General features: G+C 37.1%; 23 protein-coding genes, 1 long non-coding RNA gene and 2 pseudogenes across 39 annotated transcripts in view; 11 read left to right on the top strand and 15 right to left on the bottom strand.

The window, feature by feature from the left end:
* LOC145914828 (synaptotagmin-6-like) overlaps window positions 1-3562 on the top strand; it is a 3905-nt gene extending 343 nt beyond the window's left edge. The window contains exons 2-12 of one of the 5 annotated variants that reach the window (XM_083002683.1): window positions 1-56; window positions 336-739; window positions 810-882; window positions 937-1014; window positions 1566-1639; window positions 1733-1849; window positions 1923-2084; window positions 2147-2305; window positions 2375-2498; window positions 2884-3105; window positions 3249-3562. The exon at window positions 1-56 is cut by the window's left edge and continues 27 nt beyond it. In XM_083002683.1, coding sequence (XP_082858809.1) covers window positions 1-56; window positions 336-739; window positions 810-882; window positions 937-1014; window positions 1566-1639; window positions 1733-1849; window positions 1923-2084; window positions 2147-2305; window positions 2375-2498; window positions 2884-3105; window positions 3249-3481 — 1702 coding nt within the window. In that variant the 3' untranslated portion in view covers window positions 3482-3562. Of the gene's footprint in view, window positions 57-335; window positions 740-809; window positions 883-936; window positions 1015-1565; window positions 1640-1732; window positions 1853-1922; window positions 2085-2146; window positions 2499-2883; window positions 3106-3248 lie in introns of all 5 variants that reach the window. The other 4 variants (XM_083002682.1, XM_083002681.1, XM_083002680.1 and 1 more) reach the window with 4 other exon arrangements.
* A 52-nt stretch (window positions 3563-3614) lies between these two features.
* LOC145914829 (outer dynein arm-docking complex subunit 3-like) lies at window positions 3615-6983 on the bottom strand. The gene is made up of 13 exons (XM_083002684.1): window positions 6797-6983; window positions 6588-6709; window positions 6419-6523; window positions 6198-6350; window positions 6033-6137; window positions 5811-5968; window positions 5662-5749; window positions 5446-5592; window positions 5175-5335; window positions 4946-5102; window positions 4721-4876; window positions 4573-4657; window positions 3615-3958 (listed from the first exon to the last, which is right to left on the bottom strand). The coding sequence occupies exons 1-13, from the start codon at window positions 6873-6875 to the stop codon at window positions 3822-3824; spliced, it is 1653 nt and encodes a 550-aa protein (XP_082858810.1). The 5' UTR covers window positions 6876-6983; the 3' UTR covers window positions 3615-3821.
* Window positions 6984-7339: 356 nt separating this feature from the next.
* On the top strand, window positions 7340-10858 carry LOC145913938 (nmrA-like family domain-containing protein 1). Of its 3 annotated transcripts, XM_083001710.1 has the most exons (7): window positions 7340-7557; window positions 7617-7774; window positions 7827-8088; window positions 8395-8531; window positions 8590-8646; window positions 9152-9343; window positions 10790-10858. In XM_083001710.1, the coding sequence occupies exons 1-6, from the start codon at window positions 7401-7403 to the stop codon at window positions 9341-9343; spliced, it is 963 nt and encodes a 320-aa protein (XP_082857836.1). In that variant the 5' UTR covers window positions 7340-7400; the 3' UTR covers window positions 10790-10858. The 3 variants fall into 3 exon arrangements, with proteins under 3 accessions (XP_082857836.1, XP_082857837.1, XP_082857835.1); XM_083001711.1 differs by lacking the exon at window positions 10790-10858 and having other exon boundaries at window positions 7617-7771; window positions 9152-9556; XM_083001709.1 differs by lacking the exon at window positions 10790-10858 and having other exon boundaries at window positions 9152-9556.
* A 1330-nt stretch (window positions 10859-12188) lies between these two features.
* On the top strand, window positions 12189-14972 carry LOC145914735 (endoplasmic reticulum chaperone BiP-like). Its single transcript, XM_083002566.1, has 9 exons — window positions 12189-12342; window positions 12500-12788; window positions 12866-13056; window positions 13119-13273; window positions 13331-13566; window positions 13627-13864; window positions 13924-14091; window positions 14150-14409; window positions 14474-14972. The coding sequence occupies exons 1-9, from the start codon at window positions 12233-12235 to the stop codon at window positions 14792-14794; spliced, it is 1968 nt and encodes a 655-aa protein (XP_082858692.1). The 5' UTR covers window positions 12189-12232; the 3' UTR covers window positions 14795-14972.
* A 116-nt stretch (window positions 14973-15088) lies between these two features.
* LOC145914736 (UDP-N-acetylhexosamine pyrophosphorylase-like protein 1) lies at window positions 15089-19293 on the bottom strand. Its single transcript, XM_083002567.1, has 13 exons — window positions 19120-19293; window positions 18154-18307; window positions 17481-17615; window positions 17187-17391; window positions 16721-16896; window positions 16457-16629; window positions 16333-16398; window positions 16148-16275; window positions 15938-16075; window positions 15755-15874; window positions 15635-15700; window positions 15501-15567; window positions 15089-15433 (listed from the first exon to the last, which is right to left on the bottom strand). The coding sequence occupies exons 1-13, from the start codon at window positions 19153-19155 to the stop codon at window positions 15332-15334; spliced, it is 1566 nt and encodes a 521-aa protein (XP_082858693.1). The 5' UTR covers window positions 19156-19293; the 3' UTR covers window positions 15089-15331.
* A 12536-nt stretch (window positions 19294-31829) lies between these two features.
* On the bottom strand, window positions 31830-35195 carry LOC145913937 (palmitoyltransferase ZDHHC12-B-like). The gene is made up of 6 exons (XM_083001708.1): window positions 35024-35195; window positions 34069-34211; window positions 33693-33890; window positions 33242-33408; window positions 32904-33071; window positions 31830-32424 (listed from the first exon to the last, which is right to left on the bottom strand). The coding sequence occupies exons 1-6, from the start codon at window positions 35130-35132 to the stop codon at window positions 32208-32210; spliced, it is 1002 nt and encodes a 333-aa protein (XP_082857834.1). The 5' UTR covers window positions 35133-35195; the 3' UTR covers window positions 31830-32207.
* Window positions 35196-45788: 10593 nt separating this feature from the next.
* LOC145914767 (kinesin-like protein KIF14) lies at window positions 45789-59182 on the bottom strand. The gene is made up of 31 exons (XM_083002605.1): window positions 58724-59182; window positions 57645-57714; window positions 57422-57488; window positions 55447-55574; window positions 55169-55292; window positions 54594-54681; window positions 52792-52902; window positions 52682-52734; window positions 52460-52598; window positions 52286-52402; window positions 51677-51807; window positions 51450-51622; window positions 51166-51374; window positions 50994-51106; window positions 50770-50938; window positions 50569-50717; window positions 49739-49886; window positions 49452-49580; window positions 49270-49396; window positions 49071-49218; window positions 48815-49006; window positions 48599-48757; window positions 48407-48534; window positions 48154-48350; window positions 47952-48095; window positions 47680-47784; window positions 47549-47623; window positions 47131-47272; window positions 46880-47072; window positions 46729-46815; window positions 45789-46661 (listed from the first exon to the last, which is right to left on the bottom strand). Exons 1-31 carry the CDS (start codon window positions 59174-59176, stop codon window positions 46457-46459), a joined length of 4473 nt encoding a protein of 1490 aa, XP_082858731.1. The 5' UTR covers window positions 59177-59182; the 3' UTR covers window positions 45789-46456.
* Window positions 59183-62836: 3654 nt separating this feature from the next.
* Window positions 62837-66536, top strand: LOC145914710 (paired box protein Pax-6-like). Its single transcript, XM_083002533.1, has 10 exons — window positions 62837-62960; window positions 63285-63450; window positions 63535-63715; window positions 63785-63962; window positions 65068-65178; window positions 65363-65445; window positions 65519-65672; window positions 65728-65820; window positions 65979-66209; window positions 66384-66536. Exons 1-10 carry the CDS (start codon window positions 62858-62860, stop codon window positions 66509-66511), a joined length of 1428 nt encoding a protein of 475 aa, XP_082858659.1. The 5' UTR covers window positions 62837-62857; the 3' UTR covers window positions 66512-66536.
* A 22-nt stretch (window positions 66537-66558) lies between these two features.
* LOC145914709 (cytosolic phospholipase A2-like) lies at window positions 66559-73661 on the bottom strand. The gene is made up of 21 exons (XM_083002532.1): window positions 73380-73661; window positions 72937-72980; window positions 72795-72876; window positions 72263-72417; window positions 72015-72128; window positions 71918-71955; window positions 71728-71857; window positions 71080-71216; window positions 70888-71019; window positions 70387-70480; window positions 70211-70328; window positions 70009-70145; window positions 69595-69712; window positions 69253-69376; window positions 68991-69050; window positions 68549-68714; window positions 68376-68487; window positions 68137-68318; window positions 67879-68065; window positions 67501-67652; window positions 66559-67380 (listed from the first exon to the last, which is right to left on the bottom strand). Exons 1-21 carry the CDS (start codon window positions 73627-73629, stop codon window positions 67216-67218), a joined length of 2697 nt encoding a protein of 898 aa, XP_082858658.1. The 5' UTR covers window positions 73630-73661; the 3' UTR covers window positions 66559-67215.
* A 5668-nt stretch (window positions 73662-79329) lies between these two features.
* LOC145914230 (SREBP regulating gene protein-like) lies at window positions 79330-81333 on the top strand. Its single transcript, XM_083002026.1, has 5 exons — window positions 79330-79547; window positions 79736-79867; window positions 80206-80303; window positions 80836-80968; window positions 81026-81333. The coding sequence occupies exons 1-5, from the start codon at window positions 79422-79424 to the stop codon at window positions 81173-81175; spliced, it is 639 nt and encodes a 212-aa protein (XP_082858152.1). The 5' UTR covers window positions 79330-79421; the 3' UTR covers window positions 81176-81333.
* Window positions 81334-81485: 152 nt separating this feature from the next.
* On the bottom strand, window positions 81486-103989 carry LOC145914229 (dnaJ homolog subfamily C member 13-like). Its single transcript, XM_083002025.1, has 53 exons — window positions 103854-103989; window positions 102519-102594; window positions 99618-99767; window positions 99406-99504; window positions 99064-99153; window positions 98680-98730; window positions 98179-98382; window positions 97760-97855; window positions 97252-97410; window positions 96916-97067; window positions 96754-96848; window positions 96213-96309; window positions 96002-96101; window positions 95828-95935; window positions 94755-94910; window positions 94445-94552; window positions 93944-94090; window positions 93652-93747; window positions 93536-93589; window positions 93298-93458; window positions 93058-93103; window positions 92866-92973; window positions 92625-92725; window positions 91550-91709; window positions 91190-91252; window positions 90870-91079; window positions 90491-90693; window positions 90352-90436; window positions 90137-90236; window positions 89832-89932; window positions 89576-89727; window positions 89181-89498; window positions 88510-88588; window positions 88313-88448; window positions 88065-88249; window positions 87807-87998; window positions 86668-86847; window positions 86234-86392; window positions 86065-86175; window positions 85857-85973; window positions 85744-85797; window positions 85541-85691; window positions 85380-85471; window positions 85002-85176; window positions 84823-84935; window positions 84596-84765; window positions 84214-84310; window positions 83750-83872; window positions 83518-83697; window positions 83155-83298; window positions 82948-83091; window positions 82744-82843; window positions 81486-82532 (listed from the first exon to the last, which is right to left on the bottom strand). The coding sequence occupies exons 1-53, from the start codon at window positions 103919-103921 to the stop codon at window positions 82465-82467; spliced, it is 6684 nt and encodes a 2227-aa protein (XP_082858151.1). The 5' UTR covers window positions 103922-103989; the 3' UTR covers window positions 81486-82464.
* A 3495-nt stretch (window positions 103990-107484) lies between these two features.
* Window positions 107485-114127, bottom strand: LOC145913465 (uncharacterized). The gene is made up of 2 exons (XM_083001122.1): window positions 114034-114127; window positions 107485-113966 (listed from the first exon to the last, which is right to left on the bottom strand). The coding sequence occupies exon 2, from the start codon at window positions 113688-113690 to the stop codon at window positions 107874-107876; it is 5817 nt and encodes a 1938-aa protein (XP_082857248.1). The 5' UTR covers window positions 113691-113966; window positions 114034-114127; the 3' UTR covers window positions 107485-107873.
* A 2296-nt stretch (window positions 114128-116423) lies between these two features.
* LOC145914217 (mitochondrial import receptor subunit TOM7 homolog) lies at window positions 116424-117555 on the top strand. The gene is made up of 3 exons (XM_083002008.1): window positions 116424-116749; window positions 117145-117193; window positions 117445-117555. The coding sequence occupies exons 1-3, from the start codon at window positions 116650-116652 to the stop codon at window positions 117458-117460; spliced, it is 165 nt and encodes a 54-aa protein (XP_082858134.1). The 5' UTR covers window positions 116424-116649; the 3' UTR covers window positions 117461-117555.
* A 2299-nt stretch (window positions 117556-119854) lies between these two features.
* On the top strand, window positions 119855-124888 carry LOC145913015 (G-protein-signaling modulator 2-like). 3 transcript variants are annotated; one of them, XM_083000520.1, is made up of 16 exons: window positions 119855-119994; window positions 120249-120360; window positions 120582-120717; window positions 120975-121111; window positions 121647-121770; window positions 121912-122027; window positions 122154-122309; window positions 122436-122544; window positions 122599-122754; window positions 122865-122936; window positions 123007-123120; window positions 123453-123615; window positions 123677-123817; window positions 124018-124136; window positions 124195-124334; window positions 124396-124888. In XM_083000520.1, the coding sequence occupies exons 1-16, from the start codon at window positions 119880-119882 to the stop codon at window positions 124424-124426; spliced, it is 1941 nt and encodes a 646-aa protein (XP_082856646.1). In that variant the 5' UTR covers window positions 119855-119879; the 3' UTR covers window positions 124427-124888. The 3 variants fall into 3 exon arrangements, with proteins under 3 accessions (XP_082856646.1, XP_082856645.1, XP_082856647.1); XM_083000519.1 differs by having other exon boundaries at window positions 123674-123817; XM_083000521.1 differs by lacking the exon at window positions 123007-123120 and having other exon boundaries at window positions 123674-123817.
* A 7883-nt stretch (window positions 124889-132771) lies between these two features.
* On the bottom strand, window positions 132772-141798 carry LOC145912914 (peroxisomal bifunctional enzyme-like). Of its 2 annotated transcripts, XM_083000360.1 has the most exons (15): window positions 141623-141798; window positions 140874-140978; window positions 138296-138396; window positions 137969-138096; window positions 137571-137737; window positions 137340-137502; window positions 136501-136671; window positions 136175-136329; window positions 135761-135922; window positions 135013-135141; window positions 134857-134958; window positions 134502-134647; window positions 134134-134320; window positions 133239-133398; window positions 132772-133148 (listed from the first exon to the last, which is right to left on the bottom strand). In XM_083000360.1, exons 1-15 carry the CDS (start codon window positions 141755-141757, stop codon window positions 132967-132969), a joined length of 2193 nt encoding a protein of 730 aa, XP_082856486.1. In that variant the 5' UTR covers window positions 141758-141798; the 3' UTR covers window positions 132772-132966. The 2 variants fall into 2 exon arrangements, with proteins under 2 accessions (XP_082856486.1, XP_082856485.1); XM_083000359.1 differs by lacking the exons at window positions 140874-140978; window positions 141623-141798 and adding an exon at window positions 138458-140848.
* Window positions 141799-149197: 7399 nt separating this feature from the next.
* Window positions 149198-152997, bottom strand: LOC145914484 (uncharacterized). Its single transcript, XM_083002309.1, has 6 exons — window positions 152406-152997; window positions 151279-151453; window positions 151004-151206; window positions 150079-150236; window positions 149741-149975; window positions 149198-149664 (listed from the first exon to the last, which is right to left on the bottom strand). Exons 1-6 carry the CDS (start codon window positions 152995-152997, stop codon window positions 149198-149200), a joined length of 1830 nt encoding a protein of 609 aa, XP_082858435.1.
* Window positions 152998-154655: 1658 nt separating this feature from the next.
* LOC145913446 (uncharacterized) lies at window positions 154656-171760 on the bottom strand. The gene is made up of 31 exons (XM_083001099.1): window positions 171547-171760; window positions 170464-170578; window positions 168697-168861; window positions 168538-168611; window positions 168091-168219; window positions 167245-167454; window positions 165638-165776; window positions 165372-165560; window positions 165255-165309; window positions 164173-164246; window positions 164018-164116; window positions 163459-163560; window positions 163049-163237; window positions 162373-162564; window positions 160434-160571; window positions 160208-160375; window positions 160007-160149; window positions 159787-159950; window positions 159431-159540; window positions 158740-158843; window positions 158151-158250; window positions 157928-158044; window positions 157696-157839; window positions 157049-157153; window positions 156900-156989; window positions 156316-156453; window positions 156084-156263; window positions 155925-156024; window positions 155720-155858; window positions 155550-155654; window positions 154656-155488 (listed from the first exon to the last, which is right to left on the bottom strand). The coding sequence occupies exons 1-31, from the start codon at window positions 171639-171641 to the stop codon at window positions 155458-155460; spliced, it is 3903 nt and encodes a 1300-aa protein (XP_082857225.1). The 5' UTR covers window positions 171642-171760; the 3' UTR covers window positions 154656-155457.
* Window positions 171761-185755: 13995 nt separating this feature from the next.
* Window positions 185756-191076, bottom strand: LOC145913112 (pre-B-cell leukemia transcription factor 1-like). The gene is made up of 12 exons (XM_083000648.1): window positions 190872-191076; window positions 190404-190594; window positions 190083-190156; window positions 188803-188882; window positions 188187-188336; window positions 187938-188128; window positions 187743-187878; window positions 187542-187653; window positions 187371-187490; window positions 187192-187280; window positions 187074-187133; window positions 185756-186072 (listed from the first exon to the last, which is right to left on the bottom strand). Exons 1-12 carry the CDS (start codon window positions 190923-190925, stop codon window positions 185986-185988), a joined length of 1344 nt encoding a protein of 447 aa, XP_082856774.1. The 5' UTR covers window positions 190926-191076; the 3' UTR covers window positions 185756-185985.
* Window positions 191077-198541: 7465 nt separating this feature from the next.
* LOC145914483 (uncharacterized) lies at window positions 198542-199339 on the top strand. The gene is made up of 4 exons (XR_014403382.1): window positions 198542-198612; window positions 198722-198770; window positions 198828-198878; window positions 198936-199339. It is a non-coding gene; the product is annotated as an uncharacterized LOC145914483 (long non-coding RNA).
* Window positions 199340-199827: 488 nt separating this feature from the next.
* On the bottom strand, window positions 199828-216833 carry LOC145914702 (serine/threonine-protein kinase N2-like). 2 transcript variants are annotated; one of them, XM_083002523.1, is made up of 22 exons: window positions 216662-216833; window positions 212880-213048; window positions 209908-210050; window positions 209379-209511; window positions 209168-209322; window positions 208586-208823; window positions 207643-207831; window positions 206719-206828; window positions 206424-206567; window positions 205874-205946; window positions 205000-205189; window positions 204396-204590; window positions 204261-204327; window positions 203546-203706; window positions 202193-202351; window positions 201898-202074; window positions 201691-201830; window positions 201407-201549; window positions 201156-201344; window positions 200939-200998; window positions 200704-200882; window positions 199828-200641 (listed from the first exon to the last, which is right to left on the bottom strand). In XM_083002523.1, exons 1-21 carry the CDS (start codon window positions 216791-216793, stop codon window positions 200736-200738), a joined length of 3114 nt encoding a protein of 1037 aa, XP_082858649.1. In that variant the 5' UTR covers window positions 216794-216833; the 3' UTR covers window positions 199828-200641; window positions 200704-200735. The 2 variants fall into 2 exon arrangements, with proteins under 2 accessions (XP_082858649.1, XP_082858648.1); XM_083002522.1 differs by having other exon boundaries at window positions 199828-200604.
* A 1605-nt stretch (window positions 216834-218438) lies between these two features.
* Window positions 218439-223154, top strand: LOC145913000 (large ribosomal subunit protein uL5-like). The gene is made up of 6 exons (XM_083000501.1): window positions 218439-218529; window positions 218642-218786; window positions 220069-220175; window positions 220674-220763; window positions 222736-222888; window positions 223070-223154. Exons 1-6 carry the CDS (start codon window positions 218521-218523, stop codon window positions 223097-223099), a joined length of 534 nt encoding a protein of 177 aa, XP_082856627.1. The 5' UTR covers window positions 218439-218520; the 3' UTR covers window positions 223100-223154.
* An 8383-nt stretch (window positions 223155-231537) lies between these two features.
* LOC145913637 (arf-GAP with dual PH domain-containing protein 1-like) lies at window positions 231538-271058 on the top strand. 6 transcript variants are annotated; one of them, XM_083001365.1, is made up of 17 exons: window positions 231538-231747; window positions 241053-241177; window positions 241445-241502; window positions 241774-241873; window positions 255063-255189; window positions 260843-260940; window positions 261617-261809; window positions 264416-264510; window positions 265481-265577; window positions 265647-265679; window positions 265791-265861; window positions 266003-266108; window positions 267363-267463; window positions 267541-267718; window positions 267774-267946; window positions 268047-268188; window positions 268439-271058. In XM_083001365.1, exons 1-17 carry the CDS (start codon window positions 231557-231559, stop codon window positions 268450-268452), a joined length of 1902 nt encoding a protein of 633 aa, XP_082857491.1. In that variant the 5' UTR covers window positions 231538-231556; the 3' UTR covers window positions 268453-271058. The 6 variants fall into 6 exon arrangements, with proteins under 6 accessions (XP_082857491.1, XP_082857490.1, XP_082857489.1 ...); XM_083001364.1 differs by having other exon boundaries at window positions 241385-241502; window positions 261617-261794; XM_083001363.1 differs by having other exon boundaries at window positions 241385-241502; window positions 268047-268148.
* On the top strand, window positions 246383-247508 carry LOC145913718 (uncharacterized; annotated as a pseudogene).
* LOC145913717 (uncharacterized) lies at window positions 248133-253268 on the bottom strand. The gene is made up of 3 exons (XM_083001465.1): window positions 250557-253268; window positions 248814-250490; window positions 248133-248759 (listed from the first exon to the last, which is right to left on the bottom strand). The coding sequence occupies exons 1-3, from the start codon at window positions 253266-253268 to the stop codon at window positions 248133-248135; spliced, it is 5016 nt and encodes a 1671-aa protein (XP_082857591.1).
* A 1280-nt stretch (window positions 271059-272338) lies between the features above and the next one.
* Window positions 272339-273806, bottom strand: LOC145914482 (uncharacterized; annotated as a pseudogene).
* A 2728-nt stretch (window positions 273807-276534) lies between these two features.
* Window positions 276535-281771, bottom strand: LOC145913122 (SAGA-associated factor 29-like). The gene is made up of 5 exons (XM_083000664.1): window positions 280036-281771; window positions 279147-279280; window positions 278587-278659; window positions 278136-278315; window positions 276535-276794 (listed from the first exon to the last, which is right to left on the bottom strand). Exons 1-5 carry the CDS (start codon window positions 280879-280881, stop codon window positions 276732-276734), a joined length of 1296 nt encoding a protein of 431 aa, XP_082856790.1. The 5' UTR covers window positions 280882-281771; the 3' UTR covers window positions 276535-276731.
* Window positions 281772-282920: the final 1149 nt, after the last annotated feature.

The following is a 282920-nucleotide window of genomic DNA, read 5'->3' as shown; positions in this document are numbered from 1 at the left end:
AAGAAAAAAGGGAAACGCAATAAAGTTTAAAAGTCATGCTTCCACAGACAATAGTGGTAAGAAACTAGTTATACCAGTAGACTGCGTTACTGCTAAGATTCACACGCAATCGGTGCTTTTTGTTAATTGCATATTTACGCGGTCTCCGAATTTGATAAAATAACCTAATACAATACATACATTTCACCAAGCGTTTTCATGTCGACCTATAGTTTCAGTGGAACTTGTAAACATTGAAATTTACATGCTTCCGTCGATTATTCATCCTCATCCACTAGTGTGGCTTAAACTTAGATGCACAAAAATAAACAGAGATAGTGTAAGTTTTTTTTCAGGTCAAAACGAAATTGCTCAGGAACTGGTTTTAAACCCAATATCCAACCCAACGTACATTCATACTCCTGCGGTCGGACAGGTCAAAGGAAGCTCTCCGAAACTGTCGGAAGGCTCGTCTCCATCATCAGAGTTTCAGTTTGACTCACAAGATGATTCACTATTCCCCCAGCCAAACACATGTCCAACAAATGAACATAACGTTGGACATGAAGTTGTTACCAATCCAGAAGATTACAATGCATACAATGATAAAGTAACCACAGACGAAAGTTCACTTGTTACATTATGTTCAGAAAATACTCGATTGGCACCCCGATCCAGTCACTCATATCCATTTTTCTTGTACTCAACTCCAAGAACTACCAGTTGGTCACAAAGAAAGACCCATGATTCTCCTCAACAGGTACGTGGTATATAACTTATAGATATGTCGGAGGGAAATGATTGGAAAATTACCTGAAATTTTTATAAAGATTATCCCAGAGGAATTTCAAAAACAAACAGATGAAATTCAAAGAAATAACCAATTGAAGGGTGCTTTCTCAGGTAACTGCAAAATGTATGCATATGTTGGAAGTTTACTTTGAGGTAAACCTTTAGTAGACACCACATCTGGACCCCAGATTCCCTCTAAAATGATTTCCCCGCCGAAATCTCCGTCACTCCACACAGCAAGCGGTATGATACACGAGTTACTTTCTACGATAACAGTGGTTAAAGTTTAAGTTGTCTTTACAACTTTTGTTTAAACAAAGAATGGCTATTTAAGATCACTAAATGTTGACAATACACTGTAACTTAGTGCAGAACAAATACACCAGGGGTGCGCAACACAGGGAACTCATGACAAATTTTGAATGACATGGGTTTAAAAGACACTCGCGCTGATTTTGACCTGGAGTTTTAGAAAATAGTTGTTATTAATTCTAATTGTGTGTTGTTTTAGATTCAACAATGTTAAATCAAGTGTATTTGCCAACATATAGCCTTTCATCCCAAAAACAAGGTTACACAAATGGTTGTCACATGATAGGCCCAGATGCAAAAAAATATGCATAACCGTTTGAATATGCATAACCACTTAATAGCATGCAACTTGTTCTAAATGTCTGTATGCCACATCGCTCCAGACAAAACGATTTGCTGCAAATATAAAGATATTGTGATGTTATTGTAACATGTTCACTTTCCAATTTGTTAAAAGTCCAAACCGTTGTTAAAAAATTCAGCATCAACATCAAGAAGACGCAGCTCCATGCAAATGCCCATTGACATGAGACAAATAAATCCAAAAATGTATGAAGTGAGTAATGTACTTGCTGCATCTTTACTTCTGTAAAAACTTTTTGAAGCAAAACTGTAAGTTGGAGAGTTGTGTTTTACCCTTTCCTGTTAGTTTCAAAAACAACGATGTCCCAGCATAGACCATGATTCTAGCGAAGAAAAACCGATGTTACATTTCACTTTGGAGTATGCACCCGATTTGGAAGTATTAACTGTAAAAATTATTCAGGTGGTTACCTGTGACAAAAATTTTTTTTCTCCAACAATGTTACTTTATTTAGCCTAAATAATACATTGAATAGGCAACAAATCTCCAAGTGCAAGAATTCAGTGGGACAACTGACCCCTACGTTACGGTTTCTTTATTGCATGGAAATCCCCGCAAAAGCAAAATCCACCGCAAAACAACAAACCCAGAATTCGAGGAAACGTTTGTTTTTCGCGTTCAGTCAATGGATATGCTAGTTTGTGATTAGGGTTACATAATTGACTTAATTTTATGCGATATAAAACAATTTGTTCGCAGAACCAAGTGCTGGAAATCAAGTCATTTGACTTTGATCAGTTTTCTCGAGATGAATGCACAGGAATTGTTAAAATTCATCTTTATGAAATTGACTTTGAAATGACTCAAACAGTGGACCTGTGGAAGCCCTTTGAACTAAGCAAGCACAATAATGACAAGGTTTTGTATGGAACGAGAATTTTTGTTACAATTTACTGTTGGTATGCATATGACATTATGACAACGCAGGATAATGACGGGCGCGGTGATCTTATGCTTGCGCTATCTTATCTTTCAAGTGCCGAAAAGCTGACCATTGCTATACAAAAAGCGAGAAATTTACGATCACTGGATGGAAAAAGAAATTTGCCAGGTTTTCTTTGTAGTTTGCCAAATTTAAACCGTGCCGTAAACCCATTTTTGTTATATAGTGTCGCCAAGTGCAGTCGTCAAAAGTGACGCTAGAGAGAAATTCTGTTTAATATTTAATATATTCTAAAATCTGATTAGTTCTTTAATAATAAATGACGACGTGTAAAGTCAAGTTATATCACCAGCACTACTAAAAATTTGTCTTCGATATACGTGCGCTGCTGACGCATTTGTTTGTTGGTTAGCCAATTCGTCGCCTCTAAATTGTCTCCTTGGTGTATCAAGGACATCTAACAAAAAACGTGCTCCGAAAGCATTATATATTCCTACAAATTTGAAACGTATGGAAAATCTGAGACCAGATCCATAGGATGTCTTTCTTATAGATACCTATGTCAAAGTGTGCACTGTGAAAGATGGACAACGAATAAAAAAGAAGAAAACATCGGTTATCCAGACAACAAGCAATCCAGTTTTCAACCAGGCTTTAACCTTTAGCATATCCAACGAGATTATTCATTCCAATGACGTTCGCGTGATGTGCTTTGTTGTTCATGAATTCAAAATGGGTCATAATCTTTATCTCGGCCAACTTGAACTTGGTCCAGGTAATCTTTACATTAGCACTTTTTTTACTTTTTGCGTAATCAAGGATTTTTAAAACTTTGATCAGCTAATCATACGCACATAAGGATTTTAGGCGATTGTGCGTATTTTAACATTTACATGAATCAACCTCTTGTATACACAGCCTGTGAAAATGATGAAGAAAGAAATCATTGGAGTGAAATGCTTTCCCAAACACCAAAAAAGCCAGTAGCAAGATGGCACTGTTTAAAACACCCAAGCGCTAGCGATGACGATTCTTCAGCAGTTACTAAAAGTAGTGGCAGAAGAAAGTCCGTTGTTGCAGCAATCGCACAGGTGGAAAAACTGCATATTGGTATAACTGGAACACCCACAGAAAGAAGATCATTTAGTTAATTAGTAGTATGCTTTTTGACTTTGTCCTTGTCACTTTAGCTTTTTTTGTTTTGTATTTGTCAACAATTAAACATCATACTGACAACATTTTTTTGCAGCAGTCCCTTTGTAACCCTCGTCACACGACACAAAAAACATTTTTAACTCACTGTATTAAGCATAGCTATTTGTGCTTTTTTTTTCAAAGTGAAAATACAAGTTACACCAAGTCAAACTGAATGTCCCGTGCGATGGTAATAAACAAACCTAATGTACAATGTCAAGAAAACAAAAAGTCGCCCCGACTTCTCTGCTCGTTGGGCCGCATATGTATAAAGTGGGGCCGCATATGTGTAAAGCTTTACATTTTTCCTCCCTTCTTTTTTCGTGGACGACTGCGGCCTTTCTTAATTTTTGAATCAATGATCTGTTGTGACCTTCGTTTAAGATCAACCCTTGTTGGGGCGGAGGTGTCATCATCTCCACTTTCATCATCATCTGCCAAATTAAGACCAATAACGCATCAACCATACAAGAAAGTGTAGACACTGCAAAACGTTCTTATGTTTTGGTAGCAAGGTGCTTAAAACAGCACACACACAGATAATTAATCATTTCTCATCCCAGTTTAAACATAGGCGTTTGTTGACGTTTCTGCAAGTGAGCTTAATATTGTTAGGTACGCTAAATTAACTGCAAGCCCACCAGAATGTGGTAAGAATAATAACAAGTTATGCAGCATTGGATATTGGTGATGTCTTGCGCCGGATCCGGATACCCTAACCTGGCCGGATATTGACCAATTTTTAATACCCGGACCCGGACGGATAATACACTTAATTTTACGGGATATTTGGGAAAGCATTTTTGTCCTAAAAACGGACAAACATTTTGCATATTACTCGATTTTGGGACCCAGTCTGTGATACTTGCCGACTTCCGATTTTTCTGTTGTTTATAAGGTGTTTTGTGACGTGTTACACCATATTAATAAATGCCCACATTTTTTTGTTACACTCATGATAAGCTAACCTTAACATAGCATGCTGTTTGGTAATTAAAACAATTTTGCCATACCGATAAAATACACGAATCGGTGTTAACAAAAATACCTTCATATGCATCATGCTTGTGAGTAGCAGGAAGAGGAATCCGCACATTATAAGAAGGAAGTTTGTTCTCTATGCTTGAATGAAACTGCAAAATATTTTTGTCCATATACATTTTTGTATGTATATGCTTACCGAACAAAACATTTACCTCTTCTTCTTCCATTTGTCGAAGAATATCCAACAATTCCTTTCCATCAAGGTCTTCTAGCAGTTTAAGCAGTTTTTCCTCTGATACAGACAACAAATCCAGTACATATTCATCAGATGATGGAGATAAGTGAGCAGTTGGAACATGACTTTTGGTCTAAAATGTGATTTTATTTGTTTTCTTAATGAACATTTAGAAATATTGAAAAAATAAATATATTGGTACCACTTTCAAGTGTTGCAGTTTGTCAGCAAGATGTTCCACACCAGCTTTAACACTAACTAAAACATGACTTGCTCTCTCCAATTTTTCTGAAGCCTCGTCTCGTCTGATTTCCTGCTCTTGAAGATGCTGTTCAAACTCTTCAAGCATCTTTTGTCCACTTAATTTTAAAGGATAAACAAACTTTAAAATTATACTAATCATTGCAAAAACTAAAATTTTGATGAATTACCTTGATAGTTTTGCTTCACCCGAATACTTCATTTCCTCATACTCTTGTTGTAGCTTAGTTCGATCCTCATGCAATCTTTCAAGTTGCTTGTTGTTCTCCTTCTTTAAGTCCTCTAGATGATGCTGTGTATCACCCTGAGATCTGAATCTGGCAACAACTTCCTGCGGATTTAATAAACATATTTGTGAAAAATAAGTCTAAATGTTGGGTTAGAAAAGTCTAAATGACAAATGTTGAAGTTTGTCCTCTTGAAGGTCTTAAACATTTTAACCTGAGTCCCAGAAACGCCAGTGGCTTCCTTAATGCGAAGAAATGCTTCTTCATAACTTGTTATCTTTTTTTCTTGTTCCTCCTCTGTAAGTATGGGTCTGTTTCCATCTTGTCCACTATCTTGGTCAGGAATAGCAGCTCGTTGCAACTGTTTTTAAGCATTTATTAGCACCAAACAATTTTTTTTATTTGTTTTGGGGATTTTATTGCCAAATACCCTTCTTTCAACACGCTCAGCATGGGCCTTCTTTTCCTCAGCTTGAGTTTTTAATTCTGCCAGAGCCAATTCTCTTTCCTTTCGTTCCCTTTGATGTAGAAGTATCAAGTAAAATGTACGTATACAAAAATGCAAAACATTACTCATACCTATATACAATGTCTTCATGCCTCGCCAGTTCCTCTTTGGCATCATCTCTGGCCACTTGTGCATCAGCATACATTGATTTAACTTCAACCAATTCCTGTCTGGTTTTTAATATTTCTGCTTCCTGTTGATCCAACTGATTATGAAAAGTTAAGCTTTCCTGTCGAAAAAGTGTAAAAATGTTTTAGCTAAAGATCAACTTAAATAATTATAGCAGGACTTACTTGCTGAAGATGTGATTTTATTTTTTCATAAACCTTGCTGATATGCTCTGCTTCTTGACATTTTAATCTAGCTTTATCCAACCTATTTTCCAGTTGACGTAAATGCTGCATCCAAGAAAGCCAATTAACTTCTTGAAACTTTTTCCAAAGATCATAAAGACAAACCTGAGCAGAATCACTTTCTCCTTTGTCCATTTCTACAGCAGCAGAAGCATCTTTGAGCATTTGATCATGCTGTGTTTGTAGCTCTAGAAGCTTCTTTCTTTTTGCCTCAGTTGTAGACTTTAAAGCATTAAGACGTTTTTTGTTGTCACAGACCTGCATATAAATACAACACTTTGTAAATGAATAGGTAAACAAACAACAAACAAGTATGCACACTCCACCTTTTGGTCAACAATTGAAAGGGCCATTTTTCCTGTTTTGTTTCGAAGGGCAGCTCTTTCCACATGACGTCCTTGAAAAGCTTGATCAATAACTTTGTCATCGCCCTTTTAATAATAATACCAATAAAGCACAGTTTCAACCAAAATATTGTTTTGTTAAAATACTTACTGCTAAAACATCTGCTAAGCTTTTATGCAAACATTTGTTTTCTGATCTCATGTGAGAAATTATATCTCGATTCTTTTTGATGGACCATTGTGAGCTCTCGTAATATGCTTTCCTGTCACCCTCTGAACATAAATTGTGTAAGGTTAATGTATTAAAGCGCCAAAACGAGAAAATCATTTTGGCCTATTAACTTTAAAACAAGCCCTCACCTAAAAGTTGTATTTTTTTTGTTATTTCTGATATCTGTTCTTGAACAGGAGGTTTGTGCATTTCAGTTAACGCTGGCATATTTAATGCACAGTTATAAAATGTTACTACCTAAAGTTGATAAGCAACACATTAACTTTGAATAGAGTATACTCTTGATTTGCTAGCATTCTCTAGAAACGACATTGCTTGGCTTTGCCTTGTCAATTCTGTGTCACTAGTTGCTTAGCAACCTACCCGAGCGTAACATTGTGCAATCACAAACATCTTAACTATAGGCAGCAGCCTTGTGTGAAATTATTTGACCGCAAACTATTTACCGGGCAGTAAACTTCGAATGCTTTTATTTAAATGAGAATAGACAATTCTAAAAACTTTGTCTTTTGTTTGCAATACAATTTTCCTTTTTATGAAAATTGGGCCAATGAGGTACGTAGAATGTAATTTTCATGAGTCATATCAGATTACAACGAATAATGCCGCCAGGGAGATCAAAACTACTCGAGGACAAAGTGTGGGAAGGACGCCTATTGTTGACAAATACAGGGGACGACAAGACATATTTTTGGAACTGTTTGCTATGTGTCACACATTGGTAGCTTAAGCATGATAAAAACTGTTTGTGTAGTTGCTTCCATTTTTACGTCGAGCAGCGAGAAATACGGATACTGGACCAAAACTGCAATATCACAGTGCTTGAGTGCCATTTCATCACTACTTTCAGCAAACATCACCGTAAAAGTGCTTACTTCATCACCGCCCGGTTAAAGAATATTTTTGTGTGATAATTTTATTTTTTTGACATTTATTTTTCGCCAACAGATTCGCGATTTGTACAAACTTTGAGAAACCTTTCGGTGCCACTTAAACCAAATTTTCCTGTGAGGGAGGAAAAAGCACTTGTCTCGGATTTGAAGGATTGCGATGGAGTGCTTCTTATTACTGATACAAATTACAAATCGGAACACCCCATTGATGTTGTATTGCGATATAACGTTCGCATTACAAACAATTTATTTCGTACCTTTGCAGGATGAGGTCCAGACGGGTCGAGCTGTCGGCTGGGCATGTAAGACCTGCAGCATAATGCACGTAATATTTTGTAGTAAAATGCATGTTTACGCGACAACTGGTTTGCGATGTGACGCTTGTGACGGAAAAGCATTCATAGCTGACTTTCTTACGGAACTTGAACTGCCCTTGACAATAGTCATTGTTCCATTTTTTTATGAAGATTTTGTCGACGGCCTTTTTTGTCCTCAAGTGACAACAAAAAGCAACGTGTTGAAAATATGTGAGTTAAGTTTGTTAAACTTATATGTACACATATCAATTAGGCGCAGAAATGCAACTACATCGCAGTTAATTGTATGACCATCTCTAACTTTTTACTGCATTATAGTTTTTCTGTACACTATAGGTTAAATGCTTTGTGTTCTACACACATTTTAGACAAAACTATTAGATACATACATATTGTGAGAACTATATGTATTTTTCGTAATACAACAATGTACAGCAAAGTTTATGATGTAAATATAGTTTACCTTCCATGTCGCATTGAATTCTGCACATCCGTTAACATGTTTTTATAACTTAGCAACGCCATCAGGAGATATCCCTATCGATACGATTGCAATCAAAGATTTTGGATTAAGTGTACGGAGCATATTCAACGAGCCTTTTCAATGGCATGGCAAAACAATAAATCTTTCCGGAACCAAAATGACAATGGCTGTGAGAGTGAAATCTTGTCACAATTAAGGAACACAGACAAATGTTTTTGTTCTTGCAGGAATACGCAGGAATACTAACAAATGTTCTTTACCCAACAAAGATTCAAGTTTGTCAAGTAAGTGTTAAATAGGCGATTGCCATCCTTTGATACCCAGGCTAAACAAATTCTTCACATTAATCTAATTCGAAGTGACTATTGCACCATCCTGTTAGACCCTAGAATACATAGGTCTATAGGCCTATTATAAGTCATATATGTTTATTTTCTTAAATTCGCAATCCAAGTTCAAAATGCGAAATTCCTAAGCATTCCCGTCGCCTTTACGTAATGATATTGTGGAAACTATTGACAGCGTGAAATACGAAATTATCCTACAAATACCATTTTGTTTTGCGACACCAAAATTACACACAGTTTAAGAAGCGCTTCGCTCTAGGTCACAAAACAAACGTAAAGTTTCATATTGGGTGAAGCTTCTAAAAGACCATGTACAATACTGTAATTACGGAAATCAAATGCACTCGGGTCTATTTGAAGATGAGTGAAACTTTATATAGTAACTATATATAACTAACTAAAATAAGAAAATCTCGTTTATAAACCCGGTGTATGTGATCAGGTTACACCAGAAGAGTTTGCTCTTCACGTCAAAGCAGAAGAACCTGAGGACTTGGCAAACTTCTTTGATTTTCTAACTCATGAAGTTTATCGTAACAATATTGCCACAACTGAATTACTTTGTCCTGAGTTGGAATCTTTTTGCCAATGGGTGCAGTCACATTACACTATTATCACCGAGCATTTCTCTTAGGTAAAGTCGAATGTGATTGCTTGTTTGCAAACAAATTGAAAACGACGATTCAGTGACCGATTTACGCACATATAGGCTTGCAGATAATTTTTTGATGATAATAATCTGCAGTTAATTTTTCCGGTATTTAAATTAGTAGCCCATCTTGCAAATAAAGTGTTGTGTGCCAGCATGTATTTGTTGTGATGCAAATTAAATGCATATATCAATATGGTTAATATTGTATACTATTTAATCGACACCAAAAAAAATGGACTGTAGAAATAGCATTTACCCCAAATGATACTACGTTTTACATATTTTTGAACAGGATAATTTTCAGTCGTAATGTGAGAATGCCTAACAAATTTTGTTGGCAAATAACGAAAAAGGCCTACATTTAACTTTAGAAACAAAACATATTGAAAATCAGGATGCTTGTCGCTAAAACAGCCTAAAAATAAGGACACCCAGTCACAAGGACAAATCTGTAACACAATAATTAGACACTCATATTTTCATCGGAGCTTAAAAATAAAAGACAAATCTTGGAAATAAGGACGTTAATAGCAACCCTTGTTTAACATACATTGATGGAATAATTGATTTTCGTATTTCTATTTAGTTGTCTTCAACCCCATCATATAAATGGTGTCATTTTTCTAATCCTTTTTCGTTGCTGGAAATTTTTTTTCAATGTCATATAATTCAGTTACTTTTAGAATTAACAATGAAACGGTTGCCAGTGGTGATGTCTTGCGCCGGATCCGTGTACCCGGACCCGGCCGGATATTGACCAATTTTCAATACTCGGACCCGGCCGGATAATACATTTAATTTTACCGGATAGTTGGGAAAGAATTTTTGTCCTAAAAACGGACAAACATTTCGCAAATTGCTCGTTTTGGGGACCCAGTCTTTGTTACTCGCCGACTTTTCTATTGCTTGTTAATAAGTTTTTTTGTGACGTGTTGTACCATATTAATAAATGCCTACGTTTATTTGTTCCACTCATGATAAGCTAACCTTAACATAGCATTCTGTTTGGATATCAAACATTTTTGCCATACCGGTACATTACACGAATTGGTGTTACCAAACTGCCGGATCCAAGTTATCCGGCCGGATTTTATTGATAACTATCCGGATCCGGTCGGGCCGGATAATTTGGAACTAGGAACATCACTAGTTTCCAGTGTAGAAAAGAAAGTGACATAATCAATTTATTTAGCATTTTAACACAGGCAAAACGTTTTTACGGTCAACTAAGTGGCCAATGTGCGCATTTCATTACGAATTGTCAACAATTTTTTTTGTTGATGTCACCGGATGGTCGACAAAACGTCTGTTGCAACAAACAATCTCATAAGTTTATGCCAGAAAAACATTAGGTCTTTAAAATTACAATGCCTGGCAGCAAGAATAGCACTATATTTGTTGACAAATTGCTAGTATTCTTGTTCACAGGTCAAAAGACGAGGAAAATGAGTCAAAACATGGAGACAGTTTCTACACAACGGCATTGCGTGAAACAGCTGCACTTTCAATGTACAAATACTATAGGCTCACCAACTGTCTGAGAACCGGAAGAGAAACAAATGTCGTCTCTGAAATCACTGACGCACAAGCACACCTAAAGATACAAGCAATATATTTTGTTTTCTCTTTTTTTTTGACCACACCGGGATTTGAACCCAGGATGTCCTGGGCACGAATCCCGGTCAGGTTTTCTTCTTGATATATGGGTCGGGCGCTTGACCAATGCAAGCAATATGAAACCACCAAGCGCCAGTGTATGATGCCACACTTCAAGTGGATTCAAAATTTTAAAATAGCCTTCACAAAAACACTCAGAACACAAAAGGCGAGTAAAGCACGTTAACTGCATGCATATACGCCAAACAAAATTTTTGAAGGCTATTTTAAAAAAGGCCAGATCAGCAAAATTTGGCTGCAAAAAGGCCAATCTGGCAACCATGTTAAACAAACCTACGTGCTAATTATTACGTCACTTACCAACGCATTTGGAAGCAGTTTCTGTCCAAAAAAAACATATTAGTTGGCATGCAGAAACGTCAGTCAGCACACAAAATAGTTGACCTCGATGGCAAACAAATTGGAACACAGTTGGTTGTTTGTGGTTATCATAGCAGGTCGCCATCTTAGGCCTAAAAACGGCCCCTGGTCCGTTCTCATTCACATGATGCGTAGGTTTCAATCATCCAGTCATCGTCCAGTCGACTCAGAACAGAGTATCCAATCGACACAAGCATGCAAGACTACTTATATTGAACCTATTTCCGTCGTTATTTATGGGCACGCGGCAAAGCAGGTTGCAAAAACGCTTACCCTTATTGAAAATTGTGGGCCATGAGGAAATAAAGTAAAACTTTTTTATACAGCATACATTGATACTTCATGTTTGTTTTAGATTGTTTAAAAAATTATAATTTTTTATTCTTAAACAAATATTATGAAATTTGTCCTTCTTTGGTCTAACAGCTGATGTGGCCAGATGACGAAAGAAGATGAAAAATGCTGACTCACATTGCACAGTCACATACGTTTAACTCGGCGACCAATAGCCTGTAAGCACACGTGTCGTGTTCAGCCAATCAGGGTTTTCCACACTGCGCGATTCATGCCGGTTGATACGTACTTATAGAGGGGGCCAGGTCTGACGAAGGAAAGGTGGTAAAAGCTGATTATTGTGCTAACGATGTTATCATTCGAGGCAGTTCTGGTTTTATGAAATTATGAAATCAAAGCAGTTTGGTTGTGAAACATAGGACATTTTGGTATTATTTGTTCTGTATCCTGAATTGTTACGAAGACACACAATCACCGTTTGTTTTTCTACAGAACGTTGTTTTGATACCTGTAACCGTGTTAGGAATAAAATATCTCGATATGAAAGTTGTGTTTATATTCTTATCTGTATTTGTGGCAGTATTTGCCGAAGATGATTCGAAAGATGTTGGCACAGTCATTGGTATAGATCTTGGCACAACATATTCATGGTGAGCTATTATCAATCTAATAATAAGTTTGATCCATGGTAGATAAAGTAAATTACCACTAACATCTGGAAATCCTAAAAACATGTAATAAATGTAAACTTACTTTGTAATAGTCCTTTTTGGAAAGCATATGCTATATTCAGATTTTTGGTTTCAGTGTTGGGGTTTTCAAAAATGGAAGGGTTGAAATTATTGCAAATGACCAAGGAAACCGGATTACACCTTCATATGTGGCATTTACTGAGGAGGGTAATAGACTTATAGGAGATGCAGCAAAGAATCAACTTACTTCAAATCCGGAGAACACTGTGTTTGATGCTAAGAGATTAATTGGCAGAACTTGGAGTGATCCTGGTGTTCAAAGTGATCTTAAATATTTTCCTTTCGAGGTCATTGATAAGAACAAGAAACCTCATGTGCGATTGAATGTAAAAGGCGAAAAAGTGGTAAGTATTATAAATATTTCAGTATACTTTACATTTGTACACCATGTGACTTGTATAACAAAAGATTTGAATTGTAGGTTTTCGCTGCAGAAGAAATTAGTGCAATGGTACTTAACAAAATGAAAGAGATAGCTGAAGCATACTTGGGAAAAACGGTTACGCATGCTGTTGTCACTGTGCCTGCATACTTTAATGATGCTCAGAGACAAGCCACCAAAGATGCTGGAACAATTGCTGGGTTAAATGTCATGCGCATCATTAATGAACCGTAAGTTGTTGCATAAAGATCAAACTGCAGTTATTTTTGATTGTCCTTTACTACAATCACAGAACTGCAGCAGCAATTGCATATGGTTTGGACAAGAAAGAAGGTGAAAAAAATATCCTGGTGTTTGATTTGGGTGGTGGCACTTTTGATGTCTCCATGCTTACAATCGATAATGGGGTATTTGAGGTGATTGCCACTAATGGTGACACTCACTTAGGTAAGAAATTTGTTTGGTTGGAACTTAAAACCTCTTATCATGTGATGCTTTTTATAGGTGGTGAAGATTTTGATCAGGTGGTTATGGATTATTTTATGAAACTTTACAAAAAGAAAACTGGCAATGATGTTCGGCATGACAACAGAGCTGTTCAAAAATTGCGTAGAGAGGTTGAAAAGGCTAAGCGGGCTTTATCATCCCAACAAACCACCAGAGTTGAAATTGAAAGTTTCTATAATGGAAAAGACTTTTCGGAAACCTTGACTAGAGCAAAATTTGAGGAACTAAACATGGTTTGTTACCTTGTAAGTAGTATGTGAATTGTATTCCTTAAATTCCCTTTTTTTTTCTAGAAACTATTTAGATCTACACTAAAACCTGTGAAGAAGGTTTTAGAAGATTCTGATTTGACCATTAAAGATGTTGATGAAGTTGTGTTAGTTGGAGGTTCCACAAGAATTCCCAAAATTCAGCAGCTTGTGAAGGAATTTTTTAACAAAAAGGAACCAAATCGTGGAATTAACCCAGATGAAGCAGTTGCATTTGGTGCAGCTGTACAAGCTGGTGTGTTGGGTGGAGAATCTGATACGGGTAAAGTTTGCAAGTAATAAGGATTTTTTTGTGATAAACAACAATTTTCAAATTGTCAGGTGATCTTGTGCTGCTGGATGTTTGTCCATTAACTCTTGGCATTGAAACTGTCGGTGGAGTAATGACCAAGCTTATTGGAAGAAACACTGTAGTCCCAACTAAGAAGTCTCAAATTTTCTCAACTGCTAGTGATAATCAACCCACTGTGACCATCAATGTTTTGGAAGGTGGGTAAAAACAAACTTTGCAACAATAGTTGTTGGATTAATAACTTTGGTTAATCAGGTGAAAGAGCAATGGTTAAAGATAATCACCATCTTGGGAAATTTGATTTGACGGGAATTCCCCCTGCTCCACGTGGCGTGCCACAAATTGAAGTAACATTTGAAATTGATGTGAATGGCATTTTGCGAGTATCAGCAGAAGACAAAGGGACTGGGAAGAAGGAGAAAATTACAATAAAAAATGATGACAATCGCTTATCCAAAGAAGATATAGAAAGGATGGTGCAAGATGCTGAAACATTTGCTGCTGATGATCAAAAGGTTAATTTTGGAAAAAGGTGAAAGTTAAGATGAAAAATGTATTATGATTTTCTTTTTTGAACAGATGAAAGAAAGAGTTGATGCGAAAAACGAGTTGGAAAGCTATGCATACTCCCTCAAAAATCAAGTTAATGACAAGGAGAAGTTGGGAGGCAAATTGTCTGATGATGACAAACAAACCATCACAAAAGCGGTAGAGGAAACCATCTCCTGGTTGGATGAACATCAAGAAGGCACCGAAAAGGATGAATATGAAGCACAAAAGAAAAAAATGGAAGAAGTTGTACAACCTATAGTTTCTAAAATTTACCAAGGCAGTGAAGGTGCTGGAGGAACTGGTGAAACTGGTGAAACTGATGGTGCCGAAGACAAAGATGAATTATAATATTTTGTGCTCTGTATTTTTATTTCTTTCTATATCTGCAAGGGCAGCCCTCATGGGAACGGTCGTCTTGGCCGCAGCAGTATCCAACTTGTGAATGTGTTTAGATAAAATTGTGGACATGTTAAACGTGTTACAGTACCAAGTGAAGAATGCAAACTAAATACAAAACTTCACACAGTTTGAGCTTTCTTTCTCACAGACCTTTGTAATATTTTGTCAAGCACATTTATTTTGCAGCAAGGGTATGTAAGTGAAGAATGCAAATTAAATAAACCTAATTCTGCAATGCTGCTACTTAAAAATGAAGACTACATACATGCTACTAATTGCACAACTTGTAAAAAAAATTAGTAATAAAATATTTGTAAGGCACCGAAAAATAAGTTCCCACACATATACATGAATTAAAAGAACATATTACTACAATCAATAAAGATACTACAAATAATAAAACGGACCTAGTAAAATCAGTTCACATCAGGATATATATATATATACTTAATTGCACTTTGCAGTGGATAGAATACAGTGGTGAAGTTAGCTTTTGGCTGTTGCAGTACCATTAACTGACATTTCACCACCTATATCAAGGTACACTGGTGATTGCAAATCCTTTCCTTGTATGTACGAAGCAAGACCCTAACCAAAAATGTTCTAGTTACTTTTGTATGAACATGCTTTAAACAAAGCTGTCTTGATTTCTTACCTCACCATCATATGATAGCAATGGTGAAATTTCACATGAAACAGGGTATTCCTTGAATTCTGTAGGACTGTTAGAAAAATATAGCCATTAAATGTAGCATTGGTTTAAGCAGCAAAGGACGTGTTAAAACTTACTACTTCATAGGTTCAACAACACATCCAGATTGATCAAGAATTTTTCCCCCAGCAGCCACAATTCGCCTGACGAGTATAATTCAATTTACTTTTCGGGAAAAAAAAACATTACCCAGCTACCTATGATGCAATGAAGCCAGTGCCCATCTTGAATGATAAGGAGAAGAAGATGTTGCTCCTTCCGCATTCTTCAAGGGAGAAAATTCATCTTCTCGTGGAACATCAAACACAACAAACTTTCTGTTGAATCATTTTTATGTTTGTTATAAGTGTACAACATTACTCAATGCTGCCTTGACTTACTTTGCATACTTAAAAACATCAAACACAAATTTTTCCATTTTAATGCCATTTACTTTTTCTGGCTTAATCTTTACACCCTTGTCATTCACAAATGGTATTTTTTTCTTTGCAATATGATGCGGTAGTTCATCTGAAGATCTACAATAATTGCACAGAATTAATTTTTAAGTCACAATTTAAGATGTGAATATTGATCACACTTACACATACCTACACACTCTCTTTAAAAACTCAGTGGTAAAATAATGATTACAAATATTTCCAGCATTAAAAACCAAACATCCACTTTTGTCTTTTTTATGAGCAGTTTCTTTTGAAACTTCGCTGTACTCAACAACCTAAAAATAAAGTTTAATATTGATTTGGGTAATTACAATACAACTGCTACAACATACCTGATATATTCCATCTACCTTACATACTACGCCAACAGCTTCATCAGGACTTAATTTTTCCACCACCTTAAATTAATATTTTGTAACCAAAAAACAGGATCAATTTTCAAGATATATACTATACCTTGGCACCACAATCTGCTTGCATTTTTCTGCAGAAACCAATAAATCTTGGATCAGCAATTCGTATCAAAATATTGTCAACACAATGGACATGTGTACACTCTATGCCACGCCTTTCCATGTCATCTAAGATTTTCCAATGATCTAAAGCTTTGTATAATCCACCATTTCCATCTGCAAAAGGGTGTTCTCTTACCACATTTACAAAACCCAAAGCAAGTATATTGTTGATGGAAATTTAAAGGTCCATCACAAGTAACTAGACCTGGTGAAACTGCAAGTTTGTGCTTCTCAGTCAACATGACTTTTCCATTAAAATCCAAACACGGTAAAGTAGATTGTTCAAAAAATCTCACTTGATCTGCTCGTAACCCAAAATACTGATGTTTTTTAAAGAACTCTTCAGTTTGAGATCTTGTTGCATCACTTGTCATAATATACCTGCAAAAAGCAGACAAAAACCAACTTGTAACAAAAATATTAAAATTCATTTAAGATACAGTGATTCACAATGTTTTCATACATCTTTCCTGTACCAATCAAAAGTACTAGGGTAGTCTAAATAAGTATGTGGATTTAAAAAGCCCATATATTTGTGAGGTTATGCAAGTTACAGTAAAAAATAGGAAAGTTTGTGAACAACCTTGAAGAAACTGATTTACAGGTTTTAAATTTGAATTTACCCATTCCACCAGCAAAAGCTAAGAAGTACCTTTAATATATGAGCTTACCAAGGTATGATTCCTTTTTTTCCAAATCTTTCCAGTGCCAATTCTTGGAGTTTTTTTATGCGCTCTGCTTTAATTTGGTACAGAGTTTTCGATGATGGCAATCCAACATTAAACATTCCTTTGGGATAGGGGACACCAAGTCTTGTCCCTTGACCCCCAGCCAACAACAAAACTGCTACTTTACCTTCGGCTATACTTTTCAAGCCTAAATGAGAAAAGCTTATTGATATAGCTATTACCCAAATAGAGTTTATCAAGGTTTAAACTACACAGTTTCACTTTTCACATACATACCTTCTTCCTCCCACAAAGCCTTCTCATTTTCATCAGACTTTGAAACACTTCCAAACAGCTCAATTGGGATTGGTTCCATGAGTGCATCCAATTTTCCATGTAATTCTGATTGTTGTAAAGACTGCTTATGCAAACCTAAATTTAAAATAATAAACATGGAAGATTGGATGCATTATAATAAATAATAAGAATTAAAATGTTTGTTACTTCATCCCCTTGATTACTTTGTAACACTCAACTAAACGGTACCCATCGAAATTGTTCTACCTCCAAGTGGTACACAACCACAAAAAGGTTTGGAATCACTCCAAACGTGCAAGCACTGCTTATATTTTTTGGTCCTAATTTTTTATATTATCTGGTCTTAATTTTTCTCATTACAATGTCAGAAATAATAATTTAGTGCAGGTTGTACTATAATGAACCACAAGTTGTCAATGATCCAGTTAAACAATGATATAAGCCTTGGGCTGAAGATTAAGAAATTCATTACTTTAATAAATTATATCTATTTTTAGAATTGTTCCATTATAATACAGACAATAAACTACTGACTTGTTAACACAACTATCTTTTGTTAGCATTTAGTCAATACCATCACAAGTATGGTGTTTGAGAAATGTTGCCTAAAGTTGCTGGATTTTATTGATACTAAATATATTATTTCTCTTACATTTTAAGTGTTCCAAGTCCAAATCATGTATTTCCTCAAGTAATTGCTTTTGTTCCTGCTTTTCCAGATCGGAAAAATGTGATAGCAGGTGACTCTGGTCAAAACGTTTTAACTTTTCTGCAATTTTGCTAAAGTCAGCCATTGCACTTTGTTTCTGCAAATGCAAAAGGTAAATGATGGAAAAAATCAAAAACTTATCGCGTCGCACTTTGTTAAAAGAACACATTAACTGTCCAAATACACTCGAGAACAGATAAACACCGAGTAAAGGAAAATTCCAAGTATCACGCCCAGCTTGTTTGAACTAGACTGGTAAATAAGTAACTAATTTAAACACTGGGTGCAGATTATTTCTAGTTTGTTAATCAGTTGATAAAGATTCAAGTTCAAATTTAAAACCAACATTCATTAAATTATATAAAGACTAAATTTCATTATATCCCAAACTGGGTCTTAATATACCAACACACTTTACTAGCTATATGTAATAGTCTTCTTGTAGGTGGCCCATGATCTTGTAAAAAGTTTGGTAATGATGACATTGTTCAAAATATACTTTAGACCAGTGCCTCTTAACCTTTTTTAGTTATGTTCAAGTAGATCAACCCTACTAAGTTTTGGCATTTCATTCATTATGTTGTACACTGCTTTTTTAATTTTTTTTGTGTAACTCTTTTTTAGATGTGATGTCGAAGATTGCAAACAACAAATGTCACATAAAATATATGGACATTAACATTCAAAACTTATCACCCTTTACATTCACTCCTTATCACCCTTTGACGTCCTACCTCTTTCATTTACCCAGATATTTCATGCACCTGGTTTGGGTGAACCATTCACCTGTTTAAGGCTTTAGACCATTTATTATTGGAAAGCTGCACTAGTAACTCTTCCAAGCACGTAACGCAAATGAACAGGCTTGTCAGAGTCATATACGCTAACAACGTTGTCTCGGCGGCATACCTCAAATAAATGTAAACATACACGCCTACTTGTCATACAAAACACGAGTTTTCAAGAATTTACGCAATTCCAGTTCTGTACATATCGTTGCAAAGCACATTTATTGATTTAACAACTTTTCCAACTGCACAACCATTGCACACACACCCAGCAGTCATGTGCAACTATGCAAGCTTCCACTTTCCGAAATTTCTGCTTTCCACAGCGGCTTGGTGGTTATGCTTCATCGAATCGAGGTGAAGCGGCAAAGCGAAAAATTGCTGTATGTGACGTGACGTGGCACAACACCACAAAATTGTTTCGGGCATATTTAAAAAAACAATCCCAAGAAACAAAATGCAAGTTGCTAGTGAAAAAAACACGTTGTTTGAAGTTTAACTAGTAAATTCTCTTTCTAGGGAATCATTTGTGAATTAACATAAACATGTAGGCTACAGTGATTTTGCATAATGATGAGCATTCCATTATCTCGAGACGATGGAAAACAAATGTCATGGCCAGATAGACTGTTTTACCAGTATTGGACACAACAACGCAAGGTTTTCCACAGCGTAAAGTTCTGAAAGCAACAGCAGCCTACAGAATGTATCAAGGAGAACCGTCCTGCTTGCTTGTAATTAAATCTCCCGATTATGTAAACAGCCCTGTCCGAGCAACCACGGTCGACCGTAAATTAAGTTTACAACTCACAGTGGCAATTATTTGGCAAACAGTATCGGCGACCATTCAATGTTAATTGCGCTAACTCACGCCTATTTAGAAACATCTTTTAATTTCCTAATTGCCTTACTTCATATTTAACGACCAAGTAAAACTTGAATTAACATTTTGACAACAACAAACAAACTGACAGAAAACCTACAACAAATGCGTCATGCACTCACAAGCATAGGTTCCACAATTATGCTATTTTGAAGATTTTTTAGACTTAAAGTTAAACTAGAAGGTTTTTGATGTTTTGCGTGGTAGTGGAGTCATTGAATCTACTGCGGTTACCAAGGTCGCTGGCTAGAGGTACCATATGTGATAAAGGAACAGTCCCTGACCGATGTTATCTTGACCATTTATTAAGACAAATTGAGGAAGTCTCAGCGATGACCTTTTTTGGGGGGTCTTTGGCATCACTATCACAGAATATTACGTGAATTCCATCGTCAACATCCTCTAAAAGATTCGTTTTTATGCTCAAAATGCCTTACATTTAGGCACATTTTGTCAAAATTTCTTCCTGAATTCTACTTTATAGTTATACTGATGGCACTTTACCTTACGTCAGGGGTGGCCAAGTTTTTGCGTCTCTTTGTCATTTTGTTTCACTTTTATTCAGATGCCATAACATCTACCCCTTTATTCTGGTCATTGTTATCCAAGCGGTTTGTTTGTCGAAAGTGAAATGCGATATCGAGGGCATAAATTATTGTTATGATTGTAACATCGAAAATCATTCATGCCCAATACTACATATACTGCGTCACACCGTACGTAGTTGAATTTCAACACAATGCCAATTTGGCCTATGTGACGTCATAACGCTATACAACTGCTTTTCTTTGTTTCTAATATCATGCTTTGGCAAACTTAGTTGTTCAGGTTTTTTGCCTAGTGTAGCGTGCTAGATTTAACATACTACTGGTGGAGTTTATCGATTCTATTTGAATAAGCAATGCAGAGAATAAATAATTTAAATTGTGCAAGAAACCCGAATCTGTCATTCGGTTTTGATGTTATTTAACTTCCTGGCTCAAAATTCCGGAAAGCGCATATTTTATATACTTTTTTGTCTCTTCGCATTATCAGTATAGGCTATACCAATTGATAATTTGGCTTATGAATGCTTTTTTTCTTCACAGAAAACCGTGTTTGTGTTGAATGTGTGCCAAATACACGCGTTTTTCGAAAATTGAGATAGACCGATTGCAACCCGGGTGTGACGACAGCGCGCAATATTCTGCCCTTACATTAAAGTTTTGGGAGCTTTTCTGACGATGTGCGAATATATGCATAAGACTAAATCGCCGAGGTCCACACGGTTGAGACCTCTCGTTACTCCACTCGTTTTGTCCCATGATGCGATTTGCCGACAAACTCAACGGCTGGTATGTAAGTTACTGAGACAGGAATTCCAAATAAGGACAATTGCTACAAGTACCCAGTCCTAAATTAACGAATGCTATTCACAATTGCAAAATATGTACGTACGGTGTACATTTTGCCTCTTCGCGCTGTATGCGAGGACGAGTTAAAGTCCGTTGAACAATGTAAGGAGGAGTTCGAAACCAGAATTGCGGAGATAACGCTATTTCAGCTATGAAACTTCTTGCCCGACTTGTTCGAAGTCCATAGTATACAGGGCACCACCTCTTCTAGCGACAGAATCTCACGGTCCAGCCGCTCACGTTAGTCACCAAGAAGCAAAAGCTGAGAGATAGTTGTCATCGGGTGCAAAAAACTTGGAGTTAAATACTTTAAACAGGGAAGCCAAAGCTGTTAAACATTGTTGGTAGACGTTTCGAACACTTGCTGCGTTCATCATCAGCACATTTTACATATGAGCTACAAAAAAGCGCTGAGGTCGATGTACAGTGATGGCTTATGGTGCTGGATGTGCAGTGTTTCAAGAATTAGCAATTTAGATCTTATACTAGAACTATGCAACATTTTTGGTGAATTGAAGTCAACAGTGTGATCCGATGATTTCCACAGGTGGTTGCTGGCCTCACTTTTAGCCCTAGTTGAAGGATGATGTTTCTTCATGCGAACTGCAAGGTTGCGCGTGGCCTCACCAATAAAAGTAGCCCTACAGGAGCACGTTAATTGATAAACGACATTGCGAGGATGGAGAAGTTGTTATTTGTCTTTGAAGCTGAAGTGTTTGGAAAGAGAAGTGGTGTCATGAATCATGCGCAGTTTGATGGGGGAGATACTGCATCTATTAATGAAGTGTAATAATTCACGCCGTATATGATTGTTAATAGAGTCCATGAAGGGCAGTCGAAAAGCAATGTACTTGGGCTGTACGGAAGGCGATAAAGGCAATCGGAGGTTCAGGTAACGCCTAATGCAAGTGGAAATGAATGAGGATGGAACACCATTATTACTTTTAGCATGCGAGAAATATTACAGAACTCAGCATGTAATCCCTGGTAAATGGAGCAGATTTTGTATTCCCGGTGTAAAAGGCAATTGACCAAATTCCCTTTATAGGTAAATGGCACAAAGCTGTACCATTTGGTGTCGAGGCCGGTGTTAGTAAGTATAAAAGCTTGTAAACTGTGGTGACAGTGGATGTTTGGTTTCTATCTACCAAAAGGGCAAGACTCCATCCTGTTCATGGTGGTGAAGGAGATGTTACGATGAACACTGTTGGTAATGGAAATAACCCATCCATTGCAGATTGGGAAAGACCAAGAAAAGGTCATCCACGTATCTGTATAAAGGCAGTGGTTTATGGGATATATTTATTTTTGCAAGGCTTTGTCTATAACATGATTGAAGTATAAAGGTATGTTAGTGAAAAGACTTCTAACATCAATGATACCATGATGTTATTGTGCAGGTTGGTATTGCGGATGGAACTCACTAAAAGGATGATTCCTTACTGGTGACAGGATTTCAGTCAGCCAAGTTGCGCAACGATGGGTAAAACTTCCCACTGTAGACAAATATGTCGGGAGTGCCTGGTTTATGGACCTTGGGGAGGGCATAACGGGTTGGAGTGGCAGCAGATGTAGGGTGATCAATGTTGGTGGTTTTAATTTTGTGGTGTCATATAGTACATCATAGTTTTTTCTGCTAGTTCAGTTGCCTGCCCACCTCTGCGCTTTTTTGTAGCTCATTTGTAAAATGCACTGATGATGAACGCAGCAAGTGTTCGAAACGTCTACCAACAATGTTTAACAGCATCATATCTTTAGCTTTCTTGTTTAGAGTTGCCATTGATTGCCTAAAATAAGTTGACGAGGAAAACGATCTCATAGAAAGACACAGAAAGGCAGAAATGGAAAAGGTCGCTCTGGAAGCAGAAAGGCGGATGTTTGTATACGTTACTTTGAATCCAATCGCAAATGCAAGACGCAAAAGGATGGCGAGGTGCCTGATTGAACACTGTTCTGTCCTGGAGACGAAGGAAGGCTATCCTGAGGCAAGAAACATTCTCTACAATAACTTCGGTAAGCTTTATATAATCGCCAGAACTTTCGTAGCGGACCAATGACCCCAACTTAAAACCTGTTGATGCAGCCGGTATACGCACCCATGCACAGACTATGAAAAAATATTTGTTGGACTTGCCAACTTGGAAATTTTGCTGACTAAAACACGGAGTATCGTTTGGTGGCTTTGGCGAACAAGTTCCCATACGAGTCGCAAAGTTTTAGGGGCTGCCGAGTTGCGCAGATTGCAAAAAGGCGGAATGAATTTAGTCTGACGCATTACAGCCGACTCGAACCTCCCTGGAAGACGGGTTTTCACACGCAGTAGTGGCGTCGCTGAAATCCATTTCCCACAAACGGTTGATTTGTTGCGATAATGATCTGTCCAACAACGAAACAAACTTACAGTTAATCCTAGGCCATCTTACCAGTAACTTCGCTCCAATCAGTGACCATCCCAGTGGAGTTTTCTAGGATTCACCAGGACATCTCTTGAGCACTCGCCCCACGCGGACAGCTTCCGGTACGTCAATGCCAATAATTAAGCAAAGTGACAATGCCGCCATCCACTTGGGGAAAATTCAATCCTCGAAGATGCGGCAGTTTGTCAAGAACTTCCTTGTCTAAAGTTGCATTTGGCTTAGTTGGAATTTTATTAAAGTAAAAGGCGTTACGTATATAAATCCTCCCATCCGATTTAAGCAGGGAAGCTACCAATCTCGCCAATGCTTTTTGGTATGACTTCTTGGACGATAATGACAACGATATACCTCGCTGGGCACTCACATTGCCTAAAGCATCTGCCAACTTCTTGCTAAAAAACGTTGCAGTCGACCCGGGATCAATGAACGCATATGTTCTTTCTTAGCGGTTTTCATATCGCACTCTCACAGGGACGACGCAAGGAAAAACACCGATTTCCTCTTTTTTTCCTCCGTCACACGTCGGCTTCAAGACTGTTGATGAACAAGAAGCGGCCTAACTCTATTTGGTCGATACCGGTTCCGTCCTTACCGTTCTGTGTAGAAGCGTGTGGTGGTACAACTTGTCCCAATCAACACATGTGATCTCAGAAGGGCAGTCCGCAACCTGATGACCTTGGTTCAAACACCAAAAACATAGTCCATGCTTTACAGCCACGTCGCGTCATTCGCGGTAGCTCATTTGCTCGAATTTTCCACACTCTTTTTCAGCAACGCCGTGTCGTGTTTTACATAGGGAACAAGATACATATTTTTGCTGCCAAGATAACAGCTTAGAACTTTTTGTTTCATGCTTACGGCAAAACAAGCTTTCGCCGTACAGCGAATTCCAAATCTTAGAAGAGCGAGCAAAAAACTTGTTCCGTCAATCCCTCTACAACATTTCTTTCTTCGACAATTTCCACAGACCACTCGATCCATTTCGACTCAAGATTGTCCGGTAACTTTTGGAAAATTTTTTTTTTGTACACGAATTTTAACTTTACACCAATACGCTACCACAGTACAGGGCACGATTCACACATAAGAAAATGGAGCAGAGCGAGAAGGTAAAAAAAACATGACAAATTACGTTGGACACTTCAGACAGTACACGACCATTTAATTTTATGCAAGTATACAGTATTTCTTTTTTTTGCTAGGTAAAATTCACAGTTACGTACATTGTTCAAAAAATTCACAAATTTCGTTAAGGTCGGGTTCGTTTGCGCGTATACTTGCTCATGTAAATCACATATCTGGCACATAACATCGCACAAGTTTAAAAAAGTTTACTTGGCAAATCAAAATGAATTCCAAATAGTTTTTCTGCATCTGTTAAAATTAGATTTTGCTGTATTCTAGCGCTTAAAAATGAAATAACATCTTCCCAGTACACAATGACAATGGGACACGAACAAAAAAGTTGACACACAGTTTCGACCTGCTTCTTACAAAAAACGCACATGTTACCATCTATTTTCCCAAAAGAATGTAATTGCTTGTTGGTTGTAACGGCATTAAGATTTAATTTAATTTGGAAGCTTCATAGTTTGGTTTCTATGGTTGATTTGTAGACATGCTTATAAACAAGGGTCATGGGGTATTCTCCCCTAACCTTTTGTCCCAAATATCTTGTGCTTTTGGTTTATGAGAGGCTTTATGTTTCAGAAGGGAATATATGTTTTTTGTTTTGTTCAATGCATGCAAAGTCTTTATTATGGTATTGACATGGGAATTGTGCGGTGGGACACACTCCATACTCGGGGGGAATTTCGAGACAAGCCTAATAAATTCCACGAAATCCTTATTATTGGGCGTTATGCCGTAATTTTTTGAAATCGTATCATATGCAAGATACTCTCCGTTTGTGTTAAGTATGTCTATTTGAAATAAAATCCCCGGTATCATAAATGCATCCATGAACCCGGGTTTTGCGTGGTATTTTACTTGGACATTGAACCATAATGGTCGATTGTTCGGTTGTAAGCCTAGCGTTTTAAAAATCTTCTTGCAAGCTCCGGGGATATTACGAAAATCTGCGAAATCGATTACGTCGAACAAAAGGCGAATGTTCGTACCCATATATCTACCAGGTATAAAACCGTTTTGACTGGGAGAAATTAGTTGGTTCAAAACCGATTTTAATCGCGTGTTTATGACTTTGGAGGCAATTTTATAATCTACGTTCAGTATTGTTATCGGCCTGTAACTTGCCTGTAGGAGAGAGTCTTTTCCATGTTTTGGTATTAATGTTACCACCCCCTGCACTTGCGTGTTGGAGAGCGCTCCAGTTGCCGTTGTATATTTCCAAGCTGCCATAAACATGTTTTTCAAGTTACTCCAAAAGGTTAAATAAAATTCTGCAGGAAAACCATCCAATCTGGGAGATTTATTTTTTGCCATTTGCATAAGCGCCGTGTAAAACTCTTTTTCCGTAATTTCTGCATCTAATTCAATGGCTTGTTCATTTGTTAATTTTGGTATAGATCAAGGTTTGCTAATTTACGAGCGGTGGCATTAATATCCAGATTGTTTGCGTTTTGTTTGTACAGCTCTTCGTAAAAATTAACAAGATCGGACAAAATAAGCTTCTGGTCTGTTATGATCCCGTTTCCCGACCTTAATTTGTATCGATGGTTTTATTTTGGTTGTGTCGCTTCTCTAAGTTTAAAAAGTATTTAGTATTTTTTCCCCATCTTCGGCCCAACGTGCTCTGCTTCTGACGACTGCGCTTTTAGTTTGGCGCACAAGAAATTCGTTTAATTTGTCCTTAAGTTGCGCTAACTCGGTTAGTAAAACGTTTGTCTTCCCCCTTTTCAGCTGAAGTATCTTGCACTTTTTTTATCCGGTTTTCGAGTTCATGTAGGGTTGCTAATCTGTTTCTTTTAGCGTTTGAGGCGTGACGAATTGTTTCCACCCTAATCACGGCTTTTAGTGTGTCCAACCTTGTATGTGGATTTGTATCATTTGGGGGATTTTCGCGTTCGAAGTTGGTGACTACTTCTTTGGTATCGTTAAGCAGAGATACATTGAACTTCCAGTATCCTCTTCCGCGGGACGGAGGGTTGGCATTAAGTTCTAACGTTATTATACAATGGTCTGACAATATTTCCGGGTCGATATCGGCATTTGTAAGTGAGTTGTTTGTCTAACAAAAAGAAATCTATACGTGAGGCGGCGTGTGGATTTTTCTGAAATCTCGAGTATTTCTGCAGATTTGGATTTTTTTGTCGAAATATAGCAAGTTTCCTAGAGTTGTATGCTCTAACTTTTTCTTCGCATTCCGGTTAGCATGTTTATCGGTACCCGATTTGTCGAGTTTGTCGTTTAATAAGTTAAAATCTCCGCCTATAATGACATGGGCATTTGAGAAATTGTTATCATGAAAACAAGCTAAAAAAAATCTCCGTTGATATTCCTATGTTCGATTTACTCCGAGTTCCATGTCCCATTCGTATTCCATGCCACAACCGCAACGGTAAGGACGACTGGGGCTAATTTGGCGTGCCGATATCTTTTTACACGTACAACTAATTATTCTGCACTTAGGCACAACATTTACGGGAGTACCTTTGGCACTGCACGCAATCGAACATGTCTCCATCAAGACGATACTCTGTTTGAAATTGTCTGCAGCAGGGCATAAGTCTCATTGTGTTCTTGCAGGCTGGGCACTCACATACTTCTATTTCCTTTTCGGCCAAAAATACTTCACTCGTGCAGCATTCCAATCCTACAGAATATTCTGAACCACATGACCAGCATGTAAACTGGGCTGCATTGCCAGGTAACGCTGCTCCTTTTTTGCATTTCTTGCAAGTAACCGTGTTTGTTTGTTCACACAAGCTAATTGATTAGCTTTTCGGCTCCTCCGGGCTTCCTAGACTTCTCTTCTTGCTATTACCTTTTAGAGGAGTACTTGGTTGCTGCTCTCTTTCGTGTTGCTTGAAGTTACCTCTTGTGGAGTTCTCTGGAGCCTCGTTGTCAGTTGCTGCGTGTTTTGCAGCCATCTTATCAGTTGGGTCTCTGATCAGACTTTTTGGTTGTTGCGGCGTTTCGGCGTGGTGTTTGATTATTTTGTATTTGTGCACCTAAATCTGGGAAATACTGTGTTGTAGCTGGACAGTTTGCTTGTTTGTGTCCTTTTCCTCCACAATACTTGCAGGTAAAAATTTGGCCATGATAGGCAACATAAAATTCGAAATTTTCAATTCTAATGTAGCTTGGTATCGGGTTTTCTTCTATTTCGTTTAAATTCATTTGAACCACTCTCATTCCGGTCAAGAGCCCTTCCTTATCTTTTCGATGGGTAATTCTTTGGATCTTTCCATATTTCTTTGTTAGTTCGTCGACTAGGTATTTGTTAGGAAATGGAATAGGCACCCATCCGATCGCAACATTAATTTTGTCGCTTTCATACAGTCGGATATACTTAATATCTTCGTTATCAGCCAGTATGCCATAAAGCTCAATAACATTTTCTCTGCTTGTACATGTAATGTCGAGGTTGTGTTCTCGCATGTCAGCTGTACCAATCATTTTTTTAACCGAGTAGGGTTCACGCTTTTTAGGAAAGTAAGTAACTCATCTCTTTTTTGGAATTTCTCAGAACGCAGAGTTAAACAGTTCGGCCTTTTAAAACTTGCCGCTTTCTTATTTACTGCCTTCGCATAGCTTGTCTTGTCTGTCATTTTCGCTCTTGCTCGCGCGAGCGTCAGACCGAGAATGAACTTTTGGAGAATTGGTAGCATGCAGTGCAGTAAATTAATTCCGGCGCACCCTGGTGGTTGATCAACAACGCTGTGTTCCATCTCGGCCTTTGACACAGGCTTCGCTGGCAAAGGAGATCGAAATGGTTCCATGTTTGTAAGCAACGGTTTCACTAAACTATCGGGCTCCAAAAGAGCCTGAACAGACAGCTGACTGTCCCATCCCCTAAGGGGTTGCCTTAGCCATCTCTTTTTTCGGATTGTTTCGTTGACCATGCTTTGACGTTATTTCGCCAACACTTCTTTTTCCTTCTCGCGCTCCACAGTTTGCTACAGTTACAATGACAATTTTATCATGTCGACGTAGGCTTCTTGGCGCCTGACGCTTGATCTCGGAGGCGGGCTGGAAAAATTTTTAAGGCATGTGTCACCAAATCCGGGTATGCCACTTAATTTTAGCATGCCACAATGCATGTCACTGTGCACATGTGTCACAAAAACGGTTACAACCCCTGTTGTGATCTCGAGCTCCCCACCGAACTAGAAACTTTGCTCACAGTGGAAACTTTGATCAAACTTCCTGACAGGCTTCGAGATCGTTTCATGGCTCGTAGACGGCAACATTTCACCACGCCGACACACATAATTCCTCGCATTTCTGGTCAAACTCCACCTTCGAATTTTTAATGGTATAACCATCAACTGTTTTAATGGTATTCACTATCAATTCATAATCCAGTTCATCCTGGTTACTAAACTTTAACGCAAGGTCCATCAAAGTAATAAAAGTTTCGTTGACTTGACCCCACAACTCCCTTAGTTGAGGGGCATTACTTTGCTCCAACATGAGGTAGGTTGCCCATAGGTATTTCCGTTTTATCAAGTCGGCATAAAAATCAAACTGTTCTTGTTCCGTCTTGTGGTCGCACCCATCGTGAACGTCTAGGTTTCGACAGAGAAATAAAGTGATGTTTGCAAATAAAAAGATGGCAAACAGTTGAAAACCTAATGTAGAATCGTTGAAATGACTTGGCCTGTCAGGGTTCCACACCAATCGTAACTGAGATTAAACTCGCTGTCCATGTGACAAAGCGCACAATTTTTTTCTGGCGATGCGGTATTCTGAAAATGAAATCATACATATACAATAACAACAAAAACGTAACCAGCAAAAAAACATTCACCAACTGGTTTTGCACAGGTCAAAAACAACTTCCTTTTTGTCCATTTACAGTCGAACCGTTTACGAGCTAAAGCTAACACAAAGAACACAGCACGTTTATGACGTCACACAACAACATTGTACCGCAGGTAAAGGGCGGGAACATAAAGATGTTACCATCCCAAGAGTTTACTGTGATATTACACTAGTTCAGTGCGTGCGTTCCCGGACCGCCACGTTGTCGTTCGTCAGATCGAAGTAAAAACACAATCATGCTTCACGTACATATACTGCCAATTGCAAAATTACGCTTGCTCTGCGAGGCAAACACGACAAACGAATAAGTGCATCCGACGCATTCAGGTCACACAGTCGTTGAATTGCGGTGCACAAGATGCTTAAGAAGGATAGCTAATGGACGCTCTGCTCATCTTGTTTGTCGCCTTACATATATGCCCGGCTGGAGCTCCCCGACGGCACACAAGTTTTGCTTTCGTTGTTTCGTGGTTTCAATGTTTCCTTTGTTTATTCGTAAATGTGTTTAAAGTGTGCAACATCGAAAATCATTAATGCATAATAATGCGTCACACCGTACGTAGTTAAATTTCAACACAACGCCAATTTGGCATTTGTGACGTCATAATACTAAAGAACTGCTTTTCTTTGTGCCGTGCTCGTGTAGCGTGCTTTAACATCGCTGTTAGATTTAATGAACTACTGGTTAAGTTTACTGATTCTATGTGATTAAGCAATGCAGAGAATGAATTATTAGAAATTGTGTAAGAAACCCGAATCTGTCATTCGGTTTTGATGTTGTTTAACTTCCTGGCTCAAAATTCCGGTAAGCACATATTTTATTGCCGCTTTGCATTATCAGTTGATACTAGGGGTTCCTCTTAATATACCGGGTTAGTAAGGCCGGCCGGGTAATAGGGTATGTTGCGCTGCCCACGTGAGTAGGGCGGGCGTGACTCTTTGCGCCCGGACAGTGCAACAACGGGGATCTCTGCAATGGTTCGTAACGCGCAAACCAGCACTTTGATCAAAATATTCCGAAATCGCTGCGGTTTCTACACAAACATGCATAGAGTTAGCGACGACACAGATAAATTAAACACACAAATTCTCCTAACCGAACTACTCTAGGACCGGAGTCACAAAATATCAGGCTTTTTACAAATCAATCCGGCAGCAGAAAACAGCTTGTACTTAAATTGTCCTTATACTCAAATAGAACATAAGGATTAGTCTCATACAACAGTGCACGACAACTAACTGAGACAAAACTCAGACAATACAACAGGAGAAAGCGACACCACTGGCAAGCACCAGCAGGCTTTTAAAGGGACAACAGTTTGTGTGACGTAACAACAATATATTGTGTTGACATCAAAACTAGCAAATAATCACCCAACATAGAAAGCATAAGTGGCGATGTAACAGGGTAGGGCAGGAGTCGCAAACCAAACTTCTCGTGGGGCTAAATTTAAAACTCACAAAGTAACTCGAGTGCCGCACTATGGGAACTATGCTTTTGTTACAATGAAAAAATGTCACTAAAAATAATGCACAATTGGAATAAACTGTAGTTGAAACGGTGTGCCGCGAAAATTAATATTCGTTTATGAACCTTCTGACATAAGTTGTGAAAGCAAGATCAGCGGCATCTACTTTTTGGGGCAGAGCATATTCAACTCGTACAACCCTTTCCAAAGATATAAAAGTATTTAAAAAATTCGATTGGGAAAGTGCAGATATATGAATTGACATTTATAAAACATGAAAAAATAATGAACTTGTTTGGAAAAACAATCTTATAACATCCTACTAAGGAATGAAATCAAACTTTAACTCACTTAATCTGAGGCGCTATGCTAAATTCGACGATAACTAGGCTAACTAACTTCACCCCGCCCGTCGCTCTTATCAGCCCTCAAGCCATATGCATACGCACAGTTTGGCCGATAAACCCTTGCACAAACTCCGGCGGCCTCTGATTTTTGCAAGAAACACTCTAATACCATCCTGCTATGTATGTCGCGTATGCATATGGCTGGAGGGCTGATAAGAGTGAAGTAACTTCACCGAGTGCAGATTTTTACACAGTAACTCCACCGTCATTTTACTCGGTGAAGTGACTTCATCTATTAAGAATCAAATGATGTTTATTTTGCGAAAAAAAAGCAACTACGCAAAGAACAATATAAAAGGAAATGAAATGGCATGGGCACCGATAAAACCATAAAGGTTATCGAGTCAGGCGCCCAACGCGGTTAAGTTACTTGAAATAGGCTACAATAACATCCCTGCCGACCAGAAAATTTTTTTGGGGAAATTAAGATAAACCGATTGCAACCCTAGTGCGACGACAGCGTACCGCTATGCGCGCAAAATCGCTTCAAATGTCCGTCTTGACCCAATTGGTGCCAATGCCCTTTATTTCAAATCCTATATTTACTTTAAAAGTAATAAAATATAACCTAGCAACACTGTTTATGATTTGAAGGATTCACAATAGTCACTAGTGCATTGGTAGTGAAATAGCAAGAAAATACGACAAACGCAAACACTGCTTCCAGAGAAAATAGTTTTCATGAAAATTTCATGTTTCGTTGATGTTGTGTATTTCAGATAGAAAATTCCCATTTGTCTGTCCACTTCTTTCAGGATCTTGACACACATGTAAACTGTTTTTTGACTTATTGTAGACTACTGTCCAATCAAACGGCTTAAAGTAACAAAAAAACGTAGATATGTTATGACAAACTCCCAAATCAAAGGGGTTTCGGGAGCCATCTATCTCTTTCAAGTATGAAATTCTGAAAGTAACAAAAGCATAAATTAGAGTTCATTGCCAAAAAGGGCAATAAACAGTTTTAGCAAACACTATTACACAACAGATAAAGTAACCGGATAAGAATCTTGCACCAAGGGTAGAAGCCAAGAGACAATACCAATTGTGTTTAAACTAATGAGAAATTTGGCATAAAATTTATCATATTTCCTGTGAGAAATGAAATAATTATAGTGTTAATTTTAGTGAGACAATAGGTCTTTAAAATTTCTGGATATGTCTGTAATCCAAAATCTTATGCTTGAAACCCTACCCAAGTATGCAAATATCCAGATTGATTATTAAAGGTTACCTAGTGTTTTTGAGGAAAAAATCACTTCGTACTCTTAATTTTTTATGAATTGGAAGGAATTTATAGATTAACCGAATACGGATTAACTTCGGTTTACTTTATTTCTTACCTGACAAAAAATATTGTTATAATATGTATGTGGTATAGTCTACCTGTGTCTACTGATTGTTTCCCATGTTGTGTGGTTATTGACAAGCATGTAGGTGTGAATAGCAAACAGTGATACAACAACCAGAAGTAAGATTCCCAAAATTATATCAGCTATTATCAAAATAATGTTTTTAGCTATCCAGTCACTTGTTGTTGAAGAATAGGCAGTTCTATAAAAAAATAATAATGCTGCGTAGAAACAATATGCTGTAAATTTATCTGATGACTTTAATGTGACCATGAATTTGACATCAGTTTTATACACACAAAATTGTTTGTTTATAACTGACTTCATGTTATAGCTAGTGATGTCACATTCAAGTATTTTCTTTGGACTTACGTAGATATATATATGCTCCAAATTATAAGAAAAATTTCATACAAAAGGAAAGTCCAAAACCAGCGATGATTTTTTTCACCAACACAATTGGTTATCCATGGGCAGTGATGGTCAAATTTTCGAACACAACGATTACAATCTCGGCAGTGCCTTGCTCTGATAGGCCGCTGCAAAGGCAGAAGAAAAATTAGCAAAACCAGTTTTGGTGACTGTGCTTTAAGACAGTATATAAATATACAGAGATGATTAGCTAGTTGTACTATAAAGCAGCAGTTCCCAACTTTCATGAAGCAATATTGATTTTATTCCACACAAAACATACTTTAAAATTTATCAAAAATAATATGGCTCAAGGGCATTGCTGTATATATCTCACTTGGTAAGATGTTATACAAATGTAAAGGTTTCTAATGATTTTGGTGCCAGCACTGAAATATGTGTTGTTAAAAACCTGGAGGCCACATAGTCCACATCTCTGATGAGGTTCCAGATTAAAACACTTAGTTGGATTTTTTTGATCGTCTAACATCTTTGTGTTTTCATCAACGTTGGAATCATCTTCATTTTTAATTTTGTCACTGATTTTATCTCCTCTGGTTTCATATAATGAAATGTCATCACTTTCTTCATCATCAACAACTATCTTTATCTAAATATAGTAGATGTACTTTTTGCTATGCTTTTGTGCATGTTCCAAAATTAGATCTATGTTGCCCCATGCTTACAAATGTTACCAATCAGCCAATGCCGTGCGACTATAAATGGATCATATTCAATTATTTGTGGTGTTCTTAATGTAATATATTTACGCACTTTATAATTTGTACCTCTTTTACATCCGGGTCGCCTTTTCTCACATAACCAGGATCCATACAAGCAACAACAAAATACAGGCCAATTGAGAGAACAGTTGCCAAAACATATAAAATTGGCAGAAGAAGCTGACCAGCGTTGAGCTGCTGTCTCATAACTGCAAATAGATGTAATTATTAGGTCTTCATTGTCCTGAATAACTTTAGTAAGTTTCCGTGGTTTCAGGTGGATCATATAGCTGTAGAACTAACCTAGGGTTTATAAAATTGGGGTATGTGACAACTGCACAGAGGGTTGTGACAATATTAGTCAGACAAATAATTGCTAACAACCCATTCCAGTATTTAAAAAAAAATTTTTGGTGGCGAAATTTCCTTTAGGTATATACATAATAAAGCAACAAGAGATGCACAGGTGCAATTTTTTGGGGGTTGAATGAGCACAAATGCACCGGCAGTTGCTAAGGTAAGGTTGGTCAGCTATTTGGTGCAGGGTGTTATTAAAATTTGGTTTGAAAATAAAATGCACAGGCAGATTTTGTGGAAAAATAAAACACGAGAGTTATTATAAGACCAAAAAATGAATTGCAGTAAGAAGTCTCATTGGTGTATTGTGACTGGTTGCAAATTTGGATTTATTTCTTGTTCAAATTGTAACATTGTTTCTTTGGGGGATTCTTCAACTACTTGGAAAAGTTGGGACTCCTTGCACCAAGACAACGATATTTCAGTGTGGATAAATACTTGCAAAAAAGACAAAATAATTGTTGAGATTTTCGGTCAGATAGTTGATAAAAACATATCTTTTGGTTTTCACAAGCTAGGTGGTGTAGGTCACAATGAGACAAGATCCTAGTTCGTGAGTATGGTTACTGGGTATTAGGATACTTATGTATGTTTATATTATTATATCAAGGTTTAGGCTATTTAAACAATTATTGCTATTCAGTCAGAATAAAGCAAAACAAACCTGAATTTTTTGTAAGCAGCATAGTACTTATTCCAATTGTAATGGATATATGTACGAACCGAGTACACCATACAGACGTATTAAAAGAGTTATATTTCCTTTTTCCCATTTTTATTATCAATACAAAACTACGAACAACAGAAAAAAAGAGACGCTAGTCGACGAAACTTCAAACGTTATCACGCAGTCGCACATAACTCTGCCCAGTAACAAAACCATAAACGTCGTTAACTTTACTGTTTTACGAGGTAGAAGTTATGGACAAAAAATCCTGAACTCAACTGCCTGATAGGATGTACAGTATTTTCTTCGGCCGGTATGACGGGTACCAATCGTCCATTGCAGCGAGTCACAACCATTCACCCCCATCTTAACAAGTGGAATCGATGACTTTGTCACCAAATGGTCATTTGCAGCTCATTACGCAAAAAAACTACTTCACTGTTCAAGATCATGAATAATATTTTTATATCTGTTTGCGATGCTAATATACACAACAGTTTAAATTACACAAATACAAAAATCACGATTGCGTTGACTACAAAAAAAACGAAAAAAAAACGGTACATTTACATTAGCGGTACATTTTTCATGAAAAATAATTTACAAGCACACACACGAGCTATCGTTGAATTTTTTGCATAACATCATGACTGTTGTGACGTAATTTGGGGTTTCGACCGGAAAATCAAAAAATTACGTCACTGTGACGTCATTAAATACATCGACTTCAACATTAGCCTCCACCATACGCTGCCGCCTAAAGCCTGAAGCGCAAAATGTCGGCCCATGATAAAACACCAAATAATTAGACGTGAAAAAAATATCCAGTCGATCTTTACCTGAAATTGCAATATTTTCCTGAAGAAGACATCGTAGAAACTTGAGAAAAGACACAGACATCAATAAAGGGCATATGTAACAAACATACAAAAAAAGTGTAACGTGCTTTTTTAACGGATCGGCGGCGTTAATTACACGCTACACAGCAGTTTTGGTCTTTAGCCCAAATGTGTTAATAACGCGTCCCAAATTCTCCTAGGTAGTGGCCAAGCCCGCAGAACACAATATACACTTGTATTCAATACAACGGAAATGACCGGCACAACATCAACGCGGCAACCTTCTAATACTACAGGTGCGCTAGGTGCGCTAGGTCCGCTAGGTGCGCTAGGTCCGCTAGGTCCGCTAGGTCCGCTAGGTCCGCTAGGTCCGCTAGGTCCGCTAGGTCCGCTAGGTCCGCTAGGTCCCTTCTAATACTACAGGTCAGCTAGGTCCGCTAGGTCCGCTAGGTCCCTTCTAATACTACAGGTCAGCTAGGCACCTTGGAATACTACAGGTGCGCTATATGCAACATAATACTACGCTAGGTCCGCTAGGTCCGCTAGGTCCGCTAGGTCCGCTAGGTCCGCTAGGTCCGCTAGGTCCGCTAGGTCCGCTAGGTCCGCTAGGTCCGCTAGGTCCTTCTAATACTACAGGTCAGCTAGGCACCTTGTAATACTACAGGTGCGCTATATTCAACATAATACTACAGGTCAGCTAGGCACCTTGTAATACTACAGGTGCGCTATATTCAACATAATACTACAGGTGCGCTATATTCAACATAATACTACGCTAGGTCCGCTAGGTCCGCTAGGTCCGCTAGGTCCGCTAGGTCCGCTAGGTCCGCTAGGTCCGCTAGGTCCGCTAGGTCCGCTAGGTCCGCTAGGTCCGCTAGGTCCGCTAGGTCCGCTAGGTCCGCTAGGTCCGCTAGGTCCGCTAGGTCCGCTAGGTCCGCTAGGTCCGCTAGGTCCGCTAGGTCCGCTAGGTCCGCTAGGTCCGCTAGGTCCGCTAGGTCCGCTAGGTCCGCTAGGTCCGCTAGGTCCGCTAGGTCCGCTAGGTCCGCTAGGTCCGCTAGGTCCGCTAGGTCCTTCTAATACTACAGGTCCGCTAGGTCCCTTCTAATACTACAGGTCCGCTAGGTCCCTTCTAATAATACAGGTCCGCTAGGTCCCTTCTAATACTACAGGTCCGCTAGGTCCCTTCTAATACTACAGGTCAGCTAGGCACCTTGTAATACTACAGGTCCGCTAGGTCCCTTCTAATACTACAGGTCAGCTAGGCACCTTGTAATACTGCAGGTGCGCTATATTCAACATAATACTACAGGTGCGCTATATTCAACATAATACTACAGGTGCGCTATATGCAATATAATACTACAGGTGCGCTATATTCAACATAATACTACAGGTGCGCTATATGCAATATAATACTACGCTAGGTCCGCTAGGTCCGCTGGGTCCGCTGGGTCCGCTGGGTCCGCTGGGTCCGCTGGGTCCGCTGGGTCCGCTGGGTCCGCTGGGTCCGCTGGGTCCGCTGGGTCCGCTGGGTCCGCTGGGTCCGCTGGGTCCGCTAGGTCCGCTAGGTCCGCTAGGTACCTTCCAATACCACAGGTGCGCTATATTCAACATAATGCTGCAGGTCCGCTAGGTCCCTTCTAATATTAGAGGTCCGCTATATTCAACATAATGCTACAGGTCCGCTAGGTCCCTTCTAATATTAGAGGTCCGCTATATTCAACCTTTTAATACAGGGGTGTCCAAATCTGCCCGCGCTACAAAAGTGGCCCCGTCACGGAAATTTATTACATTCCTTGCAAATTTTTTGGGGGATTGTATAAGATGACGTTAGTAGGTCATTCCGCCTTTATTAGGAAAAGTAGTCCTAGCTATAATACTGAAAGTCGAAGCAATTGTATGCGCCTAACTTGTCACTGATGGTACACCTGTCCTGACTGGTAAACAAAGTGGATCTTTAGCAAAGTCAGCGAAGAAGGGGCAACTGTATTAAATTGTACTGCATTATCCACCAACAGGCTCTCTTTGCAAAAGTTTTTAAATCTGATCACGTCATAAAACCAGTGACAAAAACGATTAATGTCATTCGTTAAGAGCTTTACGATACTGCCTGTTTCAACATTTTTTGCTTGGCAGACATCATTTATCACAGAGATGTCAGTTGGTTTAGTCGGGTTCGGCACTTTTCTTTCCTAGAAAAAAGGTTGCACATTTATTTTGTGTAAAGGAGGAACCAACGAAAGAACTATCAGAACCTGCTTGGCTCCCGGATTAAGCTTTTTTGTGGACATAACGAAACATTTGAATACACTGAATGTCAAACTTCAAGGACGATATAAACTGTGACTCACCTTTGTAAGCTGCAGATTTTTGAAAGGTATTTTTCACAACTGGACACTTACACCGCACACCAGCTTTAACATAAATTTTGGATTGTTTCCCACACAACAACTTGTGTGCATAAGTTGTTGTATCGTCTCTTTGGAGGGAGTTTTCCAGATTTTGCAGCACTGAAAAAGGAATTGTTGCTCTTGTAGAAAATTCGGCTTGTCATAATTCATAACATTTTCATATTTTCTTTAAACTTGATCTTTTTTTGACTTTGGTATCTCCCCACACATTTGCGATTCTTTTCTCAAATAGATCATAGTTTTCGGTCTCATAGTCGTTTGGTTTAAGAGATCGGGGCGTTTGACCAGCTCAGATCTCGTTTTGTTCGGATTGGACCTGAATTCTACGAGGTTGAAGCGTTCGATTACTTGCCTTAATATTATTAATGCGCTATCTGACTCAAAAGAAATCCAATGCTAGTAAAGCGACAAAAACCGAAGATTCATATACTAACAGTCCGACTCCAAATAAAGCGCAATAAAATATATACGAACATATTCTCTGTTTCTTACCAGTTTAAATTTGTGTAGATATTTTAAAAGGTATTTACCGTCTAACCTTTCTGACAGCATACAATGCGTCTCACCGATTAACGTAAATCCGTGTTGTTTTATTCGTACAGTATAGTCTACAGAGTATTTTTGAATATATCTGTTTCAACATATATATATATCACAACATATATATTTCTCAACGTATCAAGATAGGGAATGTGACGGCTTATAAAGGACGAAGGTGTAAAAGAAAAGAAAAATAATTGTTAGAGGTTCCAAGCAGTGGTTGTTATCGACGGTGCAGGTACGAGTTCGGTGAATGTAAAACAAAACGGAAGTGAAAGGGACGAGAAAACGATACTCAATACATGCAATGGGGTTTTGCGACAATGTTGCGACAGTCTGACGGTTTGAATAAATTGATGGTGACTTTAAACAATATGCAGTTACTACAAGGAATTTTTAACGACCAAACACGAGACGCTACGATGTATTCAAAACAATCGCTTTTGAAAATTTTAATGGCCTACCTTAATTAACCTCGAGTGTCCTTTATCGTCACACGTTTAAGGTATTTTTCTAAACAGAAATGATTATCCGAGTTTCAAATCATAGGCGATGCAACCACATTTCCTAAAATTATTCGAAGAGTTCGGGAAAATGTATTGACCTGAATTTGCATCGAACAAATTGTATGAACTGAAACGATAAGACGTTTTCAATTCACCGAAACAAATATTCGTTGTGACCAATACTATATAAAACCAAATGAACTACCAATCGAGCCAACAATGGTTGCATACAAAATTTGGCCCAAAACATAATTTTTTCCTTATACAAACTTTTATTTTTTAACTGCAACCAAAATCTGTTACTATAAAACGACAAACACAATAACGATGCTTACTTCTGACGAAAAAAAGTTCGACGCAGTACGATGAAACGAACAAGAAATCTACCAACGTTAGTAACTACTTATGGGACCGAAAACCCAGTCAGAAGATGTAACAAATCCTCGTTTAATTAAACCAAAAGTCAAAATCCGGTTGGTTTGTACTAAGACTTGTGCAGTTAATCTCAACCTCGATCGGTTATGCCTAAACGAAGACGGTGGCCTTGCGGCCAGTGCCAAAACGAATGCGAGGGAAATTCAGTCCTCTGTGAAATTTGCTTTCAATGGTTTCACCAGAGTTGTCTTTATCTAACCAATAATAATTTCAAAGCCTTTCAAGATGCTTCTGGCTGTCCATTTATATGCCCGTCATGCAGAAACTCACCTGATGGGACTTTTAACTACTGTGCTTGTCTTTTAAGGATGGGAAAGGTAAGTGGCCTAAAGTAAAACAAAATCTGGGATTATGAAGTGTACTTGTTTAATATGTCACGAAAAAAGGAAATCTAAACAATCATGTCCATTACAAATAAACACAATTACACGCTGCAAGTTAGAAATAAACTTCAGTAGATATCAATCAGGGTACCTACATTGAACTTGGTGCTTGTATTTTTTCAACGTGATATTTGTTTCAAAACCAAGTAAATACTTGTGACTTTAGGCTGCCTTATGTGGAATGCACTCTTTGAAAAAATGTGCTGCTTTGGAAGGAATATACCTGTTTGGCAAGTTTCAGCAGCCCATTTCCAGACACCAATACGACGCAATAGATATGTATGCTCAGGAATTGCTGACCGAATACAACATACTAGATGAAACATGGGCGGCACTGCAAACTGTTGGGGATGGAAACTGCCTTTTTAACGCAGCATCCGTTTGCATCTGCGGGAGTGCAGAATTTTCTCAGGAACTAAGAGCACGTACGTGTATTGAAATGGTCCAAAATAGGGATATATATATCAATCATTCTATGGCTTCTCAGTTGAGCCTTGTATCTCCTGAATATGAAACGTCTTGCAAAGACTGTGCTGTTATTGGAAACTTTTCGAGTGCTTGGACCATGCTGGCATTGAGCAGCGTGTTGGGAAGACCAATAAACAGTATATATCCTCCTTGCAACGGCCCACTAGACAACACTTTAGCGATCTTGAACAGGCAATTTTCAGTTCACAGCTTTAATACCGAACCTATAAATATCATGTGGACAAGGCTTGGATTACAAACACATAAAACATGGACACCAAACCATTTCGTAGCCATATGCCGAAAAAATAGCTGTATTTCAAATTCTACTCCAACAAGTGCAATGAATATAGAAAACTATCTAAAAGAAGAAGAATGTACCAGTTTTAGTGATATTACAGGCCAAACGCGAGTTCCTTCTTTGTACAACCACTCTTCATTTTTAAACAACTCGCACAACAAGAGCAGCCACTTGTTGATAGATGAAACAGCATCAATAATAAAGTGCTCTTTGCCGGATATTAAAGCAAAATAAAAAACAAGCAACAGTGAGGAATCAAACAAACTATCTGAAAGTGGAAAAATAAATCCTGAATCGTCCCATACAAAAATATCCAACATTAAACCAACATCAAACGAAATATCTGTAATTGAAGAAGAAGGAGGTCCTAAACCTAGTGCAGATCCCCAATTCGGCAATCTGTGTCTCGACAACTTTTTACCGACAAGGGAAATTATAAATATTTTAACTAAATGTAAAACATGTCTCGAGGAAATTCCGAAGGGAAACAAAGACAACAGGTATTTCATAGTAAACAATCAGAAAAATATGGACAGAGCCGCGGCAAATATGCAAAAGAAGTTTTTTGACGACTGTGGTGCATGGGAAAAGTGCAAATATACTAAAATATGTTACATCCCAAAGAATCATAAATTGGTTGAAGTTCGTCTACATCGCGGTGCTTATTGCACTAGGATTCCAAAACAAAACACATACCTTCGATTAGAACCACAACCAGAAGAAAAACATGTGACTCATGTTGGAACATACTACGCCAAACTGAAAGCAGACAATAGTTTTAAAAGGAAAATAACATGGATTATGAAATCTTCGGAAACACGACAAAACTTTGCTCTTGTTGAATATTTAGGTAGTCACCCTGGCCATAAATGTCACGGCAATGCCAAAATCCAAGACAACGTATATTTGAGAACCAACCCTGAGCTTCTTGCAAACGTTGGCGACGAGCTCAGCAAAGGCCAAAATGCTAAAACGCTTTACGACAAGCTTCAGATGAAATATTCTCCCCCAAACGGACCAAGAGATTTGGAACAATTGCACAGAAAAAAGTTTAATGATAAGAAAAAGATGAATAACCCACAGCCGCAAACTTATGCTGATGAAATTACAGAAGTGATAAATATGGCTATTAGTCACGAATTCGTTCAACGGGTTGTACACGGCAAAAAAGTCCCAGTTTCTGTACATTTATACCTAGAAGAACAGTTGCAAGATTTGAAAAGATTTTGTCTCATGGGAAAAACCGTGTTTTGCGCTGACAAAACCTTTAACCTCGGAAAGATTCATGCAACAATAACAACGTTCAAAAATTTAGGCGTTTTGAGAAATGCGACAGGAGACAACCCTGTATTTATTGGACCCATATTTTTACACAACAGATCCGATTATTCCACGTACATAGAGTTTTTTTGCAACTTAAGTTCGCAGCTGGGAAACCGTTTTGAAAACCTAATATTTGGTTCGGACGACGAGCAGGCGTTACACAAAGCTGCCATGCAAGCATTTCCTGGCTGCAAACAGGTGCTCTGCAGCCGCCACTTACACAGTAACCTCATCAAATATTGGGAAGACAATGCTGGCCTTTCTATTCAATTGAAACAACAGTTGCAAAAATTTTATTTTGAATTAATACACGCAAAGGATGAAGTAACATATACCACAAAAGAGGAAGCTTTCATCGAATTCTCAAAAAATTGGCCTTTAATCCATAACTATATGAACAGCAGATTTCTTCCGTCACTCAAACAACGTGTTTGGAATATGAAAAAAGATGTTGGCGGTTTGTGGACAAACAACAACGTGGAATGCATGAACCACGTAATAAAAGTTAAAGCCCAATGGAAGCAAAACAAGCTACCACAACTGATTGACTTGCTATTCGGCATTGTGAAGAGTCAATATGTTGATGTCAAAAAGGCGTTTATTAAAACAGGACCCTTTTGCTTGAGTGAGGGGTACACCTCCTTCCAACTGTCTGTGCAACAATGGAGTCAAATGTCCACAGATCAAAAGTTGAAACATTTCAATAACTTTCAAGCGTACTGTTTGAAAAGAAAACCAGACAGAGGAATTGCGGCTAACAGCAGATTGCTGACAAAGGCTCCCCCTGCAACAGCAGGGAAGAAGAAAAATCAAAAAACACGAATGAGGGCAAATAAAAGCTCAGGAAGCAAAGACCAAGAAGGATAAAAGTTAACACTCTTCGTGTTTTCCAATTTAACTTGTAAATAAGTTGTAAATAAATAATTTTTAACGAACCTGCAGCATTACCAGATACCTAGAGCACCTGTAGTATTAGAAGGTTAGATACTGCGGACCTGTAGCATTTTATAAGGTACCCAGTGGACCTGTAGCATTAGAAGGGACCTAGCGCACCTGTAGTATCAGAAGGTTGGATACTGCGGACCTGTAGCATTAGAAGGTATCTAGCGGACCTGTAGTATTACAAGGGACCATAATACTGCGGACCTGTAGCATTAGAAGGTACCTAGCGGACCTGTAGTATTACAAGGGACCTAGCGCACCTGTAGTATTAGAAGGTTGGATACTGCAGACCTGTAGCATTAGAAGGTACCTAGCGGACCTAGCGGACCTAGCGGACCTAGCGGACCTAGCGGACCTAGCGGACCTAGCGGACCTAGCGGACCTAGCGGACCTAGCGGACCTAGCGGACCTAGCGGACCTAGCGGACCTAGCGGACCTAGCGGACCTAGCGGACCTAGCGGACCTAGCGGACCTAGCGGACCTAGCGGACCTAGCGGACCTAGCGGACCTAGCGGACCTAGCGGACCTAGCGGACCTAGCGGACCTAGCGGACCTAGCGGACCTAGCGGACCTAGCGGACCTAGCGGACCTAGCGGACCTGTAGTATTAGAAAGTTGGATACTGCGGAACTGTAGCATTAGAAGATACGTAGCGGACCTGTAGTATTATAGAAGGGACCTAGCGCACCTGTAGTATTAGAAGGGACCTAGCAGACCTGTAGCATTAAAAGGTACCTAGCGGACCTGTAACATTAGAAAGTTGGATACTGCGAAACTGTAGCATTAGAAGGTACATAGCGGACCTGTAGTATTACAGAAGGGACCTAGCGCACCTGTAGTATTAGAAGGTTGGATACTGCGGACCTGCAGCATTAGAAGGTACCTAGCGGACCTGTAGTATTAGAAGGACCTAGCGGACCTAGCGGACCTAGCGGACCTAGCGGACCTAGCGGACCTAGCGGACCTAGCGCACCTAGCGGACCTAGCGGACCTAGCGCACCTAGCGCACCTGTAGTATTAGAAGGTACCGCATCAACGCATCGCAGAACAGGAACGGTTTCTATGAACAAAAAAGAAACATAATTGTAAAAACGGTTTACAGACATTCTAGTACACTCACCAAACTGTTTTGCTACCGATCTATGAGCAGGCACAGGCTGCCCGTTGCGAAATCACATTCACAAGCTGCATCAATGAGATGCCGGCAAAACTTCCAAATGTCACACAGCTATCAGACATAAACACAGTTATCAGACGTAAACACCAGCCACGCCTTATTCAAGTAGAATCCTTATTCAAATAGAATCCTTATTGTTAAAATACATGACAAAAACTGGAATCGCAAGAACAAGCAAACATAACCAAGCGGTCTGCACGCGCACAGCTATTGCGCAGCCTTTGTTATGAGTGTTGCGCCAAACATAGAAATCACAACAATAACGAAAAGAACTAATAGATTTTGGTTTGGAAATCTACAACAGGTTTGTACCTCATCATTAACCTCCTTTTAAACAATAACAAACTTTTGTTTGTGACGTTATAACGTTGGTGATAGATGGATTCCACAAAAACTTGTGACCTGTTTATCATACCGCCCCTTCTGCACAATCGCACACATTTTCAGATCAATCGGAGCAGTATTTAAAGCCTGCAGACATCCAACCACATACACACAAAAACAGAGCGGGGCCAAGTGCGGAATCGTACGTAACCATGAAGAAGACGTCGCTAAAAAAAATTTGGCACAAAAGACAAGAAGGTACAAATACAAACATACAAAAAAGTCAAACTACTACCCACTTATCAACCTTCTTTCAAACAATCACAAACTTTTGTTTGTGACGTAATAGCGTTGATGATAAATGAATTCGATAAAACTTGTGACCTGTTTATCATACCGCCCCTTCTGCACAATCTCACTCATTTCCAGATCAATCGGAGCAGTATTTATAACCTGCATCAGACATCCAAACACATACACATAAATACAGAAAAGACAATTCTACCATCATTATAAATTAAATTTTGTGTATCATATTTATACCTACCCCAACGTAAAATTATAGGCTATATCAACATCTTTACTCCACAGTTCCCAAAGATCCTTCGACACCATAAACCAAAAAGAAATTTGGGCAACTGTAAACTCTTTTTAAATTCTGAAACATTTGCTCTGTCTGAAAACAATTTCAGGTTTATCGTTTGATCCGTTCGCAAAAGACGTTGCACAAGTAAAGACTGGCCTGATATTATAATACATGGGATGAAAACAGTACAACTCGTATCGTAGTTTTGTGGTTGTCGATCTAAAATGGGACCAGCAACAACGCACTTCAAAGCGATACTTTAATTGCAAATTACGGTGTACATTTAAAACTTATAGTTGTGTGGTTAACGTTGATTTAAAATCCTTGGCGTAGCGCTGTTTTTGTATCACCTGTTCTAGTATACCAAGACACAACAGCAAAATCGTGTTACCTAAAAGACGCACGGTTAGAAAACTTGATGAAAGAATTACAATATTGTCCCGTTTACAAAAAAGCCAGAATGAAAAAAAGGTTTTAGCGCAAACATTTTATTCACCTTTTTAAACGTATGAAGTAACGATAAATAGAAAACCTAAAATTGAAACAATAAACATCTATTACAATTGCAGGTTGGCTGATAATAAACAGTTGTTATCAGAGTGTTCCAAATGTAAAGAAAGGTATCACGCAAATAATCTTCAACCAGTTTGCCTGAATCCACCGTAATTGAAGATATCCCTTGGTTTTGAGGCCAATGCTAACTACTTTTTTTTGTTAGTTTCGTTGGAATAATTTTTGTGTAAGCTTTGCAATGGTGGTAGAATTATCTTTCCCGTGGCACCAAGAAAAAAAATTTTAAGCGAAAAACTGTTACTTTTCGTTGTGGTTGTGATTAATATTCGGCCGGTAAACATTTGGACCCCACGAATTAATTAAGACAATTAAGTTTGGTATCGTTGGAAAGGTTTTTGTGTAAGCTTTGCAATAGAGAATTGTCTTTTCAGTCGATTGGGGCAAATGTTTTAGTAAAAGACTGATTTTGATTATCATTCGACTGGCAAACAGATAGTTTCCACGAATCAAAAGACAACTTTGGTATCGTTGGAAAGGTCAAGGTTTTTCAAAGAGCTTTGAAATCCTCTCGACCCATGAATAAAGTTAAGGCTGATTTATGACAATGTATGTTAATGTCCGTCACAAAAATCGTTTGAAATAATATTTTAAGCAATTTTTACAAAACATCAGAAAAACACAATTTAAACATAGACAGATCGACTACTACAAGAAAAGTTTGTTGTTGAATAATCAGCCAATGAAAGCCATTTGGTAACAGCTTCTTGAATTGCTGTTGATGAAGATAAAGATTTATATTCCAACATTGTTGGACTAGTAGGCAAAACACGAGATGATGAATGTCCAACTTTGTTACTATTTTCATCTTTTTTGTGAGGTCCTGTATGGCTGTTAATAAAAGTATAATCTATGGTGATTTGTTGATTACATTTTTTTTGCAAAAACAGTAATTTACCTTAACTGGGGATCATCAGCAAACAAAATTATCTCTCTCACTGCCAGATGAGCTTGTTTAGCTGCATCACTAATAGCATGTATTAACCTGAAATAAATTAAACATTCTAAAAAATTTTAACTATTTGTCTACAGCATGTTTTTGAACAAACCTCCAAATAATTTCCATTTCAACACTGCCTTTACTGTTTGAATTGTTGGAATTGTAGCTGGTTTCGACATTAATAACCTCCATGGGGTTTGGTTCAAAGTGTTGTTTAAAAGTTTCAGAAATTCTAGAAATTGGGCGCCATAACATTTCTACACGAATTCGTAAATCTGTTTCAGTTGTTGATAAATCAAAATCTAAAAGTTTGTATAAAATATTATTGAATTATTTTAAAACATTTTCAAAATAAACTACCTTCAGGCTTTAGAAGCAAGATGTCACTGACCAAACTTCCAACTTCTTCCACAACTTTTCTTATTTGAACTAAATACTTGGCATAGTATTCTGGTGGCATATTGAGCACTTGTAAGGACAAAGATGATTCATTCACTTCATTCTGTTTAGAAACATTAACTTTTTTGTTGATGTGATAAAAGTGATAAGTCCAATAGATAACTGCTTTACAAATTACCATGCTGACATTCATAGCCTGGTTTAAAACTTCCTGCACAGCAAGCGTTTCACCCTCAACCTAACCATGAAAGTTTTCATTAAAACTTTTCCTGTAGCTATCTACTTCTTTTGCAGCATAGCTTGAAAAACTGCACTATTTGCTGTTACTAACTTTCTGTCATAACTCTATTTTAGATCGAAACACCACATGTACACTTACCTGCAACTTGACACATTGGTTAAGTAAATTAGTAACTGCAACCTGCACATTTTGTAGCATTGGTGGAACCGAGGTCTGTAAAACAACATATTTGTGCCAATCACTTTTAAATTAGCATAGGTTACTTTTACCTGATCAGAAGCAACTTGAACAAGTTTGTCAACAGCACCAGAAATGGTTTTTTTCATAAATGTGTCACCACCTTGAAGAAATGCATGTTTTATCCGATGGCCAAGCTGCAAATATGTTTTTTTTAAAAACTACTATTGTTGAACTCATGTGGTGCCTTTTTTGGCTACCTTTTGGTACACTGGACATATAATTGAAAGTTTAAAAGCAACACTCATGAACTGGGATACAGAGGTAAAGTTGTTAGGAATAATAGAAAACACTGTTAAATCACCTTATGTTGGTTTTCTTCAAAAAGAGACACAGATAACCCAGTTGCCACAGAGAGTGCTCCAATATACTTTGAAATATTTGGAATAAGATGAATTGACTTTGAAACTGCGTCTTGGGCAATAGATTCAAGTCCTGTTTGGCAGCCCTGTTACAAGTGCCAAGTTCTCAAAAACCAGCTCAAATTTATGTCAAAATATATTTACATGTAGCAGTTTGATTAAATGAGCTGAAAGTTTTTTCAATGCCTTATCAAGTTGGCGAAGTGGTCGTTGAATGGAAGGAGAGGTGTCACTCACACTAAGACAGTGGTTTTTTATTACTCCAGCAATAGAAACTATCACCTCCATATGTATTGTTAGTTCCACTGCACTTTCATAAAACATTGGTTTTTGAAGGAACTCTAGAAATAGTTTAATAAACAGTAGTGTTTTTGCTATATTTAAAAATATTTTATACCATTCATTGTGTTCAAGCCAGTGGATATAGTTTGTAATTTGTTGTGCAGAAACTCCAAATTTAAAAGCATTTTGTCAACTTGTGACTCATCTCCTGATTCGAGTGATTGTGAACAAGATTCTATTTTTCTTTGAAAAAAAAGTATGATAGATTGTTAGCTTGATTCTTATTAAATGCCAATAAACTAATTACAATTTACAAAAGTTGGTAAGAGCAGAAATAGTAACAGGTCCTTGTTTTTCCAGTTTAGTTTCCTCTTCATTAAGTCTACTCAATGACTTTTGCAAAGCAGGTGATGCCCTTGCTAGCACAAGAGAGGAAAGGCGACGTGACAATCGACATGATCTTGAGCTGGTGTCAAGGTGAAAAGTTTAATTTAAGAAATAAATAACAAAAACCAAATAACACCTTGATGTTGGTGTGTCGCATGGTGAAGATACAAATGCTTCTTGCCAGTCATCACTTGGGTCATAAAATATTGAAGTAATTTCTTCCTCATCAACTTGACCTTCCCCATATGCCTCACGCATACATTCAAGCTTTTCCTCAAACTTGTCCAATGGCCACAATGTCCAAATGCCAAGTTTGGTGTTTTGTACTCTAAACATGGATACTTAGAGAATGTTACATAACATCAAATAACCATAACCAAAGCTAAGTCCACCTTATTCTTGTTCCTATGTGTAGTTTGTTGTCATCATGGTGAGAGAATATTGTATTTTGTTTAAATGTTTTACTTATATTATTAGCTTCTTTCAAGAGAAGAGACAACCTTAGTGGACTTTCTTCTGGTTTAAGCATACCCAAAGGTCCTGCAAGAAACATAATAAACTGTTGTGTTGTTATAATTTTTCTAACATTACCTTTGTTATTGATGTTGATTGATTTTGATTTTTGTTGCATTCTTTCAACTTCTTTGGACAACTTTTGGCGTTCTGCTTCCAAATCTGCCAAAACCTGTGTCTTAATTTGCTCTGATTGTAAAGAACTCTAGAAATGAGTTTCTTTTAGGAAGAGACATTCATGAAAATAATTTTGACAATACTTTGTCCTGATTGGCAAATATCTTTGCTTCTATTTCACGATTTTTTCTGGCCACAGTCACCTCCTTCTCCAACATATGTTTCTGTTCACGAATAGTCTCGAGCTCTTTCTGAGCATTTCCATCCATCACCTTAATATTCAATAATTTTTTTTTATTCAGGCTAGGCAAATTATAAAAATGTGAAATGTATTGCATTCCAAAAATATCTGTTTGGATGCCATTGTTATTATTCAAACATGAATTGGCCTCATTAAAACATGTTTTTTTGTTTTATATGTAAAGAGTACCAATTGGCTTTGTAGTTGATTTATTGCTGATTCATAACAATTTTTTTGTTGGAGAATTTGTTGTTCAGCTTCCTTTTTTGCAGCTTCAATTTCTTGCAACATTTCTTGTTTTACTCTTATCTGAGCTGCTTGGATTTCAACTGTCATTCTTTAAACGGCATTTGGTTGTTAAAACACTTTTGTTGTAAATAAAAAGTGGAATCAAATATTTTACAAGGTATAGTTTCTCATTATTTAGATCAGTGGTTCTCAACTTTTTTTCTTGTGGCTCTAGTTACACTGCTCATTGACGTTTATATAGTGTTCCTGTGCTTATTGCATTGTGCTGTATTCTTGTTTTATTTTGCTAATATGCGACTCCTTACCAACTTGATGTTTCAAATTTGGCTAAGGTTGAGAATCACTGATTTAGATCATTACAGATAGTGTTATTTGAAAGTAGTTTCTACAGTAAAATTAGGCAGAACTGTTGGCACATGTATGTCTGCATTAAAAAACAGGTTTAACAATAGTCTAAATAAACAGCACTAGAGTTTCAAAGTGTTGTTTACTAGTTTTAGAAATTCTAGGAATTGGTCACCATGACATTTCTACACGAATTTGTACATATATTTCAGTTGTTAATAGATCTAAATCTAAAAGTTTGTATCAAAATTACTTTTTTATTTTTTAAAGTTAGCACATTTATGTGTGCATTAAACAAACAAGTTTAACAATAGTCAAAATAAACATCCATTAAAGTATTATACACGTAACCAAAATTTACTGTTTATAAACATTTCCTTTTCTACTCCTATAAGTCTATTGAGCATCACAAACAATAAGGTGACCTTTCGTTTTGTCTTTCTATAAATTCATGCTTAGCAAACTCAAAATCCTTTTGGCCACCATTTGACTTTCTTTTGATTCCATGTGATTTCACTTCAATAGGATTGTTAAACCGGAAGAAGTGGTCTCCACCAATAATAACTCTATCACCCTGTTAAAACTGGTTTACTTTTCAAAAAAATGCATACTTTATGAAATCCTACATGATGGAGCACTACATTGGACTCAATAAGTTCTCCATTTACATAAACAGTAGAATCAGTGTTTGGAGAAATGGAAACAACTTCACTTCTGTTAATTATGGTACAGTGAAAATCCATAACAAGAGCCCCATTTAATTGAATGTCACAATTGGTGCCCTTTCTTCCCACCCTGCAGTCACAAGCATATTAGTTTGAACAAAACTCCAACAATGTGGTGACATCACCTTGTTGATCCATGTTTAATCATGTAAAGTAACAACTCAGAAAGCTGCGGGTCTTCATTTAAATTTACCAAGTTTGGCAGTTGATTGTCAACTTTGAATGACACACCTGCACGCTAAAACAAATTATATGATTAAAATATCACAGAAACAGCTAATTAATTAACAAACGAACTTTTAGTTCATTAATTTCCTCAATTTTATGTTTTTCACTGAGTTCCAATTTTTTCTTCCACTGTTCCTGAAATTCTGCCTTTTCTGTTTCGGCAACACATAATTGTTTGCGTAGTGATGCAACTTCCTGCAGTGAAGCCTTAAACTTTTCAGGATCAATTTCATTTTGCCTACTCGCTTCTTTTAATTTTGCGACTTCAGCTTTCAATTCTGAAAGAAACATTTTCCAAAAAAATAATGATCATTAAATTGTTTGAACAATAAATAAAAAACTTATTATCAAACCTCGAATAAGCTGAGCATTTGGATCTTCATTAATTTTTACAACATTAACTATGTTTCTTGCTTGTTTCGCATATCTCAAGGTACTTAAAGTTTCGTCACTATGACAATCAGCAGGACTGATAGTAGCAATCATTGCTGTCCGAGAATTTCCACCCAAACTTTCCCGCAACAACCTAAGCAAATTAATCCTTATACACCAGCTTTTTTGAGCAAATAACAAGTGTTACCAGGTTAATGCAGAGTCACGATAAGGTACAAACAATCTTTTTTGTTTCTTTCCAGCTATTTGACTTCGTTCGGAAAGTGCAGATATCACCTTTCCCAGGGTTAATAGTGATTTGTTAATGCTTGCACCTTCCTAAGCATATAAAAGTAAAATATATTAATATACAATTCACTAAACTGTGTGCTGTCCCAGGTGTACCAAGTTTCACTAATAAACAATAATTAATGAGTAAGTTTTCCCATTCAATGTCTTGTGTAAAATTGTAAATACAAGAACGTAAATTAACAAGCAGTTGTATGTTATCACTGCAATTTTTACGGTGACTGGCTTTTTTTATTATGGCACTAATTAAAAACAACAATGTTTGGAACTGAATGATGAACAGAGGGCGTGTCAGACATTTGGCTTGAATAAAGATAATGTGTTTATGTAAACAGGCCCATACTTCGCATTAAATACTGTTGCATTCACAAATTGAAATTGACTGACTAAAAAGTGACTGTTCCATGTCACTGCGTTGACTTGTTGTGCCACAAACAAATCCAGGGAATCCAAGCATACCATGACCCTAAAAAAGTTGAAAACACTAGTATATACCACACTTGCTTACCTTCAGACGCAAGCCACTTGTAGCAGCTGTTGATGATCGCTCAGAACCAGCAAGGTCAACTAGATTAATTCTGCTAGTTGTGCTGCTTTCATGGACATCTCCTTCCAATTCTTCAGTCTGAAAATATGTTTTGTAGTTTTTAAATCTAACAATTTATATGCATAAGAGCATTACCATAGTTTGGACCAGAGTAAGGGTAAAGACAGAATGGGATCTGCTGCTTTTGTCGTTCATACCAGTAGCAGCTGTGGCTCTCTGTTGATTTCCAACTTTCAACCAAGCCAGCACATCACCATATGACTTTACAGAAAATCTTAACGATAATGAAAACAGTTTATATTTAATTCTGCCCTGAAAACATTTTCAAGTAATTTAGATTCTTCATCCATTACTTACTTAGATAGCCCTTCAACAAAAGGCCCAATTTCTGGATGTTCTCTAACTTTCAACTGCAACAATTTTAAATACACATATCATTTTAGAAAGTAATGCATCAGGTTACCTACAATTTGTTTGATATTTTCTTCTCCATGATCTGAAGTTGGACTGGACACTAAGAGGTCATGAATTTTTTCATTGTATATTTCAAAGTAGCTCACTTGAATGTGAAATGTTTTCTACAAAAGAAACTATTTTCAGCTAATTTCTGTATGGTAAATATATTACAAAATGTTTTAAAATGCCACTGTCTAGTTAGAAAAGGAAAACTAAAGCTAATACCCATGCCAAAACAAAGTTTCCAATGCCAAACAATGAACACCACTGTGTTCATCACCAGTGCCACAGTGCCACTCTCTAAATTATTACAAGACAAAAATTTGTGTGGTCCTTAAACAACTTTATACAAAACAATATTGCAAGTTTTGTTTCTATCATATACCAGAGGTTGGTGGTACCATGTTTTGAAAAACATTTAATTTGTATTGAAAAGAACAAAACTAATGATGATGCTAGAAATAATACAAAGACAACTAGTCAGTAAGTTAAAGTTTTATTATTCTGGTGAAAAATAATTTTCTGATTTTGTAAAGGAGAGGAGAGTGACACTTTGCATTTTTTGTGTAAAAATTCGAGCACATTTGTTGTCTCATCTATATGTTGAGTTGGGATTTTCATATCACATTTTAACCCGTTGACACCACACTTTCTTATTTAAAGGGAAAAAATGCATATAGCATTTATGATAAACATGCTTGTTACAATGGAGCAACTAGTTACAGCTTGTCAACAAAGCAGAAACTTTCAAAGTGGATTTCCAGCAGCTTTTTCATCAGTTGATCACAGGCATTATAATATTTACAAGCAATACAATGAATTTTCTTTCATTTTTAATAAAAGCTGTCAACAGACAATCAGTTCAAATGGTTTTGTTCTCTTCAAGAAAACAGTAGATTGTCATGGTACCTACTACTACTAATTGGGTTGGAAGTTGTTTTCATTGTCAAAATTTTTTGAGGATTTTTTCAGCTTGTTTCATTTTATCAATTTAGATGTTTTTCTTGGCAATTGACAAAATCCTTTCTTTCAGTTGTTCGATTGGTGCAATTGAAGAGAAAAACTCACTGACATTTTTTGGATCATCCACTTGGTAATGTATGACATTCACACTCATCATTTGGATTAACTGCTTATATAACTGACATTACAAAGACTTTAGGGAAGGTTTCTGTGGGATTTACCTACATTTGTGCAGGATGGAATAAAATATTGTGGAACCTTGGTAATATTTAATATACTCTGGATGCTCTTTTGACTAATTTCTTGTGATGCAACTGCAATGGAAAACATTCTTATTTCTTGAAACCTATTTAGTGACATTATACTTTGTGGAGCTAACACCCTTTCAGTTGCCTGTGAATTTTTTTACAAATAGAAAAACTACTTTTGCAATCAGCACATTCTTTATCAGCATTATAAACTTTTTGTCACTTCACCAAAACCATGTTGTTTCCCGATTGACACTGTTTTTCTTGAAACTCTTTCATGACTGACACCAAATATTTCTTGTTAATTCGTAATTTTTTTTGTGTTCCTTGTTATGTAAAACATATGTCAAAGGCATTCATAAAACCAACAAATACCTTTATTTGTTCGTCATATCCAAAACTCTAACAAACAGTTAAATTGGTCTCAAAAATTTAACCAGAATATAAATCTTATTGTGTTGTTATTCTATAGGTTAATATGTTAGCAATATAATATAGATATGGTGTAAATCAACAACAGTTTGGAATTAGTCCTAACTTAATTTAGATTTTGGAAGTACAGATTACAGTGAACAAAAAACACATTTTTGGCCGACTCTTACTTGCTCAGCAACATTTTCTTGTAGTTTATCAAACAAATCTTTGCAAAATCGTGGTATAATGCCAGTGTCTTCATGAAGACCCATTATTCTACACAAACAAAAAATTGAGTTAAATCCCTTCTTAAAATATTTTTAAATTTAATAAAATTGAATAAATTCAAAAAACTAAAACAAATATTTGAAAAGTGGGCAATTTTAGAGTTATTATTATTACAGATGACATATATCTTCCTTTAACTGTATTATGGAACAAAAGGGAGGTTAGAGAAGCTTTCATTGAAAGTACAGGAATAAGTTTTAGTAGCACTGCTTTAAGGGGTTTGTACACTTAAGTCTTAATTGTTATTGGGTGTTAGTAAAAATGGTACAAAGGGTAGACAGAAAATTTTGACTACAATAGAAAATTTCAAAAAAAAAGAGGTCCTCAGCTTTGGTCAAAATTTTATTAGGGTCTTTGACAGTATAAAGGTTAAGAAACACAGAATTAGCAAAACATGTTCCATAACCTTTTTAGCAAAACTAAGTACATTTAGAAAAATTTATTTGTTAAACCAAAAATATGCCAAAAAACTCACGTGTATGACTTTCCGGAACCAGTTTGACCATATGCAAAAAGACAGGTATTATAGCCATCAAGAGAAGCACTGAGCAATGGTAGTGCCAACTTTGTATAAACATGTTTTTGTGATGCAAAGCAACCTAATTAAAGCAAATTGTAATTTTAGAGAAAATTCAAAGTGGGATAGCACTACCATCAAAAATATTCAAAGTTTGCATGGGACAAACAAATTGACATGCCTAAATTGATTGGCTATGAGTCAACATGAAAGAAAAATAGCAAATGTAGCTTTACCTTGCTTTTTGTCAAATGACCAGAAAAAATGATTGTAAAGAAAAGTGTGTTTAACACCTGTAGAATCATTCACTAAAACTTGGTTTCCATCAGGTGATACACATAACTTTGCACCAAGATCTTTCTCTCTGAAATTTGGGCTTGTTTAAATTATTGCAAGCACAGCAATTAAAATATTAGAGATCCCAAAATGTAGTGACATTTTCTAGCCAAGATGAATTTCAACTACATTTTCACTGTCAAATTGGCATGATGTATTTAACTGTGAACTTGAAAAAACTAAACCTGGTCACATTGACCTGGTCACATTGCGGGTCCAGTCTGTTTTTTTCACTAAAAAATTTCTGTCAAATGACCAAAATGCCAGCAAAAGTTTAGGACATTTTCAATTTATTTTGGTCATTTACGATATAATATTTTTAATTTGCCGAGAATTATAAAATCGACGCCTGGGACAACACAAAGGGCATTTTCGTCTACCGTTGTGACGCTAGAACAATCTTCCAGTCAATTTCCTTTGGGAAATTGTGTCCAAAACTGCTTTTATTTTTTGTGACATTTCTAAATTGGGTCAATGACAGACAAATGACACAAAAAAACCCAGGGTTCAGTTGCCATAAATCTGGTACTCCTGTGGTTTTATTATTTTTTCATTAAATATAAGCATATAGTCAAATCGGGTAAATAACAGACGTTTTGCAAAAACGTTGCAAATTTTGACATTAAATCTAGAGTTAATTCGTTTTGCTTTGTGTTGGGTAAAACCTTATACATCACTGCTGTGATTTAAAATGAAAGCATCAGTCACTTGCAACTATATTGGCAGATATTTTAAGTTTTTACTGTCCAACTATTACCCCATCAATTGGGGTAATTATTGGACACATGTGGGGTAATTGCCTGACAGTGTACTAAACTTGTAAAATCTATGCTGTTTCAGGGGAATTGAAAACAGGTTTACAACCTTTTGTTCAATGAGATGTAGCAATAAAGTGTAGACACTGACATATTACATATTGAGTGGGTTTACCCGCTTATTTGCCAATTTTCTTATGTCTGCTAATTTCTTGACACTGCTGATTTGTTAATGCCTATGCACCTCATAAATTCCTGCTATTCCATAGTTTTGTATCTATTTTTAAGGCATTCTTATTAAAGTTATTGCATTTACATACAGGAAGGGGCTATATAGAATAACACGCTATTCTAGAATAGTTAAATCGAATCCAAAATACTGCATAATATTCTGATTTTGCTGGTTGCATAATAATGTAATTGACTGTTTTTGAAGGTCTGCATGAGTGTAATAATCTCTTAATTGTTACATGCCATTGAAATCATGTTTATGAAAAGAAATTAAGTGACCAATTAATGTGATGAAATTTAAGGAAAAGATATAAAACCAAATTCTATTATTCATTTAAAATTAGAATTTGGATTCGAATAGCTTAGAATCGAATCAGCCAAATTTGTTATTCTGAATTGTCCACATCCCACATCCCTATATTACATATAATCCTTGTCAGTGTCCAATAATTACCCCTGAATGCAAAAATGTGCATCTGGTAATTATTGGACGCATTTTTTTAAGAGGACAGACTAGGTAGAGGTTTAAGTTAACCTTCATTAAAAACTTTGGGGCTTGCCCTGCCAGTGTTTCCTAAATGAAATTTCAAATCATTAAAACACTGTTAAATCTTAACAAATTACTATATACACTTATTTTGAAAACGTTTGTGAAATAAACCCCCATTAAAATTTTTTTTTATCAGTGTTTCACAGAAGAAACAACACATGGTATTTTTAACTATGGGAGGCTTCCGGCTTACCACATGTACAAGATATAGTTTGAGGGAACCATAGTTTTTTTTCTATGGTGGCGTCCACTAATTACCCCAGAACTTTAACTGTTCGATAATTACCGCAACTGACTATACCTGAGATTTCATTATTCATTCATTAAATATAAGCATACCTTTGATTAAAAGGCCGAACTCTGACAGCCACTGCTACAGAAAAGTCCACTGGTGAGCATACTTTTTCTGTCAATTAAAAGATGTTTAAAATAGCAGGCTTGTTTGGTGCATTGTTTTGTAAAAAATAAAGTCTTTTGTATTTCGAGTACTAGGAACTGAAAGAATTAAGTTAAGCCACAAACATGAATTCCTTTTTTTTTGAGCCACAATTTATGATTTTACCTGATTTATTTTGAGTTGTGGGTCTGTGTTTGTACTGATTTTTATCATGCTCTTTCGAAGTTCCATTTTTCTGCAAATACATACAAAATAGTTGCTCATCATCACTAACATAACAACTAAACTGATCAAACTATAAAAATGAATGTAAATTGATGATGGTTTTAAAGAGTTTTAATGTATACAAGTATTTCAAACTACAGGTGATTGATACACAAACTCTACTTCATTGTTTAGATTATAGGCTAATCTAAATATTCTCAACTTAAGACAATTGGAACAGGTTGTATATAAAAGACAACAAGAAAGAATAAAGAAAAATGTTTACAGCTTTTTTTTGAATGAGGAGTATACCATTGGTGATAATAGTAGATAAATTAATTTAAAAATGTAATGTGGCATCACTGCATCAGTCTTACTTACCGTATTTTACGGACCATAAAGCGCACCCGATTATAAGGCGCAATGTCAATAAATTGCTTTGATTGGTTTTTTGTTCATACATAAGGCGCACCGGGCTATAGAACGCAACGTATTTTAAGGAGTATGGATTACTGTATAAAGCTCATTAATAAAAGTTTACTTGTTACGTAATAAATGTAAGCAAGTCACAATAGTACAATGAGCAAAAGAAAAAATGAGCTTAGTGAATATTACAGTTGCTAGTTGCTTTTACTGTAGTTTATTGTGTAAGACGGTGGTTTATTTATATAATAATAGTAACGGTACTGGTTTTGAGTGTAGGCAATAAAGCACTACTTGATCCATACATTAGGCGCACCGGCTTATAAGGCGCACGGTCAATTTATGAGGAAAAAAAGGATTTAAATTGCGCCTTATGGTCCGTAAAATACAGTACTAATAGTGCCAGTGTGATGACCAAAGAATATACAAAGATAACTAAACTATGTGAATGCTGATTAATTGAAAAGAGAATAAATTTTAGAGATAAAAAGCCAAAAAAGTCTTACACAGTACAACAAAGTCACTTAATTTAATTGGCCAAAGTGTTTTTAGTCAATAAATGTGCAATACATATGAAGTTGGAGAACATGACATAACATTAAAAAGGCTCAATTTACCTGGAGCTTCTGCACAAGATGTTGAACTGAATTTGGGGCCAAATTAGTCAAACTTGGACTGCCAGAAATCATTGGTTTTGAAACAGAAACATTAAACAATCGTTTTCCTGGAGAATTATGCTGAATACCACTTTCACAAGTTTTCTGATGCAATCTGCTCACTGCATTGTGTTTTGGACTTTTAGGGACAGCCTCAGGATTGTCTTCAAGTTTCATAAACTTTTTGGGAGAGGAGCCTATTCCATCAGCTGATTTTGCCAAAAACTTAGCAGCAGTTGAACTTCTAGTATTTTTTCTTCTGGTAAACTTGTCACCATGTTTATTTATGATATTTGATTTGAGAGTATCATCTGCCACGCCAACTTTTGAAGAAACAACTTGTGATTTACCTTTGCAAATTTTATTTAAATTGTTACGATTTTCCTTTTCACCAGAATGCATGTTTTGCATCATTGAGGAGCTTCTGAAACAATAAATCACAAACACTTGTTACACTGTGTGACAAAAACAACTGGTTTAAAAGAACTTAATACAGTCAAAATACTCTTTTAAATTTTTCTAGCCTATGCTGTTGAAACCAAAATGTTGTTGAAAATATAATCACGCTTCAAGTCGTAACAACTGAAAAAGAATAACTACATGTTGAATATAAAATAATAATTCATACAATCGTCAATTCAAACAATCGCAATATTTTCAAATGGCAGACTAAATAACTTTCGCCAACATCAATAAGATCTCACGCAAATAACGCTGACTTTCATATTGAAATTTTATGACTCAAAGACGGCCAAAACAAATACTGAAAGCCAAGACTCTGGCAAACAAACATAGCGTACAAGCCACACACCCAGTCTGCAGAATATGGCAGTTCCCGACGAGATCTCGGGCGTGCAAGAGTAAATCTTTTCGGGTGCCCGCGTGCACAGCGCCTAAACCCGCGTGCAATGAAAACGATAAAACGTCTTTCTGTTAATTGTTTTCTGTTTAGAGATTCGCGTGCTGAAAAATTTTCGCGTGCAGTGCGAAAAATTTGGCGTGCAAACAAAAAAAGTTGAAGACAAACTTGCGCGTGCAGCTGCCATACTCTGCAGACTGGCCACACACCTTTGACACCTATACAAGTAAGTGCGACTTTATTGTTAAGGATGCAAACAAAAACATGGACAACTTATGCACTAAAATATAAAAATAAAAATACGCACTAAAAATTTAAATTCATTCACATTTACCGCGCAAAGCGCAGTGGTCTAAGAATGCGCTTGTGATTTCGGGACTGTTCGTTTTGACTCCGTTGGGCATGACCAGTTACGTCTAAGTTGTGGGTTCGGATTTTGCATAAAAAATTCAAAGTGAACTTAAATAATCCTAACTTATCCCTCCAATACAATAATTATAAACAAGTAGATAAAATACCTATGTTAAATAACCTAACACTCACTTTTTTTTCAAAAACAACTAAAATTGTCGCCTATACAAAAACGTTTAATCACAAAAGCTATACAACCGTGTGTGTTTTTGAATCAGGTTCGCAGTTTAAAAGGTAAATTATTCACAGAAAATTATGTTAACCATCGGAAACATGCGTTTTTGAATTTTAAAGTTAAACTGTTTTTTATCGTTTTATTGAAAAACATGGATTAATTGACTGGCAGATAGTTCACCGAGGACAGAAAACATGACAAAATACTCAATAATGCAAAACGCTTTGCATATTGGTCAATTGTTATCATTTAAAAAGTATGTCTAGAAAACTTAAAAATGTAGTTGTGTTAATGCCACCATATGGTGAATAATCAACCATAATTATGCGACTAGTATAAAAATGTACCCTATAAAAACAGGAGCTTTGGCATCATGGAGGAAAATTAGTAGTAAAAGTTATAGGCTACTTTGCAACAGCCACACAGCAAACCATTTCGAGTCATTCATAGAATGCAAAAATCAGGTAAATAGACAACACTACCTTATATTGTAGGCCTATCTTAAAAACATGTAGTTTGATATCTTTATAATTTGAAATAATTGGAAATTAGCAATGTGTTTAACTCAAATTTGTATCCCTTGCCAGTACGCTTTATTTTAAGACACTATAGGAATGATTAATTATAAGGCCGGGTCCACACTCACGCTTTGCGCCGGCGGATTCTTTGTTTGTTTCATTATACGCCGGCGTGCGGGCGTACGCTCGGGACAATGAAACAAACAAAGAATCCACCGGTGTGTGGACCCGGCCTAACATGGTACTGATATAACGATTAATTAAATATGTTGTTTTTATATGATGTTTTGGCGTCTTTTTAATGTTATTCTTGCCGATTGCTAAATTCTGCGATATAAATAGGCCTATGAGTAGACCTTCCAATTGCCTGTCAGCAGCAGCTAGTTTGTGATGAACCTGTACAACAAAGTTTGGGCCCTAAGGTAATAAATTCCTCAAATATATCTAATTTAAATTCAACAAAACAAAAATTTATTGTATAACTAACTGCAAATTTCCAATGGCGCCGTAACTAAAAATTTTACAAATATTGTTGTATGGATTTTGTGGTCAAAAGCGTAAACCCATTTAATTCATGACAATAAAAAATGCTATACCTATATACATTTGAACGACGTCACTAAAGTTTCGAGACAAAGTATCAATACAATTCCTATAATGATGATTTATTTTCAGCTGTGGCCAGTTTTATTTGAAAAGAGAATTTATTCAAAGTATTTTTTTTATTGTTATGAATTAAATGGGTTCACGCTTTTGACCACAAAATCCATTGCAAGCGATAAAATCCCCGACATTCACAGCACGCTGCGGTTTTGTTTTATTCCCAATCCATGGTTTTACTAATTGTCTCTAATAGGCATTGTTTCACAGCGGCATCATTAACGTTGCCGCCGGTTGAAAGGCGCGTAGAGCGCTCGCCATAGCGCGACGTTACTCGGCGTTCTTCAACCTCTTTCCCACGCACTGTGGCGTTCTTTTATTGCGTCACATTTAAATCTCGGACTCCGATGAGAAGAACGTAGAAAAAATCGACTACGGGTAAAGTTGTCCTGTACAACTGTGATTTTTTGTTAATGACGGTTCACCTCACACGAATGTGCGTAGGTTACCGAATGTTGGTAAATCTCAAAGTTAATTTATTGCCAGGTTCTTAGCTTTATAGAACCACAAAGTTCTTGTTTATTAGTTGGTTGATTTTATTTTATAGGAAGGTATATTTAAGACATCAGTATTCTATCATTATACTTTTCCGAAATTATGCTTTTCCCCGTACTTTTGTCGGAAGTTGAGAGTTTACGCAAAATGGCGTCCTCAATGCGAGCGTATATTTTCGAATTATTTTGACAACATGTCAAATTCATGCGCTTTCTCTAAATTTTGGTACAGTTGACGGCCTACGTGTTTGCACAAAAAAAGACCATAAGCAGACTGAGTTTAGTTGTTTAGTTTTGTATATGTTATACGTATCGTGCAAGTCCAAATCGTAATGCTGTCGCTTTTCAGCAACTCAACCCGGTTAAAATCGGCTCCTGCTGCGTTAATTCTCAGGATTTGGTCATAAATAGGAAAGCGCTTTCGTTGCCCATTGTTGGAAACGACCAAAAACATGTGGATTATGTTATTCTGATGGCCGCCATCTTGTGTTAAAATTCATTGTAGTAAGGTATCAGGAAAGAAACAGGCATTTATTTGCAAGAGAGAAATTAAGAGACACGACAGTTGCGCCATTTAAAAATAATATTTCGTTGACACATTTTTTTTGTAAAATGCCCAAATCCAGTGTCTGCGATACGTTCTAATCAAGGAGCCAGTAAACAAATCCCAGGCCTGTAGGTGTTGATTAATGTGTGTTGTTCCGCCTTATTTTCATTTTATTTTATCTTTCGTCCTCAGCCAGTTATATTTAACTGGCATCTGGGTGCCAAAATATTGACCGATTTGCACAGACCTAAGTGTGTGAGCAAATATGGCGTCATTTGTCGACAGACTCAATTTGACTCACCTAATTTCATAAACTGAGATTGTGAGATCGCATCACCGTTTTCTTTTTGTAACTGTTAAGTTTTGTCAAGCTATTAAACAGGTTTTATGTTACAAGGTTCTGCGGCAATTACCAAACATTTTAGTACAATATGGAAAATGCAGAAAATCGCATATCTGGTCATATTTCTTCTGGTTCAACGTTTCATCCAACTACAGTTGCTTTATGTTTTGGAGAGAATCTTTCTCATAAAGGTAATGTATTATAATGAAACACACAGAGATAATAAAAACGTACCTTTTTGAGAATAATTGTACTGGCATAAAAGTAAAAAAACAAATTCGTTTGGTAATTTGAAGTTTGGTGTATTTATGTGTCGTGATTCAATGGGAACAATTACACAGCATGAAACTCGTCCATACAATTGAACTAATTGATTGGAAGGATGTATGTCGCCATAAACTAATTAAAATAGTTATTTTGAAATCCTAAAGGGTCATTGTTCATTGCCAGTTTTAGTACAAATGAATGCATTGAACAAATCAAAGGTTTTTAAACATGCTGTTTCTTGTTTTAAGGACACAGTGGTGTGAATCAACTAGGTGGAATGTTTGTAAATGGTCGTCCTCTGCCAGACAGCATTCGACAGAAAATAGTGGAATTTGCTCATAACGGAGCAAGGCCTTGCGACATTTCACGAATTCTTCAAGTTTCTAATGGTTGTGTCAGCAAAATATTGGCAAGGTAATTTTTTGAAGCAGAATAAAATAAAGTAAACACAATAAACGTAATTAGCACCAGCAAATAATAATTCGATGAAAACGAAAGGTACTACGAGACGGGAACAATTCGACCCAGAGCTATTGGTGGAAGTAAACCCCGTGTTGCCACTCCACAAGTTGTCAACAAAATTGCAATGTACAAACGAGAATGTCCAAGCATATTTGCCTGGGAAATAAGAGATAGGCTGTTGAACGAGGCCGTATGCAACGCGGAAAATATACCTAGCGTAAGTAACCAAACCGACAGATTTGTAAAAAGTTATGTAATCATAAGGACCTATTATATTGTTATGAAGGTATCTTCTATCAATCGTGTTTTACGAAATTTAAATGGAGAAAACAGTCGCACATTTAATGATGGCATTGCATCCAACAAAAGTGGAGTTCCCGATGAGTGGACAAGTACTTCATGGTATGATTCAACAAAACAAAATCATCAAGAAACCGTTGAAAAAAATGCCTCCTGTATGACAGGTGAGCTAAAGCTTTTCTGTACATTTGTAAAATTCAAAAATGTCATTTTCACAGAAAGTATCTCAAATAAATTGTATGAAATGTTTTTTTGTAAACAGAGTATTTGAACCGTCACAAACATTATCATCGATTGATTTACTTGCATATCGATTTTTGGTTTTCAAGTTAAAAGAGCTCGTCTCGGTTTGCGGATATGTCGCGCCGTCAAACTGTCTGCTTAGAATCTCGGCCGCAAATACGATAAGCCAGTATCGAACGGCTCACAGGGGGGATAATAGCCTTGCTTCGTCAACTCCGCAGTGGAAATCATCGTATAGACATAAAAAATCGTTGATATTGGATACTTGCTCAAACTAGTTACTTACGCATGAATAGACAACAAATCAAAAACCTTAACTTAAATGCCACACCTAGTTACAAGTTGACATGGGTGTTTCACGCAAAAAAGGGAATTTACAAATATTTTTTTTTCTCGATAAATAAGCAAATAATTATATTTTACACAGTAAAATATATGGGTGGTAACAAAAAGCGGGGTGAAAAGAGTAAGCTGTGTGCCTTTATTTTTCTATGATTCCGAAAAAACTCTGACCAACACCCTCCATTAAAGCCTTTACCCGAACAAATCCGTGTCTAATAGTGTGAAGATTTTCTCAGTTTTATGTAAAGAGAGACTTGTATGCGATTAACTTTTAAATGGGCACTTTCATACTTGCTTAAACACGGGGACGCTAAAAAATCCAGTTGATCCAACAGTCAAAATAAATCGTGGGCGTCAGTTATAGCAGACCCACTAAACTGTGATATTTTCCACTTTAAGAAAAATACGTGGTTGTTTTCCTTAAGGTAAATTAATTGTTTTTTATGCGTTATGTTTATAATGCATGAATGAACATTGTGCTGACTTTTCTCGCGGAGCTAATTTTCTTTCAATAATTATGGGAATTCGGATTGACCTGATCCCATAGCGAGGGTCGATCTCATTCCCTTAATCCGTGCGCCGTAAAGAAGATTAGACTTTTTCTTTGTAACCCACTCTCACAGAGACTTCACAGTAGTTGTACATAAATACACTTCTTTTATGTAAATTGTATGATGTTTTTAGTGGATGACCAACAGGTAACAAAAGACACCAACGCTCGGCTACAATTAAAACGCAAGTTACAACGAAATCGAACTTCCTTTTCCCAGGACCAAGTGGAAGCTTTGGAAAAAGGTATGGGTGTGTAGTGCATGGCAAAACGATTTTTTAACTGAAAATTTGTTTTGGATGGCTTTCAGTAAACCTTAAAAATAAGTATATTTAACCCCTGTTTCATTCCTTTAATATTTTTAGTTATTGAAAATCTGAGTCTGATATTCCAGCTACGTCTAAAGTGTAATTTTTCTTTGACTTTTAGAATTTGAACGAACTCATTATCCAGATGTTTTTGCAAGAGAACGGTTAGCTGCTAAAATCGACTTGCCAGAAGCTCGAATACAGGCAAGTTACTTACCTGAGAATACAACTAAAAGTTTGCAGTAAATTAAATATTTCAGTTATGTTGTCCAAACAGGTTTGGTTTTCCAATCGACGAGCAAAATGGAGACGAGAAGAAAAAATGCGCCATCAACGCAGTAGCAGCAACAGTATGTCTGAAAACCTTCAATCATCGAACTTTACTATTTCTTCCCACTGCTCTTCAATGCAGCATCATGCACATACCAACAGTAAGTGATTTGGAAACTTTTAGCTTCAGCTTGGTAACCATTTTTTGTCTTTTAGATTCACAAATACTGTCTTATGGCGTTGTTCCTCTTGGCGAATCTTGCACTGATTTTGCAAGTTGTTCCGCGACTAACGCACATTGGCCAGAAAGTATGTATACATTATGCAACTCCTGCAAATTTACAGCGCAAATATTTGTAATTGAACATTACAACAATCATTTACAGTTACGATTTACTTTTTTAATGTTCTAAGCCCCCCAAACGTCTTCACTGTTCATTTAATTCAATCAAAATACTTTTGCATAGATTTGACAAAACATGCCGAAGCTTTGAGTTACAAGTACGGCATTACCCATCATTACGTCAACCACGCAACTCCCTACCAAACATACAATGATGAAACAGCGAACTACTCTCCTTGTCTTACCAACGCCAATCTTACGATAACTCCGAGCAGCATCACACATTCGTCGACAAACACCGGTTGCGATAACAGAATAAACGTATTGAGCGGATCAATAACATCTTTTCCAGCAGGTAGGAAGCATTTGTTGCTGGTGCAAAATGAAGATTTGATAGCGAATCGTATTTATTGTGTTGTTGTTTCTGGTGCCACCAGACATTTCGTTCATCTGGCACAATTAATCGTATTTCCTACTAAATTACATATGATAACAGAAAAAATGAAAATGTTTCTTTGTGTCCATTTAGCCTCACAAGAACATCAGATTCCACCAACACCAGTTTCATTGGATTCAGACGGAAGTCAATCAATAAACTACCAACCTCATACGTTTACACCCGAACACTTGCGATATTGGACGCAAAGTACTCAATAAATATATCTTAGACAAAACTCATTTTCTGAATGGTCATGGACGCAATAAACGGTTTACATTGTTTTTTGTATGATCACACTATTTCCACAGCAACGTGTAAGATTTGTCATGCGGAAATTAACAGGTTGATATGTTTGTAAATAAAATAACTTTGTGCAAAGTTATTTCGGGAACGAGATGAAGAAACATGCAAATTGCATTCGTTGTTATTTTGTACAGAATTTAATTGCTATGTAAACCAAATTTATATTTATTCTTATCTTTGATCAGAAATATCCACTATTAAGAAAAGGGGCAAGGATCCGAAGGTTTTTTCGTTATAAGGTGCCCGGATAAAATGAAAATATAGTAAGGCTTCTGTTTCAAAGCTACAATCATTACCAAAATACAAGAACTACAAAAGAGTTTTTACTAATATATGTACATATTACAAAAGTTCAATGCTTTCAACGATATGCAACATAGAACGAAAATAGCCTAATTTTTGCACGTTTTTAGCACATAGTGCTACATGCGTTGTTGGTGAATGTCTTACTGAGCGATTGCATAAAGCTGGGTTTGTGAGTCGGAATGCAGAATACACACACACGACATACAACAACTGTACATACATCCAACAAAACGTTTTTGTTTGCAGTGTTGTTATTTGCTGGAGAAGTCTATTGTGTTTAGTTAAAACGCCTGCGGGGTTCGCTGGTCAGATATCAGTCGAGTGGTATGTTTCCTGAAGTCATTATCGCCTTTTCCAACGATTGCTTGTTTCTTTCACTCATATGGAAGGAGTTTCGAATGTCGTTCAACGTAATAGAACCTCTAGTTTGTGAGTGACGGCGTAAAGTAACGCAGTGTTTAATTTCTTCCAAAATGGTCTAAAGACGTGAACAAAGAAAAAAAATGGAATTGAAGAAAAACAAAATCAAAAACCTACATACGTGAAAAATAATACTGGGGTTTAACTGTAAGATACAAACGTTCTCGGTATTACATACTTCCGCGTGTAGACGTGTGTTAAATTCCATGAGTGTATTAAGTCGGTCAAATGCTTCGTTGCAGTATTGAAAATTGAATGTCGAGTATGGCGTTTTCGGCTGGTCAAATATACTGAAGTCGCCCCTTTTGTCACTCGATTTTCTGGGAACACCTGTAACCAAGGAAGAGCTGAAGATATTTCCCAAAAAATAACAAGGTTTGAAACCAGCATAGCCAAACTGTGCTGTAAAATGCAATGATTAAGCATAACCAGAAACTTTCCGTAAGGGGTACGTCTATAATACAACATGTCATCAAATCTAAAAAGGTTCACATGACCATGAAATGGGGAAAATTAGAATTTAATAGCAATTTTCATCATGCGGCACGCTTTAAACCTGGTGCTGAGAACTTCCTGAACTGCTCGTTGCAAAGAACGAAATGGATGATGATTGGTGCACGATCATCCGATTCGTCTCTGAACACATAACATTCTTTCATACCCTGTTCAGCAAAAACAGATCTGTCGATTTTAGGAAACGGCAGGTGATGCATCCGCGCCCATTTTTCGGCGAGAAGTATTTCCTATAAATAGGTAAAGGTTAAGTTTTTTTCCAAAAAGTTCATGGTTTTAAATTACGCAAAAGTAAACATACTTTAAAAGGTTCGTCGCTATCCTTTGGCCGACCACTGAAATCAAACGATATTATCAAGTCAATCGCCCGTTGGGGTCGCAGGATGACAGGGTAGGGAGAGTTGAATGTGAGACCGGAATCAACCAAGTGGACTTTTTTTCGCCTGACTTCCATGGGTTCGTGGATCTTTTGAAACTCTCCATCTAACAATAAGTATGATACATAACGCCAATTTTAAAAGTTTTTGTACGTGTACCAACCTTCAGCAATTGTTGATTTAATGACGGGGGTGAATGGGGAAAGTGGATATGTCCGATTCAAAGATAAACCTCGCATGTAGTTTAGAATTTTTCCTGCGCGGTTATCACGGGACTAAAAAAAACAGTACTTGCAAGAACAATGGGGTTATTACTGAAAAAGCAACTTCTCAAACCTCCATAAAATGTGATCCAAACATGCCGGATACAAGGGAGCTAAAAAATCCTTTTTGCTTTGGGTCTTTGTTTTCAGGCTCTTCAGGTATTTCTGGTGGCGTGTTTGCTTGGGCACCACCAAATCCAAACCAACTGGCAATCAAACTCGGGCGTTTTGCATCTTGTCTACATACAAAGCAGTGCACGTGGCAAAACATTGCAAAAATGTAACAAAAGCAATCAGAAAATATGCAGAAAACATGCAACCAAACCATTAAAAATACTGAAATAAAGTGTTTATCCATACCATGCAGTTAAACATGTTTATTTAAATGCATTTGCCTGCAAAACTGTATATCATTTATTCGTTTAATTTGATTGTATAAAATTTTTATATCCTCTTTTATAATTTTGGTTTTTAATATTAAACAAATAGAATTTATCAAGTGTAACGAATGGTACCTTTTCGAGGAAATCGGTTCTTCAGGCATTAATCCAAACCAAGTATTTCTTCGCTGTCGTCTGTCATTAATTTCCGATAAAGTACAACGAATAAATCATGTTTATTCGTGTACAAAAATATTTAATATAACAATATAGAAATATTTTTTTCAAAAATGCTTCAAAGAAAGCTTTAAATTATAGTGTTTTTTAAACAAATATAAATGAGATCATGCAGCGCAAAATACAGTTTTGTTCAGTCGTTAAAAAGTGAATTACTGACTCTGAATCTTCTGGAAATTCCTGATAAGCATCAGAATATTCCTCTTCGTCTTCATCTTCGTCGTCGCTAAAATCTTCGTCACTATCTTCATCCACCACGTTCATTTGATTTTTTAACGTGTGATCTAAAAGTGTAATGAATGTTGAAAAGTGTGATATTGAATCATTCAGTCTGCCAAAATGTTTCAATGTTTGGTAAAAAAATACCAAGAAAACAAATCTCAAACAGTAATTAACACGCATTGTATTACACATGTCCAAAGTATAACCGACAAATAAAGCATTGTACGCGTTGTTCAAACTTAACTTAAATTCGGTGAAATATCACATATGCAGACCTTACCTAGTTCTTTTTCAAGTTCTTGTCGGAAATCTTCGTTTTTTGAATCCGCCTTATCTAAACCTTTGCTTTTCTCCACCAGTCGATTAAAAAGTATTGAAAATGCACTTCCCCATATACCCTGAAAAATGTTTATGCTTGTTTAATTGACCACCAACATAATTATTAACTGTGCAGTGGTGTCCATAATTAATTTCTGAAACACGGCAAGGGATGTTAAAGTGCGATGGTGTACACATATATTTGTTCTGTTACAATTGTCACGAGGCATGATGTTTTCATTAAATGTACATGTTCTTTGCCAGAAGCTATTTTTTTTTGTACTGGCCATTACTGCTACTTAAGGAATATTCGTGCATGCAATCAAATTATTTGTTAGGCTTGCACTCACCATCAAAAAATGGCCTATTTACTCACCATCAAAAAATGAAGGGGGCTTTCCTCAAATTCTCTAGCCACAACTCCCATATAAAACTTACTCCCAAAATACTTTGTGTTCATAAACGCTCCGTATTTCGCCATTCCGATTTCATACGGACTAAATTCTATCCAATCTGTTCAAAAATTTGTTACACAAACGCTAGATGTAATCCCAAAAATCGACCATATTTTTGCATACCATGAAAAGTCATTGCTGACATATTTGGGCGAACGTGCAGACAAGTCATTAAAGGCATCGGGAGTTTTCCGTTTTCAATTTTGTTGCGAAAGTTTGACAGTTTTGCTGTTTCCATTTTCTAAAAAACATTACAAAAGTAAAGAATAAATACATAGGATTACATAGTTTGCACTGACCTGCGATCCGAGCAAGGTTTGGCCAATAAGAAGGCCAAAAAAATCGGTAAAAGTAACCGGTTGACCAGATTTCATTTTTGCCCGAAGCCTATGACTAAATATGATAAAAAAAACTGTGAATTGCAGGAAACTGAAAAACTATTTTGTTTTTTTGTTGGTTCAAAATCTGTGCCGTTTGTCCACGGATTTTAGGGTAGGATTTTCGAAGGCACAAGCCCAGAAAGAAAGGGAAATAGAATGTCCTGCAAACCAAAGTAATCGAAGTATACTATGTCCACAAAGCAACAAATGGCGAAGTAGCCGAGTCGCACCTCCCCATATACGTAACTGCCAAAGGCAGCCAACTTTAAAACCAATGTGAAAGTTTTAAGATACAAACCCGCGACAGAAATGTAAGATACAAACCCGCGACATCGTAGCTATGAGCAAAGTTTTAAACACACATTTTCATTTTTACACCAAGTTTTACAACTACAAATTCACATCACATCGTGGAGTTACCTGTATCTCATTAAACACTCGGGCCGAAGCAGCCAAAATGGACTTGACTGAATGTTTGTCCGTATTTCTTCATTTATAATTTCGGGTCCTTGTTCCGGAAATTGATCGTGTGCGTACAGGGTAGCCAGGTACCTGGGCACATGTTTGCATGAAAACAGAAAACCTTGTATGACATATGCATTGTTTTATTACCATGAGGAACCAGACAAGCCAGCCACATATGTTGCACAGTCAAGTATGCCCATATCATGAAGAGCTTTCATTGCCCCAGAGTATCCAGTTACTGCTCGAAAACCTCCTCCGGAACCAATTACAGCAACCGTAGGTGTCTAAACGATCACATAAACGTTAGTACAACAGGTGCAGAGTTTTATGCCAACTGTCAATCAACAACTACAACACACCACAAACAGTTTCAGACTTTGTGTTTAAAAAGTTCATTTTTTTTCTTCAAATTAAATTATTTGTAGACGCATTGGGCTTTGCGTAAAAAAAACAACCAAGGCAATGAACTGCTTCGACAACAAAGGACCGTAAAAGGTTACGAGGCTCTAAACGTCTCATTAAATCAAAATGTTTTACATCAACTACAGACAAATTTTGCAACATCAATCTATGTTTAGCCCAGAAATCACATCACATCACAACAAAACCAATTATAAAATTTAAGTCCAACAAGTTGTTGTGATATGCAGTCGTATGCTGACAAACAATTGGGTGTAGTGTTTTTGTATAATTCACTTCATCGCTTTCAATTTGGTTGAATAATGTGTTGTAAATGTATGTGTCAGGTCCAGCAGGCCAAATGTCAACAGACAGATATTTACTGTCGAGAACTACCTCTCGAATCGAGCGAGGCCCAGCAACCATGACGCGTCGCATTGCCTCAAACACGGAGCGCTTTCGTGCGGAACGAAATTCTTTTTCCTCAGGACAAAGAGCAAGGCTGTACCTGATGTCTGATTCGTACCTGAATTTTTAATGGAAGCTAAGTTTTAAGGTTTTGTTGGCAAAAGGTGTCAAGTTTTACTTGTATGTCTTGGTAAACTCGATATCGACTTCCGACGTCTGTCAAAAACATTTAAAAATTAATTTAAAGTTGTACCTTTTAAACAATAAAAAATCACCTCATTAAAGCTAAATGTTTTCAACACTGTTTTCTCCAAAGGTATTTGACCCACATCAAACTCCACTGAGCCCATTTGTTCATCGATTGCATAGTTCGCATCCATTAATCTGATCTATGGAGAGAAAACAGCAGTCTTTTAAGACTGTTAAATTATAATTTAACATAGTTTACTGTACAAAAATGCAAAACGTCGTAACAAATCAACAGTATTGTCAGAAGTGCCTTTTCGTATTATACAAGTTTTACCTCAGCAATAATGTGCTTGTCCAAATAAGGCGGCAAAAGATAGGTAAGCTCTTCATTCCATTCTGGGTTGGGTTCATTATCTATGTGTTTAGTACGTTTTCGTCCATCTGGGGCATCGCGAATATGTATGAGCACATATGGATCCGGCGTGTCAACTGAAAACGTTACAGTTCAAGCAAAAGTTTTCATCGTACATATTTTGCATTTTTTACACAGAAGCAATTTGTCCACCATTACCTGCTTTGACGAAACACACAGACCATAGTAAATGACTCGCTACATACTGGGCATAAAAAACAAGAAAGCTGTTGACGATTTCGGCGTTAACGTAAATGTGTTTGTAATTGCTCCATTGTATATAAGGGTTACTGCCAGACAGGCCTTAGTGTTTGAACCAAACTTGAGTGTAATTGGGTTGTGTTAATAGTTTTGGGGTCAAGAGAAAACACAGTTTGACGAAGTGTTTGGGCGCGAGCATTTTAAGAACTACTGAGCGTGTACGTTTGCCCTGAAAGATTATGATGACACTTACGAATATCTCCAAATCTTCCTTTAGAAATGTTTCGCCCCTGTAGCACGCGGGATTTCAACAAATGACATGGAGCATGTTCAACCTGTGAATCAATGGTAGGTATATAAAATGCCTTATTCTTAACGATAGGGCAAATGTGTACCTCAAAAAATTGGAAAGGGTCAGTTTTGTCTCCTGTATGACGCACTGAAAAACACCGAACGATGGGTATAGGGTAAAATATTGAGTCAATAGTGACACAAATCTTATGAAACCCACACCATGTAAATGTTAAGTTGTCAAAGATAAAGTTAGTTCCCTCAATTACAAATAACATAATACCGTAGAATTATAATATTATCAAGCCAGTTTTGCAGTTAATAACACCTTGGGAGCGAAATAGTTTTATTGCTAAAGCACATCTTGAGTGTGGCTAAAATAACACATACCAAAACTGTTCGTCACGCTTCGACTATAATGAAAGAAGATTTTCAGACTGGAGGGATTAACGCAGAGAAAAGTACCGGTACATCTTTTTTACTATGTGCACTGCCACATTTGCTAGTAAGTTTTGTAAAACTTCCATATGGCAAATTTGTTACTTACATATGCCTCGCTGTTCTGCTTCAAGCCTGAAGCTTCCAAGCTTTATTGCGGTATCCTCAATTTCCTTTTGTTGCTCGTTTTGTGTGCCTGGTGTAACTTGTTTATGTTTAGTTGCGTTGGTGCGAGTTAACCTTCTTCCATTGTCACTTTCAGTATCAAGGTTTTTCTGTTCCAGGCCTTCAGACCCCAAACTTCCATCTTCTTTTTTTGTTGCTTCTGATTGTGGAAATTTAAATACACGCACAGACATTGTTTGGTATTCAACCTGTTGTTGAAAATCAGCTTTACATAATAGCTCGAGGCCGTACATATTATAAAGGTTCGCAAATACTACTGACTGCATCACAGTCAATCATGCAATATATTTGTTCAACGAAACTGTATTTTATCAATCAATCAACTGAAAACTGCAACGGAACTCGACTATTTGCTGTGCACACCACCATATTTTGGCGATTCAAACCTACCAATTAAACCAAAAAACACTGCATGGCTGCCACTGCTACTGCACTCACAGTTGTTTCCGATACGCAATGACTCTCTCTTCGTCCGCCCGTTTTCATTAGCTAAAACACGTGCAGTGATTTATCCGGTTACTTTACCAGAAAACGTATGGCATGAAATGCTACACCTGAAGCAGGATCATTGCTCGTTTTTCTATCGGTGGCCCTAAACCACGCACTTTTTTCTCGTGCTTTTTTGCGCAATCTCTGAAGTACCAGTCTGCGGAACATGTTTTTACGCATCGAATTAAGAGATGTTCTTTTACTTCACACACCCTTATGCAGCCTATATAGTTTACCTTAAGCCTATTCTGGCTGCATTCCTATACTACTAGCCAAAATATGTGATGCAAACAATGATATGCACTTACTTACCAACAACTCGGGATACAGCATTCAAAGGAAACTGTGACGTAACAATCTGTGGTGACAAAACAAGCGTGATGGATAGCAATACTGTTTAGTTACTGTACCTTTAGACTGCCATTAGCCGTCTACCTTCGAGCCTTCGCATATTGCAAACATTGCTTTGTAAAATAAGAAACTATAACCTTTTAAGTGTCAGTGAACCTGACAAGAAGAGGCAGAATTAAGTTATCAACACTTTGTCAAGCAATAATATTTTGGCCAGGCGTCACAATAAAAAGGCACGTTTACAAAAGTCGTTTCAGCACCACACATCACGTTTTCGAGATGAAGGCTTCCTGGTGGCTTTCTCGATGCGTGAAAGTTTCTCACGATGCTTATAATACTATTGCACAACAAGTATATGTTCTGTAATACCATGTCATTGTGTACACGTTTCCTCTAAAATGCTTTAAAGTTGATAGAACAAACCGAACCAAAACAGCATGATACAGAACCGCTGTTATCATATCCGGGAAGTTCTTTGAAAGAGAATGCCTAAATTTTAAAAACAAGTGTAACTGAATTTGAGGAAGCGAGGCGAAACCAATCATATGGACAACCATTAGAGTCTCTTCGTTTAAACTCTAGTTTGACAAGCACGAACAGGTTATTTGATTTTTTTCACAAAATTCTAGTCACGCTCTTGTAAATAATTTCAATCAATCTAGGGAACTAAGAATTACCTTCCATGCTGATTGGGCGAAAACATTGATTTCAAAACTTGCTTCCCTTTTTTCCATTAACCCTTGTGTTGTGTTGTTATTAAACAAAGTTTGGTATGATATTTTTGAAACTTTTTTCGAAAAAACTTGAGTATAGGCTATGTGTTGTACGCACCTAATGCACCGGGTCACAAAGTTTTCGTCAAACTTGATCCACATATAAGTCTGTGTAAAATTAAATTCTGTGCGAATTTAATGGTTAAGGTGCAAACCTGTTATTTGTGGTTATATATTTGAGTTGAAAGCGTTAGTATCCACACATATTTCTATGTTACACAGGCTTATATGTCGATCAAGTTTGGAGAAAACTTTGTGACCCGGTGTAGTAGTATCTTCCCGCTTTCGGTGGAATTATATTGTGCTTATTTCGTTTGTGAAAATTTTCTGAAAATTGTTTTTAACCAAAGCCTTGCAATGGTATATTAGTGTGGTTGGGACCTCGAATTTGTGAAAAGAATTATGAGCGAAAAAGTGTAAATTTGAATTACGTTTATGATTAATATTCAGTCGGTAGATACACATTTCCTTCGTCACTTGACTTAATAGGTATGGTTTGAATGGTATTTAAACAAGCTTTCAAATGGTATAGGTGTAGTTGGGGCCGCGGATTTGTAGATGAAGTTATGATCAATCCACGAGAATGCATTTTATTGACCAGAGGGACAAAAAAATTGCCAGTTAACAAACCTATGGGCGCGGGTAACTTGGCCATCTTGCGGGGTATCGACTTGATTTGTTTACACGTAATAGATCATAAGCTTTCACGTAATAGATCATAAACTTTCCAACGATATAAAAATTGGAAAACAATCATATTAATATTCTAATATAAATATGATATGCTATATCATAAGTATCATCATAGGCGTCGATTTTTTAACGTTTTGTAAAATATTAAGGGTGACCTTCCGCCTTAAACATAGGCAAACGACGCAAATTCCGTTTCGTGTCACTTTGTTTTTACACCGAACCATGTTTTTGTAGCACTAAGTTTTAAACACTTTTATTACGGACACCCTTACTGAAAGCGGCACATTTTTGTTTCACTCGGTCTATTGCAGATGTAGTTATGCCGATTCTTACCAATTGAATTCTTACCATTATGAATGCCGATTCTTACCAATATGCTGCAACAACTGCTGCGCTGCGTAACAATCCACAAGACACTTGTATTTGTCATGATTGTGACGGTGATAATAAAGGTATTTTGAAACTAACTTAACGCATAGTATAATGTATGTGGTTTTTCTGGCAATCATTTTTAATTTAAACGAAATCCAGGGGTGACAGCACACACGTTGTCACCCCTGTTTGTTTGTGAGGGCTGACATGTCACATGTCAGTAACGTTGATTACCGCATCAATCCTTGAAGACAAATATTCTTTAGCGTCCATTGTGTCTTATAATATTTTTACGAGAAAAAAACGCAAAAATTGTTAAATTTGAGGAATATTAACCATACGCCCCATACGCCCCATACGCCCCATACGCCCTTAAACGCTATAGCTCTACGCGCTGATCGTTCGTACACATTACGGCCATAAAACCTTGCACAGCACAGCATAGCGAGGAACTCGGTACGGAAAATGGTCTCGTTAAGGCCTTGTACAAGGGCGCAAAATAAACAAGAGAATGCGTCGCTTTTCTGGAGAAAGAGACCTTTGAGTCGCCTTAAATACTGTTTCTGAATATGAGTTGCGTAATTTGCCATAACGTGCGCATATGCGGTATAGAATCTTGAATTTACACCACATTTTTTGGTTTGTTTACATTATTTAGGTAAGTTTACGATAATATGAGACCGAAATCACAAATCAAATTGTTGCTTTGGTTTTAGGCGAAAATTGTAATCAAATTACAATTTTACCACACCTACTTTGCGAGTTATTAAAATCATTTACACGGAAACTTACAATAGGTGTTAAAATACCCTATAATCTCCCGATCAATATTGTCAAAATTTCTATAACACTGGACGAGGCTATAAGTCTTGGCTGCGGCCATATTTGTTTGATACTGCAAGGGATATAGAAACAGTCGTCGTGCGTTTTTATCAAAATAAAAACAAAAACTAAATTAAATATGCATTACCATGCTCTGGTAATAAAACGTTTGTGTCATTTTGCATTGCAAACAGCCTATATAATTGTCAGTCCTTGGGGGGTTGTTACACATTATTTTACTCTGTTACGCAGGACAGAGTTCGAGAAGGGCATTTTCCAACCAAGAAAGTCTTTTCCATATAAATACAGAGATGTGGCCTGTAGCTTAGCTATCTCTCAAAAGTTGAAAGTTGTGATATAAATTTCTAAGTTTTTCTTACCTTCTAAGTTTTTTTCTTTTCATTAAAATAAAGCAATAAAACAACTACAGACCTATTTGTTTATTCACAAAACTATGAAGAACGAAATGATACAAAAAGACAAATGAGAGTTAACCAACCACAAAAAAATTAATCACACCAATACAATGCAATATCCCCTCAGAATGTTACGAATACAAAATCAAAAAACAATTTTTATTGCAAAATAATGCCAACAGCAAATATGCCCTGTGAATGTAGAATGTAGTTTTTCTCCAAGACCTTTTTGATCTGAAGATTCAATAGCACAGGAACAGGATGTGATGCGAACATGGGTTCATTTCATAAGTTTTAAAAACACAACAATTTATAGTGTAAAATATTGTTGCTTTACAACACTTTTTTTGCAAGTTCTACTCTTAGCAGGCTACACCAATTTCTCTGCAACTTTGGGTTCTGTTGCCAAAGCATATGTTTGGGTAGCTCACTTAAGTAAAACATAAACCCAACTTTAATAAATACATAAAGTAAGTTTGTTTTTAAAGCAAAACTGTAAAATACCTATGAATCACTTTCATCTTTTTACCATATTCTTCACCTGTCTTGGAACTGCCAAGTGTATTTTACAATTCCTGGTGAAGAGTTGGTCAGATTTTATGGTACCATACCATTTTTCAGCACTAAAGTTTTCTTGTCGCTGTGCCCCAAAATGTAACTATACCAACTTGAATATTTTGCTTGACGATTTTTAACGGAGAAAGATGTCAAGCTGTAACAGCTTTCGGCAACATATATGGTATCCGGCCATAGTTGTTTTGAGTTTTCATGCAAAAAGACTTTTGAAAGTCCCGGTGCGAAGCAGGTCTCAAACCAAAAGTCCCGGGAGCTAAGCTAACTATAGCTAAAGGTTTCGATAAAAACAGCTGCCCAGTTGAAATAAAAACGTAAAACTGCGACCAGCATACAGTGCGACTTTACGCAAAGCCGATCATGTAAACGGAGATAGTACCATGACTTAAAAGTCCCGGGACTGATAAGTCCCGATCATGTAAACAGACCTTATAGCGAGCTCGCCGGGTGTGCTCATCATGCGAGAGGGGGCTGTAACGTTACGGCCAACATAGGTAAGCGTCCAAGATCAGTAAACTGGACAAAATCGGTAACCTAAACACGCGACTGCAGCGGCAAACAGGGAGGGTACATATTTTCATCCAAGGGGGGAAATTGAAATCATTTACTCTATACCTTGCACTGTGTCCACGATAGGTAAATTTGTTAAACGTTAGAGTAGTCACGCTATACCTTGCACTATGTCCATGATAGGTAAGTTTGTTAAACGTTAAGGTAGTCACGCTATACCTTGCACTATGTCCATGATAGGTAAAGTTTGTTAAACGTTTAACAATTAACGAACTTACCTATGATGGACATAGTGCAATGTATAACGTGACTACCCTAACGTTGAACAAACCTACTTATTGCGTCACAATCCAAGGTATAGCGGGACTACCCTAACAATTAACGAACTTACCTATCATGGACATAGTGCAAGGTATAGCGTGCACTACTCTAACAATGAACAAACTTACCTATCATGGACATAGTGCAAGGTATAGCGTGACTACTCTAACAATGAAGAAACTTACCTTTCATGGACATAGTGCAAGTTATAGCGTGACTACCCTAACAATGAACGAACTTACCTATCATGGACATAGTGCAAGTTATAGCGTGACTACTCTTACGTTTAACAAACTTACCTATCATGGACACAGTGCAAGGTATAGCGTGATTCCCTAACAATTATGTTACCTATCGATGATGCAATACAGGTTAAATGATTTCAATTCCCCCCCTTGGATAAAAATATGTACAATCCCTGTTTGCCGCTGCAGTCACGTGTTTAGGTTACCGATTTTGTCCAATTTACTGATCTTGGACGCTTTACAGCCCGAAATGCATCATGCCGCCCCTGGTATTTTTTAATTGTCTAACCCGAAAGTGGTGCGTTTGAAGTTTTGTCGACTGAAAAAAAATTTTTTTTCACCAGCGTCTCTTTGGTCTTGGCTGTATAGAATTTAGAATATTATGTAGGCGATTTATAAAATGATAAAAAGCTTACGAAAGCGGTGGGTCTTGTTTGCCATATTTTTCACATCACTATTATACTTTATGTACAACATGGTGGAACCACTACCAGAAAGTGTTAACAAAGACCAGATTTTACTACAGGTAAGGTACTTCCTTAAAAATTTGAAATGTACTGCTCTTCTGGCATTCTGTAAAAATACAACCCACCACTAATTATTAGGATGTTATTAGCAATAAGATGCCTGTCCCAAAACAGTTAATTTGATGTGAGTGGAACATATATTTTTTGTTTATTACATGAACATGACAATAAAATCATTTTTCGCCAGGCTTCAGACTATCGGGTAAAGTTGGAAAATGTTCTACATAAACTTAAATGGCACGTTTCAGAAGAAACTGTTGGAAATAATGAAACAAATTTAAACATGGAAAAACCAAAACACTGCCGGAATTCATTACAGGTTTTGCATGTCCTTGCTAATGTTTTTTGGTTTACAGCTTATGACAGTTTAAATAAATTGTAACAACCACAAACTTTCATAAAGAAACACAATTTGATAATTTTGAAACAATGTCTTTTCCTGATAATGAACATAGGTGTGTTTATATTGTAACTCTTATTTGCACCAACATTTTAAATTACTTGCCATAAATTTAAAATATTCTAAAAAACAAGTTCAATGTTTAACTTTGTTTATATCTCACAAACGTTTGTAACAATACAACTATAATGCTTGACGTTGTTTCTGTGCAATATAAAACTGCAACTAATAATTGAATTTACCAATGTGTTGCCAAGGGCAGATCATTACTAGCTGATGATAATGGATATGTGTGCAAAAGAGATGAAGTTTTAATCACTGGTTGCTGCAATCAAGTCAACAATGCAACAATCCGGTTGGTTTTAAATCAAGTTTTTTTTATATGTGTGTACAGCACAAATTAATTTATGTGCCAATTTACTTGCTAAAAATTACTTCAAATTTAGTTAGTATATATATTTACTGAGTGGATACTGATTATAATTAATATTATTGTATGCATTATTAATAATTTAGATGAATGTATATATATGAGGCTGGTGGTGCAATCCAGTTAATTGCATGGTAATCATAAATCTAAACCTAAGCCTTTCTTTGTTAAGGAAACTTAATCAGACAATTTTGCATGGGATTTTACCAATTTATTTGTTCACTTTTACAATGACAATAATAAGGTCATGTCGTTCAATACAATAATCTGGAACAGAGCTTTTAGACTCATGTCACACTTTTACATTCATGAAAGCACATCAAGAGCAATCCCACAGTTAAAGATTGTTTTATTAGGTTTACACAATATAAATACACTAAGAACGTGGTTAACCTAATAAGAATAAGAACATGGTTGACCTAAAAGATTGTTTTACAAGGATTTTTTTTTGTTTAAGGTATCATTGTGCATCTTGTGTGGAATCAAATTGTTGTTCAATTTATGAGCATTGTGTTTCATGTTGCATGGAGCCCAACAAAAGGTCTTTGCTCGAAAAAGTACTTCGTGTGTCTGGTAATTCATTGCATAAGGTAAGTTTGCAACAAATTGAAGATAACCCTGATCTGAAGGCACTACAAATTTTTCAGACCATGTTTCTATCGATACACGACCAGTTTGAATTATGTTTATCAAAATGTCGAACATCATCATCCAGCGTCCAACATGAAAACATGTATAGAAACACAAAACTAAAGTTCTGCTTTGGAAACAACATTCCAGATTTAAAAATAACTTGAATATAATTTCTTTGATGAAGATTTTGTTTTTATCTGCATGAAGATATTAAACAGTGGTAAAATATAATAATATTATGTTTCATGATTGTACTGAAATACTTTTTATGTTGCTATCATGATTTGGAGATATTGCTTTAACATGTCCATCTGAGGTGTTATCAGGATTTTTGTATATCTAGCCTCTTGCTTTACCCAATTGGAATGTTAAAATTTCATTGCATTTAGTGTTTTATTTGCATTTAAACTGGTTAACATATTCTCATAACAGTCAATTGCTCAAACGATAAAAAAAATGTTGGAAGGTTGTCATGGCAAAGAGAATCTTATTGTGTCTGTTAAGTGTTATGATATGTTTAATTTAATAATGCATAAATATCTGGTTTGGGTTTAGCCAAGTTGTTTTTTATGTTGTATACTAATATCAGTACTATGCAAGTCTTTTGATTTGATGTTGCCGAGGTCGACTACCTTTGGCATACCACTTGGGCCTTCTGTGTACTGAGCTAAACTTGGAGCTGCAAAACCCAACTAAACGGTGGTTATTTTCACCCTTCAATGCACATTCAACAAAATAAGTGTTGCTATTTATGCACAGTATAACTTATGGAGCCAGAACAGAGGGACGAGCTGAAGCTTGGAAAGTTTTAAAACTAAATTTTTGTACATAACCGAACATGCAGTCTATTAAAAAAATCTAATCTTGTTTTTTGTGGTGGTTTTTAAAAAACATTCTCTAAAAGACACAATATTTGTATTTCTAATCATGTGGTAACATACATCGTAATTTTAGCCATCTAACTACTGCCAAAAATTTGGTTGAATCTGATTTTACAGAAAGAACATCTTATTTGTGGTTTTAAGACAGGCCAAAATTAGTTGCTGCTTAACTGCCAGTCTTTTTATTTATAATTAAACACTGACATAAAATTAGTTGCTTTTACTGTTTCTCCCTGTTTATAGGATATTATATTTTCCAAGCTACTCAACAAACGCCTTGACCAATTCGGTCCCAATGAATTTCTTTTGGAAAACAGTCAAGAAGGAATGTAATGTAAAAGATTGGGCCTCATCTATCAAACAATTTTATGTGAAAACAATGTTTTATTGATTGCACAGGAATGAATTGTATAAAGTAAACAAAATGATGTAACTGCAGAAAATCAACTCCTTGCCCTTGGCTTCACATGAATAATATTGCGTTGCAAGACATTTTAAAATAAAACTTACATTTGCATATGACAATCAAGAAAGGACATGAAGTTGGTTTCAATTAAGCAGTTTTATAATAGTTAGGAAGAGTCTAAATTTGCCGGAGTATCTGAAGCAGCTGTCAAGTAACCAGCAACATTTGGTCCAGCTGCAAAAAACATATCCTGTTTACTTTTGAAATTCAATGTGAATTCTATATAGTTTGGCCTTTTTTTTGCTAAATGTGGGTGTTGTGTTACTGAATTATGTTCAGCCTCCACAGACTTCATTCTAAGCAACTGTGGTTATTTTTTTATCATTTAGTATACAGGGCTTCATGTGGTTGCTAATAGGGCAAACCATACGATTTATTTTCCAACCTGTCAAATATCCCGCTACAGTAGAAGAACTAATAAACAAGTCATGACGTTGGTCTTTGTAAATTGACCACACACGTGATTTGTCCAGCTGATTTTGAATCTGTGCAGAGAACATTGCTTTTTTGTGACTAGTAACTTAATTTTATAAAAAAAAGTGCAAGTATAATAATTATTTACAAATATTAGCAAATGCAAATACCTTACCATTTCACCACATTCCCCATAATTGGTCATTGCCTTTAAAGTTTTGACAATTTGAGCCTTTGCAGATTGTATGTTTTCTACTCCATCCATTCCAACACCTTCCAATAACTCCAATAAATAACTTACAAGGTTGCACTGAACAACCTATACATACATACTTTGTTAACTGATTTGAAAAATGTAAGCATGCTCAAAACATTGACTAACCTGTTGCATTAGCTTAGAACCAGCAGAAACAGAAAATAGCTTGTGAAGTGTTTCACAGGCATATCCCAGCATATCTGGTCTACTTTTCATTGCATACATTAGAGGTTTGATGCAATCAAAGTTGCCATATGTTTGAACACAGCTCTGAAATTAATGCTGGTGGGGTCAAAAGCAGTACCCTTTATTTCAGAAACAATATGCCTTTCTTGCAGTGCATGTATAGTAATGCAATTAGTTAGACATAAAAGAATCTATCAGTCAATGCCTGAGCAGAACGTTTTGGCTATTACCTAGAACTGGCTAGATCAGGAAATTTTAATATGTGCAATTTGTTCTTAATGCAATAAAAAATGAATTTAAAACCTCATTGCTTGAAAGAACATGAATAACCAAAATGCAACTTTTGTGAATGGCATCATTTTGGCACAGCATCTTTTGAAAAACAGATGGAAGATGCCCAAGAACCGGAATGTGTTCAGCTAACAAAGGTTGAGATGAAAAAAGACAACATATTGACTGAGTAACAATCTCAAGTTGTTCAACCTGTAAGAAGCTTTGTAATCAATGAATTTAAGGAGTTTAATCATAGACATACATTTGGACGTTCAAGGGATATAATTGCCAAAAACTTGTCCATAATGGCAACTGTAAAATCCTTAGGATTTCTTAAGACCCATCCAGGCTGTGCAACAAATAAGCGAAGAAACACTCCACCAACCTAAAAATTAAGTCAGAATGTAGAAAGCGAACAAAAACATATTTTATGAACTTTGTTATTTCTTCAAAGCAGTTTCATTAAAAGTGGGGTAATTTTATAAATGTAAGAAATATGACCTCACAATTTTTTAAAACAAAAATATTGTCTAATTTGTGCCTTTCATAGCGATTGAGACACTGAAAAAGTGAGGCTTCAATGACAAAATTAGCGCTTATTGAAAAGGTTTAATAAAAATCAGAAAGCAATGGAAAATATGTATTTACTGTCACTGAGGAAAATTTAATTGCTAGAGTTCTTGTTAATATTCTCTGATACAAGGTCTCATTTACTTTAAATCTTACCATGATTTCTGTTGAATCAGATGAATTATACAATGGTTCAAGGTCATTGGGAAGGCTCCATTGCTCATCTTTTCCAGCTTTATGCTTATTGGACAATCTTTGAAAAATCACAAAATATAAATAGTCTTTAAAGACACAAAAAATAGCTAGTTATGGACAAATTAAATCTAGAATATTTGGAAATGATACTTTGCTGTCCACCTTAGCATGCTACAATACAAAATATTGGCATCAAAAATAAATAAAAGTATTGTATAATATTCTTGAATTGAAAAGCTGTTCCAACCCAAATCCAATGCTCCTTGCTGTACACAAAGACCGACACATTTTAAAAACATTTTTTTACTTTTGCCTAATATGGAAATGCAAAGTCATCTCTTACTCAAATGTCATGTCCTGAAGACCCTGTTTAACCACTTCTCTTGATGATTCATTCCAAATTAGTTCTGGATTTTCATGATTTCCATCAAACATATGAACAGCTGCCTCTGGTGAGTCTTTCATTGCATCCATGAATATACGAGGCAAAAACTTATACAAAACCCTAGAAACCTGTTAAAATTTTTGCTGTAAAAACCTGAACAATTAATATGCGTACACAAAGGTAACCTTTGGGCCAAACAGTTTATCAGATGTCATTTTTGCAAATAAGTCTGCTGCTTGCACTCGTAACTCAATTTCAGATCCATTGCAAAAAAGGTTCAAAACATATAATGTTCCACCTATAAGGACAAAATTATGTGAAATATAGTGAATGTAATATCTTTATTTTTCCAAATGTTTAACACCTTTTTCAAATATTTGTTTGATTATTTTTGTATTAGAAGTCATTGCATAAAAAATCTGTAAAGTTGCTGGTGATGCTACAGGGGAGGAAAATAAAACCAATAGAAGTGGAATGACAACTTGTGAATCAGCAATGTTCTCAACACAAAGTTGGTTGCTTGTCACCTGAAGTAATATCTAAACAGCAAATTTTCAATTTAAATGTCCACAATAGATTTGTAAAATCTTGTCAAACATTACTCAAGCATCATTTCACAGTTCAAATATTGAAAGCATAAACAGCTTATTGTAATGTCATAATTTTAACTTATAGTCAGAAGAACTAAAAATGCTTAAAACATTTAAATAGAGAAAGAAGTCATTTCCTTTAAGTAACTTACATCCAAAACCTGGCAATGTATTTTTGGTGTATTTTCAAGACGAAGGAATGATGTCAACATCTTAAAGCTTCCGATACAAATTGATTCTATCCCTAGAATATAAAGATAAGTTTAACTTGCCCAATTTTTGTTGGTGGAAATATGGGTAAATCATTACATACCTGGATTATTCCTGATGACATTGCATAATGCCAGTAAAGAGCCATGGCAATTATGCAACATTTTGCCTGATATGTCTGTACACATATTTTCCCTATTTGTCTCAATACCATTTTCTTGGTGCTTCATTAACGCAATTTGACTAAACAATTTCTAAACAAAAATTTAAATGAGATGAAGATTACCAACATTCAAAAAAAATCACCTCTGCCTGTGATCTAAGAAAGGCAATTAACTTTGAACCGAACTCTTTTGGTTCCTGCAAAACAAGTTGTTTGAAAATCACTACAATAACCATAATAAAAGTTAAATACATACCTCAATGGTAAACAAAGGCTGTTCATTATAAACATTTACAAAAATGTCTCCTATGATTAATTCATTTCGATGAGCTTCAAAAACAAAATCTATTCCAACAAACGGATCAAAGTCCTCCTGCAAAAACATTTTTGATGTATTCTTGTATTCTTATCTTTATTTACAGCACATTTTCATACTGTTTTAAAAAAGCATACTTCAAACTTACATTCCTTCCATTTTGTTGTTGATTTACAAGAAAGTCACGTATTTCGATTCTGGTTTCATTGTTCCAAAGTAAATATGGATTTCTTGTGTTACTGTTTAGTAACTTTAAAGTCTGCATTGGTACAAACATTTGTCAAGTATATAAATAAATAGTTGCTATTTTATCATACCTCAGAATATTTTCCCATTGCAACTTGTTTGGCCAAAAAAGGAGTTACAAGTGAACAAAAAGTCTTGTGCACCAATGGATTAATACTATCAGGCTTAACATATCCAGCCAAGGATGCCAAGGAGTTAATGCTGAGTCTTGCCAACTTGTTCAACATTTCCTAATTACAAAAACATTAACATGTCAATAAAATGCAATACAAGTTGTATAACATCAGGAGCAACAGCAAAACTTATGTGAATTACATATTTAAAAAGTTTAATATAAAAAAAAAACATTTTAAAAGTTTACGGTTTAAATTTGTGGCTAATAATTACTTGATATGATTTGACAGCTTTATTTGAAGCAAATGCAAAACTACACTGTATTTGAAATAAATAATTAGATTTTTTATATCATTAAATAAGTCCATTTTAAAAATATTTGTAAACACACCTGTTGATTTGTTTCACCACTTTTTTGAATTCCACTTTCTTCCAATGTGAAATCATATTCAAAGAGAAAATTTGTTAAACTCCAAACAACACCTGCTTTATATAGCTGTGTTTGTAATGCTTCATCAACTGCAAAGGCACTAACACAGTTTGTTGCAACACAACATAGCTGTGGCAGGTTCTGGAATAAACATTTACAAATTATTTTGGTAACTATGTTGACTTACTAATGGTGGCCCACTTTTACCAATAGACTAAACATTTTTAAACTACTCATTGTTTTGACACAGGTTAATTTTTGATGCTTTTGTGAATAACAAACGTTTTTTTTATTTTGCATTTTTCTACATTTGAAAACACTGTCATGTTTTGTTTGTTAAAAGTTGGGATACCCAACATTGTTAAGCCTTTTCTTGCAAACTACAGTCAAATATTCCTGCCTTTTGCCGGCAAACTACATACTGACAAAACTAGTTGGTATCAATAACTTTGTCTTGAATGCCATTGCATAACAAGTATTCTGGAAAGGGTTGTCATTCTTTTGCTGTATGAATTTTGAACACACAATGTTTATTATCACGGCTACATGGTGAGGAAAATTTTTGTGGGATTGTCGGTATATTGCAGGTTCCTTTTGCTAAACTAGGACCCCTTACAATGTAATGTCACATATCCTTGTGAAAATACTTACAGTGTTCTATTTTCTTCTCCATTATAAAACCAAACCATGTTTGTGTTAAACATTCATAAATATTTAATAATAATGAAATATTTAAGAAATAATATTCAAATTTGACAATGAAAGTTAAAATTTTAAATGGGAATTAAATTCCAGAAAAATATAACTTGCTTTCAAACAGCAATAAAATGTTTTTACTTCATGAAATCTACCTAACCAGGAACACTTCTTTCACGTGACACAAGTTAACCTTCAGTTCAATTTTAAACACAAACAAAATATAAATAAAGATGCTTTCCAATTATTAAAAATAAAACACATTTTAAGATAGAATTTAGGTGATTTCCACCAACATGTTTTTTGACCAACAACGTTTTGATGAAAGTTTTTGATAAATGTTCTGCTGCATTTTAACAAATAAATAAAGTGTGTGTACATGCTAAAGTGCAAAATAAACTTACTTTGTAATGAAGTATTTGAGATAATCCATTTATGATAACATTACTATTCATAAATTTTTCTCGACATTCTTCAAATTCAGCAGAGACGGAAAAAATTTTGACAGCATGTAAACAAACTCTTGTTGGTAAGTCATTAATATTAGTTGTTGAAGAAAGAAGGGATATGCATCTTGAAAACGCCTCTTGCAGTACCTACATGAGGTACACAGACAATTAGTTTAGCTCAATATATAAACACTGTATTAAGTGAAATACAACCTCTATGCCACTTTCTCTGCGTAGTTCTTGGGCATTAAGTGCAGAACAATTAACAACATGAAAAGCAAGCTCGGTTGCTTCAGCTAAAACAGGTTCTGATTTACTGAACAATTGAGAATCTTCAGTTTCCATGCGGATGGTCTTGATGAGAGCAGGAAATCCAGCATATTTGTAAGGTGCCAACTCTTTTGAACACAGCAATATTTTACAAGTTTAAATGTTTAAGTAAAAATATAAAGTGGTATTACCTTCTTTATATCGTTTGAATAAAATACTTTGTGTTTTTAACACAAGGAGAATGTTGCATGGATCTGGTCCACTTAAGTTTTTCCTTTTTTTAGAACACAAAAATTCATATGCCTTGTTTACAGTTTCAAATATTTCCTAAAGAAAATTTTGTTAAAAAAATGTAGTACAAAACAATTTCAAATACAACTGTACTAACCCTGCCTTCTGGATTTTTGTCTGGGTGATATTTCTGGGCCATGCGGAAGTATGCTTTTCGAATTTGACCCTCATGAAACCTGAAAGTGTGATACAGTTGTGAAACATAAAAAAAATGAGAATGTAAAAAGTTTTCTTGCTAATAAATCACTGTGAATTTTTATATGTATTTACAGAGCCATAGTTGCATTAAATTAAAAAAATGTAATAGTGCAGTTTTTTGTGAATGTTTTACTACTGCTAGTACATATTTTTAATATTCTGGTCTATTATTGTGTATTTCTTGAAAGTGCATATATTTTGCACCACACTTATGCCTGCCCAACTGAGCTACAGGAGATTAGCAGTTAGAGAGGGTATTATTGTGGTCAAAATACACTGGTACACAATTGCTTAATTTGCCAGGTAACCATCACATTTAAGTTGGGGGATCTCTATCACCGTAATCAGACAACACAGATGTGTTTTATTATATCGCATGACAAGGCCCACTGCCAAGGCCATTACTGGCAATGCAGCGAAACTGGATTCAAAGTGTATCTGGACCACAACATACCCACCCTTACCATGTGGTGGTGTTGCCTTGTCATGCAACAGAAACACTTCTGCATTACTCAAATGCTTTTTTATATTATAAATGACATTGATAGGCATTTGTAATGAACTACTTACGGTGCCTTGTCAGGCGACAAATGAAGTACAGAACAGGCTTCTTCATAAGACATATTTAATGGCTTTTTTTCAACTTCATTTTTCCACAACAACAAAACATCCTTCAGTAATTCAATTGGATTCATTATTGGCCAATCAGGAAATTTAGTTTCATCGCACAAATGACGCAGATAATATATATTGCAGAACAGTTCTTCTTCAAGTTGAGGGTAACTGATTTTTGGTATTGGAACATACTGATACACAGCCCTGACATTACAATACAGTCTTGGTGTGAAATCAGCTATGTGAACAGCTATTTTTTCTATCATGTAGCGCCTAAAATGATAAATACAGTTACCATTAGAAATAAAGGACTGTTTGTCATCTGGTCTTTTACAGTTACTACACCATACCTCATTTCTCCATTCCAAATTGCTTCTGGTGTATCAAAATCACCAAGAAATATCTCTGAAAACTTTTCTGGTCCATGATTTTCAAGATAATGAATCATAGCCTCAGGAAATAATGCTCCAAGAATGCTTGAAGATAACATGTGTGACATTTTCTGCAATAAAAACAAATAATCACTTCTTTTGTTTATTTTTTTTTAACTTTTTATAGTATAAATTGGTAAGAAAACACATCCATTTCACCACTTTAATAAAATACCTCATCAGAACGGAAAGCTTGTTTTAAGTGCAAATACTTTAAAAATTTTGCTATTGGTAAGATGTTGGATCCAGTATACATCAAAACAAAGAAAAACACGCCTAAAATAAAAAATGTATATATTTGTTAAAGCATCTTGGGTAATCAATGCTTGCTCCTAACATTATTTATTGCATTTATGTGTACACATTAATTAAGTTTTTAAGGTTAAGTTCAAAATTGTGATCAAATAAAGTGCAAGAGAATTTTTTGTTGGAGGTTGTACATTTGGATCAATTTTGGATTGAAGTTCAACTTTTTCTTACCAGTTAAATATATTTTTGAAAAGACAGGATTGTTGTCCATGGCATGTAAAAGTAAAACAGATGTTTTTTCAACAAGTATTGGATCAAATGTCAGAAGTATCTGAAAAAAATGTTTGGTTGCATTATTATTTGTATATAACAAAATTAAATAGGGCAAAAACCTTAATCACTGTAATTTAACTGCTTTAAAATGATAAAATTCACTTAAAACATACTTGAATGCAATGTGGAAGACACACTCCATCACTCAAAATTCTTTTCACTTTAGGCATTGGACGAACAACAGCATCAAACGAATCCCTGCCGAAATTTTAAATTTTTAAAGTTGAAGACAATAAAGTGTACACAACTTACCGACTGGGATAATTTTGACACAGTGAAATGAGAATATTTAAAATAGTTGTGGCAATCTCAGATTCATTCAAAATAGCTTGGCCTGATGCCATTAAAGACCACTTTAGCTGAGTAACAGAGTGCAATGGACGCCATCCATCCATTCCCTGAGCCCAACATCTACTTTTTGGGTTTAAAATTCCATCTTGCCAAAAATCTTTCATCTAATAATATTTTTTCAAATAATGTTTAAAAACAGTACAATTGTATGAAAGGAAAAGTAAATTAAAACATGTTCGAATAAAAAAACAGTACTTAAGAATACAACTGTAAATAAACACTGACGTAAAGGACTGGAAATTATTTGTGTTTCTAAATTCCTGCAAATATAAACTTATACCTCTTGGAAACTGTATGGACCAAGCCTTTCCTTTTCTTTATTTCCAAAGTACCATTCTTTCTCACCATCGCGAGACAGCATTTCTGCTGATGCTTCAATGACATTTCGCTGTGTGGGAACATGTGCTCTACTGATATGTAGGTGGGCGAGACTCAACAGCTCTACAAATGCCTTTATTCCATTTGCATCAATTATTTCCTTCATGTTTCGCTGCACAAAAATATATCATCTGTACAAAATTGTGGGTAATACCATATACCATAAATAACAGCGAAAAACCTAATTACAGTATACACCATAGTAAAATTCAGGTTTTTTACCTTGTGTTTTATTAATTTTTCAAAAAAGAGCACAAGCCGATCTCTCTCTGTTAAATCCAAACACTGCCAAAACAAAACATGAGAAACATAAAACATTTTTTACCAGTAATATATATTTTTTTATAATTGCTGATTAACATTGTAAGTGCGTTGGTGTTTTAAATGCAACTGCATCATCATCAGTTTTACTCAACTTTGTCTATCTGCATTTGCCTTTACACACAGTATCACAGTCAGCTTATTTTTGCAACATGATGAAAAACGCAGTTGTGTTTAAACATCTGCATAATCACAATGCTAATTATCTATTTCTTAGCTTTAGCATATAAAGTATTTTGCACCTACAAAAAATCAGTTTACCCGTTCAAGCATTCCAACAATGTATTTTGTATCATTGAATGGACCAATGTCTTCCCAGTATCTCGCATACACAATTGACATGGCTTGAAGACACATACATTTCATGCTAGTCTTTGGTGACAATAGAAATCGATGATACAGATCATTAAAAAGTTCATATCTGGCAAGAATAATATATTACATTTCCAACAATAAAATAAACATACATTAAAAAAGGAATAATATCTACAAAAAGATAATTTTAAAATACTGGTAATTTGAAACATAACTAGGCCACAAATATTGTTCTGTTGCTGCAATATAGATTGATTTTAAAGTATTATATGCCAAAAGTATATGTATACCACATAATGTACATTTTTGTTTGTTCTCATAGCGCAATGTCACACATTTATTTGTTTGTTTGATAAAACAGAGAGTGAGCTTTGTGTTGAACCTTAATCTCACATCTTATGCAACCAAAAAGTAAGTTAGTGCTCAGTAACAGTCAAGGCACAACCAAAACTTGTTTAGCCATGGTCTCACAAATTTACAATTGTTTGTTAGTAATTATTGGTTTGCTGAGTTTATTTAGCAGAAACTAAGTTTTTACATCGGGTAAATAGTTTGGTAAATTGCAATCAGAACAAACTTGAATGATATTGTAAAACTGTCATTGGTGGCTAAAGTGGCACAAATGTTCACAGGAGCCTTCATGGTAATACCCCTACATCTACATGTAAAATACAATACCTCCAAAAATAGAGCCTTGATGACCAGAAAATTGAAACAAAAAGATAGCAAAACAGTATACTTGTCTAGTTGAACAGGTCCAAAAAATAAACCAATAGCAACCAAAACAACTGTATTTGAAAGATATCAAGAGATATTTTTCCACCAAACAAACACATGCACAGATTTTTTTTAGTGAAATGTTACTGTCAGAAAATTAGTTTTTCAAATAAAATTTGATTGGTCCTGTGAATGGATGTATCATCCAAATTCTTTAAGTAAGAACAACTGCATTATTTTAATTCATGCGGCACCATGTTTAAGATGGTACAAGATACAAAAACAAAACAATTTTGCTTCTTACGGTCGCTTTATAGCAAGACTGGGCTCAAACTCCTCCTCCAACAACAACCTTAAGTAATAGTCACCAATTTTGATTTCTTCTGATAGGCAATCATATGGCACCTTTAAGGTTGAAAAAAAATTTTTTTTTTTAAACTAGTTTAATTTAAAGGCGAAAAGTTAAAAAAAAACAATAACAACTTTAATTTAACTTTGAAGAATATTAAAGTAACTGTAACAATCTGGTTTTTACTAAATGTTACCTCAAATTCACTGTGATTCCAAGACATGTTCATGTGCTGAGCTAATTCAATGTCCATGTGAAAACCCCGAATTTCATTTTCCAGTGCACTTCTTAGTTCCTCTCTTGTCTTAAAATTATTTTTTTGACACAATACAACAATATAAATTAAGTTCCTTTTGTATCATAATTTCAACAGTAATTCTGTACTTACTTTATGATTCCATATCAGGTTGGACTTGGCATGATCTTTGTTAAAACTACAAGGCAACACAAAAGTTTTGCAAAACACTTAATATACTTTTTGCTTTGGTAGTAAATATTTAACAATAACTGTGATGACATTTTATGTAGCTACTTCATCAAATCCAAGTGATATGAAAGCAGACATAATAAGTAAAATTGAATCGTAAATTACTATGAAAATTTAGGTGCATGCAATGCACAACTGTACCTATAGTAGAACAAAAGCCAATTTGCTTCAATTTTTATCCTTTGTCTGCGTTTTCTCAAAACAATTGGCTTTGGTTGGTTTTCCTCCTGTGCCTTAATACCCATTGTGTCTCTCCAGTGTACAAGAAAAACCTGGGCCTTTTTCGCCACTATTCGCTCAACCTTAATTATTTACATATAATTTTTATTAAAACTTGGGTACATAGAATAAATTTTTCTGGCAAACAAATTGTACTTACTTGTTTCAGTTGCTTATCCAATTGTTTTAAGCGTGAATTCGACTGACTTTGATTCTAAACCCAAACAGGTTTTTCCATGGTAATTTTTTTGTAAAATCAGAAATATTGGTACTTACAATGGCAGATGTTAGGTTGTCTCTCACATGTAACAAATCTTGTTCTTCTTCTGGCACATCATCTTCTGAATCAAGATAACTTAACAATCCTGCAGGCTAAAAATGTTTGATAAGTGACATTTGCATCATGTAAGTAACAATGTCATGTGTAATAACAAAAAATAAGATTCCGCATTTACAGACGTATTATAATTGGTAAAAAAATTCCTCAGCATTCAGGAGGCAGTGGACAACAGAAACAAAATCACCATTTTCAAGGCTAAATCACATGATAAATTACAGCACAACTTACAAAGATTCTTCTCAGCATCTCCATAGAAGGTGGGTTGCAAGCTGTCCACAAACCAATTAAATGTCTACTTAACTGTTGATTAGTGGCCATTCGCAAATCCACAGACTTGGTGAACAAGGCTGTGTGAAGGTGATGTGGTAATGCACCCTATAACAACATCATGGAATGCTCACAAAGCAAAAAAAGATAATTATTTAAAGCAGGCAAAAAATATAGGTTGCAAAGTTTTACGAATACAACCATAAAAATTTTGCAATGATATTCTGGTCCTAACTCCTTGCAGAAAGAAAAAAGGAATTATGTGTTTTTTTACGCCATATTCAGTTTACAATGTTTGCCAACAACATGTCTTCGACAGGGTCTCTAACACTAAAAATATATTGGCATTATAATGAAGGTTCAGAATCATGCGATCAATTTTTATCCTCCTAAGAGTTCGTACAGGTAAACAAATGATTTAATGACTTGCTGCAAAGATTGCTTTTATATGTTTGAATATACCTCTGTTAAAGCAAGCTGCTGCATATAGGCTGCTGTTTCTGAATCACCTTCCTCAATAATTGCTTTCATCACCATTCCAGCACCTTTTACAATAGCAGTTGAAGGATGCTGAAAAAAATATCACGTAATTTTCAAAATATCATATTATGATTGCCACCAGAGAGCTTTCTTTTAATTTACCACATTTTACCCAAAATAGGTACCAAAGTAATAATAATGAACACACTAAAACTGCTTTAAACCAACCCAGTCATCAACTATTTACATTAAAATTTTGCAGGACCATGAAAACTATTTTGATTGAAACTACCTGAAACAGCCTGAAAAGGCACTTTCCTTTCTCAGCCACCAATTGAAGCAACTCATCAAAACATTTTCCCTCCGTTGTTTCACTGTGAGGAGCACACAGGGAGAAAGTAAAGAAATCCAAAAGTGAACTGATGACCATAGCTCCTTGTCCCTTTGTCTAAAATAATCAACCCATTATATCTGAAAACCATCTTTACAAAGACATTTTATTAATATTTTTTCTATATCATAAATTTAACTAAGGTAAGCAGTGAACTGTTATTTGCATGGTTACACATACAGGGACAGGTACAACCCAAAAAGAAACATTTGGCCCAATGAGCTATTTCAACATGCTTGTTTTTTGTTTATCGTGCAAATTTTGTTTAATTTGGGGTTACCACATTAGGTTGTAACTTTTGTATCCCTTTCACAAACAAGTGGATTAAAAGATAAATATTTTGTCACAAAGAAATGTATTCAGCATGATGTAAATGCTACATGTTGAATAATGTGAAAATATATCATTTCTTAGACTGGGCCTATGCATTTGTCAGTGGCAAAATTAAAAATCAAATATGAAAATGTCATCTGTTGCTAATTCATACTTATTTACATGGGACAAATGCATTACTTTGTAAATAGATGGATAGCCTGTGTACCTTGATTATATTCAGACAATTTTAAGAGTTTTTTTTTAAGAGTATCATCACATCACAAAATATACTAAAGAACAAAACTGACAGGTTACATCTAACAGGAAGAATAATGTACTACCGTAAGATACTTTTTTATAAAAATTTAATCAGTAATTTAACTTCATGCAAGGTAATAAAAAAATACAGTTGTAATATTAGTGGCAGTTATAAATATAAAATGCCTCACTGTGGTACTTGGATTTTGTCAAAGTTAATTAAATTGTCAATCAAACCATGCCTGTAACAATAAAAAGATTCCCAACCCCTGGTCTAATTTTAATGCTATCCTATATAGCAATTATAAGACAAACAATATTTCAGTATTTTACAGACAAGTATCAACACAAAAAATATAAATTGGTTAAAATCAATGCCTGAAATAAACAATGTCACTTACAGATTTCTTTTCAAAATGATCAAGCAAAGATTGCAGAAACTGCTTGGATGAAAGCAGGGAAGCTTTGTTCAATTGTTCTTGGCGAAGGTCATAATTGTCATGCATTGGCTGTATATTGTATATTATAAATTGATATGGTTATAACTTGATCATTACCATGTGAAAAATACATACACAAAGCAGTGACACAAGGGTATCAATAGCAGCATGTGAAACACCATCATTTCCAAGCTGAAGAGATTTTATTACTTTAACACCAAGATGTTCACGAAACCTGCAAATAAATACAAAACCATACTCATATAATCGTCTGGTATCTGGTAAAAACTAAAATTGTAAAGTATGACTTGAAATTTATTTATTTATCATTCATTTTAAGATTTACCTTGGCATGGATGTAAATGCTGCAAACCCAACTTTTGAAGCAACTAGCCTTCGTAAAAGATGAAATTGTGCCTCAACATCTTCAGTACATGCCTCACCTACACAAAAAAATTAAAATGACAACCTAGTTTTGAAAACTTTTTTCTGTCTTTACATTATTTTTTTTAGTTGTGGTCAACCTCAAGGTTAAAGGTTTACCGCAACTAAATGCTAATAGAGTTCATGTTCATGTAACATCACATTGCTCTGTGTGCTATCATAAAACCAAATGTACATTTAATGAAATTATTGGCTATCAGTTATTCACTGGTGGTATTTTCCAACACTGCCTGTGAGTTGAGAAATGTGATGACACAATATTTCACATTGCACCAAGCAGGGTGGAATATTGCTTTTTGTGAAGGCTCTATCAAAAAGGTAAGTCTATCTGGCAAATGAGAGTGAGACTTCATGCCTTACAAGCTCCATCGTTACAAGAATCTTCCAGAAAACCAACAAGTTCTCTGGTCATGTTAAACAGCCCTGATATTTGGCATACAAACCATCCCTATCCAGAACAGATCCAAGTGCACTGGTTATCATTTTTTCCTTATTTTCTGTGAAAAATCCATCCTGTTTGACAGACCATTGCAAACCACTGTGTGACATAACCAATGTATTAGTCAATAAATATAATTACATGTAAAAGTACCTCATATAAATACCTGTAAGGAATGGAACTGTTAAATCTATTGACAATCTCCATGAAATTTGCTACTGGTGGTTGAATAAGGTATTTGAGATGCAAACTTTCAACTTCTTCTTCAACATAATTTGCTAATGGTCCAAAATGCAAACCCTTGTCTGTTGGTAACATCTGGCCACAAAAAATTAACATTTATTCAACAAAAATTATGAATGCCAGAACTTTGTATGTTCTTTAAGTCCTTGGTACAAATTCACGACAATTAATATCACCAATTTTTAATGGCCTACGTTGAACATATGTGTTCATATGTTCAAAGCACCCCTAATTTAACATATAACACGTTAATACTTGCCTTGACACAAATATCTCTATTTCCTGAGCTTCTGGCACCATCCATAATGGTGGCTAAAAGTGCATCTCTATCAGTTGATACATAAGTCCTTGATTGACCATTTTTGTATTCAACAATAAAGATTTGAGGATTTTGTGAGCTTCTGACAAGGGCATATATCTAAACCAAACATGTGCAATGCTTAAATACTTTTACTTATGAACAGACACTTATATCACGATACATAACACATTAAATATTGCTTAGTTATATTGCCAAAAACAAAAAGTTTCAAGTTTTACAACAATGCTACCCTGTGGTCTTTAACACAAGCAAGCATATTATCAGATCCTTATTATTTTAATTTATTATTGTTCTTTAGAAACATGCATACTGTTGGAAGTTGTAACCATTTAAGAAACATGTAACTCATGCTTTTTTGTTACAATCAACTCTGATACCAAAACTTGACATAGCATATATTATCTTTTTCACCAACCAAACCTTCAAGCCAAATCAGTCAATTTACCTCAGCTAATGGCTTCAAAGTTATAATGCTGTAGGAGTTTGGATCTCTTTCTAAAATGCAAGTCTCAGTTAAGCACAGAATCCGTTGTGGTGGGACCTGTATAAATACATGCCAATATTAAATACATGCCAAAGACAAATCCAAACTACAACATTTTCACCCATTTAGAGATGAAATTGATATCCTGTTTGTTACACACAAAAGCAAATATTTACTTGGTTTTCCAATTTTATTTGCACAAACACTATTGGCTTATCAACCTGCAATGCGGTGTACACTATAGCCAGAGACAATTTAAATTCAGTAGGAAAAGGCTTTTCATTCTGGAGTTAATTTGGCCTCTCCAAGATATTTCTTGATTTAATAGTTCCTAAAAGTATATACCTACTCCTACTAATTATACATAAAAGGAAAAATACCTCCTGTTTCTGCGAGTATTTTGATACAGTAAATTCTGCAATGGAGGTTATGTGTTCATCATCTGAATATTTTCCAAATTTATAGTTTTCAAATTGAAACAATGATATTGGGTCTTTCCGCAACTTTAATGATCGTCCAAGAAGTTGGGCAGCATCAATACTGGCTTTGATAATATCTTTTGCTTCTTCGCACACAAACATATGCTAAAAAATTGTAAAATTTTAAATAAAACTTCTAAAACTTTTAAATTCAAATGGAATCATGGAAAACACTTTTAACCTGAATAGTGTAAAATTATAGTGGTGATAGAGGCTTAACACAAAAAATGTATTTTTAAAGACAAAATTGGTGGACTGCATTATAATGTCAAGAAACCACTGGCTAAAACATCCATCTGCAGTAGGATTGAAAAAACTAAATATAATCTACATTTAATTTTTGTTTTACAAGCTCTTATTGTGCTTCATCCATGCAACATTTTCACACAAAAAATACCTTACCAGTCGCTGAAGCTTGTTGATAACCACAAACCCGTTTGGGGAATCTGAAACCTACAGTAAAAAAAACACACGAAAACAGGACATAAACGAATAAAATGATTTGCATAATGCATCTACTCACATAATATTTAGTTTTATCTTAAACAAGTACAATAAAACTATTTTTGAAGCATGAAACATTTTATTACATTGGTCAGTACAGCACAGAAAATGCAAAGTCTTTAGAATTATCTGTGACTGGAATTTATACATGTGCATGTAAAGTAACCAACACGTGAAATATATTCGAAACATGTTAACACAGCAATTGCAGACTTTCTTGAACAATACTAAACAAAACAGTTCAACACATAGGTACTTTGTGTAAGATAAAATTTTATTTACCAGTGCAAATCCTTCAATATCAATGTAGTCATAAAATGAAAGCAATTTTAATGAACTTCTGTGCAGTTGGTTAAGTGCGGCACCAGCAACCTAAAAGTAATTTTTTTTAACATAATTTACGCAGTATGTATTTGAAAACACCAATGAAAATGGTGGTTATTAAAAAAAAGTTGTTTTTTTTAGTGTTGGAGCAAAACGCAACCTTTCTTTCCAAATAATTGAAAAGTGCCAAATGTATTTAAAATAAATAAACGTTCCTAGCTGTTTTGGTCATATTTACAGCAGTTTAATAAGTTGTGGTTTAGTTATGGTAAAAAATCACTGATTTAAAACAAATTATACCTCCAAAATCACTGGTACATTTCGCGAACTCCATTGGGTTTTCATTGCAGTGTACTTTAATGGTTTTTGCCCAGAGTCATAAGATGCCGGACAAAATCTCTTTAAAAGTTTTGACAAATAATGTATATATATATACAAGTTAAATACTAACTTTTTACAAACGTATAACTAATAGTCACTTCTAAAGAATTATTATTTGGCTTTTTTCGCACCTTGGTTATAGTCATCAGGTGGTCACGATGGTCGCAAGAAAACTTCATTGATTCATTTTTTTTTCCAGACTTTCTTAGCAGTATTAAAAAGTCATTGCTGTTCTTTGATTTGTGATCAAGGATGATGCCACAGAATTCACTGTATGACCACTGCAAAATAAATATAATAAAGATGTTAAATTACTACATTACATGTTGTTTCAGAATATGTGCGAGTTTTGGGAATTTCTATTGTTACTTGTGGTCAATCTTCACTAAATACTGGTGAAACTATTGCTTAAATGACAGTTTGTGTAGTTGTATTATGTTTCTGATAAAGATGCCCATAAGTAAAAAGACGAAAGATATGCTTATTAAAAGCACTAGATTTTTCTTGAGGAGAATTCTTGGGAGTGCCACATCAATGACTTCACAAACAATACATAACAATAACCTGTTTGATTAATAAATAAAAACTGGATCAAAAAACCAAAGGCCCCTGGCAGGCTGTCGATCGCACACCGTATCAATAATTATATATTAAAATCCCAACAAAGCGATCTTCGCGACTATGGGATATATGTGGCCTCGTGCAAAACATGCGGAGCCCAGTATGTTGGGCAGACAAAAAACAAGTTTTCCACTCGCTCACAGGTCTACTTGGTACCAGTTCGAGTGCTCGCTAGATAGCGATGCTACGGCGTTAGGTAACCACTACCTGAAGAAGCATAGCGAAACCTTCCAGCAAAGACCCACATTGCCAAGTTGCTATGACGTGACGTTCGTGCAGAAACCACCTGCAGGGAGTTTGGATGTATATGAGGACTTATGGTTGCACAGAATACGGGCACAAATCAATGTGCAAACCATGGTAACACCATCATGCAAATAGTTTGTTTTGCTATTTCCCGCTGTAGGCTTATGTTTGCGCTTGTTTTAGCTGTAACGGGTTGATGACTTTACTTGTGTTGTTAACCTGTTTTTATCATCTTATCATTCACCGAGTCTTATCAGTCACACCTGTTCGCCCACAGGCCTACATGCATGCAGTTCGCGACGTCCATTTCCCTTCCACTTTTTCTGTTTTTTCATTCAGTTGCTTCTGGTTGTTTGTGTGCTCACTCGGTGTCAGCGCCAGTGTTTTTTTGATAGTATAGCAGTACAGAGAGGTTTAACCCCATGCAGTTAATTCATACTTTTATTATTTCTTAGTTAACGCTTGAAACCCGAATATTTTTATAGTTTTTATTTAATTTTTTATTTATTTTTAGCTTTCGTAACCTTTTTGCATTAGATTCTTTTTGGCAGTTTTGGTTAATGGAGGAACTGATGATGCCGTTTTAGGCGAAATATATTTTTCTGTTAATAAATCCATCTGAGCTGTCTAAAGATCGCTTTGTTGGGATTTTAATATATAATTACAATAACCTGTTTTGTGTTTTTCAAAAGAAAGCACCATATATTGTGCTGCTTATTTGGGGTTACAATAACCAGGATTAAATAAAATATATCTACTATTAAACATCGCTGAAGTTCAAGAGAGTGCAAACTGACCATGAGATTTGATAAACAATATAATTTTAAATGTATGACTTGTAACAGGGTTGCACTAAGCATAAACAAAATGTTGTTTTCCTATTTTCTGTAATAGTTTATGCATTAACATGACAACCAAGAATACCCTCATTTGAGCATCACAAAAGCTGTTGTTTTGTTGAAATATTAGAGTGAAGACCTAAATTAACAAAGCAGTACTGGAAACTTTACCGATTTATTGGTTTGCCATGTGTATTTTCATGGAATTCCAGGATATTTTAAAGGAGCGGGCAGTTAGGGAATTAAGGTTAATTGTTGTGAAAACGAACGCCCGTTTCAGTGCAAATCGTTGCATAAACATTAAATTGCACAATTATGTAATGTTGTAAACATTCGAATGTGTGTTTTTGCGGCAGTACTTACACAGTAGTTTTATTACTATTAGTATTACTTTGTAAGAAAGGTCTTGAATATATTTGTAACCACAAAGGGATTAAATGTAGGTTTACACAGGCAAGAAAACAAATAAAACCTATTTTTGCATGCTTTGGCCCGCTATTCCTTTTTGCACGCGGAAACAGATTTTTCTTGGGAGAAACTTTTGAGAGTTGTACATGTTTAACAACTAAACCGAAACGCACATCATTACACACTGGGACACCACATGTCATCGCAACAACATGAAAACAAGGCATTTCATCTTTAAAAATGTACTGCTCTTCTGGCATAAAATATACGTCTCGCCGCATGGCAGACGAAATGTCGAATAAATACAGCACGTATATTTTATGCCAGAAGAGCAGTACATTTTTAAATTGCAATATGCTTGGCAGCAACAGGAATTTCACATTTCGTCTTTAGATTGGCGAAAAATGGCACTTGTTTCATAAAAATACAACATGTTCCGTAACAATGCTTCTTGTTTGAAAACAATGGCTAGATAAATCAGGGTGGTGCCTCCCTGTTTTTTTCCAAAAAAATCAAGTCGGCTAACATGCCTATGGGTCAATGTTAAAGAATTTTCATAGGAATTGTGAAAAAAATTTAAGTTTATTTCATAAAAGGAGGGAGGGCCCTTGAAGCCCCTCTGGTTATGCCCTTGTGTTTTTTTTTGACAGTGAGCACTTTAATTTTAATATGGTGACACTTAGTTGCATGCAGATGCCTTGATTACAGATGCCTTGATGAACTGTGAGCGAGTGGAAAGATAATTTGGCTGCCAGAGTGAAAAATATCCTATCAAAAACATTTTGTTAGCTTTCTGTTTACTGGGTCAATAGACCAATGGGTTCCCTGTTACAAACTTTTTAGACTGAACACAGTAAAACAGTTTTTATGTTGTATTTCAAGCACATTTCATCACAAAAACCTAAAGGCGTTACTAACCTGATTTGTTACTTGTAAGGTACTGGGATTGTATGTTGTAATACCCTTTGTACCAACAGCAAAAAGACGTTTATATCTGAAATATAAAATAGGATACAGGATAGACTTTCCAAATATTTTTATGTTGATGTAGGTTATGTTACATAGTGCCTTCAAAACAAAAAGACACCTACAGCATGAAATTTGTTTGTCATTGTTTACACAACAAATTCAGTAGAACTCGTTTTTATATTTTTTATTTAGTTAATCTAATATTTTAGATTAGGAGGTATAAATTAGTGATGTATATACTGAATCATCTAAATTAGGTTCTGACCAAAACTGAATTGTTTTGCCGAAAAAATGTAGGTTGTCTAAACAATTAGGCGGAGAAGACACAATGTGTGCCCGAAATACTATTAACCTTCAAAGCAATTAAAATTATCCATAAGGTCCAAATGCTATTGTTGGTATTGTAGAACGTTATTATTGTGCATTTATAGTTTGGTTTTGGCTGAATCGAAACAAATTATTCGGCCAAAACCATGCTTCGCCAATTTTGCTGAATCTGCCTAATAAATTCGGCAAACTAAAGCTTCAGTACAAGACTAGTATAAATGATTTATAATCTTTTTCCTCTGTGTATATACACAAACCAGATTGGAAAGTTTGTTTTTTGCGCGGAGGTTTTCGTTTCGGCGATCGTTAATTGCGCGGACGATTGCAACGTTTTTTGTATGTTAATGCATTAGCTAATTAATATTGCGCGGATTATCGGCGAATTTTCGAAAAAGTGCGCGGAGGATATATCCTCCGCGCACGACATTTTTTCCAGTCTGGTACACAAACCATGTGTTTCAGTAACATTTTTCCAACATTGTAACATCTTAATCACTGACTAACCAACATTATCATAAGTAACAGTTTATTGTCATGATATCACCAACTGCTTTCCAGGTAATCTGTGAGTAAGGTTAGAAACACATGTTGAGGTGCAATTTGTTTAGACTGCAAGTTACAAAGATGTCCAGGTGTTTTATATATGAAATAAACATTTTCGGACAATCCACAAACTCTGCCTAATCCAGACAAATTGCATCTGGATTAACCGAGTTATACTGTTGTTGCTTTTGAACTAATACTGCACATGGTTCGATACAAAGTAAAGGCATAAACACAGCTATGATTAAGAATTTGGTGACTTTAAATACTTAGCACCAGTGATCCAATTATATAACAATTAAAATTATCAGTTTTGAAAACCTTTCATGCCTTACAACAAACCAGCAATATAGTTTCTCTTATTATCAACCTATGACATATGTCTTGAATATGAAATAAACAAAACTGTACTACCTGCCCCTCCAAGAGTGCTTTGTTGTGTAATAACAGGCAACATTTTTGTTGTCAGACAAGTTCGCCATTGGGCAGAATTCTCCCCAAAATTCAGTGTTCTTTATTCCTTACTTGTTTTCATTTACAATCTAGGTAGGCTACTAAAGCACATTCTAAATTAGCTAATTTTAAAAATTTTGTTGGATGTGACAAAATACAGATGGTAAACTGGCATGGGATCAATTCCATTATATCATTATTTAAATGTAGACCCATGTCATAAATGAATTTTTTTTAAAGGAAATGCAGGTCACACACCACGTAAGAAATCAGTTTAGTTTAGCATCAAGAAACAAAACTCATAAAAGTGATCAGTATAGGCTACTTGTGACAGACCAGCAGGGCCAACATTGGTTGTCGACTAAAATCAGTTTTTTGGACAAAATCGGTTGCCTAAACACGTGACGTGACTGACGTGCACATTTTTTTGGAATAAATACTGGATAAAAAGTCTGTTTTTGAAATAAACAGATAAAAACACCATCACGAAAGGAAACTGGCTTGACAACAAATCGTAAATGCTGCACTGAAGATATTGAATTGTCCTAACCTGAAAGATTGTCGCAGAGATAGAAGGGTTTGAATATATTGCTGGAAAACAAGACTTCGTTCAAGTTTTCAACATCCAAAATAGTCATTGGATAACAACATCGGACTGATTCAGCGAAAATATTGCAGCGTTTGTAGCGAACACAGTGTTTATTAGTATGAAAAATGTAATACTGGCATTGTTTATATTCGTGATCTGTTTCCCACGTATAAAGAACAACTCAAACGTGTGCAAACCTTTTAACAACAACCGCCCTGACTCTCAATAACCTTGAAATCAATAACCTCGACTGCTGTCGTACGTTTTAGTCATCTCAATAAAAGATTGTTTACCTAATTGGTGTCGGATACACGGAGTTTATAGAAGAACGCGCTAAAAACGCAAGGCGTTCAATACATTTTGTCTCGGCTGCTGTAACTGAAATTAAATCTGCTGACGAGTGATTCCGCACTAGACACCGCATTTTTGCAACTAAGACTTTATTCAAATAAAATTATTCATATTGAAAGTATCACAGTATAACAACACAACTAGCAAAAACATAAACGAGGTCTGCACGCGCACGGCTACTGCACAGCCTTTGTTACACAATAACAAGAGTTGTGCCAAACATCGAGAATATAACATGAAACAATCAACGAGATTGGATTTGGGAATCTACAGATCCTTCTATTATTCTATTGCATCTGACGCTGCACCTTTGTCGCAACAAGATATTCACGTTACCCGAAGAGGACGTGTAATCCGAAAACCTCTTCGATATGGAGAATAAAAACGAATGGAGGGAAATGCTTCAGATAGTTTTTTTCTTTTTACAGCATGTTTTTGGAGTGTAGTGCACAGTGGAATGCAAGTGTTAAAACTTTGTCCCGAAGCCTTATATGAGGTAGAATATGCCATACAAGAACCTACTATTTGTCAAAAACAAAGCGCCCCAGACAGGGGTGACCGTGGCACATGCTGATAGCTGGTAGACTGTAGCAGGCACACAGATTTCCACTTTGTGGTACCTTTCTGTCAATCGTTGATATGTTGGGTACCAAACTAGGTACCAATCATCATATACGAACCACGTGGAGCGCACTATGGCCAAACAACTGTTTGGGATCCAATGGCGCTATCGGCTCGGCTTTCACCCAAATCATATTATAAGCGCAAAAGAGCCATTAGTCAATGAGAGCGGCAGCGGCCCAGTTTTTATACGAAATTGATTTAAAAACGGACTTGCTCAAACACAAACACTTCCTTTATGTGAGGTAACTGTAACTATTAATGTTGATTTGCAACGAACCGCCTGACTTTACGTTATAACCCTTAGTAACTATCATAATCGTTCAAGGGAATTATTCTAGATTCGACAAGGCTACGTGTTTCCAAAGCGTTAATGTTCATTTAATTTTTGAACTTACTGAAGGAAAACAGTTGGAGAAATGCACAAATTGACGGGAAATTGGTATTTCAATGCAAAAGCATATGGGCAGGTGCGACATCTCGCGACCGCGTTTATTCAACACATACCTTTTAATTACCGCAAGGCATATTAATCGCCACATTTTTCACAAGTGATCAGACGTCACAAACTTGATCACTGAGCATTAAAATCATGCTTGCAACCGTAGGTAATAATAATCCGCAGTAGTTGACCTACCAAGTTCCGAATGCACTGGTATATGTTTTAATAAGTGACTTTCTTTTCAATTCAGTTTATTTTCATCATTTTCCCGTAACAATAAAAACACGGCACAGTTAAACACAATAAATGAAACTGTTTGGATAAAGACGAGTGGCCGGTAAAAACCGCAATTGATTATTATAGACCGCAGATTGTATACATCACTCTAAAAAAGTGTGTTTTAAATAAAAGGTTTCATATGTTCGCCTACACTGTAGGGCCTACAGCAAGCGACTTCAGATCCATATTGCTTTGTTTGTGCTCGCAATCTAAATTGCAGGTACTGCTGGTTCAACTTGTGTAAAAATATAATCGTTAAAATAATAACATAGGTTTTTTATTGTTTTTAAACGTTTGAAGTTGTATTCATTCATGCGTGAAATTTATTTCGTTAAATAAAAATATTTCGCCGAAACGGCAGTAGTGCTACTACTGTCATTCTGGCAGAATCCGAATATGTTTCTTCGAAATAGTCGTTCCGCATTAATGATCACCATTTCACGAGATGGTTTATAAGATACAAACGTGTTTGTTCTGTCCATAAATCACAGTAGGTCTAGTTATTTAAACCAAAATCAAACAGGACAGTTAGTACACACAAATTAATGGCAGCAAATCCCACGCTTTTTTATCAGAATGGCTACAAACATCAGCGATTTTACGTATTTCTCTACTGGGGGTACCTCACATTCAACCGCGTGCCAAAATACTTTCCGCCCCCTATAATTTTTTTTTTGAGAAAACAATTAAAATCGGTACAAATCCCAGGCATTCCATCAGAATGACTTCAAACACAAGCGATTTTGCGTGTTTTGCTAGGGGGGGGTATGTCACATTCAACCGCGTGCCAAAATACTTTCCGCCCCCTATAATTTTTTTAAAATCTCTGTATCTGTCAAGAATGATGCGCTGATTAACGGGAAAACGATTAACGGAAAAACAAAGTACAAATCCTAGGTTTTCTATCAGAATGACTGTGTTGGAGTATCGCTATTCCCATGAAAATGAAAGATTTTGGGGTTATAAAGAAAATTCTGTATACTTTGTATTTGCCTCCAATGTGTGCACATGAAAAGGTAGTTAAAGGGATTAGTGCTCACTGCTTATATTTCTGTTTCAAATATAAATGACGGGCGTGCCATAAAACATAATAGTAAACCCTCTGCTTGTTTAATGGATGAGTATCAACTATTTACCCTCTCTGCCAATATTTTCAATTATATTTGTAACACGACCAGCTAGCCTTGTCACAGGGGTTTGACCGCACCGTCAGGAAAGAACAGTATTCTTTTATTCTGCGGCACAGTTAACAAACTGTGACACGTTCACTAAACAAACAAACACATATTAGCGAACAGTCACATGCAACATAACAGACAACATTATTGAACTCACCAATACAAGATGCACAAGGACCGACTTCGAATAGCATTCGGTTGCACCAGGTGAATTTACGTTATGCAGTCACTATTTTGTTATCAACTTAAGTCAATTCACTGCAATTCACAACAGATATTTAATCACCAAAACAGTTTAATGCACGCGGACAAGTTCAACACGTGGCAAACATTAAGACTGCTGGCACTAGCCTTGCATCATACAGTTGGTAGGGGCATTGTGACGTTTCCATTGTTGTGAAATTTTCTCACATGGAAAGTTACGCGCACAGAAATCTTATACTCCCCCCCAAAATTGATAAGTCACAGCGACGTTCAATTTTTACAACACAATTTCGACGCGCGTTTGTATCAATCGTTTATCAGTGTTTCTCAGCGACCATTGTCGCCGGGTCATCGTGTGGCAGGTGATCGTCTCCTCTCCCATCAACTGGTACGACCACACACAGTTTGTGAATGGGTCTTCGCACAATCGTTCCTCTCGATCGAATTCGAACACTGCGGACCACACCAAAGTCATCAGGATTGGTTGATTCAACGCGACCGATCGACCAAGAACGTCTGGGGGCAGCATCATCAACCAGAAGGACAACATCACCGACCTGGACATTTCTTTTCTCATGATGCCACTTCTGGCGAGCGATGATTGTACGCAAGTATTCCCGGGACCATCGTCTCCAAAATTGATCTGCAATATATTGGACCTTGCGCCAACCCCGGCGCGCGTAGCAGTCCCGATCACTTGTGACGGTTGGAGGCATCCCTCCGGACGGATTTATCCTTAGCAAGTGATTAGGTGTCAATGGTGACTCACCAACGTCATCAAGTGTGACCGGAGTCAGGGGTCGCGAGTTGATAATTGATTCCGCTTCAAGCAGAAACGTTTGCAGTTGATCATCGTTGAGGACTCGTTCGTTCGTCAGCAAGGAGAGGACGCGTCGAACAGACCGAATCATCCTTTCCCAGGCACCTCCCATGTGACTTGCACCAGGTGGGTTAAAGTGCCACTGAACTTCTTTCTTTTTGAAGAACTCTTCTATTTGGTTCTGGTTCCATTCACGTACGGCGTCACGAAGAACACGCGCAGCACCCACAAAATTCGTGCCGTTATCGGAATAAATTTGCAGCACTTCGCCGCGACGAGCAATAAATCTGCGAAATGCATTTATAAAGGCATCGGTGCTTAGGTCATGTGCCACCTCGAGATGAATTGCTCTTGTAGTTAGGCATGTAAAGAGACAACCCCATCTCTTAACTTCGCAGCGCCTTTGCTTGACGACTAGAGGTCCGAAATAATCGACTCCTGTAAATGCAAAGGGAAATTCATTCATTTGCAGGCGAGCTGGCGGTAAATTGGACATAATTTGCCCTTCAGGCTTTGCGTTGCGACGCCGGCATACCAAACATGCGCGGAGAACACGTCGCACCGCCACTGCACCTTTAACGATCCAATAGCGTTGGTTCATCTGGGACAGAATGTGGTTCACGCCAGAATGTCCACACTCTGCATGGAAATGGGAAATTAGCAACTCAGTCAGGTACGAGTTGTAAGGCAAAATGGCAGGATGTCGGGCCTCAAAAGGAATAGGCGCCTTTTCCAAACGACCGCCAACCCTAAGCATTCCATCAATCATCACAGGATCCATACGAAAAACTGCCGATGACTTGCTTGGTTTCTTCAAGTTTCCATCTGGGGTAATTGCTATCATCCATTGTGAGAAATGACCTCGTTGAACATATTTCACCAACTCGGCTTCAGCCGTCCGTAGCTCATCAACTCTCAGGGCCGAGGAGTCAAATCTCGCGGTTCTCGCACTTCGCAGAATTGCCTTCAAACGCAAAAACCATGCAGCGGCACGTTTAAGTTGATACAACGAAGAAAATTTCGTTATTAAAACATCTGTGGGAGGACATTTCTCTACCACAGTAAACACACCACAAGGTTTCTTATCAAATACATTAACCTCAACCGGATCTGTAGCAGCGTCACCAAACATATTTGGCCAGCAGTCGGGCGTCTTCTTGAGAAACGATGGTCCGTCAAACCACAATTCACTCCTCACCAGGGCATCGGCTGAGACTCCCCTCGAAGCCAAATCAGCAGGGTTTTCCGTCGTCGGAACATGTTTCCAGTTCTTCACACAGGTATTCTTCTCGATCATTGCCAAACGACGAGAGACAAACAACGGAAATCTTCGTTTATCATTTTTAATGCTTTGCAGCACCACAGACGAATCCGTCCAAAATATAGAGGGACGCAGGTCCAAACACATTTCCTTTCTGACAATCAGTTCCACGTCCACAGCCAGAACAGCAGCCATCAATTCCAACCGTGGAATAGAATTTTCACCCTGGGGTGTCAGGCGACATTTACTCATAACCAAGGTACAGGTCACTTCGCTTTCTTTATTCGTTGATCGGAGGTAGCACACAGCTCCGTAGGCTTCTTTGGATGCGTCAGCAAACACATGAAGTTGACTTCTTATCACATTGGCGCTGACACCAAATCCAAATGATCGTGGAATGCGCCTTTCCTGCAGGCTGTGTAAGCAGACTAACCACTTCTCCCATTTTCGTAAGTCCTTAGCAGGCATCTCTTCGTCCCATTCAATTTCTTGCTTGCACAAGCTCCTATAAATGAGCCGGGCTCGCAACACGACGGGGGTAACAAAACCCAATGGGTCGAATAGAGAATTCATAGTTGACAAGAGGCCTCGGCGAGTGCGCGGCTTCATTGGCAACGAAACAGCAAACAGAAATGCGTCAGCATGAACATTCCACTGTATACCAAGCACACGCTCTTGTAATTCAGCATCCAGTGGGCGCACCTGCAAAGCCATTGATAATTCATTTTCCGGTAAGCGATCAAGAATCTCCTTGCAGTTTGACAACCACTTGGTCAAGCGAAATCCACCCTTCTCAAGCAAGGAGCGCAGACCATCGACAAGCTGCAATCCAGTTTCAACGTCTGCTACCGATGTGAGGCAGTCATCGACGTAGAAATTACGTTCAACCGTAGAGGCAACAATGGGTTCAAATTCACTCCCAAAATCACTAGCGGTTTGACGTAAACAAAAGGTTGCGCAGCTTGGAGACGAAGTTGCCCCGAAGAGATGTACATTCATTCTGTGGGGCACAGGCTCACCTGACAGGTTCCCACCAGGCCACCAAAGGAAACGCAAACTGTCACGATCACGAGGGGCAACTCTCACTTGGTAAAACATGGCCTCAATGTCAGCTACCAAGGCAATCGGCGACTTGCGGAAACGCAACAAGACACCAAGTAGACTGTTGACAAGATCAGGACCTTGCATCAACGTTTGGTTCAAAGACAGTCCACGGTATTGAGCTGCGCAATCATACACAACACGCAACTTACCAGGTTTGTGAGGGTTCACAACACCATGATGAGGTATGTACCACGTCCGATATTTGGTAATCAGTTTCTCCTCCGGTACTTCTTCGGCAAATCCTTTGTCGATTGTTGCTTGCATTTGCTCAGCGTACTTCTGATGCATTTTCTCGTCGTTGCTCAATCGACGTTTCAACGATTCTAATCTTTTGTTGGCCATCTTCAGATTGTTAGGCAAAACTTGGTGATCATGTCTCCACGGCAGTGGCAATTCATAATGTCCATCAATGTATTGAACGGAGTCCTTCATCAATTGGTACGTCCTCCGATCTTCCCTGGAGAAAGGACTTCCAAACAATTCGTCTTCTTCTTTGGGGATCAGGTCACTCTCGTCGCTTAGAAACATGGTATGGGCGGTGTCCATGACGCAAGTAAAGTTGGCATCTGCAGCAGATTTGCGGACAGGGTCGAGCGATCGACCTAGCAAAGACCATCCAAGAGGCGTCTTCACAGCATCTGGGCATTCGTCGTTTCCAGGACGACTGCACTGTACACGATGTGCCACAGGTACATTAGCACCAATCAACAATGTGACAGTTCCACCAGCAATGGAAGACAGTTGTAGACTCCTTATTGATGGGTGCATCTTCCGAGTTTTCCAGGTGGGAGACTTGTTCGGTTTCACAGGTATTTGTTCAACAACCACTACTTCTGGCAAGTTTATTTGCTCACCTCCATCAAGTGGTTCGACTGACACGGAAATTGCGATTGTGTCCAGTTTTTGCGGTGTCGTCATTGTGTTCAACAAAATTTGTTTGGGTCGTCCAGACGCACCTAATTTGTCTACCAACTTACGTTCACAAAACGTTGTGGTTGAACCCTGATCCAGAAAAGCGTACGTGGCAATGGAAGTGGTCCCATGGCGAACAACGACAGGTACAACATTCAGGTACACACTAGACGCGTTGACACTTGCACTGTACTCGCGACTTCGGATCGTAGCACAAGCAGGATTGTCATTCTTTACCCCTTCGGATACAGTAGGAGGGGCTGGGTAATGCAGCAATTTGTGGTGCGATTTACCATCGCATCCGTTGACTAAACAACTTTGACTGGAATCACAGTCTCTAGCACGGTGGCCAGCCTTTAAACACTTAAAACACAAACCCATTGAACGCACGAACCTGCGTCGATCATTCCACGACATTTTCCTAAACTGGACACATGCGTCAAGAGAATGGCTCCCGTTGCACAACAAACACTTCATTGGCACGTGTGTTTTGTCCTTAATTTTCGGCGCAGAAGTCGCCACAGTGCTGTGCGCAATTGCCTTCGGCCGGCGGCTTCCTTTGTTGTCTTCCTTTGATGAATACAGCGCCTTACCAAAAATCGAGTTTGCAACCTTGCTTTTTAGTGCTACAAACTCTGTAAGAGTCGCAAAGGTAGCTCGTTTTTCAGTGTCATGTTCAATCTGTGCGGACATCGAAACCCAGTCCTTTCGCATGCTAAACGGGAGTTTCCTGATAACAGCCAACATGACATCCATGGAATCAACACTAGAAGCATGTCTTATCTCACCATGTAGTGCCGTACAGCATTTGTCCAACAGCACAGATAATTTCATAAGACCATCGGGGTCGTTGTCCTTGACAACCGGAGCTGACATCAGCTGTTCTTCGCATCTTTGTGCGATAATGTGAGGTTGGCCATATTCGTTATACAAGGTTTGCCAGGCAAGCCTGTACCCTTCGGCTGGATCTTTCGCGTTAAAGCGTTCAATTTTTTCCCTAATATGGGGTTTACAGTGCTGTACCAAATACAACAGCCGCATCTCATCATTGTGGGCCTTCTTAGCAATGTAGGTATCAAACTGTCGTACGAATAGCCAGTAATTTAGTGAATCACCATCAAATTTGGTTACTTCAGGACTCGGCAAGTTCACATGGTATGCGTCCTGATACGTCTTTGGTAGTGGCGAGATATTTTGGGGACTAGGGCAACAACTATTTGCGTCTGCACGAGGGATTTCACCAAACGTACCAGTCCTATGCTTCTCGATGCATGGTGCGGGCACATTCACGGGCGCTTCCATTTGTTGCGCATTTGACCTAATTTGTGGACACGAGCCCCGTACAGCATTTGACGGCAACTGTGAGCTCGTATGTTGAAAAACATTTGACAGTAATCGTGGGCGAGGGATAGAAATTGAACTACCTTTTGTAACAGACGCCAGGCTTGAATTACCGATAGACTCTTCCTCCCATGCCTCCACTTCAGCTTCAGCGAGTTGCAAATCGTGGCGCATTTGCGCAGCGTGCTTCTCCGCTTCTTCGCTGATGCGCCGGGCTTCATTCTCCGCCTCACGTCGAATTCGTTCCGCCTCTAGCTCGGCCGTACGACGTGCACGATCTGCTTCCAGCTCTGCCGCACGACGTAGTCTATCTGCTTCTTCTGAGGCCCTTCGTACATTTTCGGCTTCTTGAGCACTTGCGAATTTCGCAAGCTTTAGTTTCACCTTACTGCGTCGAATTTCACTTCGTATAGAACTCGAGGTTGAATTTCTACTCGAGTGAACAGACAACGCGTCGGCTGGTGACAATGGTAGGGGAACGGATCTAGGCTGCGGATCATGCAGCTTCGATATCCACGTTGCGACCCTTTTATCAAATTCTTGTTTGTCTCGGCAATAATCTCGCTCACGCGAGATTATCTCAGGTAGTTTATCACTATCCGACATATTTGAGTGAAGTTCAATTAGCTTATCAAAGTTTGCATTTACTTGGGGCAGGAACTCACGTAGCGCTGAAAGATCTTGCGGCTTTTTCATAAGACTCTCTGCGCAAGCGTAGCTATCTTGTAGAGCCTTAAAGCCTCTACTATTTCGTTTTCTTGATCTTCCGTCATACGGTTTACTTGTGATGCAATTTCACGGCAATGTCCGTGGTGACCAAATCAATCGTCGATCCTTCGCTTGTTGACGATTCCTAGTTTGTTAACGATGTAACACGACCAGCTAGCCTTGTCACAGGGGTTTGACCGCACCGTCAGGAAAGAACAGTATTCTTTTATTCTGCGGCACAGTTAACAAACTGTGACACGTTCACTAAACAAACAAACACATATTAGCGAACAGTCACATGCAACATAACAGACAACATTATTGAACTCACCAATACAAGATGCACAAGGACCGACTTCGAATAGCATTCGGTTGCACCAGGTGAATTTACGTTATGCAGTCACTATTTTGTTATCAACTTAAGTCAATTCACTGCAATTCACAACAGATATTTAATCACCAAAACAGTTTAATGCACGCGGACAAGTTCAACACGTGGCAAACATTAAGACTGCTGGCACTAGCCTTGCATCATACAGTTGGTAGGGGCATTGTGACGTTTCCATTGTTGTGAAATTTTCTCACATGGAAAGTTACGCGCACAGAAATCTTATAATATTCGTTCAGACGTGACAAGCAAAGTGCAGCTAATAATATGAATTATGTAAACTGCATACAGATGGCCACTGTTGCACCTAGTTTGATGCCCAACGGATGACGGTGATTGTGTTTGGCCGTTTAGTTAGCAAAGTAGTCTGAAAGTCACACCAGCTGCACTGATGATCGAGGCCTAAAAGGTCGAAACAATGGCCATCTGTCTGCAGTTTACACAATTCAGACGTGACAGATTGGTTGAATGGATGGATTCTAGTTCAAAGTTTTTAATGGCCATTTCGTTTTGATTTGTTGTATATTGAGGACACTTACGTTATTTTGCTGATTATATTTGAACGCTAAGAAAACTTTACAGTTATTTGTGAGTGCATGTTTATTTGATAAAGCATGGACAGATTACGGAAAACGAAATTGCTCTGCATCACCTACAAAATATAATGGATTTGCAAAAAGTGCCAGGCATACCAGATTAAGTCGATTTGAATCTGCAATGTTTTTATATGGGAACAATTAAAACACACAAACTACCCAATACGACCCTTAACCGCGAAATAAAACGCATGATTTCAACGTCAAAAACTGTAAAATATCTTGATCAGAAGCCCCCCCCACCCCCAAAAAAAAATCGGAGAAAAAAAATACATCAAATCAAATAAAAACAAGGTATTTTTATCTCATAAGAATCGAGACAGTGTGGGCGAACAAAAAGAATTTATTACGGTTTCGAGAAACATAAGGTGTAAATTTTTCATTGATTATGTTACCCTAACGTACAACACACAAAAAATGCAAAATGATCATCATTTTCGGTCGTTAAATATTTCGAAAAACTGATCTAACACCATACAAATGCATTACATTTTTGAGAAACGAATGAATCACATTCACGCGAAGGGGGGGGGGGGGGGGGGAACCTGCGTAGATCTATGTCACAAATAGTAATTGTGAGTGACCAGCGATTACCGATTTGAATTGTTTTCCCGTTAATCAGCACTAGATTCTTGACAGATACAGAGATTTTCAAAAAATTATAGGGGGCGGAAAGTATTTTGGCACGCGGTTGAATGTGACGTATACCACCCTATAGCAAAACACGCAAAATCGCTTGTGTTTCAAGTCATTCTGATGGAATACCTGGGATTTGTACAGATTTAAATTGTTTTATCAGCACTAGATTCTTGACAGATACAGAGATTTAAAAAAATTATAGGGGGCGGAAAGTATTTTGGCACGCGGTTAAATGTGACGTACTCCCCCTAGCAAAACAGGCAAAATCGCTTGTGTTTCAAGTCATTCTGATGGAATACCTGGGATTTGTACCAATTTTAATTGTTTTACCGTTAATCAGCACTAGATTCTTGACAGATACAAAAAATTTAAAAAAAATTATAGGGGGCAGAAAGTATTTTGGCACGCGGTTGAATGTGACGTACCCCCCTTAGCAAAACACGCAAAATCGCTTGTGTTTCAAGTCATTCTGATGGAATACCTGGGATTTGTACCGATTTTAATTGTTTTCCCGTTAATCAGCACTAGATTCTTGACAGATACAAGAAAAAAAAATATATAGGGGGCGGAAAGTATTTTGGCACGCGGTTGAATGTACCCCCTTAGCAAAACACGCAAAATCGCTTGTGTTTCAGGTCATTCTGATGGAATACCTGGGATTTGTACCGATTTTAATTGTTTTCCCGATAATCAGCACTAGATTCTTGACAGATACAGAAATTTAAAAAAAAATATGAACATTCTCGGGTAACTGTATGCACTGATGCGGAACTCTTTTAGCGAAGAAACATATTCGGATTCTGCCAGAATGACAATAGTGTAGTGCTCAGCAGCGGGGGGAAACCTTGTCGTATAGCCGTAACAGCCGTAATAGCAGCAATAGTCGTAATAGCGGTAATAGCGGTAATAGCCGTAATAGCCATTTTGGCAACACCGCCGAGCGCTCGCTCTTGTCACCAAAAGTTCACGCTTCCAAGCTTTCTCGTAGCGTGAGCGTACTTACTACGCCCGCGATAACAAAACAAACAAAAAATCCGCCGACGCAAAGCGTGATGTTTAAAAAATAACAATTATTGGGGAAGAAATTTTAAGACATCAAAGCCACCCTTGTTCCTTCATTCATTCACTGCAGGGCTCTGGTTTGTACGCTTCGGACACAACGTGTTACAGCGGTAAACAAATGCTGTTGAGCAAAGACTGCGCGAGTCAATTTACATTTTTCTGGTAATGTCGAACATATGTTAAAATTATCTTGCAGACTGAATTTAACAAATTTTGCCATTGATTACTTAATTAATCAGTGCCACTTCGAATAAGCATTGTGATGACTTTGAACAAAGAAATTAAGAAATATGTCTCTAAAACGTGGTCTCTTACAAGTAGTTGCTTTCGTTTGTTTTGGATCCCTTCAATAATATTATTAGGTAAGCAAAATCTTCTTGGTAACATTTTAAGGTGTTGGACAATACAATATATTTGTATCATCGTCTATTCTCGTAGCACACTGTTTGAAAAGTCCATTATCATATTGTTACAAATAGTCCAAATAGAAACAAGACAACAGTATCATTTATTGCAAACAATTGTCACTGCTGCATGACACAACACAAAAATTTATGTCAAATAAGATAATTTTTTGAACCGGCAACAGTAGCAAAGCCTATAGCTATTTTCAGTTGTATTTACTGCTGTTTAATGTAAAATATCATGCTGATTATTAGTACCAATATTCTGTTGCTAATCAGCAGATTCCCATAATACAAACTTTCATCATTCATACACGAATATAATGCAGTTTTGCACTATGTATTTTTGAAAGGAATGCTTCATGGTGGTGATCCAGGAATGCCCCCACCAACTTTTTTGGCGTGAGTTTAAATGTTGCTATGTTCATGTATATATATATATACAAAAACATGAATAATTTTGTTTTGTTCACATAATTGGAGGCAAATAATATGACATTATACACAAGTTTAAAATTCGGTGTTTCGAAAGAAGTTTGCACTTTATAATTCTGTGACCCACTCAATGGGGCTCAAAAAGTGTTTGAATTGATTTTCTAAAAATGCTATAAAATTTGTATGTTTTATAGTAAAAAACATAATTTGTGTTGCAGATTGTTCTGGGGTTGAGAAGAAGTTCATGTTTTTCAATACTTGTGTTTTTTTCAAAATTGCTGCATTTTGTATGTTTCAACAAAATACAAAAGTGTTTATGCAACAGCAGACTTTTGAACGTTGGTGGTGGGAATAATGCGGTGTTAAATGACGAATAATTATGAGAATGAAAAGACTGGCCCATACTGTTGTTAACATTGTCATGTTTCATGTACGAAAAGATTCGGCAAGAACTTATCCCATCATCAGTTTAAATGACGCAGTGATGGAGCTACACCAACCACGTCATTCGAACTGATGATGGCATAAGTTATTGCCGAAAAGTTTTTTCGTACATGAAACATGACAATGTTAACAACAGTACAAATCATCATGTTTATTTTTTTGCGAAAAAAGCAACTACGCAAAGAACAATATACAGGAAATGAAATGGCATGGCCACCGATAAAACCATAAAGGTTATCGAGTCAGGCGCCCATATGGGCCAGTCTTTTTATTCCCAGAATTATGAGCAAATCCGTTAAAAATGTTCCTGGCAAGTAATTGGTTTTCGTAATTTTTTTTCGGTTGATACAGTTGTCTATGAAACATTTCGAAGCTAAACGTTTTTTTTTCTTCGTTTTTGAAACAAAGACACACTTTTCAGCGCAGAAAAACAAATTATGAGGAAAAACATACAGAAAATAGTGGATCGTAGTGCATATAATGACTTTCTTTTACATAAATAAAATCTTTTTTTTTCGACTAGCGATAGAGGCCGCCTTTTGTTATAGGCTGCCAACAGGGTTCGGTAACCCCAGGCATGCTAGGTGTGATTTTGGGTGGCACGCCAATAACCATCAAGTGATTTTAGAATTTACATAATATTAGAACAGTTTGTTGCAAAGGATTTGTGGGGTCATTGATTGTGCGAGGTTTTGCAGACAAAGTGTGTTTAAGTCGTGTGAATAAGGGTTTGGGCGACATAGAGTCGAACAGACTTTCTACGTGAGAAAGAGAGAGAACCGAGATAAAGGCGAATCGAACCCGACTTGTTCGTCAGGTGAGGGCCTCGTTCAAAGGCACAAAAAAACGAGAGAATACGTTACTTTTCAGAAAAAACTACTTCTTTAAATTATTTAGGCAAGTTTATGATAACGCAATTCCGAAAACACAAATAAAATTTTTGCTTTGGTTTTAGACTAGCAGTTAAGGAAATGCCTCTACATTTCACTGATCAATCTTATTTTGATTCTTCTAAAATTTTAATTAAACTACAATGTTATCACGCATACTTCCGGGTTATTTTAATCATTCACTATTTACAGGAAAAGACTGTTACCACCGCAATCGCTGGCGTCAGGTGCAAATACTTGGCCGACCAATTTTTGCGGCGATGGTCACGGGAGTACCTGACTACGCTAATGCCCACAACGAAGTGGGCCAATGAACATGGTAATTTCGCCATCGGTGATGTTGTGCTTGTAGCGGATGACCACCAGCCACGAATCAAATGGCTTTTGCGACATGTAGGTTTCGCAATTGCTGCCGATGTTGGCTTGTTTTGTGTTGAATGTACTCCTTTTGGATTCGTATTGTGGGGGTGGGGGATGTTACATCTTCTTTGTCAGCAATTGCTGATTTTTGTTTCTGTGCCTTTTTTCTTTTCACTGCTATAATTGTTGCAGTCTATTGCGGTTTGTGACGTAACAGTTAACGGGTAGTTTTCTTGAACTAAAAACGTGGTTAACTTCTTTTCGTGTATGACTTCTGTGGAGCACGGTTCTATGTCGCAAAAGGCCTAATGATCGGTGAGTTGCTTATGCGTAGCCTATGTGGGAATTTGTGATTACATTGCTTCTTTGTTTAGGCGTGACACTGAAACAGCAATTTATTCGTTTTGTGTGCCGGTTCCGAAAAAAGTTGGTGAGCCTATATTGAATTTGAACATTTGAAGTGCATTTGTTGATGTAGGCTAATGCATTTTGTGTAGAAACCGTCTTCTTCGTCCGAATAAAAACTGTGATTATATTCGGAGGAAGTTTAGGAGGCGCGTTTCAGCCTTTCCCTCGTGCAGAGTTCCACTCCACGAACCGGGAAGCACCTAACGGGCGTTATACATGCCATCAGTATTAGATCATTTTTGGACTACATTGCAAACAATTGCAAAATATGCTGCCATGGTGCAGCTTTCCCATAAAATTGAGTTTGGTGAGCGAGTGGTCTGATATCCTCGTTAATTAGCGTGGAACTTAACAAGAATAGTTTGGCAAGAACAGGGTTCGTCATACCAAAAGTTGCGACAATAGCAAGCTCGCTAAACTTTGCGAGGTGTGCAGAAAAAATCATTCCGCTACCCCGTAAGACGGCCGAGTTACCCGCGTCCAAAGTTTTGTTAACTGGCGTTGTTAGTCAACTTCCATTTGCTTTTGCTTGACAGGTTTTGTTTGTTAGAATGGATGATAAAGACAAATGTATTGAGCTTGCATTTGAAGGTGAACGACTGTGCAAAGCTGGAAACTATGTGGGTGGTGTTAAGTACTTCGAAGCTGCGGTTGTTGAAGGAACTGGTATGTATTCAAAAGTTGTTTTACATGATATTTTATTGATACTGTTTTTCTTTTCAAAAACTTTGATAGCTGGTTTAGCTTAATTAAAAAGGCCTTTACAAAACCAAAAAAAAACTATGTAACTTAATAAATTTTAAAAAATTAAATAATTGCATTTGATGTATTAATTTGTTCAGAAATCAAAATAACTTGTTCATAAATGAATATGATGATGAGTTTTGGGAACCATTACTTTGTACATTATGTATTTACAGATGATCTCAGTGCTTTAAGTGCCATATACAGTCAATTGGGAAATGCATATGTTTTTATTGGTGATTATAAAAAAGCTGTTGAATACCACCAACATGATTATACACTTGTGCGGTAGGTAATTTAGTTAGGCATTGTTTTTCATTCATTTTTTTGCATTTTGCCTATCTTATAAAACATAAAAGTGCTTTAAAATGTTTATAAAAAATTTTTACTGTAAAAACTGAACGTATTTTTGTATATGCACAAAGTACCAGAGAAAATTATGTCTGTATTAGAAAATGGCAAAAACTTTCAATACATTTTACTTTTTCCCAAAATGTGTTTTATTGCAGAACGATTGGTGATTTACCAGGTGAAGCTAAAGCAAGCAGCAACTTGGCAAATACACTTAAAATGATGGGAAAGTATGATGAAGCAATTGTATATTGTCAGAGACACCTTGATATTGCCAGAGATATGTGCCACAAGGTATTATTTTATAGTCGTCGATATTTATGTGAGACTGCCCAAAATGTTGCTGTTTTTTGACAGAATAAGAGTTAATGTGCTTTTTCAAATGCCACACAAGCACAAGATATTCTTAATGTGCCATGAGTTGCTCTTGTATGTTTAAAAGTAAATACAACATAGGCCTTTTCTGAGTTTAGTTTTGACTTTTTTGTGCTGAATCTCACCTTTTGCCTATTGTACAGTGTCGACTTTTTTATTGTCATTTTTTGTTTTAGGTAAGTGAAGCAAAAGCTTTGTACAGTTTGGCAAATGTTTATCATGTCAAAGCAAAACAAAAATGTAAAGCATCAGGCATATCTTCATTGGATTCAGAGGCTGTTGAAGACCTAAACATTTCTATAAATTATTATGAGTAAGTATTACATTTTTAGGGTTTAAAAATATGATCTATAAACATTTTACATGTGCATGAATGCAACTATATGAGGGCTAAAAGGTCATTTTTATTTTGAAAAAAATGTTTTATTATTATATAGTTTAACTGGAAGAGCCCACAGTTTTTTTACCATTTGTGTCAGACTGTATAAAATGCTATTGATTAAACTTAGCATGTCTAATGCTAAGTCTAATATAAAAAATTTTCACCAATTATGTTGTCTTGCACAACAACAACTGTAAGAAAATTTACTCCACAGAATGTTTGGCACAGTAATGGTACACAAACATTTCACAAACGAAATTTCTTGTTACCCACAAAGTTTATTATTGCAGCACAAACACTGTGATTTTTAATTGGCAGTGACAACTCACAAGTACATTTATAGTACCAGCAACCAAAAGAACTGCTTATTAAAATTGTATCTGTAATTTTATGTAATTGGGGTTGCTTGTTAGCATTACTACATAGCATGTCTAAAATCTTATTGGCTATGATTTTGTGTTGTCAGGCAAAATCTCGCTATTGTACAAGCTTTGGGTGATCGTGCTGCCCAAGGAAAAGCTTGTGGGAGTCTTGGCAACACACACTACCTACTTGGCAACTGTAGTGAGGCCGTAAAATATCACAATGAGGTAAATTAAATACTATTTAGTGCTGTTAGCAATCACAATTGACATAGTTAAAAAAGGGAAATAATTTTTCAATGGCTGACAGTAGTCTAGATAAAAATTCAAGAGTACTGTTAAAAAATTATTTTTGTTTTCATTGTTCAGAGACTAGCTATTGCAAAAGAGTTTGGTGACAAAGCTGCACAAAGAAGAGCATACACAAATTTAGGAAACACCCACATCTTACTTGGCAAGTTTGAAGATGCCACAGAATATTACTTGTATGTAATATTTTTTTACAATAAATTTTATATATATATAATTTTAAAATAGTGGTTGTAGAGAATGGTGATAAGGCCTCCCATTATTTTTGTTAGAGATCACTGTAAAGGGAACTCTTTTATCAGGCAAACTCTTTCCATTTCGCGACAACTAGGAGACCGAGCATTCGAAGCTCAAGCTTGTTACAGTCTTGGTTCAACATATACACTACTTGGGGATGACAAGCGTGCAATAGAGTATCACTTACGTCACAAACAAATAGCTAAAGAATTGAATGACAGGTATGCAAGCACCGGAGTCTCACATTATTTACATTCCTTGCTTAAACAAACATCCGGCACATAATTTTGGAAAAAAATTTGTTCTGATGAAATATTTTTTGTCCAAACAAGAAGTCTTTTTTTTAGAGTTGGAGTGGGCAGAGCGTGTTGGCTCCTTAGTAACTCTCACATCTCATTAGGATGCCATGAAAAAGCATTAGAATATGTTAAAGAGCAATTGCATATTTCCACTGAGGTAAGACCCCCTTTAAATGTTTGCTACCAGAAATTTAGTTGCTATATGTTACAGCTTGGTGATGATGCTGGTAAATCAGTAGCACAAGAAAACCTCAACAATTTAATAAGCCTCCTCAGAACAAAAAATAATACTTCCCATGTTGAAAACTTGAGAAAAAGAAGAGCAAGCATGGAAAACATGGAACTATTTCAGTTGAAACCACAACAAGTAATGCTAAATTTTAGTAAAATCACATTAAAATATGAGTATGTGTTGTCAATAATTCAAATGGTTTTGCATGTTTTGTATTTTCGATATGTACAATGGAATAATTTCAGGCAGCTTGCGGCAAGGAAAATGGTAAAGAGGAACCAGTCACAAACATAAACTTGCTTCCACAACACTGCCAGGTATTATTTATGGTTTGTGCTATTAGTAATATGAAATTTAGTTTATGGTTGTGTGTGATTTTTTGAATAGAATCAAGTACCCAACCAAACAAGTGAAAAACAAGTCTCTAATGAGAAGAAAACATATTCTCATCTTCCAATACTAAGCGCAAACAATGTAGATATTCACATGAATTGTGGAAACGTAAGCCATTAGTTTATTCACTTTGCAAGGATGGTTTATTGTCACAATTTTTTTTGTAAATACCAGCAATGGTTTTAGTAATTAGAAATTTTAAAAATTTAGTAATTTATTTTTTTTTGGTAAATGAGACTACTGCACAATGGGAATCATTGATTTTACTAAGGTATTAATTTTGGTGTGTTTTAATCCCGAGTATATCCTGACCCAAAGCCTCTAGTGATTATAATCTCAAGTACTAAAAAGAAAAAGAGCTTAATGCCATACAAAACAGGGTACAACTCAAGTGTGATGATGTTTTGTGTTCTGTATTTTGGAGTGCATTTCTGTTGCAGGGAAGCGAAAAGTTTTTCGACTTGTTGACTAGATTGCAGTGTCGGCGAATGGATGACCAAAGAGCAGAATTGCGTGCAGAAGATGAACCCTTGGTTAATCTACCAGAGTTTTTGCAGCAAGAAGAAAGCAGCTACTCACGTCCCCCTGTTGTTAGTAATGAAGGTAATTGAATTTTACAAAATACATAAAAACAACTTTAGTTGCACATTGTTGTATACAGCAGATCATCATCAAAAAATGAACAATATGATTAGCATGCTTGCCAGATCCCAGTCGAAGCGCTTGGATGAGCAAAGAGTCAGTCTTTCTACTTTGCCTGGTTTAAAAATAACAGATGGTGGCATACCTGTTTCCAACATGCAAGGTTTGTTGTACTTTTATATGTAGGGAATGTACAGCTGTTTTGTGTCATCACCAACATCTTTTCAAAAAGTATAAAAAAACTACAAAGGATAGACTTTAAAAAAATATAATTAGCTGCATATTTTTTGGTGGTGGCACACACTTTGCATTGTGGGCAGTTGGTATCCTATGTATGAAACTTAACCAGTTTAATTTTTTTAGATAACACCTGCAGTGTTGCTGAAAGCACTGGTGGTTTTGGTCAAGAACAGGAGAGCACAGGCTTTTCAACAAATCAAACTTTAGATGAAAATTTTTTTGATAATCTCATACGATGCCAGGTGCGCCAGTTTATTTCAAAGAACTTATTATTTTTTAACAATGTCTGCTCTGTTAAAGGGGACTCGTTTAAATGACCAACGAAGTTCTGTTCCTGCAACGGAAAGTCAAGTTTTGTCATCATCAACAATTCCAGATGAAGACTTTTTTTCTTTAATAGTGCGAATGCAATCATCCCGCATTGATGATCAGCGCTGCAGGTTTGTGATAACAGCATATTTTTGTGACCTTGTCCTTGCCAAATGTTTTGTGTTTGTTTAGGTTTGAACCAGAAAGGCAGCAAATGGGTTGAGACAACCATGTGGTCCATGTCCTATGGTATGGTTTGAAATATAAAAGTCAACTTCAAGGGACATGATTGGTCGACGGTTATGATGATTATGCTGTAGTGTTACAAATTAGCAAACGTTTGTCTACTCATGCTTGTAAACTTGTTTGTTGTTAATCTGTGATGTAATTTGAAAAGATTGAACCTAAAGTTATGTTTAGTATATTTTTTGGGTAAATCTAGAAATTTTTCAAATTTTGTTGGAATTGTTGCGTTTTGAAAGTTTGTGTATGCTTAATATTATGTAAAAAACTATGTGTATTTACTATGCAAAGTTCAGTGATATAATTTTATTAATATTATCAATTGTTATTCTTGTTACAGACTAAGCATATTGTTTGTTATGATATATTACAATCACACATCTTTAAACAGCGGGGGAGCGAGTAAACTGTTCTCAAAATAAAATTATTTGGATTTGTTGAAGTTCTGCTTGATCGCTATTTGTTTTTGCATTTGGCGACGAACAATATTTGACTAGTTACGCTATGATGCTCGAGTTGCGAACATGAACTGCAAAAGAAAAGGTTTGTTTTTAGTTGAAACGTGACAAAAAGTCACTGAATGTATTCTGGTAACACTTTGTTTATTATTGCGGTCGCATTTGAAACGTTGTGTGTTACCGCTGCAACTTGCTCCCATGCAGCTACAGTATTTGAACACATGGCAAATGTTTTGAAAACGCGCTGAAATTTCTCCTGAAGGAATTTAGAGAATAGTGGTAAGAGCGCACATTTTTTATCATTCATATATAGATTCCTCAAATTGAATTATAACTGCTTTGTTAACCTAACAAACCCCTTTGTATTGCCAAAAGGTTTCGATCGGAAGGTTACTATTTTAACCGTTTGTGATCGATATGAAGACCATCCAAGAAACTAGCAAGTGTAATTTCAATACACTTGCCAAACACCATTTTATATGCAGAAGTGAGAGTTTCTAACTGTTCACATAACAGGAATCACCCCATTGCTGATCGTGTCACGAATCGCATGGAAATAAATTAAAGAGAAATTACTATAACTGCAGTTCACAAATCAACGTATGTTATTTTGAATGTATTTGAATTTCTTACAAGACGACAAAGGAGATTTAACCGCATGTTATACCGTTGATAACGAGGCCTTCGAATGGATTTCCGATCGATAAGGAAGTAGCATTAAGATCGCATACGATCCTGAGGATAAGAAAATCGGTGTCACGAAGTCGCTGAAGGCTGGGCCCTTGAGACCGCATCTCCGTATATCTGTTTATACGCTTCTCAAATACACGCTTTCCTTGGTTCTCAGGACGCTGCATTCACGGCTAACCACAAACCTGTTCCAGCACAACCGTTTAGATATAATATTGTCAATAAAAAGTTTGAAAACACCACAGACGAATCACAATCTGCCAAAAACGGTCTGCCTTCGATCTTTTTTAGCGTCTCGTGTTAGTCCGGTTTTATCTTTTATCTCGCCAGTCATTGGCCCAACAGTGTCACGAGAGGAAGGGAGCTATAGCGCTGCGATATAAAATCAACGTGCGGTCTGACTGGTGCGTTCGAGACACTTTGTAACTAAAAATATAAATCAACACAAAACATTTAACTAAGCAGGTGGAAGGTGAAAAAAAAACGTGGCGTAAAAGAATACGTGATATAACGAAAGCGTGAAACTTGGAAATGAAACGCAAACAAGTGATCAAGTTCTTTTGCGCTACACGCTCCCCCATCTATGTCGAGGCACTCCCGTGCAGACTTCTGGGGAATAGCGCGGAGTTGGACGGCGATTTACGCGAAGGCGACTGGCGATTACGTTGTCATCACGAGAGTTCGGTGCCTACGCATTTCCTTCGTTTTCGGTGATATCGGTCCAGGTCACCACCTGTGCCGTGGGGTCTCCCGTAGGTAGCAATGTCCGGACTTTCTCTTCCACGGCTGGTCGCCTTTCCGTCTTGTCCGCCCACACACATCCCACCGCGTTATTGGAAGCGTCGGTATCTAATACAAAAGTCGCTGAAAAGTCCGGGTGCTGTGGAATAGGTGCTTGTGTAAGGCGTCGCCCTAGTTCGACGAATGCATCTTGTTGCTCTTTCCCCCATTTGAATGTTCGACCCTTTTCTGTAAGCTTGTGTAGCGGACCAACCACCCGAGCATAATCTTTGATAAATCAGACTTTTTCCAAACCAGAACGACGGGACTTGACCACGGCGATTGCGAAGAGCGCACCAAACCCTGTTGCTCCATCTCCCCGACAATTTCCTCCACTTTCCTTTTGTTCGCTCGTGAGCCGCCGGCCTTTGGGGTTCCTTGCGCTACTGTCGTGATCGAAGCAATAGTGAGTTCGCTATTTGACCCGTTGGGTTTTGTGGCTCCAGTGGTTTTAAAGGCTCGCCTGCTGCTGCAAGAGTTGTGTAAGAAACAGTTTGGCTGGGATGCAGATGTTCCCGAGGACATCGCCTCCGAATGGCGTTGTTGAACTTTAGGATTGACCTAGCTTTCTTCGATTCAGATTCCGAGGTGTCTGAAGCCGCAGAACGCGGGAAAGATCAGTCATCACGAGTTGCACCATTTTGCTGACGCATCGTCAAAGGGTCAAGGGGTGGGTTTTTTACCCATCGTCAAAGGGTGCGGTTTGTTACCTCAGAACGACTGGCGTTAGCGGAGTTGTTTGCTGTCGTATATTGCTTGCTAAAGCTCGACTTGTTCCCTTGAAAATGGTTTCTATTCCAAGGCTTAAGCTGGGTAACACTAATTTACGGAATAAGGAACCTAAGGAATCTAAGGAAACTCACACTAATTTACGGAGCTAAGGAACTAAGGAACCTAAGGAAATTCACAGACACTAATTTAAGGAGCTAAGGAACGGAAATAGTCTAAGGAAAATACATACTGATAACGGAACTGGCCAAGGGCGTCTAAGGAAAATACATAAGGCTTACGGAACGGGCCAAGGACGTCTAAGGAAACTAGATAGTGCTTACGGTGCAACATTAGCTGTAAAACTGGATCAAGTCTTGCGCAAAGAGCTTGACATACAAATGAAAAAATCGGTATTTTGGACAGATTCCACAAGTGTATGCATCAATAATTCGTCTAAACGATTCCCTGTTTTTGTGGCCAACAGGTTGACTAAAATTAATGAGGGATCGAGTCCAGCACAGTGGAGATACGTCCCGACGGACCTGAATCCAGCAGATGACGCCTCTCGAGGATTAAGTGCAAGGGCTATGGTCGAATGCGATCGCTGGTATACAGGGCCGAAGTTTCTAAATGAAGCCGCATGTGCATGGCCTGCGGACCCGTTGGATCTTGGTGAGCTGCCTGAGGAGTTTGTGTTAAAAACCCACAGGAGCGTGGCCGCTCATGTTGTAGCACCAAAGGTTGATGGCTTGGACAGTCTAATTCAGCGCTACTCGTCTTGGTGGAAGTTGAAGAAGGCAATAGCATGGTTGCTGCGGTTTGTGAGTTACATTCGAAACAAAAAATCGCTATTAGTGGCTACTCCGCTGAGCGTCGACGAGCTTCAAAGCGCTGAGTATGCTGTGATCAAATATGTACCGAGGATCGAGCCACATGGGTGAAGTATGGGAGAGGCTCATTCGATCAATAAGAAAAATACTGGGCACTCTTTTGTCTGAGCAACTTACTTCGAATGAAACACTTCGTACCGTGATGGTTGAAGTGGAGGCTATCTTGAACGCTAGACCGCTTACCCCGATTACAATGGATCCAGAAAGCGAGGAGCCGTTGACTCCCAATTATTTGCTCTTGTTTGGACGATGCGACATCTTGCCGCCCGGTGTGTTCGACAAGAAGGACAATTATGTGAGACGTCGCTGGCTCCAAACGCAATATTTGGCCTACCAGTTTTAGCGGAGGTGGACTAGGGAGTTTACAACAGAGAATCGACGTTGAGACAATCACTGGTCGCGTTCACTTAATAAGGGGAAAATCGTAGTGTGGTAGCTGGCACGTTCCAGGCCGTGCAGATTCTACGTGACGAATCACAACTGTTACATCGTGTGTTGGGTAGCCAGCACCGCGACAATCTGGTGTGGAATGAATTCCAGGAAAGATCAGCGCAACGAGATTAACTTGAGCACAAGGAACGTTGAAAACTTTTTTTTAAACAAAAAAAGAAAGCAATACCATGCTCTTTTCTTGACTACAGACTAACATTTCTCCTTGTAACATATTTTTTATATAAATTTACCAATTAAAAAGTAAATTAATAAAAAAAAGTAAAATTTTTGAAAGCTGAAAATAAGTTTTGACCATATTGGTATCATGGTGAATTACTGATCTGACGTTCTTCCTGTGAAAAACAACAAGTATACACCTTTTGTTTGAAAAGATTGTATTTTTCTGACGTTTCGCCTGTACGAACGACTAGGCTTCTTCAGAGAATAAAACAAACACATATTGTGTACGGCTGCCTTGTGTACTTTAATAACACGAGACGTCAAATTACGTTTAGTCTGACCAAGTAAACTGTGTTGCAATCACGGCAAGGAATTAAGTAAACATACACCGGTCATTTGAAGCATGGAATTACGGCCTTCGGTTTGGGTAGCATATTTTCCAAGGTACACAAAGATTTCATGGCAACTTTTACTCCAGTAGTTAAATGCACTCAGACATTCTTGTATACGTTCGGTATTGAAGCAAATGCTGTATGGGGATGTACGTTTTAGGTCAGTGGAAAACTGTGTGGGGATGTACGATTCAGGTCAGTGGTCCGAGAGTCTAGATCGCCGATGTGTGTAACCGCTCCATTATATAAAGTTTTGCAACAGTAAGTTTTTGATGTTTGGGATAGTGTGAGGTGCATTGTAGGTAGCGGTTTGTGTGTGTTGGCTTGTTATATATGGTTGATACTGTTTATATGATTATAAAAACCTTCTACTTCTTTTTTTATGATGACGTACTGTCACAGCGAAGCCAACTTTGATATGTGGTAACTTAAGCTTACGTAGTGCGTTAAATTAGTGTTGTGTATTGTTGTAATTTGTCCGTGGGGATTCCTCATCTGTCGTAATGGACACAAACAAACGACATCGAACGATCTTTGACACTGATGCGAAAGTAATTTATAATAGATATAATCTTAGCAAACTCACTGGATGATGTTGGTGTCGTTCCTTAAACTCTTTGTAGATTTTCATTCTTCTTTAGAATAGTTTGAATGTGAAAATTTGGCTTCATTATAACAAACTAACATGTAAATTGACCTAAGTCCTAAGAGAAGCTATAGTCGACAAAAAGAAATCATTTCTCGCATTTCCAGGATATTTTTACAAGTTCTAGAGATTGACACGAACTTAAATACTGACGTTTTCTAACCATACTAAACTTGTTTAACATTTCGACCGGAATGTACGCGCCTACTGACCGAATATTAGTAATAACAGCAGGGTTGAAGGCAAAAAAATCTTACCGAAACGAAGGAATTTACAGGATAAAATCCGAATTTTTCGTCATATAAAAAAATAATTTTTTCATGCAAAATCCAATTGCATTTTTTGTTGAGTTTTTACCCCAAATGATGTCCAACAGAGAGGGATCAAATGCCCCCAGGGGACAAAAATGCACCATTCCGGCGACCAATTTTGACCAGCATGTGTAAATGAGGGATGGATCTTTCATAAAACTACAAAAGACTGGACCCCTTAACGGTTCATTTATCTGCAAATATAGCCGGAAGTTTGAGCAACCTTTTTAGTTCAATTTTCTACCAGTAGCTACCTGATTTAAAACGCCCAAAACCCCACTAAAACTGCTTCAAATTCGTCCTAGCAACAGCACATGTGCTCACTAAGCCGTAAAGTTGATTCCCATGCATCACTGATTGCTTTGTGACGTCCTCCTTCTATTGTGATCGACAGAGGATCGACTACAAGCTGGGCATTTCCCGTCGGCGAAACCTATTTTAACAGTACAGTCCTTTAGGCTTTTAAGGGCAGATAGTGCCGTGTAGTGTTGGAAAGTTTTGGTACGAACGAAGCAAAAAGTTTGACCAACCTAGCAGAAATAAGGTATTAGGCAAATACACACCACCTATAATGAGGTTTTCAGGCAGCCCAGGCAATGCAGCCACTTTTTCCGTGAAGGTTGTCTGGTAAGTTGTGGGCTTGCACACCAGTGTACATTGGCCACAATATACCCCGTGAAACCACTGAGCTCCTGTAGCTTAGTTGGTAGAGCGTTGGGCCTGGACATCACAATGCTGCAGGTAAAGATTGGCTGAAAATGCATTCGTTTAGATAGGAGTTTTATACTAAAACGCGTGTAGCGCAGCCCTAAATCCTTTTTTGGGAAAACTTTTATGTTTAGACAAAGCAGAAATTGTCGAAGAATGTAAGTACCAAGCACCAAAAACACAAATTTTCGAACAAAAACATCTTCAATTAACGGCAACTAGCGCGCCTGGCACCAACTTTGGCTGTTTTGTACATTTTTACTGCGGTGAATAAATCTTGATCGTATCGAAACTGACAGTAGACGGAAACTAGATGAAACTGGAAAAGTTCGCACTGTGCTCGTTCGGACGAGCAGCGGTGTCTTTCCTATCACAAAACTGTGTCGCATCGTTGATTATGATGAGACCTTCTCAACCTTTCCGAGCGATGTCCACTCGGGTTGCTAGATGAACTCCTGGTTAACTGCTCGGTCTTCTGAATATACCTTCGGACACTGATTTGTCGCCGCGATACGCACGATATTGGCGATGTGTTTGTAAAAATATTTCATGTTATTCCCACATATTGGGGGGAGTGTTACATCGCCACTTGTATGCCGTGAATGTGTTTTCTATGTTGTGATTGTTTGTTGGGTTGACGGTAGATAGGCCTACTTTAACCACCTCACGGACGGGCGAAATGGGATTTCCCCGATTCAGGCGTGGCATGGTTAAACTAGCGTTTCGGACATGTTAGTTGGAAATATTATTCTTTACGAACTAAAATAGTTATCAAGGCATTATATAGAGGTATTTTAAAAACAAGCAAAACATCTTCCATCAACGAAACAGTTTCGTTCACCATGTGCTTCGGCAATGCTACACACGTCCTAAAGTGTCAAAATTATCGGTCTTTAAGCAAATCTACCAAAAAAACAATATGCTCTTAGTGTGTAACAACGTTTTTGCATAAATGAACTAAATATTACAGTTATAATATTGTAAAGTCTTTGTGAAAACTTAAGTAGCCACGCATGAAACAGGGAAATCCCGTTTCGGATGTCCATGAGGTGGTTAAAGCATAGTATACTCTTGAGAGTATACTATGGTTAAAGTACCGTATTTACTCGATTGTAAGCCGCGGCTTATGAAGTTTTTTAACCTACCGTTTGTGCGGCTTACAATCGAGGGCGGCTTATATTCCAGGGCGGCTTACATTATTTAATGTCACGGCGATATTTTGTCTGCGCTCTGCTTTTTAATGAAATTTACCATCAACTCGCTCCATCGTACCAAAATGTTTTACCTCCCAAGGTTGTCAGCGTATCTGACAATTTTAAACGACAGATTTGTTGACAATTATTGTTGTAGGGCACCTAAGTTTTTCTTCAACATTAACGTGCGGCTTACATTCGAGGGTGGCTTATATTAATTTTTGAACACCTTCGCATGCGGCTTACAATCGAATAAATACGGTATCTGCCGGGTTTGACGTCAACTCAATGTGCCGTTGTTGCGTCACACCAACCTTTGTCTTAGTTAACACTGCTGCCTGCCCGTGCCGCGCTGACCTATTGCAAATTTAAAATTCTAGCCCAGTGTTTCCCAACTGGTGGCACGCAACGACATTCCATGTGGTACGCAAGCACCTATTTCCGTAATTTGCGGATAGTTCGAATTGGAAAAACCGTAAGTGTTCTCAAAATGTTTGTTACTTCATCCCCTAGGTTACTTTGTAACACTTAACTAGGTGGTACTCGTCGAAATTGTTTTACCTCCAAGTGGTACGCAACCACAAAAAGGTTGGAAATCACTGTTCTAGCCTATTGGCATGAGGATTTATTTTCCGCTGACTGGTTGATCTGAAACCTTCCGAAATTTGTGACTCTGATATAATAATTCGGTAAGCAGAATTTGCTTATTTGTGTATGATTTTTGATCGCTAATTCTTCAACTGTTTAAGTAGAAAACGCAGCTCCTTTAAAATTAAGCGATTTGTTCGTTTTCACGGAAGTGGATTGCGCGTGGCCACTATTATAGTAATTCCCCTGTTGCACTGTCCCGACGCAGGAGTCACGCCCATCCGCATTGCCAAGGGCAGCGCAACATCACAGTTGGGCGCACTCTCTGGATTTCTTAATTGCAAGTTTTATTTTTTTAAAAGCATTATTAGTGATGGAAGATACATTTTAACACACAATGAAGCAAAGAAAATATAAATTTTTCTGTCATAATTAAAGTAAATAATTCCTGTAATAATCAGGTTCACAAATTTAAGACAAACACAATAATCATGAGGTTTGTAAAAATTAATTATGTTTTTTAGCAAAATTTAATGCAATATCACAATGATATCTTCCATTTCTTTTTTAAGTAGTCTTTGGATAGCTTTACCCAATCATTTGGTGCTGGGTTTTGAAAATTTTCGACTAAAAATATAAGCAGTTGACTGGGCTTCCAGTGCAACTCCTTTTTGTCAGACTGTTCCCAGCGGCGTCTCAGCACATCCAACACATGTGGCAGACCTAAAATTTAAACAGAAATTATAGTTGTTTTATTCTTCACTGAATCCTCTTTATAGTCTTGTGGCGCTTGTGGAAAAATGTTAAACTTACCAATGGTATGTGAATAATACATAGGCCCACCAGTGTGCCGAGGCCATGAATAACCATTCACCCAAACTACATCAATATCTGATGCTTTTGATGCAATACCTTCTTCCAAAATTCGGAAACCCTCATTAATTAGAGGAAACAACATCCTCTCCAAAATTTCCTGCTCAAATAAAGTTCTAGGTTGTTCACTAAAAATTATTGACTTGCTTTTTTACTTAAGTTTGTTTGACATTGATGTTATTTTTCGGCAAACACTCCAGCTCCACAGTTATATAGAGGTGACCAGACTGACGTCACAGATCGTAGATAAGTGGCACATGAACCATACAAACTTGCTTTCCATTTAAAGATCACCAGAAGACCCTTCACCTTTCATCCGTAGTGTACAAACTCTCCTGTTCGTGAGGTCAATCCTTTATTGGAGAGACACCAAGAAACTTGTGCACACGCATCGCTGAACATCAACGATCGTCAAAATCGGAAGTGTGCGAACACCTGTTCGACAACCCGACTCACCCGCAAATCCTTACGTCGCGAGAGACAGGTATCGTCTCCTGCTGACGAAGTGCTGTACGTACAACAGCCATAGCTTAATGTGGACAGTACCAGTGTATTAATTGTTTATCGCTTTTACGGAGTATGACTGATAGCAATGACACATGTCGTCAACACCCACGTCAGCCTTAGCTACGATCTGTGACGTCAGCCTGGTCAGCTCTAAATAACTGTGGAGCTAGACCAACCACGTCATTTTAAACGGAAGATGGCATAACTTTTTTTTTTAATACGTTCAAACTTTTTTACTAAATAAAACATGTTAATGTTTTCAGCACTAAGGACTAGTCTGTTTATGCTCAGATTTTATTTTTGAATGCCAATTTTGTCTGCCACAAACCTGTTTGTATATTTTTCTTGTTGTGAACTTGTTTCTTTTCCTGTAATCATCTATTAATTTTTTTACAAAGGGACTTGGAATTGGTTTTCTGCCCTCGTAATTATACCAACCCTTCCAATTAGTTTTTTGGCCACATCGTCCGGATTCAACAAGCAAATCTGCCAAACTTGAATATCTCAATCCATTTCTAAAATTAAAAAGAAACTCCTACATTTTACAAAACTCATAACACTATTTAAAAATTAACTCCAAAGTAACCCAAACACATCACAGGGATCTGGTCCAACTACAATACAAGTTGATGTTTTAATTTGTACCAAAAAATATCCTGATATTAAAAAGCATTTTAGGTACAAACATACTGCTACCGTATTGTTTCTGGTGTACCAGGAGGCTGGTCCTTCATGTTAAGACCAAGACCTTGTCTTACTTTATAGCCAACATCATTTCCAGACAAATCACCTACTTCGTATCTTCCCATAGGAAATCCAAAATCTTGCAATGCTTTATCTATCTAATTTACAAAATATTAGATTTATACATTTTGAACAATCTGTTAAATCAAACATTTGTGAACATTACTTTGTAACCTGATAAAAAAAATAGGCCTTTTTATCTTCTCAATTGTTTGGTATCGAAAAACAAAACAAATTTTTGTTAAAAAATACAATTTTAATAGTACATTATGCTGCATGTCATTTAATCAATTTAATGTTTGTTTGCCTCATGGGGATATGACCCTTCCTCAAGCATAAAATCACTTTCAGTTGTATAAGCTGCATACATCCTGTTCCCAACAAATCCATGACAGTTTCCAACAAGAACCTGCATATAGATACAATTAAGCTTTGGCCTATCAACTGTTTTTATGGTATGTACTGGATGTTTTCCAAGTATTTTTCCCACATGCATTACAGTAGCCAAAACTGCTGGTGATGTGTCTTCAGTGTAAATATTCTCCAATAATGGCATCAAGTGTGCTGGTGCAAAAAAATGCATACCTACAACCTGCCAAACAAACTCTGATTAAAAACGTAGCAAACATAAATATGGATTATAGAGGGTATTTTTGAAGACAATGCAATTTTTATTATTGAAAAACCAATTGAAACTGTCATTTTTACTTGTTGATGTTTGGAAAATTTTTAATTAAAACTTGCAACATAATATATTTCATATCTGACATGATAGCTGATACTGAACACCTAAATACTACAATGAGAGCTGCAGACAGGGTGTATACACGCACTGTTTCGACCTGTAAGGTCTCATCAGTGCAGCTGTTGATGTGGCACTGTGCTAGCTGGTAGACTAGCAGGCACACATATTTCCACTTTGTGGTACCTTTCGGTCAATCGTCGATATATTGGGTACCAAACTAGGTACCAATCAACACAGACGAACCACGTGTATACACCCTGTCTGCAGCTCTCATTGATTATTATGGCTCTTTTGCGCATAAATACTACAAGATTTCGAACTTTAACAAAGCTTAGAAAATAAGAAAAATAGAATACAATGGCATTGTCAAGTACAGAATTCTATGAACATTGTTTCTTGATGAGTAAATGTTTCACAGCATCCATGTTTTTATTCAAAAAAAAAACCTTAAGTTAAGTATAGTTACCATATTTGGCCTGTTTGTTGCATGTGCAATTCTCTTGATATTCAAAGCACTTGTGTTACTTGCTAAAATTGTAGATGGCTTACAAACACTATCCAAATATTTGAAGATTTTTTGCTTTAGTTCCATTGACTCGAACACACACTCGACAACCAAATCCACCAACTGTGCAATTTAAATTTTTTTTAGTAACTTTGTCCAATTTACGCTATTATTAATTATGACAGGATAAAGACCTGTTTTTAGTCTTACAACAATGATATATGTTTTGCTACAAGGACACTCAAATATGTCTAAAAATATCTGCCACACTCATGTATTTAACAATCCCCATTGATCAAAATAAGCACGAATTGCAAACATTATTCAAAATATTTTTAGAAATAAAATTCAGTCATTGCACTTTGTATGTGATACCTTTAAGTCATTGAAGTTTGAAGATGGTAGTAAACATGCACTTATCTTTTGGTAGATGCTTTTATTTGGTAACTTTTTAGACAATACATTTTGGATGTAATGAAGACCATTCTCCATTGCTGATTTATTTTGTTCAAAAACATAGACTATAAATCCTATGGATTCAACACAAAGAATTAAATCACCAAGACAAACTAAATAATTTGGAGATTAAAATTCAAGATTACTTTTGAAACAGATTACAATAAGCACATATATATATACATTCCAAAAGTTGTTGGTGGATTAAGAAATAAAGCTTAGTTTGACATCAGTTAATTAACTACCTTTAGTTAAAAAGGCCAAGGCTATTCCTCTTCCCATTGTGCCCAAACCAATCACCCCAACTGTCTTTACATTGAGAGGTTTATCAGACAAATAAGTGGCACCAAAGGAAGTTGTCCATTTATTAGCAGCTCGCTCAGCAAAGAAAGTATAAATAAGGGCTTTGGATTGGTCTGAAAGTATGAATTTGTTATATGTCACATAGTAATTAGCAGTAAATATATATATATGAGCATAGGCATATACAGGGGGCCCCAAGTGGTCTGGACGCCCCTTACTAATTTTTTGAAGTAGTTTTGTCTGTTTTGATAGTTCTAAATAAATGCAACTAAATTTTTTATCAAAATCCCTGTGACAAAAACCTTTCTTCAACGTTCACACGTGCTTGAACTAGCCATTTTTTCCAAACCTGGACCATTGTTACTGAACACATGGCATTGTTAAATGGCAAATGTCATTTTTTGTTAATCTACGCATATACATATTTATTCCCTTTTTGTATATGAATAATCAATTAAAAAAACTAAACCATTCTATTTATTGAATATGTACAACTATAGTTATTGCATAAAATTTTTTGGTAATTGCAATATCTGTTTTGTTCATCGGGTTATTTTCTGATTGTGCCCCCATGGCTTGGGGTCTCCCTACTAGTTCAACTGCACAAACCAGAACATTGTCAAGGCCATGTCGTTTTTTTGGCTATGTATTTTAATAAGAGTAATCCCATTTTTACATAATGATTAGTTACTGTTTCAATTCCTGGATACTTCACAAACATGGCAACCATGTGTGTAATAATCAACAAGATAGACCTTGACTTAAGATTTATAACACTCACCGGAGTTGGCTAAAAGACTAACTGCCTGTTTTTCAAATAAAATGCCATCTTCGTATGTTGAATACTTTGCATTCATGAGCGTGTGCCAACAAAGCAATGGAGCAACAGCACCTCTGAAACGCTTACCAAGTTGCTTTGCTTGTTCCACAATTTTTGATTCAACCTGAACAGACTTGTTTTAATCCTAACTATTTAAAAGAATTTATTTAAATGCCTAAATAAAACACACACATTATCTTCAGCTTTTATTGCTAAACATGACAGTCGGCGAGCTTCAAGGTTGTAATTTCCAATGATAATATCTTTGATAAATTTAATTGAACAATTCAAAAGGTCATCAGAAAAGACACGGTCAACCAAGCCACAGAAAAAAGCATGTTCAGCAGAATATTCCCCACCTAAAAAAATTTTTTTTACTGGATTAAGGCACACTTTAAACATCTTTTGCTGGTAACAAGTTATGTTTAGCCGATTCAGTAATATGGTAAATATAGCAAAAACCATTCCTTGGTGGAATAGGAATATAATTTGCATGCAACAGACAAAAAGGGTAATATATGCAAATATTGAAAAGTATGTCAATGTGTATAATCACATAAGGTAACCGACAAAAACATAATTTTTGAAACCTGAAGTGATCCATTTTAACCCCTCAATTAAACCTACAACACGAGGAAAACGCTGAGTTCCTCCAGCACCAGGTAATATGCCAAGTTTCACTTCAGGAAAAGAGAATCGAGCTGATGTCAATGATGATCTTTAAAACAGAAAGTGAACTGCCAACAAAACCAATTACATAGGCTTCATTAGAACTGTATTTGAAATCAAATAAATTTGCTCAGAGGGTGATGCTTGTCCTGAAACTAACAAACATCAACTGGCAGCTGTCCGTTTTTTCCCACATATAAAAAAAATAACAGCATAAAAGTATTTGGTACAGTTACTTTGTTACAAACCTGTAGTGACAACCAAGGGCAAGTTCCAAGCCCCCTCCAAATGCATTTCCATGTATGGCAGCTAATGTTACTTTTCTAGAGGACTCAAGTAGCATAACAATCTGTTTGCACAAAAAAATGCTAGGTCTTAAGACACATGTCTTTGTTGCAATGGTTCCCAACCTTTTTGTTGTCATAGACTCCTTTTCTTAAATCAGATGGACCAGTGCTTTTCAATCTTTTTAAAACTATCCGCACTTTTTTGTGGCACGAAAGTTTTATTTCCACAATTTCCAACCGCAATAAGTGTTTTTTTAAAGAAGCCCATAATGTACATTGCCAATACAAAGAAAACTTTAGTAACATAAGGAGTGTTTCATGACGAATTTTTGAGCATAAAATGTTGGGCCAGAACTCATTCTTGAGTCGCTCCACATTAACAAAAACAGTGGATGTGTCAACGACAAACAACATTGTGTTTTCTTTCCGGCAGTTTATAACAATATGTTGAAACTGTTGCGCCTCCTGCAGTGTTTGGTGTTTTTGTCTCTGCCATGTGATCTGACAAGTGTTGTCAATGTGTCCCTTTTTACTTTTTTGTGCCCCTGCATGTTTTAGTGTAGTTAACTTTGAAATTGCGGTATCAATACCTGATGAAGTCTCGCCGCATGGCAGACTAAACGTCAAAAAAAACACAAAAAATACAGCATATATATTTTAAATTGCAATATGCCTGGCAGCAACAGGACTTTCAGAACTCATTTTATGGAGCAGTTTACTATCAACTTAGCTTTTTTTTACCCATAATCACCGACATTTTGTTTTCTCTACAAGGATGCATCTAGTTTGGTGCCCAACCGATGATGGTGATTGTAAATTCACCACGAAGTAAAAGTCTTTGTCTGGCTGTTTGGTCAGCTGCACTGATGAGACATTATAGGTCGAAACAGTGACCATCTGTCTGTAGTTCACAGAAATGCATCATCTTGTATCAAAATGTCGCGAACAAGGATTCCAAACTTTCGGGAATTGGTGACGCACTCAGCAAGATTTTGTAATGTTGCACACAAAATTATTGATTTACTTTGTGTTGTGTCGGAATGTTGCAGAAAAATATTATATTAGCTTGAACAACATGATGAGGGTCGCACGTTCTAGTCGACTGAAGCATATATATTTTGTGAAGTTTTTACAGTTCTCAAGGTCAATGTGACACTTTATGCACACCAAAATTATTGTGGCACAGGCGAATAAAATTCTGAAATGTGGTTTACACTCTAAAAACTTTGACTCCATGTTTTGAGTGTATAGGTAACAAAATATGAAAACATTTTAGACTAAAAAGACCATTTATCGGGCGATTGTCATCTGCACCATGCATGCCATTCGCACAACATATATTCATAATCAGTGTGGATGGTCCAACAGGTTAAAAAGCACTGATCTGGTCTGTTCACCCCTATGCAAAAATTACCTAAAGCACCTGTGACGAACAAGTACAGAAGTAAATTTCTAGGAAATGGGTGCTGTAGTATTGCAAGGAGCAAAGACCAGACACTAAATCAGTGTATCTCAACCATGGGACTGATTAACAATAATCATTGTGATGTGGCACCCCGTATTTAGACATCAGCAGAAGTACATTTTGAAAAACTCAAATGGGCCCGCAACAATCCTGACACCACCAAAAGGGGTCTGTCAGGACAAAAAGGTTGAGAATCCACTACACTATATACAGTAAAACTTAGTTAATCCTGGTTCAGTTTATCTGGAAATTCACCTAATTTGTATGAAGTTAATTCACAACTAGGGATAGGCAATTCAGAATAGCGAATCCGGAGGATTCGAATCTTAAACTATCCGAATCCAAATTGTCTTCAAACCGAATAATGGGTTGCGTTATTTACCTTCTATGTACGGCAACTTTGCGTATTTGCGCATGCAACGGTGTTAAAAAATTAATGTAAGCCGCCCTCGAATGCAAGCCGCACGTAAATGTTAAAGGCAAACTTTGGTGCCCTACTATAATTGTCAGCAAATCTGTCGTTTAAAATTGTCAGGTAAACTGATAACTGTGTTTGATAAAAAACGTATTGATACGGCAGAGCGAGTTAAAGGTGAATTTCATTTTTCATTAAAACTCAGAACATCTTTATTTTCGTCAATCTTCTGCTGCGGTTGTGATGTGCAGGTTTGACAGCCACAAAATTACGTTGTCGCTTGGCAGGCAAGCACATAGAAAGCCTAGATACATTACAGTGCAATATATTTTTTCTTTGATTGTGCTTTGTTCTTGGAGTCATGTAAAAAAATCTTTTATGTTTATTGTGCTTCAGTGTACAAGCTAAAACAAAATAGAATAGGATTCGGTATTCTTGATTCGATTTAACTATTCTAGAATGTTCTAGAATAGTGTGTTATTCTATATTGCCCATCCCTATTCACAACAAAACTTTAAACAAAGGTTTGCAGACAATCCTCAACTTTGCCTAATCTCAAAAAACTTGTAAGATCAATCGAATCCGCTTTAATCGAATTCTACTGTATTTTTTTCCTGGCTTTGGGTTCAAACAATTGTTGAAAAATTTTGCTCACTCACATCATAAATGGTTGGAAAAGATGTTGATTTGGGGCTTCCAAATTCACTGATATCTGCACCCGCAGAAAACATGCTGTTGCTGCCACATATTATTATTCCTTTCACCTATAATATACATATTTCAATTACTCTAATATAAAATACAGTTGAATAAAAACCAATAAATAAGTATTATATAGAATCAAATTACATTGGTAAACTGAATGATAAGTTCGAATGATACAAAATCCAAATCAAGTGCAAATTTTTCTTCAATAAACTGAAAATACGGACATAACAGGACCCCTGATGTTGCTTATAAAAATATGATGACCTTGTTGGGGTTAATCAAAAATGTCCTGAGGTTTTACCTCAAAATTGTTGAGATAAAATCTCAGGACACAACAGCAAAAAATGTATAAAAATAAGGATGCCTAGACACAAAAATAGTACCCTACTATTATATTCAAGGCCTTCCTTCCTTCCTAACTAAAAAAAATATCGCAGATATTCGGCTGCAGAAACTCATGTTGGAGATTTTTATAACATGACGTAACTGTTCGATACACTTTTAATGCCATGATTATCGCATTCATATTTATAAAGCTAACCACAAGTAACAGTAATTTGAAAGCAAAAATGTGTATCATTAAATTACGAAGAAACAACCTGTTTCCATTCATATATATATTTGATATAATCTAATGACAAAAATTTTGTATAACAGCAGAACTGACTTAAAATTACACTTATTTTAAAAAGGTACTTACTTTGTCATCCTTTATAGCCTCAGTTATTAAACTAAACAATGTACTTCGTACCAGTTTGCCCAATGCATTTACAGGAGGATGATTTATTGAAACCACAGCAATATTTTCTTTTATAGTAGAAGTAGCCATCATCATTTGCCAACAAAGATGCAATCAAATACTTATTAACATGACCTAAATCTAGAAAAACACAAAAGCGTTGTTAAGTTTTAAAAGTACATTATGTTTAATTTTGAATATGTAGGTGTCCAAGGCTAAACTGTTTTTTTAAGGTAAGTAACCAGCAGCCAGCATAAGATAATGATAACAAGGAAACTAAGCACTGTTTTAACAAATTAGAAAGGCATTAGCAAAAACTTTATTCAATGCATTTTATCAATATAAAAAAGACAAAATGGTAACAAGCAGAACAGTGTGGCAGGTACATTGATTGCTGCTTTTTTTGAAAGCTTTGTCGCCTTGAGATACAAATACTACTTCTTCTATAGAGTAAAATAGATGTTGTTTGTGCAACATAGCTTGCCGATAAGCATTAAATCCAAATTTACAATTAAGTTTGGTCCATTACCTAACTTAAATTTGCAAAAACAAAATTTACTTTTTCTCTACTGTATTTTTAAGTACAATTGAAACTAAGCTGGGCCAATGTCTGGCCAACATTTATCAACAAGAGTATGTGCCGGACCACCTCTAAACCATGTTCATAATGGAGGGGTGCGCTAAGCTGTGTTCGGCTGGGCCTACTATGTTTTAGGCAAGTTTAATATTTGTGGAAAGCTTAATTTACGTGCTTTCGTTTGGTTGTAAATTGAACGTGGGGCACATAACAACAACAAGAGTTATCAAAGAAAAATCGACGTTTTTTTTTCATATTTTGTAAGTATCAATTCATATTTCTGCAAGTGCCCCACCTAGTTTCCCAACTATTATCATATCTTTTGAAGGGTTTATGCGCGTAGAATGCTTTGTCGTAACAAGTTCAGGCCGCCGATCTTGACGTATGTCATAATACGCATATTCCCTCTGGTAACGATTATGATGTATTAAAATGTGAACCTTGATCAAACTGTCTGGCGATGCCACTGCAATTGGTGCCCACAAAAAACAGGCACATATGAAACAAACCAACAACAAACTCCATTTGCATGAAGGTGTTATCATGATCTGCACATTTATCTGCAGATGGTTTCTGCACGAACGCCGCGCAACTATGGGCGGCCAGAAGGGTCACAGTCTGAATCAACACTGCTTATTTAACCAACATGTTACTTATTAAGCAACGTGTTGCTTGGCGCCAGAAGGATTAAAATTCACACGTTGCTTATTTAGCAACATGTTGGTTAAATAAGCAACATGTTGGTTAAATAAGCAACATGTTCGTTACTTAAGCAACATGTTGTTTAGGCAGACTTTTGACTATTTTGGCCGATCACGGTAGCCTTCCAGCAAGATCCCATTTAAGGAAAAAAATAAACGAATCTGGAATCTTTTTGTTGACGTAGAACCGATAAACTTTGGAAATATGTTTGTTGTAGATGTACCTTTAATTTTATGCAAAGTTGTCATGACTGTGTTACATGCACTTTAAACTGTAAACGCTGTCGTTTCCTGTATTACTGCGTTTTTTTTGAAGCAATCTGTATGAACCCATATGCCCACTAAAAGTAAGTAATTTTATTGTTGTTTGAAATTAATTAACGTCTTGCGTATATGATAGTTCGCAATTACATCCTAAAGTTTGGATCTTATGTACTACGTTTTCTTAATGTTCAGTACAGATTTTTTTACATCTTAATCAGCAACTTAATTTCAAAAACAATAGCCTACTACTTTTGTACAAACGACTACCGTATTTTACGGACCATAAGGCGCAATGTAAATCCTTTTTTTTCCTGATAAATTGATCGTGCGCCTTATAAGCCGGTGCGCCTAATGTATGGATCAAGTAGTTTTTATTGCCTACCGGTACACTCAAAACCAGTACCGATACTATTATTATATAAATAAACCACCGTCTTACACAATAAACTACGGTAAAAGCAACTAGCAACTGTGATATTCATACTATTGTGACTTGCTTACATTTATTACGTAACAAGTTTTTGTTTAATGAGCTTTATACGGTAACCCATACTCCTTAAAATACGTTGCGTTCTATAGCCCGGTGCGCCTTATGTATGAACAAAAAAACTAATCAAAGCAATTTATTGACAGTGCGCCTTATGGTCGGGTGCGCCTTATGGTCCGTAAAATACGGTATGTCCTAAAGATTTAAACAGCCGTGAGTTATGTTCCTAAATACTACTTCAGTAAACACGCGCTCACAAGCAAATCTTTTGCATGACAAGCAAATATTCTGTATTATAAATAATTGTCATGCGACAAAATAATTACATACAGTTAATTTCTGCAAAGTATGACAAACTTACAGAAACCAACCAGCAAGGCGAACAATGGCCGCTATACCGCCGCTACTGTTTTGGAAGAACGATACTTTGACTTAAAGTGCATATGACACGTAAAAATAAAACATGTTAATAATCAAACTAAGATATGTTCATAACTTTAGAACATTTTTGGCGAAAAAAGTAGCTTGATACGGCGACTGGTTTCTGAGATACAGCTGATCAAAGTCGCACTTTTGCCGCTGCGAACGAAATCGTGCGATGCGAGATATTGTTGAGTGACGTCATAGAAGGCGCTTCGGTCGTGCGCGAGTGCTGGCAGCAAGCCTTATGCGTAGGAATGGAAAACATTGTAAAACAGGTTTAGCATAATATTGCATTAAACAGGGGACAAAAAGTGAACAAGTGCAATAAACGGATTTTTATGTTAATTTACGCTCTAGACAAATGGCCGCTGTTCGACCTATTATGTCTTATTTAGTTGTGTAATAATAAACCAGTTACTGGGACAGGGTGTTATTGTTGTTACAGCAATTATGATCAACCACTAATGTATTTTTCGCAATATAGTTCGTAACTAGAAATGTTGGAATCGTCAAATTAAATTTAACACAAAGGGTAGGTTAAAATTATGACATCACATTCAAAATGGCGTCATGTGATGTCACATAGCAAAGAAACGCACCATTCCCGTCTTATCGAAGTACAGAGTAATGTTGTTTCTGCTATACCCTATGGTCTTCCGTTAATTAGGGACAAATAAGCCTTTGGTTTGTGACGTCACAATGACATATTTTTGTGTGATGCAAAACCCTGTCCTGACCTTTAAGGTAACGTAATCTGTGGATTTTCCTATGTTTGAAACTATTCGATATCTGCAAAGAAGGCGCCTTCTCCTATCTAAACAATGTATTTTTTCGACGCAAGCGCCTTGTGTAATGTCCTTTTCTCCTCACCGCAAAAGGTTTACGATTTTTGGTCGCCGTTACTTTTAGTGCAGTTTTCTACATTTTTTAGTTGACGCAGAACCGTAAAACTTTGGATATATGTTTGTTGTGGATGTACCTTTAGTTTTACGCAAAGTTGTCATGGCCGTGTCATATGCACTTTAAGGCCGTAACTCACAATTAAATCCTAAAAATTGAGTTTTAGAGGTCATTTGCCTTCGTGCACCTGGTAACAGCAGCCCAAAAACAGTTACAATACATCTAATTCTAAATGCATTGTGCAGAGGAGGGTTAGTGACTTAACTTTGTTGCAAATGGAGGGTACTTTCTGTGATTCATTTTTTCACAAAACAAACCTAAACTTTTTTTTGCTTTTTTAGCCAAAATAATGTCCAACAGGGAGGGTAAAATGCCCCTAGGGGAGCGGTTAAAGTAGTTATCTCGAATAAAATTTTGACCAGAATTTCTAGACAAGGGTCTGGACTAACAGAAAATCACAAATTGAGCATACTTTCTGTGACTCATTTTTCCACAAAATCCACCTCAATATTTTGGTAGTTTTTCAGCTACATGTTTAGCTAGAAACTCTGGTCAAAATTTTATTCGAGATAACTACTTTAACATTTTTGTTTAACAGCACCAATTTACTGCCTGACTAATTACCCTGGAAACCATAGTAAAACTGCCCTAAACACGCTGAAAATCGCTCTGGCAACATCCTGTTCATTTGCGCTCATTCATCCAAAACACTTGCACCCATGCATGACCCATTGCACACAATTAACTCTGTTACGCGGAAAATACTACTACACCGGGTCACAAAGTTTTTTCCAAACTTGATTCACATATAAGCCTTTTTAGAATAGAAATCTGAACGAATTTTAATGGTTAGGTGCGAACAGGGCAACTACCTGTTATTTTTGGTTCTATATTTGACTTGAAATACTACCCGAAATCGTAACTTTCATATTCGCACAGATTTCTATGTTACGTAGGCTTATATGTGGATCAAGTTTGGAAAAAACTTTGTGACCCGGTGTAAAAGTATCTTTCCTGTTACGCAGGACAGAGTTCGAGAAGGGCATTTCCCAACGAAGAAACTCTTTTCCATAGAAATACAGAGGAACGGCCTTCAAATTTATGTTCAGCATTTCTTCGGCTTGAATGAACTAAAGGAGCAGATATTGGACAGAGTAGGCCATTGGACAAAACATTATCATTATCTTGTGACATCTCTCCAAGCTGTCACACAACACTTTTTTCTCGTGGTTTTTCACTACTTACTATTTAGATTATTGTTAATACCTTCTAATTATTGCTTCTGAAGGAATAATGATTCATCAAGACATTTTGTACCAATGGCAATAATACTATACATGAACCATCTACCCATTCAGCTATAACATTTCTATTCGCACAAAAAAATGGTCAACCGTGGTGGAATGGATGTCTGTCAAAATTTTACACTATTTCTCATGTACAGTATTTAACCAATTGTTGTGCTCCACTACGCTTTTCTTTCCTGTGCTGCTTTTTTAATATTTCATTGCATGATACTTTGCTGCACTGTAAACATTGGCACATGTATTTATCTCCACAATCTTGAAAAAAAAGTTGTTAAAACTAGGGATCTTTTTGTTGTCAGCTGATCGGTATGATCTGATACTATACTACTACTATGTAGGATTAAGTTTTTTTATTTAAGGTAATAGTTTTGAATCTTTTTAACATTTTAGTTATATTCTCACATTATCACAAGATACATGTATAAAATATTGGTTAAGGAAGTATTTAATATCAGGAACGGTCAGATTACAAACTACACAAACGCATGTACATAGTCAGGCCGATACATCAGATCCCTTACACCCTTACTAATAGTCTATCAGTGTATAAGCCGGCCGAAGATGCGCGCAATTTGCACAACCCATGCAGCAATAACTTAGCCCTCAGAAACACGGGAGATACAAAGCCAAGAGGGTCGTAAAATGAACTGACAGCTGAAAGAATTCCTTTATGCGTGTGCGGCCTGCTCGAAAGTTAGACTGCATCCTCGGCTACAGGCCAATCGATCATTTTCAGGGACTGACTCCAAAACGCACTGGTCGTTGGAGAGATACTTTGTCAATCGAAATTATCATCTGATTAGCTGGTCCAGATGCGATTGTCTGTCACGACCTTGTTGTCAGGAATTTCTTTGGCGTAGCCTTTGGATATGTACATCTGCATAGTGTCTACATATCCTTTTTGCAGAACGTCGTTGTTGAACAATCGTCAAGGAACTTTTCCACCATCTGGCGGCTGGGGGGCAACTTCTCGATTCCAGGTCTCCAGCGTAAAGGGAGCTCAAAATGTCCATCTAGATGCTTTACCGATACCTTTGTCATGTCATATGCCATTCGATCTTTCCTTGATGTGGGTATGTTGAAAACTAATGTCCCGTCGCGAAAGTCGCTCTCTTCCACAAATACTATACCTGCTGTCGGAACATTACCTGTGCAGCCTTCAGGTCATGGACATTTGCTTCGCTTCTTGCAGAGCAACTAAGTGCGGGGCCAATGAGCACAAGGCGTCCCTGGTTCAGCACTTATACACTGGAAGGCTGCGGGAACGTTGGCTCCGGTTAGTATCGTCACAGTTCCTCCTTCCAAACGAAGCAGGGGCAAGTCTTTGAGGTTAGAGAACTCAGCAAGCTTTTTCGCATCAGGGATTCTATTCGTGACACGTGAATGTTGTCGATGGATAGCACTTCCTACAATAACGGTTCTCCCTCATGAAGCGTTTGTTTATTTAAAAAGCTTGTTTAATATTATTGTTGAGGTTTGAACTGCTTGCTGGCCCCTGTAATTTGATTATAATCCCAATCAGTTAGCTGTATTACAATTAAGCCTCTTTTAATCGACGACAAACTTATGTAACAATTACGTTTTACTTTTCTGCTAAGACCACATTAAACACTGGTTCCTCGATTGATCGTACCCACGCGAAAAGGCCTAAACCAATCATTTAAGTACTTCAAAGTTTTTGAGTCGTAGCGTAAAATCACTAACCTTATCCAATCCCTTGTGGCATCGGTGGAAAGGTTTATCCCAAGTATAATTGGCGTCAAATATAATGGCGATTTCCGTCGCATTTTCACCATATGAAACTTAAATCTATCGAAAGACATGTCCAATGTGACAAAGCGAGTTAAAAACGTACAGTGCCCGTTTCTTATTTTTGATCTGACGCCATGAATACTTTAGCGCAAATGTGTAGGCCTACATATGTGTGAAACAAAAGAATGCACAAACTTGGCGTTTGGCTTAAAATTTTAACTTACGACCAAGCGTAGCTGAAACCCCATCTGTCGTGCATCCGACAAGTAAAGCACAATAAACTTTCATGATAAAACACGGACTGAACCTAAAACAACCAAGAGGTACACACATACAACCGGGAATGCTGTACTACCTGTTCGAAAACACTGCTCTAGAAAATTATTAATATATTAGGTATACGAGTCGGATACTCTAGAGTCTAGACCGATGCTGCCATTGTGGCCAGGCTAACAAGGGTTCAAATCCCGGTGTGGTGAAAATTTGTTTCGTTTTTTATCAAAGGAAATTTCACCAGACAATTTGTCAATTTTGGAGCCCGTTTCAGAGTGAAGTTCGGCACTAAACAGAGATGCCTTCGCAGAAAGTTTCAGTCATTATTCCATAAATAAAGAATATTTATTTTTTACTGGTGTTATTTTACAATTGCACTGATTCAAAATTTTCACTTTTTTTAAACGTTTTTATCTTAAAAATCAGATTTAAAGTTTAATAAAAAACAAAGAAGCTAAAGTAATTTTTAATACCACCAGGATCATCTTTTTCGCCACTGATTGGATTCCAAGCAATTTTTATTTTTTCATGTAACGCAGAAAGTTTATATGTTTTCTGCAACGCAAAATCTTAAATGATGTTTAAATGCTTTTCTTTCAATCATACAGTTTGTTTTCTGGTTGACTTTATTTTTCGGTCAAATTTTATGACAACCCTGCCTGCAGCTAAGATACGTCTAACGGCGTCCAAAACCAGAAACAAGCTCAAGAACTCTTTGGAGGACATTAGTTCATAAAGATTTGTTTATACATAATGAAAAATGAAAGTACACAAACTATGGAATGAATAGGAAGGGATTGAAGGGAACAATTTGCACGATCAACAACAGTGGAGGAAAGTTGCAATAACCAACTACTGAAAGTTTTGGACATGTTCAAGATCACCAAACCAGGAACAGGGACTCGATGAAGCATCGCTAAGTTGCGACTGAGCGCAACTTTTGGAGCTAATTTCGTCCGCTACGAAACTTTTTGCTTCATTTTTTTCAGAAATGTTCAAACCATTGGTGGATGAAAAACAAAACAAACCTTCATTTTCACTCATTTTAAAATACTCTTTTTCAGTTAGACTTTCTTTGGTTTGGTTGTTGTTCAGCGTTTGAGTTGATTCGAGGCAAGGTTTAGTTTGTTTTAGTTCACCCAACGAAGTCTTCTCTTGCAAATTGCCTTGATGAGAAAAGATACAATGGTTTATTTGAAGATCCGTATTTTTCAAGTAGCATCCATTTCCTAAGGAACGCGGACGATCAGCATTGAACTCCCCGTCATTTGTATACTGACATACAGGACTTGGTAACTTCGGGACAGTGTTAAAGACATCTAAAACCAAAACAAACAATAAAATACAATTTGGCATCCGAAAGTATAAAAATATTTCATGTTATATTAGTTTAACCTTGATTAGGCACACCGTAACTGCGGTTCTCATTTTTTTTGTGGGCGCCACTTAAAATCGCATTGGTTGATGTTTGTCTTTTTGTGGGCAAATGGGGGTTCCTTTGTGAGTTCATGGCACTTGAGTTGGTCAGAAAGTTGATCTGGCTATCATCTCGGAAATAATCGCCCCATCTTTGTCTATTGTTGTCCTTTTTTAAACGCTTTTCCTTAGCCCTTCGATTTTGAAACCAAACCTACAAAATAAAACAAATGCGATGCATTTCAGAAAACTTTAAATTAGCGAGGTACGACATGTTGCTTTATATATTTTTAATCGACGACATACTATTTTCCTACCTGAACAACCCTCATATCCAATCCTGTTTCAGAGCTTAATTGCTCTCTTACGTGCCGAGCAGGTTTAGGACTTTGATTGTAAGCCAATTTGAGCGTTTCCAATTGTTTTGCTGTTATAGTAGTGCGGGGTCTTTTCAAGCCGCTGTCAACATCCAAATCTTTAAAACACAAAAGTAAGTAAATCTAATAATGGCACGAGTTTTGGGAACAGCTCGCAAAAGATGATGTTACAAGTTTAATTACGTTGTTTTTTATCCCAGACAATGCCTTCAATGCCCTAATTAGTTTAGTACATTTTTAAACAAGTTGTAAGTTGCGGGGATAATTTGGCAGTTATACAGAGCGTCCGGTTTCCGCTATTTACTGTACACCGGGATTGCAGAATTTGTGGCGGAGGTCCACTACCCCTCAACAACAATTAAGTGACAAAACTCTGCAGTTAAATGCAGTGATTAAAAAAAGATACACAAAATAGAGAACAGGAAAAATAAACTGTGTACGTTTAATGTTTACTCGTTGGATATACAATCACAAGTTATAATACTGGCTGACTGGTCGCAGTCCCACTAAACGTTTTGCACCATATGGTTGCGAAATAAGTCAAGCGTGTAAGATGCTCTATTTCTTGGGCGTTTAATCGCTAACCGCTATCGATTCATGGATCAAAGCTGTTGAGTGCTAAATCGTTCAACGCAGTGTTTCTCAACAGCCAATGGTCAAATCCGGATAAGCAGCGCGAATTATTGATTGACCGCATAGTCCACAACTACACCGTTGGGAAATAAGCGATTGGAAGAGGTGGTCAATCAAGGTCAAAAGCCGCAACATGAAGTAAACTTCGTTGTAATGTTGTAAATACATTTTCAAAATACATTTTAGTTAGTCAGTGAGTTGCAAAAAAAATAATGTCTCTTTTCTATCTTACCTCTTGTTTTCGCTTGCTCGTAATCTTTTTTGCATACAAGGCGATTATCATCAAGAAGGTAAAATTGGTCGCCGGTGCCTAACTCCTGTTCACACATAAAGCATTGAAAACATTCTAAATGATATACATTGTTCTGGGCTCGGCGCACAATTTCGGTTGGTGGAATTCCCTGGTCACACGCGGCACATTTTGTTCCGTGTTGCCTAAATAAATATTTCTGAAATTACCTGTTTATAATTGTTTTGAAGCGGTACGCCAAGTAAGCAACACGTTACCTGAAAAAGTCATCTTTGCAATACACTACATTTCCTCGGGAAAAGCATTTGTCAGTCAATTGGCATCCGCATTCCACGCACTTAAGGCAACTTGCATGCCATGGTTTTTCCTGAACTTTCAAAATGTAACGGTCGAAGATGTGTGAGTCGCATCCCGTACACTTTTGTATTTCCGCTGCAAGAAAATTAGAATGAGCAACGAAAGTGAATCATCTCTACACACGTCTTCCACTTACAAAGAAAACACATAACATCCAGTACTTCATTACTAGAGATTATAGCACTACTTTGTTGTATACACTTAATATGCTCCACAGTGTTCAACTGTTGACGCGGCTGTTTACAAGTTCTATCACTTAAAAATGAAACGATTCTCATTTTTTCCAAAATGCACACGCGAATATTTGCATCAATGTTCAGTTAAACACAGAAACCATAAATTTGAGATCGGTAATGCAATTCAAAAATAATTATTTGCTATCCACATACCAGATACTTAAACCCAGTGGTGTGTAAGGTCAAAAAGTAAAAAGAAAAGGAGCGGAAGTAAATTGTCTTTGTAATCATTCGCGTCAACCGGATGCCTTTGAACTACATTTAGTCGCGATCTCTTTTATCGGAGATTTAAGTGTATCAAAGTCCTGTTTCGTCTGTATATCATTTGTAGCAACGACAGGATATAAACATCGATGTGCAAGCACGATCTCCGCAATAACTGACATTTGCAAACATCCTTCATGTTTTAAAATACTGGTTTATAAAATATTTATAAAATAAGGTCTTACTTATGTACGAGCCACCACAGGCAAATCGCTAACGGTTGTTCAAAGACATATATTTTTCACACTATGTACTAATAAATAATAAATGTAATGTCACTTTTGCAAATTTAAACACGTGTGTGCACAGCAATCGGAGGTCATTAGAAGTTTTTTAGTCATAAAAGAAAAATATCTATATATGTTAAAACCATATTTTTCAAAAAGTTTTCACTCCAAATTAGGTTAATACTGGGCGATAGTCAATTCAAGATCATCATACAAGTGATTTTTTCCAAATATACAGCTCTAACCTAATTTAAATTTTTATGACGCTTGTTGGCATGGTAGAACAAGGTTACTATTTACCTTTATCGTCAAAGCTTGACTCATTTGAAAAGAGGGAAAGCAATGCATCATTGCTTACGTTGTTGGAATCGGTGCTCGACGAAAACGACTCATCAAATTTCTTTTTGTTGCCAAAATTTGTGTGCGGAGAACCAATGCCGGAATCATTGAGCCCAATGTGCGTATTTTCCAGAAAACTACCATCGCTGAATTTTTTTGTGCGGTTGGGCGAAGCAGGTTGGTTTAAGCATGCTACGTTTACTGTTTCTGGCTGGTCGTGTCCTGTGCTAAAGGAGGGGAAGGATCTGGAAAAATCAAATTCGACCAACGATTCGCTGTCGTCGTCCCCATCAAATACTACACCATCATCTCCGTCCTCAAACGCAAGTTCATCTTCCGATTCGGCAAGATATCTGTCTAGAGGTTGCTGAAAATTTCTTTTGTCATTTGAATATAAAGAAAGAGTATTATTGGACGCAGTTTCATATTTATCTGATCGTGCAGCGCATGATGGCCCTGCATCATTATGTTCTGGTGTATTTTCCTTTAAATAGTTTTCCGATTGAAAATTTGTTTTTGTGCAGTTTGCAGCAATAGACAGGTGACTTCTCATGTCCAATTTTTTGCAATCATTTATAAACAACATTCACTCTGACCTTTTAAAGCTCATATGCTGTAAACAAAACAAAATGGCGTAAAGTGATACGCTTTAAAGTTTAAAGCACGCGTGTTGCTATCATGAATCAAAAAAATACTGCACTTTTGGAGACGTGTATCAGTTGCTTGATATACTGACCTTGTTACATAAAGCTCGTTTGCTGAAAAATACAAGCAACGTATTGCAGTAGGCAATTTACAACTGATGTATCTTATTTGATACCATACACAACATCAAAATTGTAAATCGCATCACGTACAAGATAAATTTAATTTAAACGCCTGACAAACGATAAACCACGTCTTCTGGCAGCAGACACTTTCCGACTTTAAAGGGGCCAAACAAACTATTCCATTATTCATCGTTAACCACGCATAGAAGTCGTTTTGGTAATTTTTTTCGACTTGAATTTTCAATCACAAACTGGGCATCTATTACATTATTTATTCTTCAAACAGATATCCATCAGCAAGATTTTTCTGTGCACACGATGTTTTTGGTGCACTTTATAGAAATTAGTGGTGGTACTTTGGAACGCAATCTAACCTAATTTTATTTCAGTAACTATATTAATGCATCTCAGATTTTTTATATTTAACTGTCCCATAGTTTATGGTTGTAGCGGTTTAACACGGCCTGTGGCTGTGTTTGCTGTATACCTATACTGTTACTAGCAATACTTGTCCTTTCATAGTTAATTTGATGCAACACATATAATTTTCCTAAAAACTGTTCGGAACTGATATGCATAAACTTCTATGTAAACGAATGCACCATCGTGGACGCAAAGAAAAAGCACGCGCAAACCATTTCTTTGAAGCTCTGACCGAGAAAAAACAATGCCTTTAAGTCGTTCGATGTCCGCCATCTGTTTCACTTTCCTCACCGATCATCTGCCCACCAAGACCTTGCTAGACCATAGCACGGCCTGGTTCTCTTTCTGTTACTTGTTGTGTTATTATTTTTACATGTTTTCTACAATATACATGCACAACAGCAAGGAACACTTTCGTCTTACAGGAACAGGTTGACTGAAACCAACAAGCAATTGTCATTGCGGGGGACTTATTGCGAGGAATGATATCATCGACCTCAAAACAACAAAAAGGACTATGCCAATTAAATAAGCAGAAAATGTAAATAGTTGTTTAAAACGACACGTAACTTTTGTCATCTGTTAATATTTGCGCATAATTATAAGATGAGGCTGTTCATGTGAACTGTTCGAAGGGCCCCACAACAGATTTTATCTGCGCTTTGTCCCTTTCCAGCACTGACCTTGTTTAAGTGGCACAATTGGTTGTCTTTCCACGCGAAACATGCATGGTCAATTAAGGTGCCATCGATAGCAAGCTGTCTATACCGATCCGTGATGCTTTTTCGTTTCGTTTTGGCAGTAATTTCTGTTGAACCTTTTGTACGTTTTAGAATATAGGCCTATTATGATTTATAGGTTTTAGAATACAGGTAGGTACATTAAACCTATACACGGATCTCGTTTAGGACGTTTAACTGGCAATCATTGGTTACAACTAGTCAGCAAAGAAATTAAATAAAGTCACAAAAGCAATCCTGAACGCTGTTAATTCAAGACATGTAGAGCGATGTAATACATAAAGTGGTGTATTCGACAGAGCAGTGCAAACACACAAAAAAACAATTGAACGATCCATTTGGTTTGTTTAGTCAGCCAGCGCAATATATTAAGTCTATCAGTTAAAAAGTTTTATTTGACTCGCAGTACACGATAAATATCGCAAGACGCTACCGCTGTGTCACGTTCAAGTGTCAGTAAAAGAGCTGAATACAGTGCACACGGCAAATCCAGCCAAGCAGCTTGGCCAAAACTTCCCCTTTCTGGCGACAGTCGGGTACACGACATAACTTCTGTAACGCAGACCCGAAAGCACCAATGGTCAATTTCTTGGTCCAGAGTGCTTTCCACCTTATTTCCGGGGTTATGTACCAATTTGGTTCCCAACGGACTTTCTGTAACTGCTTAGTGATAACAAAGAGGGGTGGGGAGGTCTACTTAGCTAGCAAGACCGTCGTTGATCAACGCAAGCCACACGGATGACCTTCGGGCGAAGCAATGAAGACAGTGAACAACAACAAAAATTTACAGCTTGTCCGATTGCGTGGCATATAATAAATATCCATGACCAAAATGATTCTGCAACCTAACTGAACGTGGCGCTTTAGTTTATCTTATTTGATTTTCTGATTACCGTAACGAAAACTTAGCGTATTGGAAAGATGCAAACCTCTAGAGGTTTAAAATTTTGTGTTGTTAATTTTTGAACAGAACAGGGAGGTTTATTAAATTGCAAAATGAGACATAATAATATCATGCCATTGTCCTTTTTATTCATTCCACAAGAATCGTCTGCTCTCTTGCGGCATATTTTCGGCACTCTAGTTTGACTCCAAGTGATCAGTAAAAACCCTTTCGAGGCAAAACAGTTTGTAAAAAAATAAAACATGACAACAATTGAAGAAAAGCGAACCTGAACTGCAAAGAATGCTCCTCGTTTTGTGTGGGCGAAGACGTTGCAAAAAACAATTCATCCTCCAAACTTTTATTAGCATTGGTCACAGTTATAGGCACAAAACTAAAAAAATAGCATTTGAAGGTATATTTACCCAAGTGAAAAATGCAATCAAATAAAAAAAAAACCTTCCAGCAAGAGACGCCACTTCAGAATCTAATTCCGCGTACAGTGAAGTTGTGTTTGCAGAGTGATGCAAACTCGTTTTTCCAATAATATCTCTGCTCAAAGCAACTTCGTTGACTGGGCGTTCTTGTTCATTTAAAACTTAAAAAAAGGCTGTATATAACACATAAAACCACAACATGGTAACACATAAAACTACAAACAAACCTTGTTTCATCTTTGGGGCTATACTGGATGTATTGCTTCCTAAGGGTGAAGCTCCATTTAGTTGATGCATATTCACATGACTTAATAGCCTATTGGGGTCCTGGTAATAAATAAAATTAGAATAGTATTTAGTACGTTAAAGCAACGCTTAACCACTACCTTTAAGACTAAAGACGTGTTTATCACGTCTTTACATACAGCTGAGTGTTGTTCTTGTTCCGCAATACATTTTTTCAACGTACTACATTTTTCAGGTTCTGATTGAACAGCACTTTGGTCATTGACTAGTCGTGTTACACGTTTGGTTAGTTCCAAGTTTTCATTTTTCAACCCATCCACCTTAAAGAAACTTAAAATAAAAAACGAACTTGTAATGTTTCAACAGCAAAACCTCCAGATCATATTTTCGCTGTAGGTTTCGTGTGTTGTTTCTCGCCTTCTCTAAATCTTTGAGAAGTTTTTCTTGAGTAATTGTTTTACTTGTTGCATTTTCCGAGAGCAACAGAGAAAGCTGACTAATTCGTTGGTCCTGTACAAATGCAAAACCAAAATAAAAAGGTTAATTGGACAACTGCAACAAACGCTTTCTTCTTTTTGAACCAAACTTTTATAATTCCAAACGTTGTTGGGAACATTGAGCTTTCCAGGACGTATTCGTGTTACTGATGACATTCAAACATACACAAGCAACACGCCACACCCCGAAGAGCACAACGTTATAATTTTAAATGGAAGCTGAGTGGAAACGCTCTTCGTATATATAATGCATCGACGGCAAACTGGTACCTGTTGCGACATGTGTACCTAACCTGATCACAACAAGTCAAACATCCTGTGACACGATTCCACTAGGATCTTCAGCTTGTCGTATTCATGATGGTCTTGTAAATCGGTTTTAACTACAGTGCTCTTATTCATTAATGTGAGCATATGACAAATTCTTCTCACAAACAAAATGAGTCTTTGTTCACTTACTTTAGCCGCGCCATGTTTAGTAAGTTTGTCTATATGTAAGCACAACTGTTCGATCTGTTTGCGATAAAGTTCGACATTCTGACGGCACTCCTGCGGACAAACATCATATTGTGGTGTCTTTTGCGCCAGATGGCCGACATGCATCTTACCGTGTAGGCTTTAAATTCTACTTGCCCTTTCTCCGTTATTTGTTTGGTGAGTTTCTCACATTGTTCGTTAATCTTTTCTTTTGCTGCTTTTTCCTCTTTACAAGCCTGTAAATGTTACAAAGTTTTTAGGCTTTCGAAAACATACTTGAAAAAGATTCAGTAATTTTTTTGAACATTATTTATTGTGTTGTCGGCATGCCCAAACCCGAATAATAAATAAATAAATAATATCAACACCACAAAGAAGATTTCTATGGAGTACTAACCTATGCCAGGATTAGCAACTAGCCTATAGTTAAGTCAAATACTTCAATGTTACAAAAATAAATCTGCCATGGTTATTTTAGATCTACTGTAATCGAGTGCTGTTTTGGCAGGTAAAAACATTCAAGGGATATACATTAGTACAGTACGTAAAATGACCATATTTAAATAAGTTAATGAAACAAACTTCTCGCCATCGCTGTGAGTGTATTTTTTTGATGTGCCAAACTACAATGACACACATGATATAATACCACCCAGACAAACGCTTGCAATATGCAATAAATTGGCAAACATTAGCACAAACCATTCAAAACAACTTCGTTGCCGAAACAGATAATTAAGCTGCGGTATAAGCTGATATCAAACTTAATACGTCACACCTTTTCAGCATCGTGCAAAAGTCTTTCAGATTTTCGCTGTTCGGTTTTGAAGTTGTCAACTCTGCGTTTCTCATCGTATAACAGGTTATTCAGTTCATTTATCTCATCTCGCATATTGCAAACCCGCTCATCGAATTCGGAGACCTTTCACACAAAATGCTTTGACATCTTTCTTCAAAAATCGCAATCTTGACGTTTTCATGTTTAAAATGTTTACATCTATCGAACTTACTTGTTTATTGCGCTCATTTAACTCCGATTGTGTCTTTTGCAGACGAGTAAACAAATCCCAATGACATCTCTCCGAGTTGCCTTCGAGTTCACGTACTTGTACCTCAATCGCTGACACCTAAATGTACCACAGGTACGAACGTTAATGCACGAGAAAAACTGCTGACAAAGACTAGGCGAGTTTTTTTTAATAGTCAGCAAGTTTCCAGTCGAGGTGTTCCAACCTGCTCAGTCCTTTGCCGCAATTGCAACTGTCTCTCTTCAAGTTTGTTTTCGAGTCTTGTAACATATTCCGTTTTGTCTTTTTGTTCAATTTCCGAAAGACTGTAAGAAAGGTAAAATAACAGTTCGATTCAATACCGGGCAAAATACTTTGGCGGAAGGTAGGACCGTGTCTTTGCTTCAAACATGAAACGAAACTTTTGTAACTTCACTCAAGCGAACGATGCGCCGGGCGTTCAAAATCAAACAAAGCACAACTGATTCACTGCAGAATGTAACAACACGCGGAAAAGTAACATACGGTTGTGTGGAAACTGATTTAAACAATTTATCAAAGTGAGTTTCCTTTTCCGTTACACGCAGCAGCTGTTACAATATTTCCACTTTTAAAAAACGAGGCCTTTTTTGAGATGAAACCTTTTTGAATCATTTTCAAATAAACCCGGAAAACAAAAACATGCCAGAACAACTGGTACTGTGACACTGCTTTATCCCATACACAATAGTCTAAAAGCAAATATAAAACAACTGACAAAGTATGCTTTCATAAAAACTTTCAAAATTAATTCTGGTGATTGTGTTCCAACCAACCTTAAATCTTCATGCAGCTGCTTAATTACCAGTTGTTTTTGCTCAATATCTTGTTTGTATGAATCAATTGATTGAAGAAGTAGTTTATTGTTTTCTTCTATATTCTAGTAAAATCAGGCATTATGCACTTTTAAAACTATTACTGTAATTTTAAAATCTCTTTAGTGAAGGCACACACAGTGTACCCACTCTGCTTTGTGTGCATGTGGCAAATGTAAGTTTTTAGCACATGCGACTTATAAAGAAAACCCTGGTAAATTTCTTAAAAAACACTGTTATATTTAGGTTTTTTGCTGCTCAAAAAGGACAGTCTGGCGCCAAAAAATTGGGCTCACCATTTGTGGACCCCTGATCTACGTAAACAACATGGCTAAATTACAAATATGGTAAATTTTTGACTGATGTTAAACTTTTACTAACAGGCACACAAAGAACTAGTTTTATCCCTTTTGGAGTGAACTCAAATATATCCAGAACCACAAAACCTAATTTGGCAGGGAATGTTTGACCCTTTATTGGACACAAAAAAAATAAGCATACCTTTATCTTATTCAAAACATACTGGCACAAGCTCACCATAATCATTAAATGTTGATTATTAATTTACACTATGTTTTTTTTTGTAAACTTTCTGTCTTTAAGGAGCCAAAACAGATGATCTGTGGGTTGCCAACCTGTGGTTTAGACCTACTTGAAAATTGCCTTTTAAAATTTTCAAGTCTTCATCCTTTTTTAAATGGATTTCATTCACTTTCTTCAGGTCACGTTTTGACATATCCAGCTCTTCTTTTGATTTAGCAACTGGAAAAAAGAAAGAAACAATGTGGCTTTCAAATTTACTGACTTTTGCAATGTGTGCCTCCCTCTTGCATACAATGCCATACATAATCAAAAGAGAAATTTGGAATTAGTGAATAAATTATAGGACAAATAGTTTAATAAACTTTCTATTATGTCAACACTATACCAAAACCCTAATGGACTTCATGACAATGAAAGAAGGGTCTAATGTAGAACCCTATTTCTTCTGAACACTATATTTCAAACCTTCTTCTATTTTTTTGTCCAGTTTCATTTTCATTTCTTTCCATTCAAATTGGAATTTCTGCAAACTTTGTTTCAAATGTAAATTTTCTTCATTTAGTTCTTTTTGGTTTTCTTCAACAGAAGATAGTTGACATTTGCTTACAGAAAATTCATCTTCAATTTTACTAAAACCGAAGTTATATAAGAAAAGAATCACATAAAAAGTGACCGAAACACTAACCGTAATGTACTGTTGAGATTCTCATACTCTTGCTTTTTTTGTTCCAACTCATGATAAGCAAGATGCAATTTGTCCTGCATTTCTTGAATAGTACTTTTACTTTTTGCTCCAGCTTTCAGCAACTGTTGTTCCAATATGGAAACCTTAACAAAGTATGTTTTTGAAGAATATTATAAAAACAGAATACATTCTTTCGATTACCTGTGCCTGAAGATTGGTTTCACAACCATGGAGTTCATCAATATTAACTGCAGCAGTTTCCAAAATTTTTTCATTTTTTATGTGTTCCTTTTGTAAAGCCAAAAGTTGAGCAGAAATTTGAAAGTTCAATGACTCCTTCAAGTTAATTTCAGTCTGCAATTCTTCAATCTTTTGTAAAGTAAATAATTTGTTCCACTGCACCAAGAAAATAATTATTAAGACAGACCTGTAAATTTTTTTCAGAAATCAGATTTTCAAAATTAATTTGGGATGTATAAAGTTGTTGAACATGAGTTTCAACATCTTGTTTACACTTAATCAGTGATTCTTCAAGTTGTTGGACTTCCTCTGAGCTTGACTGAACCTGACAACACATTAAAATGTCAATGAAACAGGCCCATTTACATCACTCACAAAGGATCATTTGGTCAAACATATTTGTATATCAACATCTAATCTGGTAAGCTGCAGACAGGGTGTATACACGCACTGTCTGTTGTTTGGTACTCAGTAAGGGTACCCTGCAGTTCGACGTTAACCAAAAGGTACCACAAAGTGTAGATTAGTGTACCTGCTAGTGTAAAAGCTAGCACAATGCCAGTCAACAGCTCCACTGGTGAGACCTTACAGGTCGAAACAGTGAGTGTACACACCCTGTCTGCAGCTTTCCAATAATATAATTTTTTTGCACATATATTGCAATGGTGTTTTTGCTTTTTGCACTATCGGTTACCAAGCAGATCCATTTGGCCATAGTGCGCTCCACACAGTGGTTCGTCGTGTCTGTTGTTCGGTACTCAGTATAGGGTACCCCGCAGTTCGACTTTGACCGAAAGGTACCACAAAGTGGAGATTAGTGTGCCTGCTAGTGTAAAAGCTAGCACAGTGCCACTCAACAGCTGCACTGATGAGACCTTACAGGTTGAAACATATCCTACTGCATCCATATTTGGGTTTTAAAACAATGGCTTGGCACATGTTTTTTTTAAACATACCCCTTCAACACACTGTAATAAAGTTAATGATTCTCTGTTAAAAATTTGTCACACTTCCTGTTTGATCACAATACACAGTAAATTATCAATGGTTGCAGCATTGCAATATCTCTGTACATTAACCACAAACAGCTAAAAATTATCAAACACAGGGAAAACTCTATACATTTACACCAATAACTAAAACCAATCTTCTTGGATTAAAAAAATTTTCACATTTGTGATCTAATGAATATTGAGCAGTAAAACTTTGTGGACAGGCTTTTTGTGATAGATTGTTGCATTACAAACCGGGACAAACTAATCATTGCAAAGTAACTGTTGGTCACTTTTTCGTCTACCTTTAATTTCATCATTTGTGTCAAACAAATTATGGTGCTCATAGCCACTAGAAACAAAGCAAACAACCTTCAGAGATGGTTCAACCCAAAAACACAAGGAACGACAAAGGATTTTCCAATTTAACTTTTAAATCAGATCTATCCCAAATTTTTGTTTCTCATAAGACTGTTTGGTGATTCCGATATTTCATCAAAGTGTTGTATCTTAACTACACTACTTTTAAATTTTTTTATGATGCAATAAAAACTTCCAACATTAAAACCACAGCTTATATCGTAATCTCTTTATATAAAATATGTACAAATTCTACTATTTACTCTCCAATAAAATGAGCTTGGAATAAAAAAAAAACATTTTGTAGTAACTGGAAGACCTTTGAAGTATACCTCAAGCCCGTGTCTAACCCCAGTATGCTTCACAATTATAACAGAAAACAGGAAGAACATAAATAACTTTTGTGTATAAGCTGCAGACAGATGGCCACTGTTTCGACCTAAAAGGTCTCATCAGTGCAGCTGGTTTGGCTCTTATTGGCTCCACATGCTCATAAATAACTTTATTAAGAATACTTCTCTTTGCGTTGCACAACATGTGTAGTTGAGTTAAAACGAAATATTTTGACAAAAGTTTGCCATTTATGTGATTTATATATTCACAGAACCCTAAAGCAGACTTTTAAATTGTCTTTAAATTCTAAATTTTTCACTTTAGACTGTCATAAGCCCAGGGCCATTATAAGAAAGGAATATAAAAGGAATAATCTTAAAAATTTGAAGACTAAACACTAAAACAGAATAATACAAATTAGTTGTGAAAATTCACTTTAACCTTTATGCGTAAACTGTCAAGTGCTTCATCATGTACTTTATTGCTTTTTTCCTCTTGTATTTTCAGAAGTTTAGTTTCTTCTTGAAAAAATTGCAAAGACTGATTACCATCTTGCAAACTTTTAGTAAGTCTGACGACTTGCTCTTCTAATGATGAAATTGTGGCTTTGTTTCGATGTTGTTCCTTTTGTAACTTAACAAAAACATCTACAGTCACATAAAATGTTTCAACTTGAAAAAGTATGATACTATGATTACACAACAAAAGTTCAAACCATAGGTTATTCACATAACAATTTAATTTGGTAGCATCCAAACTATTGGGAATACCAGGAATTTTGTTACACTCTGCTTTCTGACATTATTAAATTTTAAATACTTTTTTTGCAGAAAGTCTTCTTCTGAACCATGTTTGCTGTGTTTAAGTTATTCAATTCCAACAAATATTTATCATATTGACCTTTCTTTGTTATTATTTTATAGCAATAGAAATTACTTGGACATGTAATAGTCCAGTGCTACATGCAGATACACCAACTTAGTTGCTTGTTAGCAGCCATTCTTAATAAAAAATAAATCAAAAGTTTTATTGGAGGGTTTGTAGCTTGGTCTTTTGTTGGTCTAGACTGTTTGGGTTATATGTACATACTGATTGTAACCAAGGATATATCTTTTACCTCGTCAATCTGAATTTCCAATACATTTTTATCACTTTCAAAATCTGATTTAAGCTGTTTGAGATGATTCCTATACTCCTGATCCTTCATGGACACATACTCAATTTGGTCATTTGAAACTTTTTCCTTGTCATGTAAGAGACCGTAAACATGATCTAACTTCGTTAAAGAAGCTGAAATTTTCAGATCCTACACACAAGTTCTCAGACAATAAATATTTGTAATTGTAAGCTATAAATAACATACACATTATGAAATTATGTGTTCTAAATGTTGTAAAACCAATTATGACCCAACCATGTCATTCTTGTAAAGAAAATTTATCTGTTGGTAACTTTTTTTGCCACTATGTTGACTGGTTAACCGAAATAAAACAAGTTTGCTCAAAGAAAATCATCTGTCATTCTTACTTTATTTGTAACACATTCCTTGAGAGATGAAATTTCGGTCTCCAGGCCACTAATGTTCTTTTTTAACTCAAAATTCTCCTCAACCAATGTGGCACATTCAATCTAAACAATTAAAATTGTTGGTAAAATGGCAATGTTAAGATATTCACCAAAAAGAAAATAGCTAAACTTAATACAGACAAAACACATTGCACAGAAGATTTTTTGTAAAACCTGTGCATCTATCTCTACAGGGTTTTTATTGAAAAATCCTATATCAGAAAAGTATACCAACAAAATTATCAATTAAAATACTATAAAACTAAACAAAAAGCTCACTAAAGATGAACTCCAATCTGTTATTACTGACCATGTTATTATAACAAAACACATTAAATTTCAACAAAATCTTTCAAATTCTAAAACTATGCAGAAATTGTCATTTTTTAAAGAATTGATAACTGCATTAACAAGTAAATTTTTGACATTTTAAAAAATTGTAATTAGATAGGCAACTGCATCAATAAAAGGGTTTGTAACATCCTATTTAGGCTAGTGTGAATAAAAAAGTTTATGTTACTTGTTTTTCAGTAACACAGGTTGTTCTGTCTTGCAGTCTCTGTTCAAGGCTCCTTGATTCTAGTTTTGACTTGGACACCAAACTTTCGAGATCAATAATCTACAAAAGTGTAAGTAACAAAATGACAACAATGCCTAATCCATTAGCATACATACTTGATTTGATAACATGTTTTTTTCATCCTCCAAAGCTGCTATTTTGACAGAAAAAACACATTGCTCCTTATTCTCTGAAACAAAACAGATAACCTATGTAAACAACAGTTTATTACAAAGAGAAGTTGGGACAGGTGAGCTTGGAAAGTTGTTACTGATTTATATTGTAGTGCACTGGTCGGTCAAGTTTGTTTAAAAACTGCTATGTGATATGCTGTACTTTACATAGAAGCATACATTGCATTTTCTTCACTGAAAACACTTCACACAACTAAAGAAAAAGCCACCAAAATCTTCAGGTTGGATGTATTTATTAGGGATATGCTGGGCTTCATACAAATATTTGGATTCAGCTGAATAGTAAGTATATTTCAAAATTCTTTCGATTTCGAATGACTGCCAATCCTAATTTAAAAGCTATTTAAGTTTAAAAAAACTTTGCTGTGAATTGCATTGTTGCCGGAATTTATGCATGGAAATGGGATAGTACCAAACAATTACATCATTATAAAAATATAAATAATTTTACATCACTACTGCAAGAATAAATACAAAGGTGCATGTGATTTTTTGGGGGCAAAAAATGTTACATTACATTGTTATAAAATTTAATACAATCCGGTTTTGGCTACATGTATTCAGATTCAAGCTCATTTCTATGCTGGCACATTCCTAGTATTTATGTGCCTTCTGAATCTATTATTTTTAAGGTTTGATGTAGTTCGAAAACAAAATGTATTTTTTTACACTAGAGGAGAAAAAATTCTAGTTTGATGTATATATTATTTACTTTGCAGAACTTGTACCACCAAAACTGAGGTTTTTTTAATTATTTAGTTTCCGTTTGTTAATTTTCAAATCGTAAAACCTTTTACAATTGGAATTTCAAATATTAAAACGAGTAGTTAAACATAAAAAATACCTTCAGGGTAAAATGAAAAGCCAAAACAAAGTGATAGCAAAATCACTCACTGTGCCCAAAAAGTTACCACACATTTCTGATAATTTTTTTTTATCTGAGTTTACTTTTAAGCACTACTGTGACTAATACTATAAAGGTTACAAATCATGTAATACAATACCATCAGTATTACATCCTGTGCTCAATGCTGTTTTTCTTGGCTCATTGCAGGTTGCCTAATAATATACAAATATGGTTACTTAAAACAGAGTGTTGTTAAACGAAAATAATCACCTACCTCATTTTTACTTGATAAAGTTGTCACTACATCCTGCAGCCATTGGTTGGTTTCCTTTAGAGACATATTTTCACTCATCATATGATCCACTTTCATTGAATTATCATTTGTCTGTATTTTCAAGCACTTTTGCTCCTCTTTCAGATCAACGCACATTGTTTGAAGTAATTCGTTTTCATAGATTAGTTTCTGTTCATATATTCATGTAAACAGGTGTCAGGAAAACATCTATGAATTTGCCAAATGTGTAGGTGTTACAAACTTACATCTTTTGTTTCACTGCATGTAGATAACTCTTTGATGAGGTTATTAATACGATGTTGTGCTTCTTCCAATGTCAAAACGATATGCTTTTGCTGAGAATCATGTTCCTTTTCAAAAACTTTCAGCTGTTTCTTTGTGTTCCTTAAGTGTATTTTTAAAATATCAATACTTAAGCATATGTATGAACACTAGATTAGTCTAAAGGTTGGTAATGGTGGCTATATACATTATAATTTTTTTTTATACAATGGTGTGCAATGGTTGGTAATATTTGGTATTGGTAATACTGAAACTTTTTATTTTAAGTGCAGGCATTTTATGCTCATTTGTTATTTTTCACAGTTTTTTGCAAGCTGCATCATTATTAACAAATGATGGGAATATCAAACAGTTATTTCTTGTGAAGGTAACACATTATTTCCATACTTATAATTTAAAAAAATAATTTTTATTTAAACGCTTTATACAAAATAAATTAAAATATTTCATATTTTAAAAGGAACATTGTATTACTTTTTATATAACAAAAACAAAAATAACAATAAAATACAAATATTTGTTTAAGTATGAGTTATTCAACATTTATGTTAATTGCCTCATAATTAGTTGAACATGGCATTTGAAATAGAAAACCAGGCAAAACATTTAAGACATGATGGGTACATAGGTGTATCCAGGATTTTTTAAAGGAGGGTCAAAAATTTTTTTCTCCAACTTTTCTGTGTAAACTAAGGTTAATTGTGGCCGAGAATCGCAAAATACGAACGCCACGAATCATCACATAAACGGGGACTTCCTGGCTTGCACAATTGCGTAACACTGTGGAACACTCGATGCAAGTTTTTGCGGTAGTGCTTGCACCGTAGTTTTCTTAGTACTACTTTGAAAGAAAGGCTTGAATTTATTCGTAACCAAAAGGTATCAAATGTGGGCTTATGTTATCAAGAAAACATACAAGTAAAAACTATTTTCCAAGCACTGGCCTTATATTCTTATATGCAGCTTTGCGAGAGCTAACAGTTGTTTTCAACGTGCGCAATATTGACAACGTGTTTGACAAGTAAACTAATTGTTTTTACACACAAGTAAACCGCTTGCCATTACAACAACGTGACCACAAAAACGACATTTCATCCTTAGACTGATGAAAAATAACACTTGTTTCATAACAATGCAACATGTTTTTGAAACAATGCCGAATGCAAACACGATGCGGTTTTCAAGTCAATGTTAAAGAAAATATCTAGTTTTCACAGGGATTTGGACAAAAAAATGCAGTGGCGTTTGTTCAGCTATCAAAACAGACCAAAATATTAAACAAAAGGGGGGGAGGGTCCGGACCCCTCGGACCACCCCTGGATGGGTATAACCATGTTTTTACATAAGTTTACAGCCGTAGTCAAAAATAAACAAAGCATATAAACCTATATGACACATTTTAGACGTAACAAGCCTTGTATTTCTGGCACAATGAAGATGGTGACATGAAAAAATATGGCTAATGGCCATAGTTGTTGTAGGCTTTACCAAAAGCATTTAAATATATAGAGTAAACATTGAGCAATATTTTATAGGAAGCAATGTAGTTGCTGCTTATCAGGCCATTTACCTTAATTTGAACAAAAGAATCCCATTTTCATTATTGGCATCTTTCAGTTTTTCCAGTAAACTCATATTTTTCTGTTTGAGAGAATCACAATCACTTTGCAAAGTCTTTCTGGTTACATCAAGTTGTCTTTTGATGCTGGAATCTCTCTCTATCCAGTGTTGTGTATTGGTTTCAAGTTGTTGCAAAGCATGATCTCTTTCCTGTTTCAGGCTGGATAACAAACTTATTTTTACATGCAAACCAGATTATCAAAACTGTGACACAAAATTATGAGATGTTTCCACAAAATGTTACAAAAAATATTGATGTTTATTCATATGTTCAACCAAGAAACAAAAAATAAATTGTCATTCGATAATACTGATTGGTTGAGTTTCACAATGACCACAAATAACAACCAGGTATTTAGAATTTACTATGCAGCAATACAAACTTATATTGAGTGATTAAACCATCAAAAAATACATCTATTATTTAAACTGGAGCATCACCAACTTTTTTCACTTCAGTCACAACTTTTAATCATTGTACAATTTATATTTATGGCCTATTGTTTCTTAAACTTAAAACAAGTAAATAGGACGAGATATTTACAAAATAGTAAATATCTACCACTACCAAATTAAAGTACAGCATTTAAGATTGCTGTGTAGCTTGTCACACATAGCAATTACAACGTACTCTTTGGAAATGATTTTTCAATCAATACTTTTAAAACCCTATATTTGAAAAAAAATAGAATAAAATTGCATATTATTTCCATATGCAGCTCGCCAATATTATGGATTTTTTTGCACATATATTTTCATATGCTTTTACAATCCCTGCATACAAAATTGAAAATACCTTCCAACCAGGCTGCTTTTTTCTTGATCTTGCTGCTTTATCTGACTAATGGTAGACTCAAGGTCACATATATATTTATCCTTTGCATAACATAACTTTTCCTTTTTGTCAAGTTCCAATTCATTCATCCTAAAATGTGATTTGAATTTGTGCTAACATTACAACTAATACAAATTAGATTTATAAAATTACATTAAATTAAGGTTCCAAGTTTACACTAGATTTTAAATAAATCCCACGATAAATTCTTGACTTAACCACTTTATTTACATTTAATTCCCAAAACAGGTTATACATCAACAAACAAAATTGTTTGCAGTAACCATTATCTTTCCCTGTGGGCTCCAAGCACACAATTTAAATAACTAAATAACAGCATTCATAGACATACATGATGTTTTAACTTTAAGATTTTTTTTAAAACACATTATCACAAAGGTATTGTACCTAATTTTTCTTTGGCTGGCATTAATTTCATCAAGAAGATATTGTTGCTTTTCGATGTTGATATCTTCAAGCACCTAAATTCATGTTTTGTTGTGTGTGTTTTGGTGGAAATTTTGGCATTAATACCAGAAAAAAATTAACAAGGCATTAATACCAGACCTGACAATCAGGCTCAAATGCTTGTCGCAACCTCAACTCTGAAATTAGTGATTTAAGGTGAATATTTTCTTCTTGGACATTTGATAAAATGTATTTCAACTCTTCATTTTTGGATTCTGTGCCCAAAAGAGTAATTGATGTTGCATTTGACCTTGCTGACACAGGCTGCAAAATATTTACAAAAATGTTTTATAAATGTGTGCATCGCACATTTGTGCTGTGCCAAATGGAACTGAAAGTGATAAAGCTTGCTTAGAAATAAAAAATACAGTAATCCTTGTTTATTTTAGATTTGGTTATCTTGGTCTTCAAGGTATGAATGAATTGTATTTTTTTTTCTGTTTGAAACCTTTTGGAGAATCTGGATCTTTGCCAATTTAAAAAGATCAAAACTTCCAGATTTGTTCTTTTTAAATCCAGATTTGGAGGATATTGCTGCTCTAATCATGGATTTGTATACTAAAACCACTATTTTTGTTCACTGTGTTTTGACAATAATTTATTACAGTTGCATATTTGCTTAACTTTAGTCTACATGGTCTGCAACTAGGCCATCAATCTCTAATGTAACATTGATGGAGCTAAAGCAGCTGAGAAAGAATATTCAGAAATAAGGAAATTTACAAGATACAAGGAAAACAATACTTTTTTAAATGTTTTTCAAAACAAGTCTTAGAAAGTTGACTGTAACGAATTACCAGTGCTTGGCAGCCCCCATTTGAATTCTGCATAGGCTATCTTTTTCTGAGTAATTCTGCTATATGGTAAACTGAGTTTAGATGGCCCCCTTAGGCAAGACAGTCCCTTGAAACATTTTGTTGAATTATTAAATAAATAGCACCTGCCTAAACACTAACTTTTCCCATATTATGTCGTTGTATCATTACGCTGACCTCACGTTGATATATTTCATTTCCAAAAAAAAATATTTTTTTTGTTTTAAATCGTTGATAAATATCAAAAAATTTAAATATCGCTTCTTTCCTCAAGGGGGTCTGTAGGGGGACAAATAAAAATGTCATAAAGTAGCCTAGCACTTCATAAACATTAGTCATGATTTAAAGCAGTGGTTCTTAACATTTTTAACTTGCCGAACCACTAGGATATTCTGCAATCATTCATCCAACCCCAATAACATACACAAAACAGGCAAAATAGCAATAATTAGAATAATTCAAAGCTTGAAATGAAATAAATAGGAACTGAGATCAACTGAACACAATTTTTAACAATGTTTTCATTCGCATAGTTCTTAAAAAAGGGTCATCACCATACTTGGTCAGATATGGTCCCTGTATATCTTAAAATCATATAAAGTGAAGCCACTGGAATGTTTCTATTTTATTGCACCACAGGGTGTAAAAATATGTTTTGGATTTTGCTTTTTCTGGGACTTAATAATATGCCAATTGTTTCATCGGCCATGACTACTAATGATTTTTTTAATACATGCAAGCAAATACTATCTACAAATAGTTGTCATGTTCATTTGTTACATCACCTAGGTAAACCATTTAATGGTTACCATGCCTACTTAACTCACAAAACTAAATACTTTGTTTCTGCAATTAATTGGAAGAAAATATGATTGAAACAAACGGTGATATTTTGTAAATTAATGGACCTCGGTCGAACCTCTGAAACGTTGCCATGAAACCCAGGTTTAGAACCACTAATTTAAAGAGATGTTTTCAGAACTGTAACAATTTGAAGTTGCAAAAACACAGATGTTACCAATTACCTGTTTATTTTCAAGGTTAAACTTACCCGACAAGGGCTGCATTCAACAGTTTTTTTTTTATTGCCAGAGCATCTTTCTGATGGAAAATGTTCATCACAAATATGATCTTCACCAATGACATTGTAATAATATTGATCCTCACTATTTTCATTTAAAATACCATTAATTACTACTTACGAAAATCAAATGCACTACACATGATCATAAAAATACATATATGCATAACATAATATTATGAACTATTAGACATATTCACAACATGACACAGAAATAATTGTGCAAATCTCGGTTTAGCACAGTGGTTGATAATATGCAAAAAAGGTGAGGGATCACATAAAAAGGCTAATTAATTTATTTCTATTAGAGGAGTTTGGAAGCCGTTCCTCTAAATATACCGGGTTGGCCAGGTAATACGGAGCTGACAGGGCTTTTAGGAGCTGACAGGGTTGTAGGTAGTGTTAGTGGTGTTTGCAGTGTAGATAATTAAATAATTTTTGTTTGTCAAGTGAACCCTGCCAACCCGGACCACCCTGCCGAACCGTCATATTTAGAGGTACGCAGAAATCCTGCATTTCCCTGTTAACCCTGTCAACCATGCCGACCCGGACCGCGCTGCCAACCCGGACCACCCTGCCGACCCGGACAAACCTGCCAACCCGGTATATTTAGAGGAACCCGTTTGGAAGTATACTCCTTGGTGTGACCTAAAAATATTACCCATGACTCACGATCCTAATAAAAGCAGTTTCACTGCCAACCTACAACATGCAATTTCACTGCAAATCAGTCTGCGGCAAACATGATGGCCCAAAATGGAGTCTGGCACACTAAAATTTGGTCAAGACCCACCACTGGTCTACCAAAATTAAAATAAAGAAATATTTTTGCCTTGTGGGGATATGCCCAGACTGAAAAAATACTGATAATTATACACCTTTGTGAAAATTTACCAATAATCAGTACAGCTAATGCGTTAACATTCAAAATCATTCTAATTGTCCGCATAAATAATGTTCACCGAAAAAAATCCTTTGGGTAAATTACAAACTTTTCAGTCTGTATATTTCCAATCTAAATCTAGCTAACAGCAAGAAAAACACAAAACTCACTTTTTATTTGCTTCACTTTTCTTTGTGTAACTTTCAAATTCTTCCATTTTTAAATGTTTATTCCTCAATTCTTCAACATTTAAATGGCAATGCATACATGGTTTAAAACAAAAATGCCATGATGCCAACAACACAACACAAAAAAGGTTTTAAGTTTATCGACATTAGCTATGTTCATGAGCTATCTCTGACAATAACAAGGTACAATCTACGCCCCAAATGCTTGCACATTGTGATTGCAATATCAAAAGAACACCATACGGATGTCTGTATGCCAGGCAAGAGAAAGAGTTAGTGTAACGCCTTTTGAATAGAATCAAAAATGTTAAAGCATTGGGTCGATTTATAATTCTTGATTAACTATGTACATGGAACTTTCATCGCACTATTTACAATGTTTGGAGCAACAAACAGTAGTTGGACGGATAGCAAAATCAAAGAAAACCGCCAACACTGTATTTGCATATCGAGATAGAAATCGTTTTAAGGTATGTCGATGACCTAGGAACTCAGTCTGAAAAAGTGGCTTTTCATATTTCCAAATCTTTTTATAATTTGTTTAAATTCGTGGTTTCGAAATCGCTGTCTACTCTTTTACATTTACACCCAGATTTTTTGTCGCAGTCGTTAGTTATACTTCTTCGTCTCCTTTAATACGTAATTATTTTATTGTTTCTACCTTGTCTTTAATATCGCCATATATAGCCTATTCGCGACTCTTTCGACAACAACAGAACAAATCAATGTTTTTGGTTGGAATTAACCTGCTGATCTCAGATCTGCAGAGTCATTCGATTTGAATTACGGCCGTGTAATGTAAACCGCCCTTCACATAAGATTGAGGAAATCAAAATGCGCCCGCAATGGAGCAATTGTATGACAAAGCCGCATGTGGGACAACGCTGCAGCTGGAACCTGCTTTGATAAGACTGCCCTCGTATTTAATCATTAGTGGAGTTTGTGTTTGACAGGGATACTTTACTTAATACAATACAACAACCAAAGGAAGAACGCGTATACCACTTTTCATCACCTACAACAATTCGGTTGGTCGCCTCAAAAAGATCGCAAGAGACCTGCAACCCATTCTTCATCAAGACAAAGCAGCAAGTAAAATTTTTCCACACTAATGAGTAATAGCCTATCGGCACAATCTTAAGAAACTTTCAACTACCTCGACACTGACTGCAACCAAACAACAGTTGGGAACTCGTCCGTGCAAAAGCACCTGGTGTACTCTGTGCAAATTGATTAACCCGGAGAACCACATTACCACTAGTGATAAAAGCAACAAAGTTACACCAAAGGGATCATTCAGTTGCAAATCAACGAAAGTGGTGTACGCAATAACATGTGCACGCTGCCCACAAGCTCTGTACATTGGACAAACTCTGCGAAAGCGAATGATGTCCGACACAATAACACTGAAAAGCCAGTTCAACGAGCCTAGTCACAGCGTGGACGACATACGGTAATGGTACTGCAAAAAGTCAAAGGGAAATCAAGACTAGCAAGGGAGGTGGCCGAGCAACACCACATTAACCGCTTCAACTCCATCAAAGATGGGCTCAACAGAGATTGGGGGTTCATGAGCCATTATCAACACGACGATGCCGCAACACCACGAAGCCAACTAACGACAGCTTATCGTTTACAGTGTCTTCTTTCTTCGACCGCCTTACGCTTGTTTTTTTTGTATTGCATTGTGTTTATTTACACCTGACGAAGCGACGGGAACTCGCGAAAGCTGGTGTAATTTTTGTAATGCAAAAGTCAGTCTTTTACAAAAGAGTGCCCAATCAAGAGAATTTAGTTTATTTAATAGGAATTGCTCTTCTGGCACATAAGTTTCGAGAGTGTTTATTGAAACCAACGTTTCGTCCACCATCCGGCGAGACTTCTTCAGGGTTATGTCACAACGTTGATGCATCAAGCGCATAAACACTAAAAACGCAAGAAAAACGTAAGAAAAACACTGAAAAAAGGGGATCGATAATAATGGCACCGCGTGTATCGTCACGTGACCAGGTGTGTAACGAGGCGTAACAATTACAACTAGTTACTGTAAACAGCTGGAAAGTAGACGTATTGCTCCTTGTCGTTAACACAATGGTTGTTCTTATGAATGTGGAGTGTTTCCAGGAATAGACGTTTTGTGTGGTCTTCGTCCATCTCTAGGACTCGGACCTCGTCAAAGTGAACTCGGTGGCCGAGTGTGGCAGCGTGTTTCGCCAGTGCTGTCCTCTGGCCATTCTTCGCTGCAACGTTCCGGCGATGCTCGTTAAATTGAGTCTGTAACGCTCTTCCGGTTTCACCGATGTATACTCCACCGCAGTCCTTGCACGGAATGTAATACACAACGCCTTTGGGTTGGTCCGTACCCAGGATTTTATGTGGCTTTGTGTAGACCGCAATACCATAGTCCAACATCATACGCCTCAGCGTGTCTGTTAGAACAAGAACGTATGGCAAAACGGTCTTACCGGTAGTTGGCGCTGTTTCTTGTGGCTTGACCGGGGTCTTTCTTCTGAACATCCATGACTCTTGATGAACTCACCTCTTTGTCACGGTCTTCTTATCTGGAAACCAGAGCCTCGGCTCCATCAGCAGAATTTAATGCCCATCTTATATGCTCGCCAAATTTATAGCAAGGATTATTTCCCTTTTGGTTGGGAACAGCCCATATCACGTTAAAAGTCACGTGAATTTGCATCTGAGGTGAGGGACTTGGCAATGGTGGATGATGAGTGCATGGTGTCCTTTGATGTCATGTCTCTTTTCACCAATGTGCCAATATCGGTAGCTGTTACTAATGTCATGGTACGCTTAGAGGAAGACAGTATAACCTTGAGCAACGCACGTTGCTACCATGTGAGGATATCGCAAAAGGGCTGAAATTATGTTTGAACGCCACCTATTTTTCATTTCGCGGTATGTTTTACCAACAGGTGTTTGGTACGGCGATGGGTTCTCCCGTCTCTGTGGTAGTGGCGAATGTAGTGATGGAAACTGTTGGACGCGCCCCGGTTTCTTGGCGCAGAACGTCATACGAGGCGGAATTCCCGCAGTTAAAACGCTTATCTTTAATATGCCTCAAACTCGCTCACTCAGTTGATGTTATTCTTGTTATCGAATGTGCAATCGTACGCAAGATAGAATGAATTCGAAATGTAGACGATACAGACATCGGGAGGGGACGAAAAGACACGTAGGACACGTGGACCCCAAGAACACTACACAGAAGGCAATGTGTCAAACAAATACACTTCACACGTAGTAAATTACAGCATAAGGCTCACCAACTATTTGGGAACCGGGAAAACTCTGGACCACAAAGGCGGTCCAAGCAGTTACTGTCTCACATCTAAACGAAACAAGCAACATAAACTACAATGCACCACTATGACGTAAAACACACAATGCTTACCAATTACTTTGGGCGACAGAAGATTGAATACACCACGCTTCACGTGTGTATAAATGCAAGAGAGACACTGTGAATAGAAAGGCAGCGTCAACACCGTGTGTAAACTTAATCACATAAACAAGGACAGCTATATACTGTTTAGCGAACTGACTTCTAAGTCATCGCAGTTAACTTTGCCAAAGTTAGTGCGGAATCGTACGTACCTATGTTCCAGAAACTGGGGAAACCCCAAATTACGTCACAATAAAGGTGGGGTCAAGTTATGGCGTCACACCAAAAATTACGTCAATGTAACGTCACTGACCGAAGATACGCACCGACGAAGATTCTCGCCTACACGCACATACGCGGTTCTCCTGTAGGCATCGGAAAAGCGACGAAAGGCACAACAGCAACGAAGAAATACGTGTTTACGCTTTATTGATTATTCAATAAAATAAACCTATTTACAAGCTTGAAAAAAGAAAAAATTGTAACAGCATGTCATGTGACGTTACAGCTTGAAAAACGATCAATCACAAGGGTATCCAGTGTTTTCAAAAAAAGCTTGTCACAACCACAGTGCACCACTGTAACGTCACATGACATGCTGTTACAATTTTTGCTCATACCTTTTTTGGGATTGCGTTTATAACGTTTCGCATGAGCAGGATATGGCCGACTTTTCACATTGGTGGCATTCTAGTAATCCATTCGCTAGTTTGTACTCGGGCTGGAGTTTTATTGCAGCAAGGCATCAACCTCAACGGTAAACTGCATTCTGAACATGTGGTTTTCTTCGTTTTCTCTTCTACTAAAAACGGTTCTGCATTGCCGGAACAAAATGGATACACCATCGCATATTGTTGCTTGCAATGTAAGCACCAGTATTGTGTTGTTTCTGCGTATGGTCCTCCTTCTTTTTCGCAATTCGGGCATATGACATTTAAATCAGCGTCCGAAACACTTTTAGGAAGTTTGTTCCTTCCAGGATTCTGCGGGCTTGTGCTCTCACGTGGTCTTTTTGGCGTTGATTTTTGGAGTAAGACAGCTTCTGGACGTGTAATTATTTCGTTTTGTTGCTCCTGGTTATCGGAGCGGTCAGTTCCTTGTTCTGTCTGGCCTTTAGGGTGATTTGCTTTTCGTGGACTCTGTTGTAGGTGAGTTTCTTCTATGGGTTTGTCAAATTTTAATTCAGGATAGTCTTCTTTTCTCACCTCACAGTCCTTTTGTTTGTGCCCAATTTTACCACAATATTTGCAAGTTGATTCTTGTCCATTATACTTGACATAGAACTCAAATCCATCGACATTTATATAGCGTGGTATTGGTTTTTTTTCCAAGTCTTCTTCTTTCAATGTCACAATCCTCATTCCAGTAAGTAAATTATTTTTGTCCTTTCTATTGAACACCTTTTTTACTTCCACATAACTGTCCATAAGACCTTCAGCAATTAGTTCATTTGGAAAAGGTCAGATTCATATAGGCGTACCGTTTTAATGTTTTTTGTTCCTTGTAATGCCTCATACAGTTTTACCACATTTTCTCTCGATGTGCATGTTACATCCACTTTGGGGCCTTTCATTTCTGCCACGCCAATGACGTTTTTCAAGTCATATTTTATTTCTTGAAATATTGGTAATATTTCATCTCTTGGTAATTTTGTAACTGTCACAAATGTCAAACATCAAGGCCTTTTAAATGAAGACTGGGCTGTCTGGCTTTTATTAGCTGTCTGAGCGTAGCTAGTTTTATCCCTCTCCATTTTGCGTCCGCCCCCGACGCGCGCAAGTTTAGAATGTCATGGATGTTTAGAAGAAACATATGGCAAAACGGTCGTACCGGTAGTTGGCGCTGTTTCTTGTGGCTTGACCGCGGGCTTTCGTCATAGATGTTTAGACCATTCTACCTATAGCACGCGTAGTGTGCGGACGTGCGAGAAATGGCAGATAAGCCAAGTTACGCGCAAGTAGCATATAAAAAATCGGCCGAATGGAGAAGGCCAAACTGTCTAAGTTTAAAGGCTGAAGGCATTTTGAAAAGAGAAAATGTGTTATAAACTTTTATTAATCTACAGTACTCAGTCAAAAAGTTAAAAAAACACCGTATCCGATCGCGATTGCCGATTCATTTTGGCCGAAATAAAAATTAACTCTAAAACAATAGCCCTAGCTAATGTTTACGCACCCAACAACGACTCCCCAGAATATTTCCACAACCTATTCGCAGAACTGTCAAACTTTTCCGGTGCGCCGGTTATAATGGGAGGGGATTTTAACCCAGCATTTGACCCAAGACTTGATAAAACCGGAAACGCTCAACACCCCCAAAATCGTGCTATATGCAACACTCGAATCTTACCGACATTTTTCGACCTAAATTTCCCTCAACAAAAAATTCTCCAGCACTCAGAAATCGCCAAAATCACTATCCAGAATCGACCTTTTTCTTGTCGACCACAGCTTAATCCGGTACGTAGTAAATGTTGACATTGTCCCAGGAATTATGTCAGATCACAGTGTGCCAACCTTAGATGGTGCAATAAACCCATCTCCGAAAGGAAGAGGCTACTGGAAGCTAAATAGTATGCATTTAAAAGACGACAAATACAGGGCATTAATCAGTAAAGTCATCAACAACTTCATTCTTGAAAACCTAGAAACAGACACAAATCCCCACACCAGATGGGACGCATTAAAAGCAGTAATTCGGGGTGAGTCGATCCGATTTGCGGCCGTACTAAAGCGCAAATTAGCCGTCAAACATAACGCCTTAGAGAAGCAAATTACGTCACTGGAAACTGAGATAATCAACCTACAAGGGGACGATAAACAGAAACGAGTCAAAGCACTTTCAAAAGCTAAAGGAAACTTGGACACCCTTTCAGAGCGACAAACAAAAAGTGCCATTATTCGGAGTAGGGCACGTTGGGCAGAGGAAAGAGAAAAAAAAATACAAAATACTTCCTGAATTTAGAAAAACGGCATGTTGCTAAAAAAACCATCTCTAGATTATTGATCAACGGGACTATATCCACTGACCATGAATTAATACTTAATAACCTAGCTGGCTTCTATAACCATCTGTATCAGAAACCTCCATGTTCGACTCCAAACACCCTACAGGCAAGTAACCGAGAAAAGCTCGCGCCACCAAAAATCACTTGCGAACAAGCGAAAAAACTAAATGAGTGGACAACGGAAGCGGAATTTTTTAATGTGATTAAAACCATGCAAAAAAAACAAATCGCCAGGATTGGATGGATTCCCGGTTGAATTTTGCATGATTTTTTGGGATGATATCAAACTGGCCTACCTAAATGCATGGAAGTTTAATCCCCAAACCTGGGAAAGACCTTTTACAGGCACAAAATTATCGCCCAATAACTCTGCTGAACGTCGACTATAAGATTGCCGCAAAAGTGTCAACACAAGAATACGCGGTGTTATCGACGATATCGTATCCAACGACCAAAACGGCTTTCTTCAACACCGATATATAGGAACAAATATCCGGTTGCTGTTCGACATGATTGACAGTACGGACCACTACCGCGTTCCCGGGGCTGTACTGTCTTTAGATATTTATAAAGACTTTACACCTTATAAGGTGGGAATTTATCTACGCAACTCTCACTGCGTTCGGGTTCGGAGTCAGATATGTCAATCTCATTAAATGCTTTTACCAAAATGCCTCTGCGAGAGTCACCAATAGCAACTTTCTCTCAGAATCGTTTCATATAGAACGTGGCGTCAGACAGGGAGACCCACTCTCCCCAACGTTATTCGTGCTCTGCATCGAATGCCTCGCAACAGCGCTTAGACAGGGTGATTTTGAAGGCATACGACTTAACGATAAAGAATACAAAACATCCTTATTTGCGGATGATACACTCGTTTTTACTAAAGGTTCTGATGCGGATTTCACCAAAATCTTTCAAATTTTAGAGGAGTTCGGCGAAATGACAGGTTGCAAAGTAAATATGGAAAAGTCCCGTGCCTTTTTCATAGGTCCGAACCGCTCAAACCAACACAAACCATTTCAAAAGGATGGACTTCAATGGCCCTCGGAATCTATTAAGTACCTTGGGGTTATAATACCACTCACAAAATACAAAGATGAGAAACTGATCGAACTAAACTTTTCTCCGGCACTAAAAAAAAGCAAACATAGTAGTGAACCTTTGGGCGACCAGAGGATTAACCCTTCTCGGCAAAACAACAATAGCCAAGAGTCTCATTATACCCCTATTGCCATATAAACTGTGCGTCCTACCAGTGATCATCCCAAAAAATGCATTTGTAAAATCGACCGAGCATTATTTAAGTTTATATGGGGTTCATCTTGGGAACGAATTAATAGAGGTACCCTGTGTAAAAGTTTGGATAACGGCGGGGCGGGCATGATACATATTGAGAATTATGTGTTGGCTTTAAAATTTAAAGCGCTTAGGGAACTATTTTGCGAGGAAACAAAAATTATAACGGGTCTTCAAACTCCATTCTTACACCCAAACAGATTGGAGGCACTATTACACTCGACGGTCGGCCCATCAAGTACAATTTTGAGGAGCCTCATCCCATTGAGAACCCTCCGTTGTATCATAAACATTGCGAAATCAATCCTGAGCAAAAACCCCGACCACGCATGCAACATACCTCTCTGGCTTAACAAAGCAATAGAAAAACGCAGCAAACCTTTCTATTTCGAAAAGTTTATAGACGCGGGAGTAATGGCCCACAACGACCTGCTAGGCTACAACAAAAAATATTTGAAATATGATGCACTTACTACTAAATTTAGTCTTGGGCCAAGTACAACAGATATCACTAAGTTTCTCAAGCTTATAGCATGCATGCCCGAGGAGTGGGACTATGGACCAGTGCCTTCACATAAAAAGCTAACGGACGTTTTAAAAAGTATCTCGAGACATTGCGAGAGCACAAAGGCTTTGTATTCCTGGCTTCAAACCGCCAATGCAATTCAACCCAAAGCACAAGGAGTCTTTAGTCAATGACAGAGTACCTTGGAGGCAAATATATAAAAATATACCGCAAGCTACAGTGGAAACTAAATTAATAAGCTTTCAAATTAAGCTAAATCTCAGGGCCATTGTGACCAACAAAAAGTTAAAGGATCTGAAGTTTACAGAAACAGGTTTATGTGTCTTTTGCGAAAATACCGAGGAAACGGTTCTACATTTATTTGTAAATTGCTATATTGTAAAACATTACTGGGAAAATGTATGCGGTTGGCTCAGTGCTAAACTTCGTGTCCCCTTGTATTTTTCTCCTTCGCAGCTACTGTTTGGTATACATCAAAATAACACTATTTTTGAATGCTTTTTAAACTGCGCCCTTCTGTGTGCCCGATTTGTAATTTATTGATGCAAATACTCTAAGAGGAAACCAACAATAACAGAATTTGTAAATATGTTGCAAACAACAAGATCTATAGAACTAAACATATTATTATGTTTAACCCTTATTTTTTGTCTTCTTGCTTAGCCCCTCTTCAATTGTACGCCTTTAACGTCCTTTTTGCAACAATTAGAAGCCCGCGGTCAAGCCACAAGAAACAGCGCCAACTACCGGTAAGACCGTTTTGCCATATGTTCCTGTTCTAACAGACACGCTAAGGCGTATGATGTTGGACTATGGTATTGCGGTCTACACTAAGCCACACAGAACACTGGGCAGGATGTTGTCTCACCCTATCGAGAAGGGTACGGCCCAACCCAAAGGCGTTGTATGTTACATTCCGTGCAAGGATTGCGGTGGAGCATACATCGGTGAAACCGGAAGAGCGTTACAGGCTCGGTTAAAAGAGCATCGCCAAGACGTTGCAGCGAAGAATGGCCAGAGGACAGCACTGGCGAAACACGCTGCCACACTCGGTCACCGAGTTAATCTTGACGAGGTCCGAGTCCTAGAGATGGAGGAAGGACACACAAAACGTATATTCCTGGAAACACTTCACATTTATGAGAACAACCATTGTGTTAACGACAAGGAGCAATGCGTCTACTTTCCAGCTGTTTACAACAACTTGTTGTAATTGTTACGCCCCGTTACACACCTGGTCACGTGACGATACACGCGGTGCCATTGTTATCGATTCCTTTTTTCTTGTGTTTTTCTTACGTTTTTAGTGTTTATGCGCTTGGTGCATTATCGTTGTGACATGACCCTGCGGAAGTGTCGCTGGATGGTAGACGAAACGCTGGTTTCAATAAACACTTTCGAAACGTAAGTGCCAGAAGAGCAATTCCTATTAATTACTATTCCTGGCAGCAAATATGTTACTATAGGGATACTTTATCTTATGCAATGGCCTGGGGCTGGAGACTTTTATATCCAAATGACATTAACGAGCCCAGTGCCTTTCTCTCACAGTATCGCATAACATGTGTCTGCCTTTTTAACGGTAACGCTTCCGCCTTCTGACTATTCTATTCGCCCAAGGAGCCTTGTCCCCAAATATTTTAGTTGGTGACTTTTAGGGACATATATTAAATTATAATATTTTGCCAATGTTGGATGTTTAACTCCTTTCAACAATAAAAAACGTTTTCGTCGGATTAAAGAAATATTCGAAAGATACGTGTCAATAGCTCTTTGTTTGCCTCTCTGGAAGCTTTACAGTCAAAGTCGCCATTTCTGACGAATTATGCTCATAGTCGTCTTTATTATTGTGGCATAGACAGCCGAATATTGTTATTGTCTGTGTATTTAGTTTCAGCGGAAGATGTGTTAGTTCAATAATAGGTCATTTTGTTTCAACAGAACCGAAAAATTTGGTCAATTTATGTTGTTAAACGAATGTTTAAATGTCTTATTATTTTTAGGACAATGTTTTTTTTCTGACACGAAATTTAGCTCCCGATAGTGTTTGAACTCATTACGACCCTGTGTTAACCATTCAATCTATATTCCCACCGAACTGCGGGAAATCATTTCAGAGGTTCACAAGGGGTATGATATGGTCAATACTGGTGCGCATGATCAGAACTTTTCAGGTGACATTCACTTATTACGTAATTTAATCTCTACCACCGTATTAAAATAACGAGAGTTTTTCAGACTATAAGAAGTTTGCCGAGTGAGGATTTTCGCTGTGTAGCAATACTGCCTTTTCAAATATTTCTTTTCTCAACATTTTACCACAAAAATAATTCAAAAACTGCAACTAAAAAATGAAATATTTTGACAAATGCAGTTGAAAACTTTCTTAATTAAATAAATGCGTGTTTTCCAGGCTAACGCGTCAACAACATTAAAACGACGTACAATTAAGGAACTTTTGGCCTACCCGATAATTTTCTTGTGACAGTGCGAAACACAAAGATTTCACAATGCTGTTCAGATACTAAACGACTAAAACCTGGGTTCGACCTACCCTACAAGACCTGGTTTCTTTTATTTATTGGTGCAAACGATTCAATTTACCACCGAGTGAGATTTAACATTATTAAGAAAAGTAAACTATTTGGTATTTTTTGTTGTGGTGATGTCCAGAATTCCTTCACAGGGAAGGCGTTACCAACATAATTTCACTACTGTAACTGCAGAATTTGCGCGTCTGGCACCGCGCCGTCGTCACACCAAGAAGGAATCTCAATTCCCGAAAACGCGTGTATTTGGCACACGGACACAGACACGTTCACGTACAGGAACACGAACCCGAACACGTACACGTACATGAACACGTACACCACTGAGCCGAATGTCGCCGGCTTGAAACAACTTCTCAAGCTCCGGCAGCTGGGAAAGCCAGCATCTCCATTCCTCAACGTCATCTTCCGGCAGCTCGTCATCCCATCCCAATTTCTGACCGATTATTTCCTGCTGCAGCACCTTAGCAATCAAAGTAACGTACAGGATTTGGCATATCCTTGTGCAGCAATGTGTGGTGCGCAAGGGCGCAGCCCCTAACAGCACATGCACTTGGCCTGGTGCAAAACCTCGACGTGTGTCGGAAACCAAAACAGTTATAACACATAAATTTATCCCTTAGGAACTCTCTTCTTAGAACCTTGGATTTTTTACCAAACGCATCACATCTTTCCAATACGTGATTACGTTTGCAGCATGGACAACTCAATATTGGGACAGGCGACAAACTTGGATTTGTTGTCACAGTGGCGCAGGTAACATTTTTTCCATCGGGTTTACCAGCACGTTTCTTTTCTTCAATTTTCCGGGACACACACAACTGGCCAGGTAAAGTGTTCACTACGGCAGATTCTTCTTCGACAAATTCAACAAGATCTGCGAAATCTGCCTCCCTGCCAGTTTTCTTAGCGAACAAATAAGATTGATATTGCTATACAAACTTATTCAAATAGAATAAATGCAACTTTAGCTTCAGTATTATAAACTTGACATTAAATACAGCACGCTACACGTGGCACCTTAAAGTGCATATGACACGGCCATGACAACTTTGCGTAAAACTAAAGGTACATCTACAACAAACATATATCCAAAGTTTTTCGGTTCTACGTCAACTAAAAAATGTAGAAAACTGCACGAAAAGTAACGGCGACCAAAAATCGTTAACCTTTTTGCGCTGAGGAGAAAAGGACATTACACAAGGCGATTGCGTTGAAAAATTGCATTGTTTAGATAGGAGAAGGCGCCTTTTTTGCAGACATCGAATAGTTTCAAACATAGGAGAATCCACTGATTACGTTACCTTAAAGGTCAGGACAGGGTTTTGCATCACACAAAAATATGTGATTGTGACGTCACAAACCAAAGGCGAATTTGTCCCTAATTAACGGAAGACCATAGGGTATAGCAGAAACGACATTACTCTGTACTTCGATAAGACGGGAATGGTGCGTTTCTTTGCTAAGTGACATTACATGACGTAGTCATTTTGGGTGTGATGTCATAACTTTAACCTCCCCTTTGTGTTGACTCAACTCTAATTTGATGATTCCAACATTTCTAGTTACGATCTATATGCGAAAAATACATTAGTGGTTGATTGTGGCGACTTAAGTAAATCATTTATGACGCGAACTCGTAGGCAACGCTACTGTAGGACAAAAAGTGGTATTATGACAGAATAACTGTGTTGCATAATCAGCTAATTTGGTCGGCCAAAATTCAATTAACCTACTTCTATCTTTTGCTGTGAGTGGACAAAACGACAATCCTAAACTAACGGTTTGTCTCTGTCGTGTTTTCAAAAGTTGATGTATCACGTTAGCGATCACAAATACTGTAACAACAAGAACACCTTGTCCCAGTAACTGTTTTATTTTTGCACAACTTAATAAGACATAATAAGTCGAACAGCGGCCATCTGTCTTCAGCTTAAATTAACATAAAAATCCGTTTATTGCACTTGTTCACTTTTTATCCCCTGTTTCATGCAATATTATGCTAAACCATTTTTACAATGTTTTCCATTCCCACGCATAAGATTTGCTGCCAGCACTCGCGCACGACCGAAGCGCCTTCTATGACGTCACTTAACAATATCTCGCTTTCGCACAATTTCGTTCGCAGCGGCAAAAGTGCGACTTTGATCAGCTGTATCTTAGAAACCAGTCGCCGTATCAAGCTACTTTTTTCGCCAAAAATGTTCTAAAGTTATGAACATCTCTTAGTTTGATTATTAACATGTTTTATTTTTACGTGTCATTTGCACTTTAATGAAGGAAAAAAGTTCTTTTGCATTGTTACGTCACTTAATAGGCTAAATTGACAATGTGTTCAAATTCAATTACGTATACTGTGTGACACAGGGATATGCACGAGTGATTTTGAAATGTTACAACTACTATCCAAAGCAGAACAAACTATCAAATCATCTTATGCATATGACTGGTCGCTCGGACTGCAGCTTGGCCTCCAGAGGGATGTTAGTTAACAAAAAAATAGCCGGTTAACAAAACTTTGCACGCGGGTTGCTCTGCCATCTCTCGAGGTAGAGAGTAGAGACCTAATTTTTTACACGTAATAGTCATAGGCAAACTTTCCAACGATATCAAAATTATAAGAAAAAAAATATTAATATACGAATACGAAATGTAAATCTCATAATCTAAGCAACAACGTTTGCAGCTGGAATCCTTAAAGGCAAATATTCTTTTGCATCTATTCTATTAAATAATATCGAACTTTTACGCGAAAACAAACGCGAACATTGTCAAATATGCAAAATATGAACCCCCTATACATTGCCACGTTTTGCGCACGGTTCGAAGACACTTGGCCATAAAATTTTACAATTCGCCGAATATTAACCATGCCCGCCAACATACGCCCTTGACCACTATAGCTCTACATGCGGATCAAACACATATTGGCCATAAAACCTTGCACAAACGTTTGACGTTGAAAACCTGTTGATCGAACAACCTTACAATCTTTAGCTTTAAATAAAACGGGCAACTTCCTAAATTTACCGAATATTAACTATACCCCCCACACGCCCTGGTTCCCAAATTGTATTAGCCCACCGAAGGGAAAGTATTCTAAGCAATCTGAGGGATGCACCAGCGACATACTTGAGTTGGCAAAACACCAAAAAAATGGAGGAATACATTTGAATTGTCAGATTATGTGTTTATCATTAACTATCCTGTTCTGTAGTGCTGCCAACAATAATTGCATAAAAGTCACTAAGATTTTGCTCCATAACCCTCTCGTCGGATGGCAGACGAATCAGGTGCAATAAAATCTACGTAACTTTTATGCCGGAAGGACAGTAAATTTATTCTGTTCTAAGTTTTTCTTTTAACCCAGGGGTAATATTTTCTTTTCTCAAAAATTTTTATCGTTGCTGGTCTTATAGTTAATAATTTAAACCTTGCCCTGTCAGAAGGCCAAAACGAAATAGCAACCTTTTTACTTTACAATAAAACATGCGGCTGTATTTACATACATGATCTCCAAATTAGAAATACAAAACAACAGTTGCTTGGTAAGCCATTGCCTGAAAATCTTGTCATTAATACTTGCACATATACTGGACTGGAAAGTCATCGCAGCCATGATTTACAGAGTATTCAACTTTTAATCAATGGAATCCGACTGGCTAGCTGGTGAAGTAACATTTGTAGCTGAGTTTCCACCACTTTCTTGTCTTTGCCACACACCATTCTTAAAAAAAGCATAAAAATAAAAAAATTAAAGAAGCTGTGACCTTTCCATCTTGATTGTCTTCAACTGAATAGTTTCACTTTTTCATCTTAATGGTTTGCAAAATTTGCACTTTGTACACATAATAATTCCTTGATACATACTATAGTTCTGTTTTGTTACAGTACAGTAATCTGATAAAAAAAAGGTGTAGTTCTCTTTCATATAGCCAAGTTATCAGGTGCTAAACAACATAAAACAAATTTAATTTTATGTTGAAGTAAATAAACACTTGCTTAAGAGTGTTCTTGCTTTTTTCTATTTCTCCATATTTCTTGGCACAGTTTCATTAAAAATCAAGTTGCTTTACGGATTAGCAGCAAACGTTTTTGACAAATAAATTGTTACTGATGCTGCCAGGCATATTTATTGCTTAATACTGCTCTTCTGGCAAACTTTATTGTATTTACGTTTCTCGACGTTTCGGCTATCATGCAACAGCCTTCATCAGGAGGAAGTATCTAAGTCTACCACAGTGGACAATTTGAGGCACATAAACAAAAACGCTTTATTTGTTTCACTTCTTCTTTCTTTTGTAGCGTTTTTGTTTATGTGCCTCAAATTGTCCACTGTGGTAGTTTTTGACAAATACCACCATTCTCCAATACTACAGATCTGTTTTTTTTATACATATTGAATGCCAAGACATACAGGCAAGTGTGATATACCAACAGACCTTCTACACACTAGCTGTGTTAGCTCTTTGAGGTCTTAATAGTGCCTGCCTAAAAATTTTTTTGTCTGTGCCTATGTCACAATAGCTATCTTTGTGATGTGTTTAAAGCAGCAGTTAATTATTCAGGTAAGCTTTTAAAGTGATGGACCTTTCAATACCCCATGTCCACTGGGTAACTTAAGAAATTACATAGAGTTCAAGGTAGACCAAGTAGGCCTGTAGTGTTATAAGGTGTAGACCTGTAGTATATGGAAGGAAAGGTATGTCACTATCACATATTTCTTACCTGTGGGCTGTACATATTTCCCTGAGCTCCAATTGACCCTTCACTGACAAATCCAATATTCTAAATGCAAAATAAATTAAAATAGGTGGTGAAATGAAAGCTTAACATGTAAAAATACCTGTGATTGATTGCCAAATCTATCACCATTCACACCCATAAACATGTCACTTTGTTGAGCATAAACTCTTTGTGAAGGACTTGAATAGTCTACAAAGATTGTGGAATGTCGATGTTTATGATACCACCAATATTTGTATTCTATTTTCGTTAGATGTTAAATCCATTTTATTACTGTACTTTGGCCAGATGTGGGTGTATCAGATCCTGTGTCAGGGGAACCTTCAATCAAAGTAGGATTGGAATCATGGTCAGGTGGTGTTCCGCTTAATCCATCTGCTTGTCCACATGCCTGCTGAGCTGTTTAAATACTTCTAAATACAGAAGTGAGTGTACATAGAAATGTCTTACCGGCACTGACAGCAGCCTGAGCAGTTTTGGCTGCATATAAATTTGCCTCTTCTTGAAACTTGCCTATGTTTTTTTTGTAGCGAATACGTTTATTTCCAAACCAATTTGAAACCTGCACAAAATTTTGGTATGTATCAAGCGTTTGTTTGGGGAAAGTTATCACAATCACTTAGAGCAAACTGCTAAAAGAGTCCTGGCCACCTGTGACACAGTTATTGTGCATTTTCTTGCTAATTCTTCTTTAGCCTCTTCACTTGGATAAGGATTACTCAAATGAGAATAAAAGTACTCATTTAAAACTTCTGTTGCTTGTTTACTGAAGTTTCTTCTTTTTCGCCTTTTTAAGGTAATAATTGTAAAACTATAAAATATTTTACAAATTTTATGAGCAATTACCGAGCATCGAGAAATCTGGATCTTAAAATCATGACAGCCTCGCAAGTACTTTGTTTCAACTGAAGCTGGATATTGTTAAACTTTTTGGTTATGATTGTTATCATGCGCTCAATTTCTTTGTTAGAAATTGGTCTTGTTCGACTTTGTTCCCTTAGTAAGTTCATAACATGACTAGTAAACTCATTACATGCCTGTAAAAAAAAAAAATGTAACTTAACAATTTATTGAAAATTTAAAAAATCAACGTACTTGGTTGTATTTTTCCAACTCTGAATGATATATTTGGCGAATCTGGGCCAATTTCGCCCTGTAGTCACTGTGTTCAGCATTATCATTTCCAGAAGATGCTGCAGCAGCGACAGCTGCTGCTGACCCACTGCCTTCTGGTCCTGACACTCCCTACAATAATACACACATGCTTTACTTGAATAACATTGTATATTGTTAAAAACAAAGGTATATACTGCAATGTTAGAAGAAAAAGTTTCCAATTGAACCCACATGATCAACTGCTAAATAGAAATAACTTATAAGTTGCCCTATGGCCTGTTTAAAGCAAAGGAAACACGAACAATTAATGGTTATGCTGTTACCCCAAACTATGTTGTGCATACAAACAACTTCTGTATTACACCATTACTTTCCAAAAATAATTTCCCCAATCATGTGAAACTTGTGGATATTAAGTACAACTTGTCCCATCTAAGTCTAAAATTTTGTAATTAATATCTGAATTGTAAAGCAATCAAGCAAATTGGTCTTCAAGGCCACTGCAATATACCTTAGAATTCACATTGGTTCAACACTATTTCTATTTATCCGCATTGTATACGTGTAAATCTCCTAAAATTATAATTTTAGCAACCTCAGATTCAAGCATCCGATCCAAACGAAGTTGCTGAGGATCTGGAGGTTCATCGTCAGGTGGTGTGCGCATATTCAACACTTAAATAAAGATTTTAAGTGTAAAAATAAGTTTCTTTAAAAATATAAAAAATGAAGTTTTCAGTTTCAGGTAAAATTGGACTTTTTTCAAAAGAAAACAAAAACAATGCTGCTACAAAAGTTTACATACATTCCATGTATTTTTTTCATTGAAGTTAATTTATGCAGATATGTTTTGCAGTCTTTGCTCTGCAAAATATCACCGAAGACAATAGAAAATGAAAATTAATTTTCAATGACACACAGGAGTAGCTTCATTAGTATTATATATATATATGCAGGGCATCGATGTTTCATTGCATGTCAAACAACTTGAGAAAAATTGTCGAGCATGTCGAATAATAAAAATGTCGTATCTGGTAACTAACGCATGAGAACGACCATATTTCGATTACATGATTCTTGTACTTACATAAGTTTAGAATACATGTTGAAATAACGACAAAACAATTAAAAACCTTGCATATTGTAAAGGCTGCTATGTCTCTTTTCGATTGAACGAAAAATAGTACTTGTTTTGTAACAATGCCAAGTGTTCGCTAACAATGCTCCATGTTTGGAAACAATGGTTAGTTTAAAGCGCTTATTCGCTGAACGTTAAAGCAAATGCTGGTTGGTTTTTGCATGGATTTTTTCCAAAAATTTAGAGCGGTTGCGTTTATTTAGCCATCTAAACAGTCAAATTTATTTTGGGTGAGGATCCCAAACAATGATGCCATTAAGTTTTCGACACTACGTAACCGTTCAGTTAAATTCTGTTGTTTGAAAGTGACTCGAAATACAAATTTCATTTCCTAAATATTTGTTTGCGGTTTAAAATTAAACGACTTATACTGGTACTAACGTATTCCAGCCACTTTTGCCACTAGCATCTACAGCAAAATATTAACAAGTACATGTTAATAAGAAAATCGTTGGCCTTTGAATCTCCGAAAAAAGAAATTAGTAAGATCGATGTGAATGTTGCCAGATTGGCGTGACTGATATGTTAGGCTTAATTAAGTTATCACTGTAATTCAATTTATGGACCTTTGTAGATAACAATAGCCTTTGTCTGTTAGTAGTGATGCATACTGGTAATTTAACATTTATTCACGCCGTCTGTGTGGAACAGTGGCGTTACGTGTCGAATACTTAGAATGGTGAAATAGGCATAAATCGACACCCTGTATATATAATTCAAACTTTTGTTGGCCTCACCAGATTTTTCTTTTATTTCACACAAAACTTGGAACAGAGCTCCTTTCATGCGATGAACGTTAAGTGCATGTTTTCTAAAAGGCAAAAGATGATATTTTACTTGTCTAATACAACTCCATTACCTTACCCATTATCAAGAGTGAAAAAGACAATAAACCTTTCCAGCATTAGAAAAGTTATGCTCTAAACATGCAGTTGTATGTGGAAGTTTTCTTTATTTTGAAATGTTAGGCAAGTAAAAACTATATGTTAATCTGTTTGGGTTGGTTAATAAACACAATCAAGGTTGGTTAATAAACGCTCATGCAAGGACCAGCTTACCGTGCTTGTGCCTCGTCCAAGCTCTGATCAGTTATAGTCATAATTTGCTGCAAAACGTCACTTATGTCTTGTTTTCTGTTTACATTTAAAATTCCATCATTGTTATTTCTGCCTTCCATGTCTGCAGAAGTAGTTCCGCCTGAACTGTTGCTATTATATTCACCTCCATGTATTTGACCACTGACAAAACCCTAAAATCAAACATGGTGTTTATTTAAAACCACAAAACAACGGCATCTTTATTTTCTTATCATTCTAATAATGTATATAACTTTATCTTGTCTGAATTGCAATTTATTCTTTGTGTTTCAGTAATTGTAATACTTGTATAAAACAAGTAGCCTAATAGGCCTATATAAACTCCTCCAGGCGCAAAAAAGTATTGCCTTGGAGCTCCCTAACATGAAGAGATCTTACACATCACAAAATTTAGGGCATATTAACTCACCAAACTATGCCCGCAATTACCTGTGTAATGCTTAGCGATGTTGGTGGAGTAATGTACGACCCTTGATCAGTCATTTTGAAGCCGATATATAAAGTAACGACCTACAAAGTCATACAATTGATTTATTCGCCTGGCAACAAGTCTTAAAGTTCTCACTAAAGCCAAGAATTACACAATCATACAAAACCTAATCAATTTTTTGTTAAACTAATATCAAATCAATTATTGTTTTACCACTGTACTGGCTGACGGTCATTTCGGCGAAATGAAAATTGATAAAGACAGAAATTACTTCACGCATCAGTCAATGGGTACACAAAAATTATGCATTAACTCATGACAAAAACCAAAAATTAGTTGCAAAAACAAACATTTCAATCAACAAGGTCTCTACTCTTTTTAAAACAATATCTATACTTACATAATTGCAATTTTTGAACACTTATGAAATATATCGCAACCAAATGGGTTTGAGCGCGGTCACGCCGTGTGAATCCCAGCACAAGCTTTGTTCTTCAAAGCGTAGACAGCGAGCGTTTGCGGCGCTGCATACAAGGACCAATTTGATAATGTTCCTGGCCATATAATTTTTTAAAAATTGGTGTAGAGTAGGCTAAGAAAATATAGATCACATTGCCATTGCGTTTTTTGAACACCTACAAAGTATATCGCAAAGAAATAGGTTTGAACTTGGTCACGCTGTGTAAATCCCAGCATGTGCCTAGTGCCTTGGTCGCCAAAGGAGACAGCGAGCATTCGCGGCGCTGCATACAAGGGCCAATTTGATAATGTTCCGGGCCATAGAATTTTTTAAAAATTGGTGTAGAGTAGGCCTAGAAAATATAGTTCACATTGCCATTGCGGTTTTTGGACACCTATAAAATATATCGCAACCAAATGGGTTTGATAGCAGTTACGCTGTGTGAATCCCAGCATTCGCGTAATTTTGGCGCTGCATACAAGGGCCAATTTGATAATGTTCCGGGCCATAGAATTTTTTAAAAATTGGTGTAGAGGCTAAGAAAATATAGATCACATTGCCATTGCGTTTTTTGGACACCTATAAAGTATATCGCAACGAAATGGGTTTGACAGCGGCCACGCTGTGTGAATCCCAGCATTCGCGTATTTTTGGCGCTGCATACAAGGGCCAATTTGATAATGTTTCGGGCCATAGAATTTTTTAAAAATTGGTGTAGAGTAGGCTTAGAACATGTAGATCACATTTCCATTGCGTTTTTTGAACACCTACAAAGTATATCGCAACGAAATGGGTTTGACCGCGGGTAGTTTATTTGAAGACTGGCACATGCAAAATATCGAATGCTGCTCAGACATGTTCTGGGCCATAGATCTTTCATATTATTAATATCCGCTTTTTCTGTAAAAAGACTCTGCTTAAAATAGTGTCAAAAAAACGTAACATATTAAAAACTCTTTCATAACCCTATGTTATATGTTAATATCAAAATATTGGAATTTTTTGGACTTTTTTGTAGGTTCCCAAGCATTTTTTCCCAATTTATCCCCTGGCAGCTTTTAAAAACAATTAACTCTTGCACCCTGTAACCTTCTTATGTTAATTAAAAACATGTTCGAAGCCTACTCTACACCAATTTTTAAAAAATTCTATGGAACATTATCAAATTGGTCCTTGCATGCAACGCCAAAAATACGCGAAGGCTGGGATTCACACTGCGTGGCCGCGGTCAAACCCATTTTGTTGTGATATATTTAATAGGTGTTCAAAAATTGCAATTATGTAAGTATAAATATTGTTTGGAAAAAATTTGGAGGCCTTGTTGATTAAAATGTTTGTTTTTACAATCCATTTTGGTTTTGAGTTAATGCATTATTTGCATGAACACAATCGTTTAAAATTCTGTTCACTGATGCGTGAAATAATTTCGGTGTTTACCAATTTCCATTTCGCCGAAATGACGGTGGTACTGGCGGGCAACACTAAAAGGAAGGATGGAGGGAAGGAGGGACGGAGTGACGATGTACACTAAACGGAGGGACGGAGGAAAATTGAACCCCCAAGGGAGGGAAACAGTTGGAAGACAAAATAAAACATAAATACATGTGCAAACAGGGCTGAAACCGTAAAATCATACATAAGAAACGATAATAATTGTGGAGGGAAGGATTTGACTCAGAATTTAACGAATGTAAAGCTTCGTCGCACAATTCGACGGAAGAAAAGCATTTGTTGACCATTATACCCAAATAAACTAAGAAGAACATGCAACAAACAGTGTACAGGCGCTTATGGAGGGAAGGATTTGTCGCAGAATTCAATGGAGGGAAAGATTTGTCGCACAATTCGACGGAGGGAAGCATTTGTTGACCATTATACCCAAATAAACTATAAGAAGTACATATTGTACAGGCGCTTTATATGGAGGAAAGGATTTGTCGCAGAATTTAAAGGAGGGAAAGATTTGTCGCACAATTCGGCGGAGGGGAGCATTTGTTGACCATTATGACCGAATATACAACGTAGTACATGCAACAAACAATGTATAGGCCCTGATGGAGGAAAGGATTTATCGCAGAATTTAACGTAGGGAAAGATTTGTCGCACAATTCGACGGAGGGAAGCATTTGTTGACCATTATGACCGAATAAACTAAGAAGTAGGGGAGACCAGGGATACCTCGGACACGGGGATACCTCGGACCAGGTATTTTACGTCACAATTAGGTATTGTTAAGACACTTTTACAAAAGCTTTATGTCTCCATCAAACGTTAACAGGAACTTTGAAATTAAATCATGTCTGCTTAAAAAGTTATAATCGAAAAAGTCTATTTATTAGTGAAACCAAGTTTTTCAATTTGTATGTGGAAGGTTATCTATCTGTCAAAGTTTATCAAAATGCGGTAATTTTGGGTTGATTGCATAATCAAATATGTATTCTTGGATAGGCCAATGATGATTTTGTGTAACCTTTAAAAATACGGCCATAGTTTAAGAATTTCTATGTCGTCACGTGGTCGGGGATATTTCGGACATCATGGCAAAATATCGCGAAAAGGCAAAAATTTTTGAGTTTTATGAAAAATTATCGGTCATAGTAGAGAATAAACAGAGGCTGGATGAAATGATTGAATTTTGGCAGTAAGAAAGGCCCCAATGATAAAAAATCGTTTGTTGACTCTAAAATCTATGATATCCGTGCTGCCGTTAAACGTACACGATTTACCCAAAGCATGAACGTGTGGAAGGGTCGAAACGATAAGTGGCCACGCCCCGATTACTGAAAGCTTGAATGATATTTTATGCGCTAATGCCCCAATGCTGATATTGCGCCAAATTTGATTTCAGTTATTTGTTAAATAAACAAAACCCGGTACCGGGGTGACTTCGGATATTTGAGACCTGTTTAAAAAATGGGCTGAATAAACATTTTTAGTGAGCTAAAACGAACGAAAAACCTTTTGTTCTTTGAGTAATGCTTTACTACTTACAACAAAATAAAATTTAAGAATGTGGTTCATAATTTAAAAAAAATATGAGCAATTTTTCCAAAACCGTCCGAGCTATCCCCGGTCTCCCCTACATGCAACAAACAATGTATAGGCCCTGATGGAGGGAAGGATTTATCGCAGAATTTAACGTAGGGAAAGATTTGTCGCATAATTCGACGGAATATATCAACCCTTATAAACGAACAAAAAAAAGTGGTGGCGTTGATGTAAGAAAGTTTTTTCATATCATTTCTGAAAAAACTGGAAATACTTGTAAAATGTAGTATTTACAACCCGATCCTGAATTGCAAAGACACCCTTTTCGTTGTGCAGGAGTATCATTCACTATAGCCTACAGCACAGTGCTTTTCAACCCTTTTACAATCTGTCCGCACTTTTCCGTGTCACGAAGAATACACAGAATATTTTGGATGCGTATAAAGAGCATTACTACAAATAATAGCTATAACCACTACTGCCTGCTGCAATTTTACAAAGGAAATTTTATTATCAAATTAAAAAAAAATTATATTCGCTGATTAGACAAAAAAAACATATTACATCAAAATATCCAAATGTCGTGAATAACGATTTCAATTTTTCGAGAACCGGCGACGCACTCAACCAAATTTTGTGAAGAAGCGCTCAAAATTTGTCGATTTGCTTCGTCTATGCGAGCCGGAATGTTACAGAGAATATTGTTAAACTAACTTGAACAACATGACAAGGGTCGCACGTTCCTGAAAAATAGTTGGTACAGTTCCTATACAGCTCACAAGGACATGGTGGCATTTGGTTTCCACTGTATGCACACAAATATCGGCTCTTCCGCGTACCAAAAATGTTATTCACACTAATCAGTACCTTGTTTGCCATCCGCAAAACATATTTTCATAACCACTGTCATGCGGATGGTTCCACAAGTTGAAAAGCGGTGCCCTAGCATGTTTACAGGGCGAGGTCGTGATTTGCTGCCTTTACATCATGTGACGATAAACAGAAGTTGTAGCCAGTTTTGCAACGCGACGAATCGCTCAGTACTTTATCTTAACCTAGTTGATAAACAATGGTATATTTGTTATAATTTCGGCTGTTTTTTAAGGTGCTTAAATGATATGATGTTCAGAAACAATAAGTGGTATATAGGCGACCACTAGGTAGCGATGGTGATACAAAGAGGTTTGTCTGTTCTTCGTCATTGGGCTGCTAAGCTACGATAAACGTGTTTCAAAAAATACATTAGTAAATAAAATAAAATACAGCGCCTGTACATTGTTTGTGTTCGGTCCCAGATCTCTGTTTTGGTCTCAGACCGAACTTTCCTCCAAGACCATGTTGGGTCGGGACCTGCTGCCAACATGGTGTCGGAAGCTTGATGTCGGGTCTTCGCCCATGCGACTCTTCATTTCTGGTGCTGCCCTCAGATCTCGAACGCAACGCCTTCTAATGCTGGAGTCGGATCAAATCAAGCGTCATGACTTCTGATGCCGGAGTCAATAAAATTCAAGTGCAACGCCAAACTGCTGTGAAGTTTGTTTTGTAATGTTAAACTACTATTTTTTTCCTTCTTTTCATCACGAAATGTGTTTGTTAACTTTACTACTTTTTCTTTCTAGGTAATTTTAAGGTATGGGTTTGTTAACGCATGTCGCCGAAATGGTAGTTTTTGATTTTATAATCAATTTATACATAATGTTAATTGTTATAGTTAAATGCTTATATAAGTCATCAGCTTCCTTATTTGGATTGGAGTCTTCTGATAGGCCACCAGAAGTTTTGGAGATGGAAAATAAGCAAGAACATCAAGAAAATGTTTTTGCAACTTTACTAGGTAGGCATGTGATTTTAAAAGGCGTTAATTTGTGTTAAATGTCTAACATTTGTACTACAGAGGACAACATAGACGAAGTGCAAGACAGGGATTTAAAGAGGCAAGCAGCTCAAGCAGAGTGGATCCGCCATTTGTCGAATCGCAAAATGTTCCAAACGTACTGTAGCGTTTATTTGCCAAGACAAGCAGGTTCAAAGAGAAGGTCACATTGCATCGATCGTTCATATATATGCGTGTGCGGCACTTAGTGGATTTGTACATAGAAATAACATCACATCTTCCCTTTTATAAAGGCAACATAATCAAACACAATTAGAAAAAAACATATTCGGCACAACAAAACACAATTGCACTACAAATCCAGGCATTGCGGTTTTTTAACTAATCTACCAGAGCGTGTAGTATAAGGCTGTTCCTGAGTGGGCACTGGGTGAATGTGCCTTCTGTTACGCCTCAGTTCACTACTTTCCCCACGGACAATGTATGACCGCGGTGTAAAATAAGGTGACATCACTTCGCAGTGACGAAAATCACCGTCCTGGTTAATCCAGGCATGCGTTTCCGGACATAGGTTAGGTAACAGATGTGCGCGATGTCGTGCATCATATTGTCTTTTTTGGTCCGCTTTAATTCTTTGATCTCGTCGCCGAAATTCTTTCAGGAAGTTCCAATTAGGCACAAGGAGATTCTCCCGCATGGGGACGGATGTCCGCATTCTTCTACCCATCGACAATTCTGCGAGAGACCAACCAGACTTCATAGGGGTTGATCGGTATGCCAGCAACGCTGCGGGAATGTCTTCTGCTTTCCGGAGTAGCCCTTTGATTGTTTGAACAGCACGCTCTGCTTCGCCATTGCTCTGCGGAAAATATGGAATACTAGTAACATGCCTAAACCTATACGCAGCTGCAAATTCTTTAAAAATTTCTTGAAGCGAATTGTGGCCCGTTGTCGGAAACAACCTCTTCAGGAATGCCATGGCGAGCAAAAATAGACTTTAAATGCAGTATCGCACTCTCCGAAGTGGTGTCTTTTAGCATTTGGGCGATTACGATGAATCTGGAAAAATATTCCACCTACATATACGTTTGTTGCTAAACAGAAGAAAGTCGCAAGCCACTCGTTGCCACGGATAATCTGGCAATAGCAGACGGATTAAGTGGTTCAGCAGAGTTTCTACGCCATTTCGCACAAACGGCACAATTGCCAACATAATTTTCGCTCAGTTTTACTGAATGGTCGTGAGGCATAAGCAACAGATGCTTCCAAACGTTCATCATGCTCCTGTTTGGTGTTTCCAAATACTAAAACGTCGTCCATGTGACAAACAACACCGTCCTGATCAACAGGAATGGACGACATATGACGCTGGAAGTGCTCTGGCGCTAGCGAAATGCCAAAGTGGAGTCTATTGAAGCAAAAACGGCCACTGGGAGAGATAAATGTCGTCAAAAGTTTTGAATTATCGTCCAAAGGAATTTGCCCAAAACCCGAATTAGTGTCACGTTTTTGCTTTCGACAACTTTGACAATGTTTCATCTACACTGGGGAGCATTAATCTCTCGTGAAGTACACTTCTGTTTAGTTTTGTGTAATCCACACATATTCTAACCTGTCCGCTTTTCTTCCGAACCACCACCATACCTAAGACCACGCTGTCGGTTGGGTTACTCTAAATATAACACCAGGCCGTTCCATTTCCTGCAATTCTTTGCGAACAGCTTCGTAAAGACGAAGTGGTACTCTTCTGGGCGTAATCAGACAAAACTGGTTTGCATCTGTTCAGCGGAATCCAGGTGATTTATATCAGAAAACAAACATAGTTCTTTAATTGCAGGCCACCCAAGCAATGGCTTACTGAAACTGTTAATTACGAAAATATCATGAAATATTTCACGATGTTCACATTTCAAACAAGCACGAAATTTTCCACAGACTGCTAACTGCTCTTTCTGTGCACCTAGCAGTACTTGCGATGTTGGCGATAATTTGACAGATGGTGTATTGTGAAAATGTTCTAAACCGACGACTGTAACGTCTGTGCCGGTGTCTATCCTAAAATGCAGTTATGAATTCATCAATCTGCTAAAGGCGATTAAAAACGGCCCGCTCGTTTATGACATTCATGCGGACATCGAAATATTCATTAAATTTTCCAACAACTACCTCAAATGTTGCGGAATCTTCGTTTGATAAACAGAATGACGAAAGGATGATCATCACGTTTGTAACCAGCAAATATAAAAAAAATTTCTTGCTTTATCGAACTTTCCTTGTTCAACTCCGACGCTCGTCCATATCGCTCAAATCTTCTCACCCAGTTGTTCCAACTGTTAGGATTATCAAAATTGAACATTTCTGGTGGTGATATTTGCGCCTGAAAAGCCATGCCCCTGAAGATCCAACTTCTGACACCATGTAGCGTTTATTCGCTGAGACAAGCAGGTTCAAAGAGAAGGTAACATTTTTTTTTTCACCAAGTTTAAGAGAAGGTCACATTGCATCGATCGTTCATATATATGCGTGTGCGACACCTAGTGGATTTGTACATAGAAATAACACCACAGTACAAGCAACACAAAAATAGCATTCAGTCTACTCCTGGTGTTACAAGAGGTAGGTGTTGATTTAAACAATCTGTAGTATTGTTGTTGATTGGTTCTTTTTGCCTAGGATCATCAAGGAGATCATTTCAACGGAGAACGAGAGCAGCCAGGGCTCAAGGTAAGGGACTTTGGACATTAAATAAAAGTAAATAAATTGTAAACATGTTTTTTTAAGATACTTGAAGTCCACAGGCAAGACATGAAGAATTTCTTGCACATTTTAGAGAGGTGGAGGCAGGTTCAGGTGCTCAAATGGACAGAATGCGGAATATTTTGGAACGATTAGTGGATACTGTAGCCTCCACTCACCCTTAAGGACCTATGACCAGGGGAAAAATGCCCCTAGGGGTTTGGCTAAACCATTTTTTCAGAGACGAATTTTGATCAAAATTTGTAGATATGGAATGAATCTTTTTTTAGACAACACATTTTTTCTGACACTTTGTTATAAAACGCCCATTTCGTAATCATTCGACAGGCTAGTCTTGTCTACTCTCTTAGTCGCTCGACCTCTCTCGGCCCTGTTGTTATTCTCGCCATCGCGCTGTAAACGTTCGCACGTTCTTTTAATAGTTAATTCGCTGCAATTCAGTCACGTGTTAAACGCGCTTGAAACAAATTAAACTTAAGCCACCTGGTATTTGCAATCGTGCCTTTCAATATAATAAACAAGTCTGCCACGGAGTCGCACTTAGTAACCTACACAGCAAGAACACGCAAGCAGACTTTAGATTCAGCAAAGCAGCGACTGGGGAATCCAATTTGTATGCTGGACACCTCGCCTCCACTGGGCAAGACTCGAAGAGCAGCATCTATTCAAAAGGCTTGACTTACCAGGTAGAAACCATGCTTTATAAAATCTGCGTGTAGCTCGTGGATATAACTCAACGAAAATTTCGTAAACATGCCATATGTCGGAACACTTTCTGAAATGTAGTACAAGTATGCATGTGACACAATACATCGGAAATTTTTGAGTAGAGTTGATTCCTATTTTCCTCATCTTCACTGCCTGGCTAAACAAGTGATATTCATGTCCTTATCGGCAAAACTATTAAAGAAGACAATTGCACAAAGCGCTCGTTTTATTGAGATAAACAGGCGACACACGACGCTCTATGGAACATACCGTCCAGAAAAAATGTTTTGTAAGTTCGGTAAATATTTAAACATTCGTTTCACAGGGCCATAAGACAATAATTTTTTTGCTTGTCAAAGCTACAAAAAGGCCTAATTTGTCAGCAGAACGTTCAACACACAGAAAAGCAGCATCTGGCTATTATTGGCTGCATTTCAACTCTTTACATATTAAGGCACTGATGTGTTAAAAGAACAGAAAATCAAAAACTTGTGGTGTTTATAGTGTGCAATAGGTACCACGCAAAACGAGCAGTTGATTAACTAAGTATACAAGAACTATAGAGGGATTCCATTACAATTAACAAAGTTAGTGTCAAACAATACCAGACATTAGACAGTATAAGTGGAAACAAATTTGTTAACTTACTGATACAATTTTGGAACCCACGTTAGAATTTGCTTACAGAGTTTTTTTAGACGTCCTGGGTGGCAGCAAAAAAAAACACTTTTCATTAACTTCCCATTAAATAGCTTATTTTACAAAACCATCAGGCAGATTACTGGTTTTAACTTCATTACATTGAAATCTCAATAACTGCAAAGTTTGGGTACCCATCCCAAGACTGGAGATAGCATTTACTGGCAGCAGAGAACAGATAAGGTGTAAAGGATGTGGCTTCCGCGTACCCAGACACTGCATGCTGGCACTGCAGTGCTTGTCCAGTAATATGAAGTAGACTTGAAAAATGACTCAACAAAGTTTTCTGTAGTGTAGATACAAAAGAAAAACAAATAGCAAACCTTTTCAAATAAAGATCACTATTAGCCACATGTCATATAGCTGATACAAACAAAAAACGTACCGTACAATTGAAACTTGACACATCAACCATGTTTAAGACCACTCAGCAACAAAATCAAACTGGGCAAATTGATTTTGTTCTTCCTTTGTAAGAGATCTAGGATTGTCATGTGGTGGTGTTAGTATAGGTTTCTCTGTTGTAAACTCTTCATCGAAATTACTGACATCAGTGGATGATTTCTGAAACAGACATTAATATTTTGCACATGACATTTTTTTCAAAAAAAATCACTTACTATAGTGGGAACAAACTCTGGTTTCACACACTTTTGGAGTAGTTGGTCCCAATTCACTTTCTACAAAGCAATTAGAACAAGAGTTGGCAAAATTATAATTGGTTTGTATTAACTAAACTGCCCAGTAAACTAAATGGTAGTTTTGTTATCAAACATAGTTATCCACACAACAAAAATCACACACAGACAATACCGTACTGAGAGTAACAGATTTTACCTTGAAAAATGGTTGCCGTTTTACATCTTCAGCATCTCTTTCACTTGCACCAAGCCTTCGCTCAGGATTGCGCCTGAGCAGGCGTCTCATAATTGATATTGCATCAGTAGACAAAAATCTGGGGTATCGAACTTCATCATTAACAATGGAATCAAAGACTTCTTCTTCGTCATCACCAGGAAAAGGGGACTACATGTGATAAAGCATAAATTGTATTTGATAGTATTGCAAATGTGCCACTTAAAACCGACCTCTCCAACAAGCATCTCAAATATGAGGACACCAAGACCCCACCAGTCTACAGCTCTGGTATATGAAGTGTCAGTGAGAACTTCAGGGGCCAAAAATTCTGGGGTTCCACAAAATGTACCAGTTCGATCTCCGTGGCCCATTCCTATAGCAAATTTTCATTAGGCATTAGAAAAACTGGAATAAAGAAAAACACAAAAAATTAAGCTGTGATTTATTATACAATAGTATTGCCCTTACATGCCTGGTAAAATCTTAAAAAATTCAAATTTCTTTTATCCTTTACCTTCTTTACACAAACCGAAATCCGCAATTTTTAGATAGCCATCTTTATCAAGAAGTAGATTATCAAGCTTAAGATCTCGATACACAATTTTGTTTTGATGAAGGTACTGCAGACCCAAAACCACACAGCCAGTGTAAAACCTTGTAAATGCAAAAACAATAACAAAAATATCTAGCATAATAACACACCACCCAGATGAATTCTTACACTGTGCGAGATTCACTGAATACATCTGTGTGAATATGAAGCATGAGATCTCCACCACTTGCATACTCTGTGACAAAGCACACATGCTTTTGTGTTTGAAAGCATGCATACAGGTTGACAAGAAATGGATGGCGTACACGTGTGGCACACTCAAATATACGACGTTCAACCATCAAGCTACACAAAATTGTAATAATTGTCACTTTTCATTCCATAAAGTATGAACATGAAACAAAGGGTAGAAGTAGATTGAAACTTATAAGTACAGAAAACATAAAAAAAAACTGCTATACACCTTTCAATTTCATCTCTGGCAATAATATCTCCCTTTTTCAATGCTTTGATAGCATACATTTTGTTGTTCTTTTTGTGTTGAGCTAGAAGAACCTTCCCGAAATGGCCCCTTCCTAATACTGCTATTGGTCGAAAGTGGCTCATTGAGATGTTTGAACCACTGAAATAACAATATTTTTTTGTTACTTGCAAATGCAGTTACTTCCCATTAGGGATGTGCCAAATGGATAAAGATTCGGGTTCGTGCGAATCCGAATAAATAGAAACATTATTCGTGGGAACCCGAATATATTCGTATGTAAGTGTGACGTCAATAATAGTTGGTCATTTTCATCACGTGCGCAAGTATGTTGCTTCACCAACTATTGTTTTGCTATCATACGACAAATAAATTGCATAAAGTTGGTTTCTGCAAAGTTTATTAAACTTTTGGAAACCAACAACCGAGTCTATGCTATACCTCAAACGAACAGTGGCCTTTACCGCTAGTGTTTAGGAAAAACGATACTTTGATTGACATAACGTAATAAAGCTGATATGTCATGATTGACCAAATATACTGTTGAACAACACAGAACTTCCGTTCTTTTGTTTTCAAATGCGCTTCTGTATTTTGGTGACGATAACCCGTGCTAAGAGCAGCGCCCCGAACTATAATACGATGTTAGAAACCGGGATTTTGCTACAATCGCAAAGGTATTTTCGTCACGTTTTTTTCATTCGTGATGATAAACCAATAGCAAAAACGACTACACCAGTTCTCGTGGCGTTGTAAGCGGTGTGCTACCGTTATTGGTCATGCGAAAAAGACAAAAACTTTGGCGGTCGTATCACACAACCATATTATGCTTCAATAAATATTCGCATACGAATCTTGCGCAATATTCGGGTTCGTACGAATATGAAATCTGTGTTCATATTCGGCGAATCTATTCGGGTTCGGGTTCGCCTTGGCACATCCCTACTTCCCATATCCACAATTTGTACAATTAACCGACCATGGCACAAATACGTTTTGAAAGACCAGTAAACATTCTTTTTGGGAGATGATTAGCTTTTCTTTGATCTAATACAAGTACTACAAGCATCTTGCTTACAAGCTCCCAAAGGATATGATGCACCAGATAATTGAAACAATCTTGAATTTGAAAATTTTAAGTTTTGAAAAATTGCAATATTTTATTTGAGTGTGGAGTAACCTTCTTGAATATTTCTTCCATTGTGTAGACATATGTATGTTATTTAAACGCTTAACAGTTGTAGCCATAGCAGGGATTACAGTGTACATATACTTTTGTATGCAATTGGGACCTTTACTTATGTGGTAACAGAAAAGTCATATCGAAGAACAAACCCTGAAAAATCATTTGTTTGTGGCGAAGATGTTCGCTTTGCTGGTTTAGGAGGTGATGCTGGTTGATTCCACTGCAAGTAGTTAGTTCTACTTTGTCGTGGAGCAGCAACTGGTTTGTCTGCATCTCCCATGTCAATTTCCCTAAATGCTGGCAAAACATCCTGAAAACATATAACATATATTTTGCTTGACAGATTTTGTTTAAGGCCACTTCAAGATCAACAACATGCAGAGAACAAAAGTTACTCAAATACTTTTTCACCAGGGCCACATTAATAAAAAAATGCTTAGGGTTCAATACTGAGTTTAAGTCATTGAAAAAGGAATTTAAAAAACAATAATTGCAAGACGTTTATACATAAAAATTATCTTACTAATTTCTGGGAATATGGAAAAGAAAAATATGTGACCCAACTTTTGTTACATGGTCCCACATTTCTACTGTTACAAGACATAAAATGAAACATGTAAAACGTCAGATAATAGTTTGGCCTGGAACACATATTAAATATTTTCCTATGGCATTAAGCATATTACCAAAATCTATTGATAATTTTGTTCGTCATTACAGGTAAATCATACCACACATTTGCATTAGGCTGTAAAAATGAGGCCAAAAATCTTCTTTCTTTTTAATTGTCAACATGTTGGTCCCATTTGAGATTGATAAATAAAAACTTTTTTTAATGAAAATTGATGCAAAAAATCATCTTACGTTTAAACCAGGAGTTGCAGATTGCTGAACAGCTTGTTTGTATGAGGAACGTGATGTCATGCTGGGCCTGACGAATAAACTTATCTGCTACTGCAAGTTTACAATCCATAACATATTCAAAGTACAAAATAATACCTCTCAGGTTGAGGGTCATCCAAGGAATGCTTCTGGTGCTTTGCTGTTCCAGGCAAGTTCCATGTTGGTTGGCGTGAAATAACAGCTTGGGAATTTAAGCCACTAGATGAATCCTTACTCGATCTTCTCTCCTTAACGTCATGGCTACCACTTCCCTCAAAGTTGAGCTTTTGCTTCACTAGTTCATTCCCACTCCTATTACAAGTTCAAACACAGTTGCTTGTATTTTGCTGGTACCATGGAGTTCAGGAATGTTAGACCATTTGAGGTTATCGGATAATAATATACAGGGTTTTTAAACTCAACTATGTTAAATATTATTGGAAGAATTATAAGAAGGTCTTTTGGGATTTTTTTGTTAGGTTCATCATAATCAAGTTCTTGTTATGAAATAAATAAATAAAGTAAATATGTGAACCTAACATTCCTTTTTTAGAAACTATTTTAAACTATATTTCAAGTTTTTAAATGCTTTGTTACAAGAAAGGATTGTATTGGCATAAATCATAACAAATACTTCTTCAAAGAAAAATACTTTTTTGAAAAAGAGCAAAAAATATCAGCAGTTTTAATTTACAAAATATTTTTTCAGAAAAAAACAAACTTTTTAGATGGGGCTGATGTGACTTCTTCATCGTGTGCCGAAACACGTCTATTTGGGGAAGCATGCTCAACAACAGTGGTTTGTGGACTGAATGTTGAGGGGTCACTGCAAGGAGGTATGGCCCTTTTCATTAATCTACCCCAAGTGGCAATGTTAATGTTCATCTGCTTCGCACGCAGAAAACTTCTTCCTGCATTTTAACGGGAAGAAAATACAAAAATATTTTTATATTATTGGAAGTTTCAAAAAAACAGTTTGTGTCAAAATCTAAGTGAGAAATAAAGACGTTTTAAAAATCTTTTGAATACCACTTGGAGGTAAAACTATTTTGACACGTACCACCTAGTTGAGTGGTACAACATAACTTAGGGGATGAAGTCGCAAACATTTTGGATCACCTATGATTTTTTAAATTTGAACTATATCCACAAATTACAGAAAGGTGTTCGCGTGCCACCTGGAACGCTGTCGCATACCACCGGTTGGGAAACACTGGATTACAGTTTTTTTTGCACTTCAACATAATACATATCCTCCATAAGTTTAGAATACATGCTTAAATAAAAAACTTCTTCGCCTGCCATGTCCTGCTACACCTCTTTGGCTCAGATTTAACCAATTAGTACTTGTTTCGTAGCAATGTAACGTGTTTGGTAACTATGCCACATGTTTGAAACGATGGCGAGTTTAAGCAAAATGTTTTTTTTTAGCTGAACTTTAAAGGAAGTACTGGTTTTTACATGGATTTGAAAAATTTGTAATTGTGTTTATTTAGCTATCTAAACAGACAAAAATATTTCCTTCAGAGCCCTCCTGGATACACCAATGGTTTTCCAACAGAAAATTATGCAAATTTACTCATACAAAGCCTTACCCTTGTTACGAAAAATTTTCTTTTGTCTTTGCAATCTTGGTCGACGCTCTATTTTGGGATTGCTGAAAGTAACCTGTTTCAATGCAGCATTAAGTAAGAAAAGCTTATAAAGCTGGAAACCAACAATGTTTTTTAACAGTAAAATAAGTGTGAAATGTGGTGAATTAGACCAGTATTTTTCAAACTTTTTGAGCCATGAAACACTATTTTTATCAAAATAATCTTGCGGAACACCAAATTGTTGGAAGTACTGCGGCATTGTACTTAACCAGCAACAGGCTTTGTGCAATTACATTCTTACAAATCTTATTGTTTCACAACAATTAAACATTCAAATTGGTGATAGTGGATGATTTTAACAAAAAAAAGTGATTCTCGACCCGTGTTCCACGGAACTTCAGTCAAAATAATAAATTTCTTGCAGAACACCTGATGATCTTTCACGGAACACTGGTGTTCCATGGGACACCGGTTCAAAATCATTGAAATTAGACAGTTCCAGTACTATAAACTAAAGTTGCAATGCTTTTTGTGTTGAGAGTTTGTTTACTTCAGCAAATAAGATTCCTTTTGGCTCTAGCTGTAGTGCCATTCCATGCCGTTTGTTGTCCAAGAAGTCTTCCAATCTCAAAAATTTGATAGCGGACATAGCTCTCCAGTCTTTCCAATAAACGGCTACTTCAAGTTCCCTTGACTATAATTTAATTACACATTGTGAACAAATATGGAAAGAATATTTATACCAATATTAAAAAAAAAATTGTTAAAAATGTGTTTAGTTTCTGTCTTCACTTGTGCAATAATGAGCTTAACAAAAGAAATTGTTTATGATCAATGACACATACTCTTTCAACGTCAACTATGAATTGCTGATTCCAACACTGTGAGCTAATTGTTTTCCATGAACTTTGGCCAATTACTATGTTATCCAATTTGAGCACAGCTGATACCTCATCTGGAAATATATTTTGTTTAGCAATATACAAAGAATGGAATTGTATTTGAGAAAATAACAGACAAGAAACAATCTTCTTAAAATTTACGCAGAAACTTGCGCTTCTGTCCTTTATAAGAGACTATTCATGGCCTTTATAAAAGACATTTTAAGTTAATGCTATAACGCAGTGCTTTTCAACCTTTTTGAAGTGTGTCCACACTTTTTTGTAGCACGAAAATTTCATCCGCAAATGAGTCACAACAGCTAAATGCTACACAGTTTGCAATGTAGTAGAAATTTAATTTAGCAAGCAAATAGTGGAAATAACAGGTTTTCATGAAATTGCAATAAAACAATTGCTATTGAATTACAATATAAGTTTATCAAACATCATATTTAACAACTCTTTAGGCCTTTCCAAGAAAAAACAGCCTTCTTAAATTTTATGTATCTTTTCTTCTTTTTCTCTTTTCCTGTTGTTGATCTTTTTGTACTTACTATTTTCTTTTCATTATTTTATTTAAAAAAATGTGTGCCTAAGTTTGTCACAAGAGGTTGGGGTATATTATTAATAAACTCTTTATAAAATGGGTGTGTGGATGTAAAAGTTTGGAAACCATTGCCAAAATATGGCAGTGCATGTTACACTAACATTTCAACAATATGAATTTCTCTAGTAACGCCTTGCCTAATGCCTTTGAAGCATGCATTAAAGAAAACTGTAAATATGGCCACATCAAACTACAAAGTTGCTAAAATGTTTTTAGAGGATTTAGGAATGTTTTGTAACTTTAGACACTATTGCTCCTTAAACTTAAAAAAATGGATTTACTTGCTAAGTCATCAGGTTTTATGTTGTATTTATTGCTTCCTCGACCATGAAAACTTTTGCTTGCCCCTCTTATCCACGTGGTTTTATTTTCAGGACTGCCAGCAGGCAATTGAACCAAAGATGTCCTTGATCGCCCAGGAACATTTTCCAATAGGTCTTGACATCCAATCAAGCGAATATCAAGTTTACCTTAAGTAAAAAAGCACAAAGAATATATAATAAAATAATGAATAAACAGATAGATAAGATAAAAAGAGGGAATCATCACACAACAAATCCATTTATACTCATATATGGACCCACTCTTTTTCCTTATCGTTACCAAACATGTGGCATATTTTAGTAATTGAAGAACAAAAAATCTTTCAGTGGTCCTGTTGCTGTAGTGACATGCAGTTTCCTAAGTGTAAAGCCAATTTTGAATTGCAAAAGTAAGAACATTTTGCAAATAGTAAGTATGTATATCCGAACTTTTTCTAAAAGAAATAGCCAAATGTAAAAGAAAAAAACGATGGTGCAAGCACTGCTGTAAAACCCACGTTTTAGTTTTTTGAAATGTAATGTGATTGAGCAACTTATTTATAGCACAATCATATATAGTTAGTAACATATAGAATATCTAGAATCCTCCTTTAAAAAATTCTGGATGTTCCTATGTGTATTGATAAATATACACACATACAGATCTTTGATTGGTTTTAAAGTGATTTTTATTTTTATATTTACAAAATCTACTGACTAAATTTTTACAAAATTTCATTAATTTGCCATAATATAAAGTGCTTGTAGGGACTAAACATTTTTGATCCACAAAAGGAAATTGTTGGTTATACAAGGTTATAAACACTAAACAATTAATGGTTTACAAAGTTAAATTGTCACATTAACAAACATTGTTTAATGGACTTTCATTCATTATGTTTTGTGTTACCCCACAAGTTACCTGTAAGTTCTGCAGGTTTTGGTATGGTTGAGTATCGGATATCTTGTATACTCTCACTTCTACTTCTGTCATTAATAATTGCTGTTGTAGGATGATAATGTACAGGGGAGAGCATGCTAAGCTCTTGCTCCAGTTCCTTTCTGTCATGAGATCCTTTGGGAAGTTCTGCTGATCGAAGCTCCAATGAAAGCTTTAGAAGATCCAATTTATGAGAGGATTCTTGCAGTTTTTCTTGAACCTGTGCATAAAAAAACTATTATTAAATACAAGAACCTAGGTGCAGTTTGACACAACACAAACTGCAGGTATTCATCATAACAATGCCAACAAAGCAACAAAACCTGTAAAAATTGAAATATAGTTCAATAACAAATAAATAGCAAAGAAAAATTTTTTTTTCTACTTCTTCCATACACTGTGTGAAATACATGTTGCAAGTCTATATATAAAAATTATTGTTTTATACTTTTTATTCTACAAAAATCATTTGAACGAAACAGGTTACAGAACATCACATCTTTTAGTGAAACTTGTTTTTTCTAACAATAACAAGTCAATTTAAAATTAATAACAAAAAATAACCTCTTGCAAAGTTTTTTTGTCTGCCTGTTTTCCCGCACTTGCCAACAGGCGTTCAACATTTTTTGAACCTTCAACTATTGCAGATTCAATCTTGATATGATGCCTGATAACAGCTATCCGTAAACCCAAAGAATCTGTCCCATCAGCGTGATTTACTAGAAAAAAACAAAACTACAGAAACACAAAAACAATCAGTTTTACAAAAACTTACATGAAGTTGGTACTGAATCTTGAACAGCTGTTGCAATGCCTGTTTTTAATTGTAGTATTTGCATTCGTATTACTTCTATTTTGGTTTTGCTTTCACTTAACATTTGGTCTGCAGTGGCAATGAGCTTCCGGTCCTGATAAATTATCAAAATCAACAACCATTAAAACACAAACAGGGCCTAAAATATGTGGGTATTTCATAATTTAAGTCATATTGATTGTTTAATCAACACAAACAAAACAAGCATCAGTATTTGTGTTATAAGATAAAAATAATGATATTTTTTTATTCATAGTTTCTGTTTGGGATGAATGAGCTTTCTGTCTCTATGGAGCCAAAACAGAGGAATGAAAGAATCATGTAAAGCTTTGGAAAGTGGTTCTGACCTATAGTTAATTACTATGAGGTGGGATAGATTAAATCACAAGATTGACAAACAATTGAATTTAGAATGAACATGAAAAATGTTCGTAGCCATGATAAAAGATATTGCATTAAAATACATTGAATTCCTTTTTTTTAAAGTTACCTTGCTGTGGCCAGCAGTGTATGATTTCAGCATGTTTTCAGCACCTTGTTTTACCATTGTTTCTATGCGAAGTTGCTTTTCTAGTCCTGCAATTCGTAGGTCAGATGGTGCAGAGCTTTCATCCTCTTGAGATGATGGCAAATCTGTGTAAAAGTAGTTGAGTAGAAACATGCCATAAACCAGTGGTCTCAAACCCAAAACTTCCCGGAGGGCCAAATTAAAACTTACAAAGGAACTCGAGGGCCATGCTATAAGAACTATGCTTTTGTCACCAAAAAAAATGCACAACAGGAATAAATTGTAGTTGATACGGTGTTCTGCAAAATGGGCTGCATATGTGCCGCGAAAGTTATGTCAATTAACAATACTACATGAAATGTTGCAGCATAGGCGCCTAGTTTTCATTTTTCCATGGGGGCGGATATATTATGACGTCATAATTTGTTACTATGACGTCATCAAGTATCGAAAAACTTTGTTTGAATTTCAATGCTTGAGGCGTATTAACCAAAAGGGCGACGTTAACGATGAACACACGAGGTCGGTCTACGCCACAAACAATATGTACCAGTTGGCATATCACACTGCGAGACTGACGTTGCAACAACCGATGTCAGTTACGTAAGCAAAACTAGGTCAACATGTTTTGTGTGCGTCGTGTAAGAAACACATTGTTTTTCGGTCTGTTTTTCTTTGAATGTTACAAATGTGACGAGTTACATGGTGCGGACAGACGCGCGTAATAGCCACTCGTTTTTTTTTTTGAAAAACCTGGGGGGGCACCGCCCCCCCCCCCTGCCCCCCTGGACTAGGCGCCTATGTGTTGCAGTATACATTGTAAAATCACCAACATACAAGACCAGCTTACAGAAGAATAATGGCTTCCAGTGACAAAACAATAGCAATTGCATAAACAATAGCAACAGCTTTCCCAAAAAGGCTATTGCAGCTTTCTCCCTTTAAACTTGATAATAAATGTATCACGAACATTTAAATCGGTTCCGCATAAAACGAATAACTTAAATGTAATTAGGAATTTTAAAATGCTGCACAAAAAGCCGTCGAGGGCCACATGTTTGAGACCCCTGCCATGAACCATACATTCTTCAAAAAAAGTTATTTTGGTTTAATCATGCTGGTTTGTTAATTGATCTGTGAAATTGAACTTACAGTCTCCTCTGCAAAAATATAATAGCAAAACCATCCAGAAAAAGTTTTAACCAAATGTTTTTATGGTTATACCACATTGGCACACATACTATAATGACAAATGACAATACCCATTAGTTGTTCACCTGAAGCAGACCATACTACGAACCAGTGGCAGATTTAATGGTGTGTTAGATGTTAGAGTCAGAACAGCCCCGCCCCCCCTCAAGAATTCATGCCATGCTGTCGTAATTATTGGATTAAAATCCAGGAAAACCCAAACCATATTGTTGGACACTAAATTGTAACACTTACATGCTGAATAAGCTGAATCGTTAGGGTTGTTTAAAAAATCCCTTTGAAGAAGCAGTTGCTATTTTTGTACTTGTGTATTATTATAAACTGACGTTGAAAAACGTCCGCATTTGTGCTAATGAACATAGACACAAACATAAATGATGGCTTGCGCAATTGCAATATGGGTTTACAATGAAAAAGTGCATGCTAATGCAACAATGTGACCCCTTGGAAAGAAATATTTTTATCCTGTCCCTCAAAATTGGGCAAATAAAAATGACACTTGCTTCATAACAGTTTGGTAGTAATTGCATATTTAAGCATAACGATCTAATGCACTAGACTACACAGATTTTACACAATGCTGGTCACTTTACTGACATTGGAGTTCTTTACAGCTCTATTGACAAAAATCATACAAAAGGAAACCAACTAAAAATGCATGCAAGGAGAGTAGGTTAAAGCCCACTTAATTCATATACCATCTTGCAAAACTTCAACATAAAATTGTGATTCTGATACTGCAGTTCTTGTCTAAATATAATGCCTAGCTACAGATACAAAACAATAACAAACAGCTTGCATCACATATAATTCCAACATTAAAGTACGTACTAGCCATTTCACCAACAATGTTTAATAGTTTGCAGATGTACATGTTGATATTAACGCTTTCATTGATGAACCACATATACATTTGACTTATTTACCCCAAAAATTACCAAGTGGTTTTTGCAGTCTCATGTGACAGATTGCTATCTTTATAGTTATATAGGACGCATATATACATATACATTTATATACACACGCTTCTTGACGATCTGTTTCAAGCCTGAACTAAAAACAGGTTAATTTGTCCAATCCACTTAGTGGTTGTGGTGACTCTACTGTAGCATTTGCTAGTGCTCATTGAAGCACTGGCAATTACTTTTTTCTCGTTGTCGCTTTAGAAGATCGTGTTTTGAGTTGCTTTGACTTTTTTCGCATCACACAACTATTGTGCGACCTTCTCTCAATAAAGCATCATTATTTATAAATATTTTTTAAAACCTGAAAATGCCCGACATCGAGGACAATTCCTCTGATTTGGGGTCGACAGGGAAAGTGTTACAGAAACACTTGGTGGTTGGTGCTCAGTGCATTAAACTGATGGATAACCTCATAACAAGAGTTTGGGACCTCCCAATCCACTTGATTATCTATTTAACTGAACAAATACTGTGAAATAGTTCCACCAGATCAAATTAACCAAGTGGTCAGTGCAGTACAGAATATACCAGATATTCACAACAATGATTATTTTGCCATTACAGGTGTGTTAAACCACTCCCTTTATCCACAGAATTGAACCACACTAGAAAATTTGCATGAACAAGGTCCATACATATTGAACATGGATTATGATTAGCAAGTAATTTGGTATTAATTGGTTTTAAACATTTCTGTTACTACCAGATGTTGACAGGATCAAAAAGAAAATGATTTCATCAGAAAAAAAACAGCAAACTTATCAGGCATTAACATACCTCCAGAAGCCTTGGAGTATTCAACTGTGCTTTCGCTGGTTGGGACAGTGGATCGAGTTAACTGAGCGGCATCCAACTCCCGCAGCTCTTGGTGCAGGTCATCAAGTTGTCGACTTGATACTCTTAACATGTTTTCCAAGGATGAAATTTGCTTTTTATCTGCACTTGCCTGCAAACAACAAAATAATCTTCATACTGAGGTGATGTTTTGCACCAGATCTTCAAACCAAGCTGGATATCAATCAATTTCAATTTCTGGAGCCGGCCGTGCAATATATTTAAATTCAGCTGTTTTCTAGTTTAGTTGGTGTTGTGTTATACTCAGAAAATGCTAAATGTTGTCAGAGTTTTGACACAATTATAAATGAAAACTGAAAATAGGTTGTCACCACCAGGTATCATAATGAATTATCAATCTGACATTAGATTCATAATTCACAATTATAAATAATGTTAGAAATAATTTAGGTGTTGGAAAGACTTATAACATATAATCATTGAGTAAGTCCAAGTTAACTGGCTTTGCAGCCAAGCACAGTTATGGATGTCCCCACTCTTATTTGTTGAACTCGGATAAGAATTACTGAGAAGATTATATATTGTGTCAAATCAGGGTTGCAAAATGGTCACAACTCTTGGGGCCACTTGCAGCCATAACCAAGTTCATAGGCGTCGACTTTTGAATTTTACCGGGTATGCCAAATGATATGACGTCATTTTCTGATGCCAAAAGGTAATTCCAAAACAGAGTATTAAGAGATTTGTAACAGTAGATAAATTTAGACGACTTGTGTTTCCTGCTTAGCAACTTTGAAAGCATACATGCTGACAGTTTCACAGTTTAAATTTCCTGATTTTCGCAGGCGCAACAATATTTGTCAGTTTAAATAAGGTTCGGTCCAAGACCCCTTAGAACCACCAAATCTAATTTGAAGATCTAGTGAGTGAAATAAAACGTAATTCCGACCAACCTCTAGTTCGGCCAGTTGAGAACTGATTTATGCATATTGTATAGCACAGTGTACATAAAACGTGAACGGAAATGTTTGATTTCTTTCTCTCCACACTTAAAATACGAAGCAAAGCATCAATGTTTGGAAGCAATTCGCCAAGGGTCTAATTTTCTTTGAAGAGTTCCTTTAATTCCTCCACAGTTTGAATGCACAGAGATTTCGATTTTTGTTATGTATTTAATTGGTTTGACTCAACGACCAAACTGCCTGCTTTAATGTCGCAGTTGAGTTTAAGTTAAATATTCTCCAGCACATTTGCTGACGAATAAGTTAGTTAGGGGTCAGAAAGAAGAATGTTTTCCATGTGAATAACTTTTTCTTGTCCCATTGACCTTTTAATGATTGCTAAGGTGCACGACGAAAATACACATACAAAAAGTTACAGAAATGAGACGTCGTATCTTGACCTGAAGGACAGAGACGACTAGTGCGTAACCCGGTGCCTCTGGGTAGTTGCGGTTGCCCAAGTCCAATTTTGACTGCAAACTGCTGGCAAGCTTCAAAAAACGTCTTTTTCGGATTTCGGATTTGAAACGGACAGAAACAAGGTTTTAACTAATCGTTGATACTTGTCCAAGGTCATTGTGCATTTTTGAACTGCTATTTGTACTGGATTAACTATCATCAGTAAATGGTGTAAAACCCACAGCATGATGTAAGTTGAGAAACTCTCCATTGAATAAAGATGAGATTTAGCTCGATCTTTTGTCCTGGTGTCGTTTGTAGGGATTTAAGCCAATTGAGTATTGCTTCATAATTTTGCAAATAAATGTCAATGGCAGGAAATCTTAAAACCCATCGTGTGGAACACAAAGGTCGTAGAGAATGACTGCAAGGTTTGTCTTCAAGACTAACCGATTCAAAACACGACAAACGTTTCGGCGATGACTTAGTAAAAGTGACAACTGCCTGTAGAACAGATAGAGATTGCTTCCCTTCTTTCGTACACTGAAAAGCCTCTTGCACCACAAGGTTAATTTGATGACCTGCGCAATGAACGTATAACATCCTCGGATACTCTTGTTGAAATCTTGTCTGAACACCAGAGATTTTGCCGCTCATGTTAGCGGCTCCATCATACGTCTGACCACGGCAATTAGCCAGATCTAAGCCATGAGGAGTGAGATTTTCACTTATCAGATGCTTTAAAGTCAATGCTGTCATGCCAAGACAAACTTCATGGACGCCATATGCAGCATCTACATAACAGACGCATGTACTCATTTGTTGTTTTGTTGTAATATCCGTGGTCTCATCAACCATGATGCTATACCACTTTGAGGACTTAATGGAGTCGATCAGATTTTGTGCAATTGCACTTGATGTAACTGACAACATTTCATTCTGAATATCGTGACTTAAAAACATTTTTGCGACTTACGTTTTATCCAATTGTGCACTGTACTATTGTACTTCCCCAACAGTCGCAGTATCTGAAATAAGTTTGAAGATGCATCGTTATGTCCACGCAATGCAAGGCCCTGGCGCCCAAGGTACAAAACACTGTCAAAAATAGCCTTCAGAGCTTTTCGGTTTTCCTGTAAAGTCCTTGCTGTTTTGTCCGTTAGCAGACGACAAGCAGAATGCTTTTGACTTGCTGCTACTTTTAATGCAACACTCCTTATGAACAAGCCCGTCATTGTGCTTTCTAATTGACACCACACCTTTTCTCCAATTACAAAATCCAGTTGACCATACAGAACCGCCATGAGATTTATTAAAACGCTGTGTTTTTATGCTTATGCAGCCGTTTTCTGCTACCCATTTGCAAACGGAACAAAATGCAGCATCAGCCGAACTATCATATTCCAACCAGGAAAATTCTCCCTCCCAAGCTTTCTGGTACGATCTTCCGCTATAATTTTTTGTACATACCGTTGATGTTGAAGCACTGTCATTAACACTTTGAGTTGACATTAACAGAGATGTTGCGGTTTTCACAGCTAGACCCGGCATCGCTTCTGTTGATTCGGTCGTTTTGGATTTAGTAAAAAAAACTTTCAATTGAAATTTGGTTTTGTGATGACAAACTCCAAGAAGAAGTTTCTGCATGAAGTTGTGTAGGCCGTTTCACAATTTCAATGAATGCAAACAATTATCTGGTTGTGAGACAATAACTATGATTGAGCTCAATGGCGTTTGTTACGTTGGTGTTTAGTTAAAGACACTGATGATGCTTTTCACAAAAGCGAAATATATTTGTCGTACTTAACTCACAGATTTCAGTCTGAAATTAACGTTTCTGTGATAGTGTTGGTTTAAAGTTGAAGGAAATTTTTCAACAGTAAATAACTCATGACGGACATTGGTCAGATTCTCGGGTATGCCGCATACCCAAGGTTTTCGTCCGGGTATGCCAGGCATACTTGACATACCCGTGTTTGGCGCCTATGACCAAGTTATGTTTTCCTATAAGGTAATGTTATGTTAAAGGTGGGTATAATGTAAAAAATGCTATTAAATCATGCAACTCACAAACATATGGCTTGAAAGATACTGTACTTAGAACAACAATCGCTTAATAACCATTCGTTTTTTTGCTGAAAAATGCACTTAAATTTAATCAGAAATGACTCTGCGAAGAATATAGTTTTTACCGAGGTTGAACCAAATCACAAATAAGTTTTTAGCACATTTATAAACACCACACTCTTGTTTGTTGAACCCATGACAAGCTAACCATAATAAAGCACAAGTATCGCCTACATTGCTTTCCAAGTATCAGCATCTGTTTTTATGTATGTTCAAAATATCTGTATTAAAAAATACCTTCAGCATGTTTTCTATGCCCTCTTTTACTCTCAGTTCCTTTCGAATATCTCTCCTGATTTCTTCCTTAATATCTTCCAGTTTGTTTTGGATCCTTGGATCCTCAACATCAAATGTATCAACATCAGACATAGTGATGTTGCCACTATTTAACCATAAAAAAATGTATGCAAGTCTTTAAAAAATAAAAAAACATCATATTTTATACATATGTATATAGTATATTCCAATTACAATATTTGAAACAAGAAAAAAACATAAAAAGATGTTACATAGGTCCATATTTACACCTGATTTGAAAAAATGACAGTGATTTGATTAAGAACCATTAGGTTTTTTTTAGCAAATGTTGATGGCGTCGAAATTTTAGAATATTATGGCATTGGCCATTATTGTGTGCGTATTCATGGTTCCAACTTCACATCAACAATGGGTCTGATGTCACAACGCTGCAAGTGAAGATTGTCGGAAAGTGCATTGGTTTAGATAGGAGTTATTTACTAAAACATGTGTAGCACTGTGGTAAATCACCCTGTGTTTTGTTTATGCAAAGCAGAAATTGTCGATGAATTAATGCCCAGCAAAAAAAAACAAAACTTTATATAGCCTACATTTATTTGAAGAAAAAAGTCTTAAACGCAACTTCGTCGGTCAGCTGCAATGCATTGATATGAGGTTTTACTGTCTCGTTAGTAAAGAAAATTATCGATCTATACCAACGCATTTTCAGCCAATCTTTTACTTCATCATTGTGGCGTCAGACCCATTGTTGACGCGAAGTTGGAACCAACTTTTCGTAAATATATCCTCTTTTTCAATTCAGTAGGCTATATTACTTACAAAAAGATTTTCTGTTAATACTCAAAATTTTATGATATTCTGAAATGGGAATATGTGTAGGATTACATGCCCGGTAAAAGGAGTGGTGCGTGAATGAATGAAAGCACATTCAATATTCATACTCAAAAATCAAACGCCGCCACTGCGTTAAACGAGGTTATCCATGTACAAAGATTTGCTAACCGGGGTACTTTGTCAACTATGACCCACTTGTTCAAATCTTACTATGCTACGACTTACGAACACACAAGTTACCGAGAAAGATTTCTTGTCCTGTCCGTAAACATTTTAACGCACATAGCTTTGTCGTTTTTGTTCGATTTCGTATACCTTAATTTTTTTTAAATCACGGTTTGTGCAGAATTCCGTTTTTGAGTTATTGGGTAAAATCTTCTCGACGAGGTTTACGCCAAGCTTTGAAATGTCAGACCTAAGCCTGGATTATGGCAATTTAAATATATTTTACAAGAAGTTGAGACGGCGTCATAACGCAAACCACCCGGCCCGAATTTAAACAAAACTGAGGAAACACTATTGCTCAAAACGTATGTTTTAGTTGCTTGCACGGACAAAATCCTAATAATTTTAGTAAGATTAACTGATTAAGCAGCAACATGGCCTGACTGTGATTTGGACATAGTGGTTGATTTTAACAACTCTTTTTTGGATCTCACAAATGGAGCTTAACAGTTTTGTACATTCAACAAATTTAAAACAAAAATAGTTCTATATATTGCCAGTCATTGATTCTTTTTGGAAATTGTGCCAATGTTACATAAAATTGTCAATTTTTTTTCGATTTAATAATTGTGTTGGTCACTTTTCGTTACATCTCATCTAATTTATTTTTTGAGTTATCTCTTCTTGGTATATGGGTCGGGCGCTTGACCAATGCTGATTTACAGATAATATACTTTTGTTTCAATGGCGCCCTTCAGCGGTAAATGTGTTGTAAAAGATGAAAAAGTAAAAAACTATCTTTTGCCAGTGCGCGTGGTTGAAATCGTGCTGAAGCCATCATGTCTGAGGTAATGATATATTAAATAATCATGTGGCATGTCACGACCATAATTAGAAAAGTTTAAAACTAGATGGTACTTTGTGCAATATAAGTTTTTTCGATTGCAAGTTTTATTTTAGGACAAAAAGGTTGCCAACATTATGAGGGACATTCACATACAAAAGCTCTGTCTAAATATCTGTGTTGGAGAATCTGGAGACAGACTAACGCGAGCTGCCAAAGTTTTAGAGCAACTCACTGGACAAACTCCAGTGTTTTCTAAAGGTTAATACTAATGTTTTTTCCATGTTTGCAAAAAAAGTCTTGGAAGTGATTTGATAAGTGTGAAAAATATGACAAATTTTAGCAATTTTCCTGCAATCCATGCAAAACCAATTAGCTAATGCATTAACACATGAAAAAACGTTTTTTTTTTTTGCCTCATAACTTTTACTTAACAAATAAAGGTTTGAGCTTTTTACGTCCTAAAACCTTCAAAAAGAAATTTAATATTATTGTGTGCAGAATGTCCTAAACTTTTCGTACTGTGACTGCCATACATATATATATTGTAAATAAACGCTTGGCACTGAGGGAGGCTTAACCCAGGTTGGAAAGTTTCTAATTTGCGCATAGGATTTTTTTAGCCAAATTTTAATTGCGAAAGTATGTTAATGTGTTAACTATTTTTTTGCGGCTTAATCTGCAAAATTTTGCATATCCTTCATGAACAACAATCTGGAGCTTAACATAAGGGTGGATTTTGTGTTTGAACACAACTTGTATACTTTCCGACATTTACTAAACAATGAGGTCAATGACCGAACAACAATACCAAAATCCAGACTTAAATTACAAACATATGAAAAATATGTATATACACATGCGTATCCAAGATTTTATAAACGGGGGGTCGAATTTTTTGGGGAAATTCACAGATTTTCAGATGTAAACAAAGGTTAATTGTGGTCGAGCATTGCAAAATATGAACACCAGTGTTGGTACGAATCGACACATAAACGGTGACTTCTTGTGTAATGCTATGGAACACTTCATGAGAGTTTTAATATATTTGTAACCAAAAGGGAACAAATCTGGGCTTACTCTATCAAGAAAACATACAAATAAAACTAATTTCCATGCGGTAATCTTATACTCCTCTTTGCGCATTTGCGAGCGCTAACAGTTTTTTTCAACAAGTGTATTATTGGCAATGTGTTTAACAACTAAACTAATTGACCTTACACGCAAGAAAACCGCTTGCCATTACAACAACATGACCACTACAAAACGACATTTCGTCCTTAGACTGATGAAAAATGACACTTATTTCATAACAACGCCAAGTATGCGGTAACAATGCTCCCTGTTTGGAAACAATGGCGAATGCAAGCAGGATGCAGTTTTAGGTCAACATTAACGAAAGTTTCTGGTTTTCATGGAGATTTTTACAACAAAATATTACAGTGGCGTTTGTTTGGCTATCAAAACAGACCAAAATATTTCACAAAAGGGGTGATACGCCCATGTGTATATATATATACTAAAATTTCAGTTTTTCTTTTAGCTCGTTACACTGTTAGATCATTTGGAATCAGACGAAATGAAAAAATTGCAGTGCACTGTACTGTTCGAGGCCCAAAAGCTGAAGAAATTCTTGAAAGGGGACTTAAGGTACAATTTGATATCCATAATATCATTGGACTATTTTTGTAAAATACCCTTTTTGTCTATAAATATTATTGACATTGTTAAGTGGATTAATGGTTTTTTTTTTATGGCTGCTATCTTGAGTTTTATTCAGTGTCCTGCTTTAAAGAAAAGGTAATTTCATACATTAGTATAATATAAACATCCTTCAAAAGGTGTCAATAACCCATAGAATGATGCACATTAAACCATAGATTCTAGACAATTACTACAACTAGGTCTGAATGTTTTTTTTTCAAGAAAAATAATATGCCAATAACATGACCATTTGCAGTGTTTATACCATTTTATTTTTGTAATACTCATATCTTTGGTTGTGAGGATATGTTTTTCAACATTGTCAGATATGTAATAAAATTTATTACGAAATGCAAACTGTTATCATAATGTAGGATCCTCAATGGAGCACCACACCACAAAAACTTATTATTTCATTTACAACTCATTCTTAAAAAAAAACAGGTGCGTGAATATGAACTTAGACAAGGAAACTTTTCAGCAACAGGAAATTTTGGTTTTGGAATCCAGGAACACATAGATCTAGGAATAAAGGTATTTTAAAAGTGCAATTCATATGCATAGGCGCCGAACATGGGTATGTCGGGTATGCAAGACGAAAATCTCGGGTATGCCGCATACCCGAGAATCTGACCAACGTTCGTCATGTGGCTGTTTTGGAGTTTCTCTTTTTCATTTGAAAAAGACCCTTTGTTTAATATTCAATGCGGTCTTACCGCACATAAACATGCGTTCATTTGGAAAAGTGCTTTGCGTTGCGTGAAGTTCGTAAACTGCAAGCCTTAACATAGTTTCACGTCCCACCCTACCTAGCGCCAAAAAAGATATTTTGCATTTTATGAAAAATTTTAAAGTCCGCGCCTATGTTCATATGTTTTTACAAATTAGTGAAACTGTTATAAATTTTGTAACATCTACATTTGAGAGAATGATTTGTCTATTATGATATAACTTAAAAACAAATAAAAATAAATTAATTTACTAAATGTGTTGGTGAATCTAAAACCTGAATGGCTTGTACATGTTTGCGCAACTGTTAAAGAGTGAAAATTAAACCTGTACATAGCCGGGAATGTCAGTGAAGTGACCCCATGTTGTGTGAAGTCCATCTAATGAGTGTGTTAGATTTCCTGTCATATATTCCGTTAACCTGAGTTACTTCGGATATGTCACATCAATACACTAATGAAACCATGTTTTTTTATCATAAACTATTCATTGAGAAATGTTTATGGCAGATGAAGGAACCATGATGCATTTTTATGTTGGCCGAACTCCCTGTATTTTAGAAGTTACATGTCATTTATCATGCTCTCTAGCGCCAATACCTTTAAATCCATAGACGAAAATGTTGTTTACCGTACCAGATTATCTGGTAAATCGGCAAGGGACAGGCAGTACTTGCTCTCTGTGCTTGAAATTAACTGATTTGGTCATGCATAGGCAGGTCCAAATTTTTTTGGAAATACCCAGATTTTCAGGTGAAAACTATGGTTAATTGTGGTCGAGAATCGCAAAATACGAACATGTTCGCGCCAATCGTCACATAAACGTTGGCTTAACTGACTTGTACAATTGTGTAACGTTATGGAACACTCGTTGTGAATTTTTGCGGCAGTGCTTGCGCCGTAGTTTTTTTACTACTACTTTCAAAGAAAGACTTGAATATATTTGTAACCAAAAGGGATCAAATGTGGGCATACGTTATCAAGAAAACATACAAATAAAAACTATTTTCTAAGCAGTAGCCGTATATTCCTCTTTGCACCTATGCTAGCGCTAACAGTTGTTTTCAACGTGCGTAATATTGGCAACATGTTTAACAACTAAACTAATTGACTTTCACGCAAGTAAACGCTTGCCATTACAAGAACGTGACCACTACAAAACGACGATTTGTCCTTAGACTGACTAAGAATGCAACATGTTTGGTACCAATGCCAAATGTTCGGTGATAATGCCTCTTGTTTGGGAACAATAGCGAATGCAAGATGTGGTTTTTAGGTCAACGTTAAAGATTTCTGGTTTTCACATGGATTTTAACAAAAAAATACAGTGGCGTCTGTTTAGCCATCAAAACGGCAAATTTTTTCACAAAAGGGGCCGTCCGGAAAATATCTCTTATAGCATATGTGAGAAGTTGATAGGTAAAGTTATTAGTGTAGTGCGGAACCGTATTTAAGTATGTTTTAGATTTGTTTGTTATATCCCGTTTTACTTCAGCACAAATAAGGGTTCATCATCACATATGGCAATTTGACATCACAGCGATTCTGAAAACTTGGCCCCTATGTTTTCAGCAAAATAAAATTAAATGCTATAAAAGCTGCTTTTCTGAAGTAACTATTTCCATGTAGATAGGAGGATTGACAAATATTGCCCAATTGTTCAGTACATTCTGGTAACCATACAATTGAATATAAACTGGGTTTTAAAATTTAGATTTGCAATAACCCAATATTTGATTTTGTAACTGAAGTTAGTCAGCATTTTGAAATTGTTGCAGTATGATCCATCAATTGGGATATATGGCATGGATTTTTATGTGATGTTAAGTCGCCCAGGATACAATGTGCGATATCGCCGAAAAAAGAAATGCACAGTTGGTTTTGCCCACAGATTAACAAAAGGCGAGGGAATGAGATGGTTTCAACAAAAGGTAACTTTGGTTGTGCCTGTGATATCAAGCAGTAGGTCACTATTGTAAGCTAACTGACATATTCTGTACCATCAATTGGCCTTCAACCTAAAAGTAACGCATGAAAGTTTTGTAAAAACTTTGTGTTGCAGGTTTACATTGTTATGATTTTTATAATATAATCCAAGGTCCTATTTTTTAGTATGATGGCATCATCCTCCCAGGGAAATAGCAACTTAAATGCCTTATTGTGGTGCGACTTGATGGCAATACAGTTGTGAAAATGATTGGTTGTTTTGATTGTTTAGAAAAGTTTTAGAATCAGAGAAAACTTCTATGCACTCGGTATATCATATGTTTTAGACAAAGTAATCTAAATAACTTGTTTTCATTGAACACTATTTTTTTAGAGAACACATTTTTACAAAAGTTTAAATGAGTAGGATACACCACACAAAACGCCAGAACAATGTATGTTATTACAAACTGATCTTTTTGTTGCTTCCTATGTGACCCACAGTAATTTATATCACTTTTGTGACTTTCAGTTGTTATTTACAAAACAAATTAATTTTGTCCACTTTCAGAAAAAAGTGTCGCAGGTAGCAGCGTCTTTACAAATTGTAGCGACAAATTCTTGTACGGTTTCAACAGGTTTTATGTCCTGTGCAGCGCCACAGAGAGCGAAACATGATGCCTGTGTGATGACCACTTTCCCGACCGAATGTCATTCATTCCCGTCAGAAAAATTTACACTTTTTCGCTCGTAACGTTTTGCATGGTCATGAATCCCTCGTTTTGATTGGAAACAACTTTTTTTTTATTATTGTCATAAACACGTATACACAAAACCAGTAAAAGAGAAGGAACGCACAAAAAAGCAATTGGTACTTGTATCCCTCGACAATTTCTGCTTTTGACTAAACAAAAAAATTCAAACAAAATGATTTACCGCACGGCTACACGCGTTTTATTGAAGAACTCCAATCAAAACCAATGCATTTTCCGACAATCTTTGGGACTCGTATTGGTATTTCTATTAGAATAAGTTTCGTCGGCGGGAAATGCCCAGCTTGTAGTAGGAGAAAATACTCGCTCGCAACACAAAAAACCTTTTGCAGAATCAAAATGACGTAGCACTGCGCTGCACAGTTGTCGGACCCAAAAAGGACAGAACCACGTTGCGTTATCACTTAAAACTTGGTCTATTATTATTACGTCATAGACCGTATGAGATTGCAACACACATTAGTGTAGAGAAAAATGTGTATTCATAGAAATCGGCAATTACTGGCAAACAAGATGTAACACAATTACAGTTCATACACGTTGGTAAATGCGAAGCATCTCCTTATGGTTTTGAATAGATATAATCTCACCGACCTACTCATGGTCAAAGTGCATCTGGATGCTGGTCCTCCTGGGATGAGCCATGCCAAGATATTGGGGAATTCCCTAATGATGTGCGACTTTAAATCTAAAATGTGCAATTATGTGCCAATATGTTAATCTATGTGTCGCTATGAGTAACTATATGTGGAGCTATGTACAACTCTGTGTTGGTATGTAAAACTATATGCAACTATGTGCCGATATATGAAGTTTTGTGAAGGATGTGACTCCCGTATCCCTATCAGGGATACTAGATGATCAGAGCACTTCACGTCAAAAACTTTTTTTGCTTCTTATTATACAAAACAGCTACGAGGCGAAATTGAAACATCAAAGTAACGGTAAGCTTTGGAAGTGGCATGTCTTCAATGCGTGATAAAGTACCCACTATCAAAATTACCATTCAATTGCACACGGCAGAATTTGCGCGTCTGGCACCGCGCCGTCGTCACACCAAGAAGGAATCTCAATTCCCGAAAACGCGTGTATTTGGCACACAGACACGTTCACGTACAGGAACACGAAGACGATCACGAACACGTTGACAACACGGTTTTCTGTGAAGAAAACATACACTATGACTCCAGCTAATCAATGTTAATAAAAAAAATACCGTTACTGAAGTTTTGAGCCAGATTACACGAAACATCAACAAACCAATCCGATTACTATTTCGGGTCTAGTGCGGAATCGTACGTACCTATGTTCCAGAAACCGGGGAAATCCCAAATTACGTCACAATAAAGGTGGGGGTCAAGTTATGACGCCAAACCAAAAGTTACGTCACTGGCCGAAGATACGCACCGACGAAGATTCTCGCCTACACGCCCATACGCGGTTCTCCTCGGAACACCGACGAAAGGCACAACAGCAACGAAGAAATACCTGTTTACGCTTCATTGATTATTCAATAAAATAAACTTATTACAAGCTTGAAATTGCCTACGATCAACCACAAAAGTGTCCAAAAGCAACATAAGAAAAAAATGAAGCCAAGCATAGCGCGTACCAGGGCAACCTATTGCGTTAAAGGTTCCGTTTGGGTAGGCATTGGCAAGGATCCATCTGTAAAAAAATCAAACAATTTGTTTTCAGTCAACTTTACCCAAGTTGCCGATGATTCGCTGCAGGAGAAGTTGGAGCGAATGTGGAGGACCGACTTTCAAGACACCAAGACATGTCGCGGGAAGATCAGTACGTCTTGGAAAAACGAAAATTAATGTGCAATTCATGCAAGGTCAGTATAAGTTTCCTTTACCATGGCGCCCGAATGCGCAACAGTTACGTAGCAACCGAGACATGGCACTAAATCGCTAAATACAGCTCTGCTTCAGGGTCCGAACCTGATCAACTCGTTAATCGGAGTTCTTCCAAGATTCCGAATGGAAAAAAGTGGTACTCGAGGCCGACTCGGAGGCTATGTTTCATCAGATACGTGTGAAACCGACTGCGATGCACTTCGGTTCTTGTGGTGGCCTGGTAGCGATATAACGAAGAAGCCCTCTGCACACAGGATGATGGTTCATTTGTTCGGAGCCGCTTCCTCCCCATCCTGTGCCAGTTTTTGCCGTCGAAGACCGTAATGAAAAATATTTACGTCGATGATTGTTGAAAGTCTGTGTCGAAGGAGGCAGAAGCAGTGCAGTTGGAAAAAGGAATTTGTGCACTTCTCTAGAAGAAGGGTTTTCGACTGACCACGTCGATCAGCAACAGCTAGCGAGTTCTCGCGTCCATTGATGAATCGTTGAAGAAGCTAAACCTGTTAAGATCCTCCTGCAAAAGGGTTCTTGATGTTCTGTTAAGATCCTCCTGCAAAAGGGTTCTTGATGTTCGGTGGAACGTTTCGTTTTACGAGTTGGGTTTTAACGTCATTGTAAAGCAAACGAAAACCTTCACTAGAAGGGCAATCCTGCCAGTAGTAAGTCCATTATACGACCCCCTTGGCTTTGAAGCACCTGTGATCGTTGTGACCAAGACGATGCAAAGAGATCTTTGCAGGAAACAGCGTGGATGGCATGATGTGCTCTCCGACGAGGACTCCGAAACGTGGAAAAATGGTGCAGCATCTTCCACAGTTGGAAAATGTCGTTCTACCCCGATGTGTGAAGCCATGTGATTTCGGTGCGCTAAATTCTTTAATACGGATCGTTAAATATATTGGCCAGATTAAACGTAATTTAACGATAAAATAAATCGATAAAAAAAATGGAACCCAATAAATCTGCTCTATGTGCCCGCATGCTTGACACCGACCACTGTATCCATTGGAAGGAAGCAAAAGTATTGAAACAAGAAACAGTTGGTTGTGGAATATAATTATATTAATTCTCTCTAATGTGTTAAATCGTTATGGTGGAAAAGTACTTTCACATGTGTTCCGCAATTTGCACATAATCATTCTTGACTTTTGTTTCCCATGTTTTGCCCTTTGACCCGTGATTGATGTTGTCTATTAATTTATGTCCCGCTGTGTTTACTGTTGCGCCCTTTTGTACATTTTCGTCGCTTAATTTCTTTGCCCTTTGGTTCGCTAATGTGTTTATTTTATTCGCTGAAGAAGTCCAGTCGTTCGTACAGGCGAAACGTTCGTACGATGTTTCATTGGTCGTCGCGGACGCCCAGACCAGATATTTAAGATCGAAGAAACTAAATAAGTGGAATCAAAAGCAGATTCACGAATATCTGCAACGTGAAATTGCATGGAGAATCCTCGCACTGCCAGCCACATGGATGATACGCTCTGTGCGCAAAATTCTCAACGCTCTGCTCTCGGAGCAGACTATATCCGATAAAAAGCTCAGAACTCTGATGGTGGAGGTCGAGGAAATCATCAACTCCCGTCTCCTGGTAAAAATAATAAGTAGTAGAGTTTCTGTGAGTAAAGACCTGATAATTGCGTCAGTACAATGTTGAGTTGTGTTTCACAGCTTTGGCTTCAATTACTTTGAAAGCACGTGTAAACGGGATATATGTATTGTGTGTAGGATGGTACACTGCTTAACATTTTTGATTAGGCTTAACGTATTAACTCCATTGTAAGCTGCGGCTTATAAACTTTTTACAAACAACCTACCGTTTGTGCGGCTTACAATCGAGTAAATACGGTACGTCCTGGCGATGACCTTTATTTTTGGCAATAAACTTTTTCGCAAGAAAATTTCAGACATTTAGGCAGTTTTTGACCTTTTTCCCCCCAGACGCAAATTTTGCCATCTGAATGCGAAAATTTTCGGGTTAATCGAAAGGTCTAGCAAATCTATCTTAGTTTGATGATATATCGCGACAAGTATACAGAAACTGCAAGTCCCCAAGTTATTCAAACTTACTTCGCCCAATGTGCATTATAAAAATTGTTTTATTAAACTTTAATAAATAAATACTAAATAAGCCTTGGTTGGAAGCCGTTGATACAAAAAATTTTGCCCTATGTCTCCCCCCAATATGCTAGTGCTCACATAGCTCCACATAGTTGCACTTAACTTCACATAGTTGCACAAGCACATTATAGAACCCTCTTTAAATATTTGCATCGCCTATGAGTCGATCGTATAATGTTATAATGGTTCGATCACATTCCCTGATAAGTTAAATCTAGAGAAGGCATAAATAAAAGCATCGGTGCTCAGGTAATGTTTCCACCTCGAGCTTTGTGGTTTAAGCAGTGCTTTTGCTTGAATATGGAGGTCTAAAATAATCGACTGGACTACAGGAAACTACTCCCAAACGTTCGTGATTGATCAGCCGTATGGAATCAGCCCATCCAGTTAAATTCTGTGTGGTCGGCAGTGTTCGAGTTCGATCCGGAAAAACTATGGTACGAGTTGTTTGTGGTGGTAGCAGTTAATGGTAGATATGCCGATCAACTACAAATGACGACCCGGCTACAGTTATGGCTCTAAAAAACATTTGAAAGCTGGAGGCTATAGCTGGCTGTGAAGCCTGGTGAGTTCGCCGTGTCACGCAAATAATCCATTTACTACAGATACAATTATCCTTATCAAAAGGCAAATTTGCAAACAAAGGAAGCATCTATAAAATCAACTGGCTACAACTACAAAAATAAGACAGTTTGTCATGCCATATCCGTTTGTCACAAATACCTGATAAAACATTCTGGAAATAAATCACCTTTGAGTTTATTCAGTTAACTATACAATATTCAAAACTTTTCAAAATAGTTTTTTGATCAAATCACATAAAATTGTTTTATTGCTAAACAAAAATACATTGTGACGTGCAGCCCTGAATTCTTACAGGAGGTGTCCGTGACTATATGACGTTATTAATAGGAGTCGTCAAAAAGGTTGAGAACTGCAGCGTTCAAATTAATTCACTCGGCTGCTATGACTGAAACTTAATCTGCTCTGTGTTCTTACTGTAGATACTGAATTTGGACTCCTTGAGCAGACTTACTTTATTAAATAGAACAGTGTTTCCCAACCGGTGATACGCGTGCAACTTTCCGTAATTTGCGGATACAATTCGAATTGAAAAATCGTAAGTGATCTCAAAATGTTTGTTACTTCATCCCCTAGGTAACTTTGTAACACTCAACTAGGTGGTATCCGTCGAAATAGTTTTACCTCCAAGTGGTACCACAAAAAGTTTGGGAATCACTGAAATAGAAAGACACGTTTCAACATCAGGTTGCGTAACTTTAAGTTGTCCCAATCGCGATAGTGACTAAACGAGTAACTTCTACCGCGTGCCAGTTGGTTAGCTAAGTGTAAGAGACTTGTTGAGCAACAGAGTGAATCAGAGAAAAAAAAGATGAGAAAATGTCAGAGAAAAGTGCGAACGGGCATTTAACAAGTTACAATGAAAAAAAAAAGGTTTGTCGTCGAGCCGGATGATGTGTGAAGAATTAAGTTGGGAAACATGGGTGTGGTGCTGCAGAACCACTGCTATAGACCATACACTTATAAAATACTATATAGCACTAGTCAATGAGAGTTGTGAGCCGAAAACTGTTACAAAAATCTACTGCAGGCAAAAAAGAGCATCATCTTAGTGTGTTCGCTGACAGTACTAAACCGGTATGGACTTTGCCTTTGCATGTTTCCAGTGTTGTTGTTCATGTGAATTTTTACGTTTGCTGTGCAATTACTGATTGGTGCTTCGGCTTGCCTGGAACACAGTTCGTTTTGTGTTCTGCCATTTCGTTGTTGTGTATATTTTCGGCAGTTGTTAATCAACTAAATCTACGGTGTTTTATGTGCAGAAAACCGCTTTGTTTAAACCGACGCGCTTCATTCGACGTAAACCAAATAAACCTTCTGCTTCTCACGCTTGTAGCTACAAGCACTACTGTTTGACTGCGTGATGTAACAATTAGATTGTATGTTGCAAAGGACTGGGTGCGCCCGAGTTAGGCGCGTCTTCATATAAGCTCAAGCGCATATGAGCGCCAGGCGAGGTTTAGTAATCGTTAAATTTTTAATGGTGCCTTATCGATATTGAGATAAAGTTTGATTTCATTCAACCGGAGGATAGTATTAGATGTTTCAGTTTAGTTTTTTTTGGGAAAGCATTTGCAAACCGTCTCTAAATGGTGACCATAATGGGGGTATGGGGATAATGTATTCAACCTATGTTCGCAATGGTAGTGGGTCACCAAAAGGTGAAAAGCTATTCATATTGTATGAACAGTAATGTTGACATATTAAACAACCTTGTGAAAAAAGGCTTCAATGAGCATCTTCAGTTGTAAAACATCATAAATAGAAAAGACAAAAGTAAAATGGTAAAGCAATACAAGCTGTTGGTGCTAACATATTGGAATGCACCCCGAGCCGCTGCGACGAGTGACCTAATTGCTGTTGCTAGTATATCACCACAGGCATCCATTGCTTGAACAGGTAAAACAACGATGAAGTATAATAAAACAAACAAATTATAACGGCAGAATTTGCGCGTCTCGCACCGCGCCGTCGTTATACCACACGTACACGTTTACAACACTAACATGCACACGGACATGCATACGAACACGCACACGAACACGGTTTTCTGTGAAGAAAACGTACATTAAGAACCAGTTATTCATTGTTAATACAAATAACCTTACCGGAGTTTTGAGCCAGATCACAAATAAACTCAGCAAATCAATCAGATTGATAATGCTTTAGAAACTTATTCAAACAGAATATAGGCAACTTTAGCCACAGTAACATACACTTGACAGCAATTACAGCACGTTCTCGTGGCACCATAACAACTCAGTTGTACCAAGCATGGCAGAAGGAAAAAGGTTCTTTTTCATTATGATGTCACATCAAAGGCCAAATTGACATTGTGTTGAAATTCAATTACGTATACGGAGTGACGCAACGTTGTGCATGAGTGATTTTCGATGTTACACAAATCAAGTGTGTGAGACTTACGTAAACGTCGGTAAAATCATTCTTTGTATGTTGCTTTTTGCGTTTAAAGTTTTCTGCCATTTTTCCTCATATTGGTCCATGGGCGGTTGCTGTAGAAACACCACACTGGAGCATTCCTCTAAGTATCGTCTTCCGCGCGGTGTTGCACTTGGTAATGGCTGAGTATAGTTTACTTTTGTCTCCCGTGGCACTGGTGTTGAATGTTGTCCACATGGTGGAAAACTTATCTAACTGAACTTATTTTTTTGTCTTCCCCACATATTTATCATGGCATATTTTGCAAATGACGCATATATTTCATAACTGGAGCAGTTTAATTGCTCTTGGAGCCTTGCCAAATCAGACAGAGTGTCAACAAGGCGAAACTGCTTTCAAAACTATCCACACAGGCCACATCGTCCTACCTGGCCCTGTCTGGATACGTGGCGTTTGCTCTAAAAGGAAGTTAGCCAGCAATGTAATGTCCGTGATTTTCTAAAATTTACCCTGATGGCATTCGATTCAAGTTCTTTACCTTTGACTTTTTTAAAAAACAACTCGTTGGGATGTGAATTTACCCAATGATTATTGGATGTTATTAAAGCCTTTCCAACCCCCCGGCATATTGAACAAATACAGCGCATGTCATTACTGCACTTAAAATTGATTTTATATAATTCGTCATTCATAGTATATTGTTAAGCCTTGTTTACCTAATATGGCGCATCTCGCCAATTATTGACAAACAACATAAAATGGAAAGCCAGAAAGTATCGCCTGGTGTTCGAAAGTCTTCTACCAGCAGCCCAACCAAAGACCATGCAAGTGAACCGGAAAATCGTGGTCAGTGCACGATTTTTTGATTGTAGCGCTTTGGCAGGAAATTGCGTTGAGCTGCTGGTTTTTTAACGGCCAACTAACTTGCAACAACATCAATGGATAAAGAGAAAGTGTCGAAAAAATTGTATGAGATTATTTCACAAAAGGCAAATACGTATTGTGCTGAATGTAAAGACGATAACCCGACCTTTGCTTCTACGGATTTTGGAGTATTTATCTGTCAAAAATGCGCGGTGTTTCACAAAGCTCTTTCCAAGGAAAAAGTTATTCCAATAACTTTCGACAAGTAAGTAGGCCTTTTCTAATTTACTAGTTTGTTAATAAATTCAGGTGAGCAAAATCATATTATGTCTGGTTTGAAAATGGCACGTGTAAAATATCCTGCTAAGTTCAGCAAAATTTCGGTTGCATTGTATCCGTTAAGGCAGGAGCGTCGACCTTCTTGCCTACGGCTTGGAAATACGTTCACGGGAAACGTAAACGGAGTTTGTGTTCATTTCACCACACGATGGTGCATATACAGACAAATTATTCCCACTGAAATTAGTACTGCCAATAATATTTTTCTTCGCTTAATGTTCGGGTTTTGTTTGAATGGATAGGTTTGCATTTCGTGTAAATATACAATGAATGGGTTGGTCACCTCTGCTTTAAGCTCTAAATTTACCTTTCGAATTCCATTTTGCTTTGCTTTTTTAATCAAAATAGTGTTTAATTGGGAATGTCCCCAGATGGGACAGCTAAGGCGTTTGTCCATCAAACAATTTTGACCAGAATGTGAAGTCAAGGAGTGGAACTTTTATAAAACCGCAAATAGTGCAATCGACTGGCAGCATCTAAATCATTTTCTCGTCAAACTTTTGTACTAACTAATTTTGGCTGTAGGCTGCATTGTAAAATTGAAAGTGGATTTTGTCCACCCAGCAAAGTGATAAAAATTACCGATCTATTCGTTCTTAGGTAAAAATAAAAACAAAATATGCACCTTTGTTTGAAAAAAAAAATATTTTTTATAAATTTGCTAAAACAAGTTTGTTTTATGAAGAAGTTACGTTCAGACAAGCGAAACGTTAGCAAAAGGCCTTTTTTAAACGCGAGTTTTTTTTCATATTTGCTATCAATATGCTGGAAATTTAGTACACAAAGTGTTGGTGTTGTCAAAGTGAAAACTTTTCTAAAGCCTGTGACATGAAAAAAGATGAAGTGAGTGATACAAGTCAGGTTCACAGAGAAAACGTGGCGAGCGAAACGTACGCCCAATGAAACACCAACAAATATACTTTTTTCCAGTAACGACACAATTCCACTTTATTTCCTTATTCGTGAGCTAAATTCGCCCGTGTTTGTGTCGCGCTATCCAAATGTTCCAAATTGCAAATATCTTAACTACAATGCATGATACCAAGCACCGGTATTAAAACTTGAGTTAAGCTTGATTGAATGTAGGATTCGCTGTAAATATTCTGATTCGGTCCGGCAAATCCCAAACAAATGTCACTCGATAGTAATTATTATTAAAAGAAAACATTGCTGTTAAGTATTTGGAACCAAATGGCATTTACTTACAATTAGAGTACATCATAAATACAGATAGTTTTCTGTTGCAGGAGATTTTTATAATTTACGATTTTTGGATAGCAAGCCGCCCTCGGATAGTGTTAATAAAGTTAACATTAGCCGCGCGATAAATGCAAAAGTAATGTTAAGTGAGCTATGTACACGTATTGTCACCAAAACTGTCGTTGAAAGTTAGACGAATAACCTTGTACGATGAAACGTATTGGTAAATCTCCATGAAACACAGTGTAGTATAAGTGGTAAACGAAGGGCTGGGAAAAAACTTTATGTACATTTGTCCCATTAGAACAAAATTGGAGGTACAAATGATTAGTAATAAATTTAGCAAAATTTTTGGATAATCCGGACTAGTATTCTGGATCCTTGTCAATCCTCTCATAATATTTTGTTTGATTTCCTTGTTCCGAATGTACATTTGCATACAAAGCTTTATTTTGATCTCTACTTCTAAACTGAAAGGTAATCTTCCCAAAAATAAGTGACTTACAAGAGTTAGGCGTTCATTTCAAAACCTTAAGGTACAAGAAAATGTCAAAAGTAGACCGGGGTTAAGTTTGTGACACTAATAGTAAAAAAACATGTTTTAAGATTAGACATCAACAAAGACCATAAAACGTGGTAGTTTAGTTTAAGGTAAGTTCATGTCACAAAAAATGGACCAAAAGTTAAAATCATACGTGAATTAGTTAACCAGAAATTTCATGCTTCAACAATAACAACCCTAGCTAAAAGGGAATGCAAGGATTTTTCCTAAAGGGACGTCAGTCGTGTTTGACTTAATGCCAAAAGCATAGAAGTCATGTCGTCAAGACCTGGGAAAGTTTTAAGGTATTCCGACATAATCGACTGGAAATTGTATTTCTGTGTCCTTGCTGGCAAAAGGCGTCAGGTACCTTAACTGCATCGTTCCTCTGCTGTGCATTGAGGACTTTCCAAGTAGTCAAATGTGCAGGCTATAGGTTTAACAATTCACCATAAACCGACGTCAAACACATATGTAGTTAGGTCAAACACGTATTTAGGTAATGTCAGCGTAAATGAGTAAAGGGGCAATACAAAATCAGCGGTCTGAACTTTCTAGAGCAGAGCATTCCACGCACATAAACCTTTTAAAAGATATTAAAATATTTGAGAAATTCCATGGGAAACGTGCATATTTATAAAACATGAATAAATATTGATACCTTTTTTATCATTATGTTCCCCAATTTCAATTTATAACCAAACGAAAGCACGTAAATCAAGCTTTCCAAAAATATTAAACTTGCCTAAAAACATGACGGCTCGCTGCAAACCAGCCGAATACAGTTGAACGCATATCCCAATTATAAACACAGTTTGGAGGTGGTCCGGCACATACCTTCGCCGATAAATGTTGGCACAAACTTGGTCACAAGCTGTGAATGAAATCAAATTTTAACTCATTTAGCCTGAGGCGCTATGCTAAATTCGACGATAACTAACCTCATCCCGCCCGTCGCCCGCCGCTTTTACAAGCCTTATGCATGCGCGCCATACACTTTATAAACCTTGATTTGCATTTTTGCCACAAACACTCTAATGCCATCCTGCTATCGAATGAAATCAAACTTTAATCGAATGGTCCTGGGGTACTACACATAGTCAAACGATAACTAACCTTGCCCCGCCAGTCGTTCTTGTAAACCTATATATGCATACGCGCCATGTAACGTCCGTTGAACGCGCCCCGGTTCTTGGCGCGGAACGTCACACGAGGCGGAATTCCCGCAGTTAAAACGCGTATCTTTAATGGGCCTCAAACTCGCTCACTCAGTTGATGTTATTCTTGTTATCGAATGTGCAGTACGCACTCGTACGCAAGATAGAATGTATTCGAAGTGTAGACGATACAGACGTCGGGAGGAGACGAAAAGACACGTAGGACACGTGGACCCTTAGAACACGGTTTCTATACAGAAGGCAATGTGTCAAACAAATACACTTCACACGTAGTTAATTACAGCATAAGGCTCACCAACTATTTGGGAACCGGGAAACTCTGGACCACAAAGACAGTCCAAGCAGTTACTGTCGCACACCTAAACGAAACAGGCAACATAAACTACAATGCGCCACTATGACGTAACACACACAATGCTTACCGATAACTAGGGATGCACCGAAAGTTCGGTTTGCCGAATTTATTCGGCCGAAACTAAGGTTTTCGCAATTATTCGGTTTCGGCCGAATATCTCTGCAAAATTCGGCCGAAACCGAAACTTTTTTGCTGCATGTAACGCTGATACGCAAAGTTTAGAAAAGGTTAGAATCCTTGTTTAAACTGTACGAATGTGTTTGTTTCATTTGTTTATTTTCACAGAAAGGATAAAAATCAAGTTATAGCAGTTAGAACAAGACGCGGTTATTCTTTATGCGCCAAAAAGGCTGTATGATAGGATTAGATCCAATCCAGTACATGTTTTGTTTAAATTTATTGCGTTGAAAGAGATGATATACCAAAATTAGTTTCGATTTATTCGGCCGAATTAATTCGGCAACGTTTGCCGAATATAAAAATAGCTGTTTCGGTGCATCACTACCGATAACTTTGGGCGACAGATGATTAAATACACCACGCTTCACGTGTGTACAAATGCAAGAAAGACACTGTGAGTACAAAGACAGCGTCAACACCGTGTGTAAACTTAATCACATAAACAAGGGCAGCTATATACTGTTCGGCGAACTGACTTCTAAGTCATCGCAGTTAAATTTGCCAAAGTTGCAATTTACACATTTCGGTTATCAGTCGTTACACACATATGTACAGACAGACTCACCAGAAAAATTGCTCACTCGCAACACAAAAAACCTTTTGCAGAATAAAATGACGTAGCACTGTGCTGCACAGTTGTCGGACACAAAAAAAATCATAGAAATCGGGAATTACTGGCAAACAAGATGTAACACGCCATATACATTCGCCAATAAAACTTGGCACAAACTTGGTCAAGCTGTTCTTTTGGAAAAACAATCTTGTACCACCCTACTTATGCTACATTCGATGATAACTAACTTCACCCCGCCCATCACAGGCCGCTCTTGTAAGCCCTCAAAAGCCCTCAAGCCATATACATCAGTCTATGAACTTTAAAGTGTAAAAAAACATGCCGCTACCTCGTAAAGTGGACGAGTAACCCACGTTCAAAGTTTGGTTAACTAGCGATTGTTTTTGTTAACTAGCTTCCATCTGGTAACGATTATGGTGTCATCAATTGGTCTGACGTCACAATGCTGCAGGTAAAGTTACACTGAAAATGCATAGGTTTAGATAGGAGCTATTTACTAAAACGCGTCTAGCGCAGCCCCAAATCTTTTTGTGGAAAAAATTTTGCGTTTAGGAAAATTAAAAATTGTCGAAGAGTATAAGTACCAAGCCCCAAACACCAAAATTTACGCTTAGGCGAAGAAGACGTTTGCAATTAATGGCAACCACAGCGTCTGGCAGCTACTTGGCTTTGGCTCTTGGGTTCCCATTTTTTTAAAGTGCATGTGACACGGAAAAATTAAGCATATTAATAATTAAACTAAGAGATGGTCATAACTTTAAAACACTTTTGGCGAAAAAAGTAGCTTGACACCGTCATAGAAGGCGGTTAAGTCGTGCGAGTGCTGGCAGCGAGGCTTATGCATCGAAATAAAAAACATTGAAAAACTGGTTTAGTAGTTTTTAATTAAACAGGAGCACAACAAGTGAATAAGTGCAACAAACTGACTTTAATGGTTAATTTGAACTGCTCACAGAGGGAAGCTGTTTCGACCTATTAAGTCTTCTTTAGTTGCGTAATAATAAAACAGTTACTGGGACAGGGTGTTCTTGTGGTTTAAGGACCTATATGGGCATTAAATTGTAGGGATGCACCGAAATTTCGGTTTGCCGAATTCATTCGGCCGAAACTAAGGTTTTCATGATTATTCGGTTTCGGCCGAATATTTTTGCAGAATTCGGCCGAAACCGAAACTCTTTTACTGCATGCAACGCTAATACGCAAAGTTTAGAATCATTGTTCAAGCTATACGATTGTGTTCGTTTTATTTGTTTATTGTCACCGAAATGTTAAAATTCAACTTTAGGCAGTTGGAACAGCAGTCGCGGTTATTCTTTAAGTGCCAAAAAAAGGCTGCATGATAAGATTCGATCCAATCTAGCACATGTTTTGTTTAAATTTATTGCGTTTGAAGCGAAGGATACCAAAATTAGTTTCGGTTTATTCGGCCGAATTTATTCGGCAACTTTTGCCGAATATTCGATTTCGGCCGAATAAAAATATTGCTGTTTCGGTGTATCACTATTAAATTGGAGAAAAACTGTGCTGCATTTTCACCATAATTTTCAGTAGTACCCACCACCAAGTAACTATCTGATTGAATTAGCCCCAAATCCCACTAAAACTGCCCCAAACACCCTAAAATTCGCCATGGTCACAGCACACGCATGTGCGCTCATTCAACCGAAAAATTAACCTCTAAGCAACACTAGTTTGCTCTGTGACGTCCATTGAGACAGAAATCCACACGGTGGGGATTTCCGACCACCGAAACTTATTTTCATAGAAATACCAATATGCGTCCTAAAGCATTTAAAATCGCTAATGTGATGCATAAACTTTTTGAAACACGACAGAGACAAACAGTCAATTAAGCATTGTACTTTTGTCCACTCACAGCAATGTATATAAGTAATTGAAATTTGAGGCTGGCAAAGACCGCCGACAAAAAACGACCAAATTGATTGATTATGCAACACAGGTATTCTGTCATAGTACCACTTTTTGTCTGGCAGAAGCGTTACCTATGAGTTCGCGTCACAAATGATTTGATTAATTCCCACAATCAACCACTTATGTATTTTTCGCAATATAATTCGTAACTACAAATGTTAAATTCATCAAATTAAAGTCAACACAAAGGTAAGGTTAAGGTTATGACATCACACCCAAAATGATGTCAAGTAATGTCACTGAGCAAGAAATGCACCATATCCCCGTCTTATCGAAGTACAGAGTTGTGTCATCAGGGACAAATAAGCCATTGGTTTGTGACGTCACAGTGACATATTTTTGTATGATGTAAAACTTTGTCCTGACCTTCAAGGCAACGTAATTTGTAGATTCTTCCATGTTTGAAACACTTTTTAGTTGACGTACAACCGAAAACGTCGAAAGTATGTATATGTTGTAGATGTTCCTTTAGTTTTACGCAAAGTTGCAATGGCCGTGTCATACGCACTTTAGGCCCTGTCTCACAATTTAACCCTAAAAATTGAGGTTTGAGGCGAAATGCCCCCTGGGGGTTGCTTGAAGCAATCCTGCAACTAATTTTAACCTGAATGCGTAGACAAGAGGCGGGCCTAACATAAAATCACAAATTAAGGTATACTTCTGTTATTCAATTTTGAGCTATGAACACTTGAACATTTTGATGCTTTTTCAACTGACTTTTTCACAGCACCAAATGACTAGCTGACTGAGAAGGGAAAATATTTGAAAATCGCTCTGGCAACAGCATGTGACTCCCTGCACATTCAACCATAAATTTGACCCCAATGCATCACCGGTTGCCTTGTGACATCACTGAGTTTCTCTATGACAAAGGAGACGGGCATTTCCCGCGGGCGAAACTATTTTAATAGAAATACAGCATAAAATTCCTGTCAATTAATGAGTAAGAAGCTGTAAATTGTAAAACACATCTTCTCAGAAGAAAAACAGCCATTTTGTTGCTATTTTTTTTGCAATTGAACTAAATCCACAACAAAGTAAAATTCAAAAATTAGATGGTATTGCAGCCTAGCTGGATCAGCCACTTTTTCCTGACAAGTCGAAGTTGGATTTGAAAAATAAAGCTCCCGGTGAGGTTTGAAGTCACGACCCTGGGCTAACCAAGCCCAACGCTCTACCAACTGAGCTACAGAAGCTCAGTGGTTTCACGGGGTATATTGTGGCCAAGATACACTGGTGAGCAAGCGTACAACTTGCCAGGCAACCTTCACATATACGTAGGGGATCTCTACCACCGTATCAGATAACGCAGTAATATTTCATGCAATGGCATGATTGGCAGGATCGCCCCACTGCGCACGTCCTTGCTTGGCGATCACAGCTATCGTTGATTTTTAAAATCTTGCTCCGACTTGTCAGGAAAAAGTGGCTGATCCAGCTAGGCTGCAATGCCTGGCCTGCCAACCTAATGATGGCGATACGATAGTTGTGATCGCCAGGCAAGGACCTGCGCAGTGGGGCGATCCTGCCAATCATGCCATTGCATGAAATATTACTGCGATAAGGTGATTACTTACAAATTAGAAATTATCTTTTGGCACCAGTGTCGGTATAGGTATTAATTAGGTTTTAAAAAAGAATTCCATACTTTTGTTGTATTTCTGTCCGGACAGGTGCTTTGTCTTGTTTGTTTTATCTGTCCTCTACACTTTCCGGGCAGTATTCCGGTTGTTCAACAAGATTTGGATCAATCCAAAATGGTCTCCAAAGTTAATTTTCCAGTAAACTGAATTTTAATTACTATTAGCCACACCCTTACATTCAACAATAACAGCATAACACTGCATTCCACAGCTTTGCGGATGTAAATTCACATTTGAAAACAATTTTCTACGCAACGAGCACTGACGCGTGAACAGCGAAGCCTTCTTTATATTTCACACCTATTATTTGCTTTTTGAACAACCGCACAATTTACCCTCTTTCAAATTGACCGTGTAACAATGCTAGCAAACCACAAAGTTGGACCTTCCAAGATGGCGGTTTCGTTCTTCACGTGCTTCGGCAATGCTGCACAAGTCCGAAAGTGTCGAAATTCACGGTCTTTTAAGCAAACCTACCAAAAAACAATATACTCCTAGTGTGTAACAACGTTTTGCGTAAATATACTAAATATTAGAGTTATAATATTGCAAAGTCTTCGTGAAAACTTTAGTTAAGTAGTCACGCATGAAATAGGGAAATCCATTTTTGCCCGTCCGTGAGGTGGTTACTACCTTTTGAGTAGATAAATTTGAGCGGAGTTGCGCTATCCAGTGTTTATAGAGATCAGTGGGTGGGACTAACAGAAAATTTATTTTGTGATTTATTTTTTCACAATATCCATCTCAACATTTTGGCAGTTTTTCAACCGGATTTTCAACAGCACCCTTTACCAATTGACTGCTTGACTAAAAACCCTGAAAATAAAACATACCAAACAGACCTGGCAACAAGCTAGGCATATGTGGTCATTCAACCAAATCACTGGCACCCATGCATATACTCGTACTTCCAAAAGGGTATTTCCCGACCAAGAAACTCTCTTACATAGAAATACAGAGATGGGGTCTTTAGTCTTACCGCATAAAAAATAACAGTAGACAGACACTAAAGATTATTTGTTATGTTTTTATTTGTCAGTGTGCTTTTTATTTTTGCAGCAAAAAGATAAAAATTCTTAAATATTATTATATTTTGCAGGACCAATGTTAAAAGATTTTCGGGTGTTTCTGAAATGCGCATTGGCGCTAATGCCAATGCCGATATTATGGGTACCTCAGGTTTTTAAGTAAATATCATTCAATCGCCTACAAATAGCAAAAATTACGAACACAAACAAGTGTTCATCAAAATCAGCATGTGTTAATTTTAACTGTATATGTACTCTTTATTTTTTTCAGGTTGCTTACATAAAGGTTATGGTGGTCACAAAACTCTGTGTACTATTTACACTTTACAGTTTCTTTTGCTGTTATTGCTATGGAATTTGCAAATGGCAATAATTAAAAATATATGAGTGTTTTCATAGTTTATTGTGATGTCACATTAATTTATTACTAAATTGCTGAGAAATTTTTTGCAAAATTCCCAAACATAAGGTCATATTTTAGTAAATGGCCTTTATCCAAAAAAGAAACAATTTAGTTATTTCTGAAAACTGACAATTCATTAAATCATAGCAATATTATGAGTTTCATAAGTAGTTGCTCATAAAAATATTTGATAATAGGTGGACAGAGAGCGCCATTAGTTTTATGAGTGATCATGGAAACAAAACTGTGAACCAGGACTATGAAAAGTACCTACCATTTTATTATCACAGACCTGATGTTAATGACTGTAATATTTTACGAGGTGAGGTTGTTGTTCAAGAAACTTTAATATCATGCCTGTTTGTTACAACATAGGAAAAGATTTGTTATTCCATGGTAGATTGTATTTCAAAAAATCATTTTAAACTTTCTGATAAACACTAAAAATTAGGTAATCAATTTTGAACTTTGTTCTGATTGCTGGAAAATCATTCAGTGACATTCAAAAACTATGTTTTTGTTGTTGAAGAACAATGGATTCTTGCCAAGTACAACAGATTAGAATTTAAAAATGTGTCTCGACAATCAGGTTACAACCAAGGCAACAAGTTTGGAACGCTGTTTAAACGAGCAAAGCACACCAATAGGTAAAAATTTATGCTTACATAGGTATTATACATCTCTACCCTGACATGTGCAATGATCTTTATGAAAAAGGTTTGCAGAATACTGTCTGACTTACATTTTGTATGTGTAGTTTTTACAATATTCGACCCTTATACTTTAGGTTGTGTAGGTCCAGAGTAATAAGGAGTTAAAAAGTGTGTTGTCTATTTCTTGGAACGAATTTGTGATCAATTTAAGCAATTTAATAATAAACAGTTTTTTTTTTCAGAAATAAATGTATGTGTGTTATAGGTATCAAAGACGAAAATTCGTGCTTAAGGAACAAGAGGGATGTCTGCAATATTTCTTAAAATACAGTGACACAAATCCAAAGGACTCGATTCCTGTTAAGGTAAGCAAACATATTACTTACTGAGTTGTTTTAGATATAGCATTTTCGACTTCTAAATATATATAATTCTAAACTTGATATATAATTCTAAACTTACATATAATTCTAAACTTGACATAAATGTGTCAAATGTACCCATAATATCATATTCATTGCTGAGTTTATCTGATTAGTGCAAAGTTTCTATTCTATTGGAAACAATTGTTTATTAAGTTTGACCTTGTCGGTTTACCAGTTGTCGGGGTATGTCCCCGCTTGGTGACCGTGGGGTACGACTGCGTCTCGGCCTCGCACCCCAAGGGATCCGATCCGACTAAGTCTCAATGGCAACTCGGCCTCGTAGGCAACTTGCCTTCTCTATCTCAAGGTTTACTTTTGGAGTTAAAGAACTCCTTTACACAAGTCTGTGCGTCTTCTAAATAGTCTAACTCCTGACTAAGCACATACATCCACCAAGCTTCAAGCCAGTCCAAAGTTGTTCATAAATCCATTTATTGATATAATCCAACGAATAAATCCAAGTACAGTACAATTGGGGCTCCTATACAGTGTACTAAAGCAGAACCAACAGCCTAGACCCTTACACAGCAACAGTTAAAACACACTGATTTTGCAGGCGCTAGTCGCTCTGCTTATATAGTCTGCGGTTGGCCACACGTATTGATACCTTATTTGGAGTTGTTGCGCAACTTGAATGCAACCTGAAGTTGATCGATTTGGTCGATTACGTCAGTTATTTATATAGCCTAATTAACTAACTGCCCTAATAGGTTATTTATGTATAGGTAGACTTTGTTTTCAGAATAACTAAAAGTAGTTATGTTTATTTTAGCTTTATTTATCATTTGCGAAAGAAGTACTTGTGTTTAAATTAACCTTATTTATTATTTGCCAAAGAAATGCCTGTAATTATTTTAACTTGATTTACATAGTTAGTTTGGTTGCCTAAGTTACCTATATGACTTCATTGCCCAAATTACATGGTTTATACCACATCTATAATGTGGCTGCTTCTACCGGCTACAATTTTTTCACCTGCCACCAGCTCGGCAGGTTTTTCCTATTAAATTGTCCGGTCAGGAATTGACCTAAACCGGAAATGAGTTCTTCTTTTTTCCCATGTCGTTTTATTGGACATCACAACTTGGACATGCGTTGAACGCGTGATTACAATGACTTTGGTTTTAACTCTCGGTCATAATATAGTCATACGCTTTGGGCCTTTTATAGTATATACATGTGTTGTGTGGCGACAACCTCTAATCTATTTCACTTAATGACAGTTTATATTGTTACTTGAACTATTTTGCCATTAATATACATTGACATTTTCAGTAGTTAGGTCTATTATATTCCTGTGCAATTAGAGGTCATTTAGTGAAGCAAGGGATTACAAAGGTTAATGCTTTATTGCGAGAGTTTCATGAAGTAAACAAGAGCAACCAACACAAAACACGCGCATATAAAACTGTGACACAAGAAAAGGGCTATGACACGCTTCGATACTCAGGCGAACACTGTAGTTCGATCGTTCCTCTCGCTGGAGATATTGCAACCGGAACTGGCATAGTTTGGTCAGCATGGGGCGGCTTAAGATCGAAATCGTTTGTGTACGGCGTCCCATATCCAAAATGAACGTTTTGTCTGACGCTTGGAGAACCTTGTACAGGCCATCGTATGGCCTGGTTAGTGCAGGTGGATAAATGTCACGGGGAACAAATACATATGGGTTGGTCTTCAATGAAGAAGGGACAGACGCCCGAAGGTTATTTTGACATCAGCTGCGGCAAAATTTGTCACAGGGTATTCCGTAACAACGGCAAAACTTGGCGGTAGAGTCACCTTCATGGGCAAAAATGTCTCCAGAAACTGTTAAAGCGGTGATATACACAAGCTCTACAGAAGAGGCTTCCAGGTGATCTTTGGGGGCAGTGCAAACACCAAGCAACACCCAAGGTAAATTGTCCAACTAATTGGAGTCGGTTAGTCAAGACATTCGTGCACTCTTCAATTGGCGATGAAAGCTCTGCATCAGGCTGTTCGCTTGTGGGTGAAAAGCTGTGGTGCGGTGAAGGTGAATACCCAGCAGTTGGCCAATGGTGGTCCACAACTTGGACGTAAACTGAGGACCAAGGGCTGATGACATCTGTCTGGGCAGGGCGTCGATTTGTTATTGCGTGTCGAACATCTTGAGAAAAATTGTCGTGCGTGTCGAATAGTAAGAATGTTGTATCTCGTAACTAAAACGCATGAGAATGGCCAGGCTTATTTCAATTACAGGATTCTTGTACTTACATAAGTTTAGAATGCACGTTGAAATAGCGACAAAATAATTAAAAACCTTGCATTGTTGTAGGCTGATATGTCTCTTTAAATAGGTCCAATTGAACGAAAAATGGTACTTGTTTCGCAACTATGCCACAGCAATGCCACGTGTTCGGTAACAGTTCTCCTCTTTGGTAAATGGTAGCGATGTTCCCAGTTCCAAATTATCTGGCCCGGCCGGATCCGGATAGTTATTAATCAAATCCGGCCGGATAATTTGATCCGCCAGTTGGTTAACTCCGATTCGTGTATTTCATCAGTATGGCAAAAATGTTTAATTGCCAAACAGAATGCTATGTTAAGGTTAGCATTTCATTAGTGGAACAAATAAACATGGGCATTTATTAATATGGTATAACACGTCACGAAAAACCTTAACAACAAACAACAGAAAAATCGGAAGTCGGCGGGTATCACAGACTGATTCCCAAAACGTGTAATTTGCGAAATTTTTGTCCTTTTTTAGGACAAAAATGCTTTACCAACTATCCGGTAAAATTAAGCAGAATATCCGGGCGGGTCCGGGTATTGAAAATTGGTTAACCGTTCAGTTCAATGCTGTTGTATAGTGACTCGAAAATACAGATTTCTCTCCAAATAACTGTTTGCGGTTTGCAATTAAACGACTTCATACTGGCACCAATTAAACGTCTTTAAACCCCTTCTGCCACCAGCATCTACATGCCAATCTTCGAAAAAAAGAACACTAGTAAGATCGATGTGAATGTTGTAGGAATGGCGTGACCGATATGCCAATATGTTAATTAAGTTATTATAGTAATTCAATTTATTGTCTTTGATAGATAATAATGGCATTGGTGCGTTCATGGTACTGTATATCGGTAACTTAACATTTTTACACGCCGCCCGTGTCGAACAGTGGCGTCGCGTGTCGAACACTTAGAGTGGTGAAAAAGGCAAAAATCACAATCTTTTTTAAACAAAGGGTGTATATTTGTTGTTTTTTACCAGAAGAACTAATGCCCAGGCTACTCCGCACTGACGGCCTATCGCAAAGACCTGGAGTCACACGACCAAGGTGGCTACTTTTGTATAATAAAATAGAAACGCTATATAGGTAAAATGGTAAAAGTTCGAATAAAACAACGGTTGTTCTATAACAAAAAGGACTTTCCACTCCACATAGCGTTCGACAACAAGTGTTTTCATCTCGCCACCACCAGAGAACTCCCTGGCTTTTCGCTTATTATTTCTGCCGCCAGCACTTAAACCAATCATTACTGCCCACGTTTGCCACGCAAGCGTGACTGCCCGGGCGTATAAAAACGAGTAAAATCGCGAAATAATTACAAATACATTATAAAAGGTGAGTGTGAAAATAAACAAAAACATGTGAGTTAAAGTGAAGGTGAAGTGTTGATACAAAAAGAAATAAATCGTGTGAAAAACAAAACGAAAAAAGACGTTTACACGTCAGATTCATATTTCAATAATCTCGCTTTCGCACGATTACGGTCGCAACGCTTAAAACGTAACTTTGATCAGCAGCATCTCAGAAACCAGTCGCCGTATCAAGCTACTTTTTTCGGGAAAAATGTTTTAAAGTTGTGACCGTCTCCAAGTTTAATTATTATTGTGTTTTATTTTTCCGTGTAACATGCACTTTAAGCCAACACTAACTTTTCGGTCAAGAGGCGTCTGACACGGCAAAGAACAGGTCGACCACTGCAGCGTACCAACTGATTTCCGATCGACTGCTGTGCTGAATCTAAAGTCTGCTTGCGTGTTCTTGCTGTTAATATTAAATTCGACTCCGAGAGCAGACTTATTTATTGATTGAAACACACGTTTGCAAAATCAGGTGGCGTAACTTTAAATTGTCCCAAGCGCGTTATAGTGACTGAGTGAGTAACTTATAACCGATAGAATCTACTGCATGCCAATTGCTTAGTTAAGTGACAAAGACTAGTTGGGTGGCAGGCATGGGCGTCCGCAGGAAACAAAGCAGGGGGGGAGGGGCAATATCATCGTCACATCGCCGTTCAGAAACGGTATTTCAGAAGAAAAATCATCTGACAGTGCTACTCATTCTTGCCAATCCCGATATGGCAAAATAAATGGGTTTACACATACGAATCTCATCAGATGTAACAACAGACACAGTGAAAATTTGGTCTTGATCTGAACAAACTTCATGGCCAAGGCTACGCTGGTTGCTCAGCAATGGCAGGAATAGACAACGGTGTTCAGGCCCGTATCAGAAGCATCTACCCCAAAGCCACTTTTGTGCACTGCTCTGCACATCGACTGAATTTGGTTGTTTATGATTTAAATTCCGTCACAGATGTAAGCCACACAACTGGGACTGTGAAGTCTATCATAATTTTTTTCCGTTAAAGTCCAAAGCGCAGGAGACTGGTTTCAAATGTTCCTTTATTGTGTGAAACCAGATGGAGTGCAAAGAACAAAAGCATTCGTATGTTTTAAGAGAACTTTTGTGCAATCTATACACAACTGGAGCAACTTGAGACAAACCAGCATGAGTCACAAAGTAGCCTACGCGCCAGACGGCACATCAACTTAAGTGTACAGCAGGAACCAAATTGTTTCTTGTCTGTCTAAAAATCATTGCGAAGTACTTGGCAATGCTGGAGCCAGTTACCCAACAGTTGACATGGACATGATGGGGGTCCGAAATCACATTGACCTGTTGTTAAAAGCTTTCCGAAATCACAGAGAGGGTGTCGAGTGTGTGTTCTCAGAGGATATCATCCCCGAGGTAAAAAGTTAAACTTGGTATCGACTTAACTGTACCCAGGCGATGTGCACGCCAGATCCATCGGCCGAATGTAGAAGGCACCATTGAAGAATATTATCGCCGTACCACCTTTATACCGTACATGGATTCCTTGATCCAATCTCTAGAGATTCGCTTTGGTGATAGCAACAAACCTTTTAACATTTTCAAATTACACTCTAAAGAAATGCGGAAAGAGAGGAATTTAAACACATCGTTCTATCTGTAAAGGAAATGTATGGTATTAATAACCTTGTCGAAGAAAGTCTAGCGTGGTATGACACACAGAAGCACATGTCACTGAGCAACTCGGTAGGCCTGCGGACGCCCATGGTGGCAGGGTAAAATGATAGAGAATAATTTAACAAGTTACAATGTAAAAAAAGGTTTGTCGTCGAGACCGATGCCAGAAGTCTGCGAGTTCTGCAGGAAAGCCCAACTCCATCTGCAGCCTTCGGTCCGTCTCTGTTTCAAATGTGTGAAGAATTAAGTTGGGAAACATGCGTGGTGCTACACCACCAGTCACAATCTAATGCTATATACACTGCTTAGGCAAAGAATCATTTATAGTTATTCTAAAATGAACCAAGACGCCTAATCGTAAGAATATATACATTTAGCCCTTAGGCCATCATCAGTACACTAAAAACAACAAACATAAAATGTAGACTCTGAACGCCCGGCCTGCGAGGGCCAAGTCTCATAAAGGGTAGCCTGCTTTTTTGAAACGCGCCGTTTCCTTTTCCCGGTGTATTAAATTCACTGTGTAACGACGGTTTTCTATAAAAAGTTCATGATCACAACACAGCCAAGAAAAATAAATGCTAACAAGCACTCACCAACTGTTTTTCATCAGGTCACGTTTTCAAATAACAGCTTATTCAAATGACATTACTATTTAAGCCCAAATTGTCTCCTGTAAGGGGTAAATAAACAATTTTACTGACAAAAACTATTTCACCCTTCAAGCACGCAGCAAACAAGCAAACTAATCACTACCAAGAAACAATGTCATTCGAAACGAAGTGTTACGCATAGTGGTCATTGTTTCGTCACTATGAATGACGTGGAGATGTAACATACCCCCACCCAAATGTATGACCCAGGAAATACATTTCGCAACACAAACATCGAACATTCAACAACGAAATAACGAATCATGAATAGTTCAGCACATTAAACATCGCTATTCGCGGCGACAATCAAACATAGTTTTGCAATCGGTCGTTTGACACGGTTGTGTCGCGTTTGCACGAGCACCGAGCGCACAGTTCCAATTTTATCGGGGAACGTATCCGCAAGTCGACCCATCAACCACTTAGACCGTGGCTGTGAATCATCCACAATGAGAACCACATCATTGACCTGAAGGTCTCTCTTCTTCTGGAACCACTTCTGTCTGGAGATGATATTTGGTAAATATTCCCGTACCCAGCGAATCCAGAATTGGTTCACCAAGTATTGGACCTGCGCCCTACGGCGCCGCACGTAGCAGTCCTTTTTATCGAACAAACCGGGAGGTAGGCTCGCATTCGATCTCATTAGCAATAGATGGTTGGGTGTGATAGGTTCGTCATCTCGAGGGTCAAACGTCACCGGAACAAGAGGACGCGAATTAATTATGGACTCGACCTCGACGAATAGCGCAGCCAATGTCTCGTCAGAGACAACTTGCTGAGTCATCAAAGACGTCAGGATTCGTCGGATGGACCGTACCATTCTTTCCCACGCACCACCCATATGACTGGCGGTCGGAGGATTGAACGACCAACGAATGTTTTTCTGCTTCAGGTACTCATCGATCTGTGAACAGTTCCACGACTGCAACTATTCCCTCAAAATCCGTTCCGCACCAACGAAATTTGTTCCGTTGTCGGAGTAAATGTGGACTGGATTTCCACGACGACCAACAAATCGACGAAGCGCGTCGATAAATGAGTCAGTTGAAAGGCTGTGAGCAACTTCAATATGAACAGCCCGTACTGTTAGACAGGTGAACACTGCTCCGTACCGTTTGACGATGTTTCGCCCCTGCCTAACAGGAAAGGGGCCAAAGTAGTCAACGCCGACATGTGCAAACGGCGGCTCGTCGGGATGTAGAGAAGAATATCGATTAATAATCCGGTCAACAATGGATTGCTTTTCCACAATCAAATGAATGGACACCTCCGTTTTTTTTTCGGAGACGAACTCAGCAGTTAAGTCTGGTAGTGCGATAGGGCTGACAGGCCAGTGATCCTCGGACTCCAACAAGAACTTGGGGCCGTGTAACCAGCGCCCTGACGTTACCAACGTTTCTACCGTCAACCCTCGGGAAGCTTCGTCCGCAGGATTGAGCTTCGATGGAACGTGTCTCCAACTTGATAAATCACTTTGCCTTTCAATCTTTGCAATTCGATTGGCAACAAATGTAGGAAATCGCTTCTTCGAATTGATAATGCTCTGGAGCACAGCTGTGGAGTCGGTCCAAAACACAGACCGACATGTCCCAAAATCAAATTCTCGCCGCATCATTACATCAAGCTTCACGGACAACCCTGCGGCAGTAATTTCCAGTCTAGGAATCGACACCGTTTTTAGCGGTGCCAAACGACACTTGCCAACAAGAAACACACAGTGAACACGCGAATCAACGTTGACTAACCTCAGGTAACACACGGCTCCGTAGGCAACGGATGAAGCATCCGCAAAGTGATGCAATTCCCAACATTTCACCTCACCGAAACCTAACGGCTTAAAACACCGAGGAATTCGCAGGTCATGAAGTTTTGGCAAACGACTTAGCCAATTCTTCCACTGCGTGGCTTCTGATTCCAAGATGCAATCATCCCAGCCGAGTCCACGTTTACACAAGCCTTGAAGTAATAGTTTGGCTCCTAATGTACAAGGCGCAACAAACCCAAGAGGGTCGTACAGTGAACTCAAGGCAGAAAGGATCCCTCGACGCGTCATCGGTGTTTCGGGAAGATTGATCTTAAATCCAAATGTATCCTCTTCCACATCCCAGTGCACACCAAGCACTCTTTCTGTGACGTCATCGCCGAACCTTCTGTTCCGCACGACCTTTGACCTTTCCTCTTCGGGAATCTCAGACAGAATCGACGGGTTGTTACTGAGCCATTTAGTTAAATGAAACCCTCCGTGAGAAAGTAGATCCGAGAGCTGCTTCGTCAATCGAATTCCTTCCGCTGTTGACGCAACTGAGGTTAAACAGTCATCCACGTAAAAATTCCTTCTTACCACCGAGGATGCATGTGTATCGAAGTTGTGGCCAAAATCAATAGCCGTTTGCTTCAAGCAAAAACTCGCGCAACTTGGCGATGAAGTCGCCCCAAACAGATGCACAGTCATTTGGTGTTCCGTGGGTTCCTTGGCTAAATTACCATCGGGCCACCACAAAAATCTCAAAGCATTTCTATCCTTTCGTGTAACACGAATCTGGTGGAACATTGACTCTATATCGGACACCAATGCGAACCTTTCTCTGCGAAATCGAGTTAAAACACCCACCAAATTATTTACAAGATCCGGGCCCTGCATTAGTACATCATTGAGGGAAACCCCCTAATATTTCGCAGCACAATCAAAAACCACACGAACCTTGTCTGGTTTACGGGGATGAAGAACAGGGTGATGTGGTAAGTACCAACAAACACCATTACATGAATGAACTTCGTCTTTGGGTACTTCTCTTGCGTACCCATTGTCAATATAGGATTGCATAGTAGCCACGTACTTTTCCTTGAGTCGGTCATCTCTCCCCAAACGTTTCTTCAGGTATTCCAATCGCCGTCCAGCCATGGGCTTGTTATCCGGCAAACAGACAGAGCTCTCTCTCCAAAGTAACGGCAGCTCGTAGTGACCTTCCACGCTCTTCACGTTGCTTCGCATAATCTCGTACGCTTTCCTATCTTCCCGGGACGTGGGAAAATCCAGCACGGTAGTTTCGTTTCCGAAATCCGTCTCCCACAGGCTAGATATCTGCTTCTGTAAACAACTATCACGTGATTTAATAAAGTTCACCGGACATTTCGATGAAGCAGACGGAAACAGTGACGGACCAAACAGTGTCCATCCAAAAGGTGTTTTGACAGCAAACGGCTTTCCCTTTGGACCTCGACGCATTTCCTGGATGAACAGCGCGTCTGGATTATCCAAACCAATTAAAAGTGTTACAGTACCTCCCTCGATCGATGGAAAATTTATGTTGCGTAAATGTGGTATGCCAAACAGATCTTTGGGAGTTAAAACAGGATTGGGTCGTACTGGAATCTCCTCAACGGATATCACCTTCTGGAGAACTATCTCCTCTCCACCGCCCACAGGGGAAACAGAGAAACTCACTGAAACACCCGCATGCTCTCTAGCGTCATCGGTGAGGGTTTGCAGAACAATCTCCTTTGCTTCACCTTCCATACCCAAAGTGTCGATCAACCTTTGGTTACAAAAGGTTCCAGTAGATCCAATATCCAAAAACGCGTAAGTCAAAACCTTTCGGCCCTTGTATTTTACTTGGACCGGAACTACGCACTGATACACGTCGCCGGAACAATCTTCGCCACTGGAAGGGGTTATCACTGAGCAGGAAGCAACCTTCTCTGGTAGTGGCGATGCTGGAGTCTCCGGCCTCACATTGGGGACGCACTTGTGCAACAAGGTATGATGGTAGTGACTCAAACAACTCTTTTCCTCGCAAGCGGTCTGTGCCTTGCATCTTCGAACGCGATGTCCCGGAGCAAGACATCTGAAGCACAATTTTTTTCGGCTAACGAACTCTATTCGTTCGGAGTACGTTTTGCGCCTGAAGTCAAAGCACTTTGCTAAGTCATGTAATTTTCCGCAGAACTGACAGGAATCGGAGGGCGATGACCTTTCCATTGGACGCTGCTGAACTTCTATCGGGTTAACAGCGTACGCAACTGCTTTGGTCTTTCTTAGAAGCTGAACGAACTCCTTGTCACGTCTAGATCCCATAATCCTACAACCGTAAAGAGAATTCTCCACCTCGGCACGTTCCAAAACGAACTGAACAAAATGTTTAAACATGGCTTCGCGACCGGTTTGATGAAGAACTTCAACCGATCGTTCAATCCACCGTTCCTGTAAGCGGTAAGGCAACTTATCAATCAGCTGCAACATCGTATCGAGTGAGTTCAAACCCGCATATTCATTGATGTCATCCAACGTAGAAAGGCACTTTTCCAGCAGGTCTGCAAATTGCATCAGCCTTTCGGGTTGATCACCCTTTAAACGAGGACTCTTCTTGAGAAGCTGCTCACAAGCATTCGCAATTATGTGGGGCTGTCCGTACTCCTGAAAAAGCTTTTGACGGGCCTGGCGGTAACCCTCGACAGGTCTTTTTGTTAAGTGATCAATTTTTAATCGCACTTTATCATCACAATGTTGCAGTAGATAAACCAAACGCAACTCTTCTGAATGAACCCTAGTAGCAACATGTGCTTCGAAGTTACGAATGAACGTCCAATATTCCATGGGATCACCATTGAAAGTCATTATTTTCGGACGAGGCAGAAAACGTTCGTCCAAGCTGCAACGCGCTTCATGTACACGGGCGGGAAATTCCGTAGGTTTTAGGTCACATTGAAAATTATTGCCAGCATCAGGCAAACGACTTACTTTTGAAGGGTCTTGCATTTCAAAATTCGGAGAATGGTTTGGACGCTCAACCGCTGTTTGCAAAACCTGCATCGGCGAGGGGGAGCAAACGTCATCTTGTCCAAATCCATCTTCCCAGCAACGGGCTTCAATTTCAGCCAACTCGGCTTCACGTTGCGCTTCACTTACTTCAGCGTCGTTTCTTAATTTTCTCTCTTTTTCTCGCATCTTCTGCTCCTCAGCGCGCCGTACTTCTTCTTCCTTCTGCCTTTCTTTCGTCTGGCGAAGCTTTGCGCGAGCTATCTCCGCCTTAATTCGAGCCTCGGTTCTCTTCACGCTCGAACTCTTACTTGCCGATGAAGGACAACTTGAAGCTCTACTTCCTGAGGATTTGTTTGAAGTCCTGGCGAAAAGCAAAGGTGATGCAGACCGGATTTTGTCTGTCCAATCATCAACCCGGACGTCAAACTCCCGTTTTTCAGCAGCCAGTCGTCTAATTAAATCCCGTGAAGACTCATCAATGTCATCCACGTTCAAATGATCCACAAGAAGCTTGTATCTTTCGTTTGTAACTTGTACAGAGCTTAGGACCGCAGACAAGTTTTCTGGGCTAACCATTAAACGTTCTGTACGGATATACGATTCCTGTAAAGAACGCTGCAACGCTTGGAACTGTTCTTCCCTATTTTCTTCCATAGTGATTTGCTGCTACAATATAATCCAACCTTCTTCAGTTAGAAACAGTTGAAAACTTCTTTATGTAGACTCTGAACGCCCGGCCTGCGAGGGCCAAGTCTCATAAAGGGTAGCCTGCTTTTTTGAAACGCGCCGTTTCCTTTTCCCGGTGTATTAAATTCACTGTGTAACGACGGTTTTCTATAAAAAGTTCATGATCACAACACAGCCAAGAAAAATAAATGCTAACAAGCACTCACCAACTGTTTTTCATCAGGTCACGTTTTCAAATAACAGCTTATTCAAATGACATTACTATTTAAGCCCAAATTGTCTCCTGTAAGGGGTAAATAAACAATTTTACTGACAAAAACTATTTCACCCTTCAAGCACGCAGCAAACAAGCAAACTAATCACTACCAAGAAACAATGTCATTCGAAACGAAGTGTTACGCATAGTGGTCATTGTTTCGTCACTATGAATGACGTGGAGATGTAACATAAAACAAGAGCAAACAATAAAGATTAAAATTAAACATGCACATCTACATAGTTGCAGGAACTCAATTTCCAACACTTAATTTTGCAATAAACTCGGTTAGAGCTAGAATCACTCTTTAGGACCTATATTACTCTTTAGGGTATTAAATCGGAGAAATCCTGTTTTCACGGCCTTTTGCAATAATGCAAACGGCGACTGTTGCGCTTGTTTCCCAAGGACCATTGATGGGTCTTGTGACTTACACAGTGACCTAATATTCTTCAAAGTTTGCTCTGTGACGTACCCTTTTCATTGTGACAGAGGTCTACACAGTGGGCATTTCCCGCCACCATATTTTCTTAGAAATACCAATATGCGCCCTTTACTAAAACGTGTAGTGCAATGACCCCAAAACCAAACACATTTGTCGGTGGGAAATCTATATAGTTACACATATATCTGATTAAAACAAATTAAGGTAAACTTTTTCTGTGTATTTTTTAAATGAATATAGTTGGCATATATACTATAACATAAAACTATAAACTGTCAATTTGGATTGCAGCCTTCTAGTAGTACACAACTGCATTTCTTACGTAACTGCATTTTCTTACATATACAAACTGAAGATTGAACAAATCGGCACCCCCTTTTCAATCCAATTTTCAGTGATTTGAATCTTGACATTGTATATAATCAGCATTGTCTCATCATGCTTATTTCTAAGATTTGTGCCTTTTTTGAAAGCTGTATCGGTAAAATACAAATGTGCTTATCTAATTAACTAGAAGCATCTATATTTTTGATATACATGCTTAGTTTTTACCTAAATGTGGTCATCTTGTTTATAATCCTTATCTAAGTTGATTAATTTGTTATGATAATCACAGTAATTGCCAATTTTTTATTTAACTGATTGCCATTAAATGTTTTGCATCAACCTTTCATAATTGCAGCTTATCTGGTAACAGTCTTGTTCCCTTCCTAGTCAGGCAATAATAGGTATCAGATTAGCAGTATTGTTTCTGTAGACATGTTACCTTTTCTGTTCCCAACTTACATTTCATTTTGCTGCCATTGACCCAACAACCCTCTTCTGGTTTAATGACACTTAAAACCTGCCGGCCACACTGCAGTTGCATCTCATTACTGCCTATAATTTCACAAAATTATTTGTAAAATTGGCAAATGTATGCACTACTCAAGTTTTCAACATGCTGTTAGATTGTCACTTAATCCAATTTTAAGCTGTAAAACTGATTAAATTTGAAAATTTATCTTTTTGTTATAAACGATAAAATGTTTTCCTTATTGCCAATACATTTTATTTCAAGCTTTTGATCAATGTTTACATGACGCCTGAAAAGATTGGAAATGCAAATGGAATGCAGATAACTTACGAGCGTGATGGAATCCAAAGAAATTTGTATGTTTTTGGTGAAAGTGGAGAAGAAACTTGTGGTAAGTTGCAAAAACAGGTCATGCCAATTATCGCGTTTGGCTTAGGCTAAAATAGGTATCTGGCGGTTACGAAAAACAACCCTTAGCGCCAAACTATTTTCGTCTTCGTTGCGTGAAATTGGATTCAGGACAATATACGAATCGCAGGAAGTTGTCGCGAGCGAGGCTTATCTGGAGAATGTCTGGTTGGGGGATAAATTTGAATGGCTTGCGCAGCAAATATGTCTGGGCGATTTCGTGGTGTTCAGGCTTTGATTTCCAAGAAATATCCACTGGCACTGTACACACACTGCTCCTCACACTGTCTTAATCTTGCTTTGATGCGTTCGTGTACAGTCCGGGACATACGCCACGCATTAAAGATGATGTCAGACGTCATCAACTTTTTTAGGCTTTCTACCAAACGTCGGTTAGTTTTGGAATTGACGATCCGACAAAAGTTTGCTGATGACCCAAGTATGAAGTCTGCTAAACTGACCAATGTGTCAAACCAGATGGGTAAAGCGCCACACGGCAATCATAAAATTTTTAAAGTTGTTTCCGAGCATTTTGCAAGCTTTACTACAGGTTGAGGGGAACTTTACAGTTTCGTCAGAAGCAGAAGCGCATCGTAAAAGGATCGCTTCATTTTTGTTTCTGGTGGTTGTTTAAAGCCATTTTCATGTAATTTATGTTGATTTCTGTGTGTTGTGACAATAAACAACATAACTTTTGCAGTTGTTGTATTGAAACTGCTGCAGAAATTATTATTTCAAAAACGGTTTTCGAGTACCAACGACACGGCAAACAATTGTCTCGAAAGCGGTCATCGCCGCGCGGGCGCGACTGGTAAACAAAGAAATTGAGGAGACGAACACTGGGCCGAAGTGTACGCTCCTGCGTTGCGTAATACTAACCGCAGTTTTACATCCCTCAAAACAATATAGCAAAATGCTGAGGGGGTGTTATGACACCCAAACGCCCTCCCTACATCCGCTACTGCATCACCCACCACTTTTAGAATGATGCCACATACATTGCTGCAGGCACATTGCATGAACTCTGCTACTGAAACATTGCAATTACAATATTTATGTGATGAGGCTTGTTTAATACCTGTTAATATTAATTGTTGTTGAATGTGTGTAAACCCTACTGGTTTGGATGGTGAGGATCATGATGTGGACATGGTGAAAGTTCATGGGTTGGTACTAATGTGCATTGTGTCAATGCAGTGTTTTATGTCAGGTACATGGTTGTGGCAAGATGTTTTACTTTATTATCAACATGTACAATGGCCATCTGTATGCAGCTTATAGAATTCATATTATTGGCTTCATATATGATTTATTATGGCCATAGTATTTCCACCTTGTTTTCTCCACATGGTTGCATCTAATTTGGTGCCCAACGGATGGCAGCATTTGTATAGTCACCACAAAGTGGAAGTCTTTGCTAGGCCGTTTGGCTGATAAAATCATCTATAGTCACATCAAGCTGCACTGATGAGACATCAAAACAGTGGCCATTTGTATGCAAACAGAATTGGCTCCATGCTTTCATTTATATTTTTGTTTCAATTCAATTTAAATAAGAATAAGGACAAATGTAGAAGCAAAAGAGGCATGTTCATTGAGCTGCAGACAGATGACACACACTGTTTTGACCAGTATGGGAATATTTTAAAGAAGAGCCCTTCATTGATAACCGATTCAATTCTCAACGGAATCCAACTATTTCTTTCAAAAATCATCAAAACGTCAACCGACGTTAACACGCTTTAGCGACGTTGGCGATAAACAAGCCCCAAAGAAATGAAGGCCATGAAGGAAACATCGCAGGGACTTGAAATTTGGAACAAATAACCACCAGGGTGTTATACCAACATACTAAAAAGGTAACCCGATACTACTTCATTAACCCTCTTTTAATCGACGACAAACTTTCGTTTGTGACGTAACAACTATATTTTACGTCGATTTTTATTTTTAAAAAAGAAGAGCCCCTTCCTTGACAATCGATTTGATATCGGTCTATTAATTTGCGACTCTTTTCTCAAATAAACAGATCGTGGTTTTCGATGTGATCTCACAGATGATGGTTATTGGTCTCATAGATCAGCACAGATCACGGTGTTCGGTTCCAGATCTCTGTTTTGATCTCAGGCCGAACTGAGGTCCAAAAACAGACCATCGGTGTTGAAGTCGGGTCTTCGGCGATGGAAGCCTCTCAAAAACTTCCATTTCGCGACCCTACAATGGCAACCTCTCGTAAAGGCTTGAACTTATAGCGCCACAGATAGTTAGGGTTAAGATGGGCGTTTGTAGTGTCTGTGCGCCTACTGCGCTACGGTATTAACTGCGTGGTTTAATATTCGAAAAACGACTAGACTTAAACGACAACTGTTTCGACAGGTCATCTCCGTCTGCAATCTAGTTAACTTGTTGAAAATTTCAAATCATTTGAAGGCAAGCACAGCAAATGACAGTCGTGCAACCTCTTTTTACATAGGGCACGACCAACGCGCCTACTGAGCGCAAAATGAGATACGTTATTAACGATTTCCAAGAGAAATACTTTGGATTTTGTTGAGAATGGGCTCGATTGTCGAGGGGCTCTTTAAAATATTTGAGAACTGATTAAAATCGACTTAAAATGTAATTGTCACGTCATAAACAAATGTTTGTCGTCGATTAAGAGAAGGTTAATGAAGTGGTATCGGGTTAACTTTTTAGTATGTTGGTGTAGAAACCCTTGTGATTGCTTGTACCAGATTTCAAGTCCACTCACAGTTATGTCGTTTCTGCTATACCCTATGGTCTTCCGCTAATTAGGGACAAATAAGCCTTAGATTCGTGACGTCACAATGACAAATTTTTCTGTGATGCAAAACCCTGTCCTGACCTTTACGGTAACGTAATCTGTGGATTATCTCCTATGTTTGAAACTATTCAATATCTGCAAAAAAAGGCGCCTTCTCCTATCTAAACAATGCATTTTTTCGACGCAAGCGCCTTATGTGATGTCATTTTCTCCTTAGCGCAAAAGGTGAACGATTTTTGGTCGCCGTTACTTTTCGTGCAGTTTTCTACATTTTTTAGTTGACGTAGAACCGTGAAACTTTGGATATATGTTTGTTGTAGATGTACCTTTAGTTTTAGTTCAAATTGCATTATTTTGCAAAATATTTGATTTGACAACTATTTCGCATTAATACCAACACCAAAGTCTCACGTATTCCATCAGAATGACCTTAAACACGGGTCTTTTTACGCTTTTTGCTTTGCCGGTGACGTCACTTTCAATCAAGTGCCAAACCACTTTCCGCTCTCTAGAATTTTCGTCTCTGACTAACAATGCTGCACAGATGAATTGGCTGTTGTTCGGTGGTGTCCTGTGTCTGTTTTGTTTCTAGTCCGACTGTGACTAGGTGTTTGATGACGTAGGTTTTTCCCCTTTCGCGAAACGGATGTTAAAATTTCTGTTTTTTGGAAGGTAATTGACTTAAAACGCAAAAAGTGCGATATATATATGTATATATATTTGCATTTTAATATAAAAACGATTTTCCTAATTTGTTTGGTCAATTTCTCGTCAAGAAGACTCACCGACCAGTTTTGCCATAATATGGACAATTAGTTGTCAGTAGGAATATTGTTGCATGGCTGCTGTTTTAGAGAAAGGCAAAAATTGTATCCCTTGTCCGCCAGTTTAAGCAGCATTTTTAATGCCCATAATGCTTATCCGTGAACGCTTAGTAAACCCATATAACGGTGCTGTCCTTAACTCTACAAAGAGATGCATAAATTCCACAGGGGGCGAAAGGTTTGCATACTCAATATTTATTAACATATTATTGTTAACGTTCTCAAACCTTTTGTTAAATGACTCAGCTTTGTGGCATTTTAAGCAATACTGTTCATTGTATGCTACAAAAAGATTAACTGAAACACTTGCATGAATCCGTTTTATGAAAAAATATATTTTAATATTCCGTAAATACATGCAGATTTTCCATGTTTTCCTGGTATTCATGAATAGTATGTAATTGCAAAACCGATGCAACTTGAACACTTGGCGGAATAAGGTTTACAAACACAAACAAATGCTGTTAGTTTACGCGATTTCATTTTAATTTACATAACTTATAGATGCACCCGCAGTTCGGTTTGCCAAACTATAGTCTTTTTACGTGATAAATTGCTGATATACGTACTACATATTGTTTTTATAATACAGTTTGTAAATTTCAGTAAAAAATTAACATTTACCAACTTCAAATTATGATAATAAATTTGTTGCTTCGACAGAAAATTAATTGTAACGTGATGTTTATTTAAACTTATTAACCAACACCTAATTATTTTCGAAGGAAAACTCAATTATATAAAAAATTATTCTTAAAGATTTGAAAAACATATTGCGCATGATAAGCGCCGCAATGGTAGCGGATATCTAATCTAGAAAATTTTTAGGATATCTAATCTAGAAAAAGTTTAACGAAAAAGCTGGAACAAATTTTCCAGCAAACATAGTACCCCTAAAACAGGGGTGCACAACCTTTTTACTATTGCCGGCCGCAACACACACACCACTGTGTGCTAACGGCCGCCACTGAATATACTGCTTTTCCAACGATATACTCCTGATAATTACGACAAGTTGACGTGAGCATTATTTGAAAGGAATGGAAATGATTCCATACCTGAAAAATGTGCACTATTTATTATTTACGTTTGCCAAATTACGTATATTACAATGTAATGAAATGTCGAATTATTCAATGACTGCCTTGTCCTTGCAAGCTAGGTTCACGTCTCCATCACAAAATAATCCACTTCCCATTTGGGATTAAACGCCCTTTTCTCTTGTTTTAACAACCTTTTGCGTTTCAGCGACATGACTGAGTGATTCCAATGTTTAGCTTTACGACAACTGTACATGCGTACATTACAATTCACCGATGTGCTATTAATGTTTTATGACGTCACCATCCATATTGTTGCGCTTTGTCTCGATTGCGGTGGCTGCACCAGTTACTACTCGTTACAGAGAACGAATGTGTATAACGCGGAAATGGAAATGGGCCTAGTTAAAAGCTTAACTCTTGAGACCGGTAGAAAAACAAGTTTCAGAAGCAACGACGGCCGCCAATGCATATATTTTGATATAAATGAGCACGGCCGCAGGTTGTGCACCGCTGCCCTAAAACAAAACTACAAATTCTTTGAAGTATTCAACAACACGTTTCTTGTCAAATATTTATTAGGGCAATTTGTTTGCCATCCAGAGGCACAATTCCTTCCTAAACAACTTTCTGTAATTCTTACTCCTCTCACGATTTGACTCATCATGTGACATTACAAACGGTGTAAGCATGTTTTTTTTCCTTGGTGCTTATGGGTGCTGTGTGGTACATGTTTGATTTATCTTGTAAACTCCGATGAAGTCTCACCTTATGGCAAATTAATTATTGGTTTAACAAACACTACATTAATTCCTACCGGAAGACTTTATGCCAAATGTATTACTTTTTCCTGTCACTGTTCTCAAAAAGAATACATGATAATTAGGTGCAAATAAAGTCTGAAATACTAGACAATCATCGAACTGCACAGAAATATTTACAATTGTTGGCTTTGTAAATCTTTGTTTAAAATATTGTACTTTGCAGATTGGTATCATGCTCTGCGACATGCTATGGCAAGACACAAGTACAAAAACTTTTCTGTAGCTGAAACTGCACATTTTTTGAATACTAGCATAACACAGGTAAGTAGTTAATTTTGTGTTTACAACATTTGTTCGTTTATGATCAAAATACTTACCACATAATGACCAACTGCATAATGTAGTTTTTTCAATAGAACGAAAATAATTTATTTGATTAACTGAAATGTTGACTTCATTTGTTCTCTTCATTGCGAAATTCGCACAGCCCAGTGTTTGTCTTTTAATATGGGAAGCTTTGACTTTCTTAAAATAACCAATGCTATACTTTAAAGCAGCTTATTTTCATTGTGCAAGCGTAAAGACATTTAATCATTGACAACAATCTTCACATTTTAAACACCTTTAATTTTGTTCAGTAAGTGGCTTTCATTGTGCATCACAGTATGAAAGTAAAAAGTCTCATTGTAAACTGCATCAACTTTATAATCATCATTTGTCTGTATTGCGGAATTTTATAATTGAAAATTCTAGGACAAAGCAATCAAATTCTTAGAAATTCAATTTCTCGCAACACAGATGGATCTCTCTTGCTATAGATGAGTGACATAGCATCGTTTTTTTAGTTGGAGAAAGTGTACCTATGTTAACAATGTACTGTTTATACCGATTCTGGGTGATCATAAAATGCTTGGCTAATGGATTGTGTGATTAACAGGCTAATTCAAAATTTGAGAAACTACCTAAAGGTAAAAATAACTAAATATATTTTTTAAAGGAAGGTTGGATGTCTAAAACTGGTCCCAAAAAACAGGAAAAATTTCGTAAACGCTGGTTCAGTCTTGTTGGAACCATGATGTGGTACTTTAACCAGCCTCTTGAACCTTATGCTTTAGGCTCTGTGCCATTGGGTTCTGAACAAATGGGCTATTCAATGATGAAAGGATTTCCTCAAGGTATAACACAAGAAGGTAAATCCAATTTATTAAAGTTTTAATACTTGCATCTAATAAAATGTAATGATACCTTTTTTTTCCACACCACGACAGATTGATCAAAAGTTTTTGAATCAATGCCAATTTTGCTAACAAACAAACATTTGATCATTTGAAATTTTTATGCATTGAAAATATTATCAAATAGTTTTTATGGCCACATTGGTCTTAGCATTTCCTTGGCCACAATGTTTTAACCTTGGTTTGTCTCTAGCTGGTTGCACCTAGTTTGGTGCCCAACGTTGACATAGTCAGCATAAATTGGAGGTTATCTTGCTTGGCTATTTGGCTGGCAAGATTGTTGTAAGTCACCAAAGCTGCAAGGCCTATTGGGTAGAAACGGTGGCCCTGTCTGCAGCTTGCTGCAAAACGTAAATGACAAGTTCAGCAGTTTTTGCTTAAAACTAGATAGGAGCTCATGGAAACTTTTATATTTTGTTGCAAATCCAACCTCATAGTAGTAAAATGAATGCAAATGTTTTGCATAACTAGTGGGATTTTACACAATGTGGGTTATAACCCAACTGTCCTAATGGGTCCTGTAGGTATAAAGTGAACAAAGAGTGTATTCACTGTAGTTTATGCACTAATTTACCTACAACAATTACTACACTATAAACAAGTGACACATATTTATACCAACCCTTGGCACGCCAGATTGTTAGGTCCAGATTTGGCTTGCAGACCGCAGTTTGCCCTTTTCTGTTATTTCATGCTGCTTTAACACAGAAGTAAATAGATTATGCCTGTCAACAAGTTGGGCAAACCTCTCCCCAACCCCTTTTTTTTTCTTGAATCGATTATAAATGCAGTTCACCATTACTTCTTCATTTTGTTGCCATATCCTAAAAACATCAATGGAACTTTTATTTGAGTTACATTGAAGATGTGTTTACAATATTTTGGTTCATTTATGACATTTCTTGAGGAAATACTTGTGTTTGGAGCTCTTCACTGGTCTATATTATACATACATGCTCAAACTTTGAGTCATAGGCGCCGAACACGGGTATGCCTCGCATACCCGGACGAAAATCTCGGGTATGCCGCATACCCGAGAATCTGACCAACGTTTGCCATGCGTTATTTAGATTTAGGCAGTTTTCACGGTTTACTTTCCCAAAGTAACGAGTTTCTGGACAGCAGGTAATGCAACATATGCTGCAATAGGTAGCGTTTAGTTTAGGCATAGAGTTCCTAGGTGAACCTCACTTAGAATTTAGGTTATCACCAAATATAATACCACGAGGCCCAATTTGCCGCCACACCACAGGCTACTTGGTGTCACTGCCTATAGCGTTATGTTACCACATTGTACGTATTAATAACCATTATGCTTAAGTAAGCCCTCACGCTAAACATAGACAGTAAACACAATTTGTAACAGCGGTTTTATTGGGTCTTGGAGAGAACCTTAATCAAACTGACAAATATCGCTGCTGTTTTGGAATTTCTCTTTGTCATTGGAAAAAGTTCCTTTGTTTAATATTCAATGTGGTCTTACTGCACATAAACATGCGTTTATTTGGAAAAGTGCTTTGCGTTGCATGAAGTTTGTAAACTACAAGCCTTAACATATTCTCACGTCCCACCCTTTCTAGCGCCAAGAAAGATATTTTGCATTTTATGACGTCATAAAGTGACGTCATATAATTTGGCATACCCGAAATTTTTTTAAAGTCGGCGCCTATGCTTTGAATGTATATCGACCTGTTAGGTCGAAACAGTGGCCATCTGTCTGCAGCCTTTACACAGTTCATATTATTAGCTCCACTTTGCTTATCATATGGTATATCAACACATTATGTCAAACTAAACTTTAGCAACCTTCACATATGTTGGTTCCTTTGTCATAATACGTTGTTTCAAACCAATCTAAAATGAGTTATCAGCAAAACTTCATACAATGCCGACAATAATTCCACAAAACAAAGCGTACCCACAGCTTGAACAAAGTGCGCCATACCCCAACAATGCATTTTGTTAACTGTGAAGGATACCCATGATGTTACTTCAGTGCACAAAATATCAGACTCTTTCCATATCAATCAGGCAGCAGGAAACAACAACAGCAGAAAACAACTTGCACTTAAATTGTCCTTGTACAAATAGAACATAAAGATTAGTTTCATACAGCAGTGTACAACACTGTAGCTAAGGCAAAACTCAGTCAACAAGAGCCCTGACAAGTGCCAGGGTTCTACAGGGACAACGTTTGTATGTCGTAACAATGGTACAATGTGTTCATGTCGAATAAGGAAATAATCACCCAATCCAGAAAACATGGCGATGTAACATGCACTTTTAACTCTTTTTATAATGTTGCTGGAGGTCACTTTTGTCTGCTAGCATTTTTTTAAGGTGTAATTCTCTGCCACATTTGCCTGTACATTTAGGTAAGAAAACAACAAGAATTTTCATGAGATATGAACTGCATATTTGAAAGTTGTGTTCACTGTAATAATTTTGGGGTTACTGGGTGTATTTAATAATGAAAGGAGTTTTTTCTTCATGAAACAGCCTAAAACTCATGTGTGTGTACTGCAACATTATAACTTACAATTTATTATTATTACTTCCAGGTTTTGGAATGACAATTCATACTCCTAATCGGATTTTTGTATTGTGTTGTGATACATTAGATGAAAGGGAAAAGTGGGCAACTTCTGTTTGTGAGGTATACCGATTTTTTGTGCCTATTTATATTTTTGGCTCATTGTATGTGTGTGTGTGAATGCTTGATGTCTTCAATATTTTTTTTTGCCTGGGGCATTTGTGCTGTTTGTCAACAAGGTGTCAAGAAGGAGCCTTTTACTAGATTTTAAACATCAGCATTGATACGCCGCCATCAGACACAACAGCAAGCCATTTGTTTTATGTTTGAAATGCCACAATATGTTGTTGACAATTACTATTTTATTTGTGGGGCATGGCAGTTGCAATGTTGCAGACAAGAAAAAATGATTCTTACCTGGTCAATCGAAAAGAATGTCTGCAAGCACAAGTTTAAGTTGTTACTGGATTTTTTATTGTGAAGGCCTCATACTACTACTGATAAAAACATTTATGGGTTGAATATGCCCTTTTTGAACTCCACTGTCATAGTATTTATTTGCACAAGGTAATCAATTGTGCATGGGTGTCAATATTACGGTTGAATGGGCACATATACATGATGGACAGTATTGTGAATTAGAGCATATCTTCATTAGCTTTTGTGTGTTTTTGTAGCAATTTTAAACAGGTAGTCAATTGTTGGCCAGTGGTGCTGACATTCTAGCTGAAAGGTGCCAAGAATTAGGCGAGTTTTGCAGAAAATTAAATTGCACAAGTACAAGGCCATTTGTAATTTGTCCTGCCTCACGTCCAAGCAAAACTCAATAAATTTTAATTTTGCAGAAACTTAAATCACAGAAATGCCCACCCATCAGTAATTTTAGGACAACTCAAAACACCTCTCTGTACAATTCCTTCAAAATTAGTTGCTTACGACTGCTTTAGCAGTCCCCCAGGGCATCAGCCATATACCCCTGTAACAATTAAGTTTTCTTTTGTTTCACAGAATAGTAAAAATGTACTTTAAATAATTGTGACATGAAGTTATTGCATGTAAGTTTCCCATAATAATTAAAAATGTTTTTCTGTAGGTCTTGCAACGTTGCACAGAATCTTGTTTCCACAAAATTGCTTACGACAAAGGTATAAATGTAAATGAAAGCAATACCAATAGCACAGCATACATGTGTAAGTAAACAAATACATTTACAAAGGCTAAAAATTACAATTTGTTTAATTAGGTTTTGATGTTTACAGTTGAAGATGCAAACAATGAAAACCCCCAACTTGGTATTTGTCATATCAATGCAGAACATTTTTGATTTTATCATTTATTTTCTTGCTACACACAATAAAACTGATTTTTCATTATTTTTTTGGTAGTCAACTTTCTGTTTTCAGGAATTCAATCACCATGTGATATTACACCAAGAAATGAAAATATAATGGAACCAACACGTCTTAAAACAAAGGTGCTTAAACTTGAAGATATTAAATCAAGATATAAAAACTTTTTTACTTGTGTGTAGTTAAATGTTAATTTTTGTTTTTAACAAAACTAAATTTACTCATGTAAAGTGTAAACACAAATAACCTTACCATTTATTTTTCAGAAATATTCATTTCAAAAAGGTGACTTGGATAGAGTAAAAAGGAAATCCTACACAACAGATAATTCTAAAAAAATAAGAAATGTGTGCAAACTAACGATAATAAACTGTAAGTATAAAGTAATGGCAATTTATCATTCTACAATCATCCTATTATTTTGTTATTGCATCATAATATGCCTAGCAATTATTTGCAGATAGCCATGTTTTTTTTACCAATAGGCTAAGTTGTTGGTTGCTGATAGTTTCTGTTTTTGAACATATCCACTGTCTGAAATCATTTTGTTATTCATCAACAAAACAATAGTAGCGAGCAATATACATGCCTGGATGCTTTATACACAAAAATTTTTGGGTTTGTGTGAATAATATTGTTTCTTGTGGTCGCATGATCCAAAGTCTTAGTTAACTTGGTACATCTCTATAGTGAACTCTAGACACATACATGATGTGAATGGCATATTCATGGTTTCCAATTTTTGCCGCAAGAGGTCCCAAAAACTTGTTTATATGGTTAAAAAAGTTCAGAGCAAATTTTACTTAGAACACTACTGAGCAAACAAACATTTTTGGTGTTATATTGTTCAACATGTGTTGTGATTAACTATTACCATTTGGAGTACAGCTCCTTCAGGAAAACATACTTTTGTGACATAAACACTGAAAACAAAGACAATAAACATGCTATAATATTTCAAGCAATCGTATGATTGCCCCACTGCACAGGTTGCCGATAAAAAATTAGGCAAGTTGTGCGCTTGCACACCAGTGTATCTTGGCCACACTATACCCTTTGAAACCGCTGAGATCCTGTAGCTCAAATAGTAGAGTGTTGGGCCTGGTTAGCCCAGGGTCGTGAGTGAAAAACTCGCCGGGAGCTTGATTTTTCAAATCTCACTCAGACTTGTTGGGAAAAAGTATAAAAAACTCCCTGCTGATAAGAACATGATTTCATGCATACTTCAATATCTCTAAAACTGTCTTCATACATACTACACTCTATGTTGCTACTGCTAAAAAATCATCCTGGTTTGATTCTTTGTGGTATTCATACTGCAATGCATAACCTATAAAAAACACTGAACTGAGCGTAATGCTTTATCCATGCTATTATCCAACCAAGGTTTGTTGTGCACCCGTGAATAAGAACATACCCTAGTATAAATCAAATCATTTGTATTTTGTTTAAAAAAACAACTGCGCAAGTGAACAATACACACAACAAATGGCATAGCATAAAGTCAGGCACCTGCAGTACAAATTATGTTCAAATTAGGACACCATTATAACATCATCAAAATAGTTGTACTTTGTTAACATGCATTTTCAGTTGCATACAGTAATGAATTTGACCCATTTATAGTGATGAATGAATCTCTCTGGTTTTGCCTATTTCAAAGAGAGAAAACACCGGATGATGTAAACAGCTTTGTAACACCATGGTTAGGGGTGCAAGTTCCAGAGGTAATGTTAGTGTAGCTACAAACAAAAAAAGGAAAAGAATTTTTTTCAAGCATAAAATACCTGTTTTATTATGTTAGTGCCCTGCATCAATTGGTCCAATAAATATTCCTGTAAACTTTCAATTGGCTGTCGTTGATGCACCTTTGAAATCAAGTGAACTTCAAAGAACAACAGGCCCTTTTAATGTTGAACCTGGAGATATTTGGGAAGTTGAAATGGTATCTAGTAATGGTTGTGCACCAGAACTGTACTATCGTGAGTAGGATTTGAAAGTTATTTTATACACTCTGTGTACTAAACGTTATATCAGATGAAGGCATGGAAACAGACGATGGTAGTATATTGATTTATGCCAGTGAGAAAAACACAGGGAAATTTGATGTTGTTTTATATAAAAATGACAGAAAAGTTTTATCAAGAAAAAGTTTCCAACCAGGAAATTCTGCATATATTGACATCTTGCCTTTGATATATATGCTTAAGGTAAGGTGTCCACATTGTTTTATGATTAATATTCAGTCTACAGACACACATTTCCTTGGGTGTTTTCATGATGCTTGTCAAAGTTATATATGTTTTATAGGTCAGTCATCAAACCTTAGATGAGATAGACAATGTCGACATTAGGCCTGGTGACATATTGTCAAAAGCTGCCTGCTTTGATGCGAACATGAAGAAGCTTGTGGTAAATGTAAAAATGTTACCAGGGGGGAGTTTGTTTTTTGGTAGGTTTATTTCGTACAAAGATGATTTGAGAAAAGGCTTGAGGAAAACAACAATAAAATAAGATATAGCTCTACAATAAGAGAGTTTTAGTTTTAGTATTTGCAATTATTTTCTTTCAAAACTAGCCACTATTCCTGTAAAAACTATTGATTATTTTTCCTGTTTTTTATCTTCGCTGTGTATCACTTTGTTGAACGTTTTAACAGCATATTTTTGAAGCATTGCAAACAATGTTTACTTATTTTTCAGAACAAAGGGACTAAGACTCGTCAGAAAAGAATTAATACTAAATCTTGAATCGTCTTTCTTAATCTTCTCCCCTTTGATGTACACCAGAGGTGGCCAACACATCATTTAGTTTTACCTTGTTGATCGCATCTGATTTTGTGTTGCTTTCACTAAATATGTATGAATGTGTAATAAACATAATCGTAAAATTGGGAGTGAAAACCAAACAACTTTATTGATTTATAGTGAAGTTTGCACATGTCAGTTACGTCCACCAATACTCATTTCATGCCAATGTTTGGCTGCACTCATCTAACAAGAAACGCTTAAACGGAAAACTAAGACCATGAGCAGGACACAAAACCTTAAAACTACATTATTTTTATCACAGTCGTCATTGCAATTTGATTATGACGTTATATTTCGTTGTGTGGTCAGTTTGTAGTATTTGAAATAAGGCTGAAACAGCGTTTTTTTGTAATTAAACAAGGGCCTCGGTGTCTGGAACATAGGTACGTACGATTCCGCACTAGACCCGTTCACATACAGAAAAAAGCTAATGTTACTCACGAATTCATTGCCTTAATTCAATAGCTGGCTCTAATAAATAAATAAATACTGTCAGAATTTCTCGTGCACTTAGTCGTTGCTCCCCACTCAATTCAATAAGTTGTTGAATATGACTTCACACTACTTTTGTTGTTTGTGCCCAGCTCGCCAGCTGAAAACGTGGCAGAAGTGTGTTTGGACTGTCCAAATACAGCACGAGCACATTCACTACTGACATTGAAACGTGGCCAGAGTATGTTGCAATTCTGCACACTGTTACGTCTCAGACACCAAGCGTCACAAGCAAGTGGAAACAAACACAAAGAACTTTTAGCCTTGCTGTGACAAAATAAAATGGAATAGACACCGATAAAACCATCATATGTAAGTCATGCACACATGAAAAGGACCATGGCCAACCGGCCACCAGACTACGCGAAGCCACGTAAGCCAACTACAGTGGAACTCGGTTAACCCGGAACCTTTCATAATTTGCTTGAACTTGGAGGTAGAAATGATCCGTAATCCTTTTTCTACTTAAAATCTTGTGATATCAGTATGTGTGACTTTGAGAGAAAGCCTTTTTTTTTCGAAATATATTTTTCTCAATATAAACATCCACCATCTGTCCACAGATCGCTTTGTGGAATTAATCACATAATCATAGCGATACGGTGTGTGATCGATAGCTTGTCAGGGGCCTTTGGTTTTTTAATTGATCCAGTTTTTTTATTCTTTAATTACAAATATTTTTATATTTCGAAATAATAAATCCGGAGTTTATTCTTGTTATATTTTGTAATAGGATTGATTTTCCTGATTCGACCTTGCATTCGTACACCAAAACGTAAACCACGTTTCATTTACATGTTAATCAGAACAACCAGCCTACTTACAGCAAAAATATAGCCTACTTATTGTGAGATTCTTGCCTAACTGCATTATTTGTTCTCTGCAATATCGTAAATCGATTGACTGACCTTCTATATTTAAGTGTTTAGAAATAAATATGCAGTGCCTTTTAGAACCTCAAGTCACAAAGATGCCTTAGCTGTGTTCAACTAAGGCGTTTTTACCAATATCCTGCTTAACTACACAACATTAAGCTTGAAACTAAGTCTTCGGACATTTCGGAACTTCGCCGAATCCGGACAAATTTGTCGGACCACTCAAATCCGAATTAACTGAGCTGTATACTGTACATATAATCTAATTAAGCGCCTAAAATGCCGCAATCGCAGCATCAAATCTGTGGTGGTGTATCGCCAGAAACAACAACGATCCACACACCATTGTAGGCCGCATCTCACAATTAAACCCTAAAAATTGAGTTTTAGAAGTCATTTGTCATTGTGCACCTGGTTACAGTTTCTCTTGTTTGCCAAAAACAATTGCCGGGTCTGATGACTCATGAAGGGGGACTACTATTGCTGAACAGAAAAAAAATTGATTGCAGCTGCATTAAGACAGCACATTGGGGGGTTTTGCAAAGGCTAACTGCTAAATTGTCAGTCCTAGGGAGTGTACAAACAGCCCCGGTGGGGCCCCAAGACAATTACAAGACATCTAATTCTTCATGAATTGTGTAGAGGAGGGTTGGTGGCTTCACTTAATCGCAAATGGAGGTAACTTTCTGTGATTCATTTTTTCACAAAACAAACCTACACCTTTTTCTGCTTTTTTGGCCAAAATAATGGCCAACAGAGGGTCAAAATGCCCCCGGGGGAGCAGTTTAAGTAGTTATTTCCATCCTAAATTTGGCCACAATTCCTTGCCAAGGGTCGGCGCTAACAGAAAATCACAAATTGAACATACTTTCTGTGATTCATTTTTTCACAAAATCAACCTCAATATTTGGGTAGTTTTTCAGCTACATGTACAACAGCACCCTCTACCAATTTACTGCCTGACTAATAACCCTGAAAACCAAAGTAAAACTGCCCCAAACACGCTGAAAATCGCCCTGGCAACAGCCTGTTCATCTGCGCTCATTCAACCAAAACACTGGCGCCCATGCATGACCCATTGCATTGTTACACACAATTTTACTCTGTTACGCAGGACAGAGTTCGAGAAGGGCATTTCCCAACCGGGAAAGTCTTTTCCATAGAAATACAGAGATGCGGCCTGTAGTGTCGCAACAGAGGTCAGATGGAATCAAACTTAACATCACTAGAAGGACATTACAGCAACCCAACGTTCTGCAAAGCGACATGCACATACGTTCTCTGAATTAATTCCCCGCAAAGCCAAGACAACAAAATGCAGACCGAAGATTCCTGAAAAATCCGTTTAATATAAGACCAAATGTCACAATCACAATATGATATTTCTCGTGTCCTATTTTTGTCACAATATGTTGTATGATCCTTTTGTCTTAAAGTACAGATACTCTCGCTCAGTGCAGCTTAACATTTTTATTTATGACAGGTTTTCGCCGATTTCCCTACATCAGGGTGTTTTGGGCAGTTTTAGTGGGGTTTCGGGCTTTTCAATAAGGTAGTTGGTGTTGGGTGCTTCTGAAAATTATGGTGAAAATGGAACACAAAATTCAGGCTGTATTTGTGGAAATGTATACCGTTTAAGTGGACAATCATTCGTGATTTTATAAAAGATCCATCCCAGATCTACAAATTTTGATCATAATTAGTCTCTGGGAAATTGGTTTAGCCCCCCTATAGAGTCTATCGTCTATTTAATGCAAAATTCTGCTATACGTATGTGTTTTAAAGCAAAAACTTAAAATCAAGTGTACTATAAAATAATAAATGCTACTTTCCTTACTCTTTTTTTTGCAGATGTACGAGGCCAATAACATTGCAAATCTGTTTCCTATTAGAACAAATTCAAGGAAAAAAATTATATTTCTGCTGTGTAATCCAATCAAGTATGAATTTATTTGCAAAAAAACATCAACTACTTAAATACATTAGTTGTCCCACACAAATTTTTAAAAACACATCCTACACTCAAAGCACTTATTACATAGACAGTACCTTATCCCCTTGAACGAGCCAAGTTTTGTGTACCACTTCTACACATTCCTCATCAATAAAATGAACAATTGCAAAACAAATAATGAAGACAAAAACTAAAAAGCAGCTCTGCAACAAATAGTTCACAATCACTCTAAAGTCAGAGTTAAAGCATTAACGCTATGATATTTTAATTCAGATACGTTCAATAACAACTGAAACAAACATACTACACACACAAATATTATTAAACTTGTGTTTCAATTAACATTCCATGCATACTACATTTAAAATAAGCAAACAAAAGACAAAAACAAGAAAATTGATAGCACAAGTCTTAATATATCTAAACATACAACGCCTTATATAATAACAAAGAACTACAATGCTCAAAATTTTAGCTATGTAGTATTGACATAAACACCACCCGTTTGCCAAATTTTAGACATATTGCATTGGTTTTAAAATTAACTGAATCAATGGGCACATTTTTCATGTAGGAGTCTGCTAAATTGCAAACATAAGCACCAATAATTTGAGAATCACAAGGTTCATCAAACAACTGTTTAACTTTCCTGTATACTGTACATAGACAGGTTTTCTGATGCATTTCAAATATTTCAACACAAGACAGATTTGTGCCATTCTGTACTATAAATGCATTATTAGGGGCATTCCATAAACTTTCTCTTTTAGTACCTTCAGCAAACAAATTAAATTCGTTTTCATGCATTCTCCTTATAACTTGAATTAATGGATTCTTGCCAGATCTTACCATGCGCCTTATTTTTTGCATGTAATTTTCAAATTTAAATGCACTGCAATTGTCAATGCATCCATATTCTTTGGCTTCATTTGCTAAATGAAGCAAAGTATGCACATTGTATACTAAAAAATCATCACCGTAATAATTTTTACAGTTCAACACAAAATCATGTAATAACCTTTCAGCCAAGCTAGAATACAAGTTGCAAAGTGATGGAGAAACAAGTATACATACAGCAGTACTGAGACTGAGAAAGTGAACATACAACTTGTTTGGCAAAACTTTATGTAATACTATTTTTCCGGCATAAAGCAAGAACTGATGAAATTCAGATGCTTTCCACCGATCAACTTCATTTAAACCACTTGGCTTTCGAGCAAAACATCGTGGAATATAGGACTTGAGAGCAATTAATTTCATGCTAATTTCACTAATTTGATTAGCACTGATCCTATTTTTCTCCTCTCATCCATGTCAAAAGAAGCCTTTTCATGACACCCAGGCATGTTTGGTGCATGTAATCAATAGGGAACTTTCTAATCATGTCAATTGGCAATTGACAAAATGGTGACACGCCATGATGATGATCCTTATTTGTTTGCTCACGAAAAGACACATCAGTTCTAAATGCCAGTGGTGTCACATCTGGATATCCTATGTGCCTTTTAATGTGATGCCACAAACCCTTCTGTTCGCACTTATCACAACCAAAATAACCTGTACATAGATTGGTAGATTTTACCATAGCACGTGCAGGTGCATCACAAATGACACTGTGCAAACTTACTTGAACACATTTTTTGAAAATACACAATCCATTTTAAAGTAGATGCTCTAAATCATGAATGGTGTCTAACAAGAAGTCATTGTTACCAGGCTTAGATTGACCAAACAAAAGAGCAACTGGAAAAACTAAAGAAATCTTTAAATTTGCAATGCAACAAAGAATAGGCCAAAAGCATTTGTTAGAACTTTGAAACAATGGCAGGCCATCAACATTGAAAGATAATTCCAAATTGGGCAGGCAATTTTCAGGATTATAAAAACTTTTTGTAACTTTCACAATTTGAAAATTTAGACCAAAATAAAGATAATCCATCCCAGACTTGTTTTTGATGTCAATGGGATAATCTAAACCAAGCAATGTACGACAGGTGGCTGGGAGGTTTGCATGACCTTGTCTTCGCAACAGTTTTAAGAGTTCATCTGCAGCATTGTGTTTTATCTGAAACTGATTTATCCAAGTTACCAGTTCAGCTTTTAACGTAGTTTTAACATCATTTACATCAGAATCTGATGAATCAATATCGGAAAAGTCACAACTCATGTCATCCGCAAGTTTAGCACTGGAGTCATTTGGTAATTGTGATGTACAACCAATGATAGAATCTGCTTCTGCAGAACTGCCATCATTGGTAACATTAGAAAATAACAGGTCTGGGCTATGAGAAAATTGTCTTAAACAGTTGGAAGAAATGGTACAATTTGCTGAGGATTCTGTCAAAGATGGCTCACATTCTTCAGAATTGGTGCTGAGCAAAATTGATTTGGTCATTTCAGCCAAACGGTCTCTTCTTATCTTTGCTCGCTTTGTTTTAATCCACTTGCGTTTGTAAATTTTTCGATTTGCATCCATTAATTTTATCATTAAACTATCTTGGTTACCGACATAACAAATAAGCTGCATTAAAATTTTTAAACAAGAATGTGATTAAAGTCTGTCACATACTAATAACCCTTGTTATGAATTCAGTAGAATTCGATATCACAGTACATCAGAAGTTAATTTAAGGTGAGCCTTACTTATAATTATTCAATGGCAAAATGAACCAATAGAGACATAATATAATCATTGATGATTTAAAACCAGGTTCAGTGCTTCAGTCACACAATCTGCACAAGGTCGAATCAGTACCGATTTATATTATTGCATTTTATCTGTTATTTACTTTAAAATGGTTTCATACTTTACCGAATTCCTACCAGGTAATGCCAGAACTGTATCCATCACGTGCACGCTTTAAAAAAGCACATCCGGGACAGCAGAGGACGTTCTGTGACTAGCCTGTAGGTGGCGCTGCAACACTAAATTTTATGCTATGGCATTCGAATAACATTTAGGTGATGTAATTGATTCCAATTTGCATCGTTTTTCTTGTCCAAAAAAATGAAGACATTCAAAAATTTGCAGTAATTATTAAACACTTCAAAAAAATAACCACCTATAATCCAACATAAATTCTTTAAAAAAAAATTCATTACCCGCCAGACCGCAATGGCACGAAGGTATGTAATTTTACGACCTGTACTTTAGGCGTATTCCATAATACATGTTTAAAAAAATATATTATTAGCCCACAAAAAAATTACCGACGTGTAGGAAAAAAAGGTTTACGTAACGCGTAAAGCACGTCGCATTAACGTTACGTTGGGCACGTTAGGGTGGAAACGTTAACAAAATGCTGTCGATTAAAAAACAACTACTGAATAGCAAAATCATTACCAATACCACAGGTCCAATAATACACATCGCGTTTCAAGTTCGAAAAAAGTAGGGAAAAGACTTGTACGAAAATGTTACGCGCCGTCGAAAAAAAAACGTTTGGTCTGAAAACGTTATGCAAGAACGTTTCATAAAGATGAAAAATAATTGTGTTTTCAGTGCTAACAATAAACATCATTCACGTTTACATGAAATCCGAGGAAAAATACCAAAAAAATCATTGCAACCAAAATTGAAACTATTCGCAAAGTTATGAAAATGTGTGTAAACGTTTCTTGTTAGCTGGGTGGTCATTTTTTTGGTAAAAAAAGCAACAAAAAATGAAACTGGATTTTGCAGAAAAATGAATCGGTTAACCGCCCACTCATTTGCATTTTTGTGTAAGTCCCAACAGACAATATAGGCCCCCTATTGGTTAATTTGCCATGGCAATTGTTTTGGCCAATCAAGCAAAACAATGTGCACAGATTTACCATAAACAAAACACAAGTATATGCCCATATCGAAACAAAATGACCATTCAAAAACGTCAATGTAACTTTGGCACCCCTCCGTGATCAATTCTGACTATTTTTTTTCCACAATATATATGTATATATTGAGGCAGCAATACTTGCGAATTTGGATGCGAACTTGCACAAAGCATAAGATGGAGAAGTCGCTTGATATAGGCGAACATTTGAAACCTTTCCGGAACGTGAGATTTTTTTTAATTTTGCACAGAGCTTGCCTGGAGCAGGCAGATGTACGCGGTATAAGTTAAAATCCCAACAGTTTTCAAGTTTCCCAGCGAAATGAACTCAACTACAGGTCACCGACTGTGACGACATAGAGCCCTTTACGCGCGTATAGGCTGGCCACAAGGCCTCGTGTACAGGCAAATATTTGGTGAAACCTTTCCGGGCCATGAGATTTTTCTCTGTTGACAAGGTCATTTTGTATTGTTTAGGTGGTGTTGGTAAAACAGCTATAACTCTGGACTCGATGATCAAACAGGTGTGAAACTTCACAATGTGATGGTTGAATGGCTCATGCATTGGACTTCAGAGAACGATTGTGATTCTGGGCGGGTGCCCCACTATTTAAGCAAAGATCCCGGAACCTATCATCTCACACAAACAGAACGCAGCTTACCTACGACTTGTTTTGATGGAATTCGCAACGGGCATGCAACCCTCCGGAACCCACAACGCACACCACTACTGCTTTGTCTTTGATATTACTCTCTTATATATTGCTATTCTTTCCACAAATACACAGACACAAAGCCTCATATGGCTTTTGCGATTTACAGATGACCCCCCACAGAATATATGCATACAAATTCCACATAAAAAGAAATATTTATTGATCACTGAATAATGCATAATTCCATACAAACGCATGAATTACATTCGGGTTGAAAACATGTAAATAGATGGCATTACAAATCTGCTACAATTTTGATGTTGCTTGACAATCAAAATGCACACCATTTTTAAAAGACGACATCATTTAGTGCTTGGTGGATATATTGACTTTTCACAGTCTTTTGCGGTCAGCTAATACTCTTATAATACTTCCCAATCCTCCCTTGGTTCTTATCTGCAAACAACCATACCAATATGTATTTGTGAAAGTCAAATTGGCTGCACACAATAATTATTTCATTTTAAAATATGATAGCTGAGATCAAGTAGGGTCCTGAGCAGCCAAAAATGCGTTTGCATAAAAACATTACCATGTTGAAAAAAAAAGCTTTAGCCTTTCTATTTAACAAGCAGTGGTTCCCAAACATATCGTGGTCACAAACCCCTAGGTAAAAACATTATAATTTTATCACATACAAGGGCCAAATGTGGCTCTATTTTTTTCAGAAACTAGCACAACCACAAGCACTCAAAGAATAGGTTTCAGCTAAGTAGCACACATCCTATAAAAGCAGAAAACAGTGACAGTGATTTTAGGTGCAATTAGAGTGTTTGAAGTTATGTGTAACATTATGAGGAATGGTTCAGTGCGCCGCTAACCCAAGTGAAAGCATCCACACAACATAATTATTTGCAGACTTGACAAATATAATATTCATGTGGAAAAGTCCTGGAGTCATTATTTTATTTGGCTACACTGTTGCTGTGTACTGGATTTACAAGCAAAGCGCTGTAACTATTATTAGCTTGACAATCACTGCAAAAATGTATGCAAAAACATAGATGCTGCTGACCACATTCCGAAAAACTTTAGGCATACATGCCTTAAACCATTTTTCATTCATGTTATTTTTTTATTCATTCGTTGCTAATAAGTACAACCTGTGGTTTGTCAAATTTATTCAGCTTAATCAGCAATTTTGGCAAATGTTTAGTATCCGTCAAAACCAAACTTCTATGCAAAAGAATAATGTTCTAAAGCGTCAACAATATCATGCAGGCATTTTTGGATTTTTTTCTTTGCTTAGAATGATGATTGTACTTAGGGTGAAAAACATGTATTTTTCTACTAATTGTGTATCACACAATGCTGTTTGTGATGGTAGTCTTATCACCCACAGTTGCTAAATACATATTTTTTAAAAATGACAGTCAACTGTGTCCATTGGAAGCAATATCATTTTGTCCACACCCAGTACAAGTTCAGTAATTCATTTGGATTTTTGCAAAAATATATAGGGTTTGGGCAGTCTGGCAGTAATATAGGGTTTGCGCCATTCAGTAATAAGAAAGAAACTAATTTAGACTGCACAGGGTAGACACAAACACAACATTAACGTTCAGACAAGTTTTTGCTTCTGGCAAAGGTCAGTTTTCTGTTAAATGATCAAGTTAAAGCTGATGTATTGACTCTGTGGCCCAAAGTCGTGTTAGATACGAATAGAATTACATGCTACTCAACCTAAACAATGACTTGGCCTAACCAGAAAAGCAATGCCTAAAGCAGTATGTTTACCTTGTCATGCCATGTCAACAAACAGCCACACTGCTGTCCATCAAGATTCAATGAAAAGCCTTTATATATATATTTCATAACAGCATCAATTTCCTCAACATTAAGAGACTGGATGGTTGTTGGTATGTCTCCACTTTTTATTGAAGCTAGAACTCTAATTGTAAGCAGAGTTGCATTTTCCTACACAAAATAAAAAAAACAGTTTCAGATACATTGTATTCAAACCTTTTTTTTTAAATAATGCTTTTGTGTCATGCAAAAAAGTGCAGTTTCTGCAATTCTACTCAGGATATAAAAGAGATCATGCATTTGCATGATGTAAATACAACATAATGAGACAAAATGGTAAAAAAAAGTATTCAACAAATTTTATGCTCAGTCAAATTTAACTATATAACTTTTTTTAATGAATACGGAATAAATTTAACAGAGCCATGTCCTATGAATATACCTTAACTGCATTGTCCTTTGTTCTATTAGGCAATGTACTTAAACATGCTTTTAGTGCTTGGACATTGTTTCCACTACAACGCATAGTCAAGGATCACATCTTTTCGCCAAACCAAAATTTTCCTATTCAATATTTCAAGGTGGAGGTTTGCACCATGAAAATCCCAATCACATATTTTTTTGTGTCTTTCCTACTTTTAGAACTCTTAATCAGATTCACCAAACAGTCTATGAACAACAAAGACTTGGTATCTGACATTTTTTGCATAATATGAAAAAAACTCTTTCATTTGTCCTCATGTTATTTTCTGATACCTATGTTTTACCTACAATTAGGCATTGTCAGAATCATAAAAAAAACAATCATTTAGAAATGAAATAAGTAAAGCAAACTTGTTTTATCTTATTTTGCTAGAGTTGTTTTTAACAGTCTGCAGTCAACTAATTTTATATAACTTTCAGAAGTTTCAGATTGAAGTCATCTGGTTTTATTATAACAACAAATGATATATTAAATTTATTTATTAAAAACTGTACATCTAAATTAGAGCATAAGGATACGACATAAGCAGTTGTTCCACTTCATGAGTATCTGGTCCACAATCAATTGCATCCAATTGATCTTCATTAAACTTTTCCTCATCATATTGGTCAACATCAATTCGGCGGAAGCCCTTAGTGCCACTACTAATGGACTTTGACATGCTTTAGCATTAAATCACTTGCCTTTGCAAAAAGTAATTAACAAGTTATCCTATAAAGAACAAAATATAACTGTAAACCTCAAAAAAATTCATAAGGAAAATTTGTCAAAAAAAATACAGATTAAATTTTCTCAGAGAATCTTTAACTGAAAACAAGACAGTTCTATTCTTACTAATTATGCTCAATGTTGATGAAGAGGGAAAAAGATGCACAGATTGCAAAACATAAATGAAAAAAGGGTCTGTAAGGGAAGCAAAGAAAAGTGATCATGTGTAAAGCTGAATTAACTGTCAACAAAACACAAAGAAATTTAAAACAAAACTGAATGGAAAATTGAAAAAATGCAATAGGGTTAATGGGGCGAATTTAAACAGAAACATTGCTCTGCTGTATCCCACAACCCCTACACCCATAACAGCAGAGTTTACCTGGCAAAAGGTCAGAATTTACCATGTTTCAAAAGAATATGATTAACCTTTTAAAAAAAAAACCCAAAAAATTTTACTTTTATACATTTAAAAAATACAAATGGACAAGATGCTAAATAAACCATGGCTTCTTTAGTGCTAATTGCACTTTGTAAATCTCGTGTTGGTGGTATTATCCGAAATTAGCTTATGTATATTGTCTTTTTTGAGGATCAGTGTTGGAGGAAGTAATTAATTTCTGGATGAATATTAATTGACTTATTTTACACTATAAAACAAACCTATCGTTTTTTTATGTCTTTAATTTCTTTAGGTACGAAGGTGTATTTTTGAGCAACCCTAAGGGCAGGTGAATATCCATCAGCATATGAATTATCTTCAAACAAAACTAGATAATCATCCAAGGAAGTTACTGGCTTTTCACTTACAACAGCACGATAAAAACAAGTTGTCTGTGGATAAAGAGCCATCACCAATGTTCCCTTATCAAACAGAGCTTCAGCATCAGTTTCTGGATTTGCTTTCCATTGCGGAAGAGGAACAACTTTCCGTTTGTTCAGCATATGGCATGCTCCACCATCTTCATCAATATCATCAACTTCATATTTTAAAGAATTCAAATCAAAATATACCACTTCAGCCAATATCCACTGCTCTTCTTCATCAGTTTTGACTTTGGCAGCCACTTTATCCCCCGGTTTTGCAATGTAGTCATTTGAAGGACCAACAGCTCCACAGAGTGGAGGAACTTTTTCATTTGGCTTACCAATCCATAATGGAAGTGTTTGAGCAGCCTTTTGCAGCATACTCATTAAAACACCTCGTCGCATACTTTTTCTTGGATGCTCCTCAGATACACAAAATGTTGATGCTCTTCCTGCCACTCGTTTCTCTTCCAGAACAGATTTGATTTCTGCAACTAATTCTAGACATTTTCGGAGTAAATCACTTTCCATTTCCGAGTCTTGCAAAGCAGCATTATATAAAGCCTGAAGTTTTTGTCTAAAGTAGATAGAAATCCTCTGTTCTTGGTGTACTTTCTCATGAACCTTTGATATTGTATCGGCGCTGGATACTTGTCGCTGACGTGTTCGTTCTGTTTCCTGGACAGAAATAACAAGCTGTTCCAGAAGGCTTTTAATTTTACAATCATAGGCAGTCATTTTTAATTCTATAAGCAGTGTCGTTGAAAAAATATTATAGGAAAAGAACTAGGAATAACAGCTAGGGGAAAATTTCAATTACACCAACCAAAAACATAGATCTAAAAGAGCTTTATACATATTCTCAACACAAGCCAGATTGGAAAGTTTGTTTTATGCGCGGAAAATTTTGTTTCGGCGATCGTTAATCGCGCAGATGATTGCAACGTTTTTTGTATGTTAATGCATTAGCTCAGTGCTTTTCAACCTGTGGCACCATCCGCACTGGTGCGGATGTGAAAATTTGTAGTACGGATGGGCAACATGGTGGGGATGACAATCGCCCAATAAAAGGTTGTGTAGTCTAAGAAATTTTCATATTTGGTTATGTACACTAGCTTCAAGAAGCAACGCTAATCCTTCCCCTTTATTCGTGGGGTTCGCAAACATTTCATGCGCGGTTTGGCCGCATTGTGCGGATGAAATTTTCGTGCAACAGAAAAGAGCGGATAGAATTTAAAATGGTTGAAAAGCACTGCATTAGCTAATTAATATTGCTCGGATTATCGGTAATTTTTTTTTTTAGCAGGTAGTTTTATATTAACTAATCCCATTGGAATTACCTGTTTGACCTGTCCTTTTATAAATTTAATGAAACTTTAAGAGATTTAGGTTGATGAAACAACTAAAACATTCCAACAAATTGACATAGTAGTTTCTGAATTAACTGAAGTTCGAGTTTATACATTTCTCCCTTCTCTATACAACGACTATAAGTGTTCACGAATCATTTCAATACATCTCTCCAATCTGTCAAAACATAATTGCCTTCTCCAACAACATTGCCACAACGCATCACCCGCAAAACATCTACTACACTACACTAGACCATACTGCTTCCGTGTTCCGTGCTGCCTGCTACTTGACACCACCCTCATTCTGGCAGAATTCTGGCAGAATAATTTTGCAAATTTGCCACATTTTACAAGGTACAACAGACATTTACTCAAAAATTGGTTTCTTTTGGATTAGAATCAAATTACAGAGATGAGCAAGCAGTTCAAACCTCAAAAAACATTTAAACAAAATTTTCCGAACCTGCATCAATAAAAAAAATCGCGAATTAAAAAAATCGCCTGGTTTTGCGATTCAGCATAATGGCGGCATGCAAAAAACTTCCCTAACACAAAGAATTCTGCTCGGCGTTCTTGCAATAGGTGCCAATATTGACCAACATCATGAGAACGGAAATTTAATGCTCTAGCACATGCAATTAACAAATTTGAAATTAAGGTGCCGGATGACCTTCAAATCGCCCATCGAAGACGACCCGCTTTTTGCGAATCAGCAGCATAATGGCGTAATGTCTTGGTCAATATTGGCACCTATTGCAAGAACGCCGAGCAGAATTGTTTTAATAGGGAAGTTTTTCGCATGCCGACATTACGCCATTATGCTGCTGATTCGCAAAAAGCGGGTCGTCTTCGATGGGCGATTTGAAGGTCATCCGGCACCTTAATTTCAAATTTGTTAATTGCATGTGGTAGAGCATTAAATTTCCGTTCTCGTGATCTTGGTCAATATTGGCACCTATTGCAAGAACGCCGAGCAGAATTGTTTTAATAGGGAAGTTTTTCGCATGCCGACATTACGCCATTATGCTGCTGATTCGCAAAAAGCGGGTCGTCTTCGATGGGCGATTTGAAGGTCATCCGGCACCTTAATTTCAAATTTGTTAATTGCATGTGGTAGAGCATTAAATTTCCGTTCTCGTGATCTTGGTCAATATTGGCACCTATTGCAAGAACGCCGAGCAGAATTGTTTTAATAGGGAAGTTTTTCGCATGCCGACATTACGCCATTATGCTGCTGATTCGCAAAAAGCGGGTCGTCTTCGATGGGCGATTTGAAGGTCATCCGGCACCTTAATTTCAAATTTGTTAATTGCATGTGCTAGAGCATTAAATTTCCGTTCTCGTGATGTTGGTCAATATTGGCACCTATTGCAAGAACGCCGAGCAGAATTGTTTTAATAGGGAAGTTTTTCGCATGCCGACATC

The sequence above is a fragment of the Ascidia mentula genome, chromosome 9 (assembly GCF_947561715.1).
Source record: "Ascidia mentula chromosome 9, kaAscMent1.1, whole genome shotgun sequence".
Lineage (NCBI taxonomy): Eukaryota > Metazoa > Chordata > Ascidiacea > Phlebobranchia > Ascidiidae > Ascidia > Ascidia mentula.
This window is presented reverse-complemented; position numbering and strand designations above follow the sequence as displayed.

What these genes read in the sequence shown, in the direction of transcription:
- LOC145914829 (XM_083002684.1), bottom strand. Translation starts at nt 6,875, where the DNA reads ATGCCAGCGTTAACTGAAATGCACAAACCTCCTGTTCAAGAACAGATA. An exon ending in CATGAAGACATTGTATATAG is followed by an intron (nt 5,750 to 5,810) that starts GTATGAGTAATG and finishes TCTACATCAAAG; the next exon opens with GGAACGAAAGGAAAGAGAAT. An exon ending in CTGAGCGTGTTGAAAGAAGG is followed by an intron (nt 5,593 to 5,661) that starts GTATTTGGCAAT and finishes GCTTAAAAACAG; the next exon opens with TTGCAACGAGCTGCTATTCC.
- LOC145913717 (XM_083001465.1), bottom strand. Translation starts at nt 253,268, where the DNA reads ATGGAAGAAAATAGGGAAGAACAGTTCCAAGCGTTGCAGCGTTCTTTA. An exon ending in ATCCCCGTAAACCAGACAAG is followed by an intron (nt 250,491 to 250,556) that starts GTTCGTGTGGTT and finishes GTACTAATGCAG; the next exon opens with GGCCCGGATCTTGTAAATAA. An exon ending in CCGACAACGGAACAAATTTC is followed by an intron (nt 248,760 to 248,813) that starts GTTGGTGCGGAA and finishes AACTGTTCACAG; the next exon opens with ATCGATGAGTACCTGAAGCA.
- LOC145913015 (XM_083000519.1), top strand. Translation starts at nt 119,880, where the DNA reads ATGGATGATAAAGACAAATGTATTGAGCTTGCATTTGAAGGTGAACGA. An exon ending in CCGTAAAATATCACAATGAG is followed by an intron (nt 121,771 to 121,911) that starts GTAAATTAAATA and finishes TTCATTGTTCAG; the next exon opens with AGACTAGCTATTGCAAAAGA. An exon ending in GATGCCACAGAATATTACTT is followed by an intron (nt 122,028 to 122,153) that starts GTATGTAATATT and finishes CTCTTTTATCAG; the next exon opens with GCAAACTCTTTCCATTTCGC.
- LOC145914217 (XM_083002008.1), top strand. Translation starts at nt 116,650, where the DNA reads ATGACTTTGAACAAAGAAATTAAGAAATATGTCTCTAAAACGTGGTCT. An exon ending in CCCTTCAATAATATTATTAG is followed by an intron (nt 116,750 to 117,144) that starts GTAAGCAAAATC and finishes TATTTTTGAAAG; the next exon opens with GAATGCTTCATGGTGGTGAT.
- LOC145914484 (XM_083002309.1), bottom strand. Translation starts at nt 152,997, where the DNA reads ATGAGAAGTCACCTGTCTATTGCTGCAAACTGCACAAAAACAAATTTT. An exon ending in CGAGCAAGCGAAAACAAGAG is followed by an intron (nt 150,237 to 151,003) that starts GTAAGATAGAAA and finishes TGTGTTTTAAAG; the next exon opens with ATTTGGATGTTGACAGCGGC. An exon ending in TTACGGTGTGCCTAATCAAG is followed by an intron (nt 149,665 to 149,740) that starts GTTAAACTAATA and finishes TTTTGGTTTTAG; the next exon opens with ATGTCTTTAACACTGTCCCG.
- LOC145914230 (XM_083002026.1), top strand. Translation starts at nt 79,422, where the DNA reads ATGATAAAAAGCTTACGAAAGCGGTGGGTCTTGTTTGCCATATTTTTC. An exon ending in ACTGCCGGAATTCATTACAG is followed by an intron (nt 79,868 to 80,205) that starts GTTTTGCATGTC and finishes TGTGTTGCCAAG; the next exon opens with GGCAGATCATTACTAGCTGA. An exon ending in CTGGTAATTCATTGCATAAG is followed by an intron (nt 80,969 to 81,025) that starts GTAAGTTTGCAA and finishes CAAATTTTTCAG; the next exon opens with ACCATGTTTCTATCGATACA.
- LOC145913637 (XM_083001362.1), top strand. Translation starts at nt 231,557, where the DNA reads ATGGATAAAGAGAAAGTGTCGAAAAAATTGTATGAGATTATTTCACAA. An exon ending in TGACTGTAATATTTTACGAG is followed by an intron (nt 241,178 to 241,384) that starts GTGAGGTTGTTG and finishes TTGTTGTTGAAG; the next exon opens with AACAATGGATTCTTGCCAAG. An exon ending in TGAATACTAGCATAACACAG is followed by an intron (nt 260,941 to 261,616) that starts GTAAGTAGTTAA and finishes TATTTTTTAAAG; the next exon opens with GAAGGTTGGATGTCTAAAAC.
- LOC145914710 (XM_083002533.1), top strand. Translation starts at nt 62,858, where the DNA reads ATGGAAAATGCAGAAAATCGCATATCTGGTCATATTTCTTCTGGTTCA. An exon ending in ACGCGGAAAATATACCTAGC is followed by an intron (nt 63,716 to 63,784) that starts GTAAGTAACCAA and finishes ATTGTTATGAAG; the next exon opens with GTATCTTCTATCAATCGTGT. An exon ending in GCATCATGCACATACCAACA is followed by an intron (nt 65,673 to 65,727) that starts GTAAGTGATTTG and finishes TTTGTCTTTTAG; the next exon opens with ATTCACAAATACTGTCTTAT.
- LOC145913937 (XM_083001708.1), bottom strand. Translation starts at nt 35,132, where the DNA reads ATGGGAAAAAGGAAATATAACTCTTTTAATACGTCTGTATGGTGTACT. An exon ending in TGGAGCATATATATATCTAC is followed by an intron (nt 33,072 to 33,241) that starts GTAAGTCCAAAG and finishes ATTTTTTTATAG; the next exon opens with AACTGCCTATTCTTCAACAA. An exon ending in GAAACAATCAGTAGACACAG is followed by an intron (nt 32,425 to 32,903) that starts GTAGACTATACC and finishes TGTTACTTTCAG; the next exon opens with AATTTCATACTTGAAAGAGA.
- LOC145913112 (XM_083000648.1), bottom strand. Translation starts at nt 190,925, where the DNA reads ATGACTGATCAAGGGTCGTACATTACTCCACCAACATCGCTAAGCATT. An exon ending in TGAAATAAAAGAAAAATCTG is followed by an intron (nt 188,883 to 190,082) that starts GTGAGGCCAACA and finishes TCTTTATTTAAG; the next exon opens with TGTTGAATATGCGCACACCA. An exon ending in TCCAGATTTCTCGATGCTCG is followed by an intron (nt 187,879 to 187,937) that starts GTAATTGCTCAT and finishes TACCTTAAAAAG; the next exon opens with GCGAAAAAGAAGAAACTTCA.
- LOC145913122 (XM_083000664.1), bottom strand. Translation starts at nt 280,881, where the DNA reads ATGACTGCCTATGATTGTAAAATTAAAAGCCTTCTGGAACAGCTTGTT. An exon ending in TTGCTCAAAAATACACCTTC is followed by an intron (nt 279,281 to 280,035) that starts GTACCTAAAGAA and finishes AGCATGTCAAAG; the next exon opens with TCCATTAGTAGTGGCACTAA. An exon ending in GTGGAACAACTGCTTATGTC is followed by an intron (nt 278,660 to 279,146) that starts GTATCCTTATGC and finishes TATGCGTTGTAG; the next exon opens with TGGAAACAATGTCCAAGCAC.
- LOC145914736 (XM_083002567.1), bottom strand. Translation starts at nt 19,155, where the DNA reads ATGACAAGTAGGCGTGTATGTTTACATTTATTTGAG. An exon ending in GGCTTTGTGGGAGGAAGAAG is followed by an intron (nt 17,392 to 17,480) that starts GTATGTATGTGA and finishes TTTCTCATTTAG; the next exon opens with GCTTGAAAAGTATAGCCGAA. An exon ending in AAAAAAGGAATCATACCTTG is followed by an intron (nt 16,897 to 17,186) that starts GTAAGCTCATAT and finishes TGCTTTTTGCAG; the next exon opens with GTATATTATGACAAGTGATG.
- LOC145913000 (XM_083000501.1), top strand. An exon ending in AACTCCAGTGTTTTCTAAAG is followed by an intron (nt 218,787 to 220,068) that starts GTTAATACTAAT and finishes TTTTTCTTTTAG; the next exon opens with CTCGTTACACTGTTAGATCA. An exon ending in TGAGATGGTTTCAACAAAAG is followed by an intron (nt 222,889 to 223,069) that starts GTAACTTTGGTT and finishes CCTATTTTTTAG; the next exon opens with TATGATGGCATCATCCTCCC.
- LOC145912914 (XM_083000359.1), bottom strand. Translation starts at nt 138,748, where the DNA reads ATGTTGTTTGTCGTTGACACATCCACTGTTTTTGTTAATGTGGAGCGA. An exon ending in GCCCTTGGTTGTCACTACAG is followed by an intron (nt 138,097 to 138,295) that starts GTTTGTAACAAA and finishes TCTGTTTTAAAG; the next exon opens with ATCATCATTGACATCAGCTC. An exon ending in GGTACACCAGAAACAATACG is followed by an intron (nt 134,321 to 134,501) that starts GTAGCAGTATGT and finishes TTTTAATTTTAG; the next exon opens with AAATGGATTGAGATATTCAA.
- LOC145914702 (XM_083002523.1), bottom strand. Translation starts at nt 216,793, where the DNA reads ATGTCTGATGTTGATACATTTGATGTTGAGGATCCAAGGATCCAAAAC. An exon ending in TCATAGTTGACGTTGAAAGA is followed by an intron (nt 206,568 to 206,718) that starts GTATGTGTCATT and finishes ATTAAATTATAG; the next exon opens with TCAAGGGAACTTGAAGTAGC. An exon ending in GATGACCCTCAACCTGAGAG is followed by an intron (nt 204,328 to 204,395) that starts GTATTATTTTGT and finishes TTTATTCGTCAG; the next exon opens with GCCCAGCATGACATCACGTT.
- LOC145914709 (XM_083002532.1), bottom strand. Translation starts at nt 73,629, where the DNA reads ATGTCTGTGCGTGTATTTAAATTTCCACAATCAGAAGCAACAAAAAAA. An exon ending in AGCAGAACAGCGAGGCATAT is followed by an intron (nt 72,981 to 73,379) that starts GTAAGTAACAAA and finishes GGTGTTTTTCAG; the next exon opens with TGCGTCATACAGGAGACAAA. An exon ending in GGCCTCGCTCGATTCGAGAG is followed by an intron (nt 71,217 to 71,727) that starts GTAGTTCTCGAC and finishes GTGATCGTTTAG; the next exon opens with ACACCTACGGTTGCTGTAAT.
- LOC145913446 (XM_083001099.1), bottom strand. Translation starts at nt 171,641, where the DNA reads ATGCATTGCCATTTAAATGTTGAAGAATTGAGGAATAAACATTTAAAA. An exon ending in ACACGTCTTTAGTCTTAAAG is followed by an intron (nt 156,025 to 156,083) that starts GTAGTGGTTAAG and finishes ATTTATTACCAG; the next exon opens with GACCCCAATAGGCTATTAAG. An exon ending in AGCCCCAAAGATGAAACAAG is followed by an intron (nt 155,859 to 155,924) that starts GTTTGTTTGTAG and finishes CCTTTTTTTAAG; the next exon opens with TTTTAAATGAACAAGAACGC.
- LOC145914229 (XM_083002025.1), bottom strand. Translation starts at nt 103,921, where the DNA reads ATGGCGAACTTGTCTGACAACAAAAATGTTGCCTGTTATTACACAACA. An exon ending in TGTCAAAATTATCCCAGTCG is followed by an intron (nt 90,437 to 90,490) that starts GTAAGTTGTGTA and finishes AAATTTCGGCAG; the next exon opens with GGATTCGTTTGATGCTGTTG. An exon ending in TTCTTAGATCACAGGCAGAG is followed by an intron (nt 85,692 to 85,743) that starts GTGATTTTTTTT and finishes ATTTTTGTTTAG; the next exon opens with AAATTGTTTAGTCAAATTGC.
- LOC145913938 (XM_083001710.1), top strand. Translation starts at nt 7,401, where the DNA reads ATGATAAAAACTGTTTGTGTAGTTGCTTCCATTTTTACGTCGAGCAGC. An exon ending in AAGCAACGTGTTGAAAATAT is followed by an intron (nt 8,089 to 8,394) that starts GTGAGTTAAGTT and finishes TTTATAACTTAG; the next exon opens with CAACGCCATCAGGAGATATC. An exon ending in CAAAGATTCAAGTTTGTCAA is followed by an intron (nt 8,647 to 9,151) that starts GTAAGTGTTAAA and finishes GTATGTGATCAG; the next exon opens with GTTACACCAGAAGAGTTTGC.
- LOC145914735 (XM_083002566.1), top strand. Translation starts at nt 12,233, where the DNA reads ATGAAAGTTGTGTTTATATTCTTATCTGTATTTGTGGCAGTATTTGCC. An exon ending in ATGCGCATCATTAATGAACC is followed by an intron (nt 13,057 to 13,118) that starts GTAAGTTGTTGC and finishes CTACAATCACAG; the next exon opens with AACTGCAGCAGCAATTGCAT. An exon ending in TAATGGTGACACTCACTTAG is followed by an intron (nt 13,274 to 13,330) that starts GTAAGAAATTTG and finishes TGCTTTTTATAG; the next exon opens with GTGGTGAAGATTTTGATCAG.
- LOC145913465 (XM_083001122.1), bottom strand. Translation starts at nt 113,690, where the DNA reads ATGAAAAAGCCGCAAGATCTTTCAGCGCTACGTGAGTTCCTGCCCCAA.
- LOC145914767 (XM_083002605.1), bottom strand. Translation starts at nt 59,176, where the DNA reads ATGATGCAAAACATGCATTCTGGTGAAAAGGAAAATCGTAACAATTTA. An exon ending in AGGAAATTAATGAACTAAAA is followed by an intron (nt 51,107 to 51,165) that starts GTTCGTTTGTTA and finishes AATTTGTTTTAG; the next exon opens with CGTGCAGGTGTGTCATTCAA. An exon ending in GCTGATGATCCCCAGTTAAG is followed by an intron (nt 46,662 to 46,728) that starts GTAAATTACTGT and finishes TTTTATTAACAG; the next exon opens with CCATACAGGACCTCACAAAA.